The following is a 288,358-nucleotide window of genomic DNA, read 5'->3' on the forward strand; positions in this document are numbered from 1 at the left end:
TGTCCTCTTCTGAATCCAGCCTGAGTTTCTGGCAGTTCCGTTTTGATATACTGCCTCACCTACTTTTGAATGATCTTCAGCTAAACTTTACTTGTGTGTGATATTAATATTGTTCAATAATTTCCACATTCAGTTAAATCACCTTTCTTTGGAATAGGCATAAATATGGATCTCTTCCAGTTGGTTGGCCAGGTACCTGTCTTCCAAATTTCTTGGTATCAACGAGTGAGCACTTCCAGGGCAGCATCTGTTAGTTAAAACATCTCAATTGGTGTTCCGTCAGTTCCTGGAGCCTTGTTTTTCACCAATGCCTTTAGTGCAGTTTGAACCTCTTCCTTCAGAACCATCAGTTCCTGATCATATGCTACCTGCTGAAATGGTTGAACATCGACCTATTCTTTTTGGCACAGTGACACCATGTATTCTTTCCATCTTCTTTTAATGCTTCCTGTGTTGTTTAATATTTTCCCCATAGAATCCTTCAGTATTGCAACTTGAGGTTTGAATTTTCTATCCAGTTTTTTCAGCTTGAGAAATGCCAAGAATCTTCTTCCCTTTTGGTTTTCTAACTCTTTGCACATTTCATTATGATACTTCGTCTTCTTGAGCAGCCCTTTAAAATCCTCTGTTCAGCCCTTTTACTTCATCATTTCTTCCTTTTGCTTTTGCTATTCTACATTCAAGAGAAAGTTTCAGAGTCTCTTCTGACATAAATTTGGTCTTTTCTTTCTTTCCTGTCTTTTTAATGACCTCTTGCTTTCTTTATGTACGATGCTCTTGATATCATTCCACATCTCATCTGGTCTTCCATCATTAGTGTTTTAATGAGTCAAATCTATTACTGAGATGGTCTCTAAATTCAGGTGGAATATACTCAAGGTCATACTTCGGCTCTTGTGGACTTGTTCTAATTTTCTTCAGCTTCAACTTGAACTTGCATATGAGCAATCGGTGGTCTGTTCTGCAGTCAGCCCCTGGCCTTGCTCTGGCTGATGATATTGAGCTTTTCCATCTTCTCTTTCCACAGATATAGTCAATTTGATTCCTGTGTGTTCCACCTGGTGAGATCCACTTGTATTGTCACTGTTTATGTTGTTGAAAAAGGCATTTTCCTTGAAGAAGTGGGGTACCTCTGGGCACTTAGTGGCAGAGTCAAAACAGTTTTGTAACACTTGCTTGAGCAGGGCAGAGACAGAGAGCCAGGGAGAGGCATGCCTGCAAGCATAGCTGAAAAGAGGCTGTTCTGACGGAAGAACTGTATCCTGGGTATTCTCCAACCTGAATTGTAACCTGTTACCTCCCTAATAAACTCCATAATCATAAGTATTGTCTGTGGGTTCTGTGTGGCCATTGCAATGAATTATCAAGCCCAGTAAGAAAGTAGAGTGTTGTGGGAAGAATGGTTGGGGTCAGAATTGGTAAAGATTGCCGAGAGATGAGGAATGTCTGACCTCCGCCTCATAGGAATCAGCCTTGGGCTGTTGATCTTGATTCTCTTTCCCCCTTGTGAAGTTAGAGGTCAGATGCCACCCCCATGCTGTTTTTACAGTGTCCTATTTTTTTTTTTATCAGAGAGTCAGTGGGGTTTCTGTTGCTGGCAGATTGGGCACTCAGCACTGGCTGAGCCAAGTCGGCCTTGATGAGTGCATCCTTTCTGGGTCTGCTTCTGCAGTTTATTTCTGATGACTCTTATAATTACTCCTTCCATTTCTTTTGTGTGTGTGTGTTCCGGGGTATGCAATCACTGGGAATTTGTACTGGCCTCAGTTTAAGTCCCCTAGAGTTTATCCACATTTGCCTCTATCTGAAGTCTGGAAGCATGATCAGTTCATGATAGCTTTAAAATGAAATCCCTATTCCAATAAGGGAAATTTTGTCTGTTTATTCAGAATCTGCTTATGTCCCTCACATATTTGGTGGTTTAATTTTTTGTTTGTTTATATACATACATAACTGACCAACATTAATCAATGTTGGAAAGTAATGTGTTATTCTCCAATGAACGTATAGGTCATTATTTGATTCATTTGGGAAGGAGCTTGCCTAAGCGTAAAGGTTACTGAACTGTTCTGGGTGTGTTGAGTGGGCAAACACGGACCCACAGGCAGATTTCCCAGCAAGGTGCTCCAATACGCATCGTAACATTAAAACTTAACATTCTGAAAGTTTGAAGTTTCAGATCACACATTTTTCTTCTCTTCCTTAGAGGCACAGAAATCTTTCCAGCCTAGGTCTGTATCATGACTCATAGAGGGAAATAGCTTGCAGGGTATAACGTCTCTGTGTGATTCATAAAGCATAATATATATCCAAATCCTCACTACATTAAAGCTATTTCAATTTACTCAAATGTTCTTAGGTTAGAGTTACATCTGTTCATAGCAGATGACATCTGTAAGTCATTAGCTTTAAGAATAATTTTCATCATTAAATACTTAGACAAAGGGTGGAAGGTCTCTGAATCCTTACAAATGTAACCTGATGTTGCTGTCTTTCATATTAGAAAATTATGAAGTTAGAAAATTATAATTGAAAGGAAAAAAGGAGAGGAGTGAGCTGGTCAGAGTAAGGATCCAACATGGCACCTGTTAAAAATGATATTTTTAAGTCCTAACTCCAGTAAATGAGCCCTGGTGGCATAACCGTTAAGTGCTTGGTTGCTAACCAAAAGGCTGGCAGTTTGAACTCACCCAGCAGCTCCACAAGAGAAAGATGCAGCAATCTGCTTCCATATAGATTACAACGTAGGAAACCTTGTGGGGCAACTCTGTCACATGAGGTCACTATGAGTCAAAAATTGACTTGATGGCACCTAACAGCAACAAACTCCCATACCTGTGAATGTAACCTCGTTTGGCAATAGGGTCTTTGAAAATGCTATTAGTTAACATGAGTTCATACTGGAATAAGGTGAGCCCTAGTCCAGTGTGATTAGTGTTCTTATAAAAAGAGGAGAAAAGACACAGAATCACATACAGGGAAGATGGCCATGTGAACACAGAGGTAGAGGCTGGAGTGATGTGTTGAGAAGTCAAGGAATGCCACAAATTCTGGGAATTACAGAAGCTGAAAGAGACAGGGAAGGCTCTTCCCCTAGAGCCTTCAGAGAGCCAATACCCTGAATTCTTCTTCTAGGCCCCAGAACCGTGAGACAATAAATTTTTGTTGCTTTAAACTTCCCAGTTTGTGGTACTTCATTACAGCAACTCTAGGAAAATAACAAGCACCATTCTGGTCAGATTCCACCCCTCTGATGTCTTACCTCTGTTCCTACTACTCGTCATTGCTTTCAAGGATACCTGAATGCAAAAACAAAATGTCTTATTTAAACTTAACCATAGGCCCTGGTTTGACAGCTACCAAGCTATAGCCATTTTAGAATAACAAATTGGGAGAAGATGGGCTTGGCCAAAATTATGGTCTTCAGTCTCTACTCATGGTTGTTTCCTTTTCCCTAATTTGAAAAATAAGCTAAGTACTTTTCCTGCACTACTGGCTTGAAACCTATTTCTGGGACTCATTTAAGTCACAAAAGTTTGTGTTCCAGCTATATTGAGTACCTCTAGCTGGAAGCTTACTCTAACAGAGTGTAGGTTCTTCTTCATCCTATTTTCTGCCTCTGTTTCCATTCTTCTTGAACTCTCTCTGTAGCATGGTGATGGTATCCTATTTCTGGGACAGAATATCCAACTATTACACCAAAAACCAAACCTGTTGCCGTAGAGTCAATTCTAACTCATAGCAACCCCACGGGACAGAGTAGAAATGCCCCCATAGGGTTTCCAAGGAGCAACTGGTGGATTCGAACTGCTGACCTTTTGGTTAGCAGACCAACACTTAACCACTGTGCTACCAGGGTCCCATCCAACTATTGTATCTGTATAAAGATGTCGTATTCCTTCGAGATAGCTTACAAACACATGAAGCTTCAAGAGAATTTTTCTCTTATAATAAACAGACCAAAAAAACTAAACCAAACCCACTGTCATTGAGTCATATTCAACTCATAGCGGCCCTATAGACAGTAGAACTGCCCCACAGGGTTTCCAAGGAGCACCTGGTGGATTCAAGGGGTTCTAAAATTCACTTGGAAAAAAAATTGCCAAGAGAAGAACTCTGGGGGTACAGATCACTCTAAGAGCTGTTAGAACATACTGTAAAACAATTATGAAAATACTGTGGTTCTAACATAAGATAAAACTGTATATCCCAAGAACAAAATCAAAGACAAGAAGTAAACCCAATTATTTAGATGGTAGCTAGATATATAGAGTGCATTAGTGCTGAGGCATGTCTTGGGGCAGGACTAAGTTATTCATGAGTCATCATAACCCACCCATTGAGTCGATTGCAACTCACAGCAACCCTAGAGGGCAGAGTAGAACTGTTCTATAGAGTCACTATGAGTCAGAATCCACTTTACGACAGTGGGTTTGGTTTTGTTTTTTTTTTTTGGTAGGGTTTCTAAAGCTGTAAATCTTTATGGAAACAGACTGCCAGATCCTTCTCCCATGGACCCCCTAGTGAATTCGAACCACTGCCCTTTCAGTTAGCAGCTGAGCGCTTTAACCATTGTGCCACCATTGCTCCTTGGAGTCATCATAGACACAGTTTAAAATCAAAAACCAGTTGCCATTGAGTCGATTCTGACTCGTGGCAACCACATGTGTCTCATAGTAAAACTGTGCTCCATAGGATTTTCAATGGCTGATTTTTTTCAGAAGAAAATTGTCAAGTCTTTCCTCTGAGGTACCTCTGGATAGACTCAAATTACCAATCCTTTAGTTAGTGGCCAAGTACATTAACAATTTGCAACAGCCAGGGACTCCGGCACAGTTTAGGGGTCCACAAAAATGTTTTAAATTTAATATCTTTTAAAATCAGAAGAAAAAACCAAATACGGTAATAATGAAAAATATAATAATAAAGCCAGTCTGGGTTATATTTGTCTTTATGTCAATGCAGTTATAAAATACAATTTTTAATTTTTTTTTTTTTTGATATATAATGGAAGAAGGAGCCCATGAAGGCAAAAGTAGGTAGGGCCCATAAAAGTCATAATGCCATGCTGGCTTAGGGGATTTTAGCCTTTGTCCATTCATGATCTTCATCGTTTTGCCATCACCAAGTCACAATAGCAGTCTAAGTAAAAACAACATGCTTACTGTAGAAATGCAGCTTCAAGACAAGAAGTCTGGCCTCTATTTTATCAAGACTGCTCCTTATGCCTCTCACATCTGAATTGAAAGCAGCCAATGGATTACCAGTTTGGAGCAAAAAATTAAGTTACGGTCAAAATTTATACTTAAAAATGATGAATTCATTAAATAATTTAATATATATAAATCCCACAAAGTAGAATTGAGGGTTTTTATATGTTTTTTTAGATGATAGTGTCTGAACTTTGAATCTTAAGGAAGAATTCACACAGGAAAAGATCAATAAATAACTTCAGTACGAGAACAAGCTAATCAGAGGGGAAATGGAAACGGTGGGAAACATTTAACTCAAATGTTAGAGAAAAGGATTATTATGCATGATACATAAACAGTTTCCCAAATGCTTCCACAGCTAAACTGACTAAGAGCATAAATAGAAAGAAATGTAGATAGCAAGTAAATACGGAAAACATTCGGGCTACAACGAAACACAAATTAAGCAAGGAGGTGTGACTTTATATCTGTTAACTTGGCAAAGAATATGTAATAATACTGCTAATACCACAGAGTTAGCAGTGAAATTGATGTGTAGATACCTTTCTGACAGTGGCTATAATACAGGAATATGGCAATATATATTAAGAACCATAAAAATGTTCACAGCATTGACCCATTAATCTCATTCCTTGTAATTTAGACTGAGGAGATAATTCAAAAGGAGAGCCAGTGTCTAGGCAGGAGGATCTTCATTGTAGCATTATCTATAACAGCAGAAATTGAAAATAACCTACCTGTCCAACCACAGGGAAAGGAAAAACAGTGAAGTAAATTACAGCACGTTAACTGCAATTTACTATAGCTAACACAATAACAATTATGAAGAATATGAAACAGTGGTAAGGAGTTGTTCAAAACACCATTTTGAAAAACAAAAGGTCCAATCGTGTAGCTACTGGGATAATAAAAAAAAAAAAATAGCTTACGTAAACATATACTAGCTTGTGGGCAAGGATTATAAGGGATGAGAGAAAAATAGTTGGGTTTGCAAATTGCTTTTCTTTCACATTTCCTTTAATGTTAAAGACAAATCAATAACAACAAAAACAAAGAAATATATATTTTTGAAAGACACATATTTTAAAAGGTATATATTGATGAAAACTTCTCTTTGGCATCCACACAGCCTTTACCTGCCTGTTTCCTCTCTTTCTCATAACCCCTTCCTATCCATTTATTTAAGAAATCCATGCTGCTCCAGGGAACCCATGTCACTTAGGAAGAAAGTCAACAGATAAATTTATTTCTTATGGGGACTTTCAGAAGCCCTGGCGGCAGAGTGGTTAAAGCACTTGGCTGCTAACTAGAAAGGCCAGTGGTTTTGAACCCACCAGCTGCTCCGCAGGAGAAAGATTCCACTTCCCTCCATATCATACATTTCCCACTTTCTGGCTCCTCCTCCAAAGACATAAACATGCTCAATCTCCCCTACATATGAAAAATCAAGTTTTTCATTCCACATTCCCCTCTCATCATTTATTCTATAACTTTCCTTCCTTTCTATTCATTCTTGTGTTTAATTCCATACAGTTTAGACCACTGCTATTCAAGAGTGATTTCTGATAAACAAAACCACAAGGAAAGACGAGATTACACAGGAAGATACAGAGCTCATGCAATCCAGGCAGAGCAGACAGTAATTGCAAAGGGGAGAATGAACTCAGGGTGTTCCAACACAGACAGTAAGCCAGTGTATCTAGAGCAGATAAACCTGGAGGCATAGGCAGGAGCCCCACCACATGGGCCCTGTAGGCCTGTTTGAAGTTTATTTGAAGTGCAATGGGAAGCCATTGGGTAGGGTCAGGTGGGAGCGGGGACTTCACCAGAACATTTTTTTTTTTTTTTTTCTCACTAGAACATGGCATAATTTAATTGATGTTTCTGAAAGATTACTGTTGCAGCATGTAGATCAGGTTAATGGATCCAAGAATGGAAGTAAACTATTGCTATAATCCATGAGAGATGTTGATGGTTTGGATTAAGGTAATAGTACTGGAGATGGGGGGAAATGAAAGGATATGGGATATATTTTGCAAGCAGACGTAACAACTTGCTAATGAATTGCAAGAATTGGGGCTAAAGAAAAAAGAGGAATCCTAGAAGAACACTAGATTTTGAGCATCTGAGTGAATGGTTGTGCCATTTACTGAAATGGGCACTACTGGGTTAGAAAAAAAAGAGAAAAACCCCATTGTTGTCAAGTTGATTCCGACTCATAGGGACCCTATAGGACAGAGTAGAACTGTTCCATATGGTTTCCAAGGAGCACCTGGAGGATTTAAACTGTCAACCTTTTGGTAAGGAGCCATAGCTCTTAAATACTATGCCACCAGCATTTCCTACCCTGGTGTGTTAGAAATAGGTTTGGGGAAAAAAAAAAAAATTGCCATTGAGTTGATTCTGACTCATAGAGACCCTATAGGTTTAGGGGTCCACTCACCCATTGCAGTAAAGTCAATTCCAACTCATAGAAAATCTATAGGGCAGAGTAGAACTGCCCCATAGATTTTCTAAGGCTATAAATCTTTTTTTTTTTTAATTGTGCTGTAGGTGAAAGTTTACAGATCAAGTTAGTTTATCATCCAAAAATATATACACACATTGTTATGTGACCCTAGTTGCTCTCCCTATAATGTGACCACACATTCCTTCTTTCCACCCAGATTTCCCATGTCCACTCAATCACCTCCTATCACTTTCTGCCTTCTCATCTGGCCTCCAGACAGGAGCTGCCCAATTAGTCTCGTGTATCTACTTGAACTAGGAGGCCTACTCTTCACACGTATCATTTTATGTCTTCAAGTCCAGACTATTCTTTGTCTGAAGAGTTGGCTTCTGGCATGGTTTTTGTTCTGGGTTAACAGAGAGTCTGGGAGCCCTGTCTTCTGGCATTCCTCCAGTCTCAGTCAGACCATTAAGTCTGGTCTTTTTACTAGAATTTGAGTTCTGCACCTCACTTTTCTCCTGCTCAGTCAGGGACTCTGTTGTGTTCCCTGTCAGGTCAGTCACTGGTGGTAGCCAGGCACCATCTAGTTCTTGTCTCAGGCAGGTGGCGTCTCTGGTTTATGTGGCCCCTCTTGTCTCTTGGGCTCGTATTTTCCTTGTGTTTTTGGTGTTTTTCGTTCTCCCTTGCTCCAGGTGGGTTGGAACCAATTGACACATCTTAGATGGCCACTCACTAGCTTTTAAGACCCCAAATGCCACTCACCAAAGTGGGATGCAGACATTTTCTTAATAAACTTTATTATGCCAATTGACCTAGATGTCCGCTGAAACCAGGGTCCCCAGACCCCTGCTCCTGCTACACTGTCCCTTGAAGTGTCTGGTTGTGTTCAGGAAACTTCTTAGCTTTTGATTTAATCCAGTTGTGCTGACTTCCCCTGTATTGTGTGTTGTCCTCTCTTTCATCTAAGATAATTCTTGTCTACTACTAGTTAGTGAATTCCCCTCTCTCTCCCACTCCACCTTCGTAACCATCAAAGAATGTTTTCTTCCGTGTTTAAACCTTTTCTTGAGTTCTTATAATAGTGGTCTTATACAACGTTTGTCCTTTTGTGACTAACTAATTTCACTCAGCATAATGCCCTCCAGATTCATCCATGTTATGAGATGTTTCGTGGATTCATCGTTGTTCTTTATCATTGCGTAGTATCCCATTGTGTGAGTATACCATAATTTGTTTATCCATTCGTCCATTGATGGGCACCTAGGTTGTTTCCATCTTCTTGCTATTGTGAACAGTGCTCCAATGAACATGGGTGTGCATATATCTATTCATGTGACAGCTCTTACTTCTCTAGGATATATTCCAGGAAGTGGGGTTGCTGGATCATATGGTAGTTCTATTTCTAGCTTTTTAAGGAAGCGCCAAATTGATTTCCAAAGTGGTTGTACCATTCTACATTTCCACCAGCAGTGTATAAGTGTTCCAGTCTCTCCAACATTTATTATTATTATTATTGGATTAATGCTAGCCTTGTTGGGGTGAGATGGTATCTCATTGTAGTTTAGGTTTGCATTTCTCTAATGGCTAATGCTCGTGAGCATTTCCTCATGTATCTGCTAGCCACCTGAATGTCTTCTTTGGTGAAATGCCTGTTCATACATGTCCTTTGCCCATTTTTTAATTGGGTTGTCTTTTTGTGGTTGCAGTTTTGCAGTGCCTTGTAGATTTTAGAGATTAGACTCTGATCGGATATGTCATAGCCAAAAATTTTTTCCCAGTCTGTTGATTGTCTTTTTACTCTTTTGGTGAAGTTTTTGGATGAACGTAAGTGTTTGAGTTTTAGGAGTTCCCAGTTATCTAGTTTCTATTCTGGTGTTTATGCATTGTTAGTTATGGTTTGTATTCTGTTTATACCATGTATTAGGGCTTCTAGCATTGGCCCTATTTTTTCTTCCACGATCTTTATTGTTTTAGATTTTATATTAAGGTATTTGATCCATTTTGAGTTAGTTTTTGTGCATGGTGTGAGGTATGGGTCTTGTTTCATTTTTTGCAGATAGATATCCAGTTATGCCAGCACCATTTGTTCAAGGCTACAAATCTTTATGGAAGCAGACTGCCACATCTTTCTCTTGCTGAGTGGCTGGTGGGTTCTGACCTCTGATCTTGCAGTTAGCAGCCCAGCACTTAACACTGTGTCACCAGGGCTTCTTAGGAGATCTGCTTAGTCTCTACTAAATATTGAAACTTACAAGACTACCACAAGCCACACTTGGCACAAGTCTTCTTAGAAGAATATAAGAGAGATACTCCAGTTTTTCAGCAAGCCATGTGCTGGGCAGAGGCATTACTAAGGTAAGTGTCACCCGGTGCAGTAACTCATGGTATCAACCCCCCATAGGCTTCCTCCCATACCAGACCACAGAGAGTCCTTAGTAACGTTTTCTTGTACTATGTTACCAATTTTAAAATGTCATAAACATAATTGTAAATTACTTAAACGTACTGCTTCTTAGATTATATGAATAAAAGTTGCTTTATAAAATCTTTCCACATTGAATTACAACATAATTAGTAACTGAGTGGAAGCCTTTTTTAGTTTTTCTCCTTTTCCTTTAATTACTACTTCATTCTCAAAAAAGTTATCGATATAGGTTCACAAATGCTAATTACTACAATGTTGTAGCTGTAACACCAGAAAACTTATTTTCTTTATTGTGCTTTAAGTGAAAGCTTATAATTCAAGTCAGTTTCTCATACAGAAACTTATACACATATTGTTATGTGACCCTACTTGCTCTCCCTATAATGTGACAGTACACTCCTGCTCTCCACCCTATATTTCCTGTATCCATTCAACCAGCTCCTGCCCTCTCTGCCTTTTCATGTCACCTCCGGACAGGACCTGCCCACATAGTCCCATTTGTCTACTTGAGCTGAGAAGCACACCAGTATCATTTTATGTCTTATAGTCCAGTCTACTCTTTGAAGAATGGGCTTTAAGAATGGTTTTAATTTTGGGCTAACAGATTCTGGGGGCCATGTCCTCTGGGATCCCTCCAGTGTCAGTCAGACCATTAAGTCTGGTCTTTTTACTAGAATTTGAGATCCGCATCCCACTTTTCTCCTGCTCCATCAGGGAGTCTCTGTTGTGTTCCCTGTTGGGCAGTCATTGGTTGTAGCCAGGCACCATCTAGTTCTTCCACTCTCAGGCCGACAGAGTCTCTGGTTTCTGTGACCCTTTCTGTCTCTTGGGCTCATATTTTCCTTGTGTCTTTGCCGTTCTTCATTCTTCTTTGCTCCAGGTGGGTTGAGACCAATTGATGCATCTTAGATGGCTCCTTGCTAGCTTTTAAGATCCCAGATGCCACTTGCCAAAATGGGATGCAGAATATTTTCTTAGGACACTTTGTAACATCAAAACATTTGACAAAATTAGAAACTATCAAAACATTGGCAGCAATAAAAACAACAGCAAATGTTTGAAACACATGCAGACAAAACCACATGATTCAAAGCATCATTGTAATAGGGTAATAATGACAGCTCTGACCAGAGTGCATTAGAAGGTTCAAAAAGTAAATTAGCATAGAGTTTCAGCCTAGTAGGTATATTGACACATGTAAGCTGTGCTTAAAAAAATGTTGTTTTTTTGTTATAACTCACCACAGAGATATTTTTTATCAAACATAGTAAATTTCTGCTGAAACACCGCACAAAAATTTTATAGACAATCATTTTGGTATGACCCCCTCTGACAGTGTTGCCCAGTATGGTCTGCACCACCTTCACCCCTCTAGTGATGCCACTGGTTCTGGCCTCCTCTTCCATGAGGTCTTTTAAACCACCCAATGACAGTTCATTCAATTATCCAGAAACTATTTTCTCGCCAGGTAAAAGCCTAAACACAAGGATTCCGGATCTACATCAGTCAAGTGCTGGATATGCCATAGCCTAATAGTCTCATTGCTTAAAAAAAGCCACTATCTCTATAACAACTCCAAGGACATAGCTTCCAGGACCCAGGGAAGTGCATGGCAATTACAAGAATCATCACACTCAGGAGAGCCCTAGAGCATGCTTTCACAACAGGTATTTATAGTTCTCCACGAGAGCCAAAGTATGACCTTGAGTATATGCCACCTGAATTTAGAGACCATCTTAAGAATAGATTTTACACATTGAACACTAATGTCCGAAGATCAGACGAGTTGTGGGATGATACAAAAGACATCATGCATGAAGAAAGCAAAAGGTCGTTAAAAAGACAGGAAGAGAAAAAAAGACTAAAATGGATGTCAGAACTCCATTTCTGAAACTCTGAAAGTTGCTATTGAACACAGAGCAATTAAGGCGAATGGAAGATATGATGAAGTAAAAGAGCTGAAAAGAAGATTTCAAAGGGTGGCTCAAGAAGACAAAGCAAGGTATTTAATGAAATGTGCAAAGGCCTGGAGTTAGAAAACCGAAAGAGAAGAACGCACTCAGCATTTCTCAAGCTGAAAGAACTGAAGAAAAAATTCAAGCCTCCAGTTGCAATTTTGAAGGATTCTAGGGGTAAAATATTGAACAATGAAGGACACGTCAAAAGAAGGTGGAAAGAATACACAGAGTCACTGTACCAAAAAGAATTGTTTGACGTTCAATCATTTCACAAGGTAGCATATGATCAAGAACCTATGGTATTGAAGGAAGAAGTCTAAGCTGCACTTGAGGCATTGGTGGAAAAAAAGGCTCCAGGTACTGACAGAATACCAGATGAGATGTTTCAACAAATGGATGCAGTGCTGGGGGTGCTCACTTGTCTATGCCAAGAAATTTGGAAGACAGCTACTTGGCCAACCAACTGGAAGAGATCCATATCTGTGCCCATTCCAAAGAAAGGTGATCCTACAGAATGTGGAAATTATCAAACAATATCATTAATATCACACGTAAATAAATTTTTGCTGAGAATAATTCAAAAGCAGTTGCAGCAGTACATCGACAGGAAACTGCCAGAAATTCAAACTGGATTCAAAAGAGAACATGGAACCAGGGATATCATTGCTGATGTTGGATGGATCCTGGCTTAAAGCAGAGAATACCAGAAAGATGTTTACCTATGTCTTATGGACTGTGCAAAGGCATTCGACTATGTGGATCATAACAAATTATGGATAATATTGCAAAGAATGGGAACTCCAGAACACTTTATTGTGCTCATGAGCAACCTGTATATAGGCAAAGAGGGCAGTTCTTTGAACAGAACAAGTGGATATTGCATGGTTTAAAATCAGAAAAGGTGTGTCTCAGGGTTATATTCTGTCACCATACTTATGCAATCTGTATGCTTTGAGAAGCTAGACTACATGAGGAAGAACATGGCATCAGGACTGGAGGGATACTAATTAACGACCTGCAATATGCAGATGACACAACCCTACTTGGCTGAAAGCAAAGAAGACTTGAAGCATTTACTGATGAAGATCAAAGACTACAGCCTTCAGTATGGTTTACACCTCAACACAATGAAAACAAAATCCTCACAAGTGGACCAATAAGCAACATTATGATAAATGGAGAAAATATTGAAGTTGTCAGAATTTTATTTTACTTGATCCACAATCAATGCCAACGGAAGCAGCAGTCAACAAATCAAAAAGTGTATTATTGCATTGGGCAAATCTGCTGCAGAAGACCTCTTTAAAGTGTTGAAAAGCAAAACTGTCACTTTGAGGACTTTAAAGGTTAGGGACCCAAGCCATGTTATTTTCAATTGTCTATATGCACGCAAAAGACAAGCAATGAATAAGGAAGACTAAAGAAGAATTTACACATTTGGATCATGGTATTGGCAAAGAATATTGAATATACAATGGATTGCCGGAAGATAGAACAAATCTTGGACTAATGGACCACAACTACCACAGCCTCCACCAGGCTGAGTCCAGCACAGCTACATGGTGCCCAGCTACCACCACTGACTGCTTTGACAGGGATCACAATAGAGGGCCCTGGACAGAGCTGGAGAAAAATGTAGAACAAAATTCTAACTCACAATAAAAGACTAGATTTACTGGACTGACAGAGATTGGAGAAACCCCAAGAGTATGGCCCTTGGACACCCTTTTAGCTCAGTAATGTAGTCACTCCTGAGGTTCATCCTTCAGCCAAAGATTAGACACGTCCAGAAAAGAAAAAGAGACTAAAGGAGCACACCAGCCCAGAGGCAAGGACTGGAAGGCAGGAGCGGAAAGAAAAGCTGGTAATCGGGAACCCAAAGTTAAGAAGGGAGTGTTAACAGGTTGTGGGGTTGGTAACCATTGTCACAAAACAATATGTGTACTAATTGTTTAATGAGAAGCTTGTTTTTTCTATAAACCTTTGCCTAAAGTACTATAAAAAAAGATATGGCTAATGAGCTACTGCATGTCTAATACTGTAGATAGGAAGCCCTCTAAAGGGCTCTTTGACATTACCCATCAGACCAAAGCACTAAAATGTCTTTGAACTTGGATTTCAAGTACCTTGAAATACTGAAATCTTGATTAGCTATGACAGAGAAATTACTTCATTTTACATCCACGACCATTAGCATTCAGGATTCTGAGTCAAAGTTTCTGCGTATGCAGATTAACACATATGCCATGAGAAGCTATCATTGTCACAAGAAGGAAATATCCATAACCTTTGGTAAAATAGTGTAGAACAGAAACTGATAGTTTCCACTTTCATAGAATTTATCAGAAAAATTGTCTAACCATTGTCTTATGCTGTTCCCCCAGCTCCTCAACAAATGATTACTGAATTTCAACAAATATTAACTTTTAATGTATCCCAACCAAGGTGTAAGCAGCTCCTCTGAGAGGTTTGCAAAAAAAAAAAAAAAAAAGGAAGACAGAACAAATCTGTCTTGGAAGAAGTATAGCCGCAATGCTTCTCAGAAGCAAGGATGGTGAGACTCCATCTCACATAGTTTGGACATGTTATCAGGACATACCAGTCCCTGGAGAAGGACATCATGCTTTGTAAAGTAGAGGGTCAGGAAAAGAGAGGAAGACCCTCAACGAGATAGACTGAAACAGTGGTTGCAAGGATGGGCACAAACATAGCAAGGATTGTGAGGATGGTGCAGGACTGGGCAGTGTTTCCTTCTGTTGTACATAGGGTTGCCATGATTTGGAACTAATTCCTGGGCACCTAACAACAACAACATTTATAGTTCGTTATACTTTCTCCCAGAGCCCTGGTAATGAGGTCGTTAAATGCTTAGCTTCTAACCGAAAGATTGGCAGTTCAAACCCACCAGAGACTCCAAGAGAAAAGATAGTCTGCTCCAGTAAAGATCACAACCTTGGAAACCCTATCCCATAAAAAAAAAAAAAAAAAAAATCCCATATAGGGCAGTTATATTCTGTCCTATCGGGTCACTATGAGTCAGAATCAACCCTACAGCACACAACAAGAACAATACTTTCTCCCAGTCTAGATTTAGAATACCAATCAGGGATTATTTTTACTATAAGCAATGTTGCATAGTAACGCATTTTAGAGTTTTACCACCACCACCAAGAAGAAGGAGAGAAGGAAGGAGGGGAAATTGGGGAAAACCCAGTGAAGCGGGAGAAAACCAGGTGAAAACAGAATCATAAAAGGCGAGATAAGAAGTTTGAATAAAGAAGGAAGGGCCAACTACGTCAAAAGTGTAAGCTTGCATCCAAGACTGGGAACCAATGGGTTAGAAGCCCCCAAAGAGCTGCCATTAGGGCCAGCCAGATCTTCACTGCCCCATCTCGGCCCTCCTTATCCTCATTTACCTCCTTTCCTCCCCCAAGACCCTCTTGTCTGCCCTTGGACTGCTGTTGAAGCTACAGCAAGGCCACATCCCTTAACTACTTTCCACAGTATTTACTGTCCTGCCCACGTTGACAGCCCTAATGGATTCTGTGGATTAAACAGTCCCAGCGAGCTTGAGCTGCCCGGGATTGGCCCATGGGACAATAGCAGAAGCCAGCCTTGCTCCTGGTTCTAATTGAATAATTTACTGTAAATAGCTGTCATTTCCTCTGTGAGCCCAGGCTCCTTAGCCAAATAGGGGCGAGCAAGGACTGCTTCTAATAGGAAGTGGTAGCAGAAAGGAGCTGTTCAAATGGAGCCACAGTTGTTGCAGCAGAAATAGCAGCTGCTGAATTAAATCAGAGACACTTAAGGCTTTAAGTCTTTCTTGTAAACTAGTCACTGCTGGCGGGGGAGGGGCGGCCAAAAACCCTGAAGAAACAAGACTGCAGGCACCCTGGTGGGATTTTCGATAAATTAGGAGGACCCCCCGGGAGGTGACAAAGGGGTTACCTCTTCCTTCCCCTCTTCCTACATCCTTCTTCCTCCTCCTCACTAACCTCCCTACCTGCTCTGCCCCAGTATCCCAAGGGATTCCTCAGAGCCTTATTTCCACTCAGCTTGAGAGAGAAGTTCTCAATACTGTGAAACTCTTCCTCTTGGTTTCAGGATCCTCCACCAGTATATGTATGGGAAGGAGCAAGATTAAGCTACTTGACTCAGTTTGTATTGGTGCCTTCCTGGGAACCAGGGCTCCGAATGAAGAGTAAAGGAGAGTCCCCCAGGGAACATTTTTCCATATCACTCATTTTTTCCATCTTAAGTGATGCTGCATCCACCCAAACCAAACCTGATGCCGTCAAGTGGATTCCCACTCGCAGCCACCCTATAGGACAAAATGGAACTTTCCCATAGGGTTTCCCAGGAGCTCTCATAGATTTTAATTGCCAACCTTATGGTTAGCAACCAGTCTCTAAACCACTATGCCACCAGAGCTCCTGATGCCACATGGGGTTATCTTATTTATTTTTCAGTTATTAATTCACTTACTTAACAAATATTTCTTTTCACTGTTAGCAAGGGGAATCCTACAAGTGGTGTACAGCCCAGCAGCAGAGTAAGCATGTGCATGTGGCAGGACACTGAGGCTGTACCCTTTGCCCAATATGGTCATGTGAGTTTGGGCACTGGATACCATATCAGGTGGAGGATGCATGGAGTAGACTTCTGGGTTGAAAGAAAACTAGACTTTGGCTGTTCCCCTGATTAATGTCCAAAAACACATCAGGTGGCCTGGGCTGTCCTTGTCAAGATCAGAGAGCAGGGAAAAGCCATAGGCAATGAAAATGAAGCACCCAGGACTAGACTGGGCCCCCAAGGAATTGGCCATCAAGAATCAAGGTTGCTTCTAGGGAGAGGGTACTACTAAAACAGGAGGATATCCCAAGCTAGCAGCACATGTAGACACCAGGGGAAATCAAAGAGCATGTGTGAGTATAACTCAGAGTTGTTACTGGAACACCTTAAGACTAAATCTCAGAGCAGAAATTCTCCTTTGCACTTAGGAACAAGACATCAATGGCTCCTGATTGCTCAGAGCTGCTAGCTGTAAACAAAGCAGGCCTTCACTCCGAAAGGAGTGAGGGTCTGATGCAGCCCCCACAAAAATACTCCTTACCCCTACTCTGCAGGTAGAGAAACACAGCCATGGTGAATCACCTTTAAAGGGATGCATCATAATCATCAATTATGTTGTCATAGAAAAAGCAGGATTAGAAGATAAAGCCTACTTAGCATGCATGGCATACAAAGCTGCTCACAACCTGGCTTCACCCTACCTTTTAGTCTCTGCTCCAGCCTCTAGCCTAGTTTGCTCCCTAATGTCCATTCTGTTTAGGAGCTCTGTGGGGTGCGTGAAATTACCCCTTCTTCCCAGCAGTAAGGGTGAAAGTAAGACATTTTAAGTGGTCACATATTGTTTACAGCTTTTCCCATCAAGAGTGAAGGCTTTTTTGACCAACAGAATGTGGCAGAAATCATGTCGCACAAGTCCCAAGACTAGATAGACATCAAGGGACCTTACAGCTTCTATTCCCACCCTCATGGCATGCACGCTCGTGTGAATAAGCTCAAGCTGGCTTGCCAGAGAGGACACAAGAGAACTAAGGCACCCCAGCCAATCAGCTGAGGTGACTGAGGCAATCTGGGACCAGCCAGACCCTGGGTGACTTGCCATCTGACCCTAAATGCCTGAATAAGCTCAGCAACACCACAAGAACAGACACTAACTATCCCAGATGAGTCCTGCTCAAATTTCTGACCCACAGAATCATGAGCAAGTGAATTGTTGTTGTTTTGAGTCTCTAAGTTTTGGGGTATTTTTGCTATGTCGCAAAGGCTAACAGAAACAGTAGGCTAAGCCAGTCAGGATAATCCCCCCGTCCCATCACAGTTAGTCCATAGCACAGACCTAAGTTAATCAGTGCATGCAGAGGTTGGTTCAATTGATCCATCAGTACGAATCGTAAGGGCTTGGCTAGGACTACCAGGTCAAAGCTGTTCTGTCCTACCCTGGACAGTGTAGACCTGAGACTACAACAGCCGTTTTGCCACCATAAACAGGAGCCAGCTGGCCCGAGGAGGAAACCAGCACATGAAAACTCTATAGAAAACTGTGGAGAGCCTCTGCCAAATTTCATTGGAACCCCAATCACCTCTAGACTTGTGTAAGTATATATGAGCCACAAATCTTGGTTATTTAAACCATTTGACCTAGGCTTTTGGTCATTTGCAACTAAAAGCATCCAACTAAGGCACACACAAAGCACTCTTTATCTGTGGTTTTCAAATTCATTTTACCAGTGAAGCCCTTTTTTTCCCAAACAAAACCTTAAGCAGCAGCAGAAGCATTTAAAGAGAGAAACTGTGCTTGTAATACTGATGAGCAGCCCAGAGTCTTAACAGCTCTCTAGTCCTCAGAGGTACCTGAGGCAGCCATGCAGGATGCCGGGGCTCTGAGGGAGACTGCACAAGCTTTTATGCCTCTGCACCATTTTACATGCAGCAATTTGAACATTGAGTGGAAGGCGCTGTCCCTATTCTACACCCACCCCCCCTTCCATTAGGCCTTTCCTTGATGCTAGGAATCCCACCATAGAATCCCTAGACATCAAGTGCACTGTCTTACGATTTTTGATTATTAAAGTCTTTTGTGGTTTGTAATTTTTTTTCATTGGTGCTTCTCTAATGTTCATGCAAAGATTGATATGAAAATGGTAAAATAGGCAAAATCTCAACTAGTAAGCACTCAGAGTATTAACCTCAGCAGCTACCACAGTGCTTGTGCATGTGTTGGGGACAAGGGCAGTATCTAACAGTGCTGGGCAGGAGTGATCCTGCAGAGTGAGGCCCATAGCTGATGAAGGGAAGGGGGAAGTAGAGGTGGCATCCACACAGGAAGTTTTCTTCTTACCTAAATCAAGGCTTTTCTGTTTATTGGCCACCCCAGGTTCAGATGTGCATCCTTGTTGATCTGGGTTTAGGAAATGATTCCAGGTCCCTCTTCACACTTAACTGAGTTATCTAGCTACATTTTCTGTTCTCCAGCCAGCTGAATATCAGAACTGTTTTATGTGGAATCCATAGCGCATAGGCCAACAGGTATACAATAGGCAAACATTTATTCATCCAACAAATATTAATAATATCTGTCTCACGTAATTGTTGGAAGGATTAAATGAGATAATGTATTTTAAGACCCTGGTCCAATGCTTGACACCTAGTGAGTTTCCAATGAAGGGTGGATGTATTAAATTGGATTAATATTATCCATTCTTCACATGCACCCTGTAACAGATCTATACATACTGCCATGTAACTTTTCACTGCCTCCTTCTTGAAATGATGTATTTGTCCCTCTCCCATTAATAGCAGGTTTGGCCATATTACTTGCTTTGGCCAGTGTTTTTCCTTTTTATTGTCCAGCTTTCTCATGACTATGAGGTGATTCAAAAGGCTATCACTTGGGTCAGGTACACTTAGCCATCAAAGTGATATCTTGCTTTTTAAAACTTTAAAGAGGTTTTTTGCAGTAGATTTATCCAATGCAGTATGTCATTGATTTCTTGACTGCTGCTTGAATGGACATTAATTGTTGAACCAAGCAGAATAAAATTATTGACAATTTCAATTTTTCTCCATAATTACTAAAAGCTCCCCCTTATTCTGTCAAAATGATGATTTGAACAACAAAATTATATGGTTATTCTACTCACTGACTAAAAAAAAAAATACCTTACTCACTGACTAATATCCTATTCACTGACTAATACACTGTGCACTGACTCATATCCTGTTCGATGACTAACAACACCCCACGCACTGACTAATAGCCTTCTCTGACTAATACGTGAGTCACTGATTTAATTTCCATAAATATTAGTTTGGAAGTTGTCAGTGAAGTTGATTTCAGTTGTACTTCTCTTCGTGGAAGAGTAGCAAAGTTCTAAGAAAGTATGTGGGATGGGAAATATTATTACAGACATTATTGAAAAATACAATCTGCCACAGTGAAAAGATGCCTTCTTCAACTCCAGATAGTATAGTGCATACTATGATATAGTTGATTTTGGAAACAAGGATATCCAAACCTTATTGTTTTTCCTTTAACCAAATTCTGAAAAAAAATTATTAGAACTCTAAATCTGTTTTCTTTCTGGAGATGCAATATTCAGGGTAGCGCCTATTACGGCTTAACAACTAGAGTAGTTGCACTATCACCAACATTTCTTTGATGAATGAGAAACCATTCATTTTGATTTACTTCCCATTTAGCACTAAAAAAAAAAAAATACCCACTGCTGTTGAGTGGATTCCAACTTATAGCAACCCTATAGGACAGAGTAGAGGTGCCCCACAGGGTTTCCACGGAGCGCCTGGTAGATTCAAACTGCCAGCCTTTTGGTTAGCAGCCAAACTCTTAACCACTACACTACCAGCATTTCCCCCATTTAGCATAGCACTTGCTAATTATTAGCTATCGTTATTATTCCATATAAGATATTATATCTTCAGCTTTACTGATGAAATCTAGATGTGGAAACTTTTCTGTTTACATTAATGTGCAACTGAGATTTGAACCTCAATCTTTTTTCTAAGTTTTTTTTTAAAAAAAGTATAGAGTTCTTATTACTAAACTTCTTTCCAAAGCACTGGGTCAAGAGTTTTGTTATGCCAAGCTCACAAGTAGGAAAATCCTTAGTTGTAACTCAATTAAAGTGAGCTGTGATAGTCTCCCAGAAAACCGTATCCTAAAATCTTTCACGTTAGGGATGTGGGTGATACACAGATTTGCATTTGAATACTGGTATGTCTGTTGTTCTGTGGGAGAGAATACTTGAACTAATAAAATAACAAAGCAAGATCTAACAATCCAATGTGAGAAGAATTAAAATATTGCATTGTTTCTTCTCCATTCTTTTCCCAACTCAATTTCATGGTTTATAAAATAGCCCCCTCTGATTAAATATATTAAGATAAGGAGTTACTAGGTAAAAGGAGCCACGGAAATTTTGCTAGTAGGTAAAAGAGTTCAGAAAATCTCAAAAAGCTTCCTGCAGGAATCTGGCTTTGATCAGTGAGATAAAGGAAAGGCAGGATATGTCATGAAGACTCTGATGGTTTAGCATGAGTTCCCTAAGCCAGACATGCGTCAGAATCACCTGGGAGTTTGACCCCTGGAGATGCAGAGTCAATAGCGTAGGGTGGGGCCTAGGAATGTGTGTCTTCATCAGTACCTAGGTGATGCTGATGGAATAAGCCCTGAGACCACTTATGAAAAACACAGGTTTAGGACACAATTCAAGAGAGTTTTTTTTTTTTCCTTAAACTTCAAACTTTAGCATTCTTTAAAGAGCTTTGATGTCATTCTCTCTTGTCATCAGATATTTTCCCCTGGCATTCTTTTTTTAGAATATCAACAAAGCAATGTCTGTTCTTTGATAGAAGCCAAGATTCTGATTCATTCTTTTACAATGATCATATTAGATTATTGCAATATCCTTTGCGCTGAATCAAATGAAAATACTTTTATGTTTTCATTGAAATTTAGAGATGAAGTACTCCTAGAGTATCTGATTATGGGCTACTTGATACATTAACATTTATACTTCCTTTAAATGTCAGTGTACTGCCATTGAACTACACCAGTAGTGTTTTGATAAACCTTCCTTTTTTATTACAGAAAAGACTGACTCCTGGAACCAACTTTCCTTCTTTCAATGTCTGCTACAGCTTTGAAAACTGGATGGATGCTCCAGTGACTAACCAAAAGGATGATTTCTCCAAGGAGTGAACTGTTGCCATTTGGCATTCCTCAGAATTTACTAGAAGCATCTAGGATTTTAGCCCCTCCCATTTCTAATCCTATAGTGCACTAAGCAGGACTCCCTACATCTTTATTGAGGATTTTCATATTGGACCTCTTATATTCTTAAATCTCTGTAGAAATTCCTTCATTTGTTCAATAATTTTTTGAACAGATATACTAGGCACTAGAAATACAAAGGTGAGCTAGATGAACAAAATGCTAATGGTGCTTATATTCTAATGTGGAGCCCTTATAGCTTAGTGGTTAAGAATTTGGCTGCTAACTAAAAGGTCGGCAGTTCAAATCCACCAGTTGCTCCTTGGAAACCCTATGGGGGAGTTCTACTCTGTTCTGTAGGGTTGCTGTGAGTTGGACACCCATGCGTCTGTCATTTTGTCATACTGTGGGGGATTGCATGTTGCTGTGATACTGGAAGCTATGCCACCGGTATTCAAATAGCAGCAGGATCACCCAAGGCAGACAGGTTTCAGCTGAGCTTCCAGACTAAGACTAGGAAGAAGGACCTGGTGACCTACTTCTGAAAAGATTTAGGCAGTGAAAACCTTATGAATAACAGTTGAACACTGTCTGATATACTGCCGAAAGATAAGCCCCTCAGGTTGGAAGGCACTCAAAATATGACTGGGAAAGAGGTGCCTTCTTAAAATAGAGTCAACCTTAATGACGTGGATGGAGTCAAGCTTTCAGGACCTTCATCCTAGATGCTTCTAGTAAATTCTGAGGAATGCCAAATGGCAACAGTTCACTCCTTGGAGAAATCATCCTTTTGGTTAGTCACTGGAGCATCCATCCAGTTTTCAAAGCTGTAGCAGACATTGAAAGAAGGAAAGTTGGTTCCAGGAGTCAGTTCTGGTATGACTCAAAATGAGAAGAAACAGCTGCCAACATCCATTAATAATCGGAACCTGAAAGGTACAAAGTATGAATCTAGGAAAATTGGAAATTTTCAAAAATGAAATGGAACACATAAAGATCTGAGCTGAAATGGACTAGTATGGGCCATTTTGAATCAGACAATCATATGGTCTACTATGCCAGGAATGACAACTTGAAGAGAAATGGCGTTGCATTCATTGTCGAAAAAGAACATTTCAAGATCTACCCTGAAGTATAATGCTATCAGCAATAGCATGATATCCACATGCCTACAAGGCAGACCAGATAAATACCACTGTTATTCAAATTTATGCACCAATTGCTAAGACCAAAGATCAAGATATTGAAGATTTTTACCAACTTCTGCAGTCTGAAATTGATTGAACATGGAATCACGATGCATTGATAATTACTAGTGATTGGAATGCAAAAGTTGGAAGAAAAGAAGAAGGATCGGTATTTGGAAAACACGGCCTTGGCAATAGAAACAATGCCGGAGATCACATGATAGAATTTTGCAAGACCAGTGATTTCTTCATTGCAAATAACTTTTTTCAGCAACATAATCCTTCTACACACGTGGATCTCGCTGTATGGAATACACAGGAATCAAATCAACTAGATCTGTGGAGAGAGATGATGGAAAAGTTCAATATTATCCATCAGAACAAGGCCAGGGGCCAACTGCAGAACAGACCATCAATTGCTCATATACAAGTTCAAGTTGAAACTGAAGAAAATTAGGACAAGTCCATGAGAGCCAAAGAATGACCTTGAGTATATCCCACCTAAATTTAGAGAGAGACCATCTCAAGAAGAGATTTGTCGTGTTGAACACTAATGACTGAAGACCAGACAAATTGGGGATGATATCAAGGACATCATACATGGAGAAAGCAAGAGGTCATTAAAAAGACAGAAAAGAAAGAAAAAAAACAAAATGAATATCAGAAAAGACTCTGAAACTTGCTCTTGAATGTCAAGTAGCTAAAGCAAATGGAAGAAATGATGAAGTAAAAGAGCTGACCAGAAGATTTCAAACAGTGGCTCAAGAAGACAAAGTAAAATATTATAATGACATGGGCAAAGACCTGGAAATAGAAAACCAAGAGAAGAATGTGCTCAGCATTTCTCAAGCTGAAAGAACTGAAGAAAAAATTCAAGCTCCGAGTTGAAATATTGAAGGATTTTACAGATAAAATATTAAAAGACATAGGAAGCCTCAAAAGAAGATGGAAGGACCACACACAGTAACTACACCAAAAATAATTGGTGGATGTTCAACCATTTCAAGAGGTAGCATATGATCAGGAACTGATGGTACGGAAGGAAGAAGTCCAAGCTGCACTGAAGGTACTGGCGAAAAAGAAGGCTCCAGGAATTGACAGAATACCAATTGAGATGTTTCAACAAACAGATGCAGCACTGAAAGTGCTCGCTCATTGCCGTGGATTGAATTATGTTCCCCCAAAAATGTGTGTATCAATTGGGCTGGACCATGATTTCCAGTACTGGTTTTCCTATATGCTGTAAATCCTGTCATTATGATGTTAATGAGGGAGGATGAGCAGCAGTTGTGTTAGTGAGACAGGACTCAATTTACAAGATTGGACTGTGTCTTGAGGTAATCCCTTGAGATATAAAAGAGAGTAGTGAGCAAAGAGACAGGGGGACCTCATACCACCAAGAAAGAAGCACCAGGAGCAGAGCATATCCTTTGGACCCAGGGTCACTGTGCCTGAGAATCTCCTCGACCAGGAGAAGATTGAGGACAAGGACCTTCCTCCAGAGCCAACAGAGAGAGAAAGTCTTCCCCTGGAGCCAATGCCCTGAATTTGGACTTTTAGCCTCCTCCGCTGTAAGGAAAGAAACTTCCGTTTGTTAAAGCTATCCACTAGATGACTAAGACACTCATCTATGCCATGAAATTTGGAAGACAACTACCTGGCCAACCGAAGGGAAGAGATCCATATTTATGCCTACTCCCAAGAAAGGTGATCCAACCGAACGTGGAAATTACTGAACAATATCGTTAATATCACACACAAATAAAATTTTGCAGAAGATCATTCAAAAGAAGCTATAGCAGTATAAGAACAGGAAACCGCTAGAAATTCAAGCCGGATTCAGAAGAGGATGTGGAACCAGGGATATCATAGCTGATGTCAGCTGGATCCTGGCTGAAAGCAGAGAATACTAGAAACATGATTACCTGTATTTTATTGTCTATGCAAAGGCATTCGACTATGTAAAAAAAAAAAAAAAAATTTTTTTTTTCGACTATGTAGATCATTGCAAATTATTGATAACATTGCAATGAATGGGAATTCCAGAGCTCTTAATGGTGCTCATTAGGAAACTGTACATAGATTAAGAGTCAGTTGTTCGAACACAACAAGGGGTACTCCGTGGTTTAAGGTCAGGAAAGGTATGCGTCAGGGTTGTACCCTTTCACCATATTTATTCAATCTGTATACTGAACAAATAATCTGAGAAGCTGGACTATATGAAGAAGAACACAGCATCAAGATTGGAGGAAGACTCATTAATAACCTGTGTTACGCAGATGACACAACCTTGCTTGCTGAAAGTGTAGAGAACTTGAAGCACTTACTGATGAAGATCAAAGATCACAGCCTTCAGTATGGATTATACCTTAACATTAAGAAAACAAAAATCCTCACAACTGGACCAACAGAGAACATCATGATAAACGGAGAAAAGATTGAAGTTGTCAAGGATTTCATTTTACTGGGATCAACACCCATGGAAGCAGCAGTCAAGAAATCAAGACACATTGCATTTGGCAAATCTGCTGCAAAAAACCTCTTTAAAGTGTTAAAAAGCAAAGATGTCACCTTGAAGACAAAGGTTAGCCTGACCCAAGCCATGGTGTTTTCAATCGCCTTGTAAGCATGTGAAAGCCGGATGATGAATAATGAAGACAGAAGAATTGACGCCTTTGAATTGTGGTGATGAGGAAGAATATTGAACATACCATGGACTGCCAAAAGAATGAATAACTCTGTCTTGGAAGAAGTACAACTAGAATCCTCCTTAGAAGCAAGGATGGTGAGACTATGTCTCACACACTTTGGACATGTTATCAGGAGAGATCAGTCCCTGGAGAAGGACATCACGCTTGGCAAAATAGAGGGTCAGAAAAAAGAGGAAGACCCTCAACAAGATGGACTGACATAGTGGCTGCAACAATGGGCTCAAGCATAACAAAGATTGTGAGGATGGCGCAGGACGGGGCAGTGTTTTGTTCTGTCGTACATACGGTCACTATGAGTCGGAACCAACACAACAGCACCTAATAACAACAAACATGAGTTGGAATCAACTCAATGGCAATGGGTTTTTTTTTTTTTTTTTATACTCTGATGTAGAAGAAGAGAATTATACAAGCTGCTATAGTAGCATTTGGAAAACACTACAATAGGGAAAGTTCAAAATGCCAAGGATGCACATAGTAAGGAGTGTCTGTCATATTCTAAGAGGAGTTAAGTAATATTTCCTGAAAGAGGTGACAATTAAGATAAGACTTGAAGGCTGCATAGGAATTAGCTAGATACAGAGGTGAGTAGAGAAAATTCTAGGATGTAGGAATAGTATAAGCAAAGGTCCAGAGGCCAGAAAGATAGATAGCCAGAGAGATGTTATTCTCTCTTGCCATCGGACTTCTTTTTCTGGCTTTCTTTTTGTCAGAATATCTACAAGGTGATGGTTTTTCTTTAACAGAAGCCAAGATTTGATTCATTTTTTGGGTAATTATGATATTAAATTATTTTAACATCCTTTCTGCTGAACCGATAAAACTCTTTTTTAATGTTTTAATTTGCATTTCCCTATTACCAGTGAGATGATAACACCTTTTCATATGTGTCATGGGCTGATTTTATGTCTCCCCAAAAATGCGTATATTAACTTGGTTAGGCTATGATTCCCAGTATTCTGTGGGTGTCCTCCACTTTGTGATTGTAATTTTATGTTGAGAGGATTAGGGTGGGATTGTAATACCACTCTTACTCAGATCCAGTGTAAAGAGAGTTTCCCTGGGGTGTGGCCTGCAGTGCCTTTTATCTCTCAAGAGATAAAAGGAAAGGGAAGCAAGCAGAGAGTTGGGGACTTCATACCACCGAGAAAGCAGCACCAGGAGCAGAGCGCTGCATCTTTGGACACAGGGTCCCTACGCCTGAGAAGCTCCTTGACCAGGGGATTGAGGACAAGGGCCTTCAGAAGGACCTTCCTCCAGAGCCAACCGAGAGAGAAAGCCTTCTCCTGGAGCCAAAGTCCTGAATCTGGACTTGTAGCCTACTAGACTGTGAGAAGATAAATTTCTCTTTGTTAAAGCCATCCCCTTGTGGTATTTCTGTTACAGCAGCACTAGATGACTAAGACAATATGTTTATCAGCCATTCAGGTTTCCTCCTCTGTAGGCTGCCTGTTTGTAACCTTTGTATATTATTCTATTGGGTAGTTAATTTTCTTTTCCTTATTGACAAACGTGTAGAATATGACTAGAAATTCTTTATCTTTATATTGTAGCCGTATTCCCCAGAAAACATTAGTCAAAACTGGGAGGGGCTTTGCAGAATCAACTTGCAAGTAAGTCCAAATCTCATTTGTAGCACAAAGCTCCTTTCTTGAGCAGGGGGAAAACAGAGTCAAAGGAAAGGGAAGAGGAGCCAGCCCATCTCAGAAAGCACAATATTTTTTAAACACTTCAAATAAATGACAGAAGGGGGAGCTCGAGAGCCTCGAGGCTAGGAAAGCTACACTGGCTACCCTCCCTTCTAGCACAGGCAAACTCATCTCACTGAAATATTTATGAGCAATAGGAAAGAGGTGTAGTCAAGCCCTACTCAAAATTATTACCAGAAAAAAGAAAAATAAGGATCAGAACAACATCCTTTCCAACAATAAAAATAAGCCAGAAAGACATACCCATGAAATAAAGAAAAACTATATTCTAATATTTTAAACAAGCTAAAAGAAATTAAGGAAATAACAGAAGTTATAAAAGGCCAGCTTAAATTAGAATCAGGATAACTCATAAATAATACAATTAGAGAACAGGAAGAGTTAAAAATTAAGCTTAAAAATCAAGCTTAATAAATGGAGACTAACCCAAAAACGCAAACCTATTGCCATTGAGTGGATTCCGACTCAGTAGAACAGAGTAGAATTTCCCCAAAGCATTTCCAAGACTGAATCTTTACAGAAGCAGATCCCACAGAGTGGCTGGTGGGTTCCATCACTGACCTTTCGGTAAGCACTTTAATGGCTGTGTTACTAAAACCCATTGTTGTCGAGTCAATACTGACTCACAGCAACCCTATAGAATACACTAGAACTGCCCCATAGGGTTTCCAAGGAGCAGCTGGTGGATTCGAACTGCAGACCTCTTGGTTAGCAGCCAAGCTCTTAACCACTGTACCACCAGGGCCCCTAGACTAAAATACAATAGTGAATAAACAACATGGATAGTACATAAAAATAAATAGAAAATGGAAAGGTGGTGTCTTAGTTATCAGTGCTGCTATAACAGAAATACCACGAGTGGATAGCTTTAACAAAGAGAAATTTATTTTCTCACAGTAAAGTTGGCTAAAAGTCCAAATTCAGGGTGTTAGCTCAGGGGAAGGCTTTCTCTCTCTGTCAGCTCTGGAGGAAGGTCTTTCTCGTCAATCTTCCCCTGGACTAGGTGCTTCTCTGCTCAGGAACACCAGGTCTAAAAGATGCGTTCTGCTCCCCTAAGTGCTTCTTTCTTAGTGGTATGAGGTCCCCATCTCTCTGCTTGCTTGCCTTTCCTTTTATCTCTTGAGAGATAAAAGGTGGTGCAGGCCATACCCCAGTGAAACTCCCTTACTTTGTAAGGGTGTTACAATCCCACCTGAATCCTCTTTAACATAAAATTACAATCACAAAATAGAGGACAACCACACAATAGGTGGAATCATGGCCCTGCCAAACTGATATATTTGGCGGGGGGGGGGGGGGGGGGGGGGCGGGGGGGGAACGACACAAAATTCAGTCCATGACAGGTGGAAATCTTTAAATCAAAAAGTATGAAAGAAGTCTACAAAGGATTTAAGAGAAAGTGATACAGAACACCAGCAAAGTGTGTGTGTCTCTGTGTGTATAAACAAAGAAACTGAACAGAAGAAATACAAAAAAAAATCAATGACTGAAGAAAACCATTTAGAGTAAAAAAAAATTTTGAAATTACATATTGAAGTGGTACATTGTATACCCAGAAAAATCAATTCAGAATGACTGACAGCAAGGCATATTTTAGTAATTAAAATTTAAATAAAAGGAAAAATGCACTAAATCTAATAGCAATTTTTTTTTTTAAGTCTCTCTCTCTCTGCTAGAAATTTTAAAATCATTCTATTAAACAACTCTCGGATCAAAGCAAAAACAGAAATGAAATTATAGAATTTCAATGAAAACGACATATAAGAATTTGTCAGATACAACATAGCAGTTAACAATAGAAATTTTATAGCATTAAATTCTTATATCAATAAAAATATATATATTAATTTACCACGCAACAGATTGGACATTATCCTGTTGTCATCAAGTCGATTCTGACTCACAGTGACCCTACAGGACAGGGTAGAACTGCCCCATACAGTTTCCAAGGAGCGCCTGGTGGATTTGAACTGCTGACCCTGTGGTTAACAGCTGAGTTCTAATGATAAAATTAAATATTTGGAAAATACAAAAGAATTAAAAGGTTATAATTTAATAAAATAACACATTGATTATAAAGTCAATGTACAAAACCAGAAATCCTTATAAATTAAAACAAAAAGCAATTAGAAGATAACTGGAGATCTCAGCCGACAAAAAAGGAAGAAAGGAAAGAATACATGGATGGAAAGAAGGCACAAAGGAAGATATAAGAGTTTAAAAAATTGGAGGAAGAAATAAAACTGATGTTCTCTGCAGATTGGTATCTACAATCCAAAAGAGCTACAGAACAATTAGAATTAATAAAGTTGGCAGTTTCTGGATACAAGGTCAATGTACAGACACCAATTATATTTCTATTTCTACCAGAAACAAACAACAGAAAGATATTTTTTAAAAATGCTTGTGTGAGGTAATTATGAGCCCAAGAGACAGAAAGGGCCACATAAACCAGAGACCACATCAGCCTGAGACCAGAAGGACTAGATGGTGCCTGGCTATAACCGATGACTGCCCTGACAGGGAACGCAACAGAGAACCCGTGAAGGAGCAGGAGAGCAGTGGGATGCAGACCCCAAATTCTCATAAAAAGACCAGACTTAATGGTCTGACTGAGACTGGAAGGACCCCGGAGTTCATGGTCCCCAGACCTTCTGTTGGCCCAGGACAGGAACCTTTCCCAAAGCCAACTCTTCAGACAGGGATTGGACTGGACAATGGGTTGGAGAGGGGTGCTGGTGAGGAGTGAACTTCTTGGATCAGGTGGACACTTGAGACTATGTTGGCATCTCCTCCCTGGAAGGGAGATGAGAGGGTAGAAGGAGTTAGAAGCTGGTGAAATGGACATGAAAAGAGAGAGTGGAGGGAGGGAGTGGGCTGTCTCATTAGGGGGAGAGCAATTGGGAGTATGTAGAAAGCTGTATATAAGTTTTTGTGGGAGAGACTGACTTGATTTGTAAACTTTCACTTAAACAATAAAAATTAAAAAAAAAAAAAAGATACTGGACAAGCTACCATGATCCAAAGTTTTGATGAAAGATTCTAAAAAAGAATCGTGATCAAAACGGGCAAAACGTAGAACAAAATTCCAATTCTCATGGATTCCAGACTTTTTGGAGCTGTTGACGCTGATGAACTCCCAAAACTACTGATCTGAGAAAACCTTTGACTCTGAAACCATAAATCAAAAATATCCCCTGAAGCCTTCTTTAAACCAAGCAACAGTCTAGCTTAACTAGTAAAGAATGTTTGCACTGAGTACAGTGCTTTTTTAAAGAACTTACTATATGGGATCAAATTGTTAGCAACAACTGAAAAGATTAGATATAAAGCCTAGAGGGAAGTGAATCTATGTGTACAGGGGAGGAACAAATTGGAAAAGGAGGCTGAGAATGGCTGCACAATTTGAAGAATGTAATAAATGTCACTATATCATACATGTAGAAATTGTCAAATTGGTATATTTTTTGCTGTGTATATTTTCAACAATCATAAAGCAATAAAAAAAAAAATAGTACTTGTGTGTATTAGCATCCAAACCCATGAAATACCTTGGCATAAAATTAATAAAAGATGTGCGAGGTCTCTACAAAGAAAACAACATTACAAAAAAAATCAAGAAAACCTAAATAAACAGAGAGGTGTGCCACATACATGGATTAAAAAACTGAATACTTTTAAAATGTCAATTCTGCCCATCTGGATGTGTAAATTAAATTTAATCACAACCACAATCCCAACAAGATTTCTTTGTGGAATTGACAGGCTGACTCTAAAATTGGAAATGCAAAGTAATTAGAATTGCCATGGGAATCTTGCAAAAAAGTTAAAACACTTATGCAACCAGATTCTGAGACTTATTATAAAGTTAGAGTAATTAAGATACTATGGAATTTTTACAAGGATAGAAAAAAGGACAAAGGGAAAGAATAGAGGGCCTAGAAGCAGACTCATATATGAATCGCTTGATTTATGAATCATAAATTATTCAAAAGCAGTTGTTGCAGTACATCCACGAGGAACTGCCAGAAATTGAAGCTGAATTCAGAAGAGGGCACATGGAACAAGGGAAATCACTGCTGATTTCAGATGGATTTTGGCTGAAAGCAGTGAATACCAGAAAGATATTTACCTATGTTTTAGTGACTGTGCAATGGGATTCAACTGGGTGGATCATAACAAATTATGGATAACATTATGAAGAACGGAAATTACAGAATACTTAATTGTGCTCATGAGGAATCCGTATTTAGACTAAGAGGCAGTCACTGGAATAGAAAAAGGGGACACTGCGTGATTTAAAGTCAGGAAAGGTATGTGTCAGAGCTGTATCCTTTTACTATATTTATTCCATCTATATGCTGAGCAAATAATCTGAGAAGCATCAAGATTGGAGGAAAACTCATTAACAACCTGCGTTATGCAGTTGACACAACCTTGCTTGCTGAAAGTGAAGAGGGCGTGAAGCACTGGTGAAGATCAAACATCACAGCCTTCCGTATGGATTACACCTCAATATAAAGACAACAAAAACCTTCACAACTGGACCAATAAGCAACATCATGGTAAACAAAGCAAAGATTGAAGCTGTCAAGGATTTCACTTTACTTGGATCCACAATCAACACCCATGGAAGCAGCAGTCAAGAAATCAAACAACGCATTGCATTGGGAAAATCTGCTGCAAAAAGCCTCTTTAGAGTGCTAAAAAGCAAAGATGTCACATTGAGATCTAAAGTGCACCTGACCCAAGCCATGATGTTTTCATGCACACGAAAGCTGGGCAATGAATAAGACTGAAGAAGAATTGATTTTTCTTTTTTTAAAAAAAATTTATTGTGCTTTAAGTGGAAGTTTACAATTCAAGTCAGTTTCTCATACAAAAACTTATACATATATTGTTATGTGACCCTAGTTGCTCTCCCTAAAATGTGACAGCACACTCCTTCTCTCCACTCTGTATTTCCTGTGCCCGTTCAGCCAGCTCCTGTCCCCCTCTGCCTTCTCATCTTGCCTCCTGACAGGAGCTGCCCACATAGTCTCATGTGTCTCCTTGAGCTAAGAAGCACACTCCACACTACTATCATTTTATGTCTTACACTCCCATCTAATCTTTGTCTGAAGAATTGGCTTTGGGAATCGTTTTAGTTTTGGGCTAACAGAGTGTCCAGGGGCCATGACCTCTGGGGTCCCTCCAGTCTCAGTCAGACCATTAAATCTGGTCTTTTTACTAGAATTTGAGGTTTGCATCCCATTTTTCTTCTGCTGCATCAGGGATTCTCTGTTGTGTTCCCTGTCAGGGCAGTCATTGGTGGTAGCTGGGCACCATCTAGTTCTACCTCTCAGGTTGATGGAGTCTCTGGCTTATGTGGCCCTTTCTGTCTCTTGGGCTCATATTTTCCTTGTGTCTTTGGTATTCTTCATTCACCTTTGCTCCAGGTGGGTTGAGACCAATTGATGCATCTTAGATGCTTGCTTGCTAGCTTTTAAGACCTCAGACACCACTCACCAGAGTGGGATGCAGAATATTTTCTTAATACAGTTTATTATGGCAGTTGACCTAGATGTCCCCTGAAACCATGGTCCCCAGACCCCTGCCCCTGATACTCTGTCCCTCGAAGTGTTTGGTTGTATTCAAGAAACTTTACCTAGCTCTTAGTTTAGTTCACTTGTGCTGACTTTCCCTGTGTTGTGTTTTGTCCCTCCCTTCACCTAAAATATTTTTTTCCTAATAATTAGTGGATACCACTCTATCTCTCTCCTCACCCTCATGACCATCAGAGAATGTTTTCTTCTGTGTTTAAGCCTTTTCTTGAGTTCTTATAATAGTGGTTTCATATAATATTTGTCCTTTTGCAACTGACTAATTTCACTCAGGATAATACCTTCCAGATTCCTCCATATTATGAGCTGTTTCATGGATTCATCATTGTTCTTCATCGTTGCGTAGTATTCCATTATGTGAATGTGCCATAATTTGTTTATCTATTCATCTGTTGATGGGCACCTTGGTTGTTTTCATCTTTTTGCTATTGTAAACAGTGCTGCAGTGAAGATGGGTGTGCATGTATCTATTCATGTGACGGCTCTTATTTCTCTAGGATATATTCCAAGGAGTGGGATTGCTGGATCATATGGTAGTTCTATTCCTAGCTTTTTAAGGAAGCGCCAAATTGATTTCCAAAGTGGTTGTACCATTTTACATTCCCACCAGCAGTGTATAAGTGTTCCAGTCTCTCCACAAATCTCTCCAATGTTTATTCTTTTGTGTTTTATGGATTAATGCCAGCCTTGTTGGGGTGAGATGGTATCTCATTGCAGTTTTGATTTGCATTTCTCTAATGGCTAATTATCATAAGGATTTCCTCAGGTATCTGTTAGCCACCTGAATGTCTTCTTTGGTGAAGTGCCTGTTCATATCCTTTGCCCATTTTTTAACTGGATTATTTGTCTTTTTGTTGTTGAGGCTTTGCAGTATATTGTAGATTTTAGAGATTAGACACTGATCAGACTTGTCATAGCCAAAATTTTTTTCCCCAGTCTGTAGGTTGTGTTTCCACTCTTTTGGTGCAGTCTTTGGATGAACATAAATGTTTGATTTTTAGGAGCTCCCAGTTATCTAGCTTCTCTTCTGGTGTTTGTGCATTTTTAGTAAGATTTATATACTGTTTATGCCACGTATTAGGGCTCCTAGTGTTGTCCCTATTTTTTCTTCCATGATCTTTATCATTCTAGATTTTATATTAAGGTATTTGATCCATTTTGAGTTAGTTTTTGTGCATGGTGGGAGGTATGAGTCTTGTTTCATTTTTTTTTTTTTTTTTTTTGCAGAAGGATATCCAGTTATGCCAGTACCATTTGTTAAACAGATTGTCTTTTCCTCATTTAATGGACTTTGGGCCTTTGTCAAATATCAGCCACTCATAGGTGGATGAATTTATGTCTGGATCCTCAATTCTGTTCCATTAGTCTATATATCTGTTGTACCAGTACCAGGCGGTGGTGGTATAATAAGTTCTAAAATCAGGTAGTGTGAGGCCTCCCACTTCGTTCTTCTTTTTCAGTAATGCTTTACTTATCTAGGGCCTCCCTTTCCATGGAATCCCTGGTGGCATAGTGGTTAAGAGCTACGGCTACTAACCAAAGGGTCGGCAGTTCGAATCTGCCAGATGCTCCTCGGAAACTCTGTGGGGCAGTTCTACTCTGGCCTATAGGGTTGCTATGAGTCGGAATCGACTCAACAGCACTGGGTTCTTCCCTTTCCATATGAAGTTGGTAATTTGTTTCTGCACCTCACTAAAATATGCCATTGGAATTTGGATCAGGATTGCATTGTATCTATAGATCGCTTTGGGTAGAACAGATGTTTTCACAGTGTTGAGTCTTCCTATCCATAAGCAAGGTATGTTTTTCCACTTATGTAGGTCTCTTTTGGTTTCTTGCAGTAGTGTCTTGTAGTTTCCTTGTATAGGTCTTTCACTTCTCTGGTTAGATTTATTCCTAAGTATTTTATCTTCTTGGAGACTACTGTAAATAGTATTGATTTGGTGATTTCCTCTTCAATGTTCTCTTTGCTGGTATAGAGAAATCCAACTGATTTTTGTCTGTTTATCTTGTATCCTGATACTTTGCTGAACTCTTCTATTAGTTCCAGTAGTTTTCTTGAGGATTCTTTAGGGTTTTCTGCATATAAGATCCTATCATCTGCAAAGAGAGATACCTTTACTTCTTCCTTACCAATTTGGATGCCTTTTATTTCTTTTTCTACCCTAATGCTCTGGCTAGCACCTCCAGCACAATGTTGAATAAAAGTGGTGATAAAGGGCATCCTTGTCTGGTTCCCCTTTCTCAAGGGGAATGCTTTCAGACTCTCTCCATTTAGGATGATGTTGGCTGTTATTTTTGTATAAATGTCCTTCATTATGTTGAGGAATTTCCCTTTTATTCCTCTCTTGCTGAGAGTTTTTATCAGGAATGGGTGTTGGACTTTGTCAAATGCCTTTCCTGCATCAGTGGAAAAATCATGTGATTCTTGTCTTTTATTTATGTGATGGATTACATTGGTTGTTTTTCTAATGTTAAACAATTTCTGCATACCTGGTATGAATTTTGGTCATGGTGAATTATTTTTTTGACATATTGTTGAATTCTATTGGCTAGAATTTTGTCCAGGATTTTTGGGTCTAAGTTCGTGAGGGATATTGGTCTGTAATTTAAGAAGAATTATTCTTTTGAATTATGGTGTTGGCAAAGAATATTGAACATACCATGACTACCAGAAGAACTAACAAATCTGTCTTGAAAGAAATACAGCCAAAATGCTCCTTAGAAGCAAAGTTGTTAAGACTTTGTCTCACATACTTTGGACATGTTATCAGGAGGGCCCAGTCCCTGGAGAAGGACATCATGCTTGGTAAAGTAGAGGGTAAGCAAAAAAGAGGAAGGCCCTTAAGGAGATGGATTGACACAGTGGCTGCAACATTGGGCTCAAACACAGCAACAATTGTGAGGATGGCTCAGGGTCAGGCAGTGTTTTGTTCTATTGTACATAGGGTTGCTATGAGTCGGAACCGACTCGACAGCACCTAACAACAACAGGATGAAGGTGCACTTCAATTCGGTGGGAAAAAGAATGGTTGTTATGGATTGAATTCTGTCCTCCCCCACCCCTTGCCAAATATGTGTCGTAAATCCTAACCCCTATATCTGTGGTTATAATCCCATTTGGAAATGGGTTTTCTTTATTATGCTAATGCAATAGTATTAGTACAGGGTGTGTCTTGAGTCAATCTCCTTTGAGATGTAAAAGAAGCAGATTAAGCACAGGTAGTAAAGATGGAGGAAGATAGATGCTAAACCACATGAAGACTGCCAAGGAACAGAAAAGACAAGGACCTTCCTCCAGAAGTTGACAGAGGGAGAAAGCCTTCTCCTAGAGCTGGCACTCTGAATTCGGACTTCCACCCTCCTAAACTGTGAGAAAATAAATTCCTGTTTGTTAAAGCCACCCACTCGTGGTATCTCTGTTACATAAGCACTAGATAACTAAGATCGATTGTGCTAGACCAACTGAAAATTCATATGAAGAAAGAAAAAAACCCTTGACCCTTCATATCATATTAAAAATTTAACTTAAGGTGCATTATAGAACTAAATGCAAAAAACTATTGTAGAAGAAAACATAGGCAAAGATTTCTTACACAGGAAATAAAGTTAATAAACATAGAAAATATTGATAAATTTGGACTTCATTAAAGTTAAGAACATCTGTTCATTTAAGACACCATTAAGAAAAAGAAGAGGCAAGCCACTGACTGGGAGAAGGTATTTGCAGATACCTGTTTCTAACATAGGATTTGTATCCAGGATAGGAGACAAAGACAAAGAAGGATCTAGAATAAAGAACTACAAATGAATACAAAAAAAAAAAAAAAGGAAAAAACCCAAGCGAAAATTGGGCAAAAGTTTTGAAGAAGAACCTCCGATGTCTAATAAGCATATGAATAGGTGCTTAATATCATTACCTGTTGCCGTGGAGTTGATTCTGACTCATAGCGACCTTACAGGACAGAGTAGAACTGCCCCATAGAGTTTCCAAGGTGTGCCTGGCAGATTCGAACTGCCGACCCTTTGGTTAGCAGCTGTAGCACTTAACCACTACATGACCAGGGTTTCCATGACCACCACAGCTCAGGGCATTTTAGAAAAATTGTTTTATTCCTCAGATAAGGAATATGCTTATTGATACTCAAGAATCTCTTTTCTCTCTCTCTCTCTCTCTGATCTATATCCTTACCTGTGACTTCTGTTCTCTTTCCTCCTGTCACAAAGTCTTCATTACCAGCCTAAAGAGCAATCAGAGAGGAATCCACATGCATCAAGGTCATAAATGGAAGCAAGAAAGAAAATCAGGAAGGAGTGGGAGGAGTTCAGTTGGCATCCTGTTGTGTTGTTAGGTGCTGTCAAGTTGGTTCCAACTCATAGCGACCTTATGTATAACAGAACGAAACACTGCTGGGTCCTGTGCCATCCTGACAATCGTTGTTATGCTTGAGCCCACTGTTGCAGCCACTGTGTCAATCCATCTTGTGGAGGGTCTTCCTCTTTTTCGCTGACCCTCTACTTTACCAAGCGTGATGTCCTTCTCCTACAACTGGTCCCTCCTGATAACACGTCCAAAGTATGTGAGACAAAGTCTCGCCATTTTTGCTTCTAGTGAGCATCCTGGCAGTCCATGGTATATTCAATATTTTTTGCCAAGACCATAATTCAAATTCATCAACCATTCTTCGGTCTTCCTTATCCATTGTTCAGCTTTCATATGCATTATGAGGTAGGTGACTCAAAACACCACAGCTTGGGTCAGGTGCAGTTTAGTCCTTAAAGCAACATCTTTGCTTTCTAACACTTTAAGGAGGTCTTTTGTAGCTGATTTGCCCAATACAACGCACTGTTTAATTTCTTGACTGCTGCTTCCATGGGTATTGATTGTGGACCCAAATAAACTGAAATCCTTGACAATATTTTCTCCTGGGGCACCCCAAAGTAGGAGTAGTGGTTCCTCTCCAAGCCTGGCCATGCCTTTTTCTTATCGGCATTTCAGCCCTGAGGTCAGTGTCAGAGAACATGTAGTTGTGCAGGTCCTGCATGTATGTGTTCAGCACTCAGGTACTCAGGTTACTGCACTGCTTAGATCTGGCGCTCTCCAGACATGCTAGACAGTATCATGTGCAAAGACCTGTCCTGGAGGGTAGCTTTAGGGAAGGCTAGACAGGCCGCAGAGGGAAGGGGGAAACGGGCAGCTCATATATCCTCCCTTGGGAGACTCAGAGGTATACTCGGCCAGGGCAGTGTGGGGAAGGGCTGGGGTGGGGAAGGGGTGACCTTTCCCCACATTCCACATAATGCTCAGTCCTTCATGCCCTGCAGAGGGGGTTCTCAGATAAAGGTGAGATGCATGCCTCTTCTAGGCAGTGCTGGGGCCAGGTCAGGGAGTGGTCTCTACTCTAAGATCAGGGTGTACCAGGAGATGGGGTGGGTAAGGGTAATCTCTGGCCCCGTGACAACATGCATATATCTCCACAGATACTCCACAGAGAACAGGTGGGTCCTTCATTTCTAAAGAGCCCAGACCTACCTCAGACACTGCTCTGTGTGGCCCCACCCTCTGCAACGCCTTCATCTTGCAAATGTGTGGTGAAGGCTCCTTGCAGGTGTGAAAGAACATGCAGGTTAAACACGTGGGCCACATTTCTAAAAGCTCCTGAGATACACGGGGCCTTACACTTAGCATTTTTAGCATTTCTAACTCACCCAGTGCTGGGGGGTTTTCTCAATATGGCCAGACCAATTCCCAGAGTCACTGATTCCAAACCTTCCCAATTCATTTCCTAACAGTCTTTGGAAGTAGAATTTTTTATGTAGTTTAATCACTGTCCCTCCAGCCGCAACTGGACCTCTGTCATCATGGAACCTCAGAACAGCTGGTTGCAGGCCGTGGTGAATAATGACAGCCATCTGGGCTCCTGGCCACATGCGTTCTCTCCTACCTCTGGGATCTGTCTTTCTGGGTATGACAGTAAGGAAGGGAGGACCTGTGCTGGGCAGGGCTGGGAGCCTTACCTGGAACCCTCTGTCTCCTGCTCCAGCTCACTGGCCTTCATTGGCACAAAGTCCTTCACCAGTGCAGCCAAGAGGCGTGCTTCCTCTCACTGAGTGTAGTGGGGTCTGGGCTTCTCTCTATGGCTGAGCTGGGGAGAGGAAGCAAAGCCAATGCAGGCCCTGAGACCCCTGCCTGCCCCCTCCCCTGGATAAGCAACCATGAGGATGTAGTTGACTCTCAAGTGGACAAGGCCTGAGGCCAATGTCTCAAGGCACTGATTTACCGGGACCCAGGCCCTGGTGTGGCTTCAAAGGCATGAAATTGATCTCAAGAGCTGTAGGAGGGGATTATGCTCCTGACATGGCTGTCTCAGCTCAATGGCGCCATCTGGAGGCTAATGGCCTTCTATAAGGCCAAGGCCCTGAGAGCCAGGAAGGGAGAGAACTTCTGGAAAACCATGATGCCTCTCTTGAAAGAGGAGAATGATGTCATTTCCAGGCACAGTCAATCCCAAACTGGGGTCTCTGCAACAGCCCTTCTTCAGCCTTTGAGGTAGCATGGCACATTAGGGGTTTTCCTCACCTTCTAATGAGACAGACCAACCACACACAGGTTCCCAGTATATCCATGCCTGGGAGCTGAAGCCAAAAGAAAGCATCCCATTCCTGGTCAGACTTTTCACCCTGAACATTTGCTTTCTTTCCTACCTGAACTGCTCACCCTACAAAGGGATCCTCAACGTCCCTTTTCCCTCTGTCCAGGAATCCTTAGGGGATGCCTTGGGATCCATCAGCTTTCCAAACTAAGCTTCTCATAAGTGAGTTTCTGCAAGTCTCCTAAGGCTTCAGGCCCCATTTCCAAGTCTTTTCCAACCCTCCACGCCTCTCTGCAGCCTACAACCACCCAGACCACTCCTTCAACACAGTTGTGTGTCTATCCATATGTCAGAGCAACTAAGAGGGCCGGTAGGGCTCCAGCCTTGGGAGAAGCTTGAGAAGGGATGTTAATGAGCAATTTCTATTGGCCATCCCTGGCTTCCATTGACAGCTATGAGAGATCATTGAGCAATTTAAAACTAATTGCCATAGGCGCTATTTTCCATAGATAGGCCCCTGCTGGGGACTGCCAATCCTGACTAGCTCACCTCTGCTCCGCCTACTACCGCCATCACCCTATCCTGGGCTAAAGAGCGGAGGCACCCCAGCCCATCAGCGCTGCAGGCCCTGAGGTTTCTAAGTCCCTTTCTCACAGTTTACTCACGACTCACCTAGGCCCACGGTATTCGAAATTCACACCCCACGGGGCTCGCCCCCTCTGAGACATCAACTCGCTACTTCATTGTGACCCTAAAAGGACTCTACAGAGCACCCACTCATAAACCGTGAACCGACACGGCCTTGACATTCACATTTCATAAACAGACCATCGTACTGCATACACACCCTGACCCACTTCTGGCAAATGAAACTTCTTTCTAGAGTAGACAATTCCCAGGCTCGGCTCCCCTGCGCCAAGCTAAGATCAGAGGGTGAAGCGCGCCCCTCAGTCTCCAGTCCCGCTTCTGCAGACTCTGTCTGCGCCTGGGAAGGAGGCGCGGCCGGCCAGAATAGGGGCCCACCGTGGGGTCAGCCCGAAAGACTCAGTCTGCTTTCGGGCTGAGCCGACGGTCCCGACACCCTAGGACGTGCAGAGCCCAGGGTTGAGCCTAGGATTCGGATGCATGCTGAGGTCAACCAGTCTGCCTAAGGTCAGTTCCCAGGAGCTCGGATTCCTTCGCCACAGATAGGGGGTGCTGTTCTGATACCTTGCTTGTCCGGCCTGCGGCCTGGGCCCAGAAAGACCGAGTCTTTCTAAATGTTTGTGCTCAGTAAATGCTTCCCAGAAAGTGATACAGGAGTTGATTTCTTCCTCAGAAGCCTGCTCAATCTAAAATTCACCTGTGTTGACTGTCCAGTTCTTCCTTAGACCCCCAAAGTAAAACCTACCCTGTCACAGGCTAGCGGGCCATGTATAGTTTATGCGCAGCAAGCGGTGGGGAAATGTGCGTGGATAAATTAGGTTTAGGTCTAGTAAATCAAAACAGTTTTGTTGCCAAGAGTAAATTTCAAGAAGATTCAGCAGATCTACATCTGTGTTTTCTATTTGATCTCTCCTTCACTGGGAAAGCTAACTGCTAGGGCAAAAACTCGCCTTATTTTATTTGGTGAACAAAACCAATTTCCAGATACAGGTATCTTCCTGCAAGGCTGGAACTAGGGTGAGGAGAGTCAGGCACTTGCCTCCAGTGCAAAGCTTACAGGGGCACCAAAAACCTCAGTAATCAAGGTAACTATTTCAGTGGAATTTTTTTTTTTTTTTTTTTAATAAAAATGAATGCAAAACATCCATGAGGAATAAAATACCTACATTTTAAAGACAGGACTACTTAGGGCCAGGGTTAGGGTAAGGCCAGTGAGCCAGGGCTGGGTCTGGTCATGAATTCATTTGAAATGTTAATATTGTGTTCATTGTGAATTTTTGTATAATTTAAAAAATATATATTGCATTAAAATATAATTTATCTCGATTTCTGAGACTTTGGGCATCTCCTTGAAGTTTGCACAGGGAGAGAATGCCTCACTTACCTTATCCTAGTTCCAGCCCAGGCTCCAGCTTTTTCCAACACTACCCCTTCTCCCTACTCCTCTGCCGAAGGTGAAACAATTCATAATTTTCCTGTCCTTGGAAGGCCTCATCACCCTTTTGATTCAGTACACCTGATTTGCTTTGGGACTTTTGCTCTCCGGTGGGCTCAAAAAATTATGATTTTGTAGATTATTCAGCTTTTTTTCACTCTTAGGGTGAATGTGACATACTTTTGTCATTTTCTACATCCTAAGCAGAAGCAGAACTCCTAATGTGTTTTTTAATTGGAAATTATTTTTATTATAAATGTCATGTAAACATACTACTAAAATTTAGAAAGGAGAAAAATGGTCTGTTTTCTTTAACAACAGTGTACTATGTCAGGTTCTCTGGGAAACAGACTCAGAGTTGGAAATTTGTGTGCAGAAAGTTGATTGGGGAGTGCCCTCGTGATCAACACCTGTAGGGGAGTGAAGGAAGTGGGGTTGGGCAGAGTGAGAAGTTGAACTGCACAAGAAAGTCCTTGACCTATTCCACAGGGAGCTCTAGAGTTGTCCCACCTCAGGCAAAGAGCCTGGGCCTTTAGACCTCCCTGGATTAGGGCCAATTTCATAGGCATACAACCTATGCAATCACACAGGGTTCCACACTCAGGAGAGCTCTATGCTTGGTTTAATGCTTGCCTGTCACTGTCTTGAAATTCTTAGTGCTTTTTTAGCAAAAAGCTCACGTTTTCATTTTGCCTTGGACTCTACAAAGTATACAGCCAGTACTTCCCATGACAATGCATTACAACAGTGAGTCCCAAGAAGGAATTCAGATCTTGACCAAGGCAACTTCCTCAGTCTGAGATCAATTCTCAGTGAGTGACTTATCTGACAGCCATTAGCTACCACTACTCCAGGGAGCTGGAGAAATGCATGCCTTAGTCCTGAAAGCAGGGTGTGGGAAGTGCACTACAGCATCCACTAGGAACAGCCTCAGAAATGTAACACTTCTCCAAAAAACCAAACCAAACCCAGTGCTGTCGAGTCAATTCTGCCTCATAGCTACCCTGTAGGACAGAGTAGAACTACCCCATAGAGTTTCCAAGGAGTGCCTGGCGGAATCGAACCGCTGACCCTTTGGTTAGCAGCTGTAGCACTTAACCACTATACCACCAGGGTTTCCATAACACTTCTACACAGCTATAATTACAGTATACCTACACATTTGTTGCCTGCTTTTCATCTAATATATAACATTTTCAGTGAAACTGCATAGTCTTCATAGCTAGCCTTTGTAACTCCATGTGGTATTTTAAGAGTAGATGTACATGTTTCACTTTCCTCATCAGACATTATTTCTGTCTGTTTTACTATTCATTGTGTCTAAGTTTATCATCAAACCAAAAACCCTCCATCAGTTATGACTCATGGAAGCTCCACGTGTTTCAGAATAGAACTGCACTCTGTAAGGTTTTCAATGGTTATAATCTTACAGAAGTATACTGCCAGGTCTTTCTCCCAGCTGCATTGCCAACCCTCTGGTTAGCAGTCAACACAAACCATTTGTACCACTTAGAGACCTAATTTTATTGCCAGCCACCTCAATCTTCTCTAGAAACAAAGAGATACCAAAAAAAAAAGTTGCCATCAAGTCAATTCTGACCCATAGTGACCCTATAGGACAGGGTAGAACTGCCCCATAGGGTTTCCAAGGAGCAGCTGGTGGATTCAAACTGCCCACCCTTTGGTTAGCAGCCAAGCTCTTAACCACTGTGCCACCACCATGCCTCCAAGAGATACAAACTTATCTGTTGATTTGCTGTTGGACAGTTAGATTTCCAACTTAACCCCAGCACCCACCCACTGCCATCGAGTTGATTCCGACTCATAGCGACCCTATAGGACAGAGTAGAACTGCCCCATAGAGTTTCTAAGGAGCACCTGGTGGATTTGAACTGCCAACTTCTTGGTTAGCAGCTGTAGCACTTAACTATTACGCCACCAGGATTTCCAACTTACTGCTATATAAATGTTATAATTGGACATCTTCCTTCATACAGGATTTTCCATGTTTGAGGTCATTTTCTTGGTGTAGATTTCCATAAGTAGAATTATTATATAATGTAGGCCATGTTGTCTTTTGATACAAATTGCCGAATTGTTTAGAAATATAAATACATCAATTTATACACCTGTGAACAAGAGAGTACCAGTTTCTACAAAATTATGGCTATTATTACATATTATAATTTTTAACATTTTTGCTTATTTGATAGCAAATACAGCATTTCAGAAGATGAGCCCCTCAGGTTGGAAGGCACTCAAAAGATGACTAGAGAAGAGCTGCCTCCTCAAAGTAGAGTCAATCTTAACAATGTGGATGGAATCAAGCTTTCAGGACCTTCATTTGCTGGTGTGGCATAACTCAAAATAAGAAAAAACAGCTGCAAACATCCATTAATAATTGGAACATGGAATGTATATGAATCTAGGAAAATTGGAAATTGTCAAAAAGAAAATGGAACAAATAAATATCAATATCCTAGGCATTAGTGAGCTGAAATGGACTGGTACTGGCCATTTTCAATCAGACAATGATATGGTCTACTATTCTGGGAATGACAAATTGAAGAGGAATGGCAGTGAGTTCATAGTCAAAAAGAACATTGCGAAATCTGTCCTGAAGTATAATGCTGTCAGTGATAGGATAATATTCATACGTGTATAACAAAGAGCAGTTAATAGGTCTATTATTCAAATCTATGCATCAACCACTACAGCCAAAGATGAGGAAATTGAAGATTTTTTACCAACTTCTGTAGTCTGAAATTGATCTAACATGTAATCAGGATGCATTAATAATTACTGGTGATGGGAATGCAAAAGTTGGAAACAAAGAACAATTGGTAGTCAGAAAATATGGCCTTGGTGATAGAAAGTATGCAGGAGATCACGTAATAGGATTTTGCAAGACCAAGAGCTTTATTGCAAATACCTTTTTTCAACAACATAAATGGCGACTATACATGTGGACCTCACCAGATGGGATACACAGGAATCAAAGCGGCTGCATCTGTGGAAAGAGACAATGGAAACCCTCAATATCGTCAGTCAGAACAAGGCCAGTGGCCAACTGCAGAACAGACCATCAATTGCTCATATGCAAGTTCAAGCTGAAACTGAAGAAAATTAGAACAAGTCCAGAGAGCCAAAGGATGACCTTGAGTATATCCCACCTGAATTTAGAGACCAAATCAAGAACAGATTTGATGCATTGAACACTAATGACTGCAGACCAGAGGAGTTGTAAAATGACATCAAGAGCATCGTACATAAAGAAAGCAAAAGGTCATTTAAACAGGAAGGAAAGAAAAGTCCAAAATGGATGTCAGCAGAGACTCTGAAACTTGCTCCTGAATGGAGAGTAGCTAAAGCAAAAGGAAGAAATGATGAAGTAAAAGAGCTGAACAGAAGATTTCAAAGGGCAGCTAGAGAATACAAAGTATTATAACGGCACGTGCAAAGACTAGGAGACAGAAAAGCAAAAAGAAAGAACACGCTTGGCATTTCTCAAGCTGAAAGAACCGAAGAAAAAATTCAAGTCTTGAGCTGCAATACTGAGGGAATCAATGGGAAAAATATTAAATGATGCAGTCAACATTAAAAGAAAATGGAAAGGATACACAGAAGCTAAAAGAATTAGTTGATGTTCAGCCATTTCAGGAGGTAGCATATGATCAGGAACCAGCGGTACTGAAGGAAGAGGTCCAAGCTGCGCTGAGGGCATTGGTAAAAAACAAGGCTCCAGGAATTGACGGAATACCCACTGAGATGTTTCAACAAAAAACAGATGCAGCACTGGATATGCTCACTGGTCTATGCCAAGAAATCTGGAAGACAGCTACCTGGCCAAGCGACTGGAAGAGATCCATATTTATGCCTATTCCCAGGAAAGGTAATCTAACTGAATGAGGAAATTATTGAACAATATCATTAACATCACATGCAAGTAAACTTTTGCTGAAGATCACTCCAAAGTGGCTGCAGCAGTATATTGACAGGGAACTGCCAGAAATTCAGGCTGAATTCAGAAGAGGATGCAGAACCAGAGATATTGCTCCTGAGGTCAGATTGATCCTGGCTGAAAGCAGGGAATTCTAGAAAGATGTTTACCTGTGTTTTATTGACTATACAAAGGCATTTGATTGTGTGGATCATAACAAACTATGGATAACATTGCAAAGAATGGGAATTCCAGAACACTTGATTGTGCTCATGAGGAACCTGTACATAGACCAGGAGGCAGTCATTTGAGCAGAATAAGGGGATACTGAATGGTTTAAAGTGAAAAAAGGTATGCATCAGGGTTGTATCCTTTCACCATACTTATTCAGTCTGTATGCTGAGCAAATCTGAGAAACTGGAGCATATGAAGAAGAACATGGTATCAGGATTGGAGGAATATTCGTTAACAACCTGCATTATCCAGATGGCACAACCTTGCTTGCTGATTGAAGCACTTACCAGTGAAGATCAAAGACCACAGCCTTCCGTATGGATTACACCTAAACATAAAGAAAACAAAAATCCTCACAACAGGACCAATAAGCAATATCTGGCAGTTCCCTGTTGAATTTCTGGCAGTTCCCTGTCAATATACTGCTGCAGCCACTTTTGAGTGATCTTCAGCAACGGAGAAAAGACTGAAGTTGTCAAGGATTTCATTTTACACGGATCCATAATCAGCACTCATGGAAGCAGCAGTCAAGAAATCAAACAATGTATTGCGTTGGGAAATCTGCTACAAAAGACCTCTTCAAGGTATTAAAAAGCAAAGATGTCACCTTGAAGACTAACGTGCTCCTGACCCAAGCCATGGTGTTTTCAATTGCCTCATATATATGGGAAAGCTGGATGATAAATAAGGAAGACAGAAGAATTCATGCCTTTGAATTGTGGTGTTGGAAAAGAATACTGAATATACCATGGACTGCCAAAAGAATGGAAACCCTGGTGGCGGTGTAGTGGTTAAGTGCTATGGCCGCTAACCAAGAGGTCAGCAGTTTGAATCTGCCAGGCGCTCCTTGGAAACTCTATGGGGCAGTTCTACTCTGTTCTATAGGGTCGCTATGAGTTGGAAGGGACTCGATGGTAGTGGATTTAGTTGGTTTTTGGCCAGAAGAATGAAGAAATCTGTCTTGGAAGAAGTATAGCCAGAATGCTCCTTAGAAGCAACAATGGTTGGTGAGACTTCATCTCATGTATTTTGGGCATATTATCAGGCAGGACCAGTTCCTGGAGAAATACCTCATGCTTGGTAAAGCAGAGAGTCAGCAAAAAGAGAGGATGGCCCTCGGTGAGATGGATTGATACAGTGGCTGCAACAACATGCTTGAGCATAACAACAATTGTGACATAACAACGATTGTGAGGATGGCGCAGGGCCAGGTGGTATATTGTTCCGTTGTGCATGAGGCTGTTACTAGTTGGATCCACCTCAGTGGCACCTATCAACAACATCGCATTTCAGAATTGTTTTGCTCGGCATTTTACTGATAAAAATTTAAACATACAGAAAAGTTGAAAGAATTTAAAAGTGAATGCCCACGTACCCACCACCTGAATGCTACACTTTAACATTTTGCTATATTTAACATATATGTAGATATCTCTCCATTTCTCTGTCCATCCAGCAATGTGTATTATTTTTAACAGATCTCAGAGTAAGTTTGCATATAACAATAATACACTTTACCCCTACACACTATAGTATACGCATCATTAAACTGAGTTCAATATTTGTTTACTGTTTCTTTTAGGTGAAATTTATATACAAGGAAATGCATAAATCTTAAGTGTACCATTTTAATGAGTTTTGGCAAATGGAAACACCTATGAAACACAAACTTTTATCACGTTCCCTTTTTCATAAAATTCTGAACCCACCCAGAGGTAACTACTATTGCCAATTTTTTAAATCATAGTTTACTTCAGCCAATTTCAGAATTTCACATAAATGGAATCATATAGTATGCACTCCTTGGCATAAGGCTTCTTTCACTCAGCACGCTTCTGAGATTCGTTCGTGTTGTTTTGTGTACCAGTAGGCTTTTGTTTTCCTTTTCATTGCTGAGTTCCTGGCCTGAAAGGTCGCTGCTGACTGATATGTTAGTGGTTTGAGTCCACCCAGAGGCACCTCAGAAGAAAGCCCTGGCAATTTAATTCCAAAAAATCAGCCAATGAATAACCTATGGAGCATAGTTCTACTCTGACACACTTGGGGTCACCATGAGTCAAATCAATGTAATAGCAACTAGTTTGGGTTTTCATTTGTTTGTTTTTTAGTATTCCATTGCATGAATATACCATAGTTATTCACCTTCTTGATGGACACGTGGGCTGTGTCCAGTTTTTGGCTTTTCTGAATAAAGCTGCTATGAATTTCAGAACTGTTTATTTTGCTTTTATACTATTATGAGTGAGGCTGGGCATTTTCATTATGTTTATAAATTATAATTCTTCTTTAATGAATTATACATTCACTATTGCCCTTCGTTTATTAATTTCTTGGAGTTTCAGAAATTTTCTTACATGTTTTTAAGACCTCCTTTTATGGTAAATGTATTACCACCATTACTCTCTTGACTATCTTTCTTGGAAACCCTGGTGGTGTAGTGGTTAAGAGTTCAGCTGCTAACCAAAAGACCATCAGTTCAAATCCACCAGGCACTCCTTGGAAACACTATAGGGTTACTATGAGTGGGAATCGACTCAACAGCAGTAGATTTACTACCTTACTTCTAGTTTGGTATTTGAGTTATTTTCATTATGGCAATGATGGCCAGCTCTCAAAATTTAATTATAAAATAGAAGTTTCATTTTATAATATATTCTAAAATAATCTGAGAAGATTAACTATATTTCAAACAAATTGTTATTCTCTTTGAAAATGTAATGCTATTGCCTCTGAAACACACACATACAAACAAAAAACCTAACGGAGATGAAATGAGTAGTTTTAGTTTGATTTTAAATTCATATGTAAGTTCTGGGCTATTACTAGATTCATAGCTGAGAGCTTATTATTAAATTCTGAAATTAAGCAGTATGTCATGTAGCCAAAATGCATTTTTTCAAAGTTTTCATTTCCCCTAGGATAACTGTTACTGAAAAATTATATTTCAAAGCTTAGGTTAAAATATCACTTTTGGATCAAATGGTATGTGAGCAAGACACTATTTTTTTAAGTCTAGCCCTTCCTCCATCTAATTAAATGGAGTGTTCCAAACTGTACAGAGATTATACTTTTTGAAGGAAAAAGCCAAAAGTCTTCCATCAAAGAGCCCACTGAGAGAGGAAGTGGAAAGAAAATGAAAAGGTTGCTAGCCTGCTGTATATTAGGATATTATCAGAGAGAACTATGACCCTTGTCTTTGGGGAAGGCCCAAGACCAGTCCAGTGCCGTCGAGTCGATTTTGACTCATAGGAAGGGGAGGTATCAAATCCCATGTACCGAGGTACCCAAACGGGAATTCTGCTTAGTGATCAGAAATTGATTTAACAGTTCTATATATGGAAATCTACACCAAGGAAATTAGAGAAAACATGGAAAATCCTGCATGAAAGATGTTTATTATAATGCTTTTTATATAGCTATCCCACAAGCAAACACTGGGGAATTTTGGAAGTGTGACTGTAAACCTAATCGTAAGATTGTGTTCTAAGGATATCAATATATAACTATGATGAAAAGTTCTCTAAGTGAAACTAGAGACCAAAAATGTGATAATTATGTTCTATGAATTATTAAGCTTGAATTCAGTAATGTTTTCGTTGTTAGGTGCTGTAGAGTTGGTTCCAACTCATAGCGACCCTATGTACAACAGAACAAAACCCTGCCTGATCCTGCACCATCCTCACAATCACTGTTATGCTTGAGCTCACTTTTGCAGCCACTGTGTCAATCCACCTCATTGAGGGTTTTCCTCTCTTTCACTGAACCTCTATTTAACCAAGCATTATGTCCTTCTCCAGACACTAGTCCCACATGATAACATGTCCAAAGTATGTGAGTTGAAGACTTCTTCCTAGACAGATTTCTTTATTCTTTTGGCAGTCCATGGTATATTTGATATTCTTCGCCAACACCACAATTTAAAGGTGTCAATTCTTCTTCGGTCTTCCTTATTCATTGTCCAGCTTTCACATGCATATGATGCAATTGAAAATACCATGGCTTGGGTCAGGTGCACCTTAGTCTTCGAGGTGACATCTTTGCTCTTCAACACTTTAAAGAGGTCCTTTGTAGCAGGTTTACCCAATGCAACACGTCTTTTGATTTCCTGACTGCTGCTTTCATGGGTGTTGACTGTGGATATAAGTAAAATGAAATATTTGACAACTTTAATCTTTTCTCCATTTAACATGATGTTGCTTATTGGTCCAGTTGTGAGGATTTTCGTTTTCTTTACGTTGAAGTGTAATCCATACTGAAGGCTGTGGTCTTTGATCTTCATCAGTAAGTGCTTCAAACCCTCTTCATTTTCAGCAAGCAAGGTTGTGTCATCTGCATAATGCAGGTTGTTAATGAATCTTCCTCCAATTCTGATGCCCCATTTTTTTTCATATAGTCCAGCTTCTTGGATTATTTGCTCAGCATACAGATTGAATAGGTATGGTGAAAGGATACAACCCTGATGCACACCTTTCCTGACTTAAAACCACACAGTATCCTCTTGTTCTGTTCAAACGACTGCCTCTTGATCTATATACAGGTTCCTCATGAGCACAATTAAGTGTTCTGGAATTCCCATTCTTCATAATGTTATCCATAATTTGTTATGATCTACACAGTCGAATACCTTTGCACAGTCAATAAAACACAGGTGAACATCCTTCTGGTATTCTCTGCTTTCAGCCAGAATCCATCTGTCATCAGCAATGATATCCCTGGCTCCATGTCCTCTTCTGAATTCAGCTTGAATTTCTGGCTGTTCCCTGTCAATGTACTATTGCAACCACCTTTGAATGACCAGCAAAATTTTACTTGCATGTGATATTAATGATATTGTTCAATAATTTCCTCATTCAGTTGGATTACCTTTCTTGGGAATAGGCACAAACATGATCTCTCCCAGTTGGTTGGCCAGGTGGCTGTCTTCCAAGTTTTTTGGCTTAGACCAGTGGGCACCTTCAGTGCTGCATCTGTTTATTGAAACATCTCAATTGGTATTCCGTCAATTCCTGGAGCCCTGTTTTTTGCCAATGCCTTCAGTACAGCTTGGACTTCTTCCTTCAGTACTATTGGTTCTTGATCATAAGCTACCTCCCGAAATAACTGAATGTCAGCCAATTATTTTTGGTACAGTTACTCTGTGTATTCCATCTTCTTTTGATGCTTCCTGCATCATTCAGTATTTTGCCTGTAGAATCTGTTAGTATTGCAACTCAAGGCTTGAAATTTGTCTTCAGTTCGTTTAGCTTGAGAAATGCTGAGCATGTTCTTCTCTTTTGGTTTTCTACCCCAGGTCTCTGCACATTTCATTATAATACTTCACTTTGTCTTCTCGAGCTACCCTTTGAAATCTTCTGTTCAGCTCTCTTACTTCATCATTTCCTCCATTTGCTTTAACTACTGTACATTCAAGAGCAACTTTCAGAGTCTCTTCTGGCATCTATTTTGGTCTTTTCTTTCTTTCCTGTATTTTTAATGACCTCTTGATTTCTTCATGTATGATGTCCTTGATGTAATTTCACAACTCATCTGGCCTTTGTTCATTAGCGTTCGATGCATCAAATCTATTCTTGACGGTCTCTAAATTCAGGTGGGATATACTCAAGGTTGTATTTTGGCTCTATGGACTTGTTCTTCAGCTTCAACTTGAACTGCACATAAGCAATTAATGGTCTGTTCTGAAGTTGGCCCTTGGCTTTGTTCTGACTGACGATATTGAGCTTTTCCATCTTCTCTTTCTACTGATGTAGTCGATTTGATTCCTTTGTATTCCATCTGGCAAGGTCCACATATATAGTCTCCATTCATTTTGGTGAGAAAAGATATTTGCAATGAAAAAAGTCGTTGGTCTTGCTAAATTCTATCATGTGATTGCTGGCATCATTTCTACTACCAAGGCCATATTTTCCAACTACCGATACTTCTTCTTTGTTTCCAGCTTCCGAATTCTAATCACCAGTAATTATCAATGCATCTTGATTGCATGCTAGATCAATTTCAGACTTCAGAAGCTGGTAAAAACCTTTAATTTCTTCATCTTTGGCTTTAGTGTTTGGTGCATATATTTGAACAACAGTCGCATTAACTGGTCTTCCTTGTAGGTGTATGGATATTATCCTATCACTAACAGTGTTGTACTTCAGAGTAGATCTTGAAATGCTCTTTTTGATGATAAATCCAATGCCATTCCTCTTGAAGTTGTCATTCCAAGTATAGTAGGTCATGTGAGTGTCTGATTCAAAATGACCAATGCCAGTGCATTTTAGCTCACTAATGCCTAGGATATTGACGTTTATGTGTTCCATTTCATTTTTTGTGATTTCCAGTTTTCCTAGATTCATACTTTGTACACTCCATGTTCTGATAATTAATGGATGTTTGCAGCTGTTTCTTCTCATTTTGAGTCATACCACATCAGCAAATGAAGGTCCCAAAAGCTTGACTCTATCCACGTCATTAAGGTTGACTCTACTTTGAGTAGGCAGCTCTTCGCCTGCCATATTTTGCGTGCTTTCCAACCTGAGGGGCTCATCTTCCGGCACTACAGCAGACAATGCTCCACTGTATTGATAAGGTTTTCATTGGCTAATTTTTTTTTTTTTCTAGAAGTAGACTGCCAGGTCCTTCTTTCTATTCTGTTTTAGTCTGGAAGCTCAGCATTAACTTGTCTACTCTAGGTGACCCTGCTGGTATTTGAATAGTGGTGGCATAGCTTCAAGCATCACAGCAACATGCAAGCCCCCACAGTATGACAAACTGACAGACACATGGGGGAATTCAGTAACCGTATTCCCAAACTGTCTAATCTACATATCAATATTTACATAGTTCCACCATAGGCTTTTTACTAAAATACATTAGTCCATAGGCTTCTCATATTTTTTCCTGATTTGATGAGACAACTGGTTCTCTAGGGCAATGGATATGCTCAAAAGAAAACATATTTCTGTAACAATACTTTGTTGATTAAGGGTGGGGTTGCACAGCCAATTATCATAATTGCTGTCAATAAGTTGTACACCTGCAAAGAGTTGAACTAGTAAAAGTTGTGTGATAGATATATTTACAACAATGACAAAAAAAGAAAGAGTAGCTGCTGAGGCTGATTATATGCAACCAAAAACCTCATGGGATTTGGTTCCTTGGTTTGGAAGTTTAGGGTTAGAGTTTCATGCAACATTCTAGTTAATTGGCCTAATAACATGTTTAGCACCTCTGTTCCACCTCCTAGTTTGATGCATAGTGCCTGGGATCCTAAAAGCTTGCAAGTGGCCATCCAAGGCACAACAATTGGTCTCTATTTGCCTAGAACAACAGAGGAAAAAAGAACTCAAGAACAGGAAGAGGTACAGAATGTGTAGCTAATTGCCTCCATGAACAACTGCCTCCTTTGCCATGAGACCAGAAGAACTGATAATGCCTGGATACTATTACTGAACACTTTGATCAAAGGTTCTGTAGAAAGTTCCTGATCAAAAGAGGGGAAATTCAGAAGAGACTGTCAAATTCTCATGGACTCCAGACTTCTTGGAGCCATGAAGTTTGGATGAACCCCTGAAACAACTGCCCAGAGATAATTTTTAAATCTTAAACCAAAAATATCCTCTGAAGGCAAGGACAAGAAGCAGGAGGGGACAGGAAAACTGGTAACGGGGAACCCAAATCTGAGCAGGGGAGAGTGTTGACATGTCATGAGGTTGGTAACCAATGTCAAAAAACAATATGTGAATTAATTGTTTAATGAGAAACTAATTTGCTCCGTGAACCTTCACCTAAAGTACAACAACAAAAAAATCCCCTGAAGTCTTCTTAAAACCATAGATTAGCTTAAACAATAAAAAATGTCTGCCTTGAGTATTATGCTCTTTTAAGAACTATCTGTATGGGATCAAACTGACAACAGCTACACGAAAGATTAGACAGGAACCTTAGGGGACAGTGAGTTTATGTTAATAGAGGAAGAACAATTCAGAAAAGGAGGGTGAGAATGGTTACACAACTCGAAGAATTTAATCAATGTCACTAAATAATACATGTAGAAACTGTTGAATTGATATATGTTTTGCTGTGTATATTCGTAACTGCAACAACAAAATAAATAAAATTATACTTAAAAAAAAGAATTTAAGGCAACATCTTTTTCGAGAAAACATATTACATCCTGCAATAAAATTTAAAGTCCTTCCATCTTGCAAAGAAAAGAAAAGAAAAGAAAATATAGCCAGGTTTTTCTGCTTGAGCCAAACTGATTTACTATGAAAGACATAATGACGGTGCATAAATTACCCAAAGATACTAATGTGTACGAAATTTCCAGTCTTACACCAGAAAATATGTATTTATCCATTTATTTCAGAGTAAATTCTAAAAATTCTCAAATAATTAAACAGATTAAAGTAAAAGAGAAATGAAAATTTGCACTAGCAACAAACTTCTCAACTCATTTTATTCTGTGTTGATAAATCTGGTTAAACAAATCAGTCCGTTTGCTTAAACTGGAACTCAAGTATCTGTGAATGGACTTTGGGCTTAAGTGTCCCCAGCGGTTAAGAGCTAAGGCTACTAACCAAAAGATCAGCAGTTTGAATCTACCCGCCGCTTCTTGGAAACCCTATGGGGCAGTCCTACCCTGCCCTATAGGGTCGCTATGAGTTGAAATTGACTCAACGGCAATGGGTTTCGTTTGGTTTGGGTATTATCAAATCTTAGGTTTACACTCACTCTCACAGCTGAGGCAGCCAGGAATCAACACACTTCTGTTCCTGTCCCTGACCCCAACTTGGTGTGTAACCTTGAGCAAGTCATCTGTCTTCTCTTGGCCTCAAATTCCACATCTATAAAATGTAGCTCTTGGATTGAATAATGTTTACTAATGTTGCTTCCAACTCTGAAATTCTGTAAAGATGCTGTAAACTTTATGCCTCGTTAACTAACCCTACAAAGCTTTTCTATAATACCAGGTCACTCTATGCCTTCCAAAAAGAGTGCCAACCTAAGATGCAAAGCATTCCTTGGCTTGCAGCCACAGCTCTGCCTCCATCTTCACTTGGCCTTCTTTTCTCTGTGCGTGTCTCAGTGTCTCTTGTCCTCTTTTATAAGGATATCACTCATACTGGATTAGGATCTACCCTACCCTAGTATTACCTCATGTTAATGATAATATCTTCAAAGACCCTATTATCCAACAAGGCCACATTCACAGGTACCCAGGGTCAGGACTTCAACATCTTTTTGGAGGACACGATTTAATCCATAACAGTCACCATAACATCCCCAGCACCAATGGTTGAAGGGACACATTCTAAGTCCAGAGCCCAGAATTCTGGTTCTATTGGTGCTGTCTTATGTGATCTTGGCGCTAAACCTCTTCTGACTCTCAGTGTTAGCATTTAGAAAAGGATCTTCAACAATATGACTACTAAGGGTTCATCCCCTTTTTGCTTTCTATTCTATTTAATATGAGGAAAAGATGTCCAGTGATGGATAATAAAGGTCTGGTGAGGGCTGGGGGTGAGGCAGTGGCAGGATGGTTAGCTCAGCAGCCCCAAGAAAGGACAGGAATGACTCCTGGGAGAATTGTGACCTCTCTAATTCGATCTAGTCTTTGGAAAAATTGTGAAGTGGGAGAAATTTCTCATAGAAGTCCCTCTTTCCCTTTCTGCATCCCTTTCAAAAGCCCCCATACCCACCACCATCATCATCACCATGCCATCACCTCCAACAAATCAGTGTCATCATGTCTTCCATTCTGTCTTGCTCCCTAAGAAAATGCCTGAGAAACTCAATCACATACAAGTACAATATTAGGAACTCTATTGCTGTACCCTCTGACAAGCAGGGTTTGCATTTTCCAACTCAGCCCGTTTGAGAGAATGTTTAAGTCATATAAATTAATTTGTAAAGGTTGAACTTAAGGCAACAGGGGTAGGGGAGATACTTTTTTTTAGCTGTCAAAGGAAGACTTTCATAAGGTTTCTCAAATCCTACCCAGAGGCCCCACTGCTCTGCCAGCCCCATTTCAGTGCCTGGCTCCCAGAAGCACCATGAAAATCCAGGTAGAGAAACCCAGATCCTGTATACCACTTTGTAAGTAAAATCATCATTTGGGTTCACCACCTCCCATGGTCCAGGCTGCGGTGAAGGAGGCATTCACCACTGGAGCAAAATTTAAGGGGGCACCAAAAAGCTTAGTAATTCCAATAAATGATATTTTAATGCAACATTTTAAAAATCAAATTTAATGCAAAAATTCTGTAATGAACAAGGTATCAGATTTTTAAATAAAGACAGCATCAGTATTAGTGATCATTCCTTTTGCCTCAAGCTCCAGTGTAGCTCTGCTCAGCACTGCCTCTGACTCTCACTTTCCTCCATTCTGATGAAACACACAATAAGTCATATAATGGAATGTGCAAAGGAGGAAGGTTTTTGTTGGTTGATCACTCTATGCTGGGGAGTATTGTGATGCAAGGACCCAGGGCCCAGGCCAGGGCCTCAGCTGTCCAATAACTATCAGGGAGCCCACAAGACACTCTCACCTGATGCTGCCCCTCAGGATAAGTCCTGGAGAAATGGTTTCCAAGGACCTAGCAAAAGGCTCTGGCTGGAGAACAGCAGCACTGTTTTCTGTTGAAGCCATTCCCATTTTGCACACAGAAATGCCAGCGCCCTTTCCAGGGTATTCACATTTCACCAGGTACCCATTCCACCTGCATATTGAAGATGCGATCCCAGCCATGAAACAATGAAATCCTTTACTTCCTGTTCCGCCAAATGTCCCTGTCCTGATGAAAGCCACACAAGTTTTTTTTTTTGGTCCATACAAACATTATTGGAAACCCTGGCGGCATAGCTGTAAAGAGCTACGGCTGCTAACCAAAAGGTTGGCAGTTCGAATCCATAAACATTATTGATCGTTTTCTATCACTCAATGCACAAATGCAAGGTGGGGGGGTGGGGGGATGCAGTGAGCTATTTCTCTTTCCTGAGCACTGGAGAGCATGATAAATTATTACAGGGAAGGCTCTGTGTTCTGAAAGACTTTAAGTTATTACTACCATACCCAGCCCCCTTCTAATTCTCCAAGGGTTGAGGCAGGGTGTCTCATCAGCACTGTCAGTCAGATAGGGGCCAAAGCCAGGGACCATAACTCTGTGAGCCCTCCTTTGCTAATGTAGCCAGGGGAAGAATGCCAAAGAAGGAATGTTCCTTAATTTAAGTGAATTGGAGGATATTTTTGGAACGGAAATTAATCCTTTTTTAAAATAAATGATGGAAGGGGGCCATTCCTGAACCAAGTATTGTACTGTACTGTAATGTCTGCCACAGCAGACACTGTAAGCCTTATGGTGTTGGGTAAGGCAAGGCTGATGCTCCCCACTCCTGGTGTCTCAGCATCATTGTACCCCACCCACGGTCTCAACAGCCATCCTGTGTCATCTCCACAGGCCTTTGGCAAGAAATTGGACACAAAGTTTAGCAACGATCACTCACAATTATTTTTCCATGTTATTAGAAAATTCTTGATTAATAAGAATTTTAAGGAATCTCTAAAGATAATATATCAGACATTTATGATAGGCAGTAGGTAGATATCCTGTGGCAGGAGATCCCATGAAACACATCCCATGGGGGTAACTGCATACCCTGGGGATATCTACACACCAGGTAGTGAGCTCGAAACTGTTAAACAGCAAAACTCTAAGGCTAGCTAACTGGCTGCCTTCATCCCCAGTATCCTTGCATTGGAGATGTAGAGAGTGAGAGACTAAAAAAACAGTCTCAGAGGACACCACTTGCTGATACATGGGAGTTTTTGCCCTTGGTGTTCCTTCTGTTTGGAATATTTTCCCCCAGATCTCTAAGAGGGTTTCCTCCTGTGTTATGCAACAATGGCCCCAAACAATGTCTAAACCCAGTGCCGTCGAGTCAATTCTGACTCACAGCGACCCTATGGGACAGAGTAGAACTGCCCCGTAGAGTTTCCAAGGATCACCTGGCGGATTTGAACTGCCGACCCTTGGGTTAGCAGCTGTAGCACTTAACCACTACGCCAAACAATGTCTAGAACCTGTGAATATGTTAGGTTACACGGTAAAGGGGAATTAAGACTGCAGATGGAATTAAGGTTGCTAATGCGCTGACTCTGAGATAGGGAGAGTATCCTGGATTATCTAGGTGGGCCCAATGCAATCACAAGGGTCCATATAAGTGGAAGGGGGAGGCAGGAGAGAAAGAACCGGAAAAATGGCAGCATGAGAAGAACCTGGCCTGATGTTCCTGCCTTTGAAGATGAAGGAACAGGGCCATGAACCCAGAAATGTGGGCAGCCCCTAGAAGCTAGAAAAGGCAAGGACACAAATTCCTCCCTAGAGCCTCCAGAAGGGACGTAGCCCTACCAACACTCTGCTTTTAGCCCAGTGAGATCCATATTGGACTTCTGACCTCCATAATCATTAGATAATAAATTTGTATTGTTTTAAGCCATCAAGCTTGCAGTAATTTGGTACAACAACTAATATACCTCCTTATCATTTGATCTCAGTGCAAATGTTATCTTCTTAACGAGACTTTCCTTGAAACTTCTCATGTGCTGAAGTACCTCTCCATCCCCCTGGCATTCTCTATAACACATTCCTATTTCCATTTGCTTATGGTTATCTAAAATTATTTTATTTATGTGTGTATTGTCTGTTCTCTCTCACAAGACAGTAAGCTATAGGAGGGTAGGGAGTTGGTTTCTCTTATTCACCTATGTAATCCCAGTACTTAGGACACTGGCAGACATTCAATAAATATTAGTTGTATGGATGCGCCTAAAGCTAAAGAAGATCATAAAAAATTCTTGTCACTATTAAATACAATTATAGTGCTGTTAACAGAGTCCCAAACCCTGTAAGTCCTGTGTTGCATGGAACTGCCCTATAGAAAATAGGAATAGAATCAGACATGGCAAGAAAAATAACAAATCAGTTATATTCTTCTAGGTAGTATCAGAAAGCTTGAATAGTAAGTACTATCCCTGCAGTAAGTATCTGCAGACAACAGAGTTCTCTCTGATTACCATTAAATAAGCACTTTGGGAGGACCAAAGGAGGGTGCAAAGGTAAGTATCCCGGGTTAATCACATAAATATTGCTTAACTATTACAGTTCTTAAAGGATTACACAAAAATGTCTCATAACAGGAGAAAAATAAGATGAGTAAAACATGACAGAATAGTATGAGTCTTCTTTTTACACTAATGGAGATGCTGAAATTAAAACAGAATAGTATGATTCTTCTCTTTTTACACTAATGGAGATGCTGAAATTAGACTCAGTTTTTTTTTTTTTTTTTAAAGAACGCAGTGCAAATAAATTTCTACAATTTTCACGTGAAATAAGAAGTGGTAAGTAAAAGCACGTTAAAAAAGCTCTGGTTCCAAGGGAGGCAGGATCCGCATGGCCCAGACTCTAGACTCGGTGCCCTGTCAGGCTGGTGCTGACAAGTATCGCGCCTCCCTCTGGCTACACGGACTCTGAGCCCCGGAAAACTAGGAGGTAACCGTACTCAGGGACCCGAGCCCTTACGATCAGCCAGCCAATGGCCACGGAGCTAAGGCGGGACCTTCGCGTGTCCGGCCAATGGGAGCACAGCAAGGGTAGACCCAGAGCCCAGGTCCCAGGACAGCCGCGGGGTTCGCAGCGGGCCGGGCGATGTGGGAACCTAGTGGAGCAGAGGCGTCCGCGGCGGCGCTTTGCGGCGTGCTCTCCCTGCTGCTCTTTGCGCTGGGGGCCCGCCAGCTGCTGAAGCAGAGGCGGCCGACGGGATTTCCCCCGGGGCCACTGGGGCTGCCATTTATCGGCAGTATCTACTCCCTGGCCGCCTCTCCCGAGCTCCCCCATGTCTACATGAGAAAGCAGAGCCAGGTGTATGGCGAGGTACAGCCCCGACGGGCCCCGGGCAGGGAGGGCTTCCTCCCGATTGGATTTATGGTCATTCCTCGCCCCAACTTGGTGGAAATTCTCTCCGTGTGCCTACCGGCGTTTGAGGGAAACCTGCTTCCGGGGTTAGGGAGGGCGAAGTCCTGGACGCAGCGCCCTCTGCCGGGGGAGCCCGGCCGCAGCCGTGTGTCCCATTCTGGGCCCACGCCCTGCGGCGTTCCAGGCCCGATTTTCCCGCCACAGGAGAGCCCCAAGCCTGACGCGAGCTTTGCGCCGCGCCCAGCTCGTGCTCCTGCGCCTGCGCAGTGTGAGCGGCGCCACGCCGCTGCGTCGGATGTGCGCCACGCAGCGTGCGGACTGAGACAGTCGCCCGCCATCGCCCCGCCCGGCAGGCGCACCAGCTCTGGCCCCCACTTCTCGGCCTTGTGGAGCTGCCTTCTGCACACTTAGGGTAGATCCTAACCTCCCGGCTTCTCGAGAAAACAAGACGTTCTAAATTCTAGGACAGAGTTCATTGTTAGGAGGTGGTTCTTTGATGTTTGATTTTGAGGAAGGACTAAACTAGTTTTTTGTTGTGACGGATAAATAAAGAGAATGCATGTGAAAGCCCCAGGCCTAGAACTGGGCTCTGATAAATGATTGTAAAAGAGTGAATGAATGAATGGGTGTGGTACAAAGTGAATAATATTGTTTTGGGTGCCCAAGAACATCCTATAGGAATATCCAGGGGAAGAATATTCCAGACGAAGAAAACAAATACAAAGGCCATGAAGCAGGAGTATGCCATGTTGAGAATCACCTGGAAAGAGAAAAGGGTGAAATTAACAAGGCCAGTTAGGCTATTGTGATTAACATAGGGGCCTTGATGGAGGTGGTAGGAAATTGTCAGATTCTCTATATTCCGAAAGTAGAGGTGTGCTAGCAGAACCTCTATGAGGCACTTGGCATAATAAAATGGCTGACACGAGAGCTGAATCAAAGTACATTTTGTTACAAGCTCCAGAGTCTGAATCAAAGTACATTTTGTTACAAGCTCCAGTTTCGGCATTCCTAAGAATGCAGCCTTGGCTGCTTCTCATTCATATGTATATGACTGCTTCTCATATGTATATGGCCTTGTGCCTCTGGCTGGGTGGGACCAGAATCATCTCTTTTAACTGGCCCAGCTCTTGCCCCAAGCCACTCTTAAGTAAATAAGGGTGGGGGTCAGGAACCCAGTTTGGCAGCTCTTATGGAGGTCAGGAATGTGATTCTAGGAGAACCAGTTTACTCAAGATGTTCCAGGAAGAAAGTAGGTGAAAATAGAGTTGTTGATGATGTACTCACCTTGTGACCATGTGATTATCACACACTCTCCTTCCCCAAGTTTACTGTAAAAGCCCACTTTCCCTCCATGCTTCTGAGCACTTGGTACATTTCTCTCTGCCCTGGGTTTCCCCAATTCATAAATTGTATTACCCTCAATAAATCTCTTTGTTTTTACAATAACAGAAGTGGGCATTCTTACTCTTTAAGACAACATGAATGCTGGGCAGTGGGATATGAGGTTTGGGAGAAAAAAATGGAATAAACATAGGCTCCAATGCTTTCCTGAACAGCTTGAAGGATGGAGTGGCCATTAACTGAGATAATGAAAAACCGTGGGTAGAGCTGGTTTGGTGGAGGGGTGGTAGGGTTAAGATCATAAACTGACTTCTAGAAACCAAGGAAAATGTCTCATGTTTCTGTATATACCATAATTAGCCCATTTGTTGTTTTTAGGTGCCATGGAGTCCATTCTGGACTCATAGTGACCCCATGTGTGCAGAGCAGAACTGCTCGATAGGGTTTTCTCTTCTTTTAATATAGTTTTATTTTGTTGTTGAGAATATACATAGCAAAACGTACACCAATTCAATAGCTCCTACATGTACTATTTAGTGACATCGATTACATTCTTCCAGTTATGTAACCATTCTCATCCCCCTTTTCTGAGTTGTTCCACCATGAACATAAACTCTGTCCCCCTAAGGTTCCTATCTAATCTTCTGAGTTGCTGTTTCCATAAGGTTTTCAAGGCGGTGACCTTTAGGAAGCAAACTGCCAGGGCTGTCTTCCGAGGCACCTCTGGGTGGGTTCAAAGCGCCAGCCTTTCGGCTAATAGTCAAGTGCTTAACCGTTTGCGCCATCCAGGGAAACTAAGAATATATAAGCCCTGTTAAAACAAAGGGAACCCTGGTGGCGTAGTGGTTGAGTGCTACTGCTGCTAACCAAGAGATCAGCAGTTCGAATCCGCCAGGCGCTCCTTGGAAACTCTGTGGGGCAGTTCTACTCTGTCCTATAGGGTCGCTATGAGTCAGAATCGACTTGACGGCAGCAGCAGCAGTTAAAACAAAAATTATATTAAGCTAATAGAAATTGATTAAAGTTTATTGACTATATGATTTGCAAATTGGGGTAACATTTCAACTAGAGTGCCAAAAATGTTCTGAAGATGAGCAGAATTTCCAAAATTCATTTATACCCAATCTTACTGGCATTGCCATGGAAAAGGGGGTTGGAACAGAACTGATATATTTGTGGTCAGGAAGGATTTTCATAGAGCAATTAAAATAATGGCTGAAGAACAATTAAAATAATGGCTGTTTAAACATAGCTCGCAGTCTGACCTTTGGAGTCTGTTTCCAAAACTGACTGAATTCTTTGCAAGAGCACAATATCCAAAGCAAAATGGTCTTACTAGTTTATCTAGACCATTGTTTGACTCAAAAGTGACCTTTAGGAACCAGTTTTTTTCAAGACTCAAGGTTCAAAAATGCAATGGCCTACATGGGTTGCACCAACTTCCGTGAAAGCCAGAAATGTGGATTCCAGGAGAATTAAAACTCTTGTCAGCCTAACCTGAACTTTTACATAGAGCAAATCCATTTAAGGATGTTTTCACAATTTGATTCACAAATTAGCAAAAATCCTTGAGAACTATGCATACCAGTATAGGTACTAGTTCAAGTAATAGTTTCCCCACTTTTACCCTCAAATAGAGGACCATCTCAAACTCTCAAGTAAGGTTGACTGTACAACAGTTTCTCACGCCATGGCTGCTCCTTGATTTTTGTAATCCCTATTTTTTTTTTTTTTTAGTGACCACAGCCTGACAGCTTTACTCTGAAATACAACTCCCTTATGTTTGTTCTGCCTTCATACTAACACAATTTTTAACCCCAGAGTTTTTCCCATCCTCGGCATGCTGAAATCTCTTCTAAGGACTTCCAACCAGTTCGTTCTGATTTGAACTTCTAATAATAATTTGCATTTCTTACAAGTTCCCTGCTGAGAATAAGCATTTCTATCCCAGATTTACTGAATCATAATCTACATTTTAACAAGATCCCCAGGTAATTCTTATGTATAACTTCCTGGGAACTTTTTAGAACCAGTTTGAAGCCCTGCTCTTCTACTACCACTACCACTTTGAACTCCTGCTCAGTTAGCAGGGTCCACCCTTGTGCTGGAGACTCTGGTGGCACCATTGCTCAGCTGGTTGCTTCTGTTATCACTTGGAGGTCTTCACTTTTGCTATTGTAACTGCTTCTGCTGAACTGTTGTTGTGTGCTGTGGAATCAATTCTGACTCATTCAAAAAAAAAAAAACCAAACCCACCACTCATAGCAACACTAGATGACAGAGTAAAACTGTCCCCATAGGGTTTCCTAGGCTGTAATCTTATTTATTTATTTATTTATTGTGCTTTAAGTGAAAGTTTACAAATCAAGTCAGTCTCTCATACAAAAAGTTACACACGCCCTGCTATGTACTCCTAGCTGCTCAGCCCCTAATGAGACAACACATTCCTCCTCTCCTCCCTGTATTCCCCATGTCCATTCAACCAGCTCCTGTCCCCCTCTGCCTTCTCATCTCCCTTCCAGACAGGAGCTGCCCACATAGTCTCATGTGTCTACTTAAGCCAAGAAGCTTACTCCTTACCAGTATCATTATCTGTCTTACAATCCAGTCCAACCCCTGTCTGATGAGTTGCCTTCAGAAATGGTTCCAGTCTTGGGCTAACAAGGGGTCTGGAGACCATGACCTCCAGGATCCCTCTAGTCTCAGTCAGACCATTAAGTCCAGTCTTGTTATGAGAATTTGAGAGCTGCATCCCACTGTTCTCCTGCTCCATCAGGGATTCTCTGTTGTGTTCCCTGTCAGAGCAGTGATGAGCGATAGCGGGGTACCATCTAGTCCTTCTGGTCTCAGGCTGATGTAGTCTCTGATTTATGTGGCACTTTCTGTCTCTTGGGCTCATCTTTACCGTATGTTTTTGGTGTTCTTCATTCTCCTTTGCTCCAGGTGGGTTGAGACCAGTTGATGCATCTTAGATGGCTGCTTGCTAGCGTTTAAGACCCCAGATGCCTCTCACCAAAGTGGAATGCAGAATGTTTCCTTAATATATTTGTTATGCCATTTGACCTAGATGTCCCCTGAAACCATGGTCCCCAAACTCCTGTCCCTGCTACTCTGGCCTTCCAGGTGTTCAGTTGTATTCAGGAAACTTCTTTGCTTTTGGTTTAATCCAGTTTTAGGCTGTAATCTTACAAGGAGATCACCAAGTCTTTTCTCCCACAGAGCCACTGGTGGGTTCAAACTCCTGACCTTTCAGTTAGTAGCTGAGCACTTAACCATTGGGGGTCCTTTCTACTGAACTTCTGCAAGTCTGTCCTGTTGTATATGCTCATATTTCCCTGCTAAGCCTTGTTTTCTTCCAAAGTTGTATATATCATGGCTAAATCTGCTCTGCCTGTTTGCATAGCAGTGAGGCTTGACTCAGTACGGTGGATCTGAAAAGCTAGTCTAGAGTAGAACAACCCCTGAGAGAATGGGATAAGCAATCTTTGCATCCCATCAATAAGATAACATTGTTCTTTCACTGGACTAGGCCCTTATATCCAATTAGCAAGGACAGACTGACTATAGGAGGTGTGACATTATAAGTGAACCTGAGGTGAGGCACATGGTGAACAACTATACATATGGCAGAGGATGGATATTCTGCCTTACCTTCTCCTTAGCTGAGGGACAGCCACCTATTTCAATGTGGCAAATGCCTTTATTCAAGGTCAGGTTCTCTGAGGACCCTCTTGGGTAACTTCATGGAACTCAGGGACCCAAATACAAATGAGCCTAGTTACAATATGTTTATACCTCCTAAAAAAGAATATAACCAGAATGCTCATTAAAAGCAAGGATGGCGAGACTGTGTCTCACATACTTTGGACATGTTGTCAGGAGGGATCAGTCCCTGGAGGACATGATGCTTGGTAAAGTAGAGGGTCAGTGAAAAAGAGGAAGACCCTTAAAGAGACTGATTGACACAGTGGCTGCAACAATGGGCTTAAGCACAACAATGATTGTGAGGATGGCACAGGATCAGGCAGTGTTACGTTCTGTTGTACACAGGGTCACTAAGTCAGAACCAACTTGATGGCACCTAACAACAAGAAGAACAGACATATTCAGTACCAACTGCAAATTTTAGTAGTAACAGAACCTATATCCATTCAAAAGTTCCTCAATGTGTCATCGAAATGAGGGGGATAAAGTTGTTTCATAGGCCTTTCACGACCCCCTCCCTCACCTAAAAAAAAAAATGTTGCCATTGAGTCAATTCCGACTCATAGCGACCCTATATGACACAGTAGAACTGCCATAAAGAATTTCCATGGAGTGCCTGGTGGGTTCGAACTGCCAACCTTTTGGTTAGCAGCTGTAGCTCTTAACCACTACACCACCAGAGTTCCCCACCCCTGCCCCCACCTAAAGCTGGAGTAATAAGTGATAATGTAGGTGGTGCTGCTTCCTTATTCATCTTGGAAATAAAGAGATTCCTAGATATCATTGAGTGTTTTGAATTTTAATGAATTTTAAAGAGGTTCTAAATCAGATATCTTTCTGTGACAACCATGAAGCCCCAAAAGTTTAAGGTTTCTGCCCAGAGTCCTTTATCTGTTTAATGGCAAAGCATAAACTAGCCCAGGTCTCCTGAGTCCAATACTCTTTCCATTATACCATTTACAAGAGCTTCAGGCACTGAGTGGCTTAATGAAGTTATAGTGCTTTACATGCCTTGTAGAAAAGAAGGCACTCCAAACATTGTCCACTGAGTAATGAATGCCTACATTTTCAGGGAAGTAACAAATACTGAGAAAGTTGGGCTTAGTACGTATGGATTTCCATGATAATACTCCATGTATTCTGTTACTTAAATGCTGTTTCCCCCCCTTCTCAAAGATCTTCAGTTTAGATCTTGGAGGCATATCAACTGTGGTTCTAAATGGCTATGATGTAGTAAAGGAATGCCTTGTTCATCAAAGTGAAATTTTTGCAGACAGACCCTGTCTTCCTTTATTCATGAAGATGACAAAAATGGGAGGTATGTTTATTTTCACTTATTGAGGGATTATTTATTTATTTTAAGTAATTTTAGTACATAGAATTTGTACTGTATTCGTTAACAGGAAAGTATTTATTTATACCGCCCCCCCCCAAAAAAAAACCACACCCAGTGCCGCAGAGTCAATTCTGACTCATAGCAACCCTATAGGACAGAGTAGAACTGCCCCATAGAGTTTCCAAGGAGCGCCTGGTGGATTTGAACTGCCAATCCTTTGGTTAGCAGCTGTAGCACTTAACCACTACACCACTAGGGTTTCCTGTTTATTTATAGAACCTAGTATTTGGGGAACTTTCAAGTCTCCAGTCATATTTTTATACAAGTACATGCTAATTCTACTATTGCAATCCAGTTCTAATAAATATTATAAATAACGTTTTAAAGAGTTAGCACCTAATAATACCTGTAATTTTTATGACACAAGGATACACACACATTTGAATCAGAAGTACACTTCTCTGAATAATAATTAATTCAAAATTAATATCTTTCTTTATATTTAATGGTAAATATAAACTTGGTCTTCCCATTTTAAAATTAAGAACAAAATAAGAATGAATATGTTTACCATTATCATTCAGTATTGTTTTGGAAATTATGTCTAATGCAGTTAGACATGAAACAAAAGAATTATTAATGGAAAAGGACAAAAACATTATTTTTAACTGATGATATTGAATACACAGAAAAACCAAAAGAATTGATTTAAAAAAAAAAAATCTTAGAATTATCATTTAGGAAAATTCTTGGATAGAAAAACAAATATATAAAAGCCAATAACTTTAATGATTATGCTATATTATAAAAATTACAGTGAAGAAATACTACTTCTCATTACAACCCAAATATTAAATAAAAACAATGAAAAATGCTTACTCTACCTAAATAAAACGACAAAATATTGAGATGGGGAAAAATAAAGACTTAAAGGCCCAAAGGATAGAGACAGGTGTGGCTAATGGGCTAGGCTGGGCCTAACAAGCATTATTTTGAAGTCATCACCTGTAGCATTTGCAGACCATTTTCCTTTGCAGCATTGATTTAACAACTCAAGGGTGATGGTGGTGGTAGGGGTGCTATTTTCAGAATAGTGTCACCCTACGGAACACCCCTAGAATGACCAGATTTCTCACCCATAAACGAGGATTTTCAGGAAGTACTGAGTGCTAAGGAATCCAAGTCCTTGTCTGTGCTTTTGCTGCAGCTGCCCTGCTCCTTCGCCTTACACTTGGAGCGTGTAGCTTTACTAACCCAGTCTTTAGTCAGGGTTCTTCAAAACTTTGTGGAAGTCCCTGGCAAGACTTTATCTAAGGTCTTGAAGTCCTTTTCTGTACCTTTATTTGTATCTTGAAGTGTAAAAGCAAGTAATTTGCCATCATAGAGCTACTCGGACGCTGTGATTCCATGAAGAGTCAGATTCTCCCGTAAGCTTTTATTGTTATTGTTGCTCTTGCTGTTGTTACTGTAAAACCGTACCTTATTTTAAAGTTTTGGATCTAGCCTTCCTAGCTCAGATTTTGTCATTTACTATTGTTTGAATGGAAACCCTGGTGGCATAGTGGTTAAGTGCTACAGCTGCTAACCAAGAGATCGGCAGTTCAAATCCACGAGGCGCTCCTTGGAAACTCTATGGGGCGGTTCTACTCTGTCCTATAGGGTCGCTATGAGTCAGAATTGACTCGACGGCAGTGGGTTTGGTTTAGTGGTTTTGTATTGTTTTAATGCCACAAATCTCTGTAAAAATGTCTGACCTTTTCCTAAGTTATCATGATACTTAGTACACATTCTGTTTTGCTTTGAGGGGCACATTGTAGGCTCTTGTGCCCACATACAAAGAGGATGGAGCATAAACATACCTGTCTACGACTTACCTATGGGTTTTTTACATGATCTATGAAAAAGAAGGCCAATCATTGCTGTGTGTTTTTGTTTGTTTTGTTTAATGTGATTAATCTTATACATTTTTAAAGATGACAAATTTATAATTATGGTATATAAATATGAAATTGTGGTATCTTAAAAGTGCTCCTTACTCTTAAGAATGAAATGACTTAACCAGGAAACTAGTTTTTCTGCCTTTTGAAACTAACAGGACTTTAATTTCTGAACTAAATAGAAGTTAGGGCTAATATTTTGACCAAAAAAGAAGTAATGATAAGAATTATGAAGAAAAATAAAGCAGGATAAGGAGACAATGGAGGGCCTGTAAATGGAGGAAAGATGGAGGCTTTTTTTTTTTAAACCTTGATCAAGGTGATATTTGAGTAGACCTAAAGGAAGTAAAAAAGTAAGTCATCTAGACATCTGGGGAAAGAGAATTCCTGGAAGAGACAACTGCAAAAGCCCTGAGTCTTGAACACGGTCCAGGAAAAACTAGTCTGATTGGTATAGTGTGAGGAAGAGGAGAACAGGAGTGAGGCCAGTGAGGTAACAGAAGGGATGGTACAGCTTATGTAGGGTCTTGTTAGCCATTGAAGGACACTGGCTTTTTACTATGAATGAAATGTGGACCCTTTAGAGGGTTTTGAGCAGAAGAGTGACACATTCTGACTTAACATTTTTTATAGGATCACTCAGGTTGCTCAATGGAGAATAGACTATAGGGAAGTAAGAATGGAAGCAAGGAGACCAGTTAAGCTATTAGGATTTTTTAGGCAAGAGATTGTTGCGACTTGAACTAGTATGATAGCAGCAGAGGAACTAGACATGCTTAGATCCTATATACTTTGAAGACAGAGCCGATTTTTGTTTAATGGATTGGTTGTAGGTTGTGCAAGAAAAAAAAAACCCAGGATAACCCTAAGGTTTTCAGTTTGAGCAAACGGAAACGTGTTGTTGTCAGCTATTGAAATGGGGAAGTCTTCCAGATGACTAGGTTACAGGGGGTTATGAAATCAGGAGTTCAGTTTGGGGCATGAAAAAGAAAAAAAGCCTTTGGGCATCTAGGCAAAATATCAAGTCACTCCTAAGGAAAAATCATATTGTCACTTCTTGAGAATATTAAAAATACTCATGGGACAAAATGTGAGCTAAGATTTTACATCCAGCCAAACTTACTCAAATGTAGACCACAAACCGACAAGAATTCAGGGAATATTATTCCCATGAGCTTCTACTGTTGAATCTACAAAAGAACTAGCTGGAGACAACCAAAATGATTGGAAATGACAATGATAGAAAGACTGATGGTGTTTATCATCAGTGGCTGCTAACATCACAAAGACAGCCAGAAAAAGACGTGCTTCCCAAAAGAAGCAATAAACACCATCTGTGAAGAAATCTTGATCCCCAAAAGTTGACCCGAATCTGATCAATTCTCTTAATTTCAATTACCGATTTAGAGAAAATTCAGAAGTTAGGTTAACATTACTAAATAACATTATGGGGAAGCAAAATCTAGACATCCATCAAAATTCATCAAAATCTAGACTGGGAATCCTATAGAAGAAATGAATTGGTTTCTTCAACAAATAGATTGCAAGGAAATGAAAAGAGACAGAGGTAAAGTTTTAGATTAAATGCGAAAATGACATATTAACCAATCTCAATGTGTGGACCTTATTTGGACTTTATTTGAAACAAGCAAATAAACAAAAGACCTCCATGAGACAACTCAGAATTTAAACACATAATGGTTATTGTTAATTTTTGGATGTGATAGTATGGCTATGCTTTTTTAAAGAGTCCTTTTTTATCTGTTAGATATACATACCAAAATATTTATAGGTGAAATATGATTTCAAAGTAATACTTGTGAGGAATGAGTGGAGGTATAATTAAACAAGACTAGTCATGGGTTGATAACTGATGAAACTGGATGATATATATATGGGAATTCATTGTACTGTTTTGTCTATTACTGAATATGTTTAAAATTTTCTACAATAAAAGTAAATCAGTCCAAAACAAACAAACAAACTTAAAATAATTTCCTATCTCAGCTAAAAGACAAAGTCCTATTATGGCCACAAGACCCTATATGATCTAGCTCTCCCACCTATCCTACCGTTTCCTCTCTTGTCTCCTACTGTTCTCCTTCCTCTCACTCCACTCCAGCTATCCCAGCCCCTTGCTGTTCCTGCAACACAAAAGGCTTGCTCTCATCTCAGTGCCTTGGCACTAACTTTTCTCCCTGCCTGCAGTCATCTTTTCCCAGATAACTGTCTCACTCCCTCATCTACCGTAAGTCTTTATCCAAATGTCACCATCTCAGTGAGGCCTTCCCTTCTCCTTTCTGGCTATATTATCTCTCTGCCTGCCTATCCCATCCCATCCCGTCCCGTCCTGTCCCATCCATCCTCCATCCATCCATCCATCCATCCATCTACCTACCTATCATCTATTCATTCATTCATTACTGGTCTCACCCCACTAGTATATACACTCCATGGGAGTAGGGATCTTTGCTTCCTTTGTTCACTGATATATTCCTGACACTTAAAACACTGCCTGGAACATAGTAGATGCTACATAAATACATGTTGAATAAATATTTGTTGAATGAACAGTCATCTGGGGGTACAGAAAAGAGAATGAACTATGGGAGTATAAGATGGCTGCACAGCACTAAAGGCCCCTTTGCATATGGTTTTATTTTTAAATTAGGTCCAAATTCAAAAATTACTGCACAGATGTTGTCAGAATGTAAATTATATATGCACATTGTGTACAGAAGAGAATGTGACATTTTTGCCTCTCCTATTTTTTTTTTTTTAATGTATCAGCCATGAATGAAATTTTGAGTAAACTTTACCTTATATAAATATATGCACTGAAGATATTCTTTTGGCTTGATAGTTAATTTAAAGGAAAAATTTTCCATAGTAGCTACATCAGAACAGCAGAGTATACGTGGAGATTCTGAAGTGTTAAGGCAAACAATATCAACAGAAAATTCTGAGCTTCATTTTTGCTCTCTTTTTGGTTTAATGATTTTTACTGTATTGACACCTCATTCAGGTCACCCTTGCCTCTGCCAGAGTTATTGTATGCCTTTAACTGGAAGAAATTTCTATTGTAAAATCCAGTCTCTTACAGGCAGACAATTTCTAATCCTAGAAGGATGATTTTCAGGTGTTTGTTCAATCCAAGATAAAATTTTTGCATAGAATGTGCAGTCATTTATCTTTTATCAAATATGCTTATAAGATTCTGATAAGTTCACCTGGGCTTAGTTCATCTGAATTGAATTACACAAGACTGACCAGTTTCTTGTTGTGGGTCTTTTCTGCAGTCCCCAGCAGAGCAGTAGATGAGCTTTATCTATGTATAATCTGTGGCTAATGAGTAGCGGAGAATGGGGCTTAACTACTGGGTCTAGTTTTATAGAAAGATAATTTGGGGAGTAGTGACAAGCCATTTGTGTTTTTAGTCCATAGCATCTTCAGCTGTTAGACAGAGGGATGGAAGAATAATAAAATACTTTTAATATCTTTTTTTTCAGGCTTACTCAACTCCAGATATGGCCGAGGATGGGTTGATCACAGAAGATTAGCTGTAAATAGCTTTCGCTATTTTGGATATGGCCAAAAGTCTTTTGAATCTAAAATCTTAGAAGAAACCAAATTTTTCATTGATGCTATCAAACCATATGAAGGTAGACCTTTTGACCTTAAACAATTAATAACAAGAGCTGTTTCAAACATAACCAACTTGATCCTTTTTGGAGAACGATTCACTTACGAAGACACTGATTTTCAGCACATGATTGAGTTATTTAGTGAAAATGTGGAGCTGGCTGCCAGTGCCTCCGTCTTCCTGTATAATGCCTTTCCATGGATTGGCATTTTACCTTTTGGAAAACATCAACAGCTGTTTAGAAATGCAGCTGTGGTCTATGATTTTCTCTCCAGGCTTATTGAAAAAGCTTCAGCCAACAGAAAGCCTCAGTTACCTCAGCATTTTGTTGATGCTTATTTAGATGAGATAGATCAAGGTAAAAATGACCCATCGTCTACTTTCTCCAAAGAAAACCTGATTTTCTCAGTGGGTGAACTCATCATTGCTGGAACTGAAACTACAACCAATGTTCTACAGTGGGCAGTTCTTTTCATGGCCCTTTATCCTAACATTCAAGGTGAGGATTTTCTTAATGATCCAGGTTCTGTCCTTGTATGGAGAGCTCATACATGTTTTAGAGTCTCTGGCCATGTAAAAAGCATTTTATGTAGGTGCTCCTGCTGTGCTAGCCAAGGAGAAGAGAAATATTTAATAGTTGCGAAGAATTTTCAAATCTCTTATCTCAACTCCTGTAACAAACCTCTGAGATAGGTCTTTCTATGCCTATTTTAAAATGAGGAAAAAGGCTGAGTGGCTGACTTGCCCGAGGTCAGCCATTAGAAGTGGCAGAGCTGGGACGTGAGCATTGGTTTTTGGAAGCTAAATTTTATGCTTCACTATTTTCTTTCCTGAGAGTCATGTTTTTCCAATTCTAGGTTTGTTTACTTTTTAAAATTAATTTTATTTATTTATTTTTTGAGAACAAAGTTACTCAGTGCATTGGCTACTGATTGTATAAAATATAGGCATGTATTAAAAACTCTTAGCTAAGGACAAATCTCAGTCTGGTGTACTACCCATACCCTTTTGGATTAGGGGTTATCCTACGTTTTATCTCAAAGGGAATTTACTTTAGATGTAACTCTTAAGAATTGTATAATAACTTGAATACTTTTTCTCTGACAGGACAAGTTCATAAAGAGATTGATTTAATTATGGGCCCCAATGGAAAGCCTTCTTGGGATGACAGATGCAAAATGCCTTATACTGAGGCAGTTCTGCATGAAGTCTTAAGATTTTGTAATGTAGTTCCATTAGGGATTTTCCATGCAACGTCTGAGGATGCAGTCGTACGTGGTTATTCCATTCCTAAAGGCACAACAGTAATTACAAATCTTTATTCCGTACACTTTGATGAAAAGTACTGGAAAGACCCAGAAATGTTTTATCCTGAGCGATTTCTGGACAGCAGTGGACATTTTGCCAAGAAGGAAGCTTTGATTCCTTTTTCCCTAGGTAAGAAACTTTCACAGGGGTATAACTTTAGGATAAAGAATAGTAATGCTTCACATATAGCATCTTAATCTGAAGAATACTTCTATAGAATAAATATACCAACTTGGAAAATAGTGTTGATTCTTACAGGAATGTTTTGATTACAGATAAGTAATACCTGTTTCTACTGAAAATAAAATAAGCCTTAATTTAATAACTAAAGATAAACTGTTGAAAAGCTCTGACTTCTTCTGAGACTTTTTTGCTTGTGTACAAAACTTGTGGAGCTAGAAGTCAGTAACAGGTAGCTTGAGAAACAGACCAGAGAGGGTAATGATGACATGGTAATTTGAAGTAAAACTAGAATCTACTTCTCCTGCCTACCAGTTTAATGTACCTTATCTCCATTTATGAAAATATTCTTTTTCCTGGGAAAAAGTACATGTATCACAAGACCTCGCATAGAAGATGGACTGGAAGTTCTTCTTCACTGAAGAAGGGTACATACATTTAGTCAGTTGAAGTGAAATAGGCTCCTCTTGGATCAATAAAACCAAATGTCACATCTCAAATTAGATCTTGATAGCATATCTTAGGATCTGTTACAGCATGCAAGAAAAATTGGAGACAGGACTAGTAAGCTTACAAAAGTCCCTGAGCTGATAGAAGGAGGTAAAGGAATGCGTTCGGGGAACTGAAATGCCAATTTTTATTCTTTGAGATTTGAGCGAACCTTTTAATAAACATAACTTCCTCTAACCTTTCTTTAAATTCCAGATTTCCTGAATCATACCCAAATATTAGACAGTTTTTAATAAATATTGTGGGTTTCTAAAAGCATCATATGTGCTTTTTCTGTATAGGGAGAAGACACTGTCTTGGAGAACAGCTGGCTCGGATGGAAACGTTCTTGTTTTTTACAGCATTGCTTCAGCGGTTTCAGCTGCATTTTCCACATGAACTACTTCCAAATCTCAAGCCCAGGTTAGGCATGACATTGCAACCCCAGCCCTACCTCATCTGTGCTGAAAGACGCTGAAAATGCACGGATGTTTGGAGGAGCAAGGCTGTATGTTTGCTTCACCTCTGAACCTCGTTTAATCTAATCGATACGTGTTTGGACAAAGGTCACATCATCATAAAGCCATGTGAGCATTAAAAAAAAAAAGGCCAAACCAGTTGCCAACGACCCCATGTGTTGCACAGTAGAACTGTGCTCCATAGTATTTTCAAGGTTTTAACTTTTTAACTTTTTATAGGCAGATCACCAGACCTTTTTTTCATGGCACATCTCAGTGGGTTTTAACTGCCAATCTTTTGATTAGCAGTTGAGGGCTTGACTGCACCATCTAGGGACTGCAAGTGAACATAGATATGCCCTTTAAAATTGGACTAGAGCAATATCAAGTATTAACTATAACTTTTTTTCAAGCTTCTATGACTTTTAAAGTAGAGTTCTCTGTCAAGCTAAACAAAAGTACAAATGAACAGGTGTTACCTAAGATACTAAGAACAGCCACAAGTGCCCCAAGCAAAGCCTGACTTTTTAGCCTCTTGTCTAACACCAGGTAACCCTGAATGCCTTCTTGACTCCATCTTGCTTCTGTGTCTCTGGGGGGCTTTACTTCCAGATGTCAACTACCTCCTGATCATTAGTAGACTATGTGATGCCACCCCAGTTTAATAGAGGTGTAAAGAAGAAATTAAAGCCCCAATAAATTCTTTTGGACTAAGAAGTATTCTAGGCATGGTAGCAGATGATAGAAAAAATATCTATATATTTAACATACAGCATGCCAATGCTTTCACATATTGCTCCCTGCTGTGTCTTCATAAGAACTCTGTTATTTATCCTATAAATTGGGTCCCTGTGATTCTTGAGCATCCATCCCCATAGCAAGTGTTGAGTAGACAATAAATTACACTAATGTTTTTAGAATAAAAATGACACACAACTATTGATTCTTTGTTGGCACATTTTCCCTGACACCACTTATTTCCACAAACAGTCAAGTGCACAAAAAAAATACACGTGGCTACAGGAGACCTATAGGGTCGCTGTGAGTCGGAATCGACTTGATGGCACTGGGGTTTTTTTTCTGGTTATAGAAAACCTATACCATATAATCAGTAATGTAAGTCTGATGAGTATATATCAAACTGTACACCTGATTATAGAGTATACCATTTTTACAACTGCCCATGTAATGTTCATGAAAATTGCCCATGTAATGGACTGTTATGGATTTAATTGTGTCCCCCCAAAAATGTATGTCAGTGTGGCTAGGCCATTATTCCCAGTATTGTATGATTGTCTTGCATTTTGTGATCGGATGTATTTATCCTTTGTATTGTAAATCCTAACCTCTGTGATGTTAATGGAGCCTTGGTGGCTCAGTGGTTAAGTGTTCAGCTGCTAACCAAAAGGTCAGCAGTTTGCATCTACCAGCCACTCCTTGGAAACCCTATGGGGCAGTTCTACTAGGTCCTATAGCGTCACTAAAAGTCAGAATCGATGTAACAGCAGTGGGTTACATGTGATTTTAATGAGGCAGGATGAAATCTACAGGATTAGGTTGTATTTGAGTCAATTTCTTTTGAGACATAGAAGAGAGAAGCGAGCAGAGAGGGACCTCATACCATCAAAAAAGAAGAGCCAGGAGCAGAGCACATCCTTTGGACCCAGGGGTCCCTGTGCTGAGAAACTTCTAGACCCAGGGGAAGACTGATAACAATGACCTTCCCCCAGAGCCGACAGAGAGAGAAAGCCTACCGCTGGAACTGGTGCCCTGAATTATTCTCCCTGTGAGAGAATAAATTTCTGTTTGTTGAAGCCATCCACTTGTGGTATTTCTGTTATAGAAGCACTAGATATCTAAGGCAGAATTTGGTACCAGGAGAGTAGGGGTGCTGCTCTAACAGATACCTACATCATGGAAATAGTTTTGGAACTGAATGGGTAGATGCTGGAAGAGTTATAAAGTGCCTAATAGTAAAAGCCTAGATAGCCTTAAGAGTCTGTTGGCGGAATTATGGACATCAAAGACAAATCTGGTGAGGGCTCAGAAGGAAGTAAGGAAAGCTGTAACACCAGAGACCGTGCAGATGGCAAGAAGCAGCAGCAGAGAAATGGCAGCAGCAAACCCAGGAGACAGGCACCAGACAGCGCGAGAGCTGACCCACAGAGCAAGAGAGCTGAGGGCCTCTGGGCAGGAGGCTTCCTGGCAAGGTGGGGTGCCTCTGGGCACTTATCGGTGGAGCTTGGCTTGCCAACCCACGGAGCAAGAGAGCTGAGTGCCTTCCAGCAGGAAGCTTTGAGGTAGAGTGAGGTGCCTCCGGACACTTACGGGTAGAGCTAAAAAGCTTTGGAACACTTGCCTGGGCAGGGTAGGTGCCAGCTGTCTCAAGAGACTCAAGGAGCCAAGAGGCCAAGGAAACAGGAAGCAGAAGCTGAAGAGATAAGGAGCACTGAAAACAGAACTGCCTGGATCTTAAAGGGTGGGGCCACAGCCTCCTAAGTTTCAAAGAGTCGGATCTTCACAAATTCAGTTCTAGAGTGTGGTGCTGCCTTTCACAAGTGCCAACAGGATAGGGACGGATCCACAGCCCAGAGCTGAGGAGCGGGGTTGCCATGCCCAAGGGGCAGAAGATTGGGGCCTGCCAGGGCTGAGGGGGCTGGGTCACCACTTAGACTAGGAGAATAACCCATTGCTGTCGAGTCAATTCCGACTCATAGTGACCCTACAGAATAGAGTAGAACTGCCCCATAAAGTTTCCAAGGAGTGGCTGGTGGATTAAAACTGCTGACCTTTTGGTTACCACCTGAACACTTAACCACTGTGCCACCAGGCTCCAACTAGGAGATTGGGGATGCCCAAATCTGAGGGAGCAGAGTTGCTTTCCCAATGGGCTTGGATGGTGGAGCCCAAGCCCAAGGCCGAGGGGCCCCCACCCAGAATCCGGAAAATGTGGCCAATACCCAGAGTCTGGAGTGCAGAGCCACTGCTTAAATGGTCTTTGGGAACAGAGGATCATTTTCAAGTCTTGAGAGCTAATTAATATGTTCTGCTGACTTGCTTGGTGCTTGTTACCACTTCTTTCCTTCCAATTTCTCTCATTTGTAATGGAAATGTCTACCTTGTGCCTGTCTCACCATTGTACTTTGGAAGAAAATAACTTGTATTCTGGATTTTACAAATGAAGAGGATTTTTGTCCCAGGATGGAATTTGGACTTAGAGTTGATTTAAGACTTTTGCCATGATATGATGGGGTGAATGTGTTTTACATGTGGCAAGGACATGAATTTTGGGGGGCCAAAGGCTAGAATGTTATGGATTAAATTGTGTTCCCAAAAAATGTGTGTCAATGTGGCTAGGCCATGATTCCCAGTATTGTGTGGTTGTCTTTGATTTTGCGATCCTCTTCCAAAACAGATTTGTTTGTTCTTCTGGTAGTCCACGGTATATTCAATATTCTTAACCAACACCATAATTCAAAGGCATCAATTCTTCTTCCATTTTTCTGATTCATCGTCCAGCTTTCACATGCATATGAGACAACTGAAAATACTATGGCTTGGGTCAGGAGCACATTAGACCTCAAAGTGACATCTTTGCTTCTTAACATTTTAAAGAAGTCTTTTGCAACAGATTTGCCCAATGCAATATGTTGTTTCATTTCTTGACTACTGCTTCTGAGGGTGTTGATTGTGGATCTAAAGGAAATCCTTGACAACTTCAGTCTTTTCTCCGTTTATCATGATATTGCTTGTTGGTCCAGTTGTGAGGATTTTTGTTTTCTTTATGTTGAGGTGTAATCCATATTGAAGGCTATAGTCTTTGATCTTCAACAGTAATTGTTTCAAGTCACCTTCGCCTTTAGCAAGGAAGGTTGTGTTATCTGCATATCGCAGGTTGTTAACGGATCTTCCTCCAATCCTGTTGCCGCGTTTTTCTTCATACGGTCCAGTTTCTCAGATTATTTACTCGGCATACAGACAGAATAAGTATTGTGAATGGATACAACCCTGATGCATAACTTCCTGATTTTAAACCATGCAGTATCCTCTTGTTATGTTTGAATAATTGCCTCTTGGTCTATGTATAGGTTGCCCATGAACAAAATTATGTGTTCTGGAATTCCCATTCTTTGCAACGTTATCCATAATTTTTGTGATCCATACAGTCGAATGCCTTTACATAGTCAATAAAATACAGGTAAATATCTTTCTGATATTTTCTCCTTTCAGCCAGGATCCATCTGACATCAGCAGTGATATCCCTCGTTCCATGTCCTTTATGAATCTGGCTTGAATTTCTGGCAGTTCCATGTTGATGTACTGTTGCAACCATTTCTGAATGATCTTCAGCCAAATTTTACTTGTGTATGATATTAATGATATTGTTTGATAATTTTCACATTCTGTTATATCATCTTTCTTTGGAATAGGCACAACTATGGATCTCTTCCAGTTGGCTGGCCAGGTACCTGTCTTCCAAATTTCTTGGCAGAGGAGTGGGCACTTCCAGCACTGCATCCGTTTGTTGAAACATCTCAGGCAGTATTCCAGCAATTCCTGGAACCTTGTTTTTCACCGATGTCTTCAGTACAGCTTGGACTTCTTCCTTCAGTACTATTGGTTCTTGATCACACGCTACCTCCTGAAACGTCTGAATGTCGACCAACCCTTTTCGGTATAGTGACTCTGCGTATTTCTTTCATCTTCTTTTGATGCTTTCTGTGTTGTTCAAAATTTTGCCAATAGAATCCTTCACTATTGCAACTGTAGGCTTGAATTTTTTCTTCAGTTATTTCAGCTTGAGAAATGCTGAGCGTGTTCTTCCCTTTTGGTTTTCTAACTCTATTAAGTCTTTGCACATTTCAGTATATTACTTTGCTTTGTCTTCTCGAGCTGCCCCTTGAAATCTTCTGTTCAGCTCTTTTATGTGATCATTTCCTCAGTTTCAGAGTCTCTTCTGACATTCATTTTGGTCTTTCCTTTCTTTCCTGTCTTTTTAAATGACCTTTTGTTTTCTTCACGTATGATGTCCTTGATGTCATCCCACAACTCGTCTGGTCTTTGATCATTAATATTCTATGCATTAAATCTGTTCTTGAGATGGTCTCTAAATTCAGGTGTGATATACTCAAGTTAGTACTTTGGCTCTCATGGAATTGTTTTAATTTTCTTCAGCTTCAACTTGTACTTGCGTATGAGCAGTTGATGGTCTATTCCACAGTTGGCCCCGGCCTGGTTCTGACTGATGATATTGATCTTCTTCATTGTCTCTTTCCACAAATGTAGTCAGTTTGATTCCTGTATTCCATCTGCGAGGTCCACGTGTATAGTCACCATTTACATTGTTGAAAAAAGATATTTGCAATGAATAATTTGATCTTACAAAATTCTATCATGAGATCTCCAGCATCATTTCTGTCACCAAAGCCGTATTTTCCAACTACTGATCCTCTTTTGTTTCCAACTTTCACGTTCCAATCACCAGTAATTATCACTGCATTTTGATTGCGTGGCTGATCAATTCCAGACTGCAGAAGTTGTAAAAAATCTTCAGTTCTTTCATCTTCAGCATTAGTGGTTGGTGTTTAAATTTGAATAATAGTCGTATTAACTTGTCTTCCTTGTAGGCGTATGGATATTATCCTATAGCTGACAGTGTTGTATTTCAGAATAGATCTTGAAATGTTCTTTTTGACAATGAATGCGATGCGTTCCTCTTCAATTTGTCATTCTTGGCAAAGTAGACCATGTGATTTTCCGATTCAGAATGGCCAGTACAAGTCTATTTCAGCTCACTAAGGCCTAGGATATTGATCTTTATGCGTTCCACTTCATTTTTGACAGACTTCCAATTTTCCTAGATTCATACTTCATACATTCCACGTTATTAACAGATGTTTGCAGCTATTTCTTCTCATTTTGAATCATGCCACATCAGCAAATGTAGGTCCTGAAAGCCTTACTCCATCCTCTTCATTAAGGTTGGCTCTACTTTGAGGAGGCAGCTCTTCCCAGTCATATTTTGAGTGCCTTCCAACCTGAGGGGCTGATCTTCCCCCACTGTATCAGACAGTGTTCCACTGCTATCCATAAGGTTTTCACTGGCCAATTTTTTACAAGTAGATTGCCAGGTTCTTTTTAGTCTGTCTTAGTCTGGATACTCCACTCAAACCTGTCCACTATAGGTGACCCTGCCAGTATTTAAAATGCCAGTGACATATCTGCCAGCATCACAGTACAACACAAGCCACCACAGTATGATAAACTGACAGATGAGTGGTAGTAGCACAGAGTAAGTGCTATATAAATGTTGGCTGTTATTATTTTTTTTGTATCCTAACAGTCACTATGTTTGGGCTGGCATGTCTAGTCTATGTACATTAATTGTAGGTACTGATACTTTTAAAACTTGTTCCTACTTGTTTCATTTTTTTTTTCTATTTGTCCTGTTATTTTGTGATTCTTATTTCTTGCATTTTTATTAATTGTTTTTTTTATTTTCTTCTTTTTTTCCCCCCTCTACTGTTTTGGAAGTTATGCCCTTAAAAAAAAAAAAAAAATTCAGTAGTTCCTTTTGAAATTTTAGCATACTACATAACTTAACAAAATCTAAAGTTAATATCTTAACCCCTTTGCTAAACTATATGAGGCCCTCAAAAGACTAGTTCTAATTACTCTCTCTTGATTTACATGCTCTTGTCTAGAATTTTTCTTTTATCTATTTTTAAGCCCCAGAAAATAACATTTTATCTGATATCATATCTATCCATATAATGATTATTTAGATTTACCTAGTTGTTTACTAACTTCTTTGCTTACCTTTCTCTCTTATATCTCAAATCTTCCCTCCTGGATCATTTTCCTTCTTTCTGAAGTATATACTTCAGAATCTCCATATTCAAAGTGTGCTCAATAGTTCAACAGTATCGACATTGTATCACCTGGGAGCTTTTAAGATATACAGAATCTTGGGGCCCACTACAGACCTACTGGACCACAATCTGCATTTTAACCAGATCATCAAGTGACTCAAATGCACATTAAAGCAAATTTTGAAGCACTCCTTTCAAAATTCTGTTTGATGAAGTCTGTTGATATTAAACAGTTTTTGCTTTTCTAAAATTATCTTTATTTTACTCTTATTTTTGATAGTTTGCTAGTTTACTGTAAGTTTTTTTTTTTTTAATCACTTAGAAGATAATGTTGCAGTGTCTTTTGGCTTTCATTATTAGTATGGAGAAGTTTGCTGTCAGTCTTAGAGCCATTCCTTCATAGGGATTTTTTATTATCTTGTATTGCTTACTCTTTTTTTTTTTTTTTTTTGCTTGCTCAGTTTTACGTCATTCCATTTTTATTTCTTTAAACATTTAATACATGGCCATTTATTATATTTGATAATGCAGTTTGTGTAGTACTGACTTGGCATCCCTTTGGCTCCTTTCAAGGTTGCTGGCTTAAGAATTCTCAGATTCTGCTCTGACAGGGAACACAACAGAAAGTCCCTGATGGAACGGGAGAAAAGTAGGGTACAGAACTCAAATTCTAGTAAAAAGACCAGACTTAATGGTCTGACTGAGACTGACGGATCCCCAGAAGACATGGCCCCTGGACTCTCTGTTAACCCAAAACTAAAACCTTCCCTAAAGCCAACTCTTCAGACAAAGATTAGACTGGGCTATAAGACATCAATGATACTCGTGAAGTGTGTGCTAATTAGTTCAAGTAGACACATGAGACCAAATCGGTAGCTCCCATCTGGAAGTGAGATGAGAAGGTAGAAAGGGACAGGAACTGGTTGAATGGGTGCGGGAAATCGGGGGTTGAAAGGAGTAGGTTGTCACATTATAGAGAGAGCAACTAGGGTCACATAACAATGTATGTATCAATTTTTGTACGAGAAACTAACTTTAGCTGTAAACTTTCACTTAAAGCACAATTAAAAAAAAACACACAGTTACAGTCAAGTCAATTCTGACTCATGGTGACCCCAAGTGTGTCAGAATAGAATTGAGGAAAAAAAAAAAGTAGCAAGTGTTTGTTATATATTTTAACACAATAAAATTATAAAAAATAAATTAAAAAAAATTCTCAGATTCTACTCCTTTACCTTGTGATAGGCTCAAATTTGTTTAAGAATTGATTAACTTTGAGGTTAGATATGGTTTAGCACTTAGGGTTCCTCTCTGCTTTCAGTCTTTTGTTATTGAAGTTTAACTCAGGGAGATTTCTTTTATTTCTGTGAGCCCAGTAATGTATCCCATTGTTCTGTAGTGCAAGGTCCTTTATCTAATCTACTACAGTGTCAGAAGCTTAATTTTTTGAGTCTTCCCACTTACTCTTTATTTGCTGTAATCTGGCTTTGGTCCCATCATTCCACTGAAACTTGTCTTGCCAATGACACGTGACATCCTTGTTGCTAAAACCAATGGAAACATATTCAGACCTTGTATTATTCCTTCTTTCAGGCTACATTTGACATTTCTGACTATTCTCCCTTCTTTAAAGACTCCCTTACCTTAGCTTCTGTCACACTGTACTCTCCTTTTCCCTCATATCTCTGTAGCCACTTGTTCTTAAGACTTCTTTTCCTCCTCCTGGCCTTTCAAGGTTGATGTTTCTCAGAGTTCTAACCTTGACTGTCTTTTCTTGTGACTCTTCCAAAAAATATGTCTAATCTGACTCTACCCTATGGTTTTACTTGTTAGCTATAGACTGTTGACTACCAAACATATACCTCTAGCACACATCTCTCTTTTGAGCTCCACACTATATCTTGTTAATTGCCAGGGCAACTGAGTTTACATCTTCAGTCTCTCTCAGTTCTATTCACTTCCCCATTGACCTATGACCTATCCTAGTCTAGACCACTAAGCTCTGCTTATGTCCAGTCTTGCTCTTCCATTCAACATAGTATGCTATTTGAAAGATCCCTATAAAATGTGAACCTAATTATGTCACTCTCCCAGATTAAAACTCTTCAATTTTTTCTCATCTCCTTTAGGAAGAAGTTTAAATGACACCTCATGTTTTTCTAGGCCCTTTATTAGCTTGTTTTGCTCTACCTTTCCTTCTTGTACTCTGTGTTCCAGCCACCCTAAATTTCTCATGTGGGGATGCTTTCTCTTCTGGCCTTTACACGTTATCATTTTTCTCTCTCTACAAGCAATAATCTCTGAGTTAACTCTAATTTTTTAGTACTCACCTTAAAATCACCTTTCTCTGAGAAGCTGTTCATCCCTGCTCCACTCACCACTCCCATCCCCACACACTCTTTAGAGTCGCTCAGATTAGCCTCTCAACAGTAGTAAAGGAACCCCTATCCATCTTTTTAAGTGAAGTCTGTTCCTGTGAGATGATGCAATCTAGAGAGATAGAGGAAATTTGATTACTTAAACAATGCCAGAAATCTTGTAAAAATGAGTAGAAAAAGCCACTAGCACCAGCAAATAAGTGATGGGAATAGCAGGAAAATGCCTTCAAATCATGAAAGAACTTTGAAAAGTATATTTTTATGGGAAAAAATGTCAGTAGACACATAGGTGTGTTATAGCATTAAAAGATTATTTTCAAGATCAGTGACTTAAAACGGCAGATTAATGGTGAAAATTATTGTAATAAAATATTCATCTAATTTAGTTGCAATCAAAATAAGATCTATGATTTGGTTTATGGGAATTTTTCAAGTAGGATTCCATATAATAGCACTATGTATATTTAGTATACTCTTACATTCATTTCTTACAATTATGAATTATAAGTTTCAGCAAGGATACTTTTTAGTTTCTTTGGGCTAGCTCTTTTGATGTATGTCAATAATTTAAAAAAATAAAAAAAAATTAATTTTTTTTTACTTAGCAAAGGTTAATTAGCTTTAAAAATTTAATAATTTTAAATTATTTAAAAATTAATTCCTAGTGCTTCTTTTGAGAAAATATATACTAAAGAACCTCTAAGACAAAATTCCAGTAAAACAGGAAGCATGGAAATTTGATTGTGTCCCATTATGCAGGCATGTACATGTGGGAATCTACATATGTGCACTTACATGTATTTGGGAGGAGAGGAGGCAATAGCACAAAAATATTTAGGCAGGATGCAAAAAGGCACTCTAGGGAAATATAAGCATGGGATATATACATTATAAGTTCAAACTCAATAAATTATCAGTTAAAATTTTATTACTCAGTAATATATGGTAGGATCAGTTTACAAATGATGTGGCAATGGTAGTTAAAAGTGGCAGGAAGGAATGTAATGTGTCTAATAAATAAAACTTAGCGATTCATTAAATATTATGAAACTGTGTAGGATCAAAAATTCCAGCACTTCCATAGATCTTTAGTTGATATCTTTCATATAAGCCAAATATTCTATGTAGGTAGGAAACTACCTACTGAATTTATACTTTAAAGAAATTACCTTGGAAAATTAATGGTTTCACTGTATATAAAAGCTGCAATGGATCCCAAAAGAGTATTCTCTGATATGGTCTCCATGAACAATGGAAAAAATTAGTCTACCATCTTGCTCTCATTTTTGCAGCTCATTACGTCATCAACTATTTTTTACAACTAAAGTACATATCCACACCTTAACAAATTTACAAACATTATAAGTATGGCCCATTTTCTTTGCAGTAATCTTAATAATTGTGGTTATCTAATAATGAGCTTTTGTTTGAAATGATTTACTAAAATACTCAGATTTGCTATGTAAAAATTAAATAAGTAGTCCCACTCTTACTTCGTCTCAGAAATTAGGCTTGCAGTTGGGCTCTAGAAGTATTGAGCAGTCATGTAGTCATTTCCGTCATATAGTTTTGAGGCAGAAGGAAATTAACAGAAAGGTGATTGTCAGTTTTACAGTGACACATGGCACCTAAGATATCAGTCTTAAAGATAGCCACATGTTCTTATTATTTATTCAGTGTACATGTGCTTTAGAGCTTACTATATTTCTTTTGTTCTTTATCTTTGATAGGCTTAGTTTAATTTCATTTTGTGATATTGCAAAGACAGATATCTCCTTTTTACTTGGCTTAATTATTCTCAAATTTATCTAACAAGAGAGAAAATGATGCTCATTTCCCAAGAGGTTAACATCAAAATTAGGACAATTTTTTTTTTCTGACAATTCTGTACTGTGTTTATTTTAACTAAATGTTTAAAAACACTACTCCTGAGAAAAAGTAAAAATAAGAACAATTTTGATTAAAGAATAAAATTCCTTCACTGTTAAACCTAAACAGCTTAAAAATTCTACCATGAAACATAAAGTCAACAAGACTGGAATTCAGACTTTGGATGACCATGGCAAACCTGAATACGTTGAGCAGAAATAACACATACCTTGTAGATAATACACAACAGTAAAAAGTATCAGAAATTGATGCACCTGGATTTTGTTAAATATAACAAAGGTCACTCAGTCCTTCATGAATAAATCTAGCTGGGAGAAGGACACTGAATAGCACGGAACAGTATTGCATTGAGCAGAGATCCCTCAGAAAGGCAGCATTGGACTCCTTTTTAGATAGGCACAGACTTTCTTTCAAAACATTCAAAGACGTAAGACACGTGTGAAAATACTGTGAATCCTGTATTCATGAAAGCAAAAAGTTCTGACTACTTCGGAAACCGAAGTAAGTCACTTGAGTTCTTTTTAGTTATAGCTACCCCTTGTGAAAAATAAAAAACCAAAACCAAACCCATTGCCATCAAGTCAATTCTGACTCACAGCAACCCTAGAGGACAGAGCAGAATTGTCCCACAGGGTTTCTAAGCCTATAGTCTTTACAGAAGCAGACTACCACATCTTTCTCCCTTGGAGCGGCTGGTGGGTTCAAACCGCCCACCTTTTGGTTAGCAGCTGAGTGCTTAACCAATGCTCCACCAGGGCATGAAAAATAAGAGCTCACTATTCATCAAAGCAGCATTATGACAAAGTGTTTATACACCAGAGAAGGCATTAAAGGCTTTTTAACACAGGTCAACTCAAGCCAAGCTCTAAGAATAATTTTCTAGTTCACGTGGTGAAAGTGCATAGGAGTAGGAAACTTCCAGCACAACAAGGATCCTCTCACAGTATTAAGGCCTGTCCACGTAGGAATGAGTCGACTGAAAGTCTGCACAGTGAAAACCAGGCAATGACTTCTGACACTGGGCACAGCCCTTGGGGGCTTCTTCAACGTGGCTCTTCTTATTCAAACTGTCGCTCTTCCTCTTCATCTGCTTCTTCAATGACCTGAATCTCATCTGCTTGAGGTAAGGAAGAATTGTCCACCTGCAGTTTATTCCCATCAGCTTTACATTTTTCTTCTTCCTCTATGATTTCTTTCCATATCTTATGGTTTTCGGTGAGGTGGTGCATTAGTTGACAAAATATTCGCCGTCTGCCTTTCCTTCTTTGTGGTTCTGTCAAATTTAAAAGAGATATATTCTAATCATGGCAATATTATTCAATCATCCATTCAACAAATATCTCAGGGCCTATTATATTCCAGGTACTTATCTAACCACTGGGGTTATGGCAGTAAACAATAAGATAAAAATAACCCAAAGCCCTTACAGAGCTCACATTCTAGTGGAAAGACCTAAACAAATAAAGAAGGAAAATGTGAGTATGTTACCCAGAAAAAAAACCCAGTGCCCTCAAGTCGATTCCGACGGTGTTAAATATTATGGATAAAAATAAAACAGAGAAGGGGATTAGGGTATGCTCAGAGGGAGCAGAGGGGAGGGAGGATGGTGCTGAAAAGTCACATGATGAATAATAATGCAAAATTTAAAACTTTTTAGGACTTTTTATGCATTAAATTAGACACAACTACCAAAATTTTGGTCGAGTATAAGTAATTTTTAAAAGCCAGTCAACCTTTCCAAGTTAAGACACTCAGATGGTAATGGCATAAATTAGTGTTTGCTATGCTAATCTTGGGTACAAAGTGTTTGGGTGGAAGGTTCTTTACAGTCATCATATCTGTTTTGATTTATAGCATGCTTCTTGTTGTTGTTAGGTGCCATTAAGTCGGTTCTAACTCATAGTGACCCTATGCACAATGGAACAAAACCCTGCCCAGTCCTATTATGCTTAAGCTCATTGTTGCAGCCACTGTGTCAGTCCACCTCGTTGAGGGTCTTCCTCTTTTCCGCTGACCCTGTACTCTGCCAAGCATGATGTCCTTCTCCAGGAACTGATCCCTCCTGACAACATGTCCAAAGTATGTAAGACGCAGTCTCGCCATGCTTGCCTCTAAGGAGCGTTCTGGTTGTACTTCTTCTAAGACAGATTTGTTCATTCTTTTGGCAGCCCATGGTATATTCAATATTCTTCGCCAACACCACAATTCAAAGGTGTCAGTTCTTCTTTGGTCTTCCTTATTCATTGTCCAGCTTTCACATGCATATGATGCAATTGAAAATACCATGGCTTGGGTCAGGCACACCTTAGTCTTCAAGGTGACATCTTTGCTCTTCAACACTTTAAAGACATCCTTTGCAGCAGATTTACCCAATGCAATGTGTCTTTTGATTTCTTGACTGCTGCTTCCATGGCTGTTGATTGTGGGTCCAAGTACAATGAAATCCTTGGCAACTTCAATCTATTCTCCGTTTATAATGATGTTGCTCATTGGTCCAGTTGTGAGGATTTTTGTTTTCTTTATGTTGAGGTACAATCCAAACTGAAGGCTGGGGTCTTTGATCTTCATTAGTAAGTGCTTCAAATCCTCTTCACTTTCAGCAAGCAAGGTTGTGTCATCTGCATAACACAGGTTGTTAATGAGTCTTCCTCCAATCCTAAAGCCCCATTCTTCTTCATATAGTCCAGCTTCTCAGATTATTTGCTCAGCATACAGATTGAATAGGTATGGTGAAAGAATACAACCCTGACACACACCTTTCCTGATTTAAACCACTCAGTATCCCCTTTTTCTGCCTGAACAACTGCCTCTTGATCTATGTAAAAGTTCCTCAGGAGCACAATTAAGTACTCTGGGATTCCCATTCTTCGCAATTTTATCCATAGTTTGTTATTGATCCACACAGTCGAATGCCTTTGCATAGTCAATAAAACACAGGTAAACATCCTTCTGGTATTCTCTGCTTTCAGCCAGGTTCCATCTGACATCAGCAATGATATCCCTGGTTCCATGTCCTTTTCTGAAACGGGCCTGAATTTCTGGCAGTTCCCTGTCAATATACTGCTGCAGCTGTTTTTGAATGATCTTCAGCAAAATTTTGCTTCTGTGTGATATTAATGATATTGTTCTATAATTTCAACATTTGGTTAGATCACCTTTCTTGGGACTAGGCAAAAATATGGATCTCTTCCAGTCAGTTGGCCAGGAAGCTGTCTTCCATATTTCTTGGCATAGATGAGTGAGCACCTCCAGCGCTGCATCTGTTTGTTGAAACATCTCAGCTGATATTCCATCAATTCCTGGAGCCTTGTTTCTCGCCAGTGCCTTCAGAGCAACTTGGACTTCTTCCTTCAGTACCATCAGTTCCTGATTATATGCCACCTCTTGAAATGGTTGAAAAAAAAAAAATTTCTTTTTTTAATGGTTGAGCATTGACTAATTCTTTTTGGTATAACGACTCTGTGTATTCCTTCCATCTTCTTTTGATGCTTTCTGCATCGTTTAATATCTTCCCCATAGAATCCTTCACTATTGCTACTCGAGGCTTGAATTTTTTCTTCAGTTCTTTCAGCTCGAGAAATGCCGAGTGTGTTCTTCCCTTCTGGTTTCCACCTCCAGCTCTTTGCACACGTCATTATAATACTTTACTTCGTCTTCTCGAGCCGCCCTTTTAAATCTTCTGTTCGGTTCTTTTACTTTATCAATTCTTCCTTTTGCTTTAGCTGCTTGACATTCAAGAGCAAGCTTCAGAGTCTCCTCTGACATCCATCTTGGTCTTTCCTTTCTTCCTGTCTTTTCAATGACCTCTTGCTTTCTTCATGTATGATGTTCTTGATGTCATTCTACAACTCATCTGGTCTTCGGTCGCTAGTGTTCAATGCATCAAATCTATCCTTGAGATGGTCTCTAAATTCAGGTGGGATATACTCAAAATCATATTTTGGTTCTCATGAACTTGCTCTGATTTTCTTCAGTTTCAGCTTGAACTTGCACAGGCACAAGTGAAGGTGTTTTACACAGTCGGCCCCTGGCCTTGTTCTGACTGATGATGTTGAGCTTTTCCATCATCTCTTTCCACAGATATAGTCAATTTGATTTTTGTGCATTCTATCTGGCGAGGTCCATGTGTACAGTCGCCATTTATGTTGGTGAAAAAAGGTATTTGCAATGAAGAAGTCATTGGTCATGCTTAAAAAAAAAAATAGCTAGATACAATTTAAATCTTACTTTAAAATAAAGTGCAAATAACTGATTGTAAACTGATTATATCCACAATTACAAAGGCAATAAACGTTTCTTTTTCATTTTCCATTTGAACTCGTTGCCTTATATAGAAAAATATGTCACTATGGTTTGGTAACCCATAATACCACAAAACTTGGTTCTCCCGTTAACCCCAGTGCCATCGAGTTAGAGTCATGGAATATATGTCGTTCCCCCCTCCCCCCCCCACCACCAATGTTTTGATCCATTTTCCAAATCTTTGTGAAGAGCATATTAGCAAGCTGTTTCGGAAGCTGTGCTCCTCAGCTGCCTGGCAGGGGAGAAGGACTCATGGGGTGGGGGTGGGGGTGGGGGGGCGGGGAGATGAGGAAGGATTAGGACTAGGACCCACCCACCTCACATATATTCAGATGTGGTGACAGTCTTACCATGTATATGTAAGCTGAAGAGTACTGATTAGAGGACAGTATCTCAAGAGATACTGCTTTAAGTGAGATGTAATAAGAATGCTTGTTGTGTGACAGCGTTAGCATGGGTACCTAGTAGTTACTCAAAACGTTACTACTGAATATGAACACTTAGTAATTACTCAGAATATGACTACTGATTCTGTATCTTAGAAACAAAGATCCAAATCTGAACTAAATGGACACTCACAGTTAATAACACTAAAGAGATTATAATATCCCTGTATTCTTACTAGGATTTAGAGTGTCTTCCATTTCTTCATCATCTGTATCTAATTCTTCAGCATCTTCTTCCTCATCATCATTTTCAATATCGTCATCCTCTTCTGTTTCAATCCACTGGCCAGGTAGTAAACCAGCAGCATCATAGGAGTTACACAGGGGGCCCACTATGTGGGTGATAAAAGATTCTTGGAGTTTTGCTAGTTGAGGAGAGGAGCGATCCATGAACGGACTGACAGGCAGACCAAGATTTGCTTCTTCATCTCCCTGATCATTTTTAAAAGAAGAGCAAATTTTTAACTATTGAAAGCATAACCACTGAGCTTTGCTGTTAAAATTATCTTGAAGTGTTAAAATTAGCATTGTCTACATGAAAGTAATTTTTACAAAGAAGTATCGATGAATCTGATTAGCCTATCACTTCTACTGTAGTAATTTCCTTAGTTTGAGAAACCCTAAACAAGCCTATTCTCACACTCTTTCCATATCAACCTGCAAAATTGTGTAATGTAAAATATAAATTCTCTTTCTCCTGAGGGAAGATACTATAATGCAAGCATTTTTGTTGGTCTAGTTATACCTCAAATGTCCAGAGTTGAATTTTGCAAGTGCTTTTGAAATCATCCCTCCTTTTTTAACAGCAGAGCCCTTTAACCTAATGAATATAAATCAGAAGACCAATATTTAAAACAGAAGTAGAGCTACTGTGGTTGGGGTGAGGATTCTAAGCCCATAGCCCCAACTGCCTGTCTTCTCATATGCTCTCACTGTGGCCTCTAGGGTTCTGGAGAGAACAATTTGAGATCAGACAGAGGTGGTTTTAAAACCTGGTTTTGTCACTTATTGCCTGTGTTGTTGGGAAAGCACTATGTTCAATTTCTTCATGTATAAAATTTGAACCATCATCATCTGTGTCATAAGGTTACTATAAGGGTGAAAAGCAATGGTATATAAAGTGTTTAGAACAGTGCTTAGCATTTGCCAAATGGTACTAACATTTTAATTCCTAGTGTCTGAACTAGCTGGCAGTGAATACTCCCCACAATGTGCAAATTCTGCAGGGAAGCAATGTCTATCTGTGATAAGCCAACACGGTCCTGAGGAACGACCAGAAACTGACACAGTGATTTAAAATCTTCGTGATTTTATCTTTTATAAGGGAGAAAATTGATTATTATTTTCTCAAAAAACAGTTGAGTTTATCCATAAAAAAAATAGGATTCTTTAATTTCATAGGCGTCCCAGGAGTTTGGATTTCCTAAGCCCGTGGTGCTTAAAGGGCTATACGAGCATATAAAGATATCATTATTAAGATAATAAAAAGGAAAAAAAAAAGCTGGCCAAGGTTAGAATTTTGTATTCGTATCTGAAGGAACTTTAATAGTTCACATGAGTAATGACTAGGACTTCCATATGCACTAGCATATTTAACCTTCATGACAACTCTATGTCATAGGGTGTCAGATAACACTATCCTCCTTTGACAAACGAATAATCAAACATTGATTAAGTGAAACTGTCTGAGATAATATTGTTTTTAGTGGTATATCTGGAATTATAATAGCTTAACATTTATTGAGCACATATGTGCTAGGAACTATTCTAAGCGCTTTACATGTACCAGTTCATTTAATCTGCAAAACAACTTTATGAGGTAAGTCCCATCATTAATCACATTTTGTCAATGAGGAAACTGAGGCAGAGAGATTAAGTAACCTGCCACACTGTTAGTAAGGAAGAGGAGCCAGTATTCAAACTAAGCATGACTTCTAAGTATGACTGATACATATTAATTATACATATGCTTTTGAAACATAAATCAGGTCCAAATGAACTTTTATAATGTTATTTCACTGAATTAATGTGAAACCTTGCTTGGTAGACATCTTGATCTTTCCTGGTTATTAAGGCCAACGATGAATGCAATTCCGAAGTCAAGAAGGGGTATTTGATATTTTGGAGTTAACAAAATATTAGGCTTGTGGGGAAATCAGTATACTTTACATTGTAGTGAGCCTTAAAGCTAGAGAAAAAATGGCAGAGATAATGTAAAGTAGTAAGATTTTTTAAATGCCAAGATTTTTTTTTTTTTTTTAATTTTGGAGAAGAAAAGAGCACGTTTATATCTTTGAATCCTTGAAAACCACTAAATATCCACCCTGTCCCCATTTCCAGCCCTCTAATTTCTTCCATAATTTTTACCAGGACTTCTATCTAAAATGTTTCTATGGCAGGTAATCTTTCTATATCAGAAATTGAAAATGAGTTGAAATTATTTAAATATATTCTGATTCTAAATTACTTAAAAACTACTTCATCTAGAAATAAATTATTCTAGGTTGTAGACTCTCAGAACTGAAAGAAATATAATGTAATCTAGCCTCACCTCTAGACTCAACAGTTCATTCAACCCACCCCAAGGTGGGCAATAAACTATTGTGTAATTGTTGTTGTTGTTTTAAATTTTCGCCACAAAGGCAAACAAAGCTGAGAAAATATTAAGAACCTGAGCAAATACTGGAATGACTAACTCCTTTTGGCCAAAGCAGCTCAGATCTCAAGCACTTAATGTAGCTATCCAAATCTCAGAGAGTAGTCTTTATGTGGCAGCTCTTAAAAATCTCAACAATTTCATATTTCAACTTACCTGCTCATAAAATTCATTCACAATGCCTTCTGTCCATTTCAAATGCAAGTCCCGAACTTTTGCTGGGCCATTTATATCTGCTAGTTTCATGCATACTTGGCACACTAAGAGGCGATCATTTTCATTACTCCATTCTATACCATTACTATTTACATCATTGGCCTATTTTGGAGAAAAAGAATTATTTTAGGTTCTGAGGTATAGAAGTATTTCACCAAATTATCTTAAGACTGTTTCCTGTCCCAATGATATGAAGGAATTTCAGCAAATGCTTCTTTAAATCAGTCAATAATACAGACCGCTATTGTTCTGATTAAATTTCCCATTTGAAATGTCACCGTAATTTTGTTTCAGTGGAAGCAGAGCTCTCTAAAAAGATATAAGAAATCATGGGTTTCAATATTGTGATTACCACATAAAATCATTATATATATATATAATGTGTAATATGCATATGTATGTATAATACCAATGAATCATGTGAGAATTGTAGCTATATATCTCTACCTCAAAAAGAACACATAAGAAGCTAAGAAGAACTTGGCTCCAGCTGTGAAAGGCAACCATGATGTAGTTGAAAGAACACATGCCTTAGAGGCTGATCTCTCTAGTTTTAAGTCATAGCCTGATCTAGTAATTTAGTGAGTAACACTGGAAAAATTACTTAACTTCTTTAAGCCTCACTTTCTTCGTGTATAAGATTAATCATGAGGATTAATAAGTGAAAAATGTCTAATTCATAGTAAATGGTAAATAAATTGTAACATTATTTTTTAAAGAAATGATAGTTATCATTATTTAGGCAAATTACTATGCCTTTTAAGAACTCAAATTGCTACTTATAAAAAATGAAGAGAATGGGTCAGATCAGTGGCTTTTGAACTTTACTATGATGGCTGATTTCTTTGCATCTTTTTGTAAAAGGAAAATTTATATAGAATACCAACAAGAAATAATTAAAAGGAGCTCTTTTGGTTGAAACTGGGTGGGACATCTAGAGCCCCACACAAGTGGCATTTTCCTGAGGGACTACGGAAGTCTCTGATGAACACAGATTGAAAACTATTGGGTTAGATATTCTTTCGCCTGTAAAACTTCTATTACCCTGACTTAAACACTTAGGAATTTTTATTATTAAAATAAAAATAAAAGTTAATAGAACTATGTAACTATTAAATAACTTTCAAGAAACACTGTTTCCTTGGTGATTTTTATAGGTATTTTATTAATATCACGATGACAAAATATATAGGGGTTTCCTATCAGGGAGTTAATTTAATACCCTTTCTTTGTTACCAGTTCCTCAACCCCAAAGGTACAGCTTCTTTTAGGTCACTGAAGTCATCAGGAAAACAGCAGTTCCCTGCCAGCTAAAGAGGAGAATCCTTCCCTCAGGTATCTAAAGCAATGATTCTCTACTCTTTTTCACCCCAAATGTCTGAGGGATAGAACATATTTCCATTAATACTAAAAAACAGTGAATCTAGATTCCCTAGTGAACGGGAGTTCTTTGAGGAAAGGGACTTTTACTTTTCTTTCCTCATTTTCCTTAGCACAATGACTGCACACAGTGGGCAATTCCAGTAGTTATTGAATGAATGAATTCTTCTCAAATGGAAGAAGGCAGAGAAATTTTTCTCCCCAACACCAGTCAGTTAAGAATCACTAATATAAAGAAGGTTAACAGTTGTGGGGAGACAGGCATAACTGGTTTCTAGAAACAAATCTTTAATTCCATATAATGCCGTACTTGGCACTGTGCATGACTTTCTGAAATTGGCCCATGAAAGCTTTTGGTATAATTCATTAGTTTGTGATGATGTGAAAGAAAATCACAATATAAATCTATGTATCAGAAAGGAAATATAACGAGTAATAGTATTTTAGAACATGTTACCATAATAGTAAAAAATATTTTATCCTCAAAAATATATGCATATATATTACCTTATAGTGACTTCATGAGTAGTAGTATTAATTCTAACTTAACCTTAAAAAACACCTTTTATCACTAACACTAACAGTAATGATTTGCATTTTTAAAATCAGGCATTAATTTGTAGGACAAACCTTGGCATTGAATTCAGCAAGGAAATCAAAATGCTTTTTAAGATCTGTGGCAAGGATTATTTCAATGACTAAAAAACGAAAGCGCTTGAATTCTACATGATCGAGATTAAGAAGAAAGTTGTACTCTGGGCGAGAAAGATATAAATTCCAAGCTGATGCAGCATGATGATTTTCAAGAACAGATCTGTCATTGTACAAAACTGCCTAAAGAGGAATAAAAAAAAAGAATTAGTGCAGGGATTAAAGCAAGGAGACTCGGTAAGAGGCTCTATTTTTCCATGGCTAAGCTATCTAATCAATCTCGTCTCCATTCCAGCACTCCCCATTGCCTCATCTGCTGACAATTCTTAACAATTAGGAGTTAGAAATAACATACGCAGTCTCTCCCAAAGAAATTCTTAGAAAATGGGTAAATGTCAATAACTAGAATGAAATGCATCAATATTACCAATGGCAACCATGAGCTATTAATAGATAAGCTCTCACTGGAGAAAATGAATCACATAGCCCTTTTAACCTATTTACACACACACACTCTCTCTCTCTCACACACACACATACAATGAATTCTGCTCTTGTTCTGGGCAGAGAATCTACTACATTTTAAAAAGAGAGTATGAATGAGAAATGAGAATGCAACACAAAAAATGGCTATAGAAGATGAAAGAATCAGAACTGAGGTTTAAACATACAGTGACAAAGCGGAAGAATTCAGATCAATTCAGCAAACAATTATCGAACACCTTCCCTTTATAAGGCATGAGGCTGGAAACACAAAGATGACATTCCAGGAATCATCAGCCTAAACACCCACAACTATACTGAATCATGTTTTTAGTTCCAAGTCCTAATATTTAAAAACCTATTACAATGACAGTATCTAATCGTTGGGTACTTCCACCTCTTTACGGAAATTGTGCCTCTAAAGGAATTTTGCACCTTATCAACTATACTGGCTACAAAAATAATACTATACTAGAAGAATTTTCATATACACTAATGGTTTAGGGTCTGGGTATTAAGGCATGTCTCAGGGAAGAAAGAGGACAAGAACAACAACCTCCTCAACCATTATAGCTTTCAGCCATACACAGAACCTAGCCATAAGGAAGAGTCTTAGATCTAGTCAAAGAGTTTCATAAATTTGATGAAAGGCAAAAATAGACAGCATGTACCCCAGAATTTCACAAAGCAGTGAGTTACTAGTTTATGATTTATTTTCTAGTTGAAGAAGCTGATGTTTTTCCTAATTCCCTGTTACACATCATGTCAATACGATGTGTTATTATCCAGCTAACTACAATGTCAGGTCTTAGAAGGAGTCCCTGCGTGGTGCAAATGGTTCATACTTTCAGCTGCTAACTGAAAGGCAGGCAGTTTGAGTGCACCCCGAGGCACCTCAGAAGAAAGTCCTAGTGATCTACTTCTGAAAAGTCTGCCATTGAAAACCCTATGGAGCACAGCTCCACTCTGACACCCATGGGGTCACCAGGAGGCAGAGTCAACCCAATGGCAACTGGTTAGGGTTGTAGACTCAGATGGAATAGCCACAGGATTCCGTTGAAGAATCAATGACAAAGAGATAGGCAGCATGATTGTAAAATCATGCAGAATTAATGTATAAACTTTCTGAAAAAGTACTTCCTACCTGAGGGGCATTTGTAGCCACTAGAAATGCATTTGTCCGCCCGGGGTGATCATAATCGTGCATGGCAGCTGCCACATACAGAGCCATCAATTCCAACGCAGGAATATTTGAAGACAGGCAGCCATAGCTCTCATCCGGAATAGAGCAGCTCTTTGAAGAAATATAAGCAATTCGTGCAGGATTGATTCTCCCATCAGAATCTGATGAACGATAAATAGCAAAATAAATAGCATTAACATAACTTCCCCAAAATTATGTTAAGGAGGGGGCTCCCCATAGGTAATATGATTACACAGTTTTTGACTTACCTAAGAAATAGACCCTATTTAGAAGCATGCATTTTTTTTTTTTTTTTTTTTTTTTACTTAAAGCAGTATACTGTTTTCAGCATAGATGCTAGTAGAGAGGAACAATGTTAAGTATGACCCTGAAGTCATTTACTTTACAGGGCAGGATAGGATTCTCATGCCAGCTTGATGCTGTGTTACTCAGGGTAAATACAAAACACAATGACACAAAAAACAAAGAACTGATTTTCAAATATTTGTTATTTAAGGGCTAGATGTAATGGCCAGGGTATAGGAAGTGACAGGAAAAGACAATTGAATTTGATAAAAACAGTACAGAGTTTTAGGAATTTAATATATTACCAAACTAAGCTTCTTAATGTAGATGCTTTCCAAATTTCTATCAGAAAGATGACATTTCATTTATAACTTCAACTGCAACCCTTCTATCCCTCCTTTTTCTTCCCTGAATCCCCTTATAACATAATGAATAGGCATGGAAACCTGAGTCGATATTACTCCATTTTTATTCTCTTTAGAAACAACACGTTCAGTATTTCTGTGTGCTTTTGGTGTCTCACTTCCTTATGATTGATGTCTTCCTTTTCTGTATTTCAATGGCTTTATCTATTTAAATGGTCACTATATTTTTTTTTTATTTATTATTGCTGAAGGGATCTCAATAAAGTATAAAAAAAAAAAAGAAACTCTAGAGTAAACAGCAAACAAAACCACAAAGATTAGAAGGATACAAAATTCCACTGGTTGTGTTCACTAGTGGAACTTAGGAATAATGACCTTGGTTTGTCAAAGTCCAAAGTGATTTTTTTATCATAATTTATTAACTCAGTATTTGTCATTCCCAGAATTTTTTAACATAATGGCTTTAATGCACACAAGTGACAATTATAAAGATAACTCTTTATTTTCATACTGTTTAAATTACATTTTGAACCTAAATTGAGTTTTAGAATTACCCACAGTAGAGCTATTTTAAAAGTAAATTTTAAAAAATATCCATACTTAAATGTATGGATAAGGACATATTTAAACATTCAAATTTCTAATAAGAAGACTTCAGTTATTAATATCAGAGCCAATAATTTCAGTTTTTTTCTATTCTATGTTTTTTATGTATTCTGGATTTGCCCTGGAATTTCAAAAATATAAAAAAGAAACAACAGTAGCAAAAACTATTCTTTTAAAGTCAATAATTACTTAGACTTTTCATTAAAAAAAAAAACTCAAACCCATTGCCGTCCAGTTGATTCTGACTTGTAGTGACCCTATAGGACAAAGCAGAACTGCCCCCATAGGATTTCCAGGGAGGGCCTGGTGGATTCAAACTGCCAACCTTTTGGTTAGCAGCCAAACTTTTAACCACTACATCACCAAGGTTTCCTGGACTTACCATAGCAGGATCTTAATTCATTAGTTTTTATATGTTTAGTATTAGTAGCGTGAAAAATTAGTGGTATGAAATTAGTACTGTGAAACAGAAAATAGCTAACAAGAACTAATTCAATTAAACTTAATTATTTATATAAATATGAAACTATTCAATTTATTTGCTTTCTTTCAGAACCTGGTGATTCTTTTAATTGGCTACTTAATTTAAAGGAGCCCTGGTGGTGCAGTGGTTAACTAATTTAAAAGGAGGCCTCAGTAAAAGGCATCCAAATCAGAAAAGAGGTAAAACTATCTATTTGCAAACAACATAATCTTGTATGTAGAAAATCCCAAGACTCCACTGAAAGTCTATTAGAACTAGTAAATGAGTTCATCGGGGTTGCAGGGCACAAGACCAATATGCAAAATTCGATTCTATTTCTACACACTAGCACTGAGGCCCCTTGATGGCTGAGTGCTGCTGTGCATACCAACATTATAGACTGGCTGTTTGGAAAGCTCATCGTGGGCAAGACAAGTCGTAACCTAGTGCCCATGGTCAAGTATTCAAAACCGACCAGAGCTCAATAACAATTTAGCACCTCTTTTACAAAAAAAGAGAATAGTTATTTGAGGAAGAAGGATTAGTTTTACCTCAAAACCCTAAGGATTTACACTGTGATTTTCTTGTAAAGATCTTCCAGAGGCTGCAGAGGGGATCACTATCTGCCAAAGATACTTTGAGCACTGCTGTATCTATTGGGGTTTATATGGCCAAGGGGAAGAGCAGCTTGCACAACAACCTGAAACTGTTCTATAGACTTTTCTTGCTCTGGGTAACACATAAGATTCATTGCTTCACAGTTAATGAATACTTCGTATGTTTATTTCAACTATGCACTCAGAAAATCAGTGGGTCCAGGGAACTAACGCTGTGAGATGAACCCAGGCCAAAAGGCCATTTGTTACCTAAATTCCATTAACTCCTATTCTAGCTGGTGGACCAAAGTGGTGTTTCACTCTACAGGAATGAGTGTTACAATGTATTTCTGAACACCCTGATGAAGGGGGACACTCCTGAGGGATATAGTTAGGAATAGATGAGAAGGCCTCTAATCAACCCATTCTACCATCCTATTGCTGTAAGCCTTCAGATTCCTTCCTCTGCAGTACACTGTACAGAGACAAAAACATCAGCAGTCTTGGTTATACTCTAGCTCTTAAGATAGGTACTAGATTTCTAAGTTTTCATGTTATTATTACACGTAAAAACTTACATAGTCCTTTACACGGATCAAAGATTACTTAACAAAAATTTCAAAGAACAGCATTAATAAAATAAGACAGCTCGATTTATTATTTCTAATCAAATAATTAAATGAAAGATTTGTGGAAGTACCTGCTTCATTTGCGGTTCCATGATCATTGTGAGTCTGCTGAAAACCAGGAATTGGCCGCGTTGTCAGATACCAAACTGCATGTAAGACATCTGTGGCATGTATACGATTGTGATCTAAAGTCACCAAAATGTTTTATAAAAATGATCATTCTGTTATGTTTTACATAAGAAATTTTAAAAGTATAAGAATTGCGTAGTCATACTATATCATCCAAAACAAAATTTATAATTTAAAATAGTTTCTCATAATTCTATTTTGCTCTACTTAGTTTTAAAGTCTTTTGATGTATTAAAATGATCTATTTTAAAAACTTACAAATATACTATAAAAACAGAGCAAAGAAGCCAAAGAAAACGGCAAGATAACTAGGGCTAATTGAAAAGCATTGGAAGATAGGTTGTAATTTTGTGGCTTTTAAAAAAATATCACGTAAATAGTTTCTGGATTATGGAGCCCCATATTTGCACTGAAAAAAAGGGAACGGTTACAATTCTAGATACTTATACTTTTACCAAAAAAAAAAAAAAAAAAAATCAATCCAAAGGAAAAAACAAAAAAAACAAGAGGATGAAAAACAACCATCTCTCAGGGTTGCTGTAAAAATTAAATGCTGTAGTTTGTGAAATCACCCAGTATGGTGTCTGAAACAGTATGTGATCAATAAAACACTGGTTTATTCAAATACCACCATGTGAAAAGGCCCTGTGGCATACTACAAAGAATATAGACTTTAGAAGTCAGATAGATGGACCACTGAAATCCAGCTGTGCTATTTCTAGGTTTATGATCTTGGAAAAGAGCCATCTGAGTTTTTATTTCTCACCTATAAAAGGTAGATAATATAAACTTTCCAAAAAAGATTAAATGAGATAAGCTACATGAATCTAATGATTGTAGTTGTAGCAGATACCCAATAAAAGGTCAATACCTCAATAAATATTTAATGAGTATCTTCTATTTAGCATTAGCAGATGACAAAATACTAAGTGTTCAGGGTACGGAAATGACATGGTGTCAACCCACTAGGAGTTTGTTACTAAATTAACTAACACCTTTTTTGACCATTTACTATGTGCCATGAATTCTGATATGTGCGCCACATGCATTATCTTATATCCTCACTATCCAAGGGGTAGTACTATTGTTATTCCCATTTATGAATTTGGAAGCTAAAATTTAGAAAAGTTAGTCCCAGAGCCTGTTTTGTTAACCAATATATCCTTACTAGCAGTGACACTGAAGAACCCTTACCATCCACCTCTTTCTTTTTACTTTTTCCCTTAAAGTCCATCTTAAAGTATCACTTTATTCCATTTATAAAATTCAACAGCTTTTACTTTTTAAAATGCATACTTTCTATGTGGAAATTCTAATAAGTACATCATCTTAAATTACTAAACATCATTATTAATGAGTTATGCCAATTTAAGAATAATTTGCTCTGTGTATGTAACTGATTTATGTAACTGATTTCCCAAACAAAGAATGTGTCCATATGGAAACTATGGAATGTGTCGACATAAAGAGAAAGGTGTATCTTTTCCTAACATGAAATTCAAATCATATTCTACCATAAAATCAAATAGCCACTTAATATTATCCCACAAATCAGAACACAGTTAAAAACAGAAATTCTAAGGATAAATTTAAAACATTTTAAAGTTAAGAATTTTTTGAAACTCTTGACTTATTTAATACTACCAAAAAATTAAAAATATAATGTACTTCGGTGAATAATTATTGACAAGTAAAGATGTATACTATATAACATTTAAGTTAACAAAAAAAAAAAATCAAACCCATTGCCGTTGAGTCGATTCTGACTCGTAGTGACCCTAAAGGACAGAATAGAACTGCCCCACATGGCTTCCAAGGAGCCCCTGGTGGATTTGAACTGTAGACCTTTTGGTTAGCGGCTGTAGCTCTTAAACACTAGGCCACCAGGGTTTCCTTAAGTGAAGAGAACAGATTATAAATAAGTATCAGTATTATGACTCACTTTATAATAAACCAATTTCTATAAGAAAACAGTCTTGGAGGATATATATACCAAAATGTTAACAACAGTCAGTTAAATTTAGGTAGCAGGATACAAATTTTCTTTTTAAATCTTTAAGTTTTCCAAACATGCACTTAAAAAAGTGTTTAAGGGACTATCTGAAGGGAAAAATAATAGTTTCAAAACAAGTATTATTATTTGAGCTCAATAAGATATGTTAATACTTACAAGGAATGTCTCGATAGCCATTTTCTAATGCATGAAAATAGTTCATGAATTGTTGAGTGGGAATTTTAAATATTTCCAACAAGCCAGTGTCTTGAAATAAGGTATACATAACCTAAATATCAATTAAAATAAAGTTCACTTTAAAAATCAGAATTTCTATTTGAAGCTGAGTATGTTTTGTGATTTACATTTAGGAACGTTAACCATGTATATATCTTTAATTTATTAAAAACTCCCCTACAATGAATTCTTTCAGAAAAAAAAAAATGGAAAAGGGAGATATCATCCTTAAAGCACTTAAAATCCAAGGAAAGCTTGCAACATCATGCCCAAAGTTTTAAATTTTTCTCTTTAGTAATTTACTGAAGAGCATGTGAATTCTATTCTAGTCCTAGGTGTTAAAAGAAGTCAGATAAATATGATAAATTTTGTCTCTAAAGACTTACGTACGTCCTCCACATTATTTATCCTTATGTTCTTGCATTTCATAAATAAGATATTAAAGGAATTAATGAGAATGATATTTAGGGAAGGTTAATCTTATGCTGTTATTCAGAACCCATCAGGGAGAGCTTTGAGTCAAATTTCTAATGAAAAATTTTTTGTGCAAAAATAAATAATTCAATAAATAATGTTGAATTAGTGCCTAAACCAATATGGTACATTTTTTAGATTTTGCTCTGTTTATTTAAAAAAAAAATTCATAATAAAAAAAGATTTTAAACACACCTGACTGAGAATCCTTCCTGATTTCTCTCCCATCTTTTCTACAAGTTCAAAAATTTGAAAATTCCAGTTGCTCATCTTTTCTATTAATGAGTCATGATCTTCTATTAAAATCAAGTCCAGTGATGATTCTTGTTCCATCTGTATGTACAGGAAAGATAAACCATTACCTTACCTTTTATAAATAATGTTAAATGCATATCTATATGAGAACACTTAATATTGAGCATTAAAAAATAGTCTGTGCTATAGGGTCACTATGAGTTGGAATCGACTCTATGGCAACTGGTTTGGGTTTTTTGGTGCCATTTTCTATAATGGTTATTCTCAAACGTACTCTTATTCATACTTCTTGTTTCTTCTCTTTGTAGAATGTTATCTTCAGACTACTAAAAAACATGTCTTCTAGGCAACAGAGGACTTATTAATCTATACATTACTTTTATAAATAAAAATGTTATAATATTTCCAAATCACTACACAAATCCAAAATCCGTAATTTTCATTTTAGAAGTTACAAGTATCAAAGGGTACTAGAAAGAAACCCATGTTCTTATATTGGCATTTATCAGGAGGGTACCCAAACCCAAACCAAGTGCCCTCGAGTCGATTCCGACTCATAGCAACTCTATAGGACGAAGTAGAACTGCCCCGTTGAGTTTCCAAGGAGCGCCTGGCGGATTCAAACTGCCGACCCTCTGGTTAGCAGCCGTAGTACTAAACCACTATGCTACCAGGGTTTCCTTCCCAAAACTAAGAGATGGTTTTTATCTCTTAAAAAGCTTAAAATTTGAACTTTCAGAACAAAAAAAAAATTAACAGTAAAATAATAATAGATTATTTTCATTGCTTTCAATGACTATGCACATGTCCTCTGTGTTTTAAAATAGACAATAAGGAAAATATCCAAATAGAAAGTAATATACTCAACTATATAACAAAATAAAATATGTTCATTTAAAAATAAATGTAATTTGTGGTTCTTGAATGACAAAAGTTTAGTTACTGTTTTGAAAACAGTCTTCTTTCCCATTTCAGTTATGGATAATTTTCAGTAAAAAATTTAAAAATACCATTACATTAATAACCTGTTCATGGCAAAAATAACGAAACTAGTACTGACTAGCTTTACATTTCACCTTAACATAGCACATTTAAAGTTTATCTTTTACATTTGGTTGTTGTTCATTCCGTGCCTCTTCTCTTCGTTGATTATCACCTTCCAGGAATAACTGTTTGCAGTCTATCTTCTCTGTTTTCTCTTCTTGAGTATCTGTAAGTTTGAATGATTCTTTTGAGAAAATGGTATTTTTTTCTTCACCTTCCAAAAAAAGAAATATAATAATAAACAAGTAGGAACAAACTTTGCCGCATATGGAAAGTTTTATAAGAGAAATGGTTATTTATTAAAAATATTCAGATAAAGTGAACCATATTGGCATTCAATCTAAATTATTTAATGACACTATCGTGCTGGATTATTTTGCCCAGATAGCTGTGCTCAGGCAACTCAGACATTCCACATATTAGACTCCCCTTATATCTAATCATGAATTAAAGAGCAAGTGTGGATATTCTTTATAAAACTGAGAAACACTAGAAAAAGTCAGTCTCTATCAATGGGAACTTTCTTACCATTTTGATGGAAACTATTTCCAACATCTTTGATTTTGGATATGAAAATTTTAAATTCATATTCACAAACGAATGAGTTATGCCACATCTAAAAATTAAGCCACAGTATCATATTTTTCAATCAAGTGATTAACAATATTCTTTCTCCCAAATCACACAGAAAAGGGCCACGGCAGTGGTAGCTAAACAACATTTATTGATATGTAAAAAAAAACAAAAAAAAGTTCATATTTATTCTATTTGTAATATCCTAAACAGGAAATTCATCTAAAACCCATGAACAGTAGAACGAATAAATTGTGGCATACTCACAAATTTGAAGACTACAGAGCAAAGAAAATGAACTATAATCACATGTAATAATGTGGATGATTCTTAAAAATACAACATTGAATGAAGGAAGCCAGACACAAAGGTACACACTCTATGATTCTCTTTGCGCAAAGTTCAAAAACACATCAAAACTGAAACGTGTACTGAAAGTCAGGAAGATGGTTACTCTTAGGAGATAGGACTGAAAGCCGGCAGGAGGGGAGACCCTGGAGCGCAGGTAACACTTTCTTGATCTAGATGTTGATCACACAGGTATGTTAAATGTATGAAAATTCAGTAACCTATAAACTTATGATCTGTTTACTTTCTAATATATATGTTTCCTTTAAAGTAAAAAGATTTTTGGTAGTACTCATTGGATTTGAGTTTCAGGATAACTAGGTTCAAATCCTGATTTTTGTCCTTAATAATGGCACACTTTTGCCCACTCTAACACATGAGTGATAACACCTATTTTACTGGATATTATGCCAAAGAGGTACTAGAGAGGAAAATGTTGGGCTTACTTCTCACAGGTTCCCTTTTCTCTGGAATCTTAGCCCTTCAAGTTCAAGTGTGCCTGGTTACTCTCCAGTGTCTCCAAATGGCTATTTTGTGTATCATTTTTTTACCCAACTTTCATAGCTGTTCTCAGTAGGAATGTAGGTCTAATACTTTAGGTGGAAGAAGTAGATTACCTGGTTATTTATTATTATTATTTTATTCTTTGGACACTATGCTCACAAAATGGTAGAATTAATTTGAGACCCTGGATAATTGTATCTTCCTCCAGGGAGGTTTACAATTTCTTCTGCCCAACCCCCGGATGCAGTAACAATCTAGGATCATACTAATTCAAATTCAGGGATTGAGATGAGCCTATAATCCCTGAAAGGGTGTATGATTTCTGGTTTTTCTTTATTCCTAGGGTGCACTATGTCAGAGTTTACCAAGTTACCTCCACCACAGCAGGCCTTCAATTCTAATATCTGTCCCTCTAGTTGGAGCCGTGGTGGTGCAGTGGCTAAGAATTTGGCTGCTAATCAAAATATCACCAGTTTGAATCCACCAGCCACTCCTTGCAAATCCTGTGGAGCAGTGCTACTCTGTCCTATAGGGTCACTATGAATTAGAATCGACTTGATGGCAATGGGTTTGGTTTTTTTGTTTTGTTTAGTCTCATGAAGCTACCAAAACCACTGCTCATTCTATCAGTCACTGGACCCTCTAGAATCAGCAAATACTCTTTTGGTGGCCTCAAACTCTGGGCTCACCTCCTTGTACCTTTGTCTTCCTCCAGATCTTGTACTGGTAATTCTTAGGAGCTTACTAGTTCTTCAATGGCTTCAAGCAGATTTTTAAAGTAATTTGTCCATATTTTCTAGCTGCACTTAAGGGAAATGTTAGGCTCATTTACCTAGTTCACTATTACTGAAAGCTTGAGTCACCATCTTTTTTAAAGTTACAAAATAACTATAATTTCATCATCAACAATATTTCTAGTTTGGAGAAAACAAATATTTTAGGCTGCTATAATTAACCAAATTTTAAAACAATTCCTGTCTATGCCATAAAAAAAAAAATTTACACAAAACCTTTGGCTTAGATTGTGCAGTACAATTATCAATGTTAATACACTATGAACCCTAGCCATAACCTAAGAAGATTACGTTCATTTGCACAGTATATTTTTACTTTTGAAAATATTTCCACCATCTTCCATTTAGAATTTTTTCCTAAGAACTTCTCTGTGAAGTAGGTAAGACATTACAAATTTTTAATTTAAAGATAGCTAAGCTAAAGTTAAACCCATCCACTTAGCCATTCAAAAAAACAATGTAAGAATGTCCTCTTAAGCTCCAACGCATATGACTTTTGCAGTCTCACCTGATTTTCCACTGTGGCAGTCTGTACCAGATTCTGATTCAGGTGTTGCAACGTATTTCAGTATTTGATGTCCACAGCTTATAGAATAAAATAAATATATATATATGATAAATGAGGTAAATTTCTTACCTAAACATAATTAGAAAATGTTCTTAATATTTAACCAAAATCCCAACTAGAACAAATCCTAATATTCCAATCTCTCTATAAATTTAATAGGCTTTTTTTTTTTTATTCTAGAAAGCATTTATGTATCCCTCAAGGAAGTAACATATTTTTGAAAGTCAAAATTAAAGTCTGGGGTAATTAGTATAGAAGCAGAAATGACATTGAACATCATGTGAATTAGGTACTTCTGAGTAGACACTAATGTAGCATGTACTAAAATAATTCTCTAGATTTACTGATATCTCAGTATGGGTAGAATACCATTATATTTCACCTCTGTTGGAGAATATTTCATTGGAAGATGAATAATAGTACCGAAATGAAAAAAACTAATTTAGAATAAAAATGGCTAGATAAATAAAGAGACTACAATCTTAATCCACCATCTAGTTTTATAATATAGAACTAGAAAACTAGTAATACTTTATTAAAATAACCTACATTTTGAAACAGAAATGGTAAACATTTGGGAACTTACCTGTTACAAAGATTGTTATCAGAATTTCTAAGCTGCTGATAAGAATCTGGGGTATTGGGTACATTGCCCACAGATTTGTGTAAAATAACACTTGGCTTAGTAAGAAAATCAGCAGTGTCAGGAAATTCTATAGGTGACCGATTAGTTAGAGAACCAGCAGACACTGGTCCATGGGTGGGAGAAGTCACAGGACTCACACTGGATAAAGCACCTTTAAAAATTAAAAAGAAGAAAATAAATAAGTTAATTAATAAATATATGTGTGTATGTACTTGAGTATTATATACGTTTGTGTATTTATAAAGAGAATCTTCCATCTCTAAAGACACCGAAGTATTTACAATTAAATGATAAAATAAATTTCTATGTGGGACTGCCTAGAAGACATCCAAGTAATTTAAGCAGAATATAGACCGTATTTGTCATTATCAATGACTGTCAAGTAAACACCCTTTGGCAGGGTGGTACCTAAGAAGTAAAGATTTACGAGTATGACTAAAATGTGCACATCATCTTAGTATTTTTATTTGGCCCAAATTTTCCTAATCTATATCGGTCTTTATCTTTCACATTTTGTGTCCATACCATCTTGATTATCCATGAGCAAAGCATCTTTACACCAAATTTTATTTCCAAGATCTTAATAGCATTAAGCAAGTTGAGCACATGATAAAATTATACACTAACATAATTGGCATATCTCTTTAAGAAATATATCCAAAATTTTTTTAGTTCATTCATTCATTCAACAAATATTTGAGAGCCTACTATGTGCTGGAAAATGTGCTGAGTTTCACAACAGAGAAAAACATAACATCCCTGAAACTCAATACACATATAATCTAGTCCATTGCCCTAGAGGCAGATTTGCCACATCTTTCTCCCACAACCCACCAACTTTTAAGTTAGCAGCCAAGCGCTTTAACCACTGCACCACCAGGGCTTCTGTATAGTCTAGTGGAGGATACAAACATGTTAAGTGCTAAAACAAGGAAAAAAGGGAGTGCTTCAGGAACACATAGGTCCTCCTCCTGCTGATTTACTCCAGAAACCTGAGTGACTTGAACTAAGGCAGTGTGGGTATACCTGAGAGAGAGAGATAGGCAGATTTAAAACTTTATTTAAAAATAAAGATCCAAGTAAAGTGTGAATCAGAGAGGAAAGCATATAAGTCATTAAGGACCTACAATATTTTCAGGCATAGTTACAGATGTGTATTTTATTTAATCTTCACAATAGCCTTGGGAGTTTAAGCAGTGTCTTCATTTTACACATGAAGAAAAAAATCTCAAAAATATTAAGTGACTTCATTTAATTCACACAGTTAACTCTGTGAGGCCATATTCTTTCCAGGTTTGTCACTGCTGTTCAATCAGATGGATTTGTTTAGAGGATCCTATATGTTAAAACAATGTTAGGGCTGAATTGGATTTTATAGATAATCTAAAATTAATGTTTCAGAAGAGGAAACTGAGGCTAGAGGGGAAATAACTGACTAAAGTTTCAGTTTTCTCTAATTAACTAGTAAAAAATGCAAATCCTGACAAACAGGCTAAGAGGAATAAAGGGTAAATAACCTTAGGATAGAGCCCTGGTGGCGCAGTGGTTAAGAGCTCAGCTACTAACCAAAATGTCAGCAGTTCGAATCCACCAGTCCCTCCTTGGAAACCCTATGGGGCAGTTCTACTCTGTTTTATAGGGTCGCTTTGAGTCGGCATTAACTTGACAGCAACAGTTTTGGGGTTTTTTTGTTAATATTAGGATATCCTTTCCATGATAGAAATTTAATATAACACAGAAAAGCTTTGAGGAGAGGACACAATGGGATAGAAGAAAACCTAGCAACCCTTAGAAATACTTTCTACAGTATAGCTTCATTACTTTTTAAAAAATATCTTTATTGTAAAATACAATACACACATAGAAAAGTTACAACAGGAATGTCCATCACCCAAAATGAGACATAAAACATTGCCAGAGGTCAAAAACCCTCCTCTTCTCATTTCCTTCATCTCATTAATGAAATCCTTATTTTGGATTTACGGTATTGTTTTCTTGCTTCTCCTTATAGTTATAACACCTATGTATGCATCCCTTAACACTTTATATTACTTGCCTTTTTTAAACCTTATAAATGGAATCAGATAGCTTCTATGCCTTGATCACTTTACTCAACATTTTTAGAGGATATTTTCATCCTGTTGCCTGTAACTGTTGCTCATTCATTTTCATTGCTATATGAAATCATACAGAGGGGCTGGTGGATTCGAACTGCTGATCTTTTGGTTAGCAGCCAAGCTTTTAACCATGGTGCCACTAGGGCACCATAGCATGAATATAGCACAATTTTATTTCTCCATTCAAGTGTTAATAGACATGGGATGTTTCCAGTTTGAGGCAGAAATATGGCTCTGAACATTCTTACACCTGTATTTTGGCATACACAGATACGTATTTTATCAGGGTATATATTCTAGAGTGTAATTACCCATCTTTACTTTATAGTAATAAACTGTTTCCCAAAGTCATTATAAAAATTTACATTCCCACCTGCATTGTATGACAGTCTGTGTTGCCACAAATACTCACTAATACTTGGTTTCTTCAGATTCTATCTTTTGCCAAGTTGACAGCGAACAGAGGAGCTTTGTGCTTTCACTTCTTTATTTCCTGATTACTCATGAGGTTGAGCATCTTTTATATGTTTATAGGCCACTTACAGTCTTTTTTTGTAAGTGCGTGTTAAGTCTTTTGCTCATTTTTCCATTAGGTTGTTGAAGCAAACAGATTCTAAGCTGTTCCCCATTGATCCCTGCCTCCTGTTGTTCACGCTTTTGTATAATTCTCTCCCCTTGAAAATGGGCAATTTTTTTTTCATCATTAAATATGTATTCCATTGTCTTTGGCTTCCATGGTTGCTACCGAAAACTCACTTTTGGTATAATTTTTACTGTTTGGAAAATAACCTTTCTACTTTTCTGGTTGCTTTTGAGATTTTTCTCTTTATCTTTAGTATTCAGAGTTTTTTGATGCTGTACTTAATTGTGATTTTCTTTATATTTTTCCTGCTTGGGGCTCACTGAGCTTCATGAATTTGTGGGTTGCCTTCCTTTTGCTTATCAGTTTTGGAAAGTTTTTCAGGCACTATCTCTTTAAATTTTGTTTCTGCCCCATTGTCTCTCCTCTCCTTTTTGGGACCTGATTTACATGTACATTTAAACTTTTGGCTGCGTTCCATTCGTCTTACTATTTGTTCTGTTACTTATGCGTTTTTTCCCTTTCCATGCTGCAGTTTAGGTATTTTATATTTCTGTTTTCGATTTCACTAATCCTCTTTTCTATCGTGTCCAATCTTCTCTTAAACCCATCCAATAAGCTTTTAATCTCATCCATTGCATTTCTCAGCTCTAGACAGTGTACTTGTTTTGTTTTATTTTGTTTTTTTAGTTTTCTTGAAATTAACTACCCATTTCATCCATCTTTTCTTCTATTTCCTTTAAAACATCCTTGCTATTTTAAAGACTTTATTAGCTCCAGCATCAAGATCACATGTAGATCTTCTATTGCCTGCTCTTTTTGCTTATAAGCACATTTTCCTGCCTCTTCAATGTTTTATAATTCTTATGGTATGTCAGATACTGTATAAAAAAATTTGCAATTGTATATCCCACTGACTCTGTCTAATGTCAGACATATTGTACTTTAAAAGCAGAGTATCTGTGTTGCTCTTCTATTATTATGGTATATCTGTTAAATACCTTTCATCTAAAAGTTTTGAAGTATCCTGTAATCTTATGAGTTAAAGAAAATTTCTCACTTAGACTGACTTGCCAGGATATGCTCAGGGTGTTTCTCTACTCCTCTACTAAGATTTTTTTTTTTTTTTTGCACTGCAATTACCATTCTACAAAGGAGATCCTTTGTAGATTTTCCCTTGTTCAGGACATATGAATCTGGATCTGCAACTATTCAGGTTAGTGAAACAATCCTATATTTAATTTCTGAATTCCTAGTACATAACAAAGTTCCTGGTACATGGTAAAAAAAAAAAAAAAAAAAAAAGTCCTCAAAAAGTGTTTACTGAATGAATGAGCAAATGGTCAACTAATAAAAACCAAAACCAAACCCACTGCTCTTGAGTAGATTCTGACTCATAGTGACCCTATAGAACAGAGTAGAACTGCCTCATAGGGTTTCCAAGGCTGTAAATCTTTACAGAAGCAGACTGCCACATCTCTCCTGAGCAGTGGCTGGTGGGTTCGAACAACTACTTTTTGGTTAACAGCTGAGTGCTCAACCAGCTCCTGGTCAACTAATAAACCAAAAAACCCAAATCCACTGCCATCGAGTCAATTCTGACTCATAACGACCCTACAGGACAGAGTGGAACTGTTCCATAGAGTTTCCAAGGAACGCCTGGTGGATTTGAACTGTCCACCTCTTGGTTAGCAGCCATAGCACTTAACCACTACACCACCAGGGTTTCCGGTCAACTAATAGCCAACCCAAATTGCTTGGTCATGTTGACTTACAACATTTGAAATGGTATTCAAAATTATCTATGTGTAATGAAAAAAAAAATTGCTCTATTGTATACTCTGAAATCTCACATACTTAAATCATAAAGAATGATTTCTTACCAGCTCTTCTCAGATTTATATGGTGAGTAAATGATACAGAAGAAGACCTTTGCTTCGGAATTGTCAGTAGATTTGAACTAAATGGTCCATTTAGATAGCATCCTTGACTAAAAGGGAAAGATAACATGTTAAAAATTTTAAACCCATGGAAAATTTCCTCTGTTTTCTTCATGGTCTTTAATTCAACTAGCAAATATCTGCTGCTACATTCAGGGTTTGGAACTGTTATCTAGTGCCTATGGCCTAAAGTAGACATCCACAAACTTTTTCTGTAAAGGACCAGGCAGTAAATATTTTTGGCTTTGCAGGCCTGAAGGTCTCTGTTACCACTACTACACTCTGCCACTATAGCACAAAAGAAGTCATTGACAATAGTAAAATGAATGGGTGTGGTCGTGCTTCAATAAAATTTTATTTACAAGAACAAGCTGCAAAGCAGATTAGGTCCACAGGCTATAGCTGGGGACTCCCTATCTAAAGTGGATTATCAGTATCACCTGGAGGGCTTCTTAAAACACAGATTACTGACTATACCCCCAGTTCTGATTTGGTAGGTCTGGGGCAGGGCCAGAGAATTTGCATTTCTAACTACACCTACTCCTCACTTATCAACTATCTCATTATCTAACATTTCAAATTTATGAAAATAGTAAAAAATCTACTATCCAACTATTTTGCACATCAATGACATATATCTGGCAGTAATGAATGCTGAGGTGTGAGGCAAGAGTAAGCTGGCTGTAAAATGGTTAAGGTTATGTGTCAACTTGGCTAAGCCATGATTCTCAGTGGTGTAATGAAAAACTGTGTAATTTAAGCCAGTGGTTCTCAGTGAGGTGCCTGGACCAGCAGCATTAGCATCACCTAAGAACTACACCTACTGCACACTTGTCAGCATGGTTAGGTTCCAAAGACCAGGTCATTGTGCAAAAATCAGTGTTATGCAAAAATGGAGGAAGACCACATCAGATCACAAAATGGAGGATGACTACATCGTTACATAACTGCCAAATTGTATCCTTATATAGCTGCCAAAGTACATCATTACATAACTGTCAAACAAACCACTGAGAATCATGGCCCAGCCAAGCTGACACACAACCTTAACCATCATAGACGGTGTTGCTCTCGCCTCACACCTCAGTGTTTGTTACTGCCGGATGTATACCATTAATAAACAAAATAGGTGGATAGTAGATTTTCTTACTATCGTTGTAAATACAAAATGTTGGATAATGGGACAGTCAATAAGTGAGGAGTAGGTATATTTCCTGTTCCCTCTCACCAGAAATATTAACTATCCTTTAAGCCAGTCATACCCTACAACTGAAATAGTATAAATTTTAGGGCTCTTATAAAGAAATTATATATAGGTAGGCAGTTACAGTACACCAATGTGATACACAGAGTTTAATATATCTATTACAAATTAAGGAGTCCTGGTGGCACAGTGGTTAAAGCACTCAACTGCTAATTGAAAGGTAAGTGGTTCAAATCCACCAGTCACTCTGCAGGAGACAGACATGGCAGTCTGCTCCTATAAAAATTTATAGCCTCGCAAACCCTATGGAGAAGTTCTACTCTGTCCTATGGGGTTGCTGTGAGTGGCAATAGACTTGACCGCAGTGGGTTTTTGGTATTGCAAATTAAACGAGATAATATATGTAAAAGCTTTTGGCCCAGTGTCATGCATATAGCAAGCACCTTCTGAGTGTTAGTTACCTTCCTTTCCTTAAATAGTCACTGGTCTGTTTTCTTCTGTTGGTCAACTTCTGATCTGGGTACTCTGACACAAGCTAAAGGACAAATCTAGATTCTCTGTCTAGTTTCATTCACCTTTTATTACTTTAGACTAAGTTCTTAATGAGCATCCCTCCAACTCTTTCCATCTTTCTTGCACTTTCACACCTCATTTACACAGAGAAGACCATTCTTCTGTGACATAAGAGGTTTTTGTTCATGTCTCTATTATATCATTTATCCATATTATAATGTTATTGCTTAACAGGATGTAAAGATACTGCCAAGTTTTCTAGGTTAATCAATTTTGTAAGCAACCATTAATTTAGAGGATGGAAGCAGTGTGCTTGGAAATGAGGACACAATAATAGTAACAGATGAAAAACCAGCTAGAAGAATGAGAAATACGATTTCAGGAACAGATTCAGGGAGTAAAAGTTTCAATATTGGAATCATGTTGAAATCATAGCCAGGGCCAGTTAAAAATCATAGTCAGGGAAGCTGTGATCAGAATCCAAAGCTCAGTTCAAATCAAGACTCAAAAATCTATGATATACTATCTCAGTTCTGAGACCTTAGCCCTGAAGTACTCTAATAAAGTCAGGGTGAATGCCTCATGATTCCAAAGTCACAAGTCTATTAATTTTGTGCTACTAAAACTTAAAGGTCCCTGCCCTGAGGGATACGACCCTACCTGAACAAAATATCATGATGCATTAAAGACCTAGAGCCGCACTGTCTAATACAATTGCTACTAGTGATATGTAGCTACTTACATTTTAATTTAAATTAATTCAAATTAAATCAAATTTAAAATTCAGTTCCTTATTCAAACTAGGTACTTCTTCAAATGACCCATAAGCCACAGGTAGCTATTGTCCACATTGGATGGTGAAGATATAAAATACTTCCATCAATTTCTATTGGCTAGCACTATTCAAGAGACTTGAATTTGAAAAAGAATACTGGCTATAAATACTTCATATATTCCTGTATTAACTTGTCTATGCCCAAGGTACACTTAGAAATTTATTACTGAAAGGCTGTAGCTTCTGCACACTAGAAAAATTACTTCTAGTCTGGTCTGGTAGATGCATATAATGGCCCAATTACTTTATTCTCCAAATTTGTAAAGCTTTTGTTAAGGTATATGGTTTTATTTTAATGAGAGTTATGTGAATACATCTGCCAGGGATGATTACAATCTGCCTACATTTACCAATATATGCACAATTTTCAGAGTTAATCATTAATGATTGTCTCTGGACCATGTTTCTATTTTAATATCAATTGTCTAAGGCAACAGGATAAAAATTACCTTAGCTCAATGTAGCAAATATTTCTTTAAAACTCAAACACATTACAGTTATATCAGTGTGATTGATAGACAAGATTTAAAAAACAGAATCATTTTCATCATTTCTTTTTAAACTCAACAATATTCTCATGTTTCCCATGGTTAAGAAATATAATTTAGTTCCTAACACATCCTGCTTCCATTATAAAACAAAACAAAAAATATGTTTAGGCTCTGAGCAAATTTTGTACCAATCTTCATTTTCCTGGACTGTATTCTTCATACTTCAATCCATTGCTGTTTTACTTTTCATTTCATTCAATTTTGCTTTTGTGAAAAAAGAGTTCATCTTTTTTATTAAAAAAACAGAATATTCAAATTAACAATTCTGATCAATAAACCACAGACGAATCTGGAAAATCATAATTATTTGATCAGATTTCACATGTCGATGTTAATATAAATTTTAACAGGTAAATAGCTATAATCCAGCTCTGCCATCTGCTGTTTCAAAAGTGAAACTATACCACTCAGACTAAACAAAGTACAACCCACGTTCAGAGGGTGATCTCACAGGAAATTTACACTAATACCAATTTTATTAACATAGTTAGATAACTGACTAAATAGAAGCGTATAACCCACGCAAAAGATCAATATCTTTCCTAGCTTTCGGAAGACAAATTATTGAATCTTTTGTTAACAAGTATTTATATTTAGAAGATTCCAGCTCCTACATTTCCCAGCCTCATTTAGTTGTAGTTACTGATGCCCTTCATCTATACGATTAGCACTGTTTCTTCCTAGTCTATCTTAGTCTGGAAGCTCCACTGAAACCTGTCCACCATGGCTGACCCTGCAGGCATTTGAAATACTGATGGCATAGCTTCTAGAAGCATAGCAACACACAAGCCGACACTTAAGGTGACAAACTGACAGATGAGTGGTCACTAGGAAAGACCATTCCTAGAAAAGCACGTTGTGTTTGGTAAAGCACAAGGCCAACGAAAACAAAAGAAACCCTCAATGAGGTGGATTGACGCAGTAGCCACAACAATAGACTCAAACATACCAACAATCATGAAGATGGGGTAGCACTGGGCAAAATTTTGTTCTGTTATACATAAGGTCGCCATGGCTCACTGGCAGCTAACAACAACAGCTCCAACTAAATCTTACATATAATATATATATTACCAGTCTCAGCCCTCCAATAGGAATAGGGTTTGAAACAGTCTTGCTACCTTACACCTACCATCTAAGGTTAACTCTTGGAACTTGCTCTCCTTCTGCAAGTCAGTAACTCTGTGAATCTACTTTGGATACTGTGTATTCGATTGGTGACTAACCCTATAATGGCCATTTCTACCAATTTAAAAGCTTTCCCAGTAGCTTGTCCTACACTGATCCTAGTTTCCATGAATCTTCTCACGGACCACTGTACTTTGTACCCAACCTACCTATGTTTTGACAGAGGCACGTTAGCTCCTTTTTAACATTCAGTTTCTCTATTATGCCATGTTATTACTACCCATGCTGTCCTATACCTAAAATACTTCAACCATTCCTTTCTGCTTTTAGAATGATTCTAAACTTTATTCACAGAAACAAAATGGATGTATTAAATTCAGATTTCTTTAAAGGGTTCTAGGGGTTTTACCTTGAAATGCCAAATTCTTGATGAGGTCTTTTGCCATTATTACGTTCCCACCTTGAAGAAGACTGTTCAATGGGTGGCAGACCGGAAGTTCCTGAACTCCTCCTCAGCTGTGGTGTTGGTAAACTACTCCTACTGTTTACTCCCTGTTGAATAATTTAACAATGGTTAAAATCTTCACCCTTTAATATGCTGTATCTGTAATATTAAAGATGGCACATGAAAATATCAATACAAATTATATTCTTAACATGTCTAAGAGAAACAGAACATTTTATTCTGTAAATCTGTCAATTTTCCTCCAAATTTCACACTCTATACTATTGTTTGGAAACCCTGGTCGTGTAGTGGTTAAGTGCTACGGCTGCTAACCAAACGGTTGGCAGTTCGAATCTGCCAGGCACTCCTTACGAACTCAATGGGGCAGTTCTACTCTGTCCTATAGGGTCCCTATGAGTCGGAATTGACTCAATGGCAGTGGGTATGGTTTTTTTTTTTATACTACTGTTGTATTTATGTTCTTTCTACTAAAAAATTATTTAGCAATTTAACTAGTTTTTTTTTTTTTTCTTTTGCACATCTTACTCCTAGTTTCATGAGAAAGAAACAAATGACAATTTAAAAAGTGATACAAAAAACTTGCCCTGAAAAGCCACATCAGAGAAAAAGTTTAGGCTTAGGGAAGATCAGCTCTAATCTGATGTACATGGTAGTTAATCTGAAGAGAAAGCAGGGTCTTGAATGATTAAATTCAGACCTTCAGCATAAAATATTTAACCTAATTTTTAAAAACATTATACACTATCCAAAAGTTCAGTTAACCAGAATATTCAATTTTTGAATGTTTATTTTAATGAGATTTACAATTTATTCTGAATGTTTATTTTATGGAGATTTACAGTTGATTTTATTGAGATAATACAGCTTCTGCTTCCCATTCATCTCCCCTATCAGCAGACTCTGAAACAATCATACAGAGATTAATATCTGTCTTAAAAAAAAAAAAAAAATTTTTTTTTTTTTTAGATTTAAATTTTTCCAAGGATGTTGATGTTATATAAAGGTTCCCAGTTAGTCTGACAGTCAGTAAAAAGTTCTTTATATAACATAATCCTTACTGGCTATAATTTAGGTCCATATAATCTTTCTGAGTTCTTAACACATATATAACATTGATATCATCTATTCCAACTCTTTTCGTTAGTAATTTTCTTTTAATGCCATTACTCTTTTGTGAAGTAACATAAGGCTTTTATATTCTTTTCCAAAAGCTGAGAGAAACTAGATATGGTATTCAAACACAGAGTTTAAAGAACACAAAGAAATATGGGTTATTTCCTGATTTCTTGTATGACTTACTCCTATCAGTAGATACCAGTACCAAAAATAAGCCTGATTAACTAGAATGCTCAGGAAATGAGGCATTTTGGTTTCCTGTTTAATTAATTTTATTGTTTAAAATGTTTCTAATATGTACCAATATACTTTTCTACTTAGTAAACATAATAACAAGCACAATACTGATGTCAATATGATTGTTATGATTAAGAATTACTAGTCTAAATATCAAATGTCAATTGAAAATGCAAAGGAAGGGCAATTTGAGTGAATACTAACTCAAGAATATATTAGAGAATTCTCTTATTCATAAATTTATTGCTATTCCTTTTGAAGTCTAACCTCTCTCATAAGGTGGGGTGCTAAAAAAAATGCCATATAACCAAGTATCATTATTAATTGGGATTTGACTAATGATATAAAAAAAAAAATTTGATTTGACTAATGAAGGTGCTACTATTTATAATAAACCTAAAAAAAAAAGCATCACATAACTACCTATGATTCAAATTGTGATCAGTAATAATTTTCAAACTATTTTTGCCCTAATTGAGTTTGCTTAATTTTTCAACATTTCTAAACCCTAGTGCTGAGAACTTGCAAAATAAAATTAACCAATTATCAAATCCCTTCAAAATTATATTTAACTTTTTCTTAGCTCTATGCAAACCACTACAATTAACAAATTTAACTGGTTCGAATTTTATCCTCTCTTAGCTAGTTTCCTTAATTGTAGAATACAGTAGTTGAGCTCTAATAATCTCTAAAATGTTTCCAGTTTAAAATTTTTCTGATTGAAGCTGTTGGTGAAGATATTAATAAATAGTCAAAACAAGAAAAGACACTCTGAACAAGCACAATGTATACCTATTTGGAACAGTATTGTTTTGTAAGGGAAATCCTATTTTGAAACATTCATATTTAAAGAGAAATTAATCACATATCTAATGACTGAAAAATCAGTCACAACAAGGGTATCTCAATCTCTAGTGGGCAAAACCAGGGAAAAAAACAAGTTTCCAAAAAAAGTGAAAATTTCACAAATGCAAAATTTAAAATAATGCTATGTAAATCATAAAATGAAAATTATAATGACCATTTCTTCTTGGTTCTTAAGAACAATTCCTGTACTCTAAGGAATAAAATAGATTAATAACAAGATTTGACTACTAGTTTGTACACGCCTGAGATTAAATTTGTTTGTTGTTCTCTACTTCTTTACAACAATAAGAGTAATAATAAATACTTGTTACCATTCCAGTTATTACTGCCAATTACAGCAATGTTATTTAGAGTAAAAACTGAATGCTCATCTAGAATTATTTGAATTTGTATCTATCTCTAAAGTCCCAAGAGGTTCAATGTAGTATAAAAGAAGATGGTCCCTGGAAAAAAAATTCTATTTTACATAAAAGAGCAGTTTTAATTTGAAAATATTAAATGTGATAAACAGGGCTGGCTGATTACTATATTTCGACCTTGTGAAGCTTTCGATCTCCTTTCTCAGCTGGGTCCTCCATTTCAGAGCAGGGGTAAAATCCAGGAAACGGTGTCAGAGGATTAATCTTTGGCCTACAGGAACCTGAGAAAGCACCCATCAAGCTACTGATACTCCGTAGGGAAGAAATGACTTGTGGGGGAAGGGTTGGATCAGTCAGGAGGTCTGACACCATGTTACGAGCTTCGTTTAACACTGAAAGATCAATTCCATTTCCACCTCCAGAATTCTAGAAAAGAAAAAAGGTAAAATTATACATTTGTTACACGGAAAACTTAACATTTTAGAAAAACTTAGTCTACTTTAAATCAACGGCTCTATCTAATAATATCTAGGTAATTTAATCCTATTAAATATAAATTTTCATTTATTTGGACATGGCATAAATAACAAATGGTATAATTCTAACTTTAAAATTTTTGATAGTGAGAATGATACTGTGAATGATTTTTTTTTTCACTAGTTTATCTTATTATATTTAATGGTATTCATCACTGCTTTGTGACAGTTTCTAACTGGCATAGAAATCTGTACTTACTTTAAAACCTATAATTTAGACTTTTCACACATTTATTGAGGATTTTCTTTCCTTTATGCCAAAATATCTTTTAAAAATACAAAGCATTTCTTTCATTTACCCTACTCACTCAAGAGGCAGTCTAGCACAGTGACAAAGCTTTGTTGCAAAGACACAGCAGTTTGAAATCTAAATTTTAACTCTAAATGTGTGATTTTGAACATGTTATTTAATATCTGAACTTTTTTTTAAAGTCTTTTCACTCTAAAATGGGGATAATAACATCTATCTCATTACGGCCTAATGTGAGAATTAAACCTGATTAAGCAAGGGCACTAAAACAATGTATAGCACATATAATTAAATGACAATAAATAGTATTATTACAGTTAATATTATAGAAAGTGATGATACAAAGATACAAATAAAATTATAATAAATAGTACTATTATAGTTAATATTATAGAAAGTGATGAGATAAAGATACAAATAAAATGGTAACAGAATTCAAAAGAGACAAAAGTAACTTTGAGCTGGATGGCTATTAAACATCATGGAAGGGGTAGGCACTGGCTGGGCCCTAAACAATTGGTAGGAAGTACTTTCTAGAAAAAGTACTTTTTAGAAAGTACAATTTAGAAGAAATATTTTATTGATGTATACATATGATTTTTATTTTTTGAAAATACATGTACCTGATGTTCAAGTCTATTACCCACATAAGTACACTGATAATCAAACCAGTGAATTGCATGTGTTACTCTTGTTTGTTTTATTATACCTGAGCTTATATTGCTAGATGGTCATGTTTGGAATGTATACTATTCAAATTGTTTAATGAGTTCACAATGAAACTGCTTATTAAGTATTTTCCACACATTTTGGAACGAAGAAATGTTATGAACTTTATTTAGGTCGCAGTAGCTAAAGAATGTCCTTATTCTTCGTAGAATTTTTTTTTTTCCTGTGCAGTGTCATTTTGTGTTAGTTTTTGTTTTAAAACATTCCCTACGACTGGGGCATTTGGGTTTCAGGGCATAGTCCAGCTATTTCTAGTCTTTATCCACTACAAATAACATTAAAACCAACAGCTCTGTATGAATGTCACTATAGGCAATTAAGCATACCTCTGACACAGCTCCCCATGATTTGCTGAACCAGAGCAAGTACATACACATGAAAATTAAACAATATAATGTACAACACTAATAGAATAATGGGGAAAAAAGGGATCATATCAATAGATGTAGAAAAAGCATCAGATAAAATTTTACTCCCAAAGCAAATGTTTTGCTTTTTCTCATATACCGCCTTCAATCTATTTTTCCCCTTCTGTGGGTCACTGGTCCACAATCAGAACAAAAATATTCTCACTCCTAATATAGAAATGTTAGTTTATTCTGAGTCTACATTATATTAATAACATTTTACAAATAACTATATAAGTCTCACTTATTATCATTTTCTTTTTATTACATTTAAAATGTATTTTTTTAAAAAAATCTACTTAAATAAAGGTTCTGGTTATTTTAACTAGTTAAAGAAAATCTTACGGCACAGAAATATAACTTTGTAAATATAACTTGAATTTAAATGTCAAAAGTTTCATTACAGATATCAGTTATTGGTGATATCACTTATATTTACCTGATAATGAAGTTTATACCACTGCTTTAAATCCCAATCCCAAAGAATCATCTGGACAAAAAAAAAAATCACTTAGTTACAAACTGGAAATAAATACCGGTAAAGACAAAATACAGCATATTTAATCACAGATACCTAAAATAACTTAAAATTTGGAAGAGGAACTAGGAAGGTGAGAATGAAAATTATCTCTAGACATATCATTTCATTAATTATAGAACCTGTAACTGAAAAATCAAAAGAATAATCAGAATAGCCACTAAAATATGCTCTACTAGCCTTCAAAATATTTATTACCATAAAAAAAGGTAAATGTAAATCCAAAAATCACATCCAGTCCCTAAAAATACAAGAAAAATTATATATCATCAGACACCCCCTCTCCATCCCCTCCAAAGGCTTATCACTTACTATCTTAAACCAGTGCCAAAGGGTGGTGCTATTTCCTTGCCAATAAATCCCTTGTACTTGTGGTCAGAGTACGAAATGGATTTATAATGTTCCACATTCTACTTTGGTGAGTAGCATATGGAGTCTTAAAAGCCTACAAGCGGCCATCTAAGATACTCCACTGGTCTCTCCCCTTCGGGAGCAAGGAAGAATGAAGAAAACTAAACATACAAGGAAAAGATTAGTCCAAAGGACTAACTGACCACATCTACCACAGCCTCCACCAGACTGAGTCCAGCACAACTAGATGGTGCCCAGCTACCACTGATGACTGCTCTGACAGGGATCACAATAGACAGTCCCAGACAGAGCTGGAGAAAAATGTAGAACAAAATTCTAACTCACAAAAAAAGACCAGACTTACTGGACTGACAGAGACTGGAGAAACCCTCAGAGTACAGCCCCTGGACACTGTTTTAGTTCAGTAATGAAGTCACTCCCAAGGTTCACCCTTCAGCCAAAGGTTAGAAAGGCCCATGAAACAAAATGAGATTAAGGGGCACAACAGGCAAGGACGAGCACACAGGAGGGGACAAGAAAGCTGGTAATAGGGAACCCCAGTTAGAGAAGGGAGAGTGTTGACATGCCATGGGGTTGTTAACCAGTGTCATAAAACAATATGTGTACTGTTTAATGAGAAACTAGTTTGTTCTGTAAACTTTCATCTAAAGTACAATAAAAAATAAATTTAAAAATTGGATTTATAAAAGCAATCCACCCCCCCCTTTGATATGCATAAGTCATGATTGTTTTCATGTTTATTTCCTTTATAGGCAAAATATGATAACTGGTTAGTCCTAAACTAGTTTTTTTCCTTCCCTTCTTCCTAGGAGAATTTCCAGCTGCTGCTTTTTTTTTTTTTTTTTCCCCATCCAGTAGTCACATGCTCAAGATAAGATTAGCTTTAATTCAGTAAGCCATAACTATCCCTTAGTATTAATCCTAAACTTCTTTAAAGCTTACTAAATTAATGAATAGATTTCCTCCTTCTGCTTAAAATGTGATTATGAATTCTATCTTTTTATATAGCTTTGATTGCTGTGTTGAATATAAACCTAGTTAATTTATAATACAATCATACAATTTCTATATACTGAACCATTTCTGTTGTTTCTTGTCCTTGGTCTTATGTCTCCTGGTTGCAAAAGATCTAAAAGAGTTATCCAGTCTATCACTGGTCCAATGTTTTATTGTTGTTGCTGCTGTGTGCCGTCAAGTTGATGCTGACTTATAGCGACCCTATAGAGCCGAGTAAAACTGCCAAAGAGCAGCTAGTGGATTCAAACTGCTGATCCTTTAGTTAGCAGCTGTACCTCTTAAGTATTGCACCAAAATGTTTTATTAGGAGTCAGCAAACTTTTTCTGTAAAGGTACTGATAGTAAATATTTTAGGCTTTGTGAGTCACATAAGGTCTCTGGCATATGGCATATTTATCTTTGTTTTTGTTTTAGACAGATAGAACCAAAACCAACAACCAAACCACTGCTGTCGAGTTGATTTTGACTCATGGTGATCCTATAGGACAGAGTAGAACTACCCCATAGGGTTACGAAGGCTGTAACTCTTTACAGAAACAGACTGCCACATCTTTTGGGGGCTCTTTCAGAGGCATTGGTGGTTTCAAACTCTTGACCTTGTGGTTGGCAGCCAAGCACTTTAACTACTGTGCCACCAGGGCTCCTTCGGATGATAGATAGGGAGATATGTTGTTGGGTGCCATCAAGTCAATTCCAACTCATCGCAACCCGATGTGACATAGCAGAAATGCCCCATAGGGTTTTCTTGGCTGTAATCCTTATGGAAGCAGGTCACCAGGTCTTTCTTCCATGGAGGTGCTGGGTAGGTCTGAACTACCAGCCTTTCAGTTAGCAGCCAGCCCTTAACCATTTATAATATATATAAACTCACTGCCATCAAGTCAGTTCCAACTCATGGCAATTTCATGTCATTCAGAAAAGAACTGCGTTCCATAGGGTCAGTCTTCAATGGCTGATTTTTTGGAAGCAGATTGCCAGGCCTTTTTTTTGAGGTGCCTCTGGGCAGATTCAAACCTCCTTTCAGTTCGCAGCCTAGTGTGTTAACCATTTTCACCATCCAGGGACTCCCACACATTAAGATTATCATAACCTAAAGTCCCTAAGTTTCTTTTATACAAGATACATTTATGTTCCATTTTCTCTATGCCGTTCTTCCACAATTGCTTTTTAGACCTAACTGCAATACTTTGGAAACCCTGGTGGCGTAGTGGTTAAGAGCTACAGCTGCTAACCAAAAGGTTGGCAGTTCGAATCCAGCAGGCACTCCTTGGAAACTCTACAGGGCAGTTCTACTCTGTCCTATAGGGTCACTATGACTCAGAGTTGACTTGACAGCAATCGGTTTGGTTTTTTGTTTTTTTGGTTTTCCAATACTTTACTTATGATTTTAGCCTGAAAAATTTTTTTTGGAGATTGAGTACGTCAACTACCGTATTAACAATTCTTCCCATCATCATAACATCTGTAAATCTGATATTTTTCTAAGTTCACTAATAAAAGTCTAAAATAGACAGCAGTGAAGACAGAATCATACGAGTGTCATTAAAACCTATCTATCAGATGTGCATCAATTCACTCATTTGCATTCTGAATTTACAAGCTTGCCTAGCGATGCTGTTGGTGTCACTGAGTCTATTCTGACTTATGTTGACCCTGCTCTCCCATTCATACGTCTACATTTCTTCCATCAAGCTGTGACAGATGCATATAACTCATTTCCCTGAATAATTAGTCTAAGTAGAAGCTGATTTTCTGCTAACTCAAGCATAATTTCATTAGGACAGTTTTTAACATTGAGTCAATCTTCCTTTTCCCCTCATTTCATTCAGCTATATGGTTAAATGTTACATTTTCAAATATTTGCACTCCACTGCCAAGAGCCATATTTGTATTTATACATGCATTCTCGGTGGAGGCCATGTTGCTTCCAAGAAGGTGAAAATTGTTTCTTGAGGGCAAAAAAAAAAAGAAAAAAATTACATATTAAAATGGGTTGTGGCCCTCCAAAGGGCCACAATGCATAAACAGATTATACTATATATCTAGGGTATTAAAATTTCACGGGGATAGAGGGACGATTAGAGGGGAAAAGTCTATAAAGGCTCCTCAAACCAAACCAAACCCGTTGCCATCAAGTTGATTCCAACTCATAGCGACCCTACAGGACAGAGTAGAACTGCCCCATAGGGTTTCTAAGGAGTGGCTGGTGGATTCAAGCTGCCAATGTTTTGGTTAGCAGCCAAGTTCTTAACCACTTTGCCACCAGGGCTCCATAAAGGCTCCTTAAAAGCCAAAAAAAAAAAAAAAACCAACCTCATTGCCATCGAGTCGATTACGACTCACAGCGACCCTATAGGACAGAGTAGAACTGCCCCATAGAGTTTCCAAAGGGCGTCTGGTGGATTTGAACTGCCAGCCTTTTGGTGTAGCAGTCGTGGCACTTAACCAAAGACTCCTTAGGGGAGTGATAATGAAAAATGGGTTGAGAAACACTGACATAAAGTAGTCCTGCTGCTTGCTTATACGGGCAACTTCATCTTAGCTTACATTCTTAGAAAGCCTAATACATTGAGCCCATTCCAAGGCTGCCTACTCAGAAGCTGCTGCTAATGCATACTTATTTTAATTGTACTATTAAAGGTCTCTAAAAAACCTTGCTATGTATAATGTTTTTTCTCCATGATTACTGCTTTTAGATCTCTCTACTATAGCACCTTTAATTGCAGATATTTTCCTTACTAAATTCACTCCCTCCTGGCCTTTCATCCCATTACCATGGTTTTCTCTTGCTTGTACTTGTTATATTGGCCTTGAATCAACTCTTAAGCACAGCATATTCTTATTTCCAGTCACTCTCTCTAGGATCAATAAAAAGAATTTAACAAAAAACAGCAGGTCTCATTCTGGAATCCTCACATATTAGGAACTGAAAACAAATTCAACAAAAGCTACAGAGAGCTGGCCAACTTTGGCCTTCTATATAATTCGAACAACTAGAGTATTAGTGATTTTGAGAAAACACATTTTCTCAATAGTTAGTAGAAGATACGTGTCCCAGGAATTCCACAACTAGGTATATACCTTAACTTAGAGTACTGTTATTCAAAGTGTGGTCCACAACAAGGTAAATAAAAAAATTAAGAATAACAGTTTTAAAATTTTTATAGCAATTTGAAATTGTTGCAGCATTTTTAGTGTATTTTACAAAAAGCATCAATCCATAATGGATTGTGGGAAAAAAACCAAAATTATGCTCCTCTGCTCTGGGTCATTTGACACCAGGAGACATGAACAAGAATGCACATAGATAGGGGTAGCAAAAAACTAGATGCAATTCAAATGTCCATCAAGAGTGAAATGGAGAAATTTTGGTAGATTTATACAATGAAATATAGCATAAAAATGAAGAACAGCAACACACTATACAGATGAATCTCAGAAACAATGCAAATGAGAAAAGCAAGTCACAGAATAATATAGTATAATTTCACTTATTAAAATAAAATACATATTAAAAATATACTTCTTAAGAATATAAACATATGGGAAACTATAAAGAAATTCAGGGAGCCCTGCTGGTGCAGTGGTTAAGCACTTGGCTGCTAATCAAAAGGTCTGCAGCTTGAACCCACTAGTGGCTCTGCGGGAGAAAGATGTGGCAGTCTGCTTCCATAAAGATTTACAGCCTTGGAAACCCTATGGGGCAGTTCTACTCAGTCCCATGGGGTTGCTATGAGTTGGAATCGGCTGGCAGGCAGTGGGTTGGTTTTGGTTTTGGTATAAAGAAATTCAGGATGGTGGTTATCTGAGGGAGAAGAAAAGGAAACTGGATCTGGGAAGGGCATACAGTGAACTTCAGAGTTAATAGTAACATTCAGAGTTAAATGTCTGAAGGTTTCCATGGCTGGGTAGACATGTTTGTTATCCTTAGTCTTTATACTTCATACGTATTTATGAGTACATGCAGTCCCCGACTTTTGACGGGGCTCCGTTCTGACAACTCGGCCATAAGTCAGTTCTGACATAAGTCAAATTCCTTTTTTTTTTTTTAAGTTTTCATTATTATTGCCTTTTATTATCAGTATCTCTATAAATCCAGTCTTTGTACATCCACAAGTAAACATCTGAGAATGATAACACAGGCAAATTACACACTGCAACACTATATGTAGTACATATTACTAACGATGAGATGTTAAAAAAAAAAAAAAAGACAGGTCAAAAGTGCAGCCCATCATAAGTAGAATATGTCAGAAATCGGGTACGACCTGTATGTGTTCAGTTTTAACAAAAAAAAAAAAAGAAGAATTTAGGAAGGTAAGGAAGTAGAGACAGTGACTATGGAAAACTTTCTAGAGAAACTGCAGTACAAGAAAAAAAACCCAGTGCGAGGGAAGGATGAAATGTACAATAGTTGAAAAAGAATGTAAACAGATTGTTTTTAACTTGGTAGGTTCTAGATCATATTTGTATTTGATAGAAATGATCCAGTAAAGGAGAAATAATGACACAGGATGGCATCAGATATCTCAAAAGAAGCAAAATCCTTAATGAAAATACTGCTGTCTCTATAATATTAGCACTTAGATAAAAATTTAAACTAGGAAACAGTAATAGAGTATCAGCCATTATTTATCAAACTATAATCTGTGGGCCACTAGTTATTCCTCAGTGGTCTGGAATATTTAGAGTGAAACAAGGAAACAAATTAGTTTACATATATCTCATAATTGTGAAATGTAAGATTGATTCTGATTTTCACAGAAATCTATCTTTATCATCATCTTAATAACCATTATATTCTTAAAAGCTGGACAAAAAAAAAAAAAAAAAAAAAAAACCTACTGCTATGAGTTGATTCTGACTTATAACACAGCTGCCCTAAAATGTGCATTATTCTGTAACAGAGTAGAACTCATCTTAAACCAAAAAAAAAAAAAAAACAAACCCAGTGCCGTCGAGTCGATTCCGACTCATAGCGAGCCTATAGGACAGAGTAGAACTGCCCCATAGAGTTTCCAAGGAACACCTGGTGGATTTGAACCGCCGACCTCTTGGTTAGCAGCTGTAGCACTTAACCACTACGCAACCAGGGTTTCTAGAAATCATCTTAGCTAATGTATTTCCATGTCGTTTGAATACTATTATTCACATCTATTAAATCTGTATTCTTTTCATTGTGTTTCGCTGTATTGCCAGTCCAAAAAAGAAATGAATGGCTCAAAACTGGTTTCCTAAAGCCGAGAACACTGATAAAAATAGTAACATAAATAACTCAGAATAAATACTAAGCCTAAATCAAGAACAGGACTCTAGTGTAAAGACAAAATAAATCTGCAGCTGTGATATCATACAAATATATAAAAACAAAAATGTGACTAGGACAGACAACATGACTATCTAAAAGCCGGATTTTTTTTTTCTTTTTTTTCTTTTCTTAGACTGGCAGTTCATTCACCCTATGTTCTTCTGCCCTTTGTCTTCTTTGAAACTTTGTCAGATAACAACAGGAAGCCACGGGAACCTTCATGACATTTTCACCAAACAAAACATAAAAACCTCTTTGGTCAACCAATAGAATTTTTCTAGAGCAAGCACAAAATGTTTCTTATGTGAAAAACTGAAGATTTTGTTCCTAAAATAGATAAAAAAAAACTCTTAATAGGGGCACCATTCAGAAGATATGCTCCTCATAGCAAAAGCAGATGAAAAGATAAGCTATTGCTGAGACTTGTAAAACTAACCACACGAATGATAAACATTATGCCGGGAGAGAGTAGAGAGGAAACGATTCCCAAAATGTATTTACCGTACGACATACTGGGAGGTCATATAATAGTAAAGGCATATATATGATATAGCCGAGTAATTACCGTTACACGTGCAAACGAGCAGGTATTTTACTTGAACGCTGGGTAAATACACTCGGGGGCAGAATCCAAATCAGCTTGTGGTGTATAAACAGTGCACCAGAGGAAGGATGGTAGACAACATTTTATCTGTGAACCACTCAAAAACTCATACTATAAAAGATGAATTCCCCCCCCCATTTAATGTTTATTTTATGAACTAGGATATAGACTGGAAATGTGTATTGGAATCATTTCTGAAAGAGAATCACTTAACTGTACAGCAAGAAAAGGGCTTTGCTAAGCAATGAGAGAATCTCCTAACTGCATATCTACACACTGCCTTATTCACAGAAAATAGCTAGCAGCTAAGACACAAATGTTGGGCACGATTCAGTGTTAAAGGAAATAGCAGAAATGTAAATGCATCCAATTTTTAGCCACAGAGTGTACATCTTTTCAGAGTGCTATAAAAAAGGAACAAATATAAAAATACTAAAAAATAAATATAAAACATAAATAGAAATAGAAAATAGAAGTGCTTTCTCTAGTGAGCTGCAAAGAACCTCTACATCCCAAGCTTTTTCACACAATAATGCCCATCAATTTAGCAACCGACCCAGCCCTGAAAGTATCTTCAGTGAGAAATCTCTTCATAATTCCAGGATCCAGGTTTAATCTGAGTATTCAACCAACAAAGACTTGCAGCCTTTCCTTATAAATTATAATTTTGGTTGGATTTTTCTAATTCAAGAAAGAGAAAAGATTAGTATTTGATTGGATATAGATTAAATCTACAACATGCAAGGCACTCACCACTGGGCTGCACACAGCAAATAACACACTGATATAAATATCTTGTAATTTTTTAGCTTTTAAAAATTGTGGTGAGTTGTTTTTATATATTTATCTAAAATTGGTGGGTGGCTTCATGCATACTGAATGTATAGTAAGTAGTATATGGATATTAAAAGTTTAAGAAACTTCGGTTGAAGCGTTCGTTCCTCCTATATAATAATCATGTAGCTCTTTTGAAATATTATTTCCAAGTACGCAGTACGAGATGTTCTGAAGATACAATGTTCTGAAGCCAGAAAAATTTTAGGCATTTAAACTACAACCAGGGAGTACCTGCATGGTGCAGTTAACTCATTCAGCTGCTAACCGAAAGGTTAGAGGCTCCAGCCTGATTAGAGGCGGCTTGGAAGAAAGGCCTGGCAATTTACTGTTGAAAAATCAGCCACTGAAAACCCTATGGAACACAGTTCTACTCTGACACTCAGGGGGTCACCAGGAGTTGGAATCAACTCAAGAGGAAGTGGTGCTGGAAGAAACTTCAACTCCAATACCAACGTAGATCCTGTAACTAACTTAAACGGAGCTGAATATTGGATAGCGGTAAAAAAAAGAAATGACAGGGACCGTGGTATCGCTTCAAAACATGGTTCTATCATACTATCAGACAATAGTTGATGCAAGTTTGAAAATTTAACTTGCTGTTTTTAGGAGTTTCCATTATTTTATACACAATCAGAATTTATTGCATATTTTCACACACTGTGGGTATCTGTTCAAAAACCATTTCTAAGAAAAGCATTTTCTCTAAGCTAAGCAACATGTGAGGCATATACAACTTAAAAAATTATTCAGTTGATTTGATAAAGTAAACCCAAAACTGTGCCTTTATTTAAATTCAGCTTTTCTTTGTGGTTAAGAAGTTGAATCCTGATAAAAGTTTCTGTTTGAATATGTTTATAAGTCTAGCATGCTTTACAGAGCTCTACAAAACCACCAAAACCACAGTGAAACATCAGCAGTACAACCAGGAGATGTTATCGCGTTTAATTACGTCAATGAGGTTTAATTTCATTGTTCCCTATGTAGCTGAAATGAAAAACATGTATGTGCCCTCAAATCAAACTTATAGCTCTGTAATATTTATGTGAAACTTAAAAGAATACTTACGGTGATATGGCTATGAATTAACTGTTACAAAATCCTTTATTCTCAAATTTCTTGAAGACATTTTGCTTGAGTCTCAGGTACAAATCCATGCTAATGAAATCAGTCAAATATCAGTATTTCCAATTTTTTCTATTTCTATGCCTTCCAATGTAGGCCCAATGAAGAAAACCATTTAACTCTTTGATTGTGTTTATCTAATATAAATAAAAAACAAAATATGTAGATAGCCACAAAGTTTAACCAACTAAAACTGAATTTTCTAATAGTCGAAAGTGCTAAAGATAGTAACCTTGATCCTTGCGTGACAAAGAGGGGCCCCAGTCAGAAAATCTGAGAAGCAGATAAAAAGGGTGGAATGCAGGGAGAATTAGTATTACATGGAAACAAATCCCATTTATTATTCTCAGTAATCAAAAAATATGATGATGGGAGGCAGGGTCAAGATGGCAGAGTAGTCAGATGCTTCTGGTGGTCCCTCTTACGGCAAAGACCCCAAAAAACAAGTAAATTAATTATACATGATAATCTAGGAGCCCTGAACATCAAAGGAAAAGTTGAGGAATCGGACTGAGAGGCAGAGGGAGGGACAGACGGTTCAGAATCAGTAAGGAGTTGCCAGACCTGACCTGGCACGAATTGGCACCCCACAGGCTGGATCCGCTGGCGCAAGCACAGTAACACAAGCAGTGGCATTCGAGATGCATTTTCCACATCAGAAGAGACCGGGCAGTGGAGAGTTCACTCATGCCACCAGCATCAGCAAAAAGCGTCACTCTTGGCAAAAGTACTTGCGTCTAATCTACCACTCAGACCAAAAAGCGCCCCTTTGGAAAAAACTCTCTCCCACTTAACTGACCCCTCCCTGCTCTGCACTGAGTCCCAATCTATTTTCAGTGATAGCTGCTTTCCCCGGGCTGGAAGTAGGACTTGTCAAGCACCCTGAGCCATCCTCCTGGCCTTAGAGAAGGAACAAATTAACAAACATGGGGAAAAAATAATCTGCCAGCCCTCCTAAGCTGGGAATTCAGGGCAGAAGCAGCTCCTTTGCCTAGGCACAGACATAAGCAGCCCATGAACTTAGAATGCCTTTCACCTCTGCATAGACCTGTGTGGGCCCATTTCAACAGTGTAGGCCCTCAGTAGCATAGTACAACAGAGCATATACCTAAAGTCTACCTTCAACTGTTTCAGCTATATGGTAGAGAGGCAGGTTCGTGATGTTTGACACCACTCTGCCTATTAAGCAGGGTCCTCATCTACCCACTTCAGGGACCTGAGGACTAGTGGCTTCAGCCACGCCACCTAGGCACCCTCGACAGAGGTCCAAGGATAAGTGGTACCTTCCGGTCCTTATAGTCAACAGCATTGGGTGCCCATAGTCTGGCTGCAAAAGCCAACCACCTAGGTGCTCTAGGGAACAGGGACACAGTTTCCTCACAGATACTCAGAGGTGATTGTCAGTCCCCTGCCTTGCTCAGCGTGTGACCTCCTACTGCAGCCAGATACCTATGCCTACACCAATCACCCCTGCTCATCTAAGACTATAGGTAAGAGCCTGCACCACAAACTTGGTGACCGACTACTTGGACACCTGAGCTGAATCCACATAAGAAAAGTAAATGGAATCAGGGGCTCGTATACCTATCAACAGCTCTAGTCACCTGGTGACAGGATGTTAGAGCTTCAAAGGTGCCAATAATCAAACTAGCTCACTCAAGCAGCCTATTTGGGCATATCAAAACAAAACAAAAAGCTAAAACACAGTAAGTAAACATAAAATAAATACAATAACTTATTGATGGCTTGGAGACAACAGTCAATATCAAATCACATAAAGAGGCAGACCATGATGGCTTCAGTAAGCTCCCAAAACAAAGAATCAAGAAATCTGGATGAGAGAACTTCCTAGAACTATCAGAGGTAGAATACAGAAGTTTAATATACAGAACTCTTTAAGAGATCAGGCAAAACACAGAACAAGCCAAGGAACCCACAGACATAGCATTAGAGGAACTTAAGAAGATTAGAGCAGAGCATAATGACAAATTTAATAGGCTGCAAGAGTCCATATAGAGACAACAAACAGAAATCCAGAAGACTTAACAATAAAATTTCAAAACTAGACAACAATAGAAAGTAATAGGAGCAGAATTGAGGAAATGGAAATCAGAATTAGTGAGACTGAAGATCAAACCCTTGACACCAACATATTTGAGAAAAATCGGATAAAAGAATTTTTAAAAAATGAAGAACTATGTGGGACTCTATCAAGAGAAATAATCTGCGAGTGATTGGAGTACCAGAATGGAGGGGGATAATAGAAAATACAAAAAATACGATGATGGAGGTGGTAACTTGGATGGTATGCTACGTAGCAGCACAATGTTAGGCACTTAATACATAATGTCTCCTTTTATCTTTACCAGAATTCTCTGAGCATTATTAATTGACAGATAACAAAACAGAGACTAAAAGAGGTGAGGTAACCTGCCCAAAATCATGTAACTAGTAAGTGGCAGGGACAGAATTTGAATCCAGATGTTCCTAATTCCAAAGCTTAAAGCATTAATGCCCCTTATGCTACACCATCTTATAATAATAATTATTATATATTAAACACTACTGTGTGTTAGTGGTGTGTCAGGTGCTTGGTGGCACATGTAAAATCACACCAACACTGCAAGTAGCCCCATTTTATATGTGGAGAAGCTGAGGCTTAGTGATTATACTGATTAGTTTGCATTTGCCTCCAAGATCCATTCTTTGCCCTTCTCTGGACCTTGGGGATGCTCCCCTATATACTGCATCACCTGGGCTCCCTGGTAGCTATGGGTTGGCCAGTGGGAGCCATCAGTGGGAAACTGGAGTTTACGAAGACAGGTGTAGGTTATTTCTTCCCTTCTCATGATCATACTTCCACTCAGCCACTATCCCACAGTTCTACTCCCATTACAGCAAAATTCCTTAAGAGTTGTCTTCACTTGTTTTCAATTGCTCTCTTCCCATTCTCTCTTAAACTGACTGTAATGAGGCCTTGGGATCTCATCAAATGTGCTCTATCCTATTAATGAACTTTTATCTCCATCCTTGACACAGTACATTCCCATCAAGAGATTTATCTTCTGGGGAGAACATGTCAAAAACAAACGAAGAAATCAAGATGGTAAACCTTTAAAGAATATAATTTCCATTTTCTTCTTAAACCACCACCCCCCTAAAAAAACCAAACCCACTGCCATCAAGTCCATTCCACCTCATAGCCACCTTATATGACAAAGTAAAACTGCCCCATAGTGTTCCCAAGGCTGTAAATCTTTACTGAAGCAGACTGCCACAGCTTTCTGCCATAGAGTGGCTGGTGGGTTTAAACTGCTGACCTTTTGGTTAGCAGCTGAGCACTTTAACCACTGCGCCATCAAGGTTCCTTTGACCTTTGTACCTTGAATAAATAAAATGTTTTTCCTTCAACTTACAATATGATTTTTCAGTATAATTTAAGCAAGCAAGAAATTAATAACCGTTAATATTTAAAAGGTCTTCCTAAAACACTTGAACAATTCAGGATTAAATAAGAAATAACCTATGACATATTCTAGAACTCCAAACATGGTTAATGAACAAGACCAAAAAAGAAAAAAAAAAATCTTCCCATTCTGTTAACAGGAATATGCCTCAAACTTGGCTCCAGGTCTGGAAAGAACGTTTAAGAGGAGATAACAAGTCACAGTCCTACTGGGGAGATTTGAGATTAATTTAAAACAGTGGTCAGATCACAAAATCTAGAGGCGCCCTCATCTATACATACAATAACTCAGGAAGTCTAATGCCAGAGCCCAGGCTCTCAAACACTGCACTATACTGTCTCCCACTAAGTTATGAATCAAACAGAGGAGGCTGGGTAGCTTTTCTCCCCTTGATCAGGTCTTCACATCTCATAAAACTAAAAGATCCAAAAACAGCACTGACACTCAAGTAAAACAAAGGAACTAAACGGTCCTTGGTAAGTATACCCTCTGCTTAACAAAGCAAATAAAACATATATTCTCTGACTACCCTCCACAATTTATCTGAGAATAGAAAAATTATAGTTTAAAAAAAAATAGTTTGGGCTAAGAATAATGAGTTAACCAAAGACACCAGCCTTCCTGATAGGTGGTGAGGACAAATAAAAAAATAACACACGCAAATCTTCTGCTGGGAGGACCTTTGTTTAGGAATTCTGCTCCTTGGCTCATTTGATATCTGTCTCCCTAATGTGTTCAGAGAGACACAGAGCCTTTGATTTCGCAAATAACACAATGGAAAGTCCTAATGGTATTTCACCATGGGCAGAGATTATAAATATACTTCATCATCAATTTTTTTACACTAAGAAGAAACCCTGGTGCCATAGTGGTTAAGTGCTATGGCTGCTAACCAAAGGGTTGGCAGTTCAAATCCACCAGGTGCTCCTTGGAAACTCTATGGGGTAGTTCTACTCTATCCTATAGGGTCGATACGAGTCGGAATCGACTCGACAGCACTGGGTTTTTACACTAAGATAAAGGACACCTGCTGGCGCAATGGCTAAGCACTAGGCTGCTAACCAAAAGGTTTGCGGTTCAAGTCTACCCACAGCTCTTTGGGAGAAAGCCCTGGCAATCTGCTCCTGTATAGATTGTTGTTGTTAGGTGCCGTCAAGTCGGTTCCGACTCATAGCAACCCTATGCACAACAGAACTAAACATTGCCCGGTCCAGCGCCATCCTTACAATCATTGTTATGCTTGAGCTCATTGTTGCAGCCAGTGTGTCAGTCCACCTTGTTGAGGGTCTTCCTCTTTTCCGCTGACCCTGTACTCTGCCAAGCATGATGTCCTTCTCCAGGGAATGATCCCTCCTGACAACATGTCCAAAGTATGTAAGATGCAGTCTCACTATCCTTGCTTCTAAGGAGCATTCTGGATGCACTTCTTCTAAGACAGATTTGTTCCTTCTTTTGGAAGTCCATGGTATACTCAATATTCTTCGCCAACACCACAATTCAAAGGTGTCAGTTCTTCGGTCTTCCTTATTCATTGTCCAGCTTTCACATGCATACGATGCGATTGAAAATACCATGGCTTGGGTCAGGCACACCTTAGTCTTCAGGGTGACATCTTTGCTCTTCAACACTTTAAAGAGCTCCTTTGCAACAGATTTACCCAATGCAACGCGTCTTTTGATTTCTTGACTGCTGCTTCCATGGCTGCTGATTGTGGATCCAAGTAAAACAAAGTCCTTGACAACTTCAATCTTTTCTCCATTTATCGTGATGTTGCTCATGGGTCCAGTTGTAAGGATTTCTGTTTCTTTATGTTGAGGTGCAGTGCATACTGAAGGCTGTGGTCTTTGATCTTCATTAGTAAGTGCTTCAAGTCCTCTTCACTTTCAGCAAGCAAGGTTGTGTCATCTGCATAATGCAGGTTGTTAATGAGTCTTACTCCAATCCTAATGCCCTGTTCTTCTTCATATAGTCCAGCTTCTCAGATTATCTGCTCAGCATACAAATTGAATAGGTATGGTGAAAGAATACAACCCTGACGCACACCTTTCCTGACTTTTAGCCAATCAGTATCCCCTTGTTCTGTCCAAACAACTGCCTCTTGATCTATGTAAAGGTTCCTCATGAGCACAATTAAGTGCTCTGGAATTCCCATTCTTTGCAATGTTATCCATAGTTTGTTGTGATCCACACAGTCGAATGCCTTTGCATAGTCAATAAAACACAGGTAAACATCCTTCTGGTATTCTCTGCTTTCAGCCAGGATCCATCTGACATCAGGAATGATATCCCTGGTTCCACGTCCTCTTCTGAAACCGACCTGAATTTCTGGCAGTTCCCTGTTAATATTCTGCTGCAGCCGTTTTTGAATGATCTTCAGCAAAATTTTGCTTGCGTGTGATATTAATGATATTGTTCTATAATTTCCACATTCGGTTGGATCACCTTTCTTGGGAATAGGCATAAATATAGATCTCTTCCAATCAGTTGGCCAGAAAGCTGTCTTCCATATTTCTTGGCATAAATAAGTGAGCACCTCCAGTGCTGCAACTGTTTGTTGAAACATCTCAATTGATATTCCATCAATTCCTGGAGCCTTGTTTTTCACCAATGCCTTCAGAGCAGCTTGGACTTCTTCCTTCAGTACCATCGGTTCCTGATCATATGCCACCTCTTGAAATGGTTGAATATTGACTAATTCTTTTTGGTATAATGACTCTGTGTATTCCTTCCATCTTCTTTTGATGCTTCCTGCATCATTTAATATTTTCCCCATGGAATCCTTCACTTTTGCAACTCGAGGCTTGAATTTTTTCTTCAGTTCTTTCAGCTTGAGAAATGCCGAGCGTATTCTTCCCTTTTGGTTTTCCATCTCCAGCTCTTTGCACATATGATTGCAATACTTTGTCTTCTCAAGAGGCCCTTTGAAATCTTCTGTTCAGTTCTTTTACTTCATCAGTTCTTCCTTTTGTTTTGGCTGCTCGACGCTCAAGAGCAAGTTTCAGAGTCTCCTTTGATATCCATTTTGGTCTTTTCTTTCTTTCCTGTCTCTTCAGTGGCCTCTTGCTTTCTTCATGGATGATGTCCTTGATGTCATTCCACAACTCATCTGGTCTTTGGTCACTAGTGTTCAGTGCGTCAAATCTATTCTTGAGATGGTCTCTAAATTCAGAAGGGATATACTCAAGGTCATACTTTGGTTCTTGTGGACTTGCTCTGATTTTCTTCAGTTTCAGCTTGAACTTGCATATGAGCAATTGATGGTCTGTTCCACAGTCGGCCCTTGGCCTTGTTCTGACTGATAATATTGAGCTTTTCCATCGTTTCTTTCCATAGATGTAGTCAATTTGATTTCTGTGTGTTCCATCTGGAGAGGTCCATGTGTATAGTTGCTGTTTATGTTGGTGAAAGAAGGTATTTGCAATGAAGACATCACTGGTCTTGCAAAATTCTATCATTCAATCTCCGGCATTGTTTCTATCATCAAGGCCATATTTTCCAACTCCTGATCCTTCTTTTTTGTTTCCAACTTTTGCATTCCAATCGCCAGTAATTATCAATGCATCTTGATTGCATATTCAACCAATTTCAGACTGCAGCATCTGATAAAAATCTATTTCTTCATCTTTGGCCCTAGTGGTTGGTGCATAAATTTGAGTAATAGTCATATTAACTGGCCTTCCTTGTAGCTGTATGGATATTATCCTATCACTGACAGCGTTGTACTTCAGGATAGATCTTGAAACGTTCTCTTTGACGATGAATGCAACACCATTCCTCTTCAAGTTGTCATTCCCAGCATAGTAGACTATATGATTGTCCGATTCAAAATGGCCAATACCAGTCCATTTCAGCTCACTAATAATGCCTAGGATATCGATGTTTTTGAGTTCCATTTCATTTTTGATGATTTCTAATTTTCCTAGATTCATACTTCGTACATTTCAGGTTCTGATTATTAATGGATGTTTGCAGCTGTTTCTTCTCATTTTGAGTTATGCCACATCAGCAAATGAAGGTCCCGAAAGCTTTACTCCATCCATGTCATTCAGGTCGACTCTACTTTGAGGAGGCAGCTCTTCCACAGTCATCTTTTGAGTGCCTTCCAACCTGAGGGGCTCATTTTCCAGCACTATATCAGACAATGTTCCGCTGGTATTCATAAGGTTTTCACTGGCTAATGCTTTTCAGAAATAGACTGCCGGGTCCTTCTTCCTAGTCTGTCTTAGTCTAGAAGCTCACCTGAAACCTGTCCTCCATGGGTGACCCTGCTGGTATCCGAATACTGGTGGCATAGCTTCCAGCAACATGCAAGCCCCCCAATACGAAAAACTGACGGATACGTGGGGGCCTGTAAAGATTACAATCTAGGAAATTCTATGGGGCAGTTCTACTCTGTCAGATGGGGTCACTCTGAGTTGAAAATCTACTCAACAGCACCTAACAACAACACATTAAGAGCAGTACTGAAGAGGGTTAGATACCTCTTATAGGGAAAAGCATGGAAATTCCCTACAAGGGCTCAGGCATCCCCTTTGTAGTCTGCCCACCCGACCTGGCCTTTGATTAGTAGAACTATCAATGCCATTATGGACTCAGGACCATTATGACTGTTGAAATTTCCCATCTTTTGACAGGGGGTGGGAAACACTGTAATTAGCATCTAAATATTGTTTGAATTGTGCCAAGAGAATAAACGGTGAGTATAACCCTTTAATCAGTCTCTGTCTTTTAGTGTCCTCAAATTTCTGCCTCATTACAATTAAAACAAAGTAAGACCTTTTTTTAGGAGGGAGGCATCCCCAAGTCTGGCAAACCAAAGGCAACAAAGAGAATGAAAACCAAGCTTACTATGCCAGGCACTCTTTGGGAGCTTTATACATATTTTTTCATTCAACCTTCCTATTTGTCCTGTGGAATCAGTATTGTTAACTCTATGTAACTTGTTAAATGAATAACTCTGTTTTTTATTCCTCTACCTCCTTCCCCATATCATTCTAATTCAATCTAAAATAAAGGCTTGATATTTCTGATTTTCTATCACCACCATATTTTTCACATTTTTATCGTATCATGCCTGGATCAATTTCAGTAGTCTCCAATCAGCTTTCCTCTCCTACAATTTCATCCACTTTATACAATAAACAATCTTCAAAGGCATTTGTATCATGTTACTCTCCTGTAACACATAGAGTATATTTGAGCTAAAGGGAATTTATAAGTCAACAATTCCAATCCTCTCGTTTTACAGATAAAGAAAAAACCAGAGTAATTAAATGATTTACTTCTGTGCCTAACCTCACTTAACTAAAAAAAAATTCACATAGAGGCAGACAGACAGGTGAAGCAAAGGAGCTAGTTGGTTCTAAGTGAGACAAGTCTTCCCCAAACAAAGCAAAGAAAATGTAAATTTCTCTTTCCGATTGCCTTTTATAATTCGACCAACTAATCTTTCCAACCAAACTCATACCTGATTATCTACCTGAAACCAGTGGGGGGAAATCTAGGCTCAAAAATCTGCTTACCACTTTCTACAATTACTTGCACCTTCCTATTTTCCTTGGTTCCTAGTCTCTACCTCCTATTCCTTACTCCCAGTTAAAGTATTTCATCTCTTAAAATAGGAGAGATACTTAAAGGGCACAATGGAAACATTCCTTGAATAATAAGGCTTTTTGAAAGTAGCAACTGCAAGTTAACTTAGAAAATAATCAGAAATTAGGTTATTAATTCTGAACAAGCACATTGTCAATATGGTAAAGATTCTGGACCATAAAATGAACTCTCTGTTCTGCCAAACAGCTACATCTTAAAAGCATAAAAAGCATTTCATACAAAAGGGACTATAGAGGACAGCAGCACAGGCACGTTTAGGAATATTTTCTTATATTAAAAATAATTTTCTTATTAGCTGTATAAAATTAAACAATAATTTTCCATGGATAAAATTTTGACTATTTAACACATATATTTGCTAGGCCCTTTCCTGCCTTTATTTTAGGACAGAATATTAAATTTAAGAGGTATACTGTAGATATTAAAGAAAAACTACCATAAAAGAAATCAAAGTATATTTTAATTAGCGAAGAGAGAAACTTTAAAAATCAATTTGTACTAACAAGACTATTCTTTTTCCTTTGAAGATAAAAATTTACCATTTTTTAATTGGGATTTTTAATGGCCAAATAGAAATTATTCAATTTGCCAGCAGTATCTATTTGACACTATTCAGCATTAGTTGAGTAAATAATTTTGTTATGGTAACTAAGCTCAAAATTAAGCAAAGTTTTTTATCTATTTGACACTATTCAGCATTAGTTGAGTAAATAATTTTGTTATGGTAACTAAGCTTAAAATTAAGCAAAGAAAGATACTAGCCCCATAGCAACTCGCTTTGAAAATGAAAACTGGGAAGCTTTTGTCTATTAAAAAAAAAAATCAGATTCCTCAGGGATCATCACAGTATCCTAAACTTAAAAAAGAAAATGCACAAGTTTTATGTTTTGCATAAGTAAAAATGACTTTTTCAATAAACTATAAATACAAAGATAAATTTAACACTACATTTTAGGGGACTACTAAAGACTAATTTTCCATGTATAAAACCACATAAAATAGTAAAAATCTGAGAATTGTTTAATACTGAATTGACAGTAGCTGTAATGTGACATGGATCAGCTAAAAAAACTGAAGTATCAAAATCAAGCTTCAAGTAGCTTCTGTTGTTGTTAGTTGCTGTCAAGCAGTTAGCAGATATTTTGTCATTGATATTTAGTAGCTTCTAGAGATCCCATGGAAACTCTGGCGTCCTAGTGGTTAAGCGCTACAGCTGCGAACCAAAGGGTCAGTAGTTCAAATCCGCCAGGTGCTCCTTGGAAACTCTATGGGGCAGTTCTATTCTGTCCTATGGGGTCACTATGAGTCGGAATCGACTCGATGAACTGGGCTGGGTAGAGATCCCATTTAAAGTGGGAGCAACTACTGTTTAGTGTAAAATAACTTATTTTCACAAACATCGAACTTTCTGGTAAAACCAAAACCAAACCAAACCCAGTGCCATCAAGTCGATTCCGACTCATAGCGACCCTATAGGACAGAGTAGAACTGTCCCATAGAGTTTCCAAGGAGCGCCTGGTGGATTTGAACTGCCGACCCTTTGGTTAGCAGCCACAGCACTTAACCACTATGCCACCAGGGTTTCCGAACTTTCTGGTAGTGCTGCATAAATAACAGTTATCATCAGCAGCTCCAACCAGCATAGAAAAGGAAGCCAGGTAGTTATATCAAAATCTATCAATAATCAATACGTTAGTAGATTTTTGAAATGATATTTCTATTTTTTCTCAATAGTCTTTTTCTCTAAGTTAAAGGCTGCTCATTTGATGGTACCTAACAATAAAAACAACATTCATTAGGGGGAAAATGTACGGTAGACTAGTGTTTGCTGAGATTAGTGAAGTCCGCACAGTGATAATTTATGCTAATTTTTGACTACAAAATTATTTTAAAAAATAAACCAGTTAACTCTTTTTGGTATACTGACGGAAACCCTGGTGGCGTAGTGGTTAAGTGCTACAGCTGCTAACCAAAGGGTCAGCAGTTCGAATCCACCAGGCGCTCCTTGGAAACTCTATGGGGCAGTTCTACCCTGTCCTCTAGGGTCGCTATGAGTCGGAATCGACTCGACGGCACTGGGTTTGGTTTGGTGTTTTGGTATACTGACAGTTAATGATAGTAGCTAAATAAACCATTAGATTGATGGCATGTAAATCAGTATTGTTGTTGTTGTTAGGTGCCATTGAGTCGATTACGATTCATATCAACCCTAGAGGACAGAGTAGAACTGCCCCATAGGGTTTCCAAGGAGCGGCTGGTGGATCCGAACTGCCAACCTTTTGGTTAGCAGCCATAGCTTTTAACCACTGCACCACCAGGACTCTGTAAATCAGTATAGGCACTGTTTACTAACTCACCAATTATTAGTACAAATTAGATGCAAATTATGTACTCTCAGCCTCCAGGAGGACACAGTCTGATTTGTCTCCACTGTGACCCCAGCATCTAGCATAGTAAGTGCCTAAACAAACAAACAAAAAAAAAACTCTGGTTTCCATTGATTCTGATTTACAGCAACCCAATGTGTTTTAGAGTAGAACTGTGTTCTGCACGATTTTCAATGGCTGCGATATTTCAGAAGGAGATTGTCAGGCTTTTCTTCCAACACACCTCTGGTTGAACTTGGACTACCAACCTTTCAGCTAGTAGCTGAGTACTTAACTATTTGCACATCCAGAAACTCCTGGTGAGCACCTAGCACATAATAAACCAGTTGCTGTCAAGTCCAGCCTGCCTCATGGCAACCCCATGTGTGTCAGAGTAGACCTACGCTCCATAGGGTTTTCAGTGACTGATCTTTTGGAAAGTAGATCACCAGGCCTTTTTTCTGAGGCACCTCTGGAGGGACTCAAGCCTCCAAAACCTTTCAGTTAGCAGCTGAGCACCTTAACCATTCCCACCACCTAGAGACTCCAGCATAGAATAGTTGCTTAATAAATATTTGCAGAGTGAATTAACTTAGAAATATCACTTGTCACATTTTATATATTTGAAATTTTGGTTGTAGAGTCTATCACTGGCAAATAACACAGGCCTTCTGCATTTGTTTGCCGGCAGCACCCAACTCCCCCCACCCCAGCTATTTTCGTAAGCACGCACTATGCTAATTTTTTTTACAGCAACATGTGGAAGAGGATTGGCATGGTGGCTTTTTTGAGGGTGCCTTGGAGGGGAAGGAATGCGGGGCCAGCAAACGAATGCAGAAGGCACACGTTATTTGCGTAAAAATAGGGTAATACTAACAGTAGTAAAAAAAAAAAAAATAGTAGTAGCTAACATTTATTAAGAGCTTACTAAATGCCGTTATCTCACTTAAAACTTGAAACAACCTTGTGGTAGTCCTCATTTTTACAGTAAAGTTATGGCTGAGAGAGACTAAGTAATTTGCCCAAGTTTACATGCAAAGTGGGTGGTAGAGCAAGCATTCAAACTGCAGTCTCTCTGACTACAAAATCCATATTTTTTAACCACAATATTATCTTGGAATACTCAAAATTTATTCTTATGCTGAGAATCTCTACTATATAAGTCTCTTTTCATCCTCTAGAAAAGACCACCTTACAAAGATATGAAAATAATAAATTTTCAAACCATAAATAAATACTTGCAATACATGATTTGCCTTTCTGGCTTCTAATACTTGGCCTCCTGTGGAAGATGAGTTCTTAACCACTTTAAACTTCACATCTGCTTTTGTTTGAGAGTAGAACAACTTTGCGCAGTGGAAGAAATGGACTATCAATTTCAAATACCAAGGCCCGAACAGCTTTTTTTTTTTGTTTCAGATGTCAGGGTAGAAAAAAATGCACTATCTGCATGAAGATTGCTATGAAGATAAAATAAAGATGTACTTTATAAACTGTAATGCACTATAAAAATGTTCAAAAAATGATATTTACATGTCAATACGCTCTTGTCTAAAGTATGTTGTCTAGATTGCTCACATTTAAAACATGTATTGTTGCTGTATAAATAATCTTGCTCCCTGTGCTATTCTCCCTTTGTCCTTCCAGATCCATTTTCCAAACGGCTCTTTTCCCCAGGAAGCTTATCTTTATGGACTGCATCAAAAGGTTACTCGCCAGCTGTGTTTCGTGGGGTTGAGACTACCAAGGCACCAGCAGGATAGGAGATGGCAGTAGAATGAGGCTGAAGTATCTCTTGGTGGGGTACCAGCTGCTTCTCCCCAACAGCACAGGTTGTCAGTAGCTGAATTCCTCCACCAACAGCCACAGCTGTTGCTGGGTGCCCTCTCCTATAGCTCCTACAGCTCTCTTCGGTTTCTTCGGGTCTAATATGGTAATAAGGGTTATTTCCCTTAACCCTCCCCATACTTTTATAAATAATCCCTTTATTAAATGACCATCAATAACTCCATTAAGTATGCCATTTGTTTTTTGCTGGGACCCTAAATGACACACAATCCAACTAAATTATAACGCCCCTTGATGATACAGACACTGTTTCTCATCCTTCTTTATTATCTTTAGCACCTACCATAAACACCTGAATATAAATACAGTAGAAAGGAGGCTAGGCAGGAAACCAGAATATCTTAGCTGTATTTTCAGCTCCACTAAAGCTTGAATTCTTAATTACAAAATAAGGAAACTGGATTAAGCTGGATTAAATGGTCATCTAAATCTGTTCTAGGAATTATGTAGAATTGTTTTTTGTCCGCTAGTAGTTGAACACCCACCAGTAGAGAGGTATTTCTTTGTGTTTGATAAACACTTATGAATAAGTGAATAATTGTTTAGCTCAGGGGTTGGCAAAGTGTTATTTAAAGAGCGACATAGTAAATATTTAAGCAAAATCAAGATAATGTAAGTACATATATAACAAGACATAAAGCTATTTCCGCAGAGTTTTTATTTACAAAATTCTAACTATAACATAGTATTGCTGTTTGTGTTGTTGTGTGCCATCAAGTTGATTCCAAGTCATACTGAACCTATATAACAGAGTAAAACTGCCCCCTAGGGTTTCCTAGACTGTAGTCTTCATGGGAGCAAATCACAGGTCTTTTCCCCCACAGAGCCACAATGGATGGGTTTGAACTAACAACCTGTAGGTTAGTAGCCATTGTGCCATCAGAACTCCTAATAATAATATTGAGTATTTTTTGTTGTTGTTGTAATGAAAGTCTATTAGTGAGAATGGAATGGGGGGTGGAGGGGGAAGAGCACTCATTTAATTGGGCTGAAAGTTGGTGTAAAAACAGCATGGGGGCTCTGTCTGACCTCCTCTCACTTCACAAGGGGGAAGGAGAATCAAGATCAACAGCCCAAGGTTGATTCTTATGAGGTGGAGGTCAGACATGCCTCCTCTCTCCGCCATCTTTACCAGTTTTAACACCAACCGTCCCTCCCACGGCACTCTCTATTTTTCTGCTGAGTTCTTTAATTCATTCCAGTGGCCACAAAGAACTCACAGAACAGACTCATGATTTATGGGGTTTATTAGGGAAGTTAACTGGTTACAATTCAGGCTCAGGAACACTCAAGGATACAGTTCTTCCATCGGGACAGCCTCTTCCCAGCTATGCTCACAGGCATGCCTCTACCCAGCCTTGAGTCTCTGCCCAAAGGTACTCAGCCTGCTCGCTCGGTGTGCCGGGAAGCCTACCGCACTGTCTCCTGCTTCTGGGTCTCTGCTACCGGGCCTCTGCCCCCTCTTCTCAAGCTCTCTGTCTGTCTCCTGGTTCCGGAAGCTTCTCAGCACATGGATCCCGGGGCTGAAGGACTTGCTGGCTCTTTTTCCTTGGTGGCGGTGGTATCTTCTCTTTTCTGCCTCTGGGGTGGCTCATTTCAAGCCCAGCAGGATAGCAAAACTGACCAATCCCTTTGGTGGGCCATAATTACCATATCTGCACAGTTCTACCTAATCACTTGAGTGGGAGTTACAAGATCATAGCTAGAAAGGCCACACAAAAGTGATCCATCAGACCACAGTTGGTTTTCCCTATCATCAATAATCAATGCTTATCTGCAATGAGGTTTTACATATTTCACCTTTGAAAATATTTTTTCATATAGATGGGTACTGCCCAATATTGGTATCAGTCCACAAGCATGTGATTTTAATTGAACACGTTCATGACCTGGAAGATATCATAGAATTCTATTAGAGTCTTCTCTTGATATTTGCCTTTTAGCATGTCATTACATTGCAGACAATCACTTCCAATTGAAGATTATGTGGAGTTCCTCAACTGCACAGTTAAATAAATTTTCAAATATGGAAAATCCTTTGTAATTGTATGGAGGCCAGAAAAATGCTACTACGATAGTAATTTTTTTTTTTTTTTTTATTGTGATTTAGGTGAAAATTTGTAAGTTAATACACAGAAGTTTTTGGGATATTGGTGGCCAACCCCACAACATGTCAACACTTTCTCCTTCTCCACATGTCAAGCTGCTTTATACACTTTGCATGTTGTCAAAGGTTAAAACGTGAATTGAGATCTCTATTCCCACACAAATTTTCAGCAGATATATTTCCTAGGCCAAATTACAAATTCGAAGACCACAGCCTTCAGTACGGACTGTACCTCAACATAAAGAAAACAAAAATCCTCACAACTGGACCAATGAGCAGCATCATGATAAATGGAGAAAAGACTGAAGTTGTCGAGGATTTCACTTTACTTGGATCCACAATCAACACCCATGGAAGTAGTAGTCAAGAAATCAAAAGGTGCATTGCATTGGGTAAATATGCTGCAAAGGACCTCTTTAAAGTGTTGAAAAGCAAAGATGTCACCTTGAAGACTAAGGTGAGCCTGACCCAAGCCATGGTATTTTCAATTGCATCATATGCATGTGAAAGCTGGACAATAAATAAGCAAGACCGAAGAAGAATAGATGCCTTTAAATTGTGGTGTTGCCAAAGAATATTGAATATACCATGGACTGCCAAAAGAACAAACAAATCTGTCTTGGAAGAAGTACAACCAGAATGCTCCTTGGAAGCAAGGATGGCGAGACTGCATCTTACATACTTTGGACATGTTATCAGGGGGGATCAGTCCCTGGAGAAGGACATCATGCTTGGCAAAGTACAGGGTCAGTGGAAAAGAGGAAGACCCTCAATGAGGTGGAATGACACAGTGGCTGCAACAATGAGCTCAAGCATAACAATGATTGTAAGGACAGTGCAGAACTGGGCAGTGTTTCGTTCACTGTGCATAGGGTCACTATGAGTCGGAACTGACTCAATGGCACCTAACAACTAACAACAACAACAACCTCTATCACTTAAACATGGAGGCATAAAAATAACAATTCTTCTGTCTGGTAGAAAATGCTAAAGATACCAGGCTGGATGATTAGCTTAACATTTACCTAAGGAAATCAAAGCTACTAGATTCTTTAACAACTATCTCAGATTGGCATCTGAGAATAATATGCCAACTTGATATACCCAATGATTCAATTTATGGACCCAAGAATTATCAGAACATCAAATGTCATTACAAAAGATATATATATTCTCATGCATTTAAAGCATCCAGTATTTCTTCTGACATTAAGTATTTGTTTACATCCCCATCTATTCTGCGAGGCCCTTTGATGGCAAGGTTTCTGCCTTATTTATCCTCAGTGGGTAACAAAGCACATGGTTCACGGAAGACACTGACATAAATGGATACTAAATGGATAAATGAGAAAAGTCAGCTATCAAGACAAGCCTAAGAAAACTATGGCCTGCTGAAATGTTTACAGAAGCATCACCTTCTTCCTGACATGAAAATTTTACAGACTTGGGAAAAGTCTCTCCCAAACATCCTAGCACAAATTACTGAATGTTGAGAGATCAAAAAAACTGTTGCCATCAAGTCGATGCTGATCCTATAGGACAGAGTAGAACTGCCCCACAGGGTTTCCAAGGAGTGGGTGGTGGATTCGAACTGCCAACCTTTTGGTTAGCAGCCATAGTTCTTAACCACTTTGCCACCAGGGCTCCACTGAAAGATTAGACTACATGATTCTGCTATATGATTTTTTAAAACATAAAGTTGTTACACAACTCAGAAAGTCATGCAGTATGTATTTCATTTCACATTTCTGGGAGAAATTTGAGTGAACAACAAACAAATACCATCATAGCCTTTTTCCCGGAAAGCAAGTTTCATGGCTGTGCTGGTGTTAGTATCCATTCACACTTGGGATAATATATACTATAATAGTTACATCTATACAACAGTCATTACATCTGTACCACATTACCATATTTAATTCCAAAAGCATTTATTGAAATCTATTATGTGAGATCTCCCATACCAGGAAACAAAACACACACACACTTTTCAAGGTGGCTTGTTTGAAATCCTCAGATTAATTGTCTTTCACCCTCACATAAATAGTGATTAGAGGTGTCACCCAGGCTGGCGTCTCTCCCCAACTCCATTATTCCAATTTACCTCTAGCAACAACAGAAGTAATTCTGCCATACTTAACATGATCCCATAGTACAACTCACTGATTTTCCCTCAAATAGTTTCCTCTATGTGCTCCCAATACTTTCCTTTCTCCTTCCTTCCTTTTTACTTCCCCTTTAACTAGCCATAAAATAAAATTATTTAAAATATTTACAGAAGAAAATTGTATTGAGATGTTCTTAATTTTAAAATCACCTGAGTTGAAATTTTTATATTTCTCCCTCCAAAGAACTAAATTACTTTTTACCTATTAACTGTCAGCTGATAGTCCCATTATTTCTCTGTCAGGGTTGAAAAGGTTTGAACAAATATTATAATGCTGGAACTAAAGCCCAAGGCAGGTAAGTCCAAGTCCCCTATTATGGTGAATTACAGTGAAAGGACACTGAGAAAACTATCACGAGATTACCAAGTAATTATTGGAAACCTTTGAAGAATTCTAGAAACAAACAAATGTAAACGGCTTTTAAAAGATAAGAAAAAGGTATGTTCCGTATATTACAAAAGATAAGTCTAGCAGGTGCCATTGTTCTTGTTGTTAGGTGCTGTCAAGTCATTTCTGACTCATAGCAATCCTATGGACAACAGAACAAAATACTTTTGGGTCCTGTGCCATCCTCACAATTGTTGTTATGTTTGAGCCCATTGTTGCAGCCAGTGTGTCAGTCCATCTCCTTGAAGATCTTCCTCTTTTTCACTGACCCTCTACTTTACCAAGCATGATGTCCTTCTCCAGGGACTGATTCCTCCTGCTAATGTGTCCAAAGCTTGTGAGATGAAATCTTGCCATCCTTGCTTCTAAGGAGCGTTCTGGCTGTACTTCTTCCAAGACAGGTTTGTTTGTTCTTCTAGCAATAATGGTACTCAATATCCTTCGCCAACACCATAATTCAAAGGCATCAATTCTTCAGTCTTCCTTATTCATTGTCCAGCTTTCACACGCAAGGTGCTATTGGTATCTACAATATCACGGCCCCTCAGCCCACTTTCAGTCATACCTGTGGTAGACTGTTTCAGGAAGATTCACCTCATGCTAACAGAAAAAAATCCCACCTCAAATATGCATTTGCCCATTCTTTGCTCTTTCTGTCCCAGGACTTTCAATGGCACTACAAGGGCCTGCTCAGCCTGTGAGCAAGCACTGTCTGGAAATATGGGAGTTAACTTTCCTGAGTTGAGGGGAGCGACCTTCAATGAATGAAGGACAAGAGCTCATAGATAAATGTTCCACTAGCCCATCTTTCAGACAGAAATTCCAGGAGTCATTCTGAATACTTTTCAGGACATCTCCCCAGAATCTAGCCACCACCTCAACCACCTCAATAGTGCATGCTTATACTAGCTTTTCCTCCTTCCCTATCTTACTTTTCCCTACTTCCTTACTCCTGCGTGATCGTTCAGGTTGTGTGTCACCTTGGCTGGGCCATGATTCTCAGTGGTGTGACAGTTACGATGTAGTATGGCAGTCGTATAATGGTGTGATCACCTCCATGATGAGATCTGATATAATGTGATTATCTCCATGATGGGATCTGCTGTGAGTTGCCAATCAGTTGAAAAGGAGTTTCCTTGTGGGTGTGACCTGCATTCAATATAGGTGGACTTTCTGGCAAGGCTCCTGGGCTTTTGATTGCTCTGGATCCTTCAGCTGGCTCCTGTTCATCTGACCTCCAATTCTTGGGACTTGAGCTAGCAGCTTATGTGCCATCTTACCTGCTAATCTTGGGATTCATGGGACTCCACAGCCTGTAACCCAGAGGCTTCCTATCTGACCTTCCAATCTTAGATCCGCCAGCGCCTGTGGCTACATGAGTCAGGAGACGCCTCCAGCCTGATCCACAAACTTGGGACTTTCCAGCCTCTACAGCTGCGTGATCCATTTCCTTTATATAAGTCTCTATATATGTTTATATGCTGCACTGGTTTTGCTTCTCTAGAAAACCCAGCCTAAGGTGTCCTGCTTCCTGGGATCACCTCCCAAATAAACTACTGGCACCCATGTCCTTGTGTTAGGCTTGACTTTTAGGAAAACCCAAACCAAAACAATGAGACTGGTATCAATTGCTCACAAAAAGATTTAAGGAATGATTTGTGATAAATTAGATGATAAAGCAGTAACCAGTAGATAGACTCTTTAGAAAAATGAGTGAATTAGTTTTCTTTTCTGAAAAGATTTATTATTATATGGCAGATCAGAAAAATGTGCTTTATAGACTCTTAGTTTTTCAAAATAAGCTTGTTAAAAATGGAAAAGTATGATTTGTAATATCAAAGTGATGTGAATTAATAATTGTTAAATCAATTGAATCTAAAGGGTGCTGCAAGTCAACTTGGAGAGACACAGCTAATGAGACACCACAGAGTTCTAACTCTATAACATTCCAATGAACACTATTATAAATGAATTAGTGATGTAAAATAATGGGATTTCCAAATATGAATCCCCAGACTGGTGCCAGGCTGGTGGTATAATCATCAGGTACACAGCCGAGTAAGTGTGAGATGGGATCTAAGAATCTATTTCTTAAAGCTCCTTGGATGAATCTGACGGGCAGCCAGTTTGGGTAATATATGACACACAGGGAATGTTTATCATATTTGGAGATGACAGAAACATAGGAGAATGGACACTGACTCTGAAACTAAAAGACCAGGACAAGCTAGAGTCAAAAAAAAAAAAAAAAAGAGTCAAAAGATGGGCTAATTCCAGCTAGTGTGATTCTGGCTGCCCAAAAACACAAGCGGATATTAGTTTACATTATATGGGAGTAGGGAGATGACGGTCTGCCTCTTAGTGTTTTAGAAAAGTATAGACCAAAGGTGCTTAACCATTTTTTGAACAACAGACCCCTTTTGCAGTCTGGTAAAGCCTATGAACTCTTTTCAGGATATTGTTGTAATGGGCCATCGAGTTGGTTCCAACTCATAGTGACCCTATAGGACAGAGAAGAACTGCCTTGTAGGGCTTCCAAGGAGTAGCAGCTGGATTTGAACTGCTGACCTTTTGGTTAGCAGCTGAGTTCTTAATCATTGCACCACCAGGGCAAGAAACCAATTATTCAACAAAATTTCTATTTTATCTAAATATTACTAAAACAAACTTGTGATTCAATAATATATGTCATTAATTTAACACATTACGTAATAATGTAATAAAAAAAATGTAATGCAATATGAAAATACCTACAATTTCTACCGGTGCAAAGTCACAGGTTCTGTTAATACTACTGTGGTTTTTATTAGCTGCAATTGTGGCATAGTGGTTAAAGCACTAGGCTGCTAACCAAAAGGTCAGTAGTTTGAACCCACCAGCCACTCCGCAGAAGAAAAATGTGGCAGTCTGCTTCCATAGAGATTTTACAGCCTCGGAACCCCAAGGGGCAGTTCCACGCTGTCAGAATCGACTCAATGGCAATGGCTTTATATATATATATATACTTTTTTGGCGGGGGAGAGTTCATTTTAAAGTTAGTAAGTATAAAGAAATAAAGTTTTCCTATCCGAATCTAAGAATTCCCTGAATTAATGCTTTGTAGACTCCAGGTTAAGAATCTGTCTTAGTCATCTGGTGCAGCTGTAACAGAAATACAAGTGGATGGCTTTAACAAAGAGAAATGTATTTTCTCACAGTCTAGTAGGCTGCAAATCCAAATTCAGGGCATCAGCTCCACGGGAAGTCTTTCTCTCTCTGTTGGCTCTGGAGGAAGGTCCTTCTCGTCAATCTTCCCCTTGACTAGGAGCTTCTCCACGTAGAAACCCTGGTCCAAAGGATCCACTCTGCTCCTGGTGCTTCTTTCTTGGCAGCATGAGGTCCCCACTCTCTGCTTGCTTCCCTTTTTTTTTTTTTTTTTTATCTCTTGTAAAATAAAAGGTGGTGCAGGCCACACTCTAGGGAAACTCCCTTTACATTGGATCAGAGATGTGACTTTGTAAGGGTGTTACAATCCCACCCTAATCCTCTTTAACATAAAATTACAATCACAAAATGAAGGACAACCACACAATACTAGGAATCATGGCCTAACCAAGTTGACACATATTTTGGGGGGACACAATTTAATCCATGACATTCCACCCTTTGGCCCCCCAAAATTCATGTCCTTGTCACATGTAAAACACATTCACCCCATCATATCATAGCCCCGTTCTTCTTAATACAGTCCAGCTTCTTGGATTATTTTGCTCAGCATACAGATTGAATAAAAAAAAAAGTCAGGAAAGGTGTATGTCAGGGTTATATCTTTTCACCATACCTATTCAAAAAAATTTTTTAAAAATCTTTTTTTTTTTAATAGGTATGGTGAAAAGATATAACCCTGACATACACCTTTCCTGACTTTAAACCACTCAGTATCCCCTGGTTCTATCCAAACAACTGACTCTTGAGCACAGTTAAGTGTTCTGGAATTCTCATTCTTCGCAATGTTATCCATAATTTGTTATGATCCACACAGTCGAATGTCTTTTCACAGTCAATAAAACACAGGTAAACATCCTTCTGGTATTCTCTGCTTTCAGTTACGAACCATCTAACATCAGCAATGATATCCCTGGTTCCGCATCCTCTTCTGAAACAGGCCTGAATTTCCGGCAGTTCCCTATCGATGTACTGCTGCAGCCACTTCTGAATTATTAAAATTTTGCTTGCATGTGATATTAATGATATTGTTCAATTATTTCCACATCTGATTAGATCATCTTTCTTGGGAACATGCATAAATATGAATCTCTTCCAGTTGGTTGTCCAGGTTACTGTCTTCCAAATTTCTTGGCATAGACACCTGAGCACTTCCATCTCTGCATCCATTTGTTGAAACATCTCAACTGATATTCCGTCAATTCCCAGTGTCTTGTTTTTCACCAATGCCTTCAGTGCAGCTTGGACTTCTTCCTTCAGTACCATCGGTTCCTGATCATATGCTGCTTCTTGAAATGGCTGAACGTCAACTAATTCTTTTTGGTATAATGACTCTGTATATTCCTTCCACCTCCTTTTCATGCTTTCTGCGTTCTTTAATATTTTCCCCATAGAATCCTTCATTATTGCAACTCGAGGCTTGAATTTTTTCTTTAGTTCTTTCAGCTTGAGAAATGCCGAGCATGTTCTTCCCTTTTGGTTTTCTATCTCCAGCTCTTTGCACATGTCATTGTAATACTTTGTCTTCTCAAGCCACCCTTTGAAATCTTCTGTTCAGTTCTTTTACTTCATCATTTCTTCCTTTTGCTTTAGCTGCTCAACATTCAAGAGCTTGTTTCAGAGTCTGCTCTGACATCCATCTTGGTCTTTTCTTTCTTTCCTGTCTTTTCAGTGACCTCTTGCTTTCTTCATGGATGATGTCCTTGATGTCACGCCACAGCCCATCCGGTCTTCGGTCATTAGTATTCAACGCATCAAATCTATTCTTGAGATGGTCTCTAAATTCAGGTGGGATATACTCAAGGTCGTTTTTTGGCTCTTGTGGACTTGCTCTGATTTTCTTCAGTTTCAACTTGAACTTACGTATGAGCAGTTGATGGTCTGTTCCACAGTCGGTCCCTGGCCTTGTTCTGACTGATGATGTTGAGCTTTTGCACCATTTCTTTCCGCAGGTGTAGTCAGTTTGATTCCTGTGTATTCCATCTAGTGAGGTCCATACGTATAGTTGCCATTTATGCTGGTGAAAAAAGGTACTGCAGTGAAGAAGTCATTGGTCTTGCAAAATTCTGTCATTTGATCTCCAGCATTGTGTCTATCACCAAGGCCATTATTTTCCAACTACCGGTCCTTCTTTGTTTCCAGCTTTCATATTCCAATCACCAGTAATTATCAATGCATCCTGATTACATGTTTGATCAATTTCAGACTGCAGCAACTGATAAAAATCTTCAATTTCTTCATCTTTGGCCTTAGTGATTGGTGTGTAAATTTGAATAGTAGTCGTATTAACTGGTCTTCCTGGTAGGCTTATAGATACTATCCTCTCACTGACAGCATTGTACTTCAGGATAGATCTCGAAATGTTCTTTCTGATGATGAATGCAACACCATTCCTCCTCAAGTTGTCATTCCTGGCATATGATTGTCCAATTCATTGGTAATAGTTTCTCCCGTTTTAAAATGATTAAAAGATAAATATAATAACTACTCTTCAATTTGGGTCAGAATTTAAATAATTATTTTATAAGAATTTTAATGTAAATAATATTAGGATCTTTTTAGCTCATTTCTATGTTAGGTTAAAAAAAAGCAATTATTTATTTCACAAAACTGAAAAGAATACTGTTATATAAAAAAAGGTTAGTATATATTGATTATATGAAAATTCAAAGAATATTATGAGTTTGAAATTTCTTCTGTACTGAAACACCTTCAGGTTTCTGAGAAAGATTTAAAAATACACAGAAAAAGTGTTAATGTTTTAATTCATGCATGCTGCTTCTTCAGGCCACCTGCCTCAAATCAAAACAGCTGCCAATGATAAACTGGGATTGTGGCCAATCTGAAACATAAACAGCTACATACCCAGAAGAACAATTAATAAGTCATACAACAGTAGCCCATTACGCAACCAATTCTGAGATTTGAGACTCCAGTGAGGAATTAGAATATGGTCTCAATATTTTAAAACTTAATTTTAAACTATGTTTAATATATTCTTACTAATATTTCAGGCCTATGCCATATTAAAACATTTAGGCTATGTAACTTGCTTACAGTATTCATTCGCAATACAATAATGCTGAAGGATATGTTACGCTATATGTGGTACCCAGTAAAACCCAGTGCCATAAACTAATAAAAACAAAACTTGGCCACTGAATACAAGATTACCTTTTTAATTTCTTTTCATTCCACCTATATTGAACCAGAGAGTGACAACTTCTTCAGAAGTATTTCTTCTGAAACAGAAGAATTCCAATACTTCTATAAAAAAGTATTTATGAAAGATCTGCTACTTAAATATCATGTTCATCACATGTGTTTATAAACAATCCAGTATTTTGTGAATCAATTTACTCAAAATATGAAAGTTAAAAAATATGAAAAATATGAAAGTTAAAAAAAAATGAAATTTTTTTGAAATTTTTTGAATTTTTTAAACCATCCTCTCACACCACTGCCACTGGATTTTGGTTGCTTGATTTTATAGAAATTATCCATGCTAAATGTTTCTTCAAAAAAATTACATAGTACAAAAAGGCTTAAAAAATAAAAACTAAAAGCTTCCCTTTCGTCCCTCTGCTGTAGTGTCAATCACAATTAACAGCTTCTGTGTTGGGTACCTTTCAACTGTCCCCAGGGTGGATTAACCAGTAACCATGGTATGTACCGGCGTGCACTGAGCAAGTTACGCATGGGTTTCATTGTATTCACTTGTTAATCTGTGGTGAGCAATTTTCACGACATCTTGGCTGTGGTTGGAGACAGGTGAAATTGTGCACTGCAGTTTAGTGGGAAGGCACAATAGGGCCTGTGCGTACCCTGCTTATTGGGTAATTTGGCCCTGACTGTCCCCCCTATAAATTACAGCATTTACCCTTCCTAAATAAACTCAAGCCTATATATACTGAGTCTATATGCTGTGTTGTCCAATAAAACTTTCATCAATGATGAAAATGTTCTGACCAATACAGTAGCTGCAAGTCATGTGTGGACACTGAGCATTTGAAATGTAGCTTGTGTGACAGATGGACTGGATTTTTAAGTTTACTAAGTTTAATGAGTTTAATTTAGGTATAAGCAGCCATTTGTGGCTAGCGTCTACCCTACTGGGCAACTACAACCTATCTCTTCTACACAGTACCAGTTAAGTGTGTTCTTTCACATTTTAGTTCCAAAGAATATTCCCTTATTCTTCTACAGTTTTCACCAGAAGGTCTAAGGATACATCTTATAATTATTTTTAAAATCCCATAATACAATTTCTTCATTCCATTCCTCTTCTTCTCTTATAATCCTGCTTTACTTCAGTATGAATAATCTTACATTTTTACGTAAAGTTTATTTTTACTTCTTTTGTACCACATTTCTCTATTTCTATCTCCCTAAAATAAGCTTGTACCCTCTGCAATTCTCTATATATTATTTCCTTTGCTCTATCTAGGAACTTTTCATCTACCTTCAAGCCAGAGTGCAGAACTACAGTGTTCATCACTTTCTTCTCATGCATTGCAACTTACTCACATTTGACATACACTAATCTGAATAGTTTTCCTTTGGCAGTAAAGAAAAATATGACATAGTCTATGGAAATTAGTATAATAGCCCAATAAGCTTCTATACGTCTTAAATAAGATTAGAATTTTAACTAGAACTGTGTTACTAACTAGTGTCTCCTGGATTACTACTTGTGCTGATTCTAAAGTTTATATGGAAAAGCAAAAAACCCACAATAACCAATACAATACTAAAGAAGAACAAAGTTGGAGGAGCAATACTACCCAACTTTGAGATTTACTATAAGGCTACAGTGATATGGTAAAAGATTGTGGTATTTGTAAAAGAATAAACAAATAGATCAGTGGAACAGACTAAAGAGCCCAGAAAGAGGCCCACATAAATATAGTCAACTGATATTTGACAAAAGACAAAGGCAATTCAGTGGAGAAAGGGTAGTCTTCTCAACAAATCATGGTAGAACAACTGGGCAATCACATGCAAAAAAAAAAAAAAATCTAGACACACATCTTACACCTCTCACAAAATTAACTCGAAATGGATTGCAGACTTAAATATAACACACAAAACTATAAAACCTCTAGAAGATCACACAAGAAAAAATCCAGGTGACCTAGGGTTTGGCAATTATACTTTTTAGATTCAACACCGATAGCATGATCTATAAAAGAAAAAATTGGTAAGTTTGACTTCATCAAAATCAAAAACTTCTGCTCTGCAAAAAACACTGTTAGAACAAAAAGACAAGTCACAGACTGGGAGAAAATATTTGTAAAACACACATCTGATAAAGGACTTGAATTCAAGGTATAAAAAGAACTCTTAAAACTCAACAGTAAAGAAACAAACAACCCTACTACAAAATGGGCAAAATATCTGAACAGACACCGCACCAAAGAAGATGGCAATTAAACATACGAAAAGATGCACATCATATGTCACTATGGAATTGCAAATTAAAAGAACAATGAGATACCACTACACACATATCAAATGGATGTACCACAGTTTGTTTATCCATTAACCTATTGAAGGACATCTTGGTTGCTTCTAATTTTTGGCAATTATGAATAAAGCTGCCATAAACATTTGTATGGTTTTTGTGTGGACATAAGTTTTTAATCATTTGGGCATATAGCTAGGAACATGATTGCTACATTGTATAGTCAGCCTATGTTTAGCTTTGAAAGAAACTACCAAACTGTCTTCCAATGTGGCTGTACTTCTGCATTCCCACTAGCAATGAATGAGACTTCCTGTTGCTTCACATCCTCTAATACACACATATTCCAGATACACACATATTAGACTGGCTAAAATCGAAAACACTGGTGACATGAAATGTTGGCAAAACACAGGCTTACTATACAATCTATACAATCAAAACATAAGCAGAGATTATCTCTTAGATAATCCTGTCAAAGATATCCCTTAGGAATACCCCTGTATTGCTCTTTTCATTACAAGGACCAAAATTAGCACCTGAGCAAAGACAGTCTCTGAAACTGGCCTGAATTTCTGGCAGTTCCCTGTCAATATACTGCTGCAGCCATTTTTGAACGATCTTCAGCAAAATTTTGTTTGCGTGTGATATTAATGATATTGTTCTATAATTTTGACATTCAGTTGGATCACCTTTCTTGGGAATAGGCATAAATATGGATCTCTTCCAGTCAGTTGGCCAGGAAGCTGTCTTCCATATTTCTTGGCATAGACAAGTGAGCACCTCCAGCGATGCATCTGTTTGTTGAAACATCTCAATCGATATTCTATCAATTCCTGGAGCCTTGTTTTTCGCCAGTGCCTTCAGAGCACCTTGGACTTCTTCCTTCAGTACCTACGGTTCCTGATCATATGCCACCTCTTGAAATGGTTGAATATTGACTAATTCTTTTTGGTATAATGACTCTGTGTATTCCTTCCATCTTCTTTTGATGCTTCCTGCGTCGTTTAATATTTTCCCCATGGAATCCTTCACTATTGCAATTCGAGGCTTGAAATTTTCTTCAGTTCTTTCAGCTTGAGAAAAACCGAGCGTGTTCTTCCCTTTTGGTTTTCCATCTCCAGCTCTTTGCACGTCATTACTTTGACTTCTCGAGAGGCCCTTTGAAATCTTCAGTTCTTTTACTTCATCAATTCTTCCTTTTGCTTTAGCTTCTCGGCGCTCAAGAGCAAGTTTCAGAGTCTTCTTTGACATCCATCTTGGTCTTTTCTTTCTTTCCTGTCTTTTCAGTGACCTCTTGCTTTCTTCGTGTACAATGCCCTTGATGTCATTCCACAACTCATCTGGTCTTCAGTCACTAGTGTTCAGTGCATCAAATCTGTTCTTCAGATAGTCCCTAAATTCAGAAGGGATATACTCAAGGTCATATTTTGGCTCTCGTGGACTTGCTCTGATTTTCTTCAGTTTCAACTTGAACTTGCATATGAGCAATTGATGGTCTGTTCCACAGTCGGCCCTTGGCCTTGTTCTGACTGATGATATTGAGCTTTTCCATCGTCTCTTTCCACAGATGTAGTCGATTTGATTTCTGTGTGTTCCATCTGGCGAGGTCCATGTGTATGGTCGACATTTATGTTGGTGAAAGACGGTATTTGCAACAAAGACGTCATTGGTCTTGCAAAATTCTATCATTCGACCTCCAGCATTGTTTCTATCACCAAGGCCATATTTTCCAACTACTGATCCTTCTTTTTTGTTTCCAGCTTTTGCATTCCAATCGCCAGTAATTATCAATGCATCTTGATTGCATGTTCGATAAATTTCAGACTGCAGCAGCTGATAAAAATCTTCTATTTCTTCATCTTTGGCCCTAGTGGTTGGTGTGTAAATTTGAATAATAGTCGTATTAACTGGCCTTCCTTGTAGCCGTATGGATATTATCCTATCACTGACAGCGTTGTACTTCAGGATAGGTCTTGAAACGTTCTCTTTGACGATGAACGCAACACCATTCCTCTTCAAGTTGTCATTCCCAGCATAGTAGACTATATGATTGTCCGATTCAAAATGGCCAGTACCAGTCCATTTCAGCTCACTAATGCCTAGGATATCGATGTTTATCTGTTCCATTTCATTTTTGATGATTTCTAATTTTCCTAGATTCATACTTCGTACATTTCAGGTTCTGATTATTAATGGATGTTTGCAGCTGTTTCTTCTCATTTTGAGTTATGCCACATCAGCAAATGAAGATCCCGAAAGCTTTACTCCATCCACGTCATTAACATCAGCTCTACTTTGAGGAGGAAGCTCTTCTGCAGCCATCTTTTGAGTGCCTTCCAACCTGGGGGCTCATTTTCCAGCACTATATCAGACAATGTTCCACTGCTATTCATAAGGTTTTCAGTGGCTAATGGACAGGGAACTGTCAGAAAATCAGGCCGGTTTCAGAAGAGGACATGGAACCAGGGATATCATTGCTGATATCAGATGGATCCTGGCTGAAAGCAGAGAATACTAAAAGGATGTTTACCTGTGTTTTATCGACTATGTAAAGGCATTCGACCGTGTGGATCATAACAAACTACAGATAACACTGCAAAAATGGGAATTCCAGAACACTTAATTGTGCTCGTGAGGAGCCTTTACATAGATCAAGAGGCAGTTGTTCGGACAGAACAAGGGGATACTGATTGGTTTAAAGTCAGGATAGGTGTGCGTCAGGGTTGTATTCTTTCACCATACCTATTCAATCTGTATGCTGAACAAATAATCCAAGAAGCTGGACTATATGAAGAAGAACGGGGCATCAGGATTGGAGGAAGACTCATTAACAACCTGCTTTATGCAGATGACACAACCTTGCTTGCTGAAAGTGAAGAGGACTTGATGCACTTACTAATGAAGATCAAAGACCACAGCCTTCACTATGCACTGCACCTCAACATAAAGAAAACAAAAATCCTCACAACTGGACCCATGGGCAACATCATGATAAATGGAGAAAAATTGAAGTCGTCAAGGATTTTGTTTTACTTGGATCCACAATCAATATCCATGGAAGCAGCAGTCAAGAAATCAAAAGATGCATTGCATTGGGTAAATCTGTTGCAAAGGAGCTCTTTAAAGTGTTGAAGAGCAAAGATGTCACCCTGAAGACTAAGGTGAGCCTGACCCAAGGCGTGGTATTTTCAATCGCATCGTATGCATGTGAAAGCTGGACAATGAATAAGGAAGACCAAAGAAGAGCTGACGCCTTTAAATTGTGGTGTTGGCGAAGAATATTGAATGTACCACAGACTGCCAAAAGAACGAACAAGTCCGTCTTGGGAGAAGTGTGGCCAGAATGCTCCTTAGAGACAAGGATGGTGAGACTGCATCTTACATACTTTGGACACGTTGTCAGGAGGGGTCAGTCCCTGGAGAAGGACATCTGCTTGGCAGAGTACAGGGTCGGCGGAAAAGAGGAAGACCCTCAACGAGGTGGACTGACACAGTACAGGGTCAGCGGAAAAGAGGAAGACCCTCAACGAGGTGGACTGACACAGTGGCTGCAAAAATGAGCTCAAGCATAACAATGGTTTTGAGGGTGGTGCAGGACTGGGCAGTGTTTCGTTTTGTTGTGCATGGGGTCACTATGAGTCAGAACCATCTCAACGGCACCTAACAACAACAACAAAGAGATTCTGTAATTGTTGTTCCAAAAACATACTGACTTTGCTATGGTCTTCTAAGTGTTTTCTTAAGTTCACATGCTAATAACACAACAACATGTTTACCTTTATATATAAAATGTATTAAACTACTCAAATTTAGTGAACAGCTGTCATTTTAAGAGAACCATAAAATACAACACATTCTTTAAATTAATTGCAGAGAAATAATAAGTCCAAGAATTACCAGGTAGGCCAAGTTACTAATGAGGTCCTTTAAAGGCAAATTACCTAATCTTTTTGTAACTCAATTTCTTATCTATAAAACAGAGTTGTAAAGGTAGTAGTAGTAGTAGTAGTGGCAATGAAACAAAGAGTAAGGGTTTCCCAAATAAAGTTGAGGTCAAATGCTGACTCTGATACTTGATAGTTGTATAACACTGACCAAGTTTTAACCTTGCCTTTAATCTGTAAAATCAGAGCTAAGAACAGCACTTGCCTCAAAGGATTTTTGTAAGAATTAAGGAAGATAACAAGTGTAAAGTACTTATCACTCTTACTTCTGCTTAAATACAAAGTTAAGTGCTCGGTAAATACTAATGATCTACCCTGCCAATGTGATTTAAGTACCCTCCAAAATCTTAACAATCCTGATCTAATTACAGAAAAATATTGCAAAAATCAAACATACTGAGAAAATCCTTAAAGTAGTGCTTAATAGGAGCCGTGGTGGTGCAGTGGTTAAGTGCTTGTCTGTTAACTGAAAGGTCAGTGGTTCAACCCACCAGCTGCTCTGAGGGAAAAAGATATGGCAGTCTGCTTCTGTAAAAATCTGCAGCCTTGGGAACCTTGTCAGGCAGTTGTACTCTGTTTGATAGAGTCACTATGAGTCAGGATCAATTCAATGGCAAAGGGTAACAGGTAGTGGCTAAATAACCAGCAGATATTATAGAAAAATAAAATGGATTAAATTCAACACCACTATTGTTATACCCCAGGATTGAAAATGTCAGGCTTTTTGGCTGTGGCATTAACCTCAAATAATAAGACTATTGTGCCCTGAAGTCCAAAGCAAATATTAACACCTGCAGCTAAACTCTAAGTCTGGAGTAAAAAGGGTAAGAAAATTATTCTAGTCTAAGCACTTCTCAGGAATCATCTGTAAGGCTAGAATGATTCTGGAAAGATCATTCCTAACTGAAAGAATCACAAATACATAGTTTCTTCCTAAAAAAAATCACTAATATATCTAATCTTCAGGTGTTTGATTGTTCTTGTTGTTAGATGCTATTAACTTGATTTCGACTCATAGCAACACTATGTAGAACTATCCCACAGGGTTTTCTAGGCTATAAGTTTTATGGGACAGATCACTAGGTCTTTCTCCTGCCAAACTACTGAGTGGATTTGAAACATTAACCTTTCCAGTAGCAGTCCAACACTTAAAGGTTGCACCACCACTCGTCTGTCAGTTTGCCCTACTATGGTAGCCTGCATATTGCTCTAATGTTGGAAGCTATGTCACACGTATTTCAAATACCAGCAGAGTCACCCATGGAGGGCAGGTTTCAGCAGCACTTCCAGACTAAGATAGACTAGGAAGAAGGACCTTGTAGTCTACTTCAGAAAAAACTGGCCAGTAAAAACATTATAAATAATGGCAGAACATTGACTGATAGAGTGCCAGAAGACGAGCCCCTCAAGTTGGACGGCACTCAAAATACAACTGGGGAAGAGCTGCCTCCTCAAAGTAGAGTTGACCTTAATGACGTGGATGGACTCAAGCTTTTGGGAACTTCATTTGCTGATGTGGCACGATGCAAAATGAGAATAAACAGCTACAAACATCCATTAATAATCAGAACTTAGAATGTATGAAGTATGAATCTAGGAAAATTGGAAGTCATCAAAAACTAAATGAAATGCATAAATATCAACATCCTAGGCATTAGTGAGCTGAAATAGACTGGTATTGGCCATTTTAAATCAGATAATCATATGGTTGACTATGCCAGGAATGACAAATTGAAGAGGAATGGCAACGAGTTCATCTTCAAAAAGAACATTTCAAGATCTATCCTGAAGTACAATGCTGTCAGTAATAGCATAATATCCATACACCTACAAGGAAGATCAGTTAATATGATCATTATTCAAATTTACACACCAACAATGCCAAAGATGAGGAAATTGAAGGTTTTTTTTCAACTTCTACAGTCTGAAATTGATCAAACATGCAATCAAGTTGCATGGATAATTACTGGTGATTAGAATGCAAAAGCTGGAAACGAAGATGGATCTGTAGTTGGAAAATATGGCCTTGGTTATAGAAATGACAGAAGAGATCACATGATAGAATTTTGCAACACCAATGACTTATTCATTGCAAATACCTTTGTTCAATAGCATAAAGAGTGGATAGACACATGGACCTCACTGGGTGGCATACTCAGGAATCAAATTGACTACAACTGTGGAAAGAGACAATAGAGAAGCTTAACATCATCAAGCCAAGGGGCCTGAGGAACAGATCATCAATTGCTAACATGCAAGCTAAAGCTGAAGCTAAAGAAAATTTTTAAAAGTCCACAAGAGCCAAATTACAACCTTGAGTATATCCCATCCGAATTTAGACACCATCTCAAGAATAGATTTCATATATTGAACATTAATGAACAAAGACCAGAGAGTTGTGGGATGACATCAAGGACATCATACATGAAGAAAGCAAAAGGTCATTAAAAACACGGGAAAGAAAGGAAAGACCAAAATGGACATCAGAAGAGACTCTGAAACATGCTTTGAATATAGAGCAGCTAAAGTAAATGGAAAAGATGATGAAGTAAAAGAGCTGAATAGAAGATTTCAAAGGGCAGCTTGAGAAGACAAAGAAAAGTATTATAATGAAATATGCAAAGACCTGGAGTTAGAAAACCAAAACAGAAGAACACACTAGGCTTTTCTCAAGCTGAAAGAACTGAAGAAAAAAATTCAAGCCTCCAGTTACAATTTTGAAGGATTCTATGGGCAAAATATTGAATGATGCAGGAAGCATCAAAATGAGATGGAAGACACAGAGTAACTGTACCAAAAGTAACTGGTCGATGTCCAACCATTTCAGGAGGTAGCATATGATTAAGAACCGACAGTAATGAAGAAGTCCAAGCTGCACTGAAGGCACTAGGGAAAAACAAGGCTCTAGGAATTGACCGAATACCAACTGAGCTGTTTCAATGAATGGATACAGCCCTGGAAGGGCTCACTCATCTATGCCAAGAAATTTGGAAGACAACTACCAACCAACTGGAAGAGATTCATATTTTTACCCATTCCAAAGAAAGATGACCCAATAGAATGTGAAAATTATCAAACAATATCATTAATATCACATGCAAGTAAAATTTTGCTGAAGATCATTCAAAAGCACTTGCAGCAGCACATTGACAAGGAACTGCCAGAAATTCAAACTGAATTCAGAAGAGGACATGGAATGAGGGATATCATTACCGATGTCAGATGGATCTTGGCTGAAAGCAGATAATACCAGAAAGATGTTTACCTTGTTTCATTGACTATGCAAAGGCACTAGACTGTGAGGATCATAACAAATCATGGATGACATTGTGAAAAATGGGAATTACAGAGCATTTAATCGTGCTCATGCAGAATCTGTACACAGACCAAGAGGTAGTTGTCCGAACAGAGCACTGGTATACTGCATGGTTTAAAATCAAGAAAGGTGTGTGTCATGGTTGTATCCTTTCACCACACTTATTCACAATCTGTACGCTGAGTAAATCCGAGAAGCTGGACTACATGAAGAAGAATGTGTCATCAGGATTGGTGGAAGACTCATTAACAACCTGCGATATGCAGATGACACAACCTTGCTTGCTTAAAATGAAGAGGACTTGAAGCACTTATTGATGAATATCAAAGACTACAGCCTTCAGAATGGATTATGCCTCAACATAAAGGAAACAAAAATCCTCACAACTGGACCAATAAGCAACATAATGATAAATGGAGAAAAGACTTCAGTCTTCCTTATTCTCCGTCTAGCTTTCAGATGCATATGAGGCAACTGAAAACAACACAGCTTGGGTCAGGCGCACCTTAGTCTTCAAGGAGACATCTTTGCTTTTCAACACTTTAAAGAGGTCTTCTGCAGCAGATTTGCCCAATGCAATGCGTCTTTTGATTTCTTGACTGCTGCTTCCATGGGTGTTGATTGTGGATCCAAGTAAAATGAAATTCTTGACAACTTCAAGTTTTTCTCAGTTTACCATGATTGTTTATTTGTCCAGTTGTGAGGATTTTTGTTTTCTTTACTTTGAGGTGTAATCCATTCTGAAGGCTGTAGTCTTTGATATTCATCAATAAGTGCTTCAAGTCCTCTTCATTTTAAGCAAGCAAGGTTGTGTCATCTGCATGTCACAGTTTGTAAACGAGTCTTCCTCCAAACTTGATGCCACGTTCTTCTTCATATAGCCCAGCTTCTCGTATTATTTGTTCAGCATACAGATTGAATAGGCATGGTGAAAGGATACAACCCTGACACACACCTTTCCTGACGTTAAACCACACAGTACCCCCTTGTTCTGTTGGAACGACTGCCTCTGGATCTATGTACAGGTTCCTCCTGAACACAATTAAGTGTTCTGGGATTTCCATTTTTCACAATGTTATCTATAATTTGTTATGATACACATAGGATAATGCCTTTGTATAATCAATAAAACACAGGTAAATATCTTTCTGATATTCTCTGCTTTCAGCCGGGATCCATCTGACATCAGCAATGATATCCCTGATTTCACATCCTCTTCAGAGTCTGGCCTGAATTTCTGGCAGTTCCCTGTCAATATATGGCTGCAGCTACTTTTGAATGATCTTCAGCAAAATTTTACTTGTGCGTGATATTAATGATATTGTTTGATAATTTCCACATCCATTGGGATCACATTTCTTGGGAACAGGTATAAATATGGATCTCTTCTAGTCGACTGGCCAGGTAGCTGTCTTCCAAATTTCTTGGCACAGATGAGTGAGCACTTCCAGTGCTGCATCCATTTGCTGAAATACCTCAATTGGTATTGACAAGATAGCAATTGGGTTGTTGACAGAATACCAACTGGAAGTGCTAACTTATGCAATTAGATAAAAAAGCAAAATCTGAAATTGGAAAGAAAGAGTCACTATTGCAAACGATATTATTATTTACTTGGAAATCCCAAGAAATACAAGCTAAAAGTTATAAGAAACTATAATAAGTTTAACAAGATTGTTATCAATATATAAAATTTACTGCATTTCATTTGAATTGCAAAAGAAATGGTATGTTTGAGTCAAGACCATACTTACAGATCTTTTTTTTTAATCAGGGTTGTTGTTAGCTGTCATAGAGTCAGCTCCTAACTCATGGCAACCACATGTACAATGGAACTAAACACTGCCCGGTCTTGTGCCACCCCTCAGACTGGCTGCAAGTAGGACTGTTACGATCCAAAGGGTTTCCATTGTCTGATTTTGGAAATATAAACCAGGCCTTTCCTTCTTGTCTGTCTTAGTCTGAAAGCTCTGCTGAAACATGTTCAGCATCATCAGAGCAACATACAAGCCTCCATTGAGAGACAGGTGGTTGCTATGCTTGAGACGCACTGGCTGGGAATCAAACCCAGGTCTCCCACACGGAAGGCGAGAAAATTACTACTGAACCACCACTGTTGTTCTTAGTTGCCATTGAGTCATTCCAACTTATGGTGACTCCAAGTATGCAGAATAGAACTGCTCCAAAGGGTTTTCAAGGCTGTGATCTTTCAGGTGCAGTTTGCCAGGCCCATCTTCCAAGGTGCCTCAAGTGGGTTTAAACTGCCAACCTTTCAGTTAGTTATCGAGTACTTCATCATTTTGCCACCCAGGGACTCTGGAACTACCACTTCCCCCATCTAATTTATATTGCCCTATTCAACAATTTTATTTCAATCGTTTTAGTCATACATTATGTTTTTACTACAAATGCATTTGAATACTTCATTAAATGCAAAACAAAATTTAAGATTATGATTTTATACTCAAAATTTGTTTCTGTATCGCATATGGAGACTAACCATATTTTATACAATGGGTATAGTCCCAAAAGCTGGATGAATCAACTTTTGAATATCAATCACATTTATCTCATGGTAATTTGGTCTCACAAATATATCAGCAAAATTTTTTGCTTAGAAATTGCAATATAGAAAATGATAAACTCTTATCTTTTATTATGGAGTAGATAATTTCTACAACCAAGAAGGGATAAAATGGAGAAGCAAGCAAATATGGCCGTGGAAAACATGACACATTTTCACTAAAGCAAAATTTCTCATTATGGAAAATTGAGAAACTACAACTAGCCAAGCTCTACCCAGGACAGAACTTTATTGCTTTTGGCTAGAGGTCACTAGGAAAATAAGTGCAATAAGATCTTTGAAACAAGTTATAAGACACAAAAAAAGAATAAAACTATATTTCTAAACATGAAAGTCAATATATTCAAATTTATTTTTAAAAAGAAATTATCAGATTAGTACATTACTATCATTTTATTGAGGAGCCCTGGTGGCGCAGTGCTAACAGAAAGGTTGGGGGTTCAAACCCACCAGCCACTCTGTAGGAGAAAGATGTGGCAATCTGCTTCCATAAAGATTACAGCCTTGGAAACCCTATGGGGGCAGTTCTACCCTATCATACAGGGTCACTATAAGTCAGAATCGACTCAACAGCAATTTTTTTTTTAATCATTTTATTTGAAATTCCTAAAACTGAGCTATGAATCTGAACAATCAATAAATGGAATTGAGATGCTTTCCTATTCATATCAGTCAAGAATGCATTTACAGTTGGCATTCTAAAGTAAATGTTAGGGATGATATTTCCAAGAAACACCTGATCTTGACCAATTTATCTGAAACTATATCAGAATATGGCAAGTTCTCCTAATCAGGCGCTCCCACAGAAGACAAATGAACTGGGAGCGGGGAAAGATGAGGTTGTTCATGGGTATGTGTCTTCAATGTGGCAGTGAGCATGGTTCAGAAGATACTGCTATAAGAGCTGTCTGAGATTTGGAAAAGCATCAAAGATCACATGTATTTCAGAGATATACTGTAATAGCTTTTAATTATTCTATAGCACTTTGATGGATGAGTCAATTATACAGCTTTGCGCTTATGTTTGAAAACACCTGCAGACATATATAAAAGTATATATAAAACTTTGTATCATGAATTGAATTGTGTCCCCTCAAAATATCTGTCAACTTGGCTAGATTATGATTCCCAGTATTGTACGATTGTCTACTATTTTGTCATCTGATGTGATTTCCCTGTGTGTTGTGAATCCTATCACTATGATGTAATGAGATGGATTAGTGGCAGTTATATTCATGAGATCTACAAGATTAGATAGTGTCTTAAGCCAATCTCTTTTGAGCTATAAAAGAAAGGTGAGCAGAGAGACATGGGGATCTCATACCACCAAGAAGGCAACACCAGGAGTAGAGTGCATACTTTGGACCTGAGGTTCCTGAGCTAAGAAACTCCTTGACCAAACGAAGGCTGATGACCAGGACCTTCTCCAAAGTCAACAGAGAGAGAAAGCCTTACCTGGAGCAGATGCCCTAAATTCGGACTTTTAGCCTACTAGACTGTGAGAGAATAAATTTCTCTTTGTTAAAGCCATCCACTTGTGGTATTCCTGTTACCGTAGCTCTAAATGACCAAGACACTCTGCTATGACACTGAATAACTTTCTGCTTAAGAAAGACCCAAGAACAATTCCATAAAGCAGGAGTATGGATTGGGCTTAGGTATCAAATAGATTTGAACTTGAATCCTGGATCTACTATCTGTATGAACTTTATCAAAATAATTAACATTTGCAACCACAGCTTCCTCATCTATAAAAGGGAAATAATACCTACCTTGCAAGACTTCTGTGAGAATTAAATGAGATAATACATATTAAACGTCTATCGCTGAGTCGTTCAGCGGTAGAATTCTTACCTTCCATGCAAGAGACGTGGGCTTGATTCCCTGCCAATGCACCTCAAGCATAGCCATGACTTGTCCGTCAATGGAGGCTTATGTGTTGCAGTGATATTGAACAGGTTTCAGCAGAATTTCCAGACTAAGACAGACTAGGAAGAAAGGCCTGATGACCTACTTCTGAAAACCAGCCAATGAATACCTTATGGATCCCAATGGTCTGATCCCATTGTACATGGGGTCGCCATGGGTTCGGGGCCGACTGACAACAGTCAACAAGAAGAAGAATACGATAGGTGCTCAAAAAAATGTTACCCCCTCTTCCTTTTCTCTGATACTCCTCAGCTCCTCCCCATTACCTATAGCATTCCATATAATGTTAGTATGGAAAGTACTGACTAAATCTAGGTTCTTGCAATGCTTCACTATTGCTGGAGTAAAAATAGTTACTTTATTAAAATTTAATATTGATAAAAACAATGTCATACTTTTATCAGCCACAGTTGGTTTGGCCAATGAACTGAAATGAAAGAGCTTATTTAAATTCATGTTGTTGTTATGTGCCATCAAGTCGATTCTGACTCATAGTGACCCTATAGAACAGAGTAGAACTGCCCCATAGGGTTTCCAAGGAGCAGCTGGTAGATTTGAACTGCTGACCTTTTTGTTAGCAGCCTGAGCTCTTAATCACTTCACCACCAGGGCTCCATTTAAATTCATAGTTTAAAATAATTAAATTCTAATCTAAAATAGCTCCAAAGCTTAATTTCCTAAAAACTCTTTTATTTGCCACTTAAGTATACTGCTAATGACCAAGTTTATAAAAACATACTCATATTACAAGCTATACAGTAAGCATGTCAATTGACCTTTCTACGTTAGAGAAATGAAAGAACTTGCAGAACTTTCACATAAACAGTTCTAACATTCCTTTTCAATGATGCCTACAAGCATGCTCTTCATCACTGTCAAAATGGAATCTCATGAATCCAAAAGAGTGTACTTAAGAAGTGTAAACCTGATATGGCTACGCTGACATGCCGGAAATGGTAAGTGTTGTAAAGTTAGTAAAACTACTTAAGGAATAAATAGTGCTTATTGTTATAAGCACAAACAAACTTAACGCTAAAGTTCACAGCCAAAAGAGTAGGCAAAAAAAACCACACAGGGAAAAACACAATTTAGGAAACAGGTTGATCCGATCACCAAATTTTATTCCAGTCATTATTTAATTAAATGTCCTATCTAGCTCTAAAACCTGATTATTGTTAAAATAATGGAGTTATCAACAACCTATCCAAAACTTAAATTCATATGATGGATATAAAAGCAAAGAAAGAGAATTCTTGACTTTACCAAAATGATTAACTAAAGGCATTATTTATTTAATATAATTAGAAAAGGAGATATTTGCTTTGCTAATGCAGAGACAGAATAGCATAGTAGTTAAAAGCAAAAGCCCTATAGTCGCACTGCCTAGATACATACTCCAGCCACTTACTAAGTCTATAAAAAAAAAAAAAAAAAGTGTATAGTCTTGAGAAAATTACTTAAACTCTATCCCTGGATCCTCTCTTGAAGATAATAGTAGCACCTGCCTCCTAGGGTTGTTTTGAATATGAAATCAATAAATACATGTAAATCTCTTCAATAATCCCATACAAGAGTAAATGTCAATAAATGTTAACATCTATTATTATTGTTATTATTATTATTGACAATGAAACTATAACTATGATAGCCACGCAGTGCAATAAAATTAGCAAAAAAAGTGAACGTTTGAACCCTAATGTACACAATGATCTCTTCTGACAGACTGTTCAAGGAACTTTATTAATCATTCGAATAGATAAGAATCATTCATTAATGACTTCAATAAAATGCAGTTTGGTAGATTTATGGCTGAGGAGGAAGCTAATCCTTGCCACCTTCCAAATAGGCATTCTGAACCAGGGCTTCAAACCAGTTCTTCCCAGTTCGGTCACAGCCGAGGAAGCAAAACTAAAAACAGACCCAAATTTTTTAAATTTGTGTGAACCAGAACGGGAAAAATTACAGGCTGAAGCCCTGATAGAAACCTAATCTCCCTCGCAGAAAACAAGGGCAGCATACACATTGCATAGCAACTAAATCTCTTGCCTGTCGGGTTTTTTTTTTTGTTTTTTTTTTTTGTACTTTAGATGAAGGTTTACGGAACTAACTAGTTTCTCATTAAACAGTTAGTACGCATATTGTTTTATGACACTGGTTAACAACCCCACGACACGTCAACACTCTCCCTTCTCAATCTTAGGTTCCATATTACCAGCTTTCCTGTTCCCTCCTGCCTTCTAGCCCTTGCCCCTGGGCTGGAGTGCCCCTTTAGTCTCTTTTTGTTTTATACGCCTGTTCATTCTTTGGCTCAAGTGTGAACCACAGGAGTGACCTCATTACTGAGCTGAAAAGGTGTCCAGGGGCCATACTCTCAGGGTTTCTCCAGTCTCTGTCAGGCCGGCAAGTCTGGTCTTTCTTTTTGAGTTAGAATTTTGTTCTACGTTTTTCTCCAGCTCTCTCTGGGACCCTCTGTTGTGATCCCTGTCAGAGCAGTCAGTGGTGGAAGCCGGGCATCGTTTAGTTGTACTGGGCTCATCTGGCGGAGGCCGTGGTAGATGTGGTCTATTGGTCCTTTGGATTAATCTTTCCCTTGTATCTTTAGTTTTCTTCATACTTCCTTGCTCCTGAAGGGGAAGACTAGTGGAGTGTCCTAGATGGCCACTCACAGGCTTTTAAGACCCCAGTTGCTACTCACCAAAGTAAAATGTAGAACATTTTCTTTATAAACTATGTTATGCCAGTTGAGCTAGATGTTCCCCGAGACCACGGTCCCCACAGCCCTCAGCCCAGCGATTCTACCCCTCAGGGAGTTTGGATGTGTCTATGGAGCTTCCATGACGTTGCCTTGTACAAGCTGTGCTTGCCTGTCAGATTTTGAGCAGAGCTGGAAACAACGGTGCCCTGCTCAAAGATGTGCACCCACTTAGAATGTGTGTTGCTCTCCATAGTCCTGCCAATAATCCAATATCACACATCAGGCTCTTGAAAGGGCTTGCTATGCTTCTTCCGAGTCTCCTAATCCAGGACTTCGACCTGCATTTTTTCCGGTTCCAGATCACCCAAATTGTAAAAATTCAGATCTGTTCCACTTTCACATCATCAGCCATGACTGAACTGGTTCAAACCAGTCTGCAGCCCTGTTCTGAACCAATTTTCCAGTTAACTGATGAAAACTAGACCTCAATATAAGATAAGAGGAGATAACTAGATGGATTCCCAAATTCAGAAAATCCTGCGGAACACATAAGCCCACTCTTGACTCCTTTTCCTCCCTTCAATGATCACTCATTCTCTGTTCCTCTTCACAGCAAAACTTCTCAGAGTTCTTTGCTTTCTCTACTTCTTCACTTATCATTCACTCTTCTACCTACTCCAATCTGGTTTCCATAGCAACCATCCACCGAACTGACCTTCATCTTGTCATATCCAATGGTGAATTTGCAAGCCTCATCTTAGTCAACCTCTCAGCATCATTCACCACAGTTGTATCCTTAGAACACTTCCTCTCTTAATTTCAATAATATATCTCTACTAAGATTCCTCTGCCTTTCTTGGTCTTCCTAGTCTGATTTTAAAATGGCAAAGTGGCCCAAGGCTTGAATCTGGGTCCCCTTTTCTGCTCTGGTTACCCACTGTCTCTTGATAATCTTATCCAGTCCTATAGATTTAAATGCCACCTATATGCTATTGATTCCTAAATTTATGTTTCAGCACTGAACTCTCCCCTGAGCTCCAGGTTTATGCATTCATTCATTCATTCTTTCTTTCAACAAATATTTATTGGATGCATACATTATGTACCAGATATTACTCTAGACCACTTGGATACAGACATAAACAAGACGAAGTCTTTGTACTCTAGAAAGGGAGAAAGATAATAAATATATACTAGACGATAAATGAAATGAAGAATGTAAACTGGGATAAAAAGATATAGAATGACAGGCAGGTATAGAGGAAAAAAAAAATAGAGGAAGATATATCTAAATAGGGTCGTCGGGGAAGGCTTATCTAATAAGGTCACACCTGAACAGAGACTGGTGTCAAGTAAGGGAGCAAGCTATGTAAAAATATGAAAGAAGGGTATTGCAAGTGGAAGAAACAGAAAATTGCCAATGCCCAGAAATGAGGTATAATCCTAGCACTCTGAAGGAACAGCATAAAGGCCAGGACAGTTTAGTTGAAGTAGACTGAAACAGCAGGAAGTGACCAGGTCTTATATAGCATTGTAGCTATTATAGTGATCAATAGCTCATGGCTGACCCCCATGAGGTAGAGGCCAGGCAAGCCTCCTCTCTCTGTCATCTTTACCAATTCTGACACCAACCATTCCTCCCATGGCACTCTCTACTTTTCTGCTAGGTTCTTTAATTCATTGCAATGGCCACACAGAACTCAATGGAACATGCTCACAATTATGGGGTTTATTAGGGAAGTAACGGTTACAATGCAGGCTCAGGAACGCTCAGGATACAACTCTTCCATCAGGACAGCCTCTTCCCAGCCATGCTCATAGGCATGCCTCTCCCTCGCCCCAGGCCTCTGCCCAAAGGCACTCAGCTTTCGCTCTCTGTGGGCCGGGAAGCCCACCGTGCCATCTCCTGCTGCTGGGTCTCTGTTGCCAGGTCTCTGCTGCCACTGCTTCTCACTGTCTTCAGGGTTATAGCACTCTGTCTCTCTCTCTCTCTCAGTCTCCTGGATCCAGGAACTTCTCAGCACAGGAATCCTGGATCCAAAGGATGTGCTGGCTCCTGGCTGTTCTTCATTGGTGGTGGTGGGCTCTTCTCTTTCCTACCTCTGGAATGATTCATTTCAAGCCCTGCAAGATGGCAAAACTGACCAATCCCTTTGGTGGGCCACAATTACCCCATCACACAGTCCCGCCCAATCACGTAGGTGGGAGTTAAAAGACAGTGGCTAAAAAGGCCACACAAAGATGATCCATCGTACCACAGGCATATTTGATCAAGAAAATGACACAGTAAGATTTTAGTTTTCAAAAGATCACTGTGGCTATAGTGTGAAGACTATATTACATGGGGGACAAGATTAGAAGTAGAAAGACCAAAGAATAATGCAATAGTGTAGGCAAAAGGAAATGGTGGTTTGAACTAAAGAGATAGTACAAGTAATCAGAGTAATCAGAGCTGGCATTTATTTTCAAGGTAGAGTTATCAGGATTTGCTAAGAGGCTGAATATGGGATATAAGAGAAAGGAATCAAGAGTGGCTGCTCGGGTTTTTGGCCTGCCAAACTGGGTGAATAGTGGTGCTATTTACTAGCATGCGGCAGCTATTACAATCACTTGGATAACAGATATCTCAAAAGTAATGTGGCTAAAAGGAAGATCTTGATTTTCCTCAAAAACCTGCTTCCTCTTCTAGTCTTTCTCATCTCAGTCACTTTAAAAATTCCTTTTAGTACTTGTCACTATCTGAATAATTTGGTTTGTTCATTTACATATGGCCAACTACAGTGTAGGCTGTTTAAGAGGAAGCCTTGAAGGTCTTTTCTACTGCTATAACTCTACATCTTATAACAGTGCCTGGTACAGTAGGCTCTCAAAGAACATTGGTTGAATGAATTAAAAAATAAGCAAAATAATTCCCTTACTGTCTCCTTTGCAGTTACTCTCTTTGGGCTGGCCAATTGTTATTTGAGTTCTCCAAGTTCTAAGCCCTATTCCTTTCTCACTTGCTCTTACTAGACATTCTTACCCATCACTTCAATAACCAATTATTTGCCCATGTTTTGAAAATTTTTATCTGCAGCCCACACTTCTCCGAGATCCAACCTAATATATTCAACTCCGTCACAACATTTTAACTTGAAAATCTCAAAGATATCTCAAATCCAACAAGACCTGACTAGTGATCTTTAACTGCCAAAACTGATCCCTGCTTAATATACAGCACCACCAGAATTTAGTTGAATTATTGCAATAGCTTCCTAGCAGTCTCCCCATAGCCACTCCGGTACTTCTACATATATTTCAGCAACAGTGATCTTTTCAAAAAGAACACCTTGACATATCATCTATTACATAAAAACTTCTAATAGTTTCCCATACCTCTTAGGAACAAAAACAGAATATCACACTCTAAGGCCTTGCCAGTCTAGCCTATGCATACCTTTCCAGTCTCACTCCACTATCATATTGTAACCACAACCATACTAGTCTTCTTTCAGTTCTTCAGACATAGCATCACTCTCTAGCAATGGGGCCTTGCCTTTATTAAATACTCGCACAGAACTCTCCTTTATAAAACTTCTCCCAGTTTGTAAATATACACTTATCTTGTTGTCTATCTCTTTCACAAGATTATAAATTTCATAAGAAACTGTGTCTCATTTTGCTCACCATTTTATCTCCAACATCCATTAAATTGAAGAATTCTTCATAAGTTTGTTACACAGATTTCTGTATCTGAAAAGTTATCTGATGGCAGAACAGCACACAGGCACATTGACGTCAAAGGGACCTGGGTTTAAGTCCTGACTGTGTCTGCCTATGTAATCTTAGGAAAGTTACATAACCCCTTTAAAGCCTGAAGTATTTCATAGAATTTTGAGAGGATTAAATGAGATAATGTACGTAAAACACTTAGCGCAGTTCCTGACATAGAAAAAGTTCAATACATGCCAGATATTGTTAGTAGCTATTTTTCATTCATTCAAATGGCCAGATGCCATTTAGGTTGGCTAGAGGTAGTACCTTATTTTCAGCCTTTTTCCTGATTCTATTTATACCTTCAACTGTATAAAGCAGCAAATATACTTTCATCAATAACATGTTAAAGTTTTGAAAACTAAATCTATTCAACATTCAACAGCAAGCCCTTCCATTCTAAAAACATCATAGTGTAATATGCATATAGTATGTACTACTATGTATGAGTTTTCTACTGTATAAAAAATTACTCCAAACTCAACAGTTTTAAACAACATTTTTTATCTCAGAGTTCCTGTAGGTCAGGAATCTGAAAGCAGCTTAGCTAAGCGCCTCTAGCTCAAGTTCTCTCATGAGATTGCAGTCAGGCAGCCAGCAGGGGCTGTAATCATCACAAGACTCAACTAGACCTGAAGGATCTGCTTCTACACTCACTCATGTGGTTGTCGGCAGGCTTCATGTCTTCACAGGCAGAGGGACTGAAGACTCCAGCTCCTCGCCATGTCACATGGTGCCATAGGGCTGCTCACACCATGGCAGCTTGCTTCCTCCAGCACAAGTGATCCGCAAGAGTACCCAAGACGGAAGTCACAGTTTTTTTATAATCTAATCTCAGAAGTGACCTCCCATCAATTCTGCCACATTCTACTCATTAGAAGTGAGTCACTAAGTATCCAGGCCACACTCAATGGGAAGGAAATACAGAGAAGTGTGAATAACAGAAGATGAGCCATCTCAGAGTCTGCCTATCACAAAGCAGATAAAATATTAAAGATATATAAACATGTAAGAAGAATTCATGTTTCTCAAAAGTAAAGAAATTTTCACTACAGTAAATGTACATTGAAATAAAGTAAAAAAACAAGATTAAATTGAAAGAAAAAAAGAATAAACCAAGATATAATGAAAAAGTACCAATTTTTATCAGATTATCAATAGTAAAATTTATAGAGTATATTCATAAGAAAAGAAATAATTGCTCAAGCATTTCCACTTCTAGGAATTTATTCTACAGATTCTAAAACATGTGTGTAATGATCAATACATAAAGATAGTCATTACAGAACTATTTTTAATAACAATTTGGAACTGGTTAAATTGTGGCAAATTCAATAGCATACCGTATACCTTGCTAAAAAGAAAGTAGCAATTCTATAAATAATATACAAAAAACTCTAAGCTTTATTATAGATTTATTTATTTAATATGGCTTTCTGTGTTTAAAAGAAAGAAATAGTTTGGGGATGCTTCAGGTGCCTGGATGAATTATGTTCAACCCAAATTACTAAAATGTACATAAGAAAGTATGTATATAATGGAAACATGACATATTTCTCAATTTTGTGTTTCTTATAGATAAAATTTTGGTCTTCAACTACACATCAGAAAATTTAAAAAAGACAAGAGTCCAAAAAAATTCTGACACACTCAAAGCCTACAGAGGGGCTTACCAAAAAACTAAGAATTGCTATGTTTTATAAAATAGGTAAACTAAAGCATAAATAAACAAAATCACTTGCTCAAAGTCACATAGTGCCTGTTACGGATTGGATTGTGTCCCACAAAAATGTGTGGCAATTTGGCTAGCCCATGATTCTAGGTATTGTGTGGTTGTTCACCATTTTGTCATCTGATGTGATTTTACTCCGGTTGTAAGTCCTACCTCTGTGATGTTAATGAGGCAGGACTGTATCTACAAGATTAGGTTGTATCTTCAGTCAATCTCTTTTGAGATATTAAAGAGAAAAGCTAGCAAAGAGAGAGGGGGACCTCATACCACCAAGAAAGAAGCACCTGGAGCATAGCGCATCCTTTGGACCCAGGGTCCCTGGGCTGAAAAGCTCCTCGACCAGTGGAAGATTGATGACAAGAAGGTTCCCCCAGAGCCTACAGAAAAATCCTTCCCCTAACCCTAACCCCTAACCCTAACCTCTAACTCTAATCCCATTACCAGCTTTCCTGTCCCCTCCTGCCTTCTAGTCCTTGCCCAATGGGCTAGTGTGCCCTTTAGTCCCGTTTCATTTTATAGGCCTGTCTTTTTAATCTTTGGCTGAAGGGTGAACCTCAGGAGTGACTTCATTACTGAGCTAAAAGGGTGCCCAGGAGTCATACTCTCAGGGTTTCTCCAGTCTGTCAGTCCATTAAGTCTGGTTTGTTTTTTTTTTGCAGGGATGGGGGAGGGTTAGAATTTTGTTTTACATTTTTCTCCAGCTGTGTCTGGGACCCTCTATTATGATCCCTGTCAAAGTAGTCAGTGGTGGTAGCTGGGCACCATCTAGTTGTGTTGGATTCAGTCTGGTGGCAGCTATAGTATATTGTGGTCCATTAGTCCTCTGGACTAATCTTTCTCTTATGTCTTTGGTTTTCTTCATTCTCCCTTGCTCCAGATGGTGTGAGACCAGTGGAGTAACATAGATGCCCACTTCCAGCTTTTACAACCTCAGATGCTACTCACCAAAGCAGAATGTAGAACATTTTCTTTATAAACTAAGCCAATTAAGCTAGATGTTCCCCAAGATCATGGTTCCCACAATCCTCAGCCCAGTAATTTGGTCCCTCAGAGAGTTTGGATGTGTCTATGAAGCTTCAATGACCTTGCCTGGGACAAGTTGTGCAGGCTTCCCCAATATTGCATACTGTCTTACCCTTCATCAAAGTTACCCCTTATCTATTGTCTATTTAGTGTTTTTCCATCCCCACCCCTTCTCTTCCTCATAACCATCAAAGATTGTCCTGTTTTTTAATATGTTTTGATATTGTCTGCTGTCTCCAGGACATTCAGTAATTATTTTCTTCATTCGTTGATTACAGATTTGTTTGTTTCATCCTGCTTTTTTGTTTTATTTGGTTATGTCTGAGTACGCTGGCTGGGCATTCTCTGTTGCTTGCTCGTCTGGGGGTACAATACTTTTCATCACCTTGTCCAGTGGGCAGGGCCAGTCGCTCGGCTATGGTGTAGCAGGACAGGTCCAGAGGAAGTGTCTTAGTCATCTAGTGTTGTTATAACAGAAAAATCACAAGTGGATGGCTTTAACAAAGAGAAATTTACTCTCTCACTGTCTAACAGGCTACAAGTCCAAATTCAGGGTGTCAGCTCCAGGGGAGGTTTTCTCTCTCTGTAGACTCTGGAGAAAGGCCCTTGTCATCAATCTTACCTTGGTCTGGGAGCATTTCAGCTCAGGAACCTCAGGTCCAAAGGACATGCTCTGCTCCTGCCACTGCTTTCTTGGTGGTAAGAGGTCCCCATGTCTGCTCACTTCTCTCTTCTACATCTCACAAGAGATTGGCTTAAGACACTATCTAGTAGATCTCATCAACATAACTGACATTTGTCTCTGTTTTACTTAGTTTTTCAGGTCTTTGCTATGAAGGGATGGTGTGGTGCTTCTGTCTATAGCACCACGTTGATTCCACCCCCTGAAAGCACTGTTTTAAAGGAAATTCATGTATTAAAGAAAAAAACAAACCTGTTGCCACCAAGTCGATTCCAACTCATAGTGACCCTACAGGACAGAGTAGAACTGCCCCATAGGGTTTCCAAGAAGCACCTAGTCAACTGAACTGCTGACCTTTTGGTTAGCAGCTGAACTCTAAACCACTACACCACCAGGGTTCCTTGGTAATCTATGCATACCAAAAACAAAACCAAACCCAGTAATGTCAAGTGGATTCCAACTCATAGAGACCCTACAGGACAGAGTAGAACTGCCCCATAGGGTTTCCAAGAAGCACCTGGTCAATTGAACTGCCGACCTTTTGATTCGCAGCTGAACTCTAAACCACTACACCACCAGGGTTCCTTGGTAATCTATGTATACCAAAAACAAAACCAAACCCAGTGCTGTCGAGTGGATTCCGACTCATAGCGACCCTATGGGACAGAGTAGAACTGCTCCATAGAGTTTCCAAGGAGCGCCTGGCAGATTCGAACTGCCAACCCTGTGGTTAGCAGCCATAGCACCTAACCACTGCGCCACCAGGGTTTCCAACCCACGTATAAAACCAAAAACCAAACCCACTGCTGTGAGCCGATTCCGACTCATAGCGACTCCATAGGATAGAGTAGAACTGCCCCATAGGGAAACCAGGGTTTCCCTTTACTAACATACTTACTATTAATATTTTAAAGTGTCTATACATGGATTGGAAACCCTGGTGGCATGATGGCTAAGTGCTACGGCTGCTGACCGAAAGGTCAGCTGTTTGAATCCCAGGTGCTCCTCGGAAACTCTATGGGGCAGTTCTACTCTGTCCCATAGGGTCGCTATGAGTCAAAATCCACTCGACAACACTGGGTTTTTTTTTTTTTTTTTTTTGCTTATGTTAGTAAAGAGGGTCTATTTAATTTTAAAGTTAAATGTTAACTAACCCCCTATCTAGAGAAGGTGTCCAATTTTAGATTCTACATTTTAGGAATGATTAGAAAAATAATAATACATAAACAAAGACATGTTTCTAAACATCATTCCTCCAGAGACTTTTATTGTTTGTGTTTAAATGTTATAATAAACATATCTGAACATTCTACCATTAAAATTATAATGCAGTAAGACAGCACACAATACTGGGGAAGCCAGCACAACTTGTGAATATATTAAGAAAAAAAAAATTAGAACAGAGATTTCTGCTTCTGGATACATTGTAAAGTAACTCACATAGATCAATGCTCCTGCTCATTACATTTAGAAGATCTGGGTTGTTTACAGAAATCATATTTAAAGAAATCAGAGAATTTAAAATAAGATGTGAGAATAAGATGGACTAAAATTCCAGAAAAGGGAAAACTATACAGAGGTGAAAATCAGCAGCCATTTTTCTATGGGGGCATTTACCAACTGGAAGATATTTTAATCCAACAACATATGCTTCAAAAAATATAAAGCAAACATTGGCAAAAAAAGAAACAGACAAAATTACCATCATAGTGGAAGACTTTAACACACCTCTCTCAACAGCTGACAGAAGAGACAAAAAAATCTGAGTAACAGAATGAACAAATATGACCTAAAATATAGAAAACAGCATATCCAACAATAACAGATTCAAATTCTTTGGAACAGAATTCAAATGCACATGGAATAACCACCTAAATCAACAATATTTTGGGCCATAAACCAAGTCTCAAGAAATTCTAAATTATCCAGAGTTTGTTCTCTGACCTCAGTGGAATTAATTAACCTAGAAATAAATAACAGAAAGATAATTTAAAATAATTTAAAATTTGAAATTGTTTAATATCTAGAAATTATCCAAAGGACAAAAGAAGAAATCAAAATTAAAGAAAATATTTTGAACTGAATGACAATAAAAATACAATACACTAAAACTTGTGGGATGCAGCTAAGAGTGTTAGAGGAAAATATATAGCTGTAAATACACATATTAGAAATTTTAAAAGGCAGAAAATAAATGATTTAATCATCTATCTTGAGAAACCAGGGAGAGAAAATCAAACCTAAGAAATATAAAGGAAAAAATTAATAATAAAGATAAGAGCAGAAACCAATAAAGTAGAAAACAGAGATTAAAGAGAAAATCAACAAAGCAAAAACTTCTTAGAAAAGATTAATAACACTAATAACCCTCTAGAAAGAATTTTTTTTTAATAAAACTCAAATCACAAATCAGAAATTTAAAAAGGAGACATCTCTACAAATCCAATAATCATCAAGAAGATAAGATGATATTATGAATAACTTTAGGCTAATAATTTTGGCCATCTGAATGAAATGAACACATACCTAACATTTACCAAAGCTTTTAAAAGACGTTTTAAAGATCTGTTATTAAAAGCCTTCCACAGTGCTCCCCCACTCTCACCATCCCATTCCAAGATGACTTCACCAGTGAATTCTTCCTAGACAAGTTAGGTAAGTCCCACGGGGCACAGCAATTCTCAGGTGTTATCTGAGGGCTATGCACTAACCTTGCAGAATAGAAAAGAATGAGAAGGGCTCTAAATCAGAGTTGTTTATATGGCAGTGTAATCAAAATTTCCTCAAACAGGTCTTTAAATTTTTGCTTAAAACACTCTCCTCTGTGCTCTCTTTATAACTGGGATATAAATCCATTTGGAAGTTAAGATTAGGCATACATCTAAAGAACAGAAACTATGGTATGCTACAAATTGTTCTTTCTCTTTCAGCTAAGGCTATCTTAGGCCAAATTCATTATGCTTGGCTCTTTCTTCCCTTAGGATAACTTTCCTCACAAAGGACTCCTTCAAATAATGCCTAACCCACTATGTTAGCAAGTGTGCAGAACATGTCATTTCTGAGACTCAAGCTGTTCCCATACATAAAAACTTTTCTCCCAAAGGACTCCTTCAAATAATGTCTAACCCATTAAGTTAGCAAGTATGCAGAACATGTCATTTCTGAGACTCAAGTTGTCCCCATACATAAAAAAAAAAAAACCACTATATATAATAGGATTTGACCAAGAAGATAACTAAATAAAATAACCTAGTTTTATCTTCCAAAGAATGGTTCTCAGCAGCTATACTTTTCTGATCAGGTTAAATGAGTAACCTTAACCAAACAAGCTCTTTCTAGTCCCTCTTCTTGTATGTTACTACACAGAATCTAAATACTGTTCATATTGTCACCAGCGAGCAGGAGAGGAGTCTTGTTGAACTCTAGCTATATTATTTGCTCCTCTCCACCTCAAGCAACATATTAAAAAAGAAAAAAAAAAAAAATCTACCCCACGATCTCAATAAAATATCAAACGCAAAGTTTAAAGAAATAGGGTGGTCTGCACATGTTACCTACAGTCATGGATTGAATTATGTCCCTCCAAAAATATGTCAACTTGGTTAGACCATGATTCCCAGTGTTATGTGGTTGTCCTCCATTTTGTGATTGTAATTTTATGTTAAAGAGGATTAGGGTGGAATTGTAAAAAAAAAAAAAAAGAAATTTTTTTTTTTTTTTTTTTACTAAGGTCACATCCCTGATCCAATGTAAAGGGAGTTTCCCTGGGGTATGGCCTATATCACCTTTTATCTTGGAAGAGATAAAAGGAAAGGGAAGTGAGCAGAGAGACGGGGACCTCATACCACCATGAAAGCAGCACCTGGAGTACAGCATGTCTTTTGGACCGAGGGTCCCTGTGCCAGAGAAGCTCCTTGACCAAGGGGAAGTTTGATGACAAGGACCTTACTCCAGAGCCGACAGAGAGAGAAGGCCTTCCACTGGAGCCGATGCCCTGAATTTGGACTTGTAACCTACTAGACTTTGAAAGAATAAATTTCTCTGTTAAAGCCATGCATTTGTGATATTTCTGTTACAGCAGCACCAGATTACCAAGACATATCCTCTGCTGCTTTTAAAGTACATTTTTAAGACTTAATATTTTACTAAAGTAAGGAATCAGTCAGGCTTGGTTTATCCCCTGAGCCTAAAAAATTAATAAATTTTTTCTTTTATTATACTTCCAAATTCACAATGAAAAAAAACTTCTTGGATGTTTTGTTTCTTAAAAGCCATACTACTAATACCAAGCACATACGTTCCATACTTCTATTTGCTTTTAGCATCAAGCTTCACAGAGTCAGCAAGAAATAATTCCCAAGGCTATATGTGAACTGGTCCCTGCCTATCTTTCCACCCTTATCTCCTTTACTACTCTTAAATCCAATCACTATTGTTGTTGTTGTTGTTAGGTGCCATCAGGTCAGTTCTGACTCATAACGACCCTATGTACCACAGAACGAAACACTACCCGGTCCTGTGCCATGCTCACGATCATTGCTATGCTTGAGCCAATTGTTGCAGCCACTGTGTCAATCCATCTCGTTGAGGGTCTTCCTCTTTTTTGCTGATCTTCTACTTTACCAAGCATGATGTCCTTCTCCAGGGACTGACCCAAAATACATAAGATGCAGTCTCGCCATCCTTGCTTCTGAGGAGCATTCTGGTTGTACTTCTTCCAAGATAGATTTGTTTGTCCTTTTGGCAGTCCACGGTATATTCAATATTCTTCGCCAACACCACAGTTCAAAGGCATCAAGTCTTCTCCGGTCTTCCTTATTCACTGTCCAGCCTCTGCATGCATATGATACCACTGAAGATACCATGACTCGGGTCAGGTGCATCTTAGTCTTCAAGGTGATATCTTTGCTTTTCAACACTTTAAAGAAGTCTTTTGCAGCAGATTTGCCCAATGCAATGCGTCTTTTGATTTCTTGACTGCTGCTTCCATAGGTGTTGATTGTGGATCCAAGTAAAATGAAATCCTTGACAACTTCAATCTTTTCCCCATTTATCATGAAGCTGCTTATTGGTCCAGCTGGGAGGATTTCTGTTTTCTAGTATCACCTTTTTTTAGTATTTAAATATGCCAGGCTCATCAGACTTAAATGTGATCGCACTTCTGTTCCCACTTGCTGGAAAATCCATCCCAGATCTTCCTAAGGCTGACTCCTCATCATTGAAGCCTCAGCTCAAATGTCATCTCCTCACAGAGGCCTTCTTATAGTCACACAATGTAAAGTAGTCCTTCCAGACACATTCTATTCCATCAACTTCTTTTATTCTCTTCTCAACACTTATTACTATCTGAAATTATCTTGTTATTTCATTTGTTATCTTGTATAATCTCTCCTCCCTATTACTCCCTCCCCCCACCTCAGCTCCCACAATGGAATCTAAGCCCCATGACAGCAGGAATCTTTTCACTGCAACTGTAAAAAAGGCTTGGGGGCAGTGTCTAACCTCCTCCAACCCCACAAGAAGAAAGAAGAACCAAGATCAATAGCGTAAGGTTGACTCCCATGAGATGAAGGCCAGACAAGTTCCTCTCTCTATCTTTACTAATTCTGACACCAACTGTCGTTCACACAGCACCCTCTACTTCTCTGCTGGGTTTGGTAATTCCTTGCAACAGCCGCACAGAACTCACAGACCATACTTATAATTACGGGGTTTATTAGGGAAGTAACAGTTACAATTCAGGATCAGGAACACTCAGGATATTGTTCTTCCATCAGTATGGCCTCTTCCCAGACATGATCACAGGCACACCTCTCCCTGGTTGTCAGTCTCTGCTGAAAGGCACTCAGCTTTCTTTCTCCATGGGCCAGAAAGCCCACTATGCCATCTCCTGCTGCCATTGGGTCTCTCCTGCCACCACTTCTCACTGTCTTCAAGTTACACCTTGCTCACTCTCTCTCCTGGGTTCAGGAGCTTCTCAGCGCAGGGATCCCAGATCCAAAGGACATGCTGACTCCTGGCTGTTCTTCCTTGGTGGTGCTGGGATTCTCCTCTCTGCTCTGTAATTGGTTCTCTTTTAAGGCAAAATTGACTGAGGCCCTTGGTGGGCCACAATTATCCAATCACACACTCCTGCCCAATCACTTGGGTGGGAGTTACAAGACCATGGCTAGAAAGGCGACCCAAAAGTAATCAATTAAACTGCAGCAATATTCCCAGCTTTAGGATATGTTCTTGTTGTTAGGTGCCTTCAAGTTTGTTCTGGCTCATGGTGACCCTATGTACAAGACAAGGAAACATTTCCTGGTCCTGCGCCATCCTCATGATCATTGCTATGTTTGAGGCTATTGTTGTAGCCACTGTGCCAATCCATTTCATTAAGGGTCTTCCTCTTTTTCACTGACTCTCTACTTTACCAAGCATGATGTCCTCCTCCAGGGACCACTCCCTCCTGATACCATGTCCAAAGTATGCAAGACAAAGTCTCACCATCCTCTCTTCTCAGAAGCTTCTGGCTGTACTTCTTCCAAGACAGATTTGTTTGTTCTTCTGGCAGTCTGTGGCATATTCGATATTCTTTGCAAACACCATAATTCAAAGGCATCAATTCTTCTTCATCTTCTTTATTCATCATCCAGCTTTTGCATGCATATGAAGAAATTGAAAATACTATGTCTTGGGTCAGGCGCACATTAGTCCTTAAAGTGACATCTTTGCTTTTGAACACTTTAAAGAGGTCTTTTGCAGCAGATAGGGTCACTATGAGTCAGAATCGACTCAACAGCACTGGGGTTTTGGGGGTTGCCCAATGCAATATGTTGTTTGATTTCCTGGCTGCTATTTCCATGGACGTTGATTGTGGATCCAAGTGAAATGAAATCCTTGACAACTTCAATCTTTTCTCCCTTTATCATGATGTTGCTCATTGGTCCAGTTGTGAGGATTTTTGTTTTCTTTATGATGAAGTGTAATCCATATTGAAGGCTGTAGTCTTTGATCTTCACCAGTAAGTTTTTCAAGTCCTCTTCACTTTCAGCAAGCAAGGTTGTGTCACCCGTATATCGCAGTTTGTTAATAGTCTTCCTCCAATTCTGATGCCCTGTTCTTCATATAGTCCAGCTTCTCAGATTATTTGCTCAGCATACAGATTGAATAAATATGGTGCAATGATACAACCCTGATGCACACTTTTCCTGATTTTAAACTACACAGTATCCCCTTGTTCTGTTCGAATAACTGCCTCTTTGTCTATGTATGGGTTCTATATGAGCACGGTTAAGTGTTCTGGAATTCCCACTCTTCGCAACGTTATCCATAATTTGTTATGCTCCACTCATCTGTCAGTCTATCATACTGTGGTGGCTTGTGTGTTGCTGTCATGCTGGAAGCTATACCACCGATCTTTCAAATACCAACAGGGTCACCCATGGTGGACAGGTTTCTGTGGAGTTTCCAGACTAAGGCAGGCTAGGAAGAAGGACCTGGCAAACTACTTCTAAAAAAAGTAGCCAATGAAAACCTTATGAATAGCAGCAGAATTTAGTTATGGTAGGTACTTAACAGTTGCTAGACGACGGAAAAAGAAGAAGTCAATCTTGTTACTACCTGCATATTTAAGATATATCCTAATGTGGCATGCCCCAAAATGCTAAAGTGAAATATATATAAAAACTGCAATTATGTCTTTCTATCTATGTTTTAAATGTTTATGACATGAACCTAATGAATCTGCAATAAGTGAACACAAGGAAGATCTAAAGTCTATAATATGTATCTTTTTGTTTATTTGAAAGTGTCATATCACTAGATATGTATCTTTAGAATACATTATATTGCTTAGTAACACATTGATTAAAATAGCCACAGTCAAGCATTGTTTGGATCTAACTGGGACAATGACAATACAAACATTTATTGAGTAGTTACCATATGCCAGCATTTCAAATGCATTAGCTCACGTAATCCTTAGGTGGAGTTTGATACTATTATTATGCCACTTTACAAACGAGAAAACTGAAGAACAGAGAGATTAATTAATGTACCCAAGGTCACCGGCAAATTGCAAATTTCAGGCTACCTTTTTTAACTGAATTACAGGTGATAAGAAAATATAATATTTTTAGGTGCTATACAATACAGTCTCATTAAACCTACGGTTTTAATTTTCTACCTTCTTTATTCAACTCATTTTTTAATTTATTTACACAAGTCTGAGCCTAGATCAGTGTACAAATTCAATGTGCACTGCCATCATAGGAAGGAAGGAAGGGTGGAAGGAAGAAGATAGGTTGGTTATTGTTAGCAAGTATGATGCAAATTGTTTCCAGGGCAACAGCCAAAGTCCTGGAGTGCCTGATTCAGCGTTTCCTCCTCTGTTTACATTCACTCCAACAGTCTGACAGTATAACCATTGCATCCCAGGTTGTTCAGCACCTAACTCAACATATACAAAACAATGTTTAACTTTCTATTGGCTTTAATAAGCTCAGAAAAGATTTGAAGTGGCTGCTACCCTCATGTTTTTAAAAATTGTATACAGTTTTTCCACCTTATTTCTATATAAGAAAGATATTCACAATATACACAAGAGAATGTAATTGTAACATACACTTAACATTCATTGTGCTATAAACGTTCAATTAAGATCAAAATGTTTCCCTTGTAATGAGTGAAGACCATATACACATACTTTCTCCATAGTAAATCTTCACCATTCAACCATAACATTATAGTTTAACCACCAACGTGAATTTGAATGAAGTCACAAAAAAATAAAGCTACAATTTTATCCCTCAAATTGCCTTTGCCTGTTTTATCCTATACTATGTAAAATAAATGTATAATTCCCCAGTTTTTCTTTGTTTGTTGGGCACCCTACAGTAAAGTCTACACAAACACACACACACACACATACACACACAGAGTTATAAAATTAAAAAGAGCAGTTATAGTTTACTTTAAATGCAATTTTTACCCCAGACACCCTTTCAGTTCAGTAATGAAGTCAGTCCTGAGGCTCATCCTTCAGCCAAAAATTGGACAGGCCCATAAAACAAAAACGAGACTAAAGGAGCACACCAGCCCTAGGGCAAGGACTAGAAGGCAGGAGGGAACAGGAAAGCTGGTGATAGAGAACCCATGGTTGAAAAGGGAAAGTGTTGACATATCATGGTGTTGTTAACAGACGTCATAAAACAATGTGTACTAACTTGTTTAATGAGAAACTAGTTTGTTCTGTAAACATTCATGTAAAGTACAATAAAAAAGAAGATAAATAAATACAATTTCTGTTCTACAACTGTGTTTTATAATAATATAAACTAAACTGTCAATCAGTATATTCATATAACATTACAGCAATAAATAAAAGCTTATAAAAAGGACACAAAATTATATACTATGGTAATTGGGTAGTCACAGAAGATTGTCCAATCCAGTGCTTCCTTTTATTTAAATCAAATTTACTGAAGTAAAATTTGCATACACCCATTTAAAATGTGAAATTTGATGATTTTTGACAAATGTTATACAATTGTGTGACCACCACCACAAGGTCCCTAGGTGGCGTAAACAGTTTGTGCTCAACTGCTGTCCCAAACCTTGGCGTTTCAAACCCACCTAGTGGTACCATGGAAGATAGGCCTGGTGACCTGCTTACGCCAAGAAAACCCTGTAGAGCAGTTTTATTTTGTAACACATGGGGTTACCATGAGTCAGAGTCAATTTGGTGGCAACAGGTTTGGTTTGGGGAGTTTTTTTTTAAAATCTACATAATTATATTTATAGGAGATTACCTTTACCATACTTAGTCAAGTGACTGCCTCCTTCAAAGTGGCAAAAGACCAGACCTTTGGTCTCTGGAGAAAATGAAGTACAGAAACTCTGCATTTGGGGTCGCCAGGTATTCAGTAGAGAAAACAGGTGAGGTAGCTGACTGACATAGCCTCTGTGAGGGGCAGACCAGAAGTGACAGGGTGTTAACAACCCCAAGAGCAACCCTTAACCAATAAGGAATAGATCTTAGTAGATAAATAGCCTAGCTTTCCTGCAATTCAGTGGGACAATTTTAATATAACTTCTAAACCAGTTGTATTCAACTGAGCTTCCTGCAAGGATGGAAATGCTCCATATCTGCACTGCCTAATGGTAAACACTAGCAAAGAAGCCCTGGTGGCACAATAGTTAGGAGCTTGGCTGCTAACCGAAAGGTTGGTGATTCAAACTCACACAGTTGCTCCATGGGAGAAACGACCCAGCAATCTGCTCCCATGAAGATTACAGCCTAGGAAATCGGATGGGACAGTTCTACTCTGCCATATAGGGTCACTATGATTTGGAATGGATTCAACGGCACACGAGAATAAGTATGACTAAAAACTGAATTTTTAATTGAATTTTATTAATTTAAATTTAAATAACCACATGTAGCTAGTGGTTAGTGTTGGACAGTATAGGTCTATATAGTCTCTCAGAGCGTCTCCAGCAGTATTGAGCCACAGTTGCTCACACCAGTAACCCACTCAATCAATGCACCCTTTATTGGCTTCCCTCTCTTTCCTGCCTCACTTTCCTATTCTCTCATTATAATTCCTAAAATCACCGCACAAACAAACCAAGTGCTTGGCTGCTAACCAAAAGGTTAGCGATTTGAACTCACCAGACTCTAAAGATCTGATGAAAGCTTTCTGATAGGAAGGCAAAGACCAAGATGAGCCCCCCTCAAAAAAATTAGTTATTAGAAGGAATAAAAAAACAGGAGAAAACTTCTATAAGCTATTATTTATAACCTCAAAGAGATAAGACTAGATATTGCATCCATGAAATAACGTATTAAAATGGCAACAGAGAACAAAAAGCCTTCTGTACAATTAAAATTATGGTAACAAAATTTTTAGAATTCGGCAGAAGGATAGGAAGATAAAGCGAATTCAAACTAGAAAAACAAAACAAAGAGCCTAAGAGATGGACCATGGGGGAAAAAAGATCCTAAAAATTAGATAATCTAGGAGATACAATGTCCCAGTAATAGGAAGTCAGGAAAAAAACAAAGGCAGGAAGGAAGGACGGAAGGAAGGCAGGAAGGACGAGAAAAAGGAAAAGAGGAAATTACTAAAAATTACAGAAAATTTTCCCAAAGTTAAAAGATATAAATCTCCTAAATAAAAAAACCCATCAAATATCCTGCACAATGATTTCAAAAAAGACACACTCCAAGGCATATCGTCATAAAATTTGTGAATACCAGGGATAAAGGAAATCCTAAAAGCTTCCATGAGAAATCAGAACGGCATCAGGCTTTTTAATAATAGCACTGGAAGCTAAAAAAAAGAAAACTGGATTTACTTCAATAGTAAACAGTATTTCCATAATCAAGTAATTTAAATACTAAAAACGGATTTAAAAATTGTGATATAGCCATAGTAAGAGGATAGAGGAAAAGTGGCAGGGAAGGATTCTAAGAGAACTAATTACATCACTACCATAAAGGAATTGCTTAAGTCAATAAATTTAGGAGGAGAGGTATATTATTTTTAGCTGTGTAGGTAAATACCATAAGAATCAGTGAAAAGAATTAGGAGTGATTTTTTTTTTTTTTTTTTTTTTATCACTAGAGAGCAGGACTGAAGAGTAGGGAAGAACTGGAAAGGGGACTGCTATTTTTCATTTTAAGTCTTTTATTACTATTTGATTTTCATATGTGCACGTATTTGAAAGAATTAAAAACAGAAATTTTACACTAAAATTTTCAAGTTTTTGAATTACTTTTGATTATCACTTGTAAAGAGATAGTTTAAGTATCTGAAATCCATAGATAATCACAACACAGGTAATATAAAATCATTAATTAAATCATTAAACTAGTGTCGTTCAATAAGAGTTCATAAACTGCTAAAAGGAAATGAACTTATTCATTCATGCCAATGGAAGGGAGCTAGGATACGAATAAACCCATTTATTTTAACATTAAAATATACAGTATAAAATTTGTGGGGAAGAATAAGCTCTATGTTTAACAAAATTAATATCGAAATTGGTGACTCTCGCTTAAAACACAATTAATGAACAGAATAGTCATAGAAATTTATGGATATAATAGGCACTCAGGTCTGTAACTAAGTGACCAAAGGATTGACTACAAGAAACAGACTCCTTCCTAGAACACAAAGAGAAGCCAGTGTAAATGTGAAATTTACCATGAGTAATACAAAAGTAATAAACTTGTGTATATTTAACCACTTGTAATTTCAGTTTCATCTCTTTTTCTTCTCCAGCTGACCTTTCGCCCTTTCATTCTCTGTCAGATTCCCATAAAACAAATGAACCATGATAAAATACAAGAAAGGCAAGCAATGACAGCCGAACATCTACAACAGGAGAATAAACTAATTTGTTAGAAGATTCTGCCAGCAACTGTTTCCCACCCTACTGTCACTTGAACATTAGAAGTGAGAACATAGAAAGGAAGAAGATAAACTTAATTTGGAGGAAAAAGTTCATCCAGCAAATATTTTGAGAAATAATATTCCATAAAAGGGAAAACTGTCAAGCCTTTACTACTGATAGTTTTTAAAGTACTTACTGTGATTTTAAGCTTATGCAAAGAATTACAGTTGTCAGTTCAAAAGTAATTCATTCCAATGCTCTTATCTACATACTTTTCTTTGACAGCTCACTTTGATGATTTTTCGTTTTTCTTGCTACAAGGCATTATTCTGATAAAATGAATCAACTTTTTCTTTTTCTATCTCAGAATTTTAACATAACTTCTAGAACAAGTCTTTTCAATTCCATTGGTATACTGAATCTCCAGGAATTATACTTTCATCATTCAATACAATCATTTAACTACCAAGTCCATTCATACTTAACTTTATAAAAACCTCTAATTCTCATACTAATAATTAACCTTACTAAATATTAGAAGCTACATATTAACCAATTAGACCTACAAAACAGCAAGAAAATAAAGATCTACTATCAGTAGTGGAACTAAAGAGAAGGAAAAAACCCAGCAGGCCAATAATAATCTAACTCCAATTTTTAAGGTGACCGTGGCTAAAAATATTTCCTATTTTTATTTAAATTAAATTTGTGTCTCTATTGTTGGAGATATCCATAGCTAATAAAGGACAAAAAAACAAAAAGCATTAAATACTTTATTTGTCAAGAAAAAAACCCATTAAGACAGCAATATCACAAGTACTACGAGGATTAAATGATCTCTTAAAAAGTTTCTAGCTCAGAAACTCCTGAGATTTTTATTAACACAGAACATTTTCAGCTAGAAAGTACTATCTTCTCTAACGCTATTCTTCCACAGGTATCACTAAGACTTTAGGCTTTAAAAAAATAAGAAGCTGTATCAAAGGGAGCCAGACTTTCTAATTAAGTTAACTGGAAATGAGACAAACTTATTGAGGTTTTCATATGAAGTAAATAATGTCATTGGCACAGTATAAATTTTAGTGACTAAACAGCATTATGGAGCCCTGGTGGCGTAGTGGTTAAGAGCTCAGCTGCTAACCATAAAGGTTTGCAGTTTGAATTCACCAGCAGCTCCTTGGAAACCCTCTGGGGCAGTTCTACTCTGTCCTACGGGGTCACTGTGAGTCAGAATCGACTTGATGGCAATGAGTTTGGTTTGGTTTTCAGTTAAACAGCATTATAATTGCTAAAAACTCATAACGGGCTAAACATTTTCAATGCCATCCTCGAAAACAATTTTAAACAGCAGAATGAGATGTCATTAATAAAGTTTTTTGAAACCTGAAGTCATTAGTAATAAACAAAAAAGGCAGAGCTTTTCATTTATTTAGTGGTATCGCTTAACAGATGGAAGAAAGAGTTCTACATGAAATGAAAGTTAAACTTCCCTTTTATCAGGAAGGCTCTCTGATAAAAATGATTGAGCTTGGGGAAAAATGAGGTACTAGATAAATCTTAAAAATCATCTTACCACTATTACAAGATCTTGAGAAATAGTATAAACTGAGAAGAACACATACTTTTGTGGTTACGAGGTGGGGAGGGAGGGAGGGAGAGGGTTTTTTACTGATTAATTAGCTGAAAAGAACTGCTTTAGGTGAAGGGAAGGACAACACTCAATACATGGAAGGTCAGCTCAACTGGACTGGACCAAAAGCAAAGAAGTTTCCGGGATAAACTGAATACTTCAAAGGTCAGCGGAGCAAGGGCGGGGGTTTGGGAACCATGGTTTAAGGGGACTTCTAAGTCAATTGGCAAAATAATTCTATTATGAAAACATTCTGCATCCCACTTTGAAATGCGGCGTCTGGGGTCTTAAATGCTAACAAGCGGCCATCTAAGGTGCATCAATTGGTCTCAATCCACCTGGATCAAAGGAGAATGAAGAACATCAAGGTCATATGACAACTAAGAGCCCAAGAGACAGAGAGGGCCACATGAACCAGAGACCTACATTATCCTGACACCAGAAGAACTAGTTGGTGCCCGGCCACAACCGATGACTGCCCTGACAGGGAGCACAATAGAGAACCCCTGAGGGAGCAGAAGATCAGTGGGATGCAGACCCCAAATTCTCATAAAAAGACCATACTTAATGGTCTGGATGTGACTAGAGGAATCCCGGCGGTCATGGTCCCCAAACCTTCTGTTGGCACAGGACAGGAACCATCCCCGAAGACAATTCATCAGACATGAAACGGACTGGACAGTGGGTGGGAGAGAGATGCTGATGAAGAGTGAGCTAATTATATCAGGTGGACACTTGAGACTGTGTTGGCATCTCCTGTCTGGAGGGGGGATGGGAGGATAGAGAGAGTTGGAGGCTGCCAAAGTTTTCACGAAAGGAGAGACTGGAAGGGCTGACTCATTAGGGGGAGAGCAAGTGGGAGTAAGGAGTAAGATGTATATTAACTTATATGTGACAGACTGACTTGATTTGTAAACGTTCACTTGAAGCTCAATAAAAGTTAAAAAAAAAAATCATCTTATATTTCCCTTGTATGAAGCTTCTTCCCATATCCTTGGACCTGTCAACCCAGGACGAACTGAGTCTCCTAGCCCATCATATACCAGAAAAAGTCAAGGTTGGAAATAACTTCTACAAAGCCAAAGAATTTTTGCTAATATTATGTGGATTTGGAAAAGGAAGAATCTCAGTAAATTCCATGTAGCCATTTGTTCCCACAGAGAAATAAATTGATTCGTTCAGTTTTGGAATGGATGGACTCCTCAATTGAAAGCCAATAGAGAATTATAAAGCTTATCTACTTTAAGGCACAACCCTCACAAACAGCTAAGAAGCATTCATCAAGAGTGTGCTTCTTAGACTGGCAGAAAGTACCAACCTCTACACTCTCAAAAGAGCAACTTCTGGTATTTCTTAAGACCTCCATATAACCACTAAGTCAGTCATTTTCTTCCACGTGTACTGTGAAGCATGAGCTTTGACGTAAGACGGGCCTGGTTTTTAATACCACATCAGTAACTACTAGCTGCTTAATTGTACTTAATTTCTCTAAGATTCAGTTCCCTCAACTGTAAAAGAAGATAACCATACCCTATTCTGATGAATACTTCACAAACTTTGAAAGAGAGAAAAGGAGATAATGATACAGATTAAAAGTAACAGAAACGAATGTTACACAGTTTTTTCAGCAAACAGTGGATGAAGGAACACTTCCTAACTCATTGCATAAGGCCAGCATTACCCTACTACAACACCTGAGATGGACATTACAAGAAAAGAAAATGACAGATTAACATCTGTCATGAAAATTAATGAAAAGTTCTATATATATATATATATGTTATAACAATAAAGCAAATCAAATCCAGCAATATATAAAAAAAAATTCAATATACATGACCAAATCCACTGCTGCCAAGTCGATTCTGACTCATAATGACCCTATAGGACACAGTAGAACTGCTCTATAGGATTTCCAAGGCCATAAACATTTACAGAAGCAGATTGCCACATCTTCCTCCCGTGGAGCCACTGGTATGTTCAATCTTTCAGTTAGCAACCGAGCACTGAACCATTGCTTCACCAGGGCTCCATACATGACCCACCCAGTGCCCAGTGCCGTCAAGTCGATTCCATACATGACCAAGTGAGGTTTATTCCAAGACTACACCATTGGTTCAACATCAAAAATAAACTAAAGTACTTAACAGAATAAAGGAGAGAAATCCTGGAATCATCTCAATGTATGCAAAAAAGTATTTGATAAAATCTGCGACGGTTATTTTACGTGCCAACTTGGCTAGGCTATGATTCCCAGTGGTTTTACCAAACACTAGACTAGTTGTTGTTCCATAATGCAATCTAATATGATGTAATGTAATCACCATCCATAATGCAATGTGATATTATCAATCAATCAGTTGATAGGGGAGTTCCGTAGGGTATGGTCTGTCTTCAGACTCTAAATATATATTTTGGCAGAATTCTCTGGTTCACTTGTTCTCTCTCTCTCTCTCTCTTTCTCCTCTGTACTCTTCCTGTCACCTGACCTACAGATATTGGGATGCAAGCCTACAGAAGTCTCCAGCTTGCCATGTGACCTATGGATTTTGGACTTGCTAGCCTCCTACAATCCCGTGAGCCAGCAGAAGTGTCCAGCCTGTTGCCTGACCTACAGATTTTAGACCTTCCAGTCTACACAATTGCATGACCCAATCCCTTGAAGTAAATCAATCTCTCTCTCTAATATAGACAGATAGATAGATAATATATACCAAATATATTATATTAGATATACATAAGATATTAGATATATAACATATATTATCTAATATATATATCTGTCATTTTATTCTCTCATTTTTCTTTATAACACACATTACTACCTGACAATATATTATTATTTTCTATCTCCTCCACTAGTCTGAAAGTTCCATGAAGACATGTGACTGGGGTATAAATATACCCTCAATAAACAGTGGTTGAATAGAAAGATTAATAATAAATATCCTGAAGCTCAATTCTGTATACTTTTCCATACCATTTATAAAACTAAGAGAAAATAACCTCCTTTCAGGACTTTTATAACAATTGGTTTCTATAACCTTACCAGCGGAAGACTTGATCTTACCAGCTAAAGACTTGATATGTATCTTTAAACTAATCTGGGGCAACCACTCCATATAGTCAAAGAAGAATTTGGAGACTAAGTTTAAACTTAGCTTTAAACTCTCTTGCTATTATCTTTAATTTTTTCTTCTGGGCTGTATGTAACCTTTCCCTTTCTTGGATATATTTAGATATCCACCTATTCTTGAAACATACACATAAACAAAACTTCCATGGTCCTTGTTTTTCCCCCAAATGTCTCTTTTTCTCCATTGCCACATTCTTTAGAAAATATGAAATCTCTACGTTCTCACTTTTTACTCGTTCCTTTATACTTTGCTCCCAAATTCATATTTACTCCTAAAGATCTCAATAATCCCTTAATCCCCAAATCCAACTGCCCTCCTTACCTGCCTCAATGCTTCATTTAAAACTGCAAATCTTCTCATTAGGGGGAGAGCAATTAGGATTGTATAGGAAAGTGTATGTAAATTTTTGTATGAGTGACTAACCTGATTTGTAAACTTTCACTTAAAGCACAATAAAAATTAACTTAAAAAAAAAAAACTGAACACCTTTACATTGTCTCCTCTCGACTTCCATGATTCTGTGCTTCCAAGTATCCCTTCTATGCAGGTTTTGTTGGGCCTGAAGTTTATGTAATTTACTGTTTCCCTTTAAGAAGAAAATGCAAAATTACAAATACGAAATTAGGTACAAAGATGAATATTTAGAATGAGAAAAAAAAAATCGTATCACAAACATCACAAAAATTCAGAAAAATAATAATTTTATCAACAAACTCTCTGACACACTTCTAGAATATTTTCTACACTTCTATTGCATAGTCTTTGATTACCTCTTCAGATGACAATGATTTGTGAAATTTTCAATGAAGATACAGATTTAAAATTCAAAAGACTAAATTGTTATTTATATATCAAAAAATTCTGTTTCAGGTTCACAACCTGTTATTGGTAATGTCATGTAAAATATTAGTGTTGTCAAATGTGGGAAAACTTTTTTTTTTTCATTTATGAGTTCCTGGATTTGGAAGCATTTTCCCCAGACTAGGTTGCAGCTCTGTATATTTCAAATTTTGTTTCCCTTACCCTTCGTTACTCACATACATGCAGTGTCAAGCAAGGTAGGGCATTTTATATCACCATATGATCTCTGACTAAATATCAAAAACAAATAATGAAATAACAATAAATATGCCCATACACGTCTTAAAAAGTTTGTATACAGAATGTAATCAGACAATACAGAGTACATATTCAGTCAGGTAGCCCCACTTCACTGAAATACCTCATTGTAAACACACTACTGAAACAAAAATGTTCCCAAGCAAATAAGACAAACTGCTGACATCAGTGTAGCACTGACGTATCTATTTGCCTTCAGTTGCTAGGATTTAGTGTGTCAATTTTTCTCTAAGCTTGAAAGCAAGCAACTCTGATGGTCTGAGGATCCCATAGTTAAACAAAACATTGATAGACTGTTAAAGATACAGATTTAAAAATTCAAAAGACTAAATTGTTATTTATATTTTAGAATTCTCTTTTAGGTTCACAACCCGTTACCGGTAATGTCATGTAAAATGTGTTGTTGTCAAATTTGGGAAAACATATCATTTTTTTCATTTATGAGCTACTGGATTTGGAAGAATTTTCCCCAGATTAGCTTCTGGCTCTGTATATTTCAAATTTTGTTTCTCTTACCCTTACCCACATACATGCAGTGTCATGTAAGGTAGGACATGTTCACATAACCATATGCTCTCTGACTAAATCTACTAAGATACAGAAAGCCTGAATTGTTCTATAACCATTATAGCAGAGTTGCTCAACTAGAGGCAGTCCCACCACCCACCCCCCAGGATACATTTGTCAACATCTAGAGACATTTTTGGTTTTCACATTAAGGGTGAACGCTACTGGCATCTAGTGAGTAGAGACCAGGACTGCTGCTAAACATTCTACAATTTATAGGACAGCCCTCCACAACAAAGTATTATCTGGCCTCAAATGTCAGTGGTGCCACTGTTGAGAAATTCTGCATAAAAGAAACAGAAAGTGCTATTATAAATCATCTGAACGAGTTTCTAAAATCTCAGTTTATTCTGTAGGCAAATTCTACCAAATATTCAGGGAACAGAGATTATTTCAATCTTATACAAACTCTTCTGGGGTACACATAAACAGAAAATACTCATCAAGTCATTCCATGTAACCAATAAAATTTTGATAGTAAAGCCAATCAAGGATAAAACAAGAAAGAAAAATCTAGGAAAGTCTTACTAACATAGATGCAAAAATCTTAAAATATTTGCAAACTGAATTAAGCAGCATTACAAACAAAAAAACCAAACCCATTGCTGTCGAGTTGATTTCGAGTCATAGCGACCCTATGGGACAGAGCAGAACTGCCCCATACAGTTTCCCAGGAGTGACTGGTGGATTCAAACTGCTGGCCTTTTGGTTAGCAGCCACAGGCACTTAACCATTACACCACCAGGGTTTCCAAGAAGTATTAGAAAACATAATATATCATTACCAAGTTAAGTTTATTCCAAGAATGCAAGAGTGGTTCGGTATAATTTTTTAAAGAATATATAATTACTAAATTAATCTATTAAAAACAGAAAAACCATATGATAATCTCAACAGATGAACAAAAAAACAGATAAAATTGAACACCCATTCATGACTTTTAAAAATCTTCATAACCTACAAATGATATCTCTGAAAACCTGCAGGAATACCAGTCTTAATGTTGAAGTGTTACAAGCATTTTCTTTAAAAACCAGAAAGAATAGCCAAAACAATCTTGAAAAAGAAGAACAAAGAAGATTCACATTTCCCTATTTTAAAGCATACTACAAAACTACAGTAATCAAAACAGTGTGGTGCAGTCTAAGGATAGACATATAGAGGAATGTAATAAATTGAGAGCCCAGAAATAAACCCATACATCTCTGGTCAATTGATTTTCAATAAGGTTACCAAGATCATTCAATGGGTAAAGAATAATCTCCTCAATAAATGGTAGTGGAACAACTGGATTTTCACATGCAGAAGAATGAAGCTGGGTCCCTACCTCACACCATCTACAAAAATTAAGTCAAAATGGATTAATGACCTACATGTAAGAGCTAAAACCATAAAACTCTCAGAAGAAAACAAAGGGGTAATATTTGGCAATGGATTCCTAGATGTGACACTAAAAGAATGAGCAACAAAAGATAAAATAAATTAGACTTCATCACAATTAAAAACTTTTGTACCTCAAAGGACATTATCAAGAAAATGACAAGAATTGGAGAAAATATTTTAAAATCATATATCTGAAAGGAGTTTAATATCCAGAATATATACAGAACTCCTACAACTTAACAACAAAAAAATAAACCCAATCAAAACATGGGCAAAGGATTTGAAGAGACGTTTCTCCAAAGATGATACACAAATGGACAAAAAGCACATGAAAAGATGCTCGAGATCATTATTCATTGGAGAAATGCACAGTAAAACCACAATGAGATACTATTTCACACTCACTAGTTTATATTATTTAAAGAAGAGAAAATTACAAGTGTTGGCAAGGATGTGGAGAAATTGGAACCCTAGTTCACTGCTAGTGGCAATGTAAAACGGTACAGCTGCTGTGCAAAACAGCTTGGCAGTTCCTCAAAAGGTTAAACACAGATTTACTATATGATCCAGCAATTCTATTCCTGGGTATATATAAAAAAACTTAAAAGAATTAAAAGTAGGGACTCAAACAGATACTTACACACCAGTGTTCACTGAGCATTATTCACAATAGCCAAAAGGTGGAAACCACCCAAGTGTCCATCAGCAGATGAATGGATACATAAAACATGGTATATACACACAATGGAATTAGTCAGCCATAAAAAGGAATAAAGTTGTAATACATACTACAACATGGATGAGCCTTAAAAACATTATGCTAAGTGAAATGAGCCAAACACAAAAGGAAAAATATTGTAGGATCCCATTTATACTAAATATCTAGAATAGACAAATCCATAGAGACAGAAACTAGACTAGTTGTTACCATGAGCTGGAGGGGAGGAAGAAATGGGGAGTTATTGCTTAACGGGTACAGAGTTCCTGCTTGGGGTGATGAAAAAGTTTTAGAAATGAATAGTGATGATGTTTGTGCAACACTGTGAATATAATTAATGCCACTGGATTGTACACTGAAAAATAGTTAAAATGGCAATTTTATGTTGTGTATATTTTACCAGAATTTTAAAACACACACACACACAAATCAGAAACAAGACAAGGATACCCTTTACCACCACTTATATTCTACCACATCTGTGAAGTCCTAGTTGGCATAATAAAACAAGAAGAAGCAATAAAATATACAAAAGTTTAGACAGGAAAAATAAAACACAGGAACAAAACATGATTATCAATATTGAACATCCAAGAATCAACACACAATTTTTAGAAATAATATGAGTTTAACAAGGTGGCTAGATATAAGATCAGTATAAGATCAAAATTATTTCATTCCTATACATTAGCAATGAATACAAACCGAATGTGATGTCAAACAAAATTTCAACAGGTCGCTTTGGGAAATCAGACAAAAGCAAAAACAAAGACTATCTAAGATATCCATGAATAATAGCAAGGTGAGGCTATATGTCTTGCCAGGTATCAAGACATATTCTAAAACTATGATAATTAAGACAACATGGTATTGGCACAGGGATACAAAATCTGGTCAATAGAAGAGAATGCAGAACCAAGAAACATATGAAACTTGGATATGTGATGTTAAGATAATAAATTTGTGTTGTTTTAAGCAAAAAAAAAAAGAGAGAGAGAGAGAGGGAATAGAGCAGAAGTAATATTTGGAGCGATAATGACCAATGATTTTCAAAACTGATGAAAGATATCAATCCATAGGTTAAAAAGGCATGACAAATCCCGAACAGGACAAATACAAAGAAAACCACATGAGGAACATTTTAGTCAAATGCTAAAACCCAAAGACAAAGTGAAAGTCTTAAAAGGAGCCAGAGAGTAGAAAAAGGAGGTGGTGACAGAAACACATTACCTTCAAAGAAGTAACAGAAACTATGGAAGTCCAAAGACAATGGCATGACTTTTCTAAAGCAGGACTTCGAACTGGTTCTGCCTGGTTCACTCATGGCTGAGGAAGTGTCACCAGAACAGACCTGAAGTTCCTGTGAACTAGAAAGATAGCCAGAATGGGAAAAATTACAGGTTGAAGCCCTGCTAGAAACTTAATCTCCCTCTTAGAGAACAAGGGCAGTGTACATGTTGCATAGCAACAAAATATCTTGCCCTCAGATTTTGAGCTCAATCCACTCAAAGATGGCAGTGCCACCTCAACAATGGCAGCACCCCTTTCAACAATGGTGGCACTTCACTCAACAATGGCAGTGCCCCACTCAAAGATGGTGGCCAACCCGCCACTTTGACTATATGTCACTCTCCTACAGTCCTGCCAATAATCCAATCTCATGGATCAGGCTCCTGAAAGTGCTCACTATGCCTCTTTCAAGTCTCCCATTCCAGGGCTTTGACCTGTAATTTTTCCCATTCCAGATACTGTGCCAAATATGCCAAATTGTAAAACTTTGGGTCTGTCCCTGTTTTGCTTCATCGGCCATGACTGAATCGGTTCAAGCCAGTGTGAAACCATGCTTTAAAGCGCTGAAAGATAAAAACAACTGCCTACCTAGAATTCTATACCTAATGAAAATGTGCTTCAAAAATGAGGGTAAAAACAGGTCATTTCAATCAAAAGCATAAATTATTTTTTGCCATCAGACCTGCACTACAAGAAATAAAATAATCCCAGATATAACTGTAGGGGGAAATGAAAACCAACAAAAGGGCAAATATGTTTTTATTGAAATTGACAAGCTGATTCCAAAACGTACAAAGAAATGCAAAGGATCTAGACTATCCAAGACAATATTAACAAACAACAAAATTAGAGATCTATACTGTCAGATGTTAAGTCTTAAAACTACCGCAATAAATTCTGTATAGTATTAGAGTAAAAATAAACCAACAGAACACAGAGAGCCCATAAATAGACATAAACAGTTACCTATTTTGTGATAAAGGCATCACAGAATTCAGAGATGAGAAAGAATGGTTTTTGCATAAATGGTACTAGAGAATTGGGTACCCACATGGGGAAAAACATACTTGGACCACCACTTCACACCATATACAATAATTAATTCAAGATGGATAGTCAACTTAAATGTGGAAGTTAAAATAATAAAGAAGAAAAGATAATAACTTGGTGTAAGGCAAACATTTCTTCATTAGACCACAAAAGTACTAACCATAGAACACTTATAACTGAAGCTTCATTAAATTAAGAACTGTATTTATCAAAGATGACATTAAGGGAGTTAAAAGGCAAGCCACAGAATGGGAGAAGATATTTGCAATACACATATTTTTAAAATAACCCACATTCAGAATATGTAAAGAACTCCTAAAATCAAAAAGAAAAAACAGCCCAATATAAAGAAAAAGGGAAGGGGAAAGGGGGATGGAAGAGCAAATTATTTGAAAACACACTTTTCAAAAGAGGAAATTTAAATGGCTAAGCAGCATACAGAAAATGTCCTGCATATTAGTTACCAGGGAAATAAAAATTAAAACCATAATGAAATAATACTATACCCTCCCTACAATGGCTAAAATTAAAAGGACTGGTAAATTTAAGTGTTGACAAGACTGTGGTACAACTGGAATTCTCAAATACTACTGATGGGTGTGCATATTGGTATAATCACTATGTATTTTGAATTCTTACATATGTATGCCCTCTAGTCTAACCCATTTACTCCTTATAACATATCAAAGAGTACTGAGCTTTTTGCTGTGAGAATGAAGACCATTCTCAGCAACCAGACTGCAGACATTCCAGAAAATGTCAACATCACTCTCAAGGGATGCACAGTTATTGTGAAGAGCCCCAGAGGAACCTCGCAGCAGGATTTCAATCACATCACTGTAGAACTCATTCTCCTTGGAAAGAAAAAGAAGAGGCTTCAGTTGACAAATGGTAGGAAATAGAAAGGAACTGGCTACATTCACACTATCTGTAGCCACGTACAGAATATGATCAAGGGTTTTACACTGGGCTTTCCTTACAAGATAAAGTTTGTATATGCTCACTTCCCCATCAACATCGTTATTGAGGAGAATGGGTCTGTTGTTGAAATCTGAAATTTTGGGTGTGAAAATGTATCCACAAGATTTGAATGAGGCTAGGTGTTGCTTGTTCAGTATCTCAAATGCAGGAAGATGAGTTACTTCTTGAAGGAAATGACAATGAACTTATATTAAGTTCAGCTACTTTGATTCAGCAAGCCACACCAATTAAAAACATGGATACCAGAAAAATTCTGGATGGTATCTCTGTCTCTGAAAAAGAAATAACTCAGCATACTGATAAATAAGATACTAAGAGTTGTCCAGCTACAGAAACAATGAGATGACGGGTGATTCCTAAGATCTATTTACGATGTTTTTAAATACAATCAAATTCATCTATAATTTCAAACATTTTATTTTTATTTATAAAAAAAAGTAAGGAGTGTTTATGTCCACCAAAAGACATGTAAAACAATTTTCAGAGAAGCTTTAATCCTAATGGCCACAAGCTGAAAACAACCCAAAAGTTCAACATCAGCAGAATGGTTAAATTGCCATACTGGGGATTAACACACAGTGATGAGAGAAAATAAACTACTGCTACATATCACAGAGGTGGCTCAGTGGTAGAATTCTCATCTTCCACGTGGGAGACCTCGTTCAATTCCTGGTCAGCGCACCTCAAGCACAGCCACCACCCATCTGTCAGCAGAGGCTTGTGTGTTGCTGCCATGCTGAACACGTTTCAGTGAAGCTTCCAGACTAAGACTAGGAAGGAGGGCCTGGTGATCTACTTGAAAAGTCAGCCAGTGAAAACTCTATGGATCTCAATGGTCTGATCCTACTGTCGCCATGCGCCAGGGGCCAACTTGACGGCAACTAACAACAACAACAACACAAATGAATCTCACAGACATAATGTTGAATAAAAGGAGCCAAATAAAAAGGGTATGGACTGCACATGCAGACACATATGTATGTATATATTTGCTTATTTTTGAAATATGTGTGTGTGTGTACATACATAAATATACACAAACAAAAACAAGCAAAATTAATCTATTAAGATGATAAAGGCCAGAATTGTGGATATCTTTAGAGGGTGGGCTATCAAGTAGGAGAGAACATAAAGGAGCTACCTAGAGCGATGGAATGTTCTATATCTCGATCTGAGTGATAATTAAATGGACGTATACATACGTAAACATTTATTGAGCTGTATACTTTATGGTATGTACAGTATCCCTCACTAATAAAGAGGAAAAAAATAAATCTATCATCAGGCTGGTAATGTTGAAACAACATAGCTAACACCTCATTTACCCAGAGGTTCTTTTATTAAAACAAGCAAAACAGATCTCTGAGCAGTCAAAATAGATGTTACAAAGTCCACACACTTTATACATGAGAAAGACTTCCAGTCCTTCTCATCCTTACTTTTAGTGAATTCTAATTAGCTAGGTTAACTAGTTTCCTGACCCACTGTTGATAATCAGTAACAAATTAGAAAAGGGAACGTCTGTTAAAGATTGATAACAGTAAGAAATAACAGCTAACAGCAAGGGGCAAAAAAATAACTATTCAAGAGCAGGTAAGAACTCAAAACACATAGAAGTCTGAGCTCACTTAACACAGGACAAAGGGACCATTTATAAGCCACTTAGGGCATCGTCATATCATAGCACAATAACACAAACCATGTTAAAAATGAAAATCCTTACTTAGCAAGAAATAGTTTCATCGAGTTCTGTTCAGTAAGCAGAAACAAGGGTAAACATGGTGAGAAATCACAATCACAGCAGAAATATATTTAAACTAAAAAAGTATTACTTGGACAGTTACCTAGAAAAAAAAGCACTGAGTTTAAAACATCACACTTCTAGATAATTGTGACTAATAATTTGCTTCTATCTTCTTCCTTGGCAAACTACAAAAATTAGTGAATTTGCATTAAGAGTGCTAAGTTCTTCCTAGAAATAAGTAAGTGCCATCAAAGCAAAAGAAGTGTTCTATAAATATTCGTTAACTGAGAACCATTCGAACACCTAAAATTTTTTAACCAATTCTTAAGCATTTTTGTAAGCCACATTTGAAAAGATGACAAAATTGTTGACAATTCTCCTGCATCGCTATGATCTCACCACAAATCATCATTACATGCCTCTATTTTTTTTTTTAAAGAGCAACTCCTGCCCACAACGTACTGGATTAGTCTCTTAACTTTCAACATTCTTCAAAGCTTCCCTACAAACTCTTGCATTCACCTAAAGTAAACTTCCTCTGCTGGAGAAGATGACTGGGCTCTGTGATCTCGAGGACTTATTCCTCAGCCGCCCTCTTCCTCAAGTTATTTTCAATGATGAAATTATGAAGATTATGTAGCAACTAGGAAAAAAATGCCATGTTAAGTGACAGATTAATATTCAATGCAATAATTCGATTCAATTATTTGGTATATGACAACCGCTAGGGACACAGAACTGAACACAATACTGTCCTGGCATTTAAAGAGTATGAAATATAGAGGTAAGAAAGACCTGTCAACACAAACACAACATAGCGTTAACTACAACAATAGATGCACAATGAGAAGGAAATGATTCAAAAGAAAGAATAATTCTAATCCTTGCTTTTTGCTCTTGCCAGCCTACTTGCTGCTACCTAGAAGCAGTCCTCCAGTGCTCCTCTATGGACTGGCTTGCCCAACACATAGGGGGATTGTTCCTGGCCCTGCCCGGCCTGTAATCAGATAAGTCTGTTTAACTCTGGAGTTGGGGATTAGAAAGCAAAATTTCCTGCATATATAAGCCATTTCCTCTAATATCAGCTTTATCAGAAATGAAGGTGGTACTCTGATCGCCAATCTGTCACTCCTTTCTCAGTTTGTTCAGAATCTGGGCAGGGAATATGGGTGGTATTTAAAAAAAAAAAAAAAAAAATTTTTTTTTTTTTTCAAACACTGTCTTTTTTTCGAATTTAAAATAAAATCTTCACTATTTTTTCTAAATTATGTTAACCTCTTGAGAGTAATATCCTTATATGATTCTTCCTCACAGTCTTCATAGCTCCTAGCAGAATGCTTTATAAAGAACGGACACAATAAATGTTTGCCGAAGGAATGAATTTTCAGATAAAAAAGCTACTTTGATACAGTGTTTGTTTTCTTTGTTTTTTAATTTATATGATGAGAACTACTGATGTTTACTAATGTGTATATAGGGATTTTTCCCCTGAAGAAAAAAGATTTCCTCCTATATCTGTAGAAATTCATATTGATGATTTTTTTTTGGGGGGGGCTCCCCTTTAAACCATTACCATTTAAGTAGTGGAAGCTTTTCGAGGGGCTTTATCTGAAAGGTGGAACAAAGCACTAAACTCAACAAGCAGCAAAACAAGATGCCCAGTACTGACTGGAGTGATAAAGAGAGTTAACAGGAGTCACTTTATTTACAGTTTCTCTTCCATCTGTCCCCTTATCTCTTCTTCTCACCATCCCTGGGGTGGGGCTCCATACCTGTCAACAAGTTTAACAGACAACTAACTATGAAGCAAGAATTATGGGCAAGGGTAATTGTTTAAAGTTCAAGTGCACCTCCAACACCAAAGTGACAAACTGGAACAATAAGCTTAAGGGACAGTAAACTACAGTTGTAGCAGCTGACAAATACTTCTTCTGGTAGACCAAAGGTTCTTAACCTTTAACACTGAAATTCCTAAAGATAACAAGTCCAAATGATCTCTTTCAGTCACATTTGAAATCATCATATATCTTTTCTTTATTGTCCTAGTACTGACAATCGCTGAAAGAACTGCCCCCATATAATTCCTTGTGCAAAGTATTTTTACTTAATGCCGGTTGAAAGAGAAATATCAGAACAATGAAAAGGGATTGTTTGAAAGACTTAAGTTTCAATGAACTTTATCACTGATTTTAGAGTATTTTGGTATAAGCTCCCAGGTAATTTGTGGATGAAAATTTCCACTTTTAATAATAGCAGTAGCAACATCAATAACAACAACCTAATGACAGCTTGCCAGGTGTCAAACAATGTTCCAAGAACTTTACAGGTTATTAACTCATTCAATCCACCCAACAACTCAATGAGGTAGATATTGTCCCCAACGCACACATACGGAAACTGAGGTACAGAGAAGTTAAACAACATATCCAATATCCTATAGCTTATAAATAACAGAGATGTCATTTAAATTCGGGCAGTCTGGATTTGCCATTATGCAACATTGCTTACTGTTAGCAAAAATACAAAAGACAGTACAAAATTGGACTCATCTCCACTCATAGTTCTTTCCTTCATGCAAGGTTAACATAGTACTAATATAGGAAATGACAATAACAGTAAAGATAATAATACATATCCATTGTGAAGTCTAAAGTGCACTACGAGAAATACGAAAGACAAAATAAAAATGTTTGATCCTTATACTAAGGGAGCTCATTTCGAGACACCAGACAGAAGCATTTGAAAACAACAGGTACTAATCAATAAATTCAAGCTCTTTGTATTTTTCCCACACCAGCTCTTTTTCTCATGTTCCCTATCAGCTCAGCTAATGACACCATTAACCTTCCAGGCACCCAGACTTGGAATATCTTCAAGTACCTTTCTTTTTCCAGTCACCATTCCCTTTTCACTTTCACTGTTCTCATACTCTCTCGCACGAATGATTACAATAGCCTCCCTGCTCCCAATCTTTTGATTCTCTGATCTACCCTTCACATTATCAGTAATTTCCCTAAAGTAAAGAAAAATCTTCAAATGTTTTTCCACTGCCTACAAAATAAATTCAAAAGTTGGGGATGGCATTCAAGATCCTCCACACATCATTCTCAAAAAATCTCCCAGTCTCTCTTCCTATAACATTACTACATAAATTCTACACTCCTTACTTACTAGCTCTCCATTCTGGTTTCCACAACAAATCCATGAACTTTCTTTACCTTCAAATTGCTTCTTATCAGTCACAATGCATGTGTCTACTTAATCAAGTCCTATAAATACAAGTCCTATATATCCTCCAAAATGCCTCCTCTATGAAGACTTCCAACACATTGCCATTAAAACCTGATCGCTTGATTCTTTTCCAACAATGAGGTACTCAGACTGGAAATATGGCATTAATTTTCTCTCATAGTAAGCAATTTTACACATATGTCTCTACTAGATAAAAACTCCCCAAGGATAGATACTATGTCTTCTTCATCCATTTTCCCCACAGCACCTAGCATATAGCAATGCTCTAAAAGAACGTTTAGTAACTATGATGAAAATTTAGACAATATTAGCAAAGTATAATATACAAATGTGATGGGATGAATTAAAGATATAAGTAAAATAGTAAACATGAGTAATACTTCCTATTGTAGGTGAATTTGGAAACAGTTATTGACCATGTATATGTACGTGTGTGTCTGAAGCTTGAGAAGACAAGGCAAAGTATTACAATTAAATGTGCAAAGACCTGGAGTTAGAAAAGCAATAGGGACGAATATGATTGGCATTTCTCAAGTTGAAAGAACTGAAGAGAAAATTCAAGCCTCAAATTTCATTACTGAAGAATTTTACGGGCAAAAAAATTGAATGATGCAGGAAGCATCAAGAAAAGATGAAAGGAATACACAGAGTTCCTGTACCAAAAAAAATCGATCAATGTTCAACCACTTCAGGAGGTAACATATAATCAAGAACCGCTGGTACTTAAGTGAGAAGTCCAAGCTGCACTGAAGGCACTGGCAAAAAACAAAGCTCTAGGAATTGATGAAATACCAGTAGAGATGCTTTGACAAAGAGATGCAACACTACAAGCGCTTACTCATCTATGTCAAGAAATTTGGAAGTCAGCTATCTGGCCAACTGACTGGAAGAGATCCATATTCATGTCTATTCCAAAGAAATGCAATCAAGCAGAATCTAGAAATTATCAGACAATCTCCTTAATATCATATGCTAGCAAAATTTTGCTGGAGATAAAGCAAAAATGACTGCAGCCATGCATTGACAGGAAACTGCTGGAAGATCAAGCCTGATTACGAAGAGGACATGAAATAAGGGATATCCTTGCTGTTGTCAGATGGATTTTTCAATGAAGTCAGAGAATATCAGAAAGATGTTTACTTGTATTTTATTGTCTACACGAAGGCATTCAGCTGTGTGGATCATAAATTACGAAAAATGGGAATTTCAAAACACTTAATTGTGCTCATGTGGAACTTGTAGATGGATCAAGGGGCAGTCATTTGAAAAGAAAAAGGGATACTACACAGTTCAAAACTGGAAAAGGTGTGCAGCAGGGTTGTATCATTTCACTTTACTATTCTCTTTGTATGTTGAACAAAGAATCTGAGAAACTGGACTATATGGACAAGAACACAGTACCAGGACTGAGGAGATTCATTAACAACCTGTGATATGCAGATGACATGACCTTGCTTGCCAAAAATGAAGATGACTTGAAGCACTTAGTGATGAAAGTCAAAGACTACATCCTTCAGTATGGATTATGCCTGAACATGAAAAAAACAAAAATCCTAACTGGGCTGATGAATAATATTATGACAAATGAAGAAGAAACTGAAGTTGTCAATGATTTTATTCTAATTGGATCAACAATCAACACCCATGGAAGCAGCAGTCAAGAAATCAAACAACGTATTGCAAATCTGCTGTAAAAGATTTCTAAGTTTTAACAAGCAAACGTATCCCTTTGACGATTAAGGTGTGCCTGGCCCACACCATAGTCTTTTCAGTTGTCTCATATGCTTGAGAAAGCTGAACGATGAAAAAGGGAGACAGAAGAATTGATGCATTTGAATTGTGATGTTGGTGAAGAATACTGAACGTACCATGGACTGCCAGAACACACAAATCAGTCTCGGAAAAAATACGAGAATGCTCCTTAGAAGAGAGGGTGGACAGACTTCAGCTCACTTACTCTGGACACATGATCAGGAAAGACTAATTGCCAAAAAAGGACATCATGTTTGGTAAAGTATACCCAAAAACCCATTGCCATCGAGCCATTTCCGACTCATAGGGACCCTATAGGACAGGGTAGAACTGCCTCATCGGGTTTCCAAGGAGCAGCTGGTAGATTTAAACCACTGACCTTTTTGTTTAGCAGCCATAGCTCTTAACCACTGTGCCACCAGGGCTCCTTGGTAAAATATAGGGTCAGCAAAAATGAGGAAAACCTCAATGAGAAGGATTGTCCCAATAGCCACAAAAAGGGACTAAACAACATACCAATGATCATGAAGATGGCACAGGACCAGTTAACTTTCCTTTCTGTTACATATAAGGTCACCATGAGTAGAAGCCGACTTCATGGCAACTAACAGTATGTGTATATATGGAACCAAACTAGTTGTCACAGAGTCGATTCTGACTTACGGTGACCCATTTGTGTCCAAGTAGAACTGTGCTCTACAGGGTTTTTAATGGCTGGGTTTTCAGAAGTAGACTGTGCAAGGCCTGTCTTCCCAGGCACCTCTTAATGAACGCGAACCTCAAACCTTTCAGATACAGACTTATGCATATATCGAAACTTGATATATGACAGAGGCTATACTGCTAATGGATGGAGAACGAACTTTTCAATAAATTGCGTCAGCATTACTGGATATCCATATGGAAAAAAAACGAGGTTGGATCTCTACACCATATCATACATATAAATTAATTTTGTTAACATAGGAGTATACTTTATGACTTCTAATAAGGAAGGGCTTCATAAATAAGACACAAGGAGTCTTACAAAAGAGGAAAAGATCAGTAAGTTTAACTACATTAAAATTAACAACTTCTGTTACCGAAAGACACCATAAAAAGAGGGAAAAGGAGGACCACAAACCTGAATAACCAATAAAGGATGAGTGTTCAGAATATAAAAAGAACTCATCCGAATTTTTAAGAAAAAACAAACCACGCAATTTTAAAAAGGGCAAAAATATGAACAGGTAATCCTTGAGTAAGAAACACAGACCATAAACATATTAAAAATATTTAACTTCATTAGTAATCAGCAAAATGTAAATTAAAGCCACACAAAAAAATACTATTTCACATCCACCAGCCTGGTAAAAAGTAAAGTCAGTTAATAATAATCACTGGCTAGTGAGAATGTGAATCTGAAGGTATTCACTGCTCACAAAAGTGTAAATGGTAAAAACATTCTGAAAAACAATTTGGCCTTACATTGTCACTGTTAGCTGCCATCGAGCTCCCCGCCCTCTCCCAGCAACCCCATGCACAACAGAACGAAATGCTGCCAGATCAGTTGCAGATGGGCCTTTGTGATCCATAGGGTTTTCACTGGCTGATTTTCAGGAGTAGATCGCCAGGCTGAAATCTGTTCAGTGTCATAGAAACACACAAGCCTCTACTGACAGATGGGTGGGTTATGGCTGTGCTTGAGGTGCACTGGCCAGGAATCAAACTCAGGTCTTCTGCATGGAAGGTAAGAATTCTACCACTGATCCAATGCCCTCTTCACATAGTGTCTTAGTTTTCTATTGGCTTTACATAGTGTCTTAATTTTCTATTGTGACTACAACAAGTTACTACAAATTTAGTGGCACAAAACAACACAAATTCACTATCTTACAATTCTATAAGTCAGAAGTCTGGCGTAGGTCTCACTGGACTAAAACAGTCTGAGGATGATGAAAACAAACTTTGCGGTTTTACTTATGGTCGGCCCTATTTACCATCTGCTCCGTGTGGAAAAACAAACTATGAAGATATTTCTACTTCATACAATATGATGAAAATATTCTATCACACACCATCACTGCTTCATATGGTTTTTGTCCATTTTTTTTTAAACACAGACAACTTTGATATAATGGAGTTTTGTGCTCAACTTATGTATCAGTTTGCGTATCACTGTAGTGTATAAAAATTTCTTAAATTTACGTGTTCCTTAGAGGGAATTTTAACCAGTGGGAATGGTAAAAGCAAAAGGAAAAGATCTACAACAAGCTCTCTAATGGCAGCAGCCCTCAAACAGCTAGAGCCAAGGATGGGTGTAGGGAGAGGGGAGTTTCCTAAGTCTTAGAGAGCTTTTTAAAAAACGAAACAAACCAAAAAAAAAAAAAGGTTAAAAGCAGTCTATGAAGGGTTTTCCAAGCCAGGATCAAGGGCATGAACTTTATACTGTGGACAATGAAAAGCCGTAAGAGATTCCGAAAACAGGAGTAACTTGATCAAATCTGTTTTTGAAAGATAACTCTGATGGCAGAGTACATACAATATTTACAAAGCAGAACATAAGATTATTATATAAACTGGCATTTTACCACAAAATGCTAACATGATATTAGAATAAAACTCGATGAAGCCATAAAATAAATTTCACGAACACTCACAGTGGGGTATGCCATTCCTTAGGCATACCTTGCAAATTCCTTAGGGGTGAAATAATCACTTAAATTTTAAAATGTCTTCTCTTCTTTATACCTTCACACTACATATGTATACCTTTTTTTAAGTAAAATTAACACTTTAAATGAAATTTATAGGCTTTAAGGCCACAGAATTTTTAAATATTTACCTAACCATTTAGAAAGCACTTAGCATTTTAGGTATAGAAAATACCTCACACACTAACTTATGTCTTTCAAAACCTCATATTTACCTAATCTATCTCAAACAAAATGATCTGGTTGGAAGCTGAAAATTAAGTTGTAGAATATACAATTAAAATGGTAAAAAAAAAAAAATGTAGTTTTAAAATTCTGGTCAAGATTTCTATGTAGACAACTGATCATTATTATTATTATTATTTTTTACTTCCTTTTCATTTCAGCTGACTCCTAACAACTATGCTACAACCTTAGTGCTTCTTGCTATAGGGTTTTTATTAACCCACCAAAGCAGAGCATAGTCAGCAGTAGCTAGATTTGAACTTGGAATCTCTAAATGCTTTACTTAAAAAAAATTTAAGGGTAAGAACTGAACATAAACAGCATTTACACCATATATTATAAATCTAATTATGAAAACCTAATGTTTAACAAATGTGTCATTATTTTTCAAAACAGTACCTAACATTACATCCTTGAAGTTAAAAATTACTTTAAATCTAGTCTCACACAATTAAAAATATTTATATCGATAAGTTTCCAAGTAGTTTTCTAAAATGTTAAGAGCTAGACTACTAGCATAGCCTTGAAAACCCTGTGGAGCAGTTCTACTCTGCACAAATGGGGTCGCTGTCAGTCAGAATCGACTCGACAGCAACTAACAGCAACAACAACATACTTTTAAAAAGAAAAGTTCTATCCAGAAAATAAAGAATATTTGTTCATGTTTTCCAATTATTACACCTTCAAAAATACAGGTTAGTGATATAAGCATTCAATATTTAAGTAAAATTTAAACTAGTAATTTGTGAAGTTTTATTTATTATTTTATTCACACTTTGCAAAAACTGTAAACTAAAATGATAAATTTTAGAGTTGAAACATATTTTAGAATTCATCTAGAAGGACCCCTTGATCTAACAGGATACCTAGGCTCAGAAAAGGTTACTGACTCTTCCAAGTAACATAGTGTACAGCCAGGACTTGACCCCCAATCTTCTGCCTAGAAATGCAGGATATTTTCTCCTACACGGCAGGGTCTACCCAAAAGCTTTGTCTTCCTTCACTTTCTGAAACAAGACAATGTTTTACAATTGTTGTATAAAAGCTTAGCTCTTCAAACATTAGAAATTCTCTTGATCTTCTACTTCCACAAAAGTACTGACTTCCTCTTAATTTCCTTAACATAATATGTCATGCAAACGTATGTCACAGAGCCACAATTTTATAAACATAAAGGAACAAATGTAAGTAAAAATTCTAATTACAATCTCTGCTAAGTTAAAAATATTTTTTTCTTTTGGTGCCAAAATGGTATTATTTTGTGATATTATTAATATTAATATTAAATAACCATGAGTAAACCCCTAAACTACTAGCATATATTCTAAGACCCCAAAAATGTTCCCATTCAGCATGCAGTGTGAATAAAATTTTTCTGCACTAAGAAAACATACCCTGACCACAACTACCACAGCCTCCACCACTCTGAGTTCAGCACAACTAGATGGTGCCCAGCTACCACACTGGCTGTTCTGACAGGGATCACAATAGACGGTCCTGAACAGAGCTGGAGAAAAATGTAGAACAAAATTCTAACTCACAGAAAAAGACCAGACTTACTCAATACGAAGTCGCTCCTGAGGTTCACCCTTCAGCCAAAGATTAGACAGGCCCATAAAACAAAAAAAAAAAAGACTAAATGGGCACACCAACCCAGGGGCAAGGGCGAGAAGGCAGGAAGAGACAGGAAAACTGGTAATGGGGAACCCAAGGTCGAGGAGGGGAGAGTGTCAACATGTCATGGGGGTGGCAACTAATGTCACAAAACGGTATGTGCAGTAATTGTTTCATGAGAAACTAAATTGCTCTGTAAACCTTTGGCTAAAGCACAATAAAAAAAAAAGAAAATAAGCCCTTTTTAGAAGAACAAATTGTATTTTCTTCTGATACAGGAGCTGAAGCTGCCTAGCACAGCAACACTTCACTCCAGTTTAAAGGTTGAAGAGGTCGCCGTGATGGAAAGAGCACCACACTAGGTTTAGGAAACCAGGAATTTTCAGTCTGCACGGGAACAGACATAATTGACCACACCAATGAGTTACAATTAAAAATATGTCAAACTGTAATGCTGTTAAATTCAGAAAAATTCCCTACACATGTCATGTAATTATGCTTTTCCCAGTGTTTAAAAAAAAATGCAGTCTACTCACATACAGTCAAACGCCAAATGCTATTCATTGTATAAACACGGCTGGTACTACCCTGCTCTGCGCTGAATCCTCTCACAATTTTTCTTCTTACACACATTTTTCTAAGCATTGTCAGTCATCACTGGCAGTAAACTGAGAAAACAAAAGGCACAACAACATCTTTCAAGCATTTGGCCAAGGAACTACTGACCACAAAAGAGGCCTCTAAAGCCATTTCAAGAAGGAAAGTGTCATCTCATAAGAACACTACGGATCAGTGTTTAACGCTGAAGGTTTTTATTACCCTGCCATGTCATAAAAATCAGTGTAGTAGCTTGTAAATTATTCTGAAGGGGAAAGGAAGGGAGGGAAGGCAGCATCGGATACAGTAAGGACAAGGAACTTGTTTCAGATATACTAGGTCCCTCGTGTAAAATACATTAATCAAAAAAGTATGAAAACTAGCGGTATACAGTTCTACTCATACAAAACCTTTTCGTTGCGCAGAACACAGCATTGAAAACTGAAAAAAACTTAGCTTCTAACTGCCACTTACTAGATTTGTGAAGCTGGGTAATCTCTATAAACCTCAATTTTCTCATCCCTAAAAGAAGGTTAATGTCACCTACCATACAGGGTCCTTTTTGAGGATTTCAGATAATATATGCAAAGCGTTTTGCATTTAGTAAATGCTCAATGAACAGTGGTTATACTTATTGAGTTTCTGATGATGTAAACATGTAGATTTTCCAAGCCTATGTACATAAATTTATAAGCTCACTCCCTGACAAAGATTTCAATGCCATTCAAAAACAAAAACATCTAAACCTATGAAAAAGAAATGAAATGCTTTTGACATCTTTCCAGACATTACTAAGTTTAAAGGTTAAATTGTTACAACATGCTCCTAATTATGCAACAAGCACACAGGACCATGAGTTACTCTAAAAGATTGCATTAGCCTATACTGCAGAAATTTACTTCAAAAAAATCTCTAAAAAATTATCTCCAACATTCTTTTCATCTAAATTCACAAGTTTCAGTTCAAAAGCTCATCAATGTTCCTCTAAGATCTCCAATTCCCCTTTCAATTAATAATAATAACACTGATTAAAATTCACATATAGATATGTATACATATAACAACAACACACATATATATGTCTCTGTAAGTATTTATAGACATACAGCTGATTTCTCTTGTTAGGTGTCATCGAGTCGATTCCAACTCATTGCGACCCTATGTACATCAAAGTGAAACACTGGCCAGTCCCACGCCATTCTCACAATTGTTGCTATGTTTCAGTTCTTTGTTACAGCCATTGTGTCACTCCATCTCCTTGAAGGTCTTCCTTTTTTTTTTTCGCTAACCTGCTCCTTCACCAAGCATGATGTCCTTCTCCAGGGACTGGTCCTACTGATAACATGTCCAAAGTACACAAGATGAAGGCTCGCCATCCTTACTTCTAAGGAGAATTCTGGCTGTACTTCCAAAACAGATTTGTTTGTTCTTCTGGCAGTCCATGGTATATTCAATATTCTTTGCCAACACCATAATTCAAGTGTATCGATTCTTCTTCGGTCTTCCCTATTCATTGACCAGCTTTAACATGCATATGAGCCAATTGAAAACACTATGGCTTGGGTCAGGTACACCTCAGTCTTCAAAGTTAAATCTTTGCTTTTGACTGCTTTAAAGAGCTCTTTTGCAGCAGATTTACCCAATGTGATATGTCATTTGATTTCTTGACTGCTGCTTCCATGGGCATTGATTGTGGATCCAAGTAAAACAAAATCCTTAATATCAGTATTTTCTCCATTAATCATGATGTTGCTCATTGGTCATGTTGTGATGATTTCTGTTCTCTTTATGTTGAGGTGCAATTCATACTGAAGGCTGTGGTCTTTGATCTTCATCAGTAAGTTTTTCAATTCCTCTTCACTTTCAGCAGAAGCCCTGGTGGTACAATGGTTAAGAGCTACTGCTGCTAAAAAAAAAAAAAAGTCAGCAGTTAGAATCCACCAGCTGTTTCTTGGAAATAGTGAGGCAGTTTTCTGTGCTGTCCTATAGGGTCACTATGAGTCGGAATCAACTCAACAGCAACGAGTTCATTTTTTTGGTTTTTTCACTTTCAGCAAGCAAGGTTGTATATCCGCATATCGCAGGTTGTTAATGAGTCTTCCTCCAAACCCGATGCCACATTCTTCTTCGTGGAACCCAGATTCTCAGCTTATTTGCTCAGCATACAGACTGAATAAGTACGGTAAAAGGACACAACCCTGATGTACACCTTCTCTGATTTTAAACTACGCAGTATCCCCTTGTTCTTTTCAAATGACTGCCTCATGGTCTATGTACAGGTTTCACATGAGCACAATTAAGTGTTCTTGAATTCCCATTCTTCACAACGTTACCCATAATTTTTATGATCCACACAGTCGAATGCTTTTGCACAGTCAATAAAACACAGGTGAATACCTTTCTGGTATTCTCTGCTTTCAGCCAAGATCCATCCAACATCAGCAAGGATATCCCTCATTCCATGTCCCCTTCTAAATCCAGCTTGAATTTCTGGTAGTTCCTTGCTGTTGTACTGCTGCCACCATTCTTGAATTATCTTCAGCAAAATTTTACCTGTGTATAATGTTATTGATATCGTTTGATAATTTCCACATTCTGTTGGATCACCTTTCTTTGGAATGGGTGCAAACACAGATCTCTTCCAGTTAGTCAGCCAAGTAGCAGTCTTCCAAATTTCTTGGCACAGACAAGTAAGCACTTCCAGTGTTGCGTCCATTTGTTGAAACATCTCAATTGTAATTCTATCAATTCTTGGAGCCTTGTTTTTCAGCACTGCCTTCAGTGCAGCTTGGACTTCTTCCTTCCACACCATCAGTTCTTGATCATATGTTACTTCCTGAAATGGCTAAACATCAGTCAATTCTTTTTGGTACAGTGACTCTGTATTCTTTCCATCTTCTTTTGATGCTTCCTGTATCACTCATAATTTGCCCATAGAATCTTTCAATATTGGAACTCAAGGCTTGAATTTTTTCTTCATTTTTTTTTCAGCTTCAGAAATGACAAGCATGTTCTTCCCTTTTGGTTTTTTAACTCCAGGTCTTTGCACATTTCATTATAATACTTTGTCTTCTTGAGCTGCCCTTTCCAATTCTTCTGTTCAGCTCTTTACTTCATAATTTCTTCCTTTAGCTTTAGCTACTCTACGTTCAAAAGCAGTATCAGTCTCTTCTGACATCCATTTTTGTCTTTTTTCTTTCCCATCTTTTTAATGACCTTTTGCTTTCTTTGTGTATGATGTCATCCCACAATTTGTCAGGTCTTCAGTCATTAGTGTCAATGCAACAAATCTATTCTTGAGATGGTCTCTGAATTCAGGTGGGATATACTCAAGGTCGTACTTTGGCTCTCATGGACTTGTATGCCAGTTTGTTGCACTGTGGTGACATGTGCGTTGTTGTGATGCTAGAAGCTATGCTACCAATATTTCAAATACCAGCAGGGTCACTCATGGTAGACAGGTTTCAGCAGAGCTTCCAGACTACGACAGACTAGGAAGAAGAATCTGGCAGTCTACTTCTGAAAAAACTGGCCAGTGAAAACCTAAGGAATAGCAGCAGAACACTGTCTGATATAGTGCAGGAAGATGAACCCTCAGGTCGGAAGGTGCTCAAAATAAGACTGGGGAAAAGCTGCCTCCTCGAAGTAGAATCAGCTTTAAAGATGTGGATGGAGTAAAGCTTCAGGACCTTCATTTGCTAATGTGGCATGACTCAAAATGAGAAGAAACAGCTGAAAATATCCAGTAAGAATCAGAACGTGAAATGTACAAAGCATGAATCTAGAAAAATTGGAAGTTGTCAAAAATGAAACTAAACACTTGAAGATCAATATTCTAGCCATCAGTGAGCTGAAATGGACGGGTATCGGCCATTCTGAATCAGAAATCATATGGTCTGCTACGCCAAGAATGGTAAATTGAAGGGGAACAGTGTCACATTCACCTTCAAAAAGAATATTTCAAGATCTATCCTGAAATACAAAGCCGTCAGTGATAGGATAATATCCATAGGCCTACGAGGAAGACCAGTTAATACGACTATTATTCAAATTTATGCATCAACAACTAATGCCAAAGATGAAGATATTGAAGATATTTGTCGATTTCTGCAGTCTGAAATTGATCAAACATGCGATCAAGACGCGTTGATAATTACTGGTGATTGGAATGTGAAAGCTGGAAACAAAGAAGAAGGATCAGTAGTTGGAAAATAATGGACTTGGCAACAGAAATGACACCGGAGATCACATGACAGGATTTCACAAGACCAACAACCTATTCATTGAAAAATACGTTTTTTCAACAACATAAACAGCCACTATATGTAGACCTTGCCAAATGGAGCACACAGGAATCAAATTGACTACATCTGTGGAAAGAGACAATGGAGGAGCTCAGTATCATCAGTCAGAACAAGGCCAGGGGCCAACTGTGAAACAGACCATCAATTACACACAAGCTCAGGTAGAAGCTGAAAAAATAGTATGTAGACTCATTCTAATGACTGTATGTTATCACTAGGGAGACATCATCACCATAACAGCAATAACAAATGGCATGGAAAAGATACATATTAGCATATGCCAAAAATAGGGGTTTGCAATCTATTAAAGCACAAAAAACTCACCTCATTCTTCTGAAAGCTCAACTGTTGTATAGTCTTTAAAAAGTGCAATATGATTAGTCTGCTATTTCATTTCTATCCCAAGATAAACGGTACTTGCTTCTGCATTTTAAAAAGTTCCATGTGTTTTAGGAACTCTTTCCAGATTAAAACTTATTATTCTCCCCGCACCCACCCCTTTTTGTCACCCTGAAAGTTGACACGCTTGCAAAAACATTAATTCTACTCGGGAATTCAAACTGTAACACCGCACTCCCTTCCTTAACAAACTTTCCTTTCTGGTAACATACCTGTTCTCTGGATATACAAGGCAACGAAGGTCTCCTGAACATTTTGCAACTCCCATAGTAACTGGCTGAAGTCTCTCCTAGCGACACGCAGCTGGACCTCCTCCGGGGTCTGATCACAGGCACTTTTTCTTCCGCGGTACTGGACAACCGAGGATGATGATGAGGAGCTTCCCTGATTTGAAAGAAGTGATCCAACCCCTGGGCCAGCAGGCAGCCAGCGCTCCCCACCAGGCAGGACAGCAGGGGCCTGAGGGGTGCAGGCAGCGACCCGAGGCTGGTGAAGGAGACCCACCAGACAAAGCTGGAGAAGAGCAGTACCAGGATGCTGTGCTGGAGCCTCACCGGGTGCAGGAGCGTCAGCAAACCCACACAGCTCAGCACCAAGAACAACCTGCCCAAGGCGGCTGGGGGCGTGTGCGGGGCCGGGGGCGTGTGCGGAGGCTCGGGGACCTCCGCGCCTCCGTCTCCCCACGACGAAGACCACCACTGCCACGCCAAGAAGTCCCCCAGGTAACAGCAAGCTGGCAGCGCCAGCAGCCACCAGGAGCCGCCACCGCCGCCGAACCGGCCCGGCCCGGGGCCCCGCTTGGTCCGGGTCAGGAAGCAGGTGAGGAAGAAGAAGGCACAGGCGATGCTGAAGAGGGGGCTGAGGCTGTGCGAGCAGACGCTCAGCAAGGTCCGCAGCAGGGCGGCCCCCGCAGCCCAGCTCCCGGGCCCCGAGCCGAGCAGCAGGGCGAGGACAAAGGCAGCCAGGGCGCCCAACGAGAGGCGCGCCCGGGAGAAGGGGGAGCCGCGCCGCGGCTGCTGGGGGGAGGCCGACGGTGGCAGCAACAACTCCACGTTGCAGAAGCGGCAAAGGTGGAAGAAGAAGCCGCGGGGAGGGTCCTGCCGCAAGGGGCTCACGCAGCTCTTCACGTAGCCGTTCCTCAGACTCTCAGGGGGCGAGCCGGCCCCGTCCGGAGGCTGCGGGTACCGCATGGCTTTGGCGTCTCGTTCGTCCCTCCTCATGGCCGGGATCGGGGGGTGGCCGCAGGGTTCAGCACACCCTGCTCAGACTCAGCGGCCGCTCGTGCTCCCTGACCCCCCGCCCTCGAGTTCGGGCGCCCCCCGGCTCCACAGAGCGTCAGGGCTGCGCCCGCCGCCACGGCCCGGGGTCCCCGCCGCGCGGGCAGAGGAGCGGCGCAGTCGGCGGCATGCTGGCCGAGGAAACGGACGGAAGGGGCTTCTCTCCGGGACCGCTTCAGCCGCCCCCTCCTTTTCCCTGGGGCACTTCTCAGGACTGGAGACTTGGCCAAGTCGCCTCCCAGCTCCCGCTGGCTGCAACAGTTAGCTCATGGCCCCAGCCTGGTCCGTTGGGCGCGCGAGCGGCGGGCGGGCGGGCGGCGGGCGCTCCTCCCCCGAGGCTCCCGGGCCCGGCGCGCGCCCCGCCCGCTGCCCGCGCGCGCCCGCGTCCCGTCCCGCCGCTACCGGTGTAGCCGCTCGGCCGGCCGCCTGCTGGGGACGCGAGCCGGACACCCCGGTGACTGAGCGTGTCCGGGCCGAGCAGAGCGCTGCGCTGCAGCGCGAAGACCGGCCTGGGCTGGTAGAGACGGGCGGGGTCCTCTTCGAATGGAAGGCGGCAAGCCTGCGGTCCTGTGACCCCAGGCGTGAAGGTTTTCCTTGGGGGTAAGTCACTGACATCCAACCAGGCTCCTATGGGTCTTGGGAAAAGGGTTGTTTGTGGTCTTTCAGGGAAGTGCCTAACGGGGATACCGAGCTGTGGGTGTGCCACCTATGACCTCAGCCCCGTTTAGAGTGGTCCTTTCAGACTGACCAAGCAGAGCTGTGTGACAGTGAGGGCCAGCCACCACTATGAACATGGCGAAGAAACCCTAATCACTATGGCGAGGTCTGCCTCGGACAGCAATCTGAATTCTTGGGCCCAGCAGCAGGCCCAGGATCCTTGCAGTGGCTCTTACCGGAGGAGCGTGCACATGGACTGCTCTCTGGGACCATCCAAATACTTGTGAGCTTGTCTTCTCAAGAGCCATCTTCACAGGCTAGGGACTAACAACCCATCCACCACGTTCCACCCTTGCCATGACTAATCACTGGTTTATGTCTGTGTGCCCCTCCAACACAGCATAGAAAATTTGCTGTCACAAATGTTCTTTCCAAGTTGAAGGCTTTTTCACGGTAGCCGTTCTAGAGAAGGAGGAATGGGAGGGCCAGGACTCATCTCCAAGACCATTCCCCAGTTTGGATCGTTGTCTTTGAAAGAAGCCAAATAGGATGCTAACTGTGAGGTACTGGTGAAACTAGCAACATGTAGGAAACACTGACTTGAAAGCGGGAAACCAAAGGGACTGTTCTGGAATCTAACCAATCATAACTGCCTTAGAGAGTGAACTGTGTTTCCCTCCACTAAAACTCTCCCTTCAACCTCATGACGGGCCTGCATTTCTCAAAGAGCTAATTCCACATTTTTCCAGGGAGATGAGAAACCTTACTGTGTGGTAAATCCCACAAACAGGCCCATTTTTCACCAATTAATCTCTGCCCACAGCATGACCTGAAACAGACCATTTTCGTATATGGGTATAGTTCACATATAAGTAGAAATCACTGAAAAATTAACACAAGGATGTAACCAAAACCGGGGGGGAAAAAAGAATTCCTTTTCTTTTTCTGTATATTGGGTAAAGGAAAAAATATTTAGTAGAGTTTTCAAATTGATTTCTCAAATGCTTGTCCTAAAAGAAAAATCCATTGTGTCTTTTTTCCACTGTGACAATTGAAAGCAAAAAAAAAAAAATCTCAGCAAAAGTCACTAATACATTTTTAAAACGATATGCACAGAACTCCTCACCACCAAAGATTAAATTAGGAAATGTAATGGATACATTTTGAGCTTGTACAGAAGGGCAAGACAAAAATTAGCACCAGCATTACCAAAATGCCCATTATAAATTCTCATAGGAAATAAAAAATTGATTTGAAATTTAGAACAAATTCAAACTAGTTTTTTTTTTTTTTTTTTTAATGTGGTTTATCTATCATCTGAGGTAAGAGAGGTATAGTACTAGAAACAGTAGTGGACTTGAAATCCAGCTTCATGGGTTCTAGTCCCGGGCCTGCCATCCATACCCTGGCCTTAAGCAAGCTGCATAATTTTTATAGACTTCAGTCTTCTTGATTGTAAAATGAAGCAATTTAATTTTGATGACCTCTAAGATCTCCTCCAGTCTTAAAAAACTATAATTTGTATATGTCCAAAATATATCGGCATCCTTAGGATCCACCTTTTAAATTGCCAAGAGCAACCTTTGAATTATTTGTACCACCAAATTAAATCAAACTCTCAGTATTGACAATAAAAATAAAGGTATTTGTATCAGCGGAAGATAAAAATTCAAAGCCCTCTCCATAAAACTCTTTTACTTCCAAATTCTTTGGCCTTCTGTCATCCCAGGTTTTTCTGTGTTAAAAGCCCAAGTCTTTCAATAACTCAGAGTTGGAGTGCATTGATCTGAACTCTAACCCAGCACCTGAGAGGATTCTAAAAGAAAATGTAAGGACGTAACCAAAGACCATCAGAAGTTTACTCAACTAAAAATATGCACAAAATGAATGAGCTAGTGGTGTTTATGGCAACTCCCTTCTCTGTTTACAGTCTTTGTCGAAGATTATTACTAGGCCACATTTCTTAAAGGTCAAATTATTTAATTATTTTTCTGCCAGACTGTCAATGGAATTACTTAGCTCTTGTCTTCGGGTTCAAGTTTATATGGCTATTATCTGCTGTGAAAAAAAAAAGACCTAAAGTCTCAGCATACCTTTGAGTTCTCTCAGCACCCTCTACCCCAGCTTCATTTTACCAGACTTTGCCTTCTCTCCCTATAGTCTCACCATCTAGAAACAACCTCCCAATTTGATGATCCATGACGTGGAATCCTGGTTTAGCAGCTACCTCCTGAGTCGTCATGGTGCAAAGCAACCCCTCTGTATTCCTCTTTTCTATTTATGAGGTCTTTGCCCGCAAGTTCCAAAGACCCAGTCTTCCTGTGTGCCCAGTTTATAGGGTGAGGATTTTGTTTTGTTCTCCATTTTAAGTACCCACACCAATAAACTGCCAATACCCCAGTTAACTATGAAAGAACGAAAACCCTCCTTAAATCTTGTCAGTCCCAAGGCCTAACTCTCTGTCCCTAAGCACTAGTCTTGTGACTAAGTTCCCTGTTATCCTTGACAGACCTTCTGGATGCCACTTGCCTGCCCACCTGTCTGAACTTACAAGCACTAGTTGGGATGTCCTCTTACTGAACCCAGCCCAACTGTTAGAACACTCGATTTTTCATCCAGGACTTCTGGTGCTAACGATTGCTGGATTGAAAATAGCCCTTCCTGTGAATTCCTTGCCTTCTCCTTTAACCCTCATTCTCAAAGAACCCAAAATAATGGATGAGTCTCATATTAGGTCTTAGCCCCTCCTCCTTACCTTGCCTGTCTTCTGGTAAGTAAATCAATGCCCCCACCCCCCACCACCCACCAATGCCTTCAGCTTTCAACCTTATTTTAAGAAGACAGGATTCTTTCCTAACTCTAAAATCCAGATATAAAGAAAATCCATTTCCAGAATAGTATTCTCATAAATATTTTTCCAAAATTAAACATTTTTAAATAAATCTTAGCAGCTCCACATACTGGTGACTGTACTATAGTTATTGTAATGGAATATAAGGAGGAAGGGGTGGGACAGGAGGTTGGATGAGGGATAGAACTCTGTCCAGCCGTTGTCACTTGTCAGACAGATAACCCATGATCACGTGACTCCTCAGGATGATTTATGGGGGAAGCCTCTAAAGATTTACTAAGAGCAGTTGAAAAGCTCTTAGTGAATAATGGTTACCAGTCCTTAAAGGACCTTTTACCACTCTTCCCAGGCCACATTGTCACCTTTTAACCATGGTTTTAAAACATTTTCCAAAGAAATGTTATGCAAGTAAAAGCACACTGCTCTGGTTGAAGGGGACATATCCAGGCCCAGAGCCTGACAACTCGGCAGGTCTCTGACAGCTCCTACCCTGGAGCCCCACTTCGGAAACCCTTGGGCTCTAAAAAAAGAAGGAAGGAAGAGAAAACCTCTGAAATAGGCCATTAAAATGGATTTTAATTGGATTTGGGAGAATGCTTAGAAGAACTGAGTACTGTTCCTAGGTGTAATCTTCCCAAATTCAATAGGAAAGCAGCCCTAATTTCTTAGGGATAAAGGTATAAAGCGGTCTGACAGATTTTAAATTATCAAGGAAACTTTCAGGAATAATCAGTAAATTAACCGGTATCATTGAGATTCTAGATTTGTAAAACTAGAGTCAGTCCATAAGACACGTGGAAACCTTATAACAATTCATGAAAGAATTCACTTTACAAACTTATATTTGAAAATAAGTTTGTCTCCAATATAGAAAGGATCATACTATTTTCAATGTGCCAATGGCAACTCTGTTACTCATATATGATACCTATTTTCCTCCCAAATAATACCTCAGAATATGAGCCTCCCTTTGACTCTTAGTTCATCTGGACAAATGTTTATTGAGTGCCCACTGTATGCAGAGCACTGTGCTAAATGGTGTTTAGAACATAAAAGAACTATAAAATTCCTTCTGAGTTTCTTCAGAGCTGCAGCTTCATCTGGGAGACAGAGCATGTGCCTATAGACTTAAAGCGCACGAGAGACTATACGATAAAAACTGTTCAGAACAGTGCTTCGGGATTATTACAGAAGAATCACTGTCTTCCAAAGTCTCCCCGCTGTGTGGTTGTCTCAGCTTGTTGTCATGGCTTCTTTTCTACCACTTCCAGTTCTCTCCCTTACTGTCTTCCTTCTTTCTCTCCCCATTGCCTGTCTTTCTATCAGAGCTTCGAACTGGTTCATTCCTGATGAAAATTTCCATTTCTAAAAAGTTCCCTGCTGAGAATTTGCATCTTTAATAAGTTCCCAGGAAGTTATACATAAGAATCACCTGAGGATCCTGTTAAACTAGATTCTGATTCCGTATGTCTGGGGTAGAAATGCAAATTCCCAGCAGGGATTCAAGCCAGAATGAAAATGCAAATTCCCAGCAGGGATTCAAGCCAGAATGAACCAGTTTGAAGCCCTGCTTTCTCTCTCTCTCCCCTCTTCTCCTTTCCTTTTCTTTCATCTCTTTTTAATTCTTCCACTCCCTTTACTTCCTCGATTCTGTGCACCGCCCTCCTCCACCAGCATTTAATCTCTCTCCCAAATGAATGCATTCAGCCGTTTTTAAGTGCCTGGCAGTGTGCTGGGTACTGTGCTACATGACAAGGATACACTGACGAAAGGCATGGTTCCTGCCCTTAAGGGTCCATAGTCTACTGGAAGCTAGAGGAATGAAAAGACTACTAGAACCCAGTGTGATAGGAGCTTAGAGACTGAGGTAAGTAAACTCATTGCACTCTGGGAGCATAGAGCAAGGGCACCTAATCCAGACTGGGGTGGGAGTAGCAGGAAAAGAAGAATGCTCCAGGGCAGATGGAGAAGGTATTTTCTGGGCTCAGTTTTGAAAGATGAGTTGAAGTTATCTAGTTAAAGTAGGGAGAAAAGATAATCTGGGCAACAGAAGCAAGCAAGTGCAAAAATCTGGAGGAGTGCAGTGGAACCATCATGCATTTGGAGTTAAGACATGAGGGGGCAAAGAACAGAAGTGAGGCAGGAGGTGGTATGGCCCTAATATGGAACTGGAGTTTATTGTTATTAGTTATGTCAAGATTTGTGTTCTGTTTTCATATTTGTTTACTTACATGGCTATCTCTGCAATATACCCTTCAAACACAGAAATTCTATCTTATTCCATCTTAGGTCAATCTCCATGGCTAGCCCAGTGCTTAGCCCACAGTAAGCGCTCAAGAAAAATTTCTATTGAAGTGTGTATTTCTCAGAAGGAGCCCTGGTGGCACTGTTGTTAAGCATTAATAAATCAATTTTTTTTTAAATTGTGTGTCCTTTGAATTTTTTTTTTCCTTATTGGCCAATGAATTTTTACAGAAAACTCTTAACAATATGATTTAATAGGGAAGAGTTCTATATTCTTATTGAAGAATATTTCTTAACACCTACCTGCACAAAAATCAGTAAAATAACCCTTTCTCTTAGATTTACAGAAAATACGTAGGTCTTAAGTTTGATTTATTTTCCAACATAAATGGTTAAGAGATGTGTAGGGTTTTGTTTCTGTTTTTTTTTTCTTTTAATTCAAGTGGCACCTGGGTTTCCTTCGCTATGAAAGAGTATATTCTAGTACTTTAAGAATTTTCCTTTTTCTGTTGCTAGCTTTCAGTGCAACAATTGTATCTAGACATAAAGTCACTATACTTCTAAAATCTAACAACTGGTAAAAGGATTACACCTACAACTGTTAATCTGAAATTTCCTGGATTTTTTTGAATTAAACCTAAAACCTGAACCTTGAACAATAAACAGCAATGCAAACTCTTTCCAAGTTCTCCTGTTCCCTCCTTAGACAAGCAGTAGTTTCTTCAGCTCTGGCTATCCCAGCAGATCTGAAGGATCACAGCCATGACGGTGGCAGCCTACCGTTGACACTAAACTTGTGGTTAATTGTGGAGTTCTGCCACAAAACCACCTCACTACCACAAGCTGGATACTTGCCCAGGAGAGTGACAAACTGCCAGGCCAAGCAATCTACAGAAGGCACCAAGAGCAAACTGCCTTTTACCCCAGACAGCAGTCATTTTGGGATCCCAAATGGAGCCAGCAGCAGGGCACACCAAAGAAAAATTTAGAAGTATACTTTCTCCACGAAACCTACTTAAAATGTATTCGTGTCATTTAGCAAGAGAAGTGCAAAAGGATTCATCCAATCCACTATGTAGCATCGTTGACAAATGTGACACTATTCTTTTCATTGGTAATTTATTTTAAATAGGCATTGGGATTGAAAAGAAAATTATATTATTTACCGCTAAATGAACCACCTACATAGGATCACTGAAAATAGGAGTTAATAGTGTGTCTTTGTGTGATGTTAAGCTGCACACACCAACACAGCAGCGCTGGGAACTTTACTGAAAGGCAAGGTAGCATGACGTGAAGGAAGGAGGCTCTGGCATCAGTCAGATCTGGTTACCACTTTGAAGCTATGTGACTGGAAGTAACTTAATGTCTCAGCCCCCATTTCTTCATCTATGAAACGGGGATAACTTAATGTCTCAGCCCCCATTTCTTCATCTATGACCCTACCTCATAGGGTCATTATTATGGATTAAATTAAATTACACCTATAATGTGACTTACAAGGAGGAGACGCTCAGTAATTGTAAATCTGGTTTATTTATCTTACATCCTATTAGCTTCTTTATTCTCCCCCATCCATTCAGAACTTCCCAGGATTCTGTCAATTCTAAGTTTTTCCTAAACCAAACCCAAACCAAACTCAGTGCCTTTGAGTTGATTCCGACTCATAGCAACCCTATAGGACAGAGTAGAACTGCCCCACAGAGTTTCCAAGGAGCACCTGGCGGATTCAAACTGCCAACCCTTTGGTTAGCAGCCATAGCACTTAACCACTACGCCACCAGGGTTTCCAACTTTTTTTTTTAAGGAGGACTTCAAATTATATCATCTGTTCAACTCTTTTTCAAGACTTACTTTCAATGTTGTTTCATTCAACTTAGGCTCTGTCTTACTAACTGTGCACTGAAATATATTAGCAGCTTACTTTCTTCACAAGGCAAATGCTACAGAGGTTTTAATTCCTCTGTTCAATATAGTATAAATTCAGAAAATTTTAATAAATTAATATTTTAAGTAATGATTACATATTATTAGCATCATTTTTTGGGCCTGCATATCTTAGATCTCATCCTGCAGGGAAGATGTTGATTTATTGATTTGGGGACTATCAGTGGTAACATGGAGAAACAGAAGATAATCAAACCTTAACAAATCATTTCATCCATTATAACATTTAAAATAGTAAAAACAAGAAAACAGTTATTGCTATAAAAGTTTAACCATTCATTCAACATGTGCTAGGCCCTGCCTTAGATACTAAGGGTACAAATATGAATAAGCTCTACAGTTCCTGCCCTCAGTTTGGTAGAGGAGAGACTATGTAAACAAGAGCAGTACAATGTGAAAATGCTCTAATGGGCTCTTGCCAAGTACAGTGGTGGGACAAAGAAGAGTCCACAGACAAAGAGCTCCTATCCTGGGTACTGAAGAAAAATAGGGATTTCCCAAGTAGTCAAGGGGAAGGAAGAGCACTCCAAACACAGAAAGCAGTATGTGCAAAGGCATGGAGGCATGAAACGGCATAGGCATTTTTGGAACTGTAACTAGGTTGGTGTGACGTGGAGTGGGGAGAGGATAGACAAGGAAAAATGAGGCTGGCTAGATGGGTAGAATCCAAATCATGGGAAACCCATTCTGGGGAGCTTGGACTTTATTCTGTGGGGACTGCAGGGATTGAAACTACGGTCATGAAACAATTTGTGTAAGAATGATTGATTGGAAAATTAATTTGCTATGTAAACTTTCACCTATAAGTCCAAAAAATGTTTTTTTAAAAAAAATGTCCATAATAGGTCATAGGGGGAGTTATAAGGAACAGCACCCTAGTGGGGGCAGTGGCTTAAGGAATGAGTGAATATTCATGTTGACACTAAGAAAAGAACGTTTCACTCTAGAAAATTTAGCCAGGAAAAAGCTTTACCTATAATTTCATCATTACTTTCATTCATTTTAGCTTCTTGTTGTTAGGTGGCATCAAGGAAGTTCCGACTCCTAGTGACCCTGTGTACAACAAAGCAAAACATTGCCCGGTCCTGTGCCATCTTAATAATCATTGCGATTTTCGAGCCCATAGTAGCAGCTGCTGTGTCAATCCATCTAATTGAGTGTCTTCCTCTTTTTCGCTGACCCTCTACTTTACCAGACATGATGCCTTTCTCCGGGGCCTGGTCCCTCCTGATAACATATCCAAAGTACATGAGACAAAGTCTCACCATCCACACTTCTAAAGAACATTCTGGCGGTACTTCTTCCAAGACAGGTTTGTTTGTTCTTCACCAACACTATAATTCAAAGGTATCAATTCTTCTTCCATCTTCCTTATTCATATGCTTTTGCATGCATTTGAGGCAACTGAAAATGCCATGGCTTGAGTGAAGTGCACCTTTGTCCTCAAAGAGACATCTTTGGTTTTTAACACTTTATAGAGATCTTTTGCAACAAATGTGCCCAAAGCAATACATCATTTGATTTCTTGACTGCTGCGTCCATGGGCATTGACTATAGATCCAAGTAAAATGAAATCCTTGACCACTTCAATATTTTTTCTGTTTCTCATTATGTTGCTTAGTGGTCCAGTTGTGAAGATTTTTGTTTTACATACGAGTTACTCATGAGCACAATTAAGTGTTCTGGAATTCCCATCCTTCACAATGTTGTCCATAATTTCTTATGATCCACACAGTTGAATACCTTTGCATAGTCAATAAAACACAGATAAACATCTTTCTGGTATTCTTTGCTTTCAGCCAAGACCCATCTGACATCAGCAATGATATTTTAGCTTAAAAATATAAGTTAAATAGATTTTTGATGTAAAAGTAATTGATGCTATATATAAACCACACTCACACATTTTTCTCCTGTATTAAAAAAAAAGAAAGTTTAACCTAACAGTTTCCCCTTAGTGGTTTACATAAGTCTTCACTACATTTTTGCAAAGAGGTATTAGAAACTAGCATTTATTTGAAGTCACAGTGGTGTCCTACAAATACAGAAATAAAAAATAAGACAGCAAAATTACAGATTCTGTATAATACAGAGACAAACAGAAATGTCTAATATATCTCTGAAGATTAAAAAAGAAAAACTAAACAGTTATTATCCTGCTTCAATAGATTTTGAAATGTTAGTCTGACTCTTTTTCCTTGTAACTCTTTGAAGTCAGTGAGAAATCTCAGTTTTTGAAAAGACTCAGATGCTAAGATTGCTTACTGGTCTTATTCAACATCCTTTGCTTAAAATCACAATATTTTCACCATCTCTGGAACTAATAAACAAGCAATTAGATCTACTCATGAAAAGCAAGCTGTAGATTTGTACATTTAGGGCATTAAAAAGAAAAACTGGTCAGATAATTCAGACAAAAGCAAGGGTATTTTATGTGCTTTTCCTGCTAAATAACCAGGATTAACTGCAGTGCTCCAGTTCTTAACCTAACATCAATCTTCACTAGAATTATGCTTGGACTGTTCCCAGTGACAACTCTCTAGCATGGTTTGTTGCTTTGGTAACTATATTAAATGTAAGTGCAAACTGTGAAAAATAACAAGAACCCTTATATAAATTGAAGGTTTTAATGCTGTCTTTTGGGATGTGTAACAGTGTTTGAAAGGATGACTAACATCCACTCCAATATGAACAGGACTTTAAACAAATCAAAACTATGGCTTTTAACCAGGAAATCTCATGGTTATGGCTGATTTTATGCCTTAGTGAACCTTCCTTTTTATAGGTGAAAATGTTTCCATCAGATTTCCTCTCATTATAACCTTTCAAATGTTGTCCAGACCAGCAACCCACTCTCTTTAAACAAATAACAGCTGTTACAGATTGAATTGTGTTCCCCGAAAATATGTGTTGTAAATCCTAACCTTTATGCCTGTGGTTATAATCCCATTTGGGAATGGGTTGTCTTTGTTATGTTAATGTGGCAGGATTCGTATAGGGTGTATCTTGAGTCAATCTCTTTTGAGATATAAAAGAGATTAAACAAAGAACAAAGTAGGAAGCTTCGCACTACCTGACCTCAGAACCTACTATGCAGCTACAGTAGTCAAAACAGCCTGGCACTGGTACAATGACAGACAGGGACAGAATCAAGAACCCAGATATAAACCTATCTACCTGCAGTCACCTGATCTTTGACAAAGGCTCAAAGTCCATTAAACAGGGAAAAAGACAGTCTTTTTTAACAGATGGTGCTGGCAAAACTGGATGTCCATCTATAAAAGGTGAAACAGGGCCCATATTTCACACCATACACAAAAGCTAATTCAAAATGGATCAAAGACCTAAATATAAAACCAAAAACTATAAAGATACAGGGAAAAAATACAGTTAAAGCTTGTTGTTGTGTGTCAAGTTAATTCTAACTCATAGCAACTATCCAAATAAAGGACAGGGTAAAACTGCCGTATAGAGTTTCCAAGTTGCAGCTGGGGAATTTGAACTACCAGCCTTTTGGTTAGCAGCTTGAGCTCTTAACCCCCGCCACCTAGAGGTCCTTATATACAGCATAAATAGGATAAAAACCTCAACTGACAATACGCAAACACCAGAACATAAACTAGATAATTGGGATCTTCTAAAAATTAAACACTTATGCTCAACAAAAGACTTCACCAAAAGGGTAAAAGGAGAACCTACAGACTGGGAAAAAATCTTTGCCTATGACATATCTGACAAAGGTCTAATCGCTAAAATCTATGGGAAAATCCAACACCTCTACAACAAAAAGACAAATAATCCAATAAAAAATAGGCAAAGGAAATGAACAGACACTTGACCAAAGAAAACATCCAGGTGGCTAATAGACACATGAGGAAATGCTTGAGATCACTAGCCATTAGAGAAATGCAGATCAAAACTACAGTGAGATATCATCTCACCCCAACATTGCCAGCACAAATTAAAAAATAACAAATGTTGGAGAGGCTGTGGGGAGATTGGAACTCTTATGCACTGCTGGTGGGATGCAAAATGGTACAACCATTTTGGGAAATGATATGGTGCTTCCTTAAAAAACTAGAAATAGAAATACCATATGATCCAGCAACCCCACTCTTAGGAATATATCCTAGAGAAATAAGAGCCATCACACAAATAGACATGCACAACCATGTTCATTACAGCATTATAAACAATAGCAAAAAGATGGAAACAACCTAAGTGCCCATCAACAGACGAATGAATAAACTGTGGTACATACACACAATGAATACTATCCAATGATAAAGAACAATGATGAACCTGTGAAACATCTCACAACATGGATGAATCTGGAGGACATTATGCTGAGTGAAATAAGTCAATCACAAAAGGACAAATACTGTATGAGACCACTATTATAAAAACTCATAAAAAGGTTTACACACAGAAAGATGGTTATAAGGGAGGGGAGGGACAGGAAGAGAAAAACACTAACTAGACAGTAGATAAATGGTAACTTTGGTAAAGGATAAAACAATACACAACACTGGGGAAGGCAGAACAATTTGACCAAAGTCATAGAAGATTCATAGATACATCCAGACTCCCTGAGGGACAGAGTTACTGGGCTGAGGGCTAGGGACCATGGTCATGGGAGACATCTAGCTCAATTGGCATAACATAGTTTATAAAGAAAATGTTCTACATCCTACTTCGGTGAGTAGTGTCTGGGGTCTTAAAAGTTTGTGAGCAGCCATCTATGATACATCTACTGGTCCCACCCCATCTGGAGCAAGGGAGAATGAAGAAAACCAAAGACACAAGGGAAAGATTAGTCCAAAGGACTGATGGACCACAGCTACCACAGCCTCCAACAGACTTGAGTGCAGCACAACTAAATGATGCCTGGCTACCACCACCGACTGCTCTGACAGGGATCACAATGAAGGGTCTTGGACAGAGAGGGAGAAAAATGTAGAACAAAATTTAAACTCACAAAGAAAGACCAGACTTCCTGGTCTGACAGAAGCTGGAGAAACCCCAAGAGTATGGTCCCCAGATACCCATTTAACTCTGTTTTGAAGTCATTCCTGAAGTTCACCCTTCAGTCGAAGATTAGACAGGCCTTTAAAACAAACAATAACACATGTAGTTCAACCATGTATACAAGACTAAATGGGCACACCAGTCCCAAAGCTAAGACAAAAAACCAGGAAGGGACAGAAAAGCTGGATAAATGGAAATGGGGAACCCAAAGTTGAGAAGGGAAGCGTGTTGGCACTAGGAGGGTTGGCAACCGATGTCACAAAACAATATGTGTATTAATTTTTTAATGAGCAACTAATTTGCTCTGTAAACTTTTACCTAAAGCACAATAAAAATAAATAACGAGATTAAACAACACGAGCAGAGGAGAGATGGGGTAAGATAGATACCGCTACATGTGGAGATAGATCTCAAAGGAACCAGGAAGCACAAGCTAAAGAAACAAGGACCTTCCTGCAGAGCCATCAGAAAAAGAAAGCCTTCCCCTAGAGCTAGCACTCTGAATTTTGACTTCTAGCCTTCTAAACTGTGGGAGAATAAATTTGTTTGTTAAAGTTATCCACTTGTGGTATTTCTGTTATAGCCGCACTAGATAACTAAGACACCAGGCAACCAGGAAGCTATGAGGTTTTGTTGTGCCATAAGATAGCCAGACATTTTCAAATCTTCATAGGAATGAACCTGACTAAATCTTTACTAAAAATAGTTTCAAAATTAACCATAGGCTCCAAATTTCTCTAACAATTAAAATTCTTTCATCCTTCATCAAACTTGCTCTCAGACTCTTTACCCTTCCAGAGCTACATCTCAAGCAGTTTCTCTGGCCACATTCCTGTAATACTAACTAAAGATTCTACTTCTACTCACTTACTGGGACATAAAAATGGAGCAAAGCGTTAGCTTCATCCCCTGCAAATACATGCTTACATTTGTCAACATTGTGTTCCCAAGTTTCCTGGACAGTGCCAACCACTAAATCATGAGCTACTTCTTAGATTATCAGGATATGGTTGTTGTTATTAGTTGCAGTCGAGTCACCTCTGACTCATGGCAACTTTCTGTATAATAGAAGGAGATGTTGCCCGGTCCTATGCCTTCTTCATGACTGTTGGTATGTTTCAGTCTATTGTTGTGGCTATGGAGTCAATCGGAAACCCTGGTGGCATAGTGGTTAAGTGCTATGGCTGCTAACCAAAGGGTCAGCAGTTCAAATCTGCTAGGCGCTCTTTGGAAACTCTATGGGGCAGTTGCACTCTGTCCTATAGATTTGCTATGAATGGGAATCGACTCAATCGCACTGGGTTTCGCTTGGTTTTGGTTATTGAGTCAATCTACCTCATTGAGGGTTTCCCTTGTTTTCATTGGCCCTTACTTTAACAAACATGATGTCCTTTTCTGCTGATTGGTGTTTCCTGAAGACATGTCCAAAGAAAGCAATTCGAAATCTTACCATCCTAGCTTATAAAGAACATTCTGGTTGTATTTCTTCTAAGAAATACAAACCATGATCTTTAAATCTCCTCATATGCATGCAAAAGATGGATAATGAAAAAGAAAGACAGAAGAATTGATGCATTCAAACTGTGGTGTTGGCAAAGAATATTGAATATACCATCTACTGCCAAAAGAATGGGCAAATCATTTTTCGAAGACACTATGGGCATGGGGAACTTGAGTTTTGTGAAAAATTAAGCAGGATATTCAGCTTAAAAAGGTAGATCCCCTTCAATGATTTGACTCCACTCAACAAATATTTCTTGATTTAGGCACTGTTCTAGGTACACAGAAGAGATGTGTGTGTGTGTGTGTGTGTGTGTGTGTGTGTTGGGTGGGTTGTCAATGGCCAGTGGGGAAGAAGATATACACAAATAACTATAATACAAAATGGAGCACCCAAAGGAACAGCAAGATTTCAATTAAAGAACAAGAAACAAACAAAAAAAAAAACCCAAACCCACTTGCCTTTGAGTTGATTCTGAGTCATTGCAACCCTTTAGGACAGAGTAGAACTGCCCCATAGGGTTTCCAAGGCTGTAAATCTTTATGGAAGCAGACTGCCATATCTTTCTACAAAAGAACGGCTGGTGAGTTCGAACGGCCAACCTTTTGGGTAGAAGCTGAGTGCTTTAGCTACTGCACCACCAGGACTCTGGAGATAAAGAAAGGTGACATGAATTAGGCAGGATTTAAAATAGGTCTTAAAGGATTGGTAGAATTTAGAGATAAGAAAGGAGAGCATTGCAAGGAAGAAAGCAAAGGCATAAAAGTGAAGTAAGCAAATGAAGTGTTCATGGGCCCACTGTTTTATCAGAACATAAAAAAAAAAAAAAAACCCAGTGCCGTCGAGTCGATTCCGACTCATAGAACATAGGGCTTGTTTTATCAGAACATACTGTGGGGGCTTGTGTGTTGCTGTGATGCTGGAAGCTATGCCATCGGTATTCAAATATCAGCAAGGTCGCCCATGGTGGACAGGTTTCAGCAGACCTTCCAGACTAAGACTGGGAAGAAGACCTGGTGGTATACTTCTGAAAAAAATTAGCCCGTGAAAACCTTATGAATAGCAGTAAAACATTGTCTGATACAGTTAAAACGTAAAGATGTCACTTTAAGGACAAAGGTGTGTCTGACCCAAGCCATGGTGTTTTCAATCGCCTTATATGCATACAAAAGCTGGCCAATGAATAAGGAAGGCCAAAGAAGAATTGATGCCTTTGAATTACGGTGTTGGCGAAGAATATTGAATATACCATGGACTTCCAAAAGAACGAACAAATCCGTCTTGAAAGAAGTACAACCAGAACGCTCTTTAGAAGCAGCGATGGCGAGGCTACGTCTCATAATACTTTGGACATGTTATCAGGAGGGATCAGTCCCTGGAGCAGAACAACATGCTTGGTACAGGGTCAGTGAAAAAGGGAAGATCCTCAGTGAGATGGATTGACACAGTGGCTGCAACAATGGGCTCAAGTGTAACAATGATTGTGAGGGTGGCGCAGGACCAGGCGGTGTTTTGTTCTGTTGTACATATGGCTGCTATGAATTGGAACCTACTCCACGGCACCTAACAACAAGATGAAGGAATAATAAAAATAAAATATTGGAAAGCACCTGCAGCATATTAGTCCCTCTAACCCTCCATTCCAACCCTCACAACGATCTGCAGGTAGTGATAATAATCCTCATTTCACATACGTGGAAATTGAGGCACAGAAAGACTAAATAACTTGGCAAAGTTACACATCTAGTAATTGGTGGAGTCAGAATTTGATCCCAGGTGGTGTGACTCCAAAGCCCCTGAGTGCTTAACCTTTGGTGCACAAGAATAACCCAGATAATTTTTAGCCAGATGGTAAAAGTACAGATTGCTGAACCCCACCCACAAAGATTTAGATTTCAGTGAATACAAGGTGGGATTGAAGAATCTTCATTTCTACCAAGCATCTCATGTGATCCTCATGCAGGAGGTCCAGGAATCACATTACATGAGGTAGGCCAGGGTGGTGTTGAGTAGAACCAGTAAGAGCCTTAAACATACTTAATAATGAGATGAGCTAAAGTAACTTCCTGCATCTCTTAAGCCACATTCACCTGTCATATACCAGGAGCTGTCCCAAAGAAGATCCCTAATTATCATCATCATCATAAAAGGTCACCTCTATATGGCATTTTATAATTTACAAAGCTCATTCACATGCTCCGTTGCACTTGAACTTTGCAATAGCCTTTGAGGTAACTGAGGCTCAGTGAGGCAGTGGGACTTAACCTAAGTAGGCTTATTACAAGTTATACACCTGAGTTCAGCTATTTTGACTCCAAATCATAAACTTTTTTTTTTTCCTACATCACACACACACACATAGTATTAGATATGGTTATTATATAAAATGTTGAGGGGAAAAAAAAAAATTTTTTTTTTCCTAGGGGAGATATCTTTCTTCCGCTCTAGGGAGTAGACACCTTTACCCCTCATTTCTAGTAAAGAAGGCATGGTTTCAGGAATTCAAAAGACATGTGCAAGCACTAACAGCAAAGATGAAACAGAATATCATACAAAGTTTCTAATTTTCAGTTCTCTTCACCAAACAATTGACGAGGTAGTAATAAAATCTTCCCATTTCTATGAGCTAAGATTATGATTTTGGCCCATTAAGGCATGCATTTTTTAGTAGTTTTCTATTAGCGGGAATAGGCTTGCTCAGATTCCAAATGATGTAAGTTTGCAGAATGCCAGACTGTACAACGGACCACAACTTAACAAATAATAAAAAATGCAAATAGAAAAAAAAAAGTGAAAGAGCTGTTAAAGATAGAGGAAGTGATTACTTTCATTTTTCTTTTCTTTTGCTAGCACTTCCTCCTTATTCAGGGTAGCAAAAAAAATAAAGAACTTGTGAATTGGTATTCTCAGATAACAATGCCATCATTGTATGAGCAGTTCCAATGATCCAGTACAAGAGAGTAGGCTCTAAGTCTGTCTTCTTCATACTCTACCATTTTTTTTATTAGCTAAGGTTTTGTTTGGCGCCCTGGTGGAGCAGTGGTTAAGTGTTCAACAGTTCTACTCTGTCCTATGTGGCCACTATGAGTCGGAATTGACTTGATGGCAACAGGCTATGGGTTAAAGTCTCATTTACTCAGTGGCATTGTGTTAGTTTGTGACCTCTGAGAAGCAGATGCCAAGATGGGATTAGATTAGACATACTCAAGATTTATTGGGAAAAAATGCCTGTGAAGGCTAGACCAGTTGAGAAAGGGAAGAAAGCCAGAGAAAGTGTGGAAAGCCTTCAGAGAGTGGTGCAAGTATGACGCCAGTGAAAAACAGAGGGAAGGAAGGAAGGAAAATTGGGTAGAAAAAGCCTTGTACTATAGCACAATTCTGAGAAAGTTTCAATGAGGTGAATGGGAAGTCCTCAAGCCAAAGTCACCCTTTAAAAATGAGTCCCTACGCCACCACTGACTGCTCCGACAGGAATAACAACAGAAGGTCCCAAACACAGCTGGAGAAATATGTGGAAAATTCTAATGCAAAAAAAAAGACCAGACTTGCTGACCTGACAGAGATTGGAGAAACCCTGAGAGTATGGCCCCCGGACACCCTTTCAGCTCAGTAATGAAGTCACTCCCGAGGTTCACCCTTCAGCCGAAGATTAGATAGGCCCATAAAACAAAATAATGCTAAAGGGGCACACCAGCCCAGGGGCAAGGATGAGAAGGCAGGAGGGAACAGGAAAGCTGGTAACAGGGAACCCAAGGTTGAGAAGGGAGAGTGTTGACATGTCATGGGGCTGTTAACCAATGTCATAAAACAATATGTGTACTAACCATTTAATGAGAAACTAGTTTGTCCTGTAAACTTTAAAAAAAAAAAAAAGAAAGAAAACTACAATTCACTATTAACAAAAGAAAAAGGAGCACTCATCTCACAGGAATAGGCCTGCATTAATATCCCTGCCCTGCTGCCGTTATCTAGGGGAAACCTAAGGAGAAAGGGAAGTGTTTTCTCAGCCCAAAAACAATGTATCCAAAAGGGTAAGAACTGGGTCCAACAGTCAATTATGCTCCCCACAGCTGAGGATGCGAGCAGCACCTGTTCCTAGTTATCACAGTCCACCCCTGGACAGATCTGCTTCTCCACACAGATTTAGGGAACAAATCCTCCATGATTCCAGTGGGCCTTTCCTCCTGAGGGGAAACTTAAAAGAAGGTTAGTTAGATGAGCTAGTGCCTCCATTGCTGCAGTTGGTCTTGGGGTGGCAACGAATACTTACCCACTACCTCCTGAATTATCTGTTCCAAAATCCCCTACCTCAGCTGTCACATTGGCCGGTCTTGGTGGCTTCCCTGGTGGTATAAGGTAGACCTTCATTCCTGAGGGGTCTGAATCTTCGGTAATCAGACCCTTTTCAAGCCAGGGTCACTGCACATGTCCATTCACAGTTACAGTGGGCCAAGGGAGTACTAGGAGCTATTTCTCAAAAGGCATATAATTCCATTTCTACAGATGACATGGCCTTGCTCCAGAATCCCAGGAGCCTGTATTGTTATTCTCCCAGTGAAGCTTTCCATAAGCTCCACACTGCATCTTTTCCCACTACTGACACCTCCAACATCATAAGATCTGCTGGATTGTATGGCCCAAGCAACAGGGCTATTTGCCCTGCAGCCTGGACCTCCCAACTCAAAGCTGGCAGCTTTCTGAGTCATTCAGTATATGGAGCAATTTTCCTAGATATGTCATGTGCTGCCTCTAGAACCCAAAGGGGCCTACCAGGCACTGTCCTCCTTCTTTGTGGTAGAAGGTACAAGATGCAGAAATGTATCTTTTACTTTCAGAGGATATCCTCTGACCACTGGATACCTAAAAACTTCATTGAAGTGTCAGGTCCCTGACTCTTCATAGGGTTTATCTGCAGCCCTCTGGAACAGTGTGTCTTATCAAGGCCTTCAGCGTACTAGTCACCTCTTGCTTATCCTGAACAATCAGCATGATGCCATCAATGTAATGTATCAGTGTGATGTTCTGTGGGATTTACAGGCAGTCCAAATTTCTTCAGAGTGTATTATTACAGAAGGCAGGAAAATGAATATACTCCTGAAGCAAAAGTGTAAGTGAATATCGTTGTTTGTCCCACAGGAATGTGAACTGTTTCTGATCCTTTCTTCTAATTAGAATAGAAGAGAATGCATTTGCTATATCAATGGCCAAGTACCATGCACCTGAGGCCTTATTAATCTCCTTTAGCAATTTGCAATGTCCAGCAAAACAGCTGCAGTTAGGGCTACTAATTACTTGACCCTGAACTTCTAAAAGGCAGAGTGGGTAACCAGTGATATCTTTTTGTATCTAAAGAACCTAAGATGGTACCTAGCACTTACCAGGCATTCTGTAAGCATTTTATAAATGAATTGATAAATTTGGTATGAAATTCAAGAAGATGCCTACGAATTTAGGTTGGATTACATAACCTGACTCTAGCTTATAGGGTTATTATGAGGATTAAACAAGTTACTAAATTTACTGAGCCTGGAACTCAGTAAATCTTATCAATATTATTTTTTCAGGTCATAGAGAACCATCAGATATAATAGAGAGATATGATGCAAGGCTGAGTCCATGAACGGAGTCATAAATGCCTTGTGAAAGATGTGAGTTGCCCTTTAAAATGAAAAACCTGGAATATTTTTCCTGAGGGTGTGATGTTTCCAAGGAAAACTCAAAAGAAAAATGATTGTAAATCTGGAAAATAATTACTTATAGAAACTGACATTTAACCTAATGGAAAAAAAAGGTGATTACCATGTGCCAATTTATTACCAGTGTTGCTAAATTTAAGAAAATTCATGAAATTTTGAAGTTGAAATTCTTAACAAATGCTTCTCACCAGTAATAAAGTGAAACATGATCTTGAAATAAAGTGAGTGAATGCATTTGTGTCCATAGCAGCCATTTCACAAAAATGACCTTTTCCATTGCCTAAATGTCTACTTCTATCAAAATAAATAAATACACTCACATTTTTCATCTCTGTCTGAAATAGGTCAATATAAGAGCCAGAGCCAGTATGGAAAAATGAAAAGGTACAATACCAGGACACACACACACACACAATTTTCCTTAGGACAAATGTCATTTTTCTTGTGTAATACTGTGACTGAGAGGACTCAAAGCTGCCATCCTCTGGCATTAGCGTAGTGGTTAAATTTAAAATGATCTTGATGACTCGCTCAGGTAACTGCCAAGTCTCATAAAACTTTCCCCACAGTTGTCACTGTGACACAGACACAATTATTCCAGGGTCTCTGAGAAGGAATCAACACTTGCTACTTTTAAGAGAGCTAAGAAGGGCGTTGTCAGACAAGGTCTATGCAGAGCTACTTTCACCTACAAGAAAAACCAAGCCGCTATGACAAGATCCAGTGCCCATCTCAGTCAACAATAATCTACCTTACAACTAGGCTTAGATGATATAAGTTAGGAAACTTCTTTGTTGCTTTATTGCCTATAGGCCTGTCATTACAGAGCTTTCCAGAACAGAATCACCAGGCTAAATTTATTCTGCCAGTGAGTCAGTTACTTATTAGCACTTTTGATATCCAGATGGTTTGAGACAAAGGCTAAACCAGGGGTAGCTCCCAAGTGTAACTCAATTTTGCTGAGGGACTCTAGTCTACTAGGCTATGGGCCAGGGCAAGGGTTTCTTTCATAACCTCCCAGTACTGCTATGGCTTTTTCTACAGCCCTCGTAAGTCACATCACCTGAAAGACCAAGAGTTAAACTGGCTGTACAGTCTGAACTGTGAAGGTTGGAAGTAAATCCAAGTGGACCAATATCCTGGATCTGTTTCATGAATAAACAGAGGAGTTCAGGCTTGGGACCCTATAAAGTTAAGTCAATATTAGTTATAGAGGAAATCCTGTTTGCTCTTTCTTCTGTTTTAGTTGATTTTTTAAAGAGCTCAAGTAGAACACTTTGGTATCTTATAAAACATCCTTTAAAACACAAACTGCTTGTTGGTAATCAAGTAAAATGGAAATCACTGTTGTCTTTACTACTAGGTGCATGAGAATTAAAAGTGTTTGTCTAATATTCTTTGATTATAAAACAAACAATGTCCTTATTTATGAAATGGGAAATACCCATTTGATTCTGATACCATGTGGTCACCTCTATCATGATTATTAAGTGATTGCTATTAAAACCCTTTAGTTCTGCTTATTTGGCATAAATTTCTCCCAATACTTATTGCCTAGAAATTATATATGACAAGGTCTGAGAAATCCAGTGTTTAAACTAACTACAACTAACTAACTAAGGTACTAGGGCAATGATTTCCAGCCTCTTTGAAGTTGCGACACCTTATCTTGTATGCTAAATTTCACAACTGTCTCTCCTGTCATACCATCCCTACACCTCCAAAGGAAAAATTTAATCTACTATAAGATTAAAAAAAAAAAAAACATTGAATTTAAAGTAATCTTACTTTGCTTCAGGGTTTTGTTTTTTATAATTTCCTCTGCTTTAAAGACTATGCCATACTAAATTTGGGCCATAATTTAACCTCCCTCCTACTGTATTATTTTATCCTTTTGTATAAATCTGTGTTAGAACATTTTAATATCATGTTATTGTTGGTTAATTTTAAACATTTTTTTTGTTGGCTTAAATGCAAGGACCATGCCATATTCATCTTTTTTCCAGTGTTGCTAGCACAACGTTTGGTACAGAAAACCAAACCCATTGCCACTGAGTCAATTCCAACTCATAGTGACCCTATAGGACAGAGTACAACTGCCCCATAGGGTTTCCTGGTGGATTTGAACTGCTGACCTTTTGGTTCTCAGGTGAGCTCTTAACCACTGCATCACCATGGCTCCATTTGATACCGAGAGGGATTAATAAATGTTAGTTTAATTAATTAATAGTGAGCAATGACCTCAGAGACAGAAACACAAACAGGATGTCAAAAATACCAAACAGAGGATCATTATTCTAGTAGTTTAACAATGAATCAATATAAAATTCTCTGTTCTGGAACTCAAAGCCAGTGAGAGGATGGATGGTGAAATCCTACATAAATGTGAGCAAATGTCATGATTGCTTATTACTTAGCAGCCTTCAGGGAATCATTTCTGAATTATTGAATCAACAATCTGTGAAAACAAGAATAAACTTGGCTCATTGGAATAGAAGGGCCATGGAAGGATTAGTAAATGGAAACAAGTTGACAAAAAGTTGTCCTGTAAGACAGTGGGAATCCAGTTTTGGAAAACTGGGCCTTTCTGAGGTCTTCCTCAAATGCCTATTTCTGTACCCTGGTTTATAAATGGCAATTTCTTTAGATGCTGAGGATTTGAATAATTTCATATACCATTCCCAGAAATATGTGTTACCAGATACAAAACATACAAGCTTGATTAGTCAAGGAAACATGCGTCACATTTGGATAACTCTACTGAGAGTTTAAAATAACTGACGCATTTTGAAGCGACCATTGGTAGTAGCTTCAGTGGTTCTGGAAGAGGCAATAAAAATATCAGGGCAATTTGACAAGCTACCGTGGTTCAAATAGATGTTAGTGGTAGCCAAAGTTCAAAAATTATGTCATTGAAGCTGGATTCCATTAAGTCAATAAGTAACTAAGGAAATATTTAATTGAGATATAATCGCAAACTAGAAAAACAGGAAAAATTAAAGAAATAAAAAAATAATAATCACATTTCTCGATAGTCGCGTACTATCAAGCAGCAGCATCTGATGCCTGGAAGACAAAGAAGGCAGATTCCAAAAATGGAAAAGGAGGCCATGGTCTAGGGCATGAATAATTCCATAAAAGTGGTCAAGTGGGAATCCTTCTGAAAAGCAGATGATGTCCTCACAGAACGGAATTGCCTAAAAACTACTAACTAGAACATAGCTCATATGCTACAAGCCTAATCTGCCCAAGGTCACACAGCTAGTAAATTGCGAAGTAGGTTTTCAAAACTAGGTTGAGTGACACCAAAGCCCATGTCCTCTACCTTGTGCTTTTTTCTGCTGGACAAGGGATCACTAAGATCTGTGCCAAGCTGCCATACTATCTTACTCCTTACCTTCTATTCTGATTCCAGTTTCAATAAAGCTGCAAATTGAAGTAACAGAAGAAAGCTTTCAGCTTGTCCAGCTCACTTGTTAAGCCCTTACATAAAAATTTAAAAAGCTAGGAAATAAAGAGGCTAAAAACAAAGGAGCCAAAATTTTGAAGCAGCCAATCTATTTTTGAGCTAACAACTAATCCTAAACAAACAAAAAAAAAAAAACCCTGCTGCCATCGAGTCACAGTGACCCTATAGGGCAGAGTAGAACTGCCCAATACTGTTTCTAAGGAGCACCTGATGGATTTGAACTGCTGACCTTTTAGTTAGCGGCCGTAGCTCTTGACCACTATACCACTGGTGTTTCCACAACTAATCCTAAAAAAAAAAAAAATCCTAGTGTGTATTAAATTCTTACTTCTGTATTTTTTGTGAATTAGAAATATTCATCCACTCATTCTTTCATTTAATAAGCTATTATTGATATTTACCGTGTGCCAGTTACTGGAGATACAGAGATTAATAGAAAAAGATTGCTGCTCTTAAGATGCTCATGTTGAGGGATGAAAGAAGAGGTAGAGACAGACAAATAAATAATTACAGTATAATGTGGCATTGATATTGGGAACTAAAAATAATAAAAAGTCATAAGCATAAGGAAGTTACATTAGGGAAAAATGCCTCTTCCCAATTCCTGATACTTCTTTCCAGGTGGCTCCACTAGTGTAATACTCCTAACCTTCCTTCCTTTACGTTTCAACTCTTGCCCTCTCCAGGAAAGAAGAAATTACTTAATTTCATTGGTAAGTATGAAAAAAAAGTGGAAATGCATAAGCAAGCTCCTTGTACTCTGTGTGTCTCTCTCTGTTTCTCTCACCTATGCCTGACTGCAGAGAAGATTACTTCTGCCCTGTTCCTCTATGCCTTAAATTTTCCAGAGACAGGTCGCTTGTGGGGAAGCCTGCAGAAGTCCAGTACTGCCTGTGACTAGGGATTCATTATTAGGAATCCCTCTTGTTCATAAACACCAAACACATTCTCTAACATCAGTTTTACTAGTAAACAATGTGTTATTTCTCCAGAAGCAGTATGTGTAGTGGTTAGATGCACAGCCTCTGGAGTCAAATTGATGCATATCCCAGATTCACCTGTTAATAATAGCCATGTGATTTTGAGTGAGTTACTTACCCTCTCTATGCTTCAAATTCTCCACCTTAAAAATGAGAATAATAGTATCTGCTCTTAATGTTATTGTCAAGATTAAATGAGTTAATAATGTAAAGCACTTAGAATGGTGCCTGGTACAAAATAAGTTTTCTAGAAGTTTGAGCTATCATTACTATTATTGTTATTATTTTGGTCTCCAACTGTCTTACTTTTTTTTATTTCTCAATTTGTTGAAAACTTGGGTAGAAAGGAGAACTGCTATTTGTTGGAACCCTCCAACTCTCACCTCCAATGGTTACGAAAGTTAAAGAAATCTTACACAGTTCTTAGAGTCATTGCCCTTTTGTTTACAAATTCTTGGCCCCCTTGCTGTATGAAATCTGGAAGCCTCTATTGGTGGATGCTGAATGCCAGGCCAAGGATATCAGACTTTAGCCCAGGTTAGACTGAGGTTGGCAAAGCTAATTAGTTGGGTCATATTTTTCAGTCCCTCACAGTAGCAGTGTTCTGATTTCCCTTTTAAATGTAGACTCCCTTCCCAATCAGATTGACTCCTCTGATTTCCATGAATAAGTCAGGCAGCTCCCTACCTGACTCTCAAAGATTACTTCCAGGTCCTTCAGGTTTTCTGAACACGCCAGAGGTCCCCCTTTGCTCTGGCCTCTGCATTTCCTACCCTGGTCTTTACAAAACCCTCCCAGGAAAGTTCTTTCCTATCTACATGACTTTTTTCCCTAGGTTCAGACCTGCCCTTAATGAATTCGTAGCTTAATGGGGGAAACAGATAGGTAGGCAAAAATCGTTGTAATACCATACGTTAAGTTGAACTAAAGAGATCCAAACGGTACCACAGAAGTATACCAGTCAGAACAGGAAACAGATGGCATACTCAAAAGGAGTGATTAAAGAGAGTTTAATAAAAGATCTATTTACAAAAGTGTAGCCAGGGTTAGGATAAAGAAGCATCAACATTGAGAAATTGCTCCTACCCTAGGCCTGTAGAAACAAAAGGAAGGAACTAATACCAAAACTCAGAAAGAAAGCTCTACCTATAGGAGAGGACTGCCCAACAGGAATTCAGTTTTAGTATATTAATGAAGCCTCTGCCAATACAAGTCCTGGGAGAGGGAGCTAGGAAAATATTACTACAGTCTCCCTGCCTTCTGCCCTCTGAGCTTCTCCCAGGGTCTCCTACTGTTCAAATCTATCAGGAATTCAGAGGATAAGAAAACCTAGGTAATGTTGCTCAAAGATGTCAGCCCTTTGGGGCACAAGGCGGGATAGAGAAGGGTGGAGAGGGGATCTAGAGGGGCAAGCAAAAAATGACTCAGCAAGAAGCAAAGGGACTAACTCTTCCTGAGGACTTCGAGGAAGACCTTTCGAGGAGGTAATATTTCAGCTAGGTCCTGAATGATAAGTAGGGGGTTACTGAGTGGAGAAGTGAGTAAGAACATTCCAGGCAAAGGCATAGCAGATTCAACAGTTCAAGGATATAAAAAGAGCATGCATAGTATATTTAGACAAGCAATCTGGTTTGGCAGAAGCACATGATACTTATAGAGGGAAGGGCCTGAAAAGAAATTCAGGATCAGATTATAAAAGCTCTTAAATGCCGTGTTAAGATAACTGAATTTATGGCATTCCTGTAGTTAATGAGGATGCATTCAAAGACTTTCTGGGAGAAAGTGAAGTGAGCAAATTTAAGTTAGAAAAAGATAATTTGGGGGCCAGTATTTTCCTTGTGTCTTTGGTTTTCTTCATTGTCCTTTGCTCCAAGTGGGATGGGACCAATAGATGTATCTTATATGACCACACCCAAGCTTTTAAGAATACAGGCACTACTCACCAAAGTGGGATGTAGAACATTTTCTTTATAAACTAGGTTATGCCAATTGACCTAGACCAAAGGACTAAATGAACCAGAGACTCCACCAGCCTGATACCAGAAGAACTAGATGGTGCCCGGCTACTACCAATGACCACCCTGACAAGGAACACAACAGAGTCCCAGACAAAGCAGGAGAAAAATGTAGAACAGAATTCAAATTCACATAAAAAGACCAGATTTAATGGTCTGACAGAGGCTCAAGGAACTCCCAAAACTATGGCCCCCAGACGCTCTGTTAACCCAGAATTGAAATGAGTCCTGACACCCCTCCTCAGTCAGATTAGACAGGGCAGACCATTTGGGCAGCTCCTGTTCAAAAGCAGGATGAGAAGGCAGAAAGGGACAGGAGCCAGTCGAATGGACAAAAGGAACCTGGGGTGGAAAGGGGAAGTGTACTATCACATTGTGGGGACTGCAACCATTGTCACAAGACAATATGTGTATAAGTTAAAAATAATAATAAAGATAATTCTAGTGGCTGTATAGAGGATTGACTATAGTAGTGAGAATCCAGAGGCAGGAAGATCATTTTGGAAGTCTTTGCAATAGTTCAGGCAAGATAAAGGTGAGTGGCACTAAAGCGGTGGCAGTGATGACGAAGTAGATTCTAAACATATTCTAAAGATACAGAACTTGATGATCTAGTAAATGTGAGGGGTGCCAGAAAAGACAGACTGTAGATGAGAATCCATCTTTTAGTTTGAAAATCAAGGTAGATGGTGGTGCTATTAATTAGGAGAGGGAATTCAGGAAGACTAGGTGCATGGGAGATGACACAGAGTTCAGCTTTATGCACTCTGAGTTTATTATGCCTGTGGAGCACTAAAGGGGAAACGTCTATTTTGCAATTGGTAACATAGGGCCAGGACTCTGGAGAGAAATTTAAAGATTAGATATAAGGTTTGGGAGCAATAATTTACTTGTAACCTATGTAAAACATATCCACCAGATTTTACTCAATCTCTGTGTTGTGGCTAATTTTAAGTGCCAGCTTGATGCCCAGTTGATTGGTAAACCACTAGTCTTATCAGTGTTATAAAGTAGTCGTATGTGATTAAATCAGTTGGCCTCAGGTAAAGCAGATTATTGTTGTGTTATTAGGTATTGTTGAGTTGGTTCTGACTCATAGTGACCCTATGTACAACAAAACAAAATACTGCCCAGTCCTGTGCCATCTTCATAAGTGTTACTATACTTGAGCCCGCTGTTGCAGCTACTGTGTCAATCCATCTCAGTGAGGGTCTTCCTTTGTTTTGCTGACCCTCTACTTTATCAAGCATGATGCCCTTCTTCAGGGATTGGTCCCTCCTGATAACATGTCCAAAGTACGTGAGACAGAGTCTCACCACCCTCCCTTCCAAGGACCATTCTGACTGTGCTTCTTTCAAGACAGATTTGGTTGTTCTTCTGGCAGCCCATAAAAAAAAGGATACTCAATATTCTTCGCCAACACTGTAATTCAAATGCATCAATTCTTTTTCAGTCTTTCTTATTCATCGTCCAGCTTTCGCATGCCTATGAGGTGACTGAAAATGTCATGGCTTGGGTCAGGTGCTTCTTAGTCCTCAAAGCAACATCTTTGCTTTTTAACACTTTGAAGAGCTCTTGCGCAGCAGATTTGACCAAAAGACCGTTATGGAAGCAGATTAACTTCCATAATGTGGGTGGGCCTCAGTTAATCAGTTGAAGGCCTTAAAAGCAAAAAGGAAGTTTTCCTAGGGTGCCTTCTACTTCCAGACAGTAAATAGATGTTTTGCCAGAACACCATTATTCTTCATTCTTCTCGTCACCTAACCTACAGATTTGGGGACGTAAGCCAGCAGGAGTTCCAGCATGTCACCCGATCTACAGATTTTGGACTTGCCAGCCTCCCCGCCCCCATCACATGAGCGAGCCAATGCCTTGAAGTAAATCTCAATATTTCTCTCTCTCTTCCTTTCTCCCTCTCTCTCTCTTTCTCTTTCTCTGTATGTATCACTGGTTCTGTTTCTTTAGAGAAACCTGACTAAGACACTCTGTAAATAACAAACGAAGAAATACGGCTCATTGTCTAATGAATCATTACAATGAGAGTCAGAAATAAATCCACTGCTTATGCTCCTTGCTATGGAAGGGTTTTGCATTTGTTTGTAAGTAGTATCTACTGCCATTAAGTCAATTCTACCTCATAGCGACCCTATAGGACAGAGTAGAGCTGTTCCCCATAGGGTTTCCAAGGCTGTATTCTTGATGGAAGCAGACTGCCACATCTTTCTCCAGTGGAGTCGCTGGTGGGTTCAAACCACCAACCTTTTGGTTAGCAGCCAAGTGCTTGAACCACTGCACAACCAGAGCTCCTTTTGTTGGTAATAGAAACTCATAACTTAGAATCACTTGGTAGCTTAGGAGTGTTCTTTGAAAAACAAACAAACAGCACTCGTTTTTGAAAACTGAGTGCTGTTTATTCTTTAAATTTAAAATCTTTTATTTCGTAAATAAAATCCAGGTTTCCCATAGCAGCTTCATTTTATTATATAAACCCATACTTCAGTGACATGCATTTGTACTTCAACTGAGGCATTTTATCAAATACTGTGTCCAGCAAAGTGCTTTTCCTCACAGTAGATACATAATAAATATTTACTATGTAAATGAATGAGGAGCCTTGGTAGCACAGTGGGTAAAGCACTTGGCTGCTAACCAAAAGGTCAGCAGTTCGAACCCACCAGCTGTTGTGTGGGAGTCTGCTTCCATAAAGATTTACAGCCTTGGAGTCCCTATGGGGCAGTTCTACTCTGTCTCGTAGGGTCACTATGAGTCGGAATCGACTCAATGGCAAGAGGTTTGATATATGAATGGATGAATCGGTAGACAAATGGACAAAGGAAAGCAATAGATTATGTTAAAGTAACATTGGTTTTGTTATGAGTTTAATAAAAACCCTTTAACCTATTCTGTCAAGTCGATTCCGACTCATAGTGACTGTAAAAGAACAGAGTAGAACTGCCCCATAGGGTTTCCGTGGAGCTCCTAGTGGATTCAAACTGCCTGCCCTTTGGTTAGCAGCCATAGCTCTTTACCACTACACCACCAGTGTTTCCACAACTAATCCTAGTGTGTATTACATCCTTATTTCTGTATTTTCTGTGAGTTAGAAATATTCATTCACTCATTCTTTCATTTAACAAGCTATTATTGATACTTACCGTGCGCCAGTTACTGGAGATACAGAGATTAATAGGCCACCAGGGTTTCCATGAGTTTAAAATGCATATGTAAATGTGTGAAAAACATAATCAAGGGAGACTTAGAGACTGGTTTTGCTTCATCAGTGGAAGAGAGCCGGAATTATCTAGATGATTGCTAATTTCTCCTTTGTGTTCAGCTGCCACAACCATCTTACTTAAGAAGAACTAAAATACGTTTCTTCTAGTTCCTTGCTATGTTAAATGATCATAGGTATAGGGTCTCATAACTATACTCTCCTTTGTATAGTTACCAGCATAATTATTTAAGTCTTCAAAAAATAGTTCTAGTTATCAGAAACCAATGGAAGTCTACCACATGTTGAGGTACAAGTAGAACCAACTGATTTTTGACTTCTAACTGTATATGACCAATATGTGACTTAATATAACTCTAAAAAATTGTGAAATTAATGACTAGGCTATTTCATTAAAATCTTTTCAAAATTTTTTTGAAGATAACTTTAGGAAAAAAATGTCTTGCTTTGGTAGTTATCCTTTTTGTAAAATTTGAAATGAAAAGTTATTAATATACCTAGATCTTAATGTAGTGTCTCTGTCTTCTATCTGAGACCCCATTAACACTGCAATTTTGTCATTCATCTACCTAGCCCTGCTAACCCAAGTAACAAGTGTAAAGATTTCTTCCTAATTCCTACCTCTCTAAAGAAGGAAGTGCAATTATAGGTGGTCTACAGAGAACTGGACCTGAAGTTGAATAATGATATGGCCCAGGAACCCACAGATAGTATGATCTGGGTAAACAGACCTTGCCCCTGAGTGACTGTGTTAAAGGTAACAGAAACATACAGTAGTACTGAGGATGCATGACAAACTTTAACCTTTTGATGAGTATTTAAAATGTATGTGCTATTTATGTCCCTCTCCTAAAGGGTGCCATAGTGGTTAAGTGCTACGGCTGCTAACCAAAGGGTTGGCAGTTTGAATCCACTAGGCGTTCCTTGGAAACTCTGTGGGGCAGTTCTACGCTGTCCTGTAGGGTCGCTATGAGTCGGAATCGACTCGACGGCACTGGATTTGGTTTTTGGTTTCCTAAAGGGTACGGTATATGTCCTAGTCATCTGTGTATTTTCCTCAGCACCTAGCACAGTATCAGTTGCTTTAATAGAATAATTAAGAAATTGCCCCACACAGGATTTTTCTTTCTTTCTAATTTTTTGTTATTTGATTTTTTTCTTTAATGAAAATATACTGCATTTATAACAAAAATAATTAAAATGCCCAATATTTGACTTGTGTTTCTAATGCATATACTTTATATAGATACATATTGTACATAGTTATATATGATCAAAGTCACAGTTGGAGGAAATAGTTTAAAGCTGACTTGTGAATCAGTACAAAACACTATTTCAACATCTTATGATAATTTGTTAGTTATAATACTGAATATTTAAATACTGAGTATATATTTAAATACTAAACAGATGGTTAGCAAAAGGCTGAAATGAATACTCTGGTTGTTTCCTTATGACACTACTGGGTGAAAAGCAGAACTACACAGGAGTTTCATAATAAAACTCCTAACCACTCAGACTTGCCTATTGTCAGGTTTTGTTACATTCTCCCTAACTCAACCCAGACTCCCTGAGGTTGGCAAACAGGGCAAAGTTTGAGGCAAAACCACACCCTTCCTTTGAGCTTCAGGGATACACTTAGAATTCTGGGGAAAACCAAAAGAAATTCAGTCCTTCTCTTCCCAATGTGGCAAATCTGTTGCTTTTCATGTTTATTCAAATTCCAGATTCAGCCCAACAATTTGCCTGGGAGGGAAGGGAGCTGAGGATCAGAGTCCCAGAGTTCCAGCCCATGTCGAATAAGGCTCTGATGAGAAGAGGGAACAAGTTAGGAAAAAGGCAGAGCAGGCCAGAGAAGGAGACAAGACAGGGAGGGAGGGAGGCAGGCCTGGGAAAGAGAGAAGCAGAGCAAACGGGGAGGAGAGACCCCATAAGTGGAGTGTGTCACAACCAAGGATTATGATTAATTCAATAGATCCAAGAAAAAAAAATCACAACTGACCTAATCATGTTCATTTGTCCAGAAGCTGGTTCAATATCTGAAGTAGGTTGTATTCACAAATAATCATTAAAAGGACCATTTAAGGCATAGAGTTGCACTCTAAAAACCTCTGAAGAAAAAAAAAAACAAAAAAAACCCCAGTATTGTAGAATTTGCTTTGTTGCCCTACCTCTATCATTTATACCTTCCCCTTTAGCTATATCTGTAAATAATAAACTGGAAACTAATTTTTATCTCTTTTTTTTTCAATTATTTTTCTAATAGTTCACATATTGAGTCCTAACTTCATTTCAGGCACTGTGCTAAGTACTTTACATACTTTAACGGGGAAACGCATATTCCCCACTTCTGATGTTTCCTACCACATGGGGAAGAATCCATCAGGGTCGCCATACTGGCCTGCATCCACTACCACACTTGCTCCTCTCCAGAAGAGGAGAAGCAACTTTGATGAGTCTGGGACGAGGTACAGGGCCCATGATGAAGATCAAATGTAACTGATCTTCCTTTTGCTTTCTCCATTCTCTTTCAGAATATTTGAGGCTGCAGAAAGCATGTGGCTGGTCTGCTCTCAGTGAGGCCAGTAGCAGAGTGGCAAAAGCCCAGGCTCGCACAACTGGCAGTTGTCCTGAACCGTCTGTGGCTGCATGGGTAAGTTTATCTAACTCTGAATAGTAGCAGGGGAAAAGAGGAAGAGGGAAATGTAACACTCAAACCCTACCCCAAGACTGCAGAAAAAATGCTGCTCAAGTCTGGTAACACTTAAGGTGGAGGAAAGACAAGGTCAAAAGCAGCTTTATTAGGTCTCTGCTGAAGGTGATGAAGGTGCCCTTGTGGTACAGTGGTTAAGCACTTGGCTGCTAACCAAAAGGTCAGTGGTTCGAACCCACCAGCTGCTCCACGGGAGAAAGATGTAGCAGTAAACCCTATGGGGCAGTTCTACTCTGTCGTACAGGGTCACTATGACTTGGAATCAACTCGAAGGCAAAGGGTTTGACGGGGCTGAAGGTGATTACCCTGTGGAAACAATTGTAGGAAGCAGGAGGAAATCATTTATAGGGGGCAGGTGTCTTAGGCCATAGCAAGATACAGAGGCAACAGCCACTGTAGCACAGATTGAGGTCCTGTTCATTAGACAGAGCCCCACTCTCTTGACCGAAGGGTACCAAAAACACAGAGCTCAATGGGAAAAATGGAAATTAAGAGGTTTTGAATGTATTAGGTATGAAAGAAAGGCACTTCAAATAAGACCTATTGACTGGGGCTGTCATTATTTGAAGACTTTTAAACTTTTTTAGAAACCAGAAGTGTCTCAAATGCTACTCTCTAAGAGAGTAGATAGTATGCAGAGGTGGTTCTTTCAGATTGAGAATGAGAAATGATGAGAGATTTCTCCAAATTAAGTTCAAGCTCACAATTTATAGACTCTAGAAAACTAGCCTAAAGATGACAAACCCAGTCATTTGTCACTCTTCCCACTGCTGTCACTGAGGTCCAAATAAAAAAAAACCTAACGTGTTGCTGTCAAGTGGATTCCAACTCACAGCAACGTTTTAGGACAGAGTAGAACTGCCCCATAGAGTTTCCAAGGAGTGTCTTGTGGATTTGAACTAAAAGTTAGCAGCTGTAGCACTTAACTACTATGCCACCAGGGTTTCCCACTAAGGTCTAAGCCACCATCATCTCTTGCCCAGAGTATTGTAATCGCCTCTTAAATGGACCTCTTGCTTCTGCACTTTATCCTTTACACTCTAAACACAACGCCCAGGATGATCTTGTTAGTTCAAGTCAATCCTTATTCAGAATCCTTCGTTGGTTTCCCATTTCATCGGAGTGAAAGCCTACAAGGCTGTACGTGATCTTGTCCCTCTGTGACCCTCTAATCTCATCTCCTGGCAGTCTCTGCCTTGTTTACTGAGCTCCAGCCACTCAGGCCTCCCTGCTGTGTCTTAAACATTCCAGGAACACTCCTGCCTCCAGCCTTTGCATTTGCCATTCCCTCTGTCTTAGGAGCCAGCTGCTCCTAGCCAATGACTAAGGACAGCTAGGTACTACAGCAGACCCATTCCAGTGAGACATGTGAGTCCTCCAACAGGAGACTTTGGCTCAAGGATTCCGCAGTGGCCTGGTCGAAACTTTCTAAGAACAGCAGTACAGTCTGAAAGACTTCCTACCCAGCCTTCCTCCCTTCCCTCTCTCCTCCCACAAGTGCCAGACATGGATTTGGTTTGAATACTGTCCTGCCTTCTTCTGCTCCCTCCCCCAATAAATCTCTTACACGTCTAGTCCCTCCTTGGCATCTGCTTCTCAGTGGCCCTAAACTAAAGCAATATATAGTTGGACAATTTGGCTAGAGATAATTTGGGTTAGGGAATGCTTTGCACTGAATTGATTTTGTATGGACCTTTGGCTCAAAAAAAAAAAAAAAACACTAGTTTTTTTTTTTTTGAGCCATGGTCTAGTAACTCCCACAAAATTATTGGGTGGGACTATGCAAATAAAGTACTTGTGGCCCACTGAGGGGGTTGGACAGCCTGTTAATGGAGATATGGTGCGTGGAACCCTTGTAGGGGGTAGGACTATGCAAATAAGGTACATGGAACCCTTGTAGGGGGTAGGACTATGCAAATAAGGTACATGGAACCCTTGTAGGGGGTAGGACTATGCAAATAAGGTACATGGAACCCTTGTAGGGGATTGGTCAGTTTTGCCATCCCACTAGACTTAAAGGGAGCCAATCCCAGAGATGGGGAGGGGCCTCACTACCATCAGGAAGAGCTGAGAGCAGAGAACATCCTTTGGATACAAGGTCCCTGTGCTGAGAATCTCCTAGATCCAGAAGAAAGAGAGCTGTAACACTGAAGACTGCACAAGACAGTAGCAGCAGGGGACCAGTGGTCTAAGCTTGCCCAACCCACAGCACAAAAGAGCTGAGCACCTTTGGGCAGGAGGCTTCTGGAGGAGTGTGGTCCCTCTGGGCACTAATTGGCAAAGCTAAAGAACTTTGTAACACTTGCCCAGGCAGTGCAGGGGCCAAGGCTGAGAGCTAGGGCCCAGGCCAAGAACAAGGGCTGAGGCCGAGAGCAAGGCACAGACCAAGAATGAGGACCCAGGCCAAGAGTGAGGGCCTAGGCTGAGACTGAGGGCCCAGGCCAAGAAGGCAGCCGCTGAGAAGAAGCTATCTCCTATCTGAAGAGCTGTATCCTGAGTTGTTCCTATTACTTCCAAGTTGATCCGGATCCTGTTACCTATTACGTCTCTAATAAACCCCATAATTGTGAGTATGGTCTGTGAGTTTTGTGTGGTCATTGCAACTAATTATTGAACCCAGTAGAGAAGCAGAGAGTGCCATGGGAGGGATGGCTGGTGTCAGAATTGGTAAAAGGGTTGAAGAGTAAAGGTATGTCTGACCTCCACCTCATAAGAATCAGCTTTGAGCTGAAGTTGATGATCTTGACTCTCCTTTCCACCTCACAAAGTTAGAGGACCTCTGACACCATGCCATTTTTACAGGGAATAAAATAAGGAATTAATCTTCAGGCTTGGGCACATTGTTGCCTTCAAGTTAATTTATGTAATATACTTTTTGGCTCAATTTAGAGCATCTGGGGCAGAAGTAACGTTACCAACCTGGAGGATACCAGGATGACAACAGAGGAGCCAATTAGAGTCAGGGGGAACAGCCTTGCCCTGATAATCTGCTGATCTCTCCCCCACAAGGGGTTAACCACTGCCTGGTTGGATATAGGCTAAATGGTGAAGCCCAATGGATTAAGAGAACAAAAGTCTGGGGAACGTCAGGGGGTAAAACTTTCCCCAACGCTGATATTTCTTTTCTTGTGGGAAGAGTTTCATTAATGTAATACTTTCTCTGCCAATCCCCCTCATTCCTCACCAGGAAAAGAGGAGTGAATTTATCGATGAGTTAGGGAGAGGAATTTAAAATTGCTTATCTCAGCCTCTTCCTCCCTCATTTTCCCTTGGGATCCACAAGGAAAATGCATCCTACTTTGCTCCTCCATGCCATATATTTCTCAGGGGCTGGCTCCTGCAGGGGAAGCCAGTAGGTTCAGCACCACCTGATGTATGACTGGGGTTCCACATTAACCAAAAACCAAACCCACTGCCGTCGAGTCGATTCCGACTCACAGCTCCGACTCATACCTCCGACTCATAGCTCCGACTCATAGCGACCTTACAGGACAGAGAGAACTGCCCCATGGAGTTTCCAAGGAGCGCCTGGCAGATTCGAACTGCAGACCTCTTGGGTAGCAGCTGTAGCACTTAACCACTATGCCACCAGGGTTTCTGGTTCCACATTAGGAAACCAGTTATTGCTTCACTTCTAAGCCAACTTCAGTTCTAACCTTTGCCAGTAAAGCCGATGATATTTTGATTACCATCTGTCTTGTTTTCTGTCTCATAATTGGTTCCGAACTGCAGTTGGGGGAAGATACACAGGGGGAAACTGAGGCATAGAGTGCTAAGTAACTTTCCCAAAACCATACAGCTAACAAGTGGCAGAGTTAGAATTCAAGCAGAAGTCTGACTCTAAGCCCAATCTCTCGGTCTCTAAGCTTTTAAATTTTTTTTTTTCATTTCATGATGAAAGCTTTTGACACATTAATTAGAAACATTAAGCTAGTGATATATTAGTAGTATTGATAAAGCTTGGTCCTATAGTCCTGCATTTGTTTATCTTGGATTGTTTTTAAACTCTTAAATTGCTACGTTTGAAATCCCTCATTGAGTGTCTTAATAAATATGTCAGAAAAGGTATTTTAAAGGAAAATATAACTCTGATTACCTTATCTTCTCAGGTGGCTTCTAGCATATGACAAGGAGTGAACCAAAGTTGTGGGTGCCCCAAATATTTTGTCTTTGTATTGGGGACCTCAAAAGGCTTAAATGTAGAGATTTCAAATGACCTGAGCATACTAGGTATTTTATTATTCTATTCAAGGAAATAGAATAATAAAATACTCATCTTAAAAGTCAACCAAATGTGTCAAACTATCTCTACTCCACACTTTCCAAGAAGAAAATTCATTCCTTATGCAAACATTGAGCAGCATATTTCTAGATACTAGTGATCCTCTGCTGAATGAGATCTGGACACTGTCTCTGACACTCCATAATCCACATTTTCTATGCCTCAACTGGGATTCTCAAATGTTTCCTGACTAATGAATACCTCATGATAGTGTTGTTAGTCCTTGGTTCTGTTTTGTCTGTTATATTTATCTTTAAAGCACTGTTGGTTTATGTAATGATTTGAATATTTTGTTTGAGATTATTTTATAAAATAAGTGGAAAATAGAAAAATAAAATGCTAATACTTGCAATTATTCAAGACAAAGATGGAAATTATTAGGCATGGTAAAAGTAGGAAATATTTAGCCTCAATTAAATTATTAGACTTAAGCTGGCTGACTACTTAATTACAAATAAAGGGAACAAAATTAAAGAACTTGTATAAAATGCAGAGATACAGTACCAGAGAAAATATATCTATAATATGATGACTTAGAAATCAGCATCAAGAAACATTTCAGGAACCAGCTGAGACCAGAGGACTCCCTGAGACTATCGCCCTGAGACACCCTTTAAACCTTGAACCAAAACTATCCTCTGATATCACCTTTTAGTGAAATAGCAGAGTGGCACACAAAAAGGATGGTACCAGTAAGAATGATGCTCTACTAAAAAACCGTCTGTATGAGACCAAAAGGTCAACATTTATTCTAAAGCAAAGATGAGAAGATAGGGGGTAGGGAAACTAGAATACTGGAAATAGAGCAACGAGAACACAAAGGGAATGTTGACACATTGTAGAAAATGTAACTAATGTCACTAAACAAGTCATGTTTGCCAAATGGGAACCTGACTTGCTGTGTAAACTTTCACCAAAAATACATTAAAATATTACTTAAAAAATGAAATAATAAGCTAGAAAGTTGAAAGAAACATTCCAGGAATCCGAATCTAAAGAGAAGTTTCAGTTCTATAGTTCTGCTAACAGGGATATAGCTCGCAGCCTGGTTCCTCAGAAGGAAAAAAGAAGACTGTTTGGCTCCCTACAAAATTCCCTGGAAAATCACCAGCAGCAAGCCATTACAATACATTTCTTTTGACTGCTAAATGTCCTTTCCAGTAAGCTGAAAGAGCTAGAATTTGAAGTAAGACATTATTTTAGGAAATTCATATTTATATATATTTGTTGCTTAATCTAGTCATGAAATATATTTATGGGATTAAACCCTTTCTTTTGCAAATAACAGAAAAATATAACCCAGAACTCTATGGCAGGCACTTTGAGTTTGTGAACTCATAGGGTACAATCAAAAAAACTTTATCCTTTCATCCTCACTGCCCATTCCTAGGAGTTAGTCCACATCCCATGACTCTTCCAGTCACACCTAGATAATAAAAGTCTTCAGGTTATATCCAGCCATATGAATAAACTTACTTCATTAATTAAACTGTTCAGTAATTTAAAGGTAAGCATCAAAATTCCAAATTTCATTTAAAGTTTCTCCCCTTGGCAGAATGCTTGAGATGAGAGAGAGGTTTAGTTAGCTTCATCTCTATTTCCCTCCCTCACACTCCTACTTCTTCCCTACTCACCATCAGGCTGCCTCTGGATCCTCCAGCGTTAAAACAGGGTGAGGAATAAGACCTAAGGAATAGTAAATGTGTTACCTGACTGGCCCAATATAATCTGGCATTGGTTTCCTCTAGCTGTGGCAAATGTTTAAAGCTGCCTTTTTCTGGCTAATGGTCACAGCTGACTATTCTCATGGGTGCTTTCACGGGTAGGTTGAGGGCCCCTACATTGAGCTACTTGTTCAGTAAGCGAAGCATTTACCTCCAGCTGGAAACGTATATTTCCTCATAGCAGTGGGATCAGGTAAACCAACCCTTTCTTGGGGTCACTACACCTTTCTGAGACAACTCTTGGGTGAAATTTGAAATGGTTCCAGGCTGGCTTTCTCTTCTGAACCCACACCTAACCCATGAGAAACACTCACAATCTTTGTTCCCGTTTTCAGTGTAAATGCAGCCAGCACTCAATGCAGGCTGGGTTTTCTCTCTCTTTTTTTTCTCAATCTTTCCCTCCATTAGCTACAACCTCTTGCCTTGCCCATCTAGGTCTACTTATTTAAACTTCATCAGCATTCCCTCCATTGCATCACCAAGAGCCATTATCAGTATCTGTCTAAATCTGGCTCCTCCAAGATTATGTGCATGACTTATTTTTTTTTCTTCCCATCCCTCCTCCAAAACAGGATCAAATTACAAATATTTTGTAGATTATAAATGTACAATTGTATAGATAGGTAGTTAAAGAAACTTGTTTTTATGTATTTCAATCTCTTATACTTTTCATGGTCTAGAAGGAGTGAGAAAGTCTGGCAGAGATCTCTCTGTCCAATGAATGTACTAGGTCAAAGAAAAGAATGTGAAACATGGTTCTCTCTTTCCTCTCAAATAAATGTCCAAGGGGGATGGTGATGAATAGAACAACTTTCCTTGCTACTCCCGTAAAACTTGGTGATAGCCCAGCATTTTCATCTGACCAAGATAGTTCTGGAAACCCTGGTGGTGTAGTGGTTAAGAGCTATGTATGGCTGCTAACCAAAAGGTTGGCAGTTCAAATCCACCAGGCTCTCCTTGGAAACCCTATGAGGCAGTTCTACTCTGTGCTATAGGGTCGCTACGAATTGGAATTGACTCCATGGCAATGGGTTTTTTTAAGACAGTTTTAGCCAAGTGCCCAATTGTGGGGAACCAGCTCCGTCACAGTAACTGAAACTCCCTCTCCAATCCAAGTTCAGTGGTTCACAAGTTCTTCCATCCTACTGGATCCTCTTCCACTAGCGGGAGAGATCCAAATGATAGATGTGCCCACATAGCTGGTCTCCTTGAGCTTAAGATAGGACCTGCTTCGCTATCTGTGCTATGCTGGGTGTGAAACATGAAGCAATGGATCTTAGTGAGGAAACTGTTCTGTACTGAGAGTGAGAGGATTTACTAGATTTTGGGTAGAGGTAAAAAGGTAGGAGATGGTGAGGGGTGAAGGTAGGGGCTGATTTCATTCTTTTTTCTGACAGGAAGCCCTTCACAGGATTTTCTGCTGCATGAATTTACTTGGATACACTGTGACAGAAGTCTTATTTAGTATAATGACTATATACACAGGTGGGTGCTAGGAGTTAGACATCTTGAATACTAATCCTCACTCTGCCTTATTCTAAATGTGTGGCCTTGGACATGTTACCTGAGCATTTGATGGGGTGGGGGCTAGGGATGCGCACTTTTGCTCTTGAAGGCATCTAAAAACCTGTTGAAATCGGACTCTAAAGCCCATGGCTATCTGATTTGTCCTGAAGATAGCACGTAGACAGGATATCTGGCTAAGGAGAATTCCCTGTTCTCTTTTTATTGAGTCTCCATTCCAACAAAATTACCCGAAATTCAAGAGACTAGTCTGAGAAGATCTATATCTTCTCCAAGCTGTATCTAGAGGCTCCCAGGCAAGAATGCAATCAGCTACCTTACTGTTTTGAGGCAGAGGGACAGAAGCCCTTGGAGGTTTCAAGTGGGAATTCACAAGGCCCAGAGACAGCCATCAAGGAGACTAAATCTCATTTAGGAATAATGCCTAAAAATCATCAGGGGCAGTATTTGGGGATCTTTACTATTCCACCATTGATCTGACTCAGCTACTCCTCTCATATCTTCTTCCAACACAAGTCCCTTTTCCACCAATTTAGGCAGCACTGACTCACTTCTGTTGCGACACCTTTTGCAAGTTGCATGCGTAACTAAGGCCCCTGCCACCCAGTTCTGAGACAGTCAACTGACAGTCATATGAAATACGGAGTCAGAGCTGAAATTCTGAAACTGAATAACGCACAGCATCATGCTATTCACTGGAAAGGAGTGATTTATTTTCTTACCTAAAATTTAATCTCTATAATATGCCTCCTAAGATATTTGGTGCTAAAAGTATAAAATAAGGAAACTAAAGAGAGAATAAGAACAACATTAAAGTGGGAAGGGATGCCAATATGAAAGCCAGAAAAAATAAATTTTTTAACTCATGATAACTATACCCACCTAAGTTACCTTTAACCTTTGGTAGTATGAATTAAAACTAAAATCCAACATTGTACTGTGGAAAACAATTCCAAATAAGTTAAAATGTAGTCAATGCATGTAATAAATTTCTAATTTAGAATGCAAAGAATGAGTTCTACAATTTAAATTAATAGAAAATCAGTTATTCTCATCTACATCAAATAAATATTAAACAAATATCTATAGACTATTGGGCTAAAGGAATACTAAATTATTTTTTGCTTGGGCACCCATGCATCTTGGCCTAGACATGGTTGAAATAAAAAGCCAAACCACTCCTCTTCCCTGCCACCTATTTCCTAAACTTATGTCTTTCACCCAAAGAACTAGAGAATCTCTTCATCAGGAATTGTTCAGTGCTGTAGTGCTCCTTCCAGATGCTCATATTCTGACCTGTGTGAACACATGGAGGGGACATAAGGGATTCTATTTCCTACCTGTATCAGTTAAGATGTTTTGGCTACAAATAACAGAAAACTTAAAAAGGCTTTGACAATGAGAAACATTTGTTATCTCATAATAACATAGTAAGAAGTCCAGATGAGGATGTAGGTTGGTTGGCTAGGCAATGTCACCATGAATCCAGGTTCTTTCCATTTTTCTTTTCCGCCATTCTCATCCTTGCTCACTTTGCCCAGCCCCAGGTATCCCATGCAGACACAACAATACCTCTTCCTGTGTCTCTCTTTTTCATGAACAGGCAGACTCTTCTGAGAAGTCCCCAAGCAGACTTGCCTTTATGTCTCACTGACCACTGTGCATAAGGTGACCTATCCAGTTCTACACCACTTGCTGCTGAGGCAAGTGGATTGCCAGGATTGGCTTAAGGAAGCACAAGGCTGAGTGAAGAAGGGCAGATTACAAGGGGAAACTCACTTTTAGAAAAGGGGAAGAAAGAGAACGGATGTTGAGTAAACAATCACCCATGTCTACTACCCATTGGGGGATCTGAAGGCCTCTCTGTGTTACAGACCAGACTTAACCTCCTCATGACCACATATTGAACAATCACGGATTTTGCTGAAGGAAGGGTGATCTTTGTGCCTTTCTCTTACTAGGATTATCTTTTTCTTTTCTCTCTCTCCCAGACACCTTCCCTCCTCTATTGCCTTTTTGACAGTAAAAAGTTGCTTCTGGCCTCCCTGGTCTTTGCCACTTAGCAGACCTTTATTCCCTCATCCCCCCACATCCGTTAGGCATGGGAGGGCACAAGGGATTATAATGGAGTTACATTATTACCTGCAAAAGAAGCTCTATCAGCTTCCTACTGAAACGAGCTAGAAACCATATGGGAACATTTCCACAAGTATATTCATAAAAGTTTAGCAATATTCCACAAAAGGAGAGGACCCTATGGTCAGGTAAGTTTGGCTACTGTTATGCTTTCCACTTCTTGTAGACTGTAGGTTCAGAAGGCTCTGAGAAGTCCTACAGTTAAGTAAACTAACTCAGAATGAGTTCTGGAATGAAACCATCTGTGTTCAAGTCTGGGTTCTATACTTTTCTAGCTGCGTAAGCTCTGTAAATCTCTCTTTCCTGGTTTGAAAAAAGAAGAGTCTAATGGTATTACTTAATTGGGGTTGCTGTGAGAAGTAGGTGCAATAATCCATGAGAACATTTTACCACAGTGCTTTGCACATTCATTCATTCATTCAATGAATATTTTTTGAATACCTGCTATATGTCAAGGTCTCATCTTTCATGGAGCCTACATTCTAATGGAGAAGGGAGGAGACAGGCAATAAACAAGTAAATAAATAGAATACTTTCAGATAATGATGAGAGAGACCTGTTGCGACTCAGAGCGACCCTATAGGACAAAGCAGAGCTGAGTACCATGACAAAAATATAACTAGGGTGGGAATGGCTGTTTCAGACGGGGGGGTGGGTCAGAAAGGCATTTCTGAGGAAGGCATTTTATCTGAGATATGAGAAGAAGACTGGAGTCATTTATCCATTCATTCAGTCATTCATTCAACAAATGCTTGTTGAGTACTTACTATCTGCTATGAACTGTTTTAGGTACTGGGGATACAGCAATAGACAAAATTAGACAAGAATATATGTCACACATTCCAGTGTGGCAAGACAAATACATAGTAAGTCAAATGATAAACGCTATAGGGAAGAAGAAAATAGAAAAAGGAGAAAGAGTATTTAATTTTAAGCTAAAATTAAACTTTCAAAAGGATTGCAGGGATACCTCGCTGAAAAGGTGACACCTAAGCAAAGACTGGAAAGAGGTAAGGAAGTGAGCCACGCAGAAATCTGGGGGAAGAGAATTCTAGGTAGAAGAAACACCAAGTGCAAAAGCCCTGGGGCAAGAGCATACCTGACATTTTCAATGAGGAGCCAGGAGGCTAGAACTCCTAAAGGAGAGTAAGCAAAGTGGAGGGTGCTAGGAAACCAGGTGCTAGATTATGTAAGGAGAAGCAAGCTTGGAATAAAATTCTTCCAAATAGATGGAAGAGCAAGTGCCAAGGCCCTGATTCAGGATGAAGGTTAGTCTGTTCTGATGGAGCAACAGAAAAGTAGCTGACGGTTCTGGAGCATATGGAACAACAGGAAGAGTAGAGATGGGGTGTGAGAAGTCCATTGGGTCAGAAGATCATGTAAAGCTTTGCACCGTAATTATGGCTAATATAAAGAATATATGTAGTTTTCCTAAGCACGTTTTTTAAAAATTAGCTATTACTGCTATTGTTATTATTCATGAGATCCTCACTTGCTAAACAGATTTTGAGAAACGCTGCTTTAGAATCGTTTTTAATTAATCCTCTTGCTCATTTGCCACCCTACCCCAATACCAATCAATCCTCAACAACAGCAAATTGTTGTGAATTATGCCACAGCAGGGTTACAGAAGGAGCTTCCTAACAGGTCTCCAAACTCTTCCCCCGCCCACCACCAATTTAACAATTTCTGCATGTATAATTCAGTGACATTGAATACATTCTTTATGTCAAACTCTTTTTTTTTTTCTTAAGTTACAGTTGGATCAAACCACCCCTCTCCTCAGAAATTTCTATTGATTTTTCAAATTGTAGAACAAGTCCAAACCCAACAGCTGGCAAGGATTTCAATATCTCCGTTTAGGTCTCTCTTCACACACTCCTGTCAAAGGTGCCAAATGTACAAACTGTGGTCTGAATGTACATGCACAATCATAGCCTACCATTTAGCTCATGCCATTCCCGCAGCCTGAATTCTCGACCCTACCTTCTTTGCTTGAGGGAAGTAATCTCTTCTTTCAAAGCCAGCAAAGTCCCTTCTCCTCTCTGAAGCTGTGTCTGATAACCCCAACCAGAGTCAGTCACTCCTTCAACCATGTGACATCAGTTTGGTGTGTTTGTTAGACTGCCTTTCTATAGACTTAGTTGTCATTGTATATCTCATTCCCATTAGACTGTAAGCACACTGAAAGCAAAGACTGTATTTTGGTCATGTTTTCCCGAACTAGTGCCTTGCACAGTTGCTAGCAGATAGCAGGTGCTCAATGAGTGAGTGATGAATTGAATTTAAAAGGCCAGTACCTTTAAGTAAACACTGGGACCCAAAGAGAAGAATAATATGGCCATGCTGTTAAGGAGTTTATAAATCAATTAGCAGTAGCTACTATTTAAAGTAGTACTACTATTAGTAGTAAAAAAAATACCTACTATTTAAAGAGAATGGGAATTCCAGAACACTTAACTGTGCTCATGAGGAAACTTTACATAGATCAAGAGGCGATTATTTGTACAGAACAAGGGGATACTGATTGGTTTAAAGTCAGGACAGGTGTACATCAGGGTTGTATCCTTTCACCATACCTATTCAATCTGTATGCTGAGCAAATAATTCGAGAAGCTGGACTATATGAAGAAGAACAGGGCTTCAGGATTGGAGGAAGACTCATTAACAACCTGAGTTATGCAGATGACACAACCTTGCTTGCCGAAAGTGAAGAGGATTTGAAGCACTTACTAATGAAGATCAAAGACCACAGCCTTCAGTATGGACTACACCTCAACGTAAAGAAAACAAAAATCCTCACAACTGGACCAATGAGCAACATCATGATAAACTGAGAAAAGATTGAAGTTGTCAAGGATTTCATTTTACTCAGATCCACAATCAACAGCCATGGAAGCAGCAGTCAAGAAATCAAAGGACATATTGCATTGGGTAAATCTGCTGCAAAGGACCTGTTCAAAGTGTCGAAGAGCAAAGATGTCACCTTGAAGACTAAGGTGTGCCTGACCCAAGCTGTGGTATTTTCAATTGCATCATATGCATGCGAAAGCTGGACAGTGAATAAGGAAGACTGAAGAAGAATTGATGCCTTTGAATTGTGGGGTTGGATAAGAATATTGAATATACTATGGACTGCCAAAAGAACGAACAAATCTGTCTTGGAAGAAGTACAACCAGAGTGCTCCTTAGAAGCAAGGATGACGAGACTGCGTCTTACATACTTTGGACATGTTGTCAGGAGGGATCAGTCCCTGGAGAAGGACATCATGCTTGGCAGAGTACAGGGTCAGCGGAAAAGAGGAAGACCCTCAACGAGGTGGATTGACACAGTGGCTGCAACAATGAGCTCAAGCATAACGATTGTGAGCATGGCACAGGACGGGGTAGTATTTCGTTCTGTGGTACACAGGGTCGCTATGAGTCGCTACAACTCGACGGCACCTAACAACAACAACTACTTAAAGACCTCTTTAAAGTATTGAAAAGCAAAGATGTCACCTTGAAGACTAAGGTGTGCCTGACCCAAGCTGTGGTATTTTCAATCACATCATATGCATGCAAAGCTGGACAATGAATAAGGAAGACTGAAGAAGAATTGATGTCTTTGAATTGTGGGGTTGGATAAGAATATTGAATATACCATGGACTGCCAAAACAATGAACAAATCTGTCTTGGAAGAAGTACAACCAGAGTGCTCCTTAGAAGCAAGGATGACGAGACTGCGTCTTACATACTTTAGACATGTTGTCAGGAGGAATCAATCCCTGGAGAGGGACATCATGCTTAGTAAAGTACTGGGTCATCGGAAATAAGGAAGACCCTCAACGAGATGGAATGACACAATGGCTGCAACAATGGGCTCAAGCATAATGATTGTGAGCATGGCACAGGACTGGGTAGTATTTTGTTCTGTGGTACACAGGGTCACTATGAGTCTCTATGACTTGATGGCACCTAACAACAACAGTAACTATTTATTGGGAGTCCTGGTGACACAGTGGTTAAGAGTTCTAACTGCTAACCAAAAGTTCAGCAGTTTGAATCTACCAGTTGCTTCTTGGAAATCCTATGGGGCAGTCCTACTCTGTTCTATAGGGTCACTATGAGTCAGAATTGATTCAACAGCAACAGGTTTGGTTTGATTTGGTTTTTTGGACTATGTATTGAGTCCTGACTATGGTCCAGGCACTTTCCATATGGTGTATCATTTAATGCTCACAGCAACCCAATGAAGCAAGTGTTATAACCCTATGAGGTTAAGAAAACTTGCCCAAGTTCATAAATAGAGTAAGCAACAGACTCAGGGAATAACACACTATTATCTACAATTTACTTTTAAAGAAGTTGTTCCTACTCATGGTGACCCTATGTGTTACAGAATAGAACTGTTCCATAGGGTTTTCTTGGCTGTAACCTTTATGGAAGCAGATCACCAGGCCTTTCTTCTTCAGTGCCCCTGGGTGGGTTCGAACTGACAACCTTCAGATTAGAAGTCAACACAAACCATTTATGCCACACAGGAAGCAAGGGGCATTAATAGATGGATATACTTGTGATTAAAAAAAAAAATTAATAGACAAACCCAAACCTGTTGCCATTGAATTGATTCCGACTTATAGCAACCCTATACAGGACGGAGTAGAACTGCCCAGTAGGGTATCAAAGGCTATAATCTTCATGGAAGCAGACTGCCACATCTTTCTCCTGCAGAAGGGCTGGTGGGTTTGAACCACCAACCTTTTGGTTAACAGCCAAGCACTTAACCACTGCACCACCAGGGCTTCCAAAATATGGGTAGACATGTAGAATACAATGTTAATAGTAGAACTAGGTGATGGGTATACAAGCACCCTGTACATTATTTCTCAACTTCTTCGTACACTTCAAAATTTTGGGAGAAAAATCCCATGCTTGGGCATCAGCCCCAAAGATTCTGATTTACTTGGCTGTGTTTGGGCCTGGACATTGGAATTTTTTTAAAGCTCTGTGGATGATTCGAATGTGCAGCCAAGGTTAAGGACCACTGCGTTTACTAATGGTATGGGATCATAGATCCAGGGCGAGCAGAACAGAGCACAGGGTAAGCAGGAGGGGCGGGAAGAGAGAGGGAAGTTTCTGTGTACATAGCAGAGAGGAGGCTATTGCTCCAGGCTCAGCTTTTATGTGCTTTCCAGGCAGGATGGCAGGATGGGCCAGCTGTAAAGGAGGCAAGAATGAGTTATTGAGAAAATGGAATTTGCCAGGGCTCTCTGAGGTTTTTAAAATGGAACTGAAGTTTTTGCTTAATTTAAGCTTTTAATTGTACATGATTGATCCTTTGCAATGTCTCTTATAGCTTTAAATAAGGGTGTCTTTGCTTCCAGAAGATACTTTTAAGCATATTTACTCCCTTTAGCCCTTGAGACATGTAAGATACTTTTTCTATGTGTATATACCTGCATTTTATGTTTCACTAACTCATCTGTAAACCACTTTTATGTAGTTGAAGAAATGGGCCTATTTAGGCAGAAAGAAAGCATTATAATCTGTGAGGCCTTGGTACATGGGTCATAAGGAAAGAAACAAAAGAAAGCTAGTCTTGGGTAGGATGCCATTGTTGTTAGGTGCCGTGGAGTCAATTTTGACTTATAACGGCCCCATGCGATAGAGTAGAACCACCCCACAGGGTTTTCTAGGCTAGTAATCTTTACTGGAGCAGATTGCCAAGTCTTTCTCCTACAGAGCCGCTGAGTAGGTTCAAACCACCAGCCTTTTGGTTAGCAGCCGAGCACTTAACCGTTACACTACCAGGGCTCCTTTTGAGTATGACAGGGGCCACCAAAGGAACCTAGCTGTGAAGCTTGGAAAGTTGACAATTCCAAAGAAACATCTGTAACCCAAATAATCCATAAAAGTGGTAATTAAGCCTCCCCAGAGCACTGATTGCTGTGCAGCTCAATTACACTATGCCCTATACAGTGGTACTAATATCTTCCGTAACCTTCTCCCGCACCCCTACCTATTTTAATTCTTACCATAGGGGTTACTGTGGTGTGTGTAAGGCTGTTTTCCCTGCAGTGAATAATCCCAGACCATTTAACCATGTGAAAGGAGACAGGAACACTAACATCTGATCCCTTGTCAGGGGACCCCAGCCTGGCTCAGTACAAGTGCCAGCTGGAGGCATGACAGGGCCCAAGGCCAAAGGTAGAATGGCATATGAGGAAGAGGACCAAAGGTTAGTTACAGAGTGGCCGTATCACAGGTGAGATCTAAGGGGAAACTGCTGTACTAAAAGCAGAAAGTAAACAAAAGTTCAGGAGCCAAAGGAATGCAAGAACACATCAGGAAAGGTATGCAGGACAGGAAGAGAATCGGGACTTGGGCTATGAATGGGGCCAGGGTACCTGAAGCTTATTCTTGTTAGAATCCTGCCCTGCATTTGGATGAGCAGGCAGGCTTTCCAAGCTTGACGTACAGGCTGTGAATGGTCTAAAAATATAAGCCCAAAACTATATTTTCACACAGGCTATTAATTAATGCTCATACTGATGACCCTGTGTCATCCTGAAGAGGTTAAATGTGGTATCTCCCATGAAAAAAGTAAGGGAAGCATGTGAGCTATTCTAGAAAAGTCTGCAAATAATATGGCTAAAAAAGAGGTCCTTTTACACTTGAAGGTATAACCTCCAGCTGCCAGGAAAATTCACATATGTGTAATCTTATATTGCCCCCCATAAATCTAGGTAGTTGTGGCAGAGATTCAGAGAAGCGGAGGCATGGCTTTTTGACTTTGAATGTTTCCATTTCTCTAACTGGAGTGCGAGTTGTCTTCCTTTCTTCCTCATTTTGGAGTTGTAAGGTATAATAACATTCTTATCTAGCTTTGAATCAAGTAAGAAATTTTGAAAAATTTCAATGAAAGACTACAACGGGCTGGTGTAAACCATGCGCTTAGTTGCTGTGTCCAGAGGGTTGTGACACTAGAATTGACCCACCTGGGAACTCTCCCTAGGAAGGAAGAAAGGGGTGGGGTTGGGGTGGGGGACAGAGCCCTGAGGCCATATGAAGTAGGAAAGGAGTACCCCAAAAGAGACAGGATGCTGTTCCCTGAAGTAAGTGTGTCGAAAAGAATGCTGGACAGACCTCTACCACAATTTATCACTTTCAAACAGGTAGTGAGTAAAACAGCAGAGACCCGAACCCACGTTTGTCCATCTTTAAGTGTTTTTTTTTCTCCTACTGATGTGTCTCCCTTGCTGGGGAAAACATTTGCTGCAGCTGCCAAACTCCTGATGTTGCTGTCTGCCTTCCCTCCTATCCTACTTTTACCCCCAGCCTGGAGTTTGCTTGGGTGGAAATGCAGCATGTAATGAGCCCAGAGTTAATCATCTGCAGGTTTCCCCTGATAAGTCACAGTATGTTTGCTGCACGCCTTCCAAGAGTCAACAGCAGCTAAGGGGATGTACCACGAGCGGCCTATGGCATTCTGAGCACTGGCCCAAATGGGAGGCGGTCCGCTGGACAGCCTATCTGAACACCCCCGTCTGGAATGCCTCTGTTGCCCTGAAGCTACTTGTCTGCATCTCCAATGGACACCAAAAATTGAGCCAAGTTCACTGAATGTACAAATTGCCTGACGTCAGTGGAATTTGCTCATAATTTAGGCCTCATGTATGATGTACTGTCTGAACTCAATGATCTGTCAAAACAGTCCAGGAGGAAGAAGAGAAGAGGAAGAAAAGGTAGCAGAAGAGAAGGAGGTAAAAGAGAAGAAGTGGAAGAAAAAGTAGAAGAGAAGAAGAAGGAAGAGGGGAATTAGAACACAGCCAGGAGCTGTGGCAGGACAGGTTCAGCTTTTGGCTCCTGGGGCCAATGGTCCCTGTAAGTTTGTTGAAAGCATCAGAGCCAAATAAAACATGGCCTTTTAAAGCACTGAATTACGTGAGTACAGAGCTGTTAAAATCAGTGTAACAAAAATCCAGCTGGGTTTGGCTAGTGCCACTAAGTATGAAATGATGATCACTTGTACTGCCAAGACTTAAGGTTCCCCAGACGTGGTGGCCTGAGCAGAGTTACTTGGATGTAAGGCCAGATCCTCATTCTTTAAAACAAGGAATCTGTTATGAAGACATGAACATCTGTTGTTTTTGTTTGCCCTGTGTCCAGAGGCAGATTTATTGTGAAGCTAACAAAGCTTAGCCTTCAGAATCCTTGACTTGCATGATCCCTGCAAATGGTAGAAGATGCTGGGAGTTATAGTGTTCTAGGTGGTGAGAGGAAGCTAGGTTGCAATCAAGGAGCATTTCTACACAAGCATTTCTGGTAAATTGCCTAAATCGATTTTAGAAGAAAGAACCTGAATCTTCAAGTATTTTGATGTGATTTATTTTCTCATTCTAAATAAATATTCACTTCCATGCCTATTTTTTTTTAATTTGTAATTTTGCTTTATTTGCATTAAAGAAAAAAGAAAAAAACTCATTGCCATCAAATCAATCACAACTCATAGCAACCCTATCAGATGGATTACAACTGCCGCGTAGGGTCCCCAAGGAGAGGCTGGTGGATTTGAACTGCTGACCTTTTGGTAAGCAGCTGATCTCCTAATTACTGCACCACCCAGGCTCCTTGTATTACAGAGACCCCCAAATTACAAAGTTTCAGATTCCACAAATCCAAAATCTTTCTCTACCTGCATCTGTTGCCTTTCGTCTAGTAGCCACATCTTAATTTGCCTTTGTGGAAACACCTTTCTACTCACTCAGTGATGGGCACATGAACAAAACCTATCCAATCCGAGGGACAATGATTGGTTCAAGAATAAGCATATGATCCAATTTGGGCCAATGAGAATCTGGATAAGAATTCTTGCTGGATCTTTCTACCACAGTTGTTAAGTTGCAGGGATGCAAGGTCTAGCATTGCCAAGAGTTGTCTTGCTCCCCTCCCCCTCCCCCCCAAAAAAGGAATCTGTATGAAAATAAAGTTAGCATAGAAGAAAGCAGAGCTGGAGATAAAAAGAAGCCAAGTCCTAATAAAGTCACTTGTGTCCCTGGATTCAGCTATACCCGAAGTTGGTATACATATAACCCTGGGCTTTTCTGATAGTCAATAACACATTCTTTTTTGCTTAAGCTAGTTTGAGTTGGGTTTCTGTCACTTGAAATGGACAGTCCTGACTAATACAGGACCCATCATGCTAGGTAAACATAAGTATTACTTCAGTTCAGTTCAGAAGGTGGTATACTACTTGACTCTTAATAGTTATAATAATACTTATTGATCATTCTTACTAAGTGCTTTACTCACATTAACCCATTGTATCTTTTTTTTTTTTTTTTTTTGGTAGATCTGTGACTTTAATTTCTTTCTTTTTTTTTTTGAGTTTTTATTTTTTATCGTGCTTTAGGTGAAAGTTTACAGATGAAGTTAGTTTCTCATGCAGACATTTATACACACATTGTTATGTGACTCTAGTTGGTATCCCTATAATGTGACAACACTCTCCCTTTCCACTCTGGATTTTCCGTGTCCATTCAATCTGCTCCCATCCCTTTCTGCTTTCTCATCTTGCCTCCAGACAGGAGCTGCCCATTTTGTCTCATGTATCTACTTGAACTAAGAAGCACACTCTTCTTGAGTATCTTTTTATGTCTTATACTCACGCCTATTCTTTGTCTGAAGAGTTGGCTTCAGGAATGGTTTTAGTTCTGGGTTAACAGAGAGTCCAATGACCATGTCTTCTGGGCTTCCTCCAGTCTCAGTCAGACCATTAAGTCTGGTCTTTTCACTAGAATTTGAGTTTTGCACGCTGGTTTTCTCCTGCACAGTCAGGGACTCTCTATTGTGTTCCCTGTCGGAGTGGTAGACGGGCACCATCTCGTCCTTCTGGTCTCAGGCTGTTGGAGTCTCTGGTTTATGTGGCCCTTTTTGTCTCTTAGGCTAATATTTTCCTTGTGCCTTTGGTGTTCTCCATCATTCTTTGCTCCAAGTGATTTGGAACCAATTGATGCATCTTAGATGGCCACTTGCTAGCTTTTAAGACCCCAGACACCACTTACAAAAGTAGGATGCAGAACATTTTCTTAACAAACTTTGTTATGCCAATTTACATTGATGTGCCCTGAAACCATGGTCCCCATACCCCTGTTCCTGCTACACTGTCCCTGGAAGTGTTTGGTTGTGTTCAGGAAACTTCTTAGTTTAAGCCATTGTATCTTAAAAGCAATCTTATGAGGTAGGTACTACAATTATCACTCACATTTTAGTAAGGAGGAAGTTGAGGCACACAAGTTAAATAACTTGTCCAGTTGGTAGGCATTTGGCTCTAGACTGTGTATTCCTAACCATTACACTATTCTTCTTGAGCTAACTGGTTCAGAGGTTACCAACATCATTTTAAGAAGAGTTCTTATGCCAAGACCTCATTAGCTGTTACCAACCTATGAATTTTAGAAGGCTTAAAAAAAATACCAGCGGTGAGCCACGTGATCCAGTTTTCTCAGAAGGGGCTAGGAATGGCAGATACCAGGACTATAATAGACTCTTCACCAATATATGGTGAAGTATACCAACCAATTGGGCCCAACATTAAATCTCTCTTCTCTTATTCAGGAGGTTCCTGAGGGATCTGTGTGTTCCTAAATGGCTTCCCTTTATTCTCCTCCCTTCACTTCATCCCATAACTGAATAGTTGCCTAGCATCAATAGTGACATTTTCTAGTTGTAGTTCATCTATCATCCCACCTCTTTTGATGTGTTGTCACTGATATTGGTGGGGAACCCCAATACAATTCCACTTTGGTAATCTTTATGCTAAAGGTGGAGGAATGGACTGAGGCTCCCTCTCTGTCTTAAACCACCCCTCCCATCATACTTTAAAATTGAATAACTTCTTAGTTTCCTACAATTCCTTCTTCTAATGCCTCTTCCAGACCTACTTCCAGGACTAGCTCTTCGATCTTCTCTGCCTGTGGCTCCAGGCTTGACAGGTTTACAAAGACTGAAAGTCCTGGATCACACTGTCACCAAAACAAATATCTCAAATTTGAAGCCATTGTGACCCAATTCTTTCATCCCTCAGCAAATATTTTTGGGGTACTGTCATGGATTGAATTGTGTCCCCCAAAAATATTTGTCAACTTGGTTAGGCCATGATTCCCAGTATTGTGTGGTTGTCCTCCATTTTGTGATTTTAATTGTCCTATGTGTTGTAAATCCTAATCTCTGCCTGTGGTTAATGAGGCAAGATTAGATTATGTCAAAGACAATTAGGGTGGGATTGTAACACCCTGCCTAAGGTCACATCCTTGATCCAATGTAAAGGGAGTTTCCCTGGGGTGTGGCCTGAACGACCTTTCATATTACAAGAGATAAAAAGAAAGGGAAGCGAGCAGAGAGTGGGCAACCTTGTACCACCAAGAAAGCAGCACCAGCGGCAGAGCGCGTCCTTTGGACCTGGGGTTCCTGTGTGGAGAAGCTCCTAGTCTAGAGGAAGATTGATGAAAAGGACCTTCCTCCAGAGCAGAAAAAGAGAGAAAGGCTTCCCGTGGAGCTGATGCCTTGAATTTGAACTTCTAGCCTACTAGACTGTGAGAAAATAAATTTCTCTCTGTTAAAGCCATCCACTTGTGGTATTTCTATTATAGTAGCACTAGATGACTAGGACAGATACCTACCAGGCACTGAAGATCCAGGCATGACTATGTCATGGTTCTGTCTTCTAAAAGCTCTCAGAATATTCGGGAGAGGTTGGATGGGACACAAGACCAACAATTCTCATGAACAGAGGGATTTGGAAGCATAGTAGATGGAGGTGCCAAGTCATTGAAGGGGTGGGGAGGTTTATTAATGAAGGATCAGAGATAGGGTGGTAGAGAAATTTGTCTTGAGGTGCAAGCAGGAATTGCCAGGCACCGAAGGGAAAAGAGCATTCCAAGCAGATGGAACAGCATGTTCAAGGCTACAGAAGCAAGAAAGGACATGACTTCCTTGGGAAATAGCAAGAATTTTAGGGTGGCAGGAGCAGACAATCTTTGAGGGAGAGTGATAAGAGATGAGTCTAGAAAAGTGGGTAGGAGCCAGCTTGCAAAGTCCTTGTGTACTATGTTAAGGAGTCTGAAATTCATCCAGTATTCATAAGGAGCCAGTGAAAGATCTCAAGCAAGGGATGACATGATTACATTTGTATTCTAGGCAGATCACATGGACAACTGTGTCATTCCCCTATGGTAATCAGGCCCTTTATTCCAGTGAGTTCTTTGGATTTGAGGTTCTTCAGATTGATCCAACTTTCAGCCTTCATGCCCACTACTATTCTTAAAAATTTTTCTTTTCACAACACAGGATCAATATACTTTGAGGATCCCTCTCATCCATCAGCCTGGGTTATAGCACTTTCTCAAGAGGCAGTTCTCAACCATGTGTGAATGTGTTCTCTATGGGAGGGGTGTATCATTTTCACTTGGAGAGCACTTTAAAAATACAGATATTTTTGAGACATATTCTTCTCTTGCCCTGAAATTCTGATAGGCCTAAGGTTGGGGATGGTGAGCAGGGACAATCAGAGGGAATAGCATTTTGAAAAAATTTCATTCTTTTAAAGAATGTGGATCTGGCCATGGAAACTCTAATCAAGATAATATCCCTCTCAATTCCATGGTTGTTATTAAAATATTATAAAATCAACATTTATTCTACTCTGTCCTATAGGGTTGCTATGAGTCGGAATCGACTTGAAGGCACTGGGTTTTTATACTTTAATAGTGATACCCCCGTCTTAGATATCTAGTGCTGCTATAATAGAAATACTACAAATGAGTCATTTTAACAAACAGAAATTTATTTTCTCACATTTAGGGGGCTAGAAGTTCAAATTCAGGCTCTAGGGGAAGGCTTTCTTCCTCTGATGGCTCTAGAGGAAGGTCCTTATCTCTTCTGTTCCTCTGCGATCCTCATGTGGCTTGGCATCTATCTTCCCCCATCTATGCTCTTTATATCTCAAAAGAGATTGACTTAAAAAACACCCTACACTAATGCTGCCTCATTTACATGACAAAGAAAACTCATTCTCAAAAGGGATTATAAGCACAGCTGTAGGGGTTAGGATTTACAACACATATTTGAGGGAACACAGCTCAATCCATAATACTCTCTGTAGTGGGTTTAATCGGTGGCCTCAAAAAAGATATGCCCCATGTCCTAATACCCAGACCCTGTGAATGTTACCTTATTTGGAAAAGGGTCTTTGCAGATGTAATTAAGAATCCTGAAATGAGATCATTCAAGATTGTTCAGGTGGGCCCTTCATTTAATGACAAGTCTCCTTATAAGAGACAGAAGAGGAGAATACACAGACATAACAGAGTTTATAAAGAAAATGTTCTACATCCGACTATGGTGAGTAGCATCTGGGATCTTAAAAGCCTGTAAGTGGTTGTCTTAGATACATCTACTGGTCCCATTCAAGCTGGAGCAAAGAAGAATGAAGAAAATCAAAGATACAAGGGAAAGATTAGTCCAAAGGGCTACTGGACCACAACTACCACAACCTCTGCCAGACTGAGCCCAGAATAACTAGATGGTACCTAGCTAGTACCACTGACTGCTCTGACAGAGATCACAATAAATGGCCCCAGACAGAGTGAGAAAAAATACAGGACAAAATTTAAACTCACAAAAAAAAGACTAGACTTGCTGGTCTGACAGAGACTGGAGAAACCTTGAGAATATGGTCTCCGGGCACCCTTTGAACTCAGTACCGAAGTCACTTCTGAGTTTCACCCTTCAGCCAAAGATTAGACAGGTCTATAGGGCCAAAAATAACACATGTGAGGAACATGCTTTGTAGTTCAATCGTGTATACAAGATTAACTGGGCGCACCAGCCCAAAAGCAAAGAGAAGAAGGCAAGAAGGGACAGGAAAACTGGACAAATGGAAATACAGAACCTGGGGTGGAGAAGGGGAGAGTGTCGACACATCATGCAGTTGGCAACCAATGTCACAAAACAATTTGTGTATTAATTGTTTAATGAGAAATTAATTTGCTCTGTGTACTTTCACCTAAAGCACACACACACAAAAAAAAAAGATACGCAGACACAGAGGAGAAAGCCATGTAAAAACAGAGGCAAAGATCAGTGTTAAATAACCACAAGCCAAGGAACATCAGGAGCCACCAGAAGCGGGAATAGGCAAGGAAGGATTCTCTCCTAAACCCTGACCCTGCCTGCCGACCCCTTGATTTCAGACTTCTGTCCTCCAGAACGGTGAGAGAATAAGTTTCTATTGTTTTAAGTCACCAAGTTTGTGGTAATTTCTTACACCAGCCCTAGGAAACTAATACACCCCCTTCCTAACAAGTTATGTTTAATTTAACAATCACACAGAAGACAATTTTCCAAAGTGGTATATAACGTAAATGACCTAGGCAAGATAACTTAATTCTATGAACTATGTTTCTCAGTTGAAAGCTGGAAATAGTAATCTCATCCTCACAAAGTGATGATTAAATGAGATAAAATGAAAGTAGCCAGCGGACAACTGGAAAAAAGCAAGGCTCAAAGATTTATCCCTTTGCGAATAGGACCCAACATATACTCCACAGACACTTCTGGTGAAACAAGGCCTCCCAGGAGAGAGACCAAATAGTTAACATGTAAAGTTGGGGCCTGTATCAGAATCTCTTTTGCATATAACCACTTAAACCCATCTGGTGTCAGCTCTTGTTTCTCAGCAACTAACCACTGCCCTCTCCCCCAACCTTCTCTACTTCCTGTTTACATAAATTGCTGCTTCCTGGCCAAGTGAGCTGAACAGTTTCAGCCAGACTGCTTTCCCCTAGACCCATGCCAAGAACGCCTTCTTTGATCTCTTTCTATCATTCTACTTTCCTGTCATCACACAAAAAACTATCACATTAAGGAGGGGCAAACTGCTGCTCTGACTATCCCCAGCTAAAAAAGTCAGTCCTCTGCCTGGCTATTGGATTGAAGCAATGTGAGAAAAAACATATCAGGTATTATATATGCATCAAGAAATCTGCCCATCCCTGCTTGCTCTAGTCGCTCCAAGCTACTGACTAAAAAATAAATAAATAAGTTGCCGTTTAGTCGATTTCAACTCAGGGCAATCCCATGTGTGTCAGACAAGAACTGTGCTCTTCAGGGTTTTCAATGGCTGTGACCTCATTGATACTGGTGCTTTTTTCTCTCAGTGATGCTAGTCACCATGCTTCCAATCTGCAGGCCCAGCCCTGCCCTGTTTGTATGAAACAGTTCTGACCAAGGCAGGCAGGAAAGCAGTAGGTTAAAAAAAAAAAAATTTTTTTTTTTTTTTTTTTAGTGGGTTAAGCTCTACGAAAATACCAGGTTGGGAGATTGTTGAAATTATCTAACTCGTGGTTCTCAATATAAGGCAAATATCTGAATCATCTCATAGGCTCTTTCAAAACAAATGGACAGACAGACTGATAAACATTCAGACAAACATTTGGAACTGGAGGGTAGGCGTGGATAGTTTGAAGAGATCCCCAGGTGATAATGATTTTCCCTTGAACTCTAGGCTTATTGCCCCACCATATACTGCATCTTTACACAAATAACATGCACAGTATACCTTTTTTGTCAATCATGCAATCCCCCCCACACTATTTCCCTAAGTGTGCTATGGCCTCGCATTATACATGTGGGCATATTATTTATGTGGGCACATTATTCGTGACTCTGGAGCCTGATTATCTGGTTTCAAATTTTGGCTTTGCCACTTGTGAGTTGTGTAACCATGGGCATATTACTTAACCTCTCTGTGTCTTAATATCTTCTGCTGCAAAACAGTGGTAGTAATTCCTACCTCCCTCATAGAACTGTGAGAAATAAAGGATTGAAGTAAGTCCCCCAAAAATACATGTTGTAAATTCTAACTTCTATGCCTGTGGTTATAATCCCATTTGGAATGGGTTGTCTTTTTTTTTGTTAATGAGGCACGATGTGTCTTTAGTCAATCTCTTTTGAAATATAAAAGAGATTAAATATGGAAGAGATAGGAGAAGAGAGATGCCAAGCCACATGAAGATCACCCAGGAACAGAAGCTCAAAGGAGACAAGGATCTTCCTCCAGAGCCAACGGAGAGAGAAATCCTTCCCCTAGAGCTGGCACCTGAATTCTAGCTTCCTAAACTGTGAGAAAATAAATTTCTGTTTGTTAAAGCCACTCACTTGTGGTATTTCTGTTATAGTTGCACTAAGTAACTAAGACAACATGTGAAAAGTATTTAAGTTATATGAGTGTTTCATATTATTGCTATTATTACGATTCCTCTGCTGCAGGGAGAGGAAGTTGTTCAGAGGGTTGCTGTTGTTGTTAAAATGTTGTTAGGTCCCATCAAGTTGGTTCTGACTCATAGCAACCCTATGTACAACAGAATGAAATACTCTATGGTCCTGCAACATCCTCACAATCATTGTTATGACTAAGCCCATTGTTGCAGCCACTGTGTCGATCCATCCCGTTGAGGATCTTCTTCTTCTTTACTGACCGTCTACTTTACCAAGTATGATGTCCTTCTGCAGGGAATGATCCCTCCTGACAACATGTCCAAAGTATGTGAAACATAGTCTTGCCATTTTTGCTTCTAAGGAGCATTCTGGTTGTACTTCTTCCAAGACAGATTCGTTCGTACTTTTGAAAGCCCATGGTACATTCAATATTCTTCACCAACACCATAATTTAAAGGTGTCAATTCTTATTTGGTCTTCTTTATTCATCATCCAGCTTTCACATGCATAGGAGGCAATTGAAAATACCATGGCTTGGGTCAGGCACACCTTAATCTTCAAGTCACGTCTTTGTTTTCAACACTTTAAAGAGGTATTTTGAGAGGCAGAGCAAGATGGTGGAATAGACAGATGCTTCCGGCGAGACTTCTTATAACAAAGACCAAAAAAAAAACAAGTGAAATAAGTATATTTATTACAAGCTAGGAGCCTTGAACATCAAAGGCAAGCTTAGAAAACAAACTGAGGGGCAGGGGGAGGAAGAGATGGTTCAGAAGCAGCGAGGAGTTGCTGGACACATCCAAAAAGAAGAAAGGGCCAAAATCAAAGTATTATCCCTACAACTTGAACAAACAGAAAGAGGACAACAGAAGAAACCCTCAGGCACCAGAAGAAAACAAATAATAAAAACTAGAGCAGAACTAAATGAAACAGAAAAACAATTGAAAGAATTAACAAGACCAAAAACTGGTTCTTTGAAAAAAATCAACAAAATTGATAAACCATTGGCCAACCTGACAAAAGAAAAACGGGAGAGGAAGCAAATAACCTGAATAAGAAATGAGATGGGTGAAATCATAACAGACCCAACTGAATTTAAAAGAGTCATATCAGATTACTATGAAAAATTGTACTCTAACAAATTTGAAAACCTAGAAGAAATGGATGAATTCCTAGAAGCACACTACCTACCTAAACTAACACAAACACAGGTAGAACAACTAAACAGACCCATAACAAAAGAAGATATTGAAAAGGTAATAAAAAAACTCCCAACAAAAAAAAGCCCTGCCCTAGATGGCTTCACCGCAGAGTTCTACCAAACATTCAGAGAAGAGTTAACACCACTACTACTAAAGGTATTTCAGAACGTAGAAAAGAACGGAATACTACCAAACGCATTCTATGAAGCCAGCATATCCCTGATACTAAAAGCAGGTAAAGACAACATGGAAGAAGAAAATTATAGACCCATATCCCTCATGAATGTAGATGCAAAAATCCTCAACAAAATTCTAGCCAATAGAATTCAACAACATATCAAAAAAATAATTCACCATGACCAAGTAGAATTTATACCAGGTATGCAGGGATGGTTTGGTTTTGATGCAGGGATGGTTTAACATTAGAAAAACAATTAATGTAATCTACTACATAAATAAAACAAAAGACAAGAATCACATGATTTTATCAATTGATGCAGAAAACGCATTTGACAAAGTTCAACACCCATTCATGATAAAAACTCTCAGCAAAATAGGAATAGAAGGAAAATTCCTCAACATAATAAAGGGCATTTATACAAAGCTAATAGCCAACATCATCCTAAATGGAGGGAGCCTGAAAGCATTCCCCTTGAGAACAGGAAGTAGACAAGGATGCCCTTTATCACCACTCTTATTCAACATTGTGTTGGAGGTCCTAGCCAGAGCAATTAGGCTAGATAAAGAAATAAAGGGCATCCAGATTGGCAAGGAAGAAGTAAAAGTATCTCTATTTGCAGATGACATGATCTTATATACAGAAAACCCTAAGGAATCCTCCAGAAAACTACTGAAACTAATAGAAGACTTCAGCAGAGTATCGGATACAAGATAAACATACAAAAATCAGTGGCATTCCTCTACACCAACAAAAAGAACATCGAAGAGGAAACCACCAAATTAAAACCATTTACAGCAGCCCCCAAGAAGATAAGATACTTAGGAATAAATCTTACCAGAGATGTAAAAGACTTATGCAAAGAAAACTACAAAACACTTCTGCAAGAAACCAAAAGAGACCTACATAAGCGGAAAAATATACCTTGCTCATGGATAGGAAGATTTAACATTATAAAAATGTCTATTCTACCAAAAGCGATCTATAGATTTAATGCAATTCTGATTTAAATCCCAATGACATTTTTTAATGAGGTGGAGAAACAAATCACCAACTTCACATGGAAGGGAAAGAGGCCCTGGATAAGTAAAGCATTACTGAAAAAGAACAAAGTGGGAGGCCTTACTCTACCTGATTTTAGAACCTATTATACCACCACATTATACCACCACAGTAGTCAAAATAGCCTGGTACTGGTACAACAACAGATACATAGACCAGTGGAACAGAATTGAGAATCCAGACATAAATCCATCCACATATGAGCAGTTGGAAACCCTGGTGGCATAGTGCTTAAGTGCTATGGCTACTAGCCAAGAGGTTGGTAGTTCAAATCTGCCAGTTGCTCCTTGGAAACTCTATTGGGCATTTCTACTCTGTCCTGTAGGGTCACTATGAGTCAGAATCGACTTGATGGCAGTGGGTTTTTTATGAGCAGCTGATATTTGACAAAGGCCCAAAGCAGTTAAATGGGGAAAAGACAGTCTTTTTAACAAATGGTGCTGGCATAACTGGATATCCACCCACGAAAAAATGAAACACGACCCATACCTCTCACCATGCACAAAAACGAGCTCAAAATGGATCAAAGACCTAAATATAAAATCTAAAATGATAAAGATCATGGGAGAAAAAATAGGGACAACATTAGGACCCCTGATACATGACATAAACAGTATAGGAAACATTACTGACAATGCAGAAGAAAAACTAGATAACTGCGAGCTCCTAAAAATCAAACACCTACGCTCATCCAAAGACTTCACCAAAGGACTAAAAAGATTACCTACAGACTGGGACAAAGTTTTTAGCTATGACATTTCACATCAGCGCCTTATCTCTAAAATCTACATGATACTGCAAAAACTCAACTGCAAAAAGACAAATAACCCAATTAAAAAATGGTCAAAAGATATGAATAGATACTTCACTAAAGAAGACATTCAGGTAGCTAACAGATACATGAGGAAATGCTCACGATCGTCAGCCATTAGAAAAATGCAAATCAAAACTACAATGAGATTCCATCTCACACCAACAAGGCTGGCATTAATCCAAAAAACACAAAATAATACATGTTGGAGAGGCTGTGGAGAGATTAGAACACTTATGCACTGCTGGTGAGAGTGTCAAATGGTACAACCACTTTGGAAATCAATTTGGCACTTCCTTAAAAAGCTAGAAATAGAACTATCATACTATCCAGCAATCCCACTCCTTGGAATATATCCTAGAGAAATAAGAGCCTTTACATGAACAGATATATGAACACCCATGTTCATTGCAGCACTGTTTTCAATAGCAAAAAGATGGAAGCAACCAAGGTGCCCATTAACAGATGAATGGATAAATCAATTATGGTATATTCACACAATGGAATACTACACATTGATAAAGAACAGTGATGAATCCGTGAAACATTTCATAACATGGAGGAATCTGGAAAGCATTATGCTGAGTGAAATTACTCAGTTGCAAAAGGGCAAATATTGTATAAGACCACTACTATAAGAACTCGAGAAATAGTTTAAACAGAGAAGAAAATATTCTTTGATGGTTATGAGAGGGGGGAGGGAGGAAGGGTGGGAGAAGGGTAGTCACTAATTAGATAGTAGATAAGAACTACTTTAGGTGATGGGAAAGACAACACACAACACAGGCGAGGTCAGCACAACTGGACTCAACCAAAAGCGAAGAAGTTTCCTGAATAAACTGAACGCTTCAAAGGCCAGTGTAGCAGGGGTGGGGGTTTGGGGACCATGGTTTCAGGGGACATCTAAGTCAATTGGCATAATAAAATCTATTAAGAAAACATTCTGCATCCCACTTTGGAGAGTGGCGTCTGGGGTTTTAAATGCTAGCAAGCGGCCATCTAAGATGCATCAATAGGTCTCAGCCCACCTGGACCAAAGGAGAATGAAGAACACCAAGGACTCGAGGTAACTACGAGCCCAAGAGACACAGAAAGGGCCACATAAACCAGAGACTACATCAGCCTGAGACCAGAAGAACTAGATGGTGCCCGGCTACAGCCAATGACTGCCCTGACAGGGAACGCAACAGAGAACCCCTGAGGGAGCAGGAGAGCAGTGGGGTGCAGGCCCCAAATTCTTGTAAAAAGACCAGATTTAATGGTCTTACCGAGACTAGAAGGACCCCGGTGGTCATGGCCCCCAGACCTTCTGTTGGCCCAGGGCAGGAACGATTCCCAAAGCCAACTCTTCAGACATGGATTGGACTGGACAATGGGATGGAGAGGAATGCTGGTGAGTAGTGAGCTTCTTGGATCAGGTGGACACTTGAGACTATGTTGGCATCTCCTCCCTGGAAGCAAGATGAGAGCGTAATGGGGTTAGAAGCTGGCGAAATGGACATGAAAAGAAAGAGTGGAGGAGGAAGCGGGCTGTCTCATTAGGGGGAGAGCAACTGGGACTATGTAGCAAGGTGTATGTAAGTTTTTGTGTAAGAGACTGACTTGATTAATAAACTTGCACTTAAAGCACAATAAAAATTTTTTTAAAAAGAGGTCTTTTGCAACAGATTTGCCCAGTGCAATGAGTCTTTTGATTTCTTGACTGCTGCTTCCATGGGAGTTGGTTGTGGATCCAAGTAAAATGAAATCCTTGACAACTTCAATCTTTTACCCGTTTATCATGATGTTGTTTATTGATCCAGTTGTGAAGATTTTTGTTTTCTTTATGTTGCAGTGTAGTCCATACCGAAGGTCGTGGTCTTCGATCTTCATCAGTAAGTGCTTCAAGTCCCCTTCACTTTCAGTACGCAAGGTTGTGTTACCTGCATATCACAGGTTGTTAATGAGTCTTCCTCCAATCCTGATGCCCCATTCTTCTTCATATAGTCCAGCTGCTCAGATTATTTGCTCAGCGTGCAGACTGAATAAGTACAGTGAAAGAATACAACCTTGACGCACACCATTCTTGACTTTAAACCGCGCAGTATTCCCTTGTTCTGACTGAATGACTGTCTCTTGATCTATGTACAGATTCCTCATGAGCACAATTAAGTGTTCTGGAATTCCCATTCTTCATAACGTTATCCATAATTTGTTCTGATTCACACAGTTGAATGCCTTAGCATAGTCAATAAAACACAGGTAAACATCTCTCTGGTGTTCTCTGCTTTCAGCCAGGATCCATCAGACATCAGCAGTGACATCCCTTGTTCCATGTCCTCCTCTGAATCCGGCTTGAATTTCTGGCATTTCCCTGTCAATATTCAGCTGCAGCCACTTTTGAATGATTTTCAGCAAAATTTTGCTTTCATATGATATTAATGATATAGTTTGATAATTTCTGCATTTGGTAGGATCACCTTTCTTGGAAATAGGGATAAATATAGATCTTTTCCAGTTGGTTGGCCAGCTGGCTGTCTTCCAAATTTCTTGGCATAGATGAGTGAGTACTTCCAGTGCTGCAACCATTTGTTGAAACATCTCAGTGGGTATCTGTCAATTCCTGGAGACTTGTTTTTTGCCAATGCATTCAGTGCATCTTGGACTTCTTCCTTCAGTACCATTGGTTCCTGCTCATATGGTACCTCCTGAAATAGTTGAACATTGACCAATTCTTTTTGGTATGGTGACTCTGCATATTCCATACACCTTCTTTTTTTTTTTCCCCCCCATTGGAAATATCTTTTTTTTTTTTATTAACTTTTATTAAGCTTCAAGTGAACGTTTACAAGTCCAATCAGTCTGTCACATATAAGTTTACATACATCTCACTCTCTACTCCCACTTGCTCTCCCCCTCTTGAGTCAGCCCTTTCAGTCTCTCCTTTCGTGACAATTTTGCCGGTTTCCCTCTCTCTCTATCCTCCCATTCCCCCTCCAGACAAGAGTTGCCAACACAATCTCAAGTGTCCACCTGATATAATTAGCTCACTCTTCATCAGCATCTCTCTCCCACCCGCTGACCAGTCCCTTTCATGTCTGATGAGTTTCTTCGGGGATGGTTCCTGTCCTGTGCCAACAGAAGGTCTGGGGACCATGGCCGCCGGGATTCCTCTAGTCTCAGTCAGACCATTAAGTTTGGTCTTCTTATGAGAATTTGGGGTCTGTATCCCACTGATCTCCTGCTCCCTCAGGGGTCCTCTGCTGTGCTCCCTGTCAGGGCAGTCATCTATTGTGGCCGGGCACCAACTAGTTCTTCTGGTCTCAGGATGATGTAGGTCTCTGGTTCATGTGGCCCTTTCTGTCTCTTGGGCTCTTAGTTGTCGTGTGGCCTTGGTGTTCTTCATTTTCCTTTGCTCCAGGTGGGTTGAGACCAATTGATGCATCTTAGATGGCCGCTTGTTAGCATTTAAGACCCCAGACGCCACATTTCAAAGCATACACCTTCTTTTGATGCTTCCTGAGTCATTTAACATTTTCCCCATAAAATCCTTCACTATTGCAACTTGAGCTTTCAATTTTTTCTTCAGTTCTTTTAGCTTGAGAAAAGCAGAGCATGTTCTTCCCTTTTGGTTTTCCATCTCCAGGTCTTTGTACACGTCATCGTAACACTTTACTCTGTCTTCTTGAGCCTCCCTTTGGAATCTTCTGTTCAACTCTTTTACTTCATCATTTCTTCCTTTTGCTTTAGCTACTCAACATTCTAGGGCAACTTTCAGAGTCTCTTCTGACATCCATTTTGGTCTTTTCCTTCTCTCCTGTCTTTTTAATGACCTCTTGATTTCTTCACAAATGATGGCCTTGATGTCATTCCATAACGTGTCTGGTCTTCAGCCATTAGTGTCCAATGGATCAAATCTATTCTTGATATGGTCTCTATCTTGAGATGGGATATACTCAAGGTCATACTTTGGCTCTCATGGACTTGTTCTAATTCTCTTCAGTTTCAACTTGAACTTGCATATGAGCAATTGATGGTCTCTTCCACAGTCAGCTCCTGGCCTTGTTCTGACTGATGATATTGAGCTTTTCCATCGTCTCTTTCCACAGATGTAGTCGATTTGATTCCTGAGTATTCCATCCGGCGAGGTCCACATGTACAGTCGCCATTTATGTTGGTGAAAAAAGGTACTTGCAATGAAGAAGTCTTTGGTCTTATAAAATTCTATCATGCAATCTCTGGCATTGTTTCTATCACCAAGGCCATATTTTTCAACCACCGATCCTTCTTTGTTTCCAACTTTCACGTTCCAACCTCCAGTAATTATCAGTGCTGATTGCATGTTCAATCAATTTCAGACCACAGAAGTTGGTAAAGAAAAATCTTCAATTTCTTCATCTTTGGCCTTAGTTCAGAAGGTTGGATGCCTGAATTAGTGATTTGAAGATGACACAGGTAGAGGTGATGGCAATGTTCATGATATGCCAGTGGGAATGGGTAGCAGAGATGGAAAGGAGGAAAGACTGTCATTGGAAGGAGCTGAGTTCAGACCCTGCCTTCACTACCTAATGGTGCACCACCACAAGAAAATTACTTAACTGTTTTCTCATCTGTAAAATGAAGATAATAATAATAATAGTGACTCATCTTTCAGGGTTATTATGGAATTGAATGAGTTAATACATGACATGCTGATTTCTTAGAACAGTGACTGGCATGTAGCAAGTGTTAGCTCTTACTCTTATCATTTTTATTGGAGATGAGAAGGTCAAGGAACTGAAGGGCCAATTGTTAGCTGATCACTGATGTTATCCAAGATGACAACAAGATCTTAAGTAAACGGAAGACTGTGAGCCAGGTGTAAATGTCTTCCATGACTGACTGAGATGACCGGGGGCTGGTAGTAGAGTAATAAGAAGGGAAGGAGTTATCATAGCCAAATATAACTAGCCTCCAAATGGCAGTCTTTCACAAGAGGGTGTAAGCACCTCCTGGGAGCAAAGAAGACCCAACATCACGTCCTGGCCCTGAATCGAGGAAATAAATTAAGGCCAAAAGGTAAATGGAACAGTCAGAGAAGATGCTGAGGCATCAGGGGAGTTTTCTGATTAGGGAATGGCAATCCAGATGGTACCACAAGAGTCTAAAAGGTGGAAGAAGGATGGAAGAACAGGGTAAAGCTACATTTGCTAAACATCATAGTAGGCACATTGAACAGTAAATGGTCTAGACCAGCTCTATTCACTAAAACTTTGGGTGGTGACGGAAATGTTCTGTATCTTCACTAGTAGCCACTAGCTACAAGTGGCTATTGAGCCCTTGAAATGTGGTCAGTGCAATCAGTGTTCCTAAATACCCAAATGTCTGTAGATCACTGAAGAACTTGTTAAAATGAAGAATCCTAGGCCTTACCCTCACATATGAATTAGAATCTCTGCAGTTTGGCCCAGGGACTGTGCTATCCCCAGAGATCCCCAGGTGACAGATATACAGCCAGGCTTAGAAATCATTGCATAATCTAAGGAGGATAAAGAAAAAGGGTATCGGTATTGGTTAAATATAGGAAATACTACCATATAGGAT

General features: G+C 38.8%; 2 protein-coding genes and 1 pseudogene across 7 annotated transcripts; 2 read left to right on the top strand and 1 right to left on the bottom strand.

Moving 5' to 3' along the window:
• The first annotated feature begins 59,255 nt into the window (after nucleotides 1-59,255).
• On the top strand, nucleotides 59,256-74,433 carry LOC100673483 (vitamin D 25-hydroxylase). Its single transcript, XM_003411995.4, has 5 exons — nucleotides 59,256-59,820; nucleotides 66,088-66,229; nucleotides 71,694-72,326; nucleotides 72,935-73,264; nucleotides 74,107-74,433. The coding sequence occupies exons 1-5, from the start codon at nucleotides 59,596-59,598 to the stop codon at nucleotides 74,280-74,282; spliced, it is 1,506 nt and encodes a 501-aa protein (XP_003412043.1). The 5' UTR covers nucleotides 59,256-59,595; the 3' UTR covers nucleotides 74,283-74,433.
• On the bottom strand, nucleotides 70,892-221,457 carry PDE3B (phosphodiesterase 3B). 6 transcript variants are annotated; one of them, XR_010322459.1, is made up of 18 exons: nucleotides 220,219-221,457; nucleotides 121,524-121,574; nucleotides 119,340-119,588; nucleotides 116,527-116,669; nucleotides 111,830-111,936; nucleotides 107,190-107,400; nucleotides 106,544-106,620; nucleotides 103,882-104,030; nucleotides 102,713-102,850; nucleotides 101,984-102,095; nucleotides 99,756-99,869; nucleotides 96,681-96,880; nucleotides 95,033-95,236; nucleotides 92,963-93,124; nucleotides 90,327-90,582; nucleotides 84,308-86,675; nucleotides 83,465-83,624; nucleotides 70,892-82,678 (listed from the first exon to the last, which is right to left on the bottom strand). XR_010322459.1 is itself a non-coding variant. In XM_023550926.2 (16 exons), the coding sequence occupies exons 1-16, from the start codon at nucleotides 221,224-221,226 to the stop codon at nucleotides 86,461-86,463; spliced, it is 3,396 nt and encodes a 1,131-aa protein (XP_023406694.2). In that variant the 5' UTR covers nucleotides 221,227-221,457; the 3' UTR covers nucleotides 70,892-86,460. The 6 variants fall into 6 exon arrangements, 2 of the variants coding, with proteins under 2 accessions (XP_023406694.2, XP_064144456.1); XR_010322458.1 differs by having other exon boundaries at nucleotides 70,892-73,842; nucleotides 82,599-82,678; nucleotides 83,465-86,675; XR_010322460.1 differs by having other exon boundaries at nucleotides 83,465-86,675; nucleotides 103,882-103,982.
• On the top strand, nucleotides 202,671-203,926 carry LOC135231701 (large ribosomal subunit protein uL6-like; annotated as a pseudogene).
• Nucleotides 221,458-288,358: the final 66,901 nt, after the last annotated feature.

Source organism: Loxodonta africana, chromosome 7, assembly GCF_030014295.1.
Source record: "Loxodonta africana isolate mLoxAfr1 chromosome 7, mLoxAfr1.hap2, whole genome shotgun sequence".
NCBI lineage: Eukaryota > Metazoa > Chordata > Mammalia > Proboscidea > Elephantidae > Loxodonta > Loxodonta africana.

What these genes read in the sequence shown, in the direction of transcription:
- PDE3B (XM_023550926.2), bottom strand. Translation starts at nt 221,226, where the DNA reads ATGAGGAGGGACGAACGAGACGCCAAAGCCATGCGGTACCCGCAGCCT. An exon ending in CTTGTATATCCAGAGAACAG is followed by an intron (nt 121,575 to 220,218) that starts GTATGTTACCAG and finishes TTTTTTGTCCAG; the next exon opens with ATGATTCTTTGGGATTGGGA. An exon ending in TATAAATCTGAGAAGAGCTG is followed by an intron (nt 107,401 to 111,829) that starts GTAAGAAATCAT and finishes TAATTTTTAAAG; the next exon opens with GTGCTTTATCCAGTGTGAGT.
- LOC100673483 (XM_003411995.4), top strand. Translation starts at nt 59,596, where the DNA reads ATGTGGGAACCTAGTGGAGCAGAGGCGTCCGCGGCGGCGCTTTGCGGC. An exon ending in AGAGCCAGGTGTATGGCGAG is followed by an intron (nt 59,821 to 66,087) that starts GTACAGCCCCGA and finishes CCCTTCTCAAAG; the next exon opens with ATCTTCAGTTTAGATCTTGG. An exon ending in TTTGATTCCTTTTTCCCTAG is followed by an intron (nt 73,265 to 74,106) that starts GTAAGAAACTTT and finishes TTTTCTGTATAG; the next exon opens with GGAGAAGACACTGTCTTGGA.